The sequence below is a fragment of the Schistocerca serialis genome, chromosome 4 (genome assembly GCF_023864345.2).
Source record: "Schistocerca serialis cubense isolate TAMUIC-IGC-003099 chromosome 4, iqSchSeri2.2, whole genome shotgun sequence".
Classification (NCBI taxonomy): Eukaryota; Metazoa; Arthropoda; class Insecta; order Orthoptera; family Acrididae; genus Schistocerca; species Schistocerca serialis.
In genome coordinates, this window is record NC_064641.1 from 221999431 (window position 1) to 222227928 (window position 228498).

At 42.0% G+C, this 228498-nt stretch overlaps 2 protein-coding genes across 2 annotated transcripts; one reads left to right on the plus strand and one right to left on the minus strand.

Annotated features, from left to right (window-relative positions):
* Positions 1-19779: 19779 nt before the first annotated feature.
* On the plus strand, positions 19780-62290 carry LOC126473986 (BTB/POZ domain-containing protein KCTD9). Its single transcript, XM_050101373.1, has 8 exons — positions 19780-19934; positions 20009-20130; positions 20365-20586; positions 27279-27436; positions 27646-27869; positions 44712-44907; positions 45053-45186; positions 61105-62290. Exons 1-8 carry the CDS (start codon positions 19887-19889, stop codon positions 61219-61221), a joined length of 1221 nt encoding a protein of 406 aa, XP_049957330.1. The 5' UTR covers positions 19780-19886; the 3' UTR covers positions 61222-62290.
* Positions 62291-89883: 27593 nt separating this feature from the next.
* On the minus strand, positions 89884-220865 carry LOC126474355 (multidrug resistance protein homolog 49-like). Its single transcript, XM_050101822.1, has 7 exons — positions 220806-220865; positions 220624-220751; positions 204137-204296; positions 173826-174008; positions 154590-154790; positions 138987-139130; positions 89884-90087 (listed from the first exon to the last, which is right to left on the minus strand). Exons 1-7 carry the CDS (start codon positions 220863-220865, stop codon positions 89884-89886), a joined length of 1080 nt encoding a protein of 359 aa, XP_049957779.1.
* Between the last annotated feature and the right edge of the window lie 7633 nt (positions 220866-228498).

Consider the following 228498-nt stretch of genomic DNA (forward strand, 5'->3'; position numbering starts at 1 on the left):
TATGATCAGCTGTTTTTATTTTAAACCCAAATACCTACCGGTTTCAGTCTTGGACCAGGATGAAGGCTTAAAATGGTTGCATTAGTCATTACTTAAAATGTGTGGTGTATGCGATGAATGTGTAAGTAGGCTGTTTAACGTCCCTTAGTTTAACATTTGAGCTCAGTAGATTTAAGTTAGCTTAAGAGGGAGTAGGCTATATAAGAGAATGAGTTGTGATGAATTGGAAGAAATGGATTGACAAGGTATTAAAAAAAAGGGTGAAATAAGAGGAAACATCTATGAAATGAGGTTTTGGGTTGGACTGCAGACTCACTGAAAACAAACCCTGCCCTTTCCTTTTCTGTTATTCCGTTATGTGTGTGTGTACCCTTGTGTATTTGTGTTTTTCCTGTCTTTATGTGTTTAGCTAATAAGACTTATGTTGTAGAATTTTTCTAATACTCAGCTACATTCACTATGATGAGGAATACTGTTAGCTTCAAACATAATTTGCATTTATAATATGTTATTTAATATGTAAAGATGTTTAGACATTATTTATTCTGTTTTGTTTTAATGCTCACGTGTGAAGTTGATGTTATGTATTTACTTACGTCATAATTCCTGTAACACTGATGTGTATGTTTATTTCTATTCTTTTGTAAAGTCCCTATTACTACAAATGTTATCTGTATGTTATGTTCTTTAATGATGTATTTTGTACCTTTGTCATTGTATTCTCATGTTATAAAATTGTAATTGACACCAGATCATCAAATTAAGTAACTTGTAAGCATTCATTTCACTGCACACATTTATGTTGGTCATAGTATATGCACAGTACGTGAGAAGTTGGAACTGTTAGTGCTCGCACGTGTGTTGATAATTCAGCAAGGGACTGGTTAACAGCATTGCTGGTTCTAAGAACAATTCCAAAAGCTTTGTGAGTGCACAATTGGTGGTTCATGGACTTGCTATATTGTCTGCAAGACTATTTGATGGTGATTGTGCACCTGCACAGTTGCAACAGATGGCTGCTGGCCATCTCTACAAGGACTACAGTGGGTCTGTACCTTTGATGACCCACCAATACCATTATTTATACAACGACTGCAGAGGGTCTGCACCACTGGACGCCCACCAATACCATAATCTCTACCAGGACTAAAGTGGGTCTACTCTGTGATGACCTACCTACCAATATTCTTGAACTTCGACTGACTCAGCTGTGGGTTTGCTCTGTTGTGGCCCATTACCAGTCTGCATGTCAAGAGTCAGCACTGTCTTTCCGTTGGAAGAACAACACTACTTCTTCAAGACTGCATGGATATCCACTACTTCCGTGTGCATTTTCTTTTACTGCTCGGACTTTGAGAAAAAAAAAACACTGCAATTTTACTGTGATGAATGATCAGGACTGTCTTTATGGACTGTGAGAAAATTTTAGCTATTGACCAACATTGTATCAATAAGTGTGTGCATTTGTTTTCTTTGTTATTGTAATTATGTAAAATTTTTTCAAATCTGTATTGGCCACTGCCCAAAACAATTTGAAAAATTTTTTGTGGGGAGCATGGGGGCTATGTAAGTAGGCTGTATAAGTTTTTATATTGGAAACGCCATGTAGCGCTCTGTATGAAAATCACTGGCTGTGCTGTGTGCAGTCTGTGGCTGGTTTGTATTGTTGTTTGCTATTGTAGTGTTGGGCAGCTGGATGTTAACAGCGTGTAGCGTTGCGCAGTTGGAGGTGAGTCGCCCGTAGTGGTGGATGTGGGGAGAGAAATGGCAGAGTTTTCAGGGCGGATGATCTGGACGTGTGTCCATCAGAGACAGTAAATTTGTATGACTGGATGTCATGAACTGCTATATATATTATGACTTTTGAACACTATTAAGGTAAATACATTGTTTGTTCTCTATCAAAATCTTTCATTTGCTAACTATGCCTATCAGTAGTTAGTGCCTTCAGTAGTTTGAATCTTTTATTTAGCTGGCAGTAGTGGCGCTCGCTGTATTGCAGTAGTTCGAGTAACGAAGATTTTTGTGAGGTAAGTGATTTGTGAAAGGTATAGGTGTTAGTCAGGGCCATTATTTGTAGGGATTATTGAAAGACAGATTGCGTTGCGCTAAAAATATTGTGTGTCAGTTTAGTGTTGATCAGAATAGGTAAAGAGCAAAATGTTGAGTACATTCAGTTCTGCTCAGCTGTTTGAAAATCAAATAATGTAAGAGGTTGATCAGCACAGTCATTCATAAATTTTTCTAAGGGGATGTTTCAAATGTAAATGTATGACACAGCACTTTACAAGAAAGCATGTGAATAATAAATGTATAAAGAGCAGGCAGATTGAAATACACCATTGGTAATCTCCTTTGTAAGAAAGGTGAGCAGAGAGACATCAATAATTACCAATTCTTTACACTACTGGCACCATTTTCCAAAATCCATTAGAAGATGATGTACCCTATCTAAGGACCATAATATCCTCACTAAATCACAGTTGGGATGTCAGAAGAGTTGCACAAATGAGAATGGCATTTACACATTCACTTAATAAATTTTACAAGCACTACATAACAGAAGAGTGCCATTTGCTATTCTCTGTGACTCATCTAAGGCAGTTTCCTGTGTGGAACACAATATTCTCCTAGATAAACAGAGGTTTTACAGAACTGTTGGTATAGCCAGACAATGAATAATCTACATCTGCACCTACATCTACATCTATACTCTGCAAAGCATAGTGAAATGGATGGCAGAGGATAAGTCCTGTTGTTCCAGTTATGAGGGTTTCTTCCTGTTCCAGTCTTGTATGGAGCAGGGGTGAATGATTGTCTGAATGCTGCTGTACATGCTGTCATTATTCGAATCTTATCCCCATGACAACTATATGAGCAATACATAGGGGGTTGTAGTATATTCCTAGAGTCATCATTTAAAGCCAGTTCCTGAAACTTTGGTAGTATTCTTTCTCAGGCTAGTTTACATCTATCTTCAAGAGCCTGGAAGTTGAGTTTTTTCTGTACCTCTGTGACACTCTCCCATGGATCAAACGAACCTGTAACATTTTGTGCTGCCCTCCTCGGTAGGTGTTCAATACTACTGTATCCGCTAATAATACTACAATAATGTCTCCCCTAGAAAAACTTCATAAAACCAACTATTGTTGATTAAACTTTATTGGTAAATGTTGAGAAAAAGCCCCCTGTATGAAATCTTAAAAATAAATTCATCATTAAAACTTATTCATGTGTCTATAACCTGATAATAACCAAACGAATGCTGAAAGTTGTATTTCTTAGTTTAACCAATGTAAGCAAGGGAGATTCCTCTGATGATAGAAATCACTTTTATAGTTCCACCTGGCTCAGTCTTAAGTCCACTTGAAAGGTCAGTGCTATCCACTTTCGTATTGGTTAACGAAATGTATCGTCTGTGTGTCAAGCCAGTGACACTGCACTGAGTGTGACATGCAAATTTTGTATGGGGGAGATGCCACCAAAAGCCTTCTAGAAGGAAGATAGCACTTGTAATCGATTTAATTTAAATAAATTTCCTTTTTTCCTCATTCCATGTGCAACTGCAGTTGGATGAGAGTGAGGGTAAGTAAAATTCAACACATCATGGTGGCAGAGGAAGGAAAAATTCAGTAGGGCAGGAACTACAGTTTCAAATTCTAATGGTTACGAACACTTTTCCCAGTCCGTAACTTTACGTTACCTTGAGCGCGACAAAGGTGCACCTTTTGTGAGGAAGAGGGCAAGTTTAACGAAAATCTCTCCCCATCACCTTAGTTGCTTTGAGAATGGGAGAGAGGCCTTTGGATGAGGAAGATGACAAAACGTGTAGCCACCAAGGAGAGAATCCTTGGCGTTTTCGAATTCTGACGAAAATTCCTTCCCACCACTCAGTAAAGAGAGCCAGTCCTGCACTGCTCTCGGTTGGTGTGTTTCGTATCCCCCAGTCACCTCTTCCCCTTCAAACTGCGGCCGAGGGCCATTCTGGAAAAGGCGAGGAAGACTAAGTGTTAGAGAGACAGAGGAACGCAGATCTGTAAGCTTTACAATAATTGGGAGCCTCAAAATCTAAGTTTTACCCTCTCCCTTTGTATGCAAAAGTGACACTGGCGAACATGTGGGGCTCCAAACGAGATTGCTTAGTATAAATTCAGACGAGAATAGAAAACTTTACGTCAGGTAGCAGTGGTTTTAATTGGTCACTTTTAAATTCAACGAATTTTGCTTCCGCAACTCCTAAGTATCGCGGAATGACCTGACCTACATGGGTAATTCTCAGGGCGGTGGAAAGTGGCCTTTACATGTTGTGTGCAGTGACCAAGAAGATGTAGGACTGCTGATGGTTGTGTGGAGTATGCCTTCGTGAGTGGATAAGTCTTCCGTGGCTCTCCAGACGTCGGCATTGATACCGTGATAGGTCGAGTTCTTTCGCTTTCGAGTTTTGTGTACCTGTTTCAGTCAAATCTTCAACACAGTGCGGGTATTCTTAAGAGAAGAGTAACTGGATGCTCGTTCCCACCACGCCGTATTGCTTCACACTCTGTCACCAGTATCTGAAGTATTATTATTCGGTAGTTACCAGAGAACCGCGATTCTCGAGTGTATCTGCAAGAAATGAGATGAAATGATCGTATTGCGTTACTGCCTGGGAGATAACATATGGGGTTGTTTGGCCACTTAGTGCAAGTCTTTTGATTTGAAGTCATTTCGGCGACTTGCTCGTAGATGATGATGAAATTTTGATGAGGACAACACCACACCCAGCCCCGAGTGGATAAAATCTCTGATCCAGCCGGGTATTGAACCCAGGATCCTCATAGGGTAGTCAGCCAGGCTGAACACTCAGGTACAGCGGTAGACAGTCAGCAAAATATGTGACAGGACCACCGTTGCCCCTTCCAATACGAATGCTCTCGCCATTTCTCTCCACTTCAGTGCAGTCCCATATATTTACAGAGTTAATATGTGAGGGGGTCCACAACTTCCTGTATAATGGTTCCCCGATAATTCGTGATCCTGTCATGGTGTTGTTCATGAGTTGTCAATTAAGTTAACTTGAAAATAAGAAACAGGTTGTGATGCTAAAACAATCCGACAGTCTCCTCCAAGGCATCTTCTGTCACCTGCAGGCGAATAGAAGTATCTGCCGTGCGTAGTTTCGATGTTTATTACCTAGACTGCGACTTAATCGCTAATCCTAATTTCTTAAGCAGCAGGGAAGTAAACTGAGCTGGAGGAGCATGCAGAAGTTAGTATTCCATTCAGGTTATCCCATGAGAAACTGTTTTAAGCACATTAGTTGCTTCACAAAAGTATTTCCCCTTTAGTTTTTCTGCTATGACGGAGACTGAAGATAGAACAGTAGGCTTTCTGACTCCTGCCAAGGATGTCAACTTCGATCGAGTCTTTAGCAAAACAGTAGGATTTTCTAGGATGTGTAATAATATGTAAATTACTTTGTGGGAGACACTTTCTGACTGTCAATCAACCCAGGGTTGGTAACAGTGGTATACCATTGTTTCATGGGATATTTGAAGATTTCTTACTTAATGATTGGGGTATGTGTCGTTTGATGCTTGGTTAATGGTTATTAATACGACTGCTGTTCAATAAGGTTCAAATGGTTCAAATGGCTCTGAGCACTATGGGACTTAACACCTGAGGTCATCAGTCCCGTAGAACTTAGAACTATTTAAACCTAACTAACCTAAGGACATCACACACATCCATGCCCGAGGCAGGATCCGAACCTGCGATCTTAGGGGTCACGTGGTTCCAGACTGAAGCGTCTAGAACCGCTCGACCACAACGGTCGGCTGTTCAATGAGGAATGTTCATATTTTTATTGTCATAATTCTCGCGCTAGAATTTAACCTTATGATATTCTGTTATCTTCATGTGCAACAGACACGCCGTAGTAGTTTCATTGTTGGGACTCCTGATTCCCTCCTGTGAGAGGCAGGCAAGGTCACACATGTTCAGTGTTGCATGCTGATGTAATGGAGGTAACACGCAAGGAACATTATACATCTTTGAAATTATGCTTTCATCCTAACAAATCTTCAGCTGAGGCCTATGCAATGTTACAGGAGGCCTATCAAGAGTATGTTCTTCCCTACAGCACAGCCCGAAGGTGGTTTAAAATGTTTAAAGAAGGGACGCAATCAATTTCAAAGGAAGGTGGAACCAGTGCTCCAGTTACTGCTCTTACGGAACGAAACATCAACACTGCTGCTGTCATTGTGAGAGAGGAATGACGAATTATCTTAGATCACTTTCTGAAATACTGAGCATTTCATTGGGTGCCACCCACACGTTGGTGACAAAAAATTTAGATATGACACGTGTTTGTGTGCAATTGGTTCCAAGACTGTTGATTACCGAACAAAAGGACATTCACATGCAGGTCTGCAAGCAGTTAAAGCTGATGTTAGAGGAAGATCCGAAGTTTTTTCTAAATGTAATCACTGCTGTAGAAACCTGGCTACATCATTTTGATCCTGAGAGCAAACCGCAAAGCTCAGTGTGGAAATCTCCTTCATCAACCACTCCCAAAAAAGCAAAAGTGGTTGCTTCTGCAGGGAAAGTTATGGTCATCTCATTCTCTGATATTCATGGAATAGTTTATCAGCATGTTGTACCTGCACACACATCAGTAACTGGACAATACTACAGGGTGTCCTGAAAACATTGCAAGTCCATATTTCCGTGAAGCAGGCTGGATGCTGCAGCACGATAACGTGCGGCCGCCTATTGCCAATGTTGTTGCTGAATATCGTGCAAAAATCAACGTGAAGTGCATCCCTCACCCTCCCTACAGTCAGGATTTAGACCCATGTGACTTTTTTTCTATTCCCTAACATTAAGAAAAGCCTTCGTGGGAAGCATTATCAATCATCATAAGCATTGATGAAGGCTACAGAGGCGATTTTGAAGGACCTCTCAAAAAATGATTTCCAACGTGTATTTGAAGACTGGCAGAAACGCTGCAACAAGTGCATCATATTCATAGGAGACTACTTTGAGAAGGACCGTGAAAATTATGAGGATGAGTAACGGTATGTTGTCAACAAAAAATTATGATTACTCTTCATTGAACGGCCCTCGCATTATGAATTTTCCCTTTCCATCTGTGGTTCGCTGAACCTGAATAATTGCAAGTCGTGACAAAGACTGTAGCAACTGTGTAATTATTACTACAGCAAAACCTAGGCTGTAGAACATGAACGAGTCGCAATCAGCCATAGTCCACGGAAGTGTTGCAGCCTGCGAGGGTGATGGCGCCAAAACAGTTGCCTCTGGGTCATGCTGAGACAGAGAAGTGTGAGAACGTTAAGGGAAAGTTTGGTCTGCATTCCAAGGAGATAGCAGAAACGCCAGATTTTTCACAACCGAGACCGCCGGAGAAGTAAGAAGCTGAGGTGTGTTTATCTACAAGAGAGTGAAGTGAGAATAGATAGTGCCGGAAGATGCTATCCCAACAGGTGCTTGGGGCGGTTATAGTTGCGTAAATACGATGAGCAGTGTAAGACATCCGATTAGTAGAGTAAGGTTCTTAGTGCAGGACAATGTGGAACTACATGAAAAACTTAATGAGACTAATAAGAAGTTCGATGAGGAGAATAAAGCACTTGTTTGAGGTCAACAGGCGCTAGTTAGAAAGCTCTATGAGACTAAAGACTGTTGCAGAGTCTGTACACAAAGTAGTGACCAAAGGAGGTTCTTTGGAATTAATAAAATAATTTCTAGAGAAAGCTAGTATTGATCCATTATTTCATTAACTGTTGCAGGTGTTTGTGTATCCATTTAGAGATCTAAACATTTACCTGAAAATACAATCACTGTATTGGATAAAGAACAAAAAGAAAATTACAGTAAGGAATCCATAGACTGGTTAAACAGTTTAAACAATCATAATATCATGCACACTCTTAATGGCGAAGAAGTAAAAATAGATGGGGAAAAAGTAGATGAATTTGATAAAGAAACTGGTGCTGTTCATCAATACCACTGTTGTTTTTGGCATGGGTGTAAAAGATGTTCTAAAACTGAGACGATCAACAATAGAAATAAAGAAACAATGGATGACCTTTAAAAAAAGACTTTAACTGGAAGTGCAGACATACGAAATGCGGGATATAATTCAGTGGAGATGTGGGAATGTGATTGGCTTAACTCAGCAGAGTATAAAAAGCTTAAGAAATTAAAACAGTTACTTGAAATTGTTGAACCACTGAATTCAAAAGATATGCTTTATATGATGGTCGAACAAATGCAATAAAAGTAAGACCTAAAGCAGATGTAGTTTGCACAAAAATAAGATATAATGACGTATGCAGTCGTTATCCAGTTTTACAATATTACTATTATTATGCTGAGCAACACCACAGAAAAATATATAGACCAAGGTATTATTCTAAAAATTTGTATGGTTTAATAAAATGTAAAGTAGTGGAAGAAGAAAAGAATAAGTACATATAATCACAATGACGAATAAAGACGTTTTATTGGAACTTAGTAGCTGATGAAGTAAAGGTGGCTGTAGAAATGGGATATAAAATTTTAGATGTCTATGAAGTAAGGGATTTTAGAAATAAAAACAGCATGTTGTTTAAAAATTATGTGAAAGATTTTATTAAAATAAAATTAGAAATCAGTCCACATGATTTTGTAACTGATGAGGAATGTACCAAACAGTTAAAGAGAAATTAGATATTGACTTAGATCCTGACAGAATAATGGAAAATCCAGGGAAACAAGCTGTTTCTAAGATATGTCTTAATTCATTATGGGGGAAATTTGGGCACAGGCAAAATATGAGTCAAACAGAATATGTAACAGATTTACAGCGATTTTATGACATATTACTGGATGCTCGATTGGATGGTATAGATATCAGTTTTATTAATGACAATATGTTTCAGATGAAGTTCAGTTTCAAGGATTATTTTGTGGAAAATAATACAGTTACAAATATTTTTAAAGCAGCTTTCACTGTATCGAAAGCTAGGCTTACGCTGTATGATAGACGAAATAAACTATGAAAAAGTTATACTTTTTGATACCGATTCTGTAGTATATGTTGATGATGGCAAAGTCAATTAAGAAAAAGGTTGTATGTGGGTGAATGGACATATGAGTTAGGAGATAGTAAATGGATAACAAGTTAGGCTTCGACTGGACCTAAAAGTTATACTGAGAAAAATGATAAAAGCACATTGATGAAGGTAAACATCTTCACTTTAAACTACAAAAGCATTCAAAATCTGAATGGCGAATCTATGATAAGGTTAATTGAGAGTGAAGTGAAAGAAAAGGTACAGTTAATCAGATAATATTAGATGTTGATACTAAAAATCTAGTCAACAAGCAGTTGAAGTAAGAATTCTGATATCAGTATGATAAAAGAGTAGTTCTATAAAATTGTGTTACAGGCCTTATGAATATTAAAAATTATGTATTATATAATAAATTTAATAAGATTAAAACAATTTTTCTATCTTTTCTGATGTAGGAATAAGATTCATACCACATTTGTTGTACCAGTGATATAGATTTATTAGTTGATTTTTATTGCATTCCCTATCTTCTAAATCTCTAATTATAGAAAGAGAAATTATTAAAAATAATGAATAGGCTTTAATATAATTATGTATTAATTTTGGTATATTATTTAATGGTAAATTATAATTCGTTACGTTTTTTACGGTCATAAGAAAAGAGAATCTGAGTTTTGTATTACTTCCCATATTTCTACACTACTGACCATTAAAATTTCTACACCACATGCTATGGACGCGAAATTTAACCGACAGGAAGAAGATGCTATGATATGCAAATGATTATCAGAGCAATCACACAAGGTTGGCGCCGGTGGCGACACCTACAACGTGCTGACATGATGAAAGTTTCCATCCGATTACTCATACACAAACAGCAGTTGACCGGCGCTGCCTGGTGAAACGTTGTTGTGATGGCTCGTGTAAGGAGGATAAATGCGTACCATCATGTTTCCGACATTGATAAAAGTCAGATTGTAGCCCATTGCGATTGCGGTTTATCGTATCGCGACATTGCTGCTCGCGTTAGTCGAGATCCAATGACTGTTAGCAGAATATAGAATCGGTGGGTTCAGGAGGATAATACGGAACGCTGCGCTGGATCCCAATGGCCTCGTATCACTAGAAGTCGAGATGACTGGTATCTTATCCGAATGGCTGTAATGGATCGTGCAGCCATGTCTCGATCCCTGAGTCAACAGATGGGTACGTTTGCTAGACAACAACCATCTGCACGAACAGTTCGACGACGTTTGCAGCAGCATGGAGTATCAACTCGGAGACCGTGGGTGCGATTACCCTTGACGCTGCGTCACAAACAGGAGCGCCTGCGATGGTGTACTCAATGACGAACCTGGGTGCACGAATGGCAAAACGTAATTTTTTCGGATGAGTCCAGGTTCTGTTTACAGCATCATGATGGTCACATCTGTGTTTAGCGACATCGCAGTGAACGCACATTGGAAGCGTGTATTCGTCATCGCCATACTGGTGTATGACCCGGCGTGTGGTACGGAGTGGCACTGATTACACGTCTCGGTCATCTCTTGTTCGAACTGACGGCACTTTGAACAGTGGATATTACATTTCAGATGTGTTACGACTTGTGGCTCTACCCTTCATTCGATTCATGCAAAACCCTACATTTAAGTTGGATAATGCACGACCGCATGTTGCAGGTCCTGTATGGGCCTTTCTGGATACAGAAAATGTTCGACTGCTGCCCTGGCCAGCACATTCTCCAGATCTCTCACCAACTGAAAACGTCTGGTGAATGGTGGCTGAGGAACTGGCTCGTCACAAGATGCCAGTCACTGGTCTTGATGAACTGTGGTATCGTGTTGAAGGTGCATGGGCAGCTGTACCTGTACACGCCATCCAAGCTGTGTTTGACCCAATGCCCAGGCATATCAAGGCCGTTATTATGGCCAGAGGTGGTTGTTCTGGGTACTGATTTCTCAGGATCTATGCACCCAAATTGCATGAAAATGTAATCACATGTCAGTTCTAGTATAATATATTCGTCCAATGAATACCCATTTATCATCTGCATTTCTTCTTGGCGTAGCAATTTTAATGACCAGTAGTGTATATCAGTTTCATCATAACTATTAAATCTCATTTTGTATTCTTCTTCTTTATAAATGTGCTTTAATACATTAATAATGTCATTATGGTCCTAACGTCTGAAACATTCTATAATTAAAGATGGTTTAAAATATCCTTTGAATATATTACGTACAAATTGTTTCTCTCTTGGTTTATTATTTCTATCAACAAAAAAGTCAAGTTTAAATTCTTCCTACATATTAGTCATATTTATATAGATTAAAAATTTAATGGGGTTTTCAAAATAGCTATTTAAAATCGCTGTCTTCAAATAAATGTAAATTTTTATATTCATTTTTATTGGTTTGATTTTTATGTTTCATTGTTGTGAGTGAAATGGGATTGATCAGTAAATAATCTTTTAGTCACTCAAAGTGCTTACATATTACTCATAATCTAACACCCTCCTTAACCTAATCTGCCATTTGCATACTCTGCCCTGACCTATGCCAAGCCCCCTTGACTCAGCATACCAGTGCATCTGGCCTGACCATCCTCAGTCCCACACTGTCGGTTGAGGGAATACAGTTGAAGTCAACGAATCTCCCCACTGACTTTGGTGCCTTGAGAGATCTTGTTAAGAAAGTATTTGAAAGACGAAAAGAAACCTTCGACCTGGATGAGATCTACGCACAGTGAACACTAGCCAATGAGCGCATAGCGCTCGATTAGAAGAAGATGTGCCCTGACTGTAATGTCCACACTTACTTTCCCCAAGATGGACGTAAGTGTAAGGCAACTAAACACACATAATAGTAAACTCGTAATGCAAGAGCTGTGTAAGGTGGTGGAGGAGACAAGACTGAATTTGCTCTGTCTGCAGGAGCCGTAATCCCTTGCTGGACAGATCGCTTTCGCAGCCGCCATATGTCAGGTTATAAGCTTTGGTGATGAGCTAAAAGCTGCGCTACATGCCACCAACAAAGCGCAAACAACTACAATTATTTCACAGTTGTCAAATAGCCACTGCAACATCATAGAGCTTCAGTGTACACTAGGAACGCTCTGCATAGCTACCATCTTACTAGCGTGACCATAGCACTGCGTGTGCGGAAATTCACTGTGGCGGTGGGCATCAATGTGAAGTTCCCACTTTGGTTCAGTGGCACTCGAGATGCCAATGGAGGCAGGGTGGAACAAGCAACCATGGCCCTGCAACTTGTGGTGCTCAACAGACCAGGTAATACCCCCACCTACAATGGTCGAGATGGTGAAGGCTCCAACATTGACATCACTTTGGCATCACCTGGTATAGTGGACAATGTTAAGAACTGCCTAATGCATAATGGAGCTATCACAAGTAATGACAAGCTAATAATGTTTACATTCTCTGATATATATATATATATATATATACAGGGTGGTCTATTGATAGTGACCAGGCCAAATATCTCACGAAATAAGCATCAAACGAAAAAACTACAAAAAACGAAACTCATCTAGCATGAAGGGGGAAACCAGATGGCACTATGGTTGACTGCTAGATGGCACTGCCATAGGTCAAACGGATATCAACTGCGTTTTTTAAAAATAGGAACCCCCCATTTTTATTACATATTCGTGTAGTACCTAAAGAAATGTCAATGTTTTAGTTCGACCACTTTTTTCGCTTTGTGATAGATGGCGCTGTAATAGTCGCAAACGTATAAGTACATAGTATCACGCAACATTCCGCCAGTGCGCACGGTATTTGCTTCGTGATACATTACCCGTGTTAAAATGGACCGTTTACCAATTGCGGAAAAGATCGATATCGTGTTGATGTATGGCTATTGTCATCAAAATGCCCAACGGGCGTGTCCTATATATGCTGCTCGGTATCCTGGACAACATCAGCCAAGTGTTTGGACCGTTCGCCGGATAGTTACGTTATTTAAAGAAACAGGAAGTGTTCAGCCATGTATGAAACGTAAATCACGACCTGCAACAAATGATGATGTCCAAGTAGGTGTTTTAGCTGCTGTTGCGGCTAATCCGCACATCATTAGAAGACAAATTGTGCGAGAATCGGGAATCTCAAAAATGTCGGTGTTGAGAATGCTACATCAACATCGATTGCACCCGTACCATATTTCTATCCACCAGGAAATGCATGGCGACGACTTTGAACGTCGTGTACAGTTCTGCCACTGGGCACAAGAGAAATTACGGGACAATGACAGATTTTTTCCACGCGTTCTATTTAGCAACGAAGCGTCATTCACCAACAGCGGTAACGTAAACCGGCATAATATGCACTACTTGGCACCGGAATATCCACGATGGCTCCGACAAGTGGAACATCAGCGACCCTGGCGCATTAATGTATGGTGCAGCATTATCAGAGGAAGAATAATTGGACCCCATTTAATCGATGGCTATCTAAATGGTGCACTATATGCTGATTTCCTACATAATGTTCTACCGATGTTACTACAAGATGTTTCACTTGTGGACAAAGCGCGCCACTTAAAGGATCACTTTGGCGCGGTCCGCTGACCAATTCAGCCCCTTCTGGGTGTTTGCCATTCTCGCTCATTAACCCAAGGTCGACACCTACTTCCTGCTGCACTGCTACGTTCACCCCAGAATCACTCTCCAACATGGTGACTACACTTTTCGACTGCGACCTAGTTACTACGGACATTACGCAAAAAAAAAAAAATTATACAATGATCTTCCAGCCTTGGATGATATAGCAATTAATTACATAAAAAATAAAAGATCCTCACCAATCCAGAAAGAAATTACAAACAAAAAATATTACTTCTTAGCGCTATCACAATATACGAAAAAATATTAACAAATCCCATAAAAAAAATCTTAACAGCAAACCCTAACAGCACAATCCTGGCAGGATCGGAATTATGAGAGGCACCCACATGCCTGGCTCATGCTGTGGCATCAAGCAATCAGGCCTGCAAGATGAGTGGTCTGCCAAGCGAGTGGATTCATTCTTATTTGTCGAGTAACATGAACTCTAGTACTCACAATTAAGTTACAAATTATTCTCCTGTATGAATATTACGCAACGGAAACGCATATCCGACTATTAGTAATTTACAGAACTCTGACTGTTCACTATGCACTGGCAATACCAACATTTTCTTTCTTATTTAACGGCTTTGATCAACACGTGGCCATCGCACTGAATATGAATGGCGCACACATTATAAATTCTGGATATCATGACAACATACAATTCGAAGGAAAAGGCCGCCAATCTTTTTCTTTTCACTATCTTATTTATTCCGATAAATTCTATGACCTAAACACACAAATTCTATAACCTACAACAATAACACATGAGAAATTCTGCCCAGTGGGCATGGTTTTACATTGGTGATTCTCTATCTTATGGTCTCGTAATTATTTAACGCTACAGTGCACTTTCCGGATAGGATGGTGGATCTTTTGCTATATCTCACACTTCGACTCTCACAACCATCAACACGAAACTTTCCTCAAGACCGAGCGGTACAAAAGGAACATACATAACCCACTACCTCTGAAAATACCTTGCTACTCTCCCATGCAAACCACACATACTTAAATTTCATGAAATGCATCACACCGGCAACATACAATACAAAACAAGGAATAGTCACAACGTTATAATCCAATCACCTTCAGCTTTCCCACTTCAATTAAAATACATCCCAGTTTCACACGACACTGCCCCCACTTCGTAACTTTTCTTTCCTAATACGAACTCTGGACGATATATGCACGTCTTCCTGTGCAATGCAAGCCAAGTAGCGTTGCTGGATAGACGGCTGACTCATCTTGCTTCTCTCTCAGAGTATTATAGTTTGAATCAAGCGTCACACGGAAGCATAACACGCAAAGTAATATTAAGAACATATTCATCACACACGCGAGTCCTCAACTGATATCATGGACGAGTACTTCTCTTTATCCTTTGTCTCATACACAGATTGAGACTTGCACAGTACTCACAACGTGGAAGTACTCGTCTCTAATTTCAAGTCCTGCACACGCCATTTCTTATTAAATATTTCCAACTTATAGTACACACGCTAGTAATTCAGCTTAACTTAAGCACTCGGAAGTATTTCAACTTATTGCTACACGTGGTTTCATTGTGACCGTTGGTCACTTCCAAAGATTACTACAGTCCCCTTAATATTACCTGCCTGACATTTAATTCTCCCCACAAAAGTTCCTGAAATAGAGAAATTATTATTCTAAACTACTCTTAAGTATTTCACATGCATACCATGTCTCCACTCTTTCGTCCTTATGGAGCACGCCTAAGACAGGTCTTACCAACACTAGATCCAGCGGCAGAGTGCCGAAACATGGCCGTTCTTCAGGTCCTCTTGCACCTCTGCTGAAGTGGGGGAGCACCTTGCTACCGAATTGGTCAGCCACATTTCAGGTGCTCAGAGCTCAGGTAAATTTCATCTCTTTGGTCCCACCAAAGGTGGCCAAAGGATCGTCTCAAACATGATCATATATTCACATTCACTATCTGTGGTTAGCAGACAACCATACATTCATTCATTTCACAGATCTCACCAAACTCGATGTATGGATTTATTTTGTGGGAGTGCACATGTGATCAATTAAATAAATAAATTGTCATTCTTTCCCACACTGGTATCCGGCTTCGCTGTATTAATTGAAATTGAGTTATTTTTAGAAAAAAATGTGTTGTTCTGACAAAATAATGAAGTCTGTTGTACCTATTTTCAATGTCGGGCAGTACTGTACCCTTTCACACGCTGTAACAATATGCCTTCTCAGAAATGATAAGTTCACAAAGGTACATGTATCACACTGGAACAACCGAAATAAAATGTTCAAACGTACCTATGTTCCATGTTTTAATTCAAAAAACCTACCTGTTACCAACTGTTTGTCTAAAATTGTGAGCCATGTTTGTGACTATTACAGCGCCATCTATCACAAAGCAAAAAAAGTGGTCCAATTAAAACATTCATATTTCTTTATATACTACACGAATATGTAATAAAAAATGGGGGTTCCTATTTAAAAAACGCAGTTGATATCCGTTTGACCTATGGCAGCGCCATCTAGTGGGTCAACCATAGTGCCATCTGGTTTCCTCCTTCAAGTTAGACAAGTTTCGTTCTTTATAGTTTTTTCGTTTGACGCTTATTTCGTGAGATATTTGGCCAAGTCACGATCAATGGACCACCCTGTATATATATTGAAGGGAAAGGTATTGAGGGAGATATGACTATTGCAAAAAAATTTGCACTGGCCTCATAATGAAACTTAACCTTAAAGAAACCAATTTTTCATGGGATGTGATGGGAGCTCGTAACACTGCGTTTGTTTTAGTAATTCTGGGTGTAGTTTGATATAACAAATAAAAAAAACTGATGCTTCGGCTTTCTAAAATATAAAATGAAAATTCCTCTTCCTTGAACTCCTTGTATAGTGTCTGAAATACCCTATTTTTCGGATCCACGGTCTTTTTTGTGTAGTCTTGCACTGCTGTCTTTTTTCTGTAATATTCAAGCTATTCCTTCACGCTGCAGACCATTTGAGTCCAATAAATATGATTTTCATACAAACGTGGACTCAGATATCCATGTACATAAAAGCTACCACGCTGTGTATGTGCACTTTGAGTGTACAAACAGTTGAAAATCATCTTGCGAATGCCGCAATTCCCGCGAAAAAAAAATCTAATTACAGCCATGCTAGTTGAGATAACGTGACTTGAATTTACTTGACGCCCCATGACGTGAGGGACAGTGTGAATAGCCCTTGACGTGATGGTGTCATGACGTTACTGTGCTGTTACAGATAGTGTGAACTGGTCTTAATAATAACTGTAGATAGGAATCCCTAGTTCACGGTCGTGTCCATGTCTGCAGGTTCATTTACCAATTGTGAGGCGATGCAACAACACAGCGATTACTTTTTGCTCATATCGCTTTCAGATTTGTTGCTCGTAGCTCAACGTTTTTCATTTTAATTCTGAGCGGATCCACAGTCCAACGTAACAGTCGCTACACTCCATCTCGTTTTTGTTATTCACAGCGATAGCAGCATTCCAAGCAGCGACACTTCGGACTACGATATCGGATGAATGTGAATGCTAACGTTTATATCGATTTTAACTTAGTTTTTACAATAGGGAGTATATGTAGTGCCATAAAAATCTACAATAACTAAAAAATGAGATCACATTTATCATTCTTTAGTTTCCTAAGGATCCTCAAAGGTATAAGACAGTACATTACAGTATAAAATTAAAGCAATAACAGCCGTTCGCGACCGAGGGCTGTTACTGCTTTAATTTTACTTTGCAAATGGTCGCTGACCACGCAGCCACGTTTAAAAGTTTAACATTACAGGATAGTTTATTTATTATTCTCTTGTAGCGTACATGTATCTACTGAATACCGCTGTTATTCTTTGATAACAGAAAATTGCTAGTAAATAGCAGAAGACCTGAGCTTTTGCAGAAAGGCATTGTGTATCTACCCAACAAAGCGGGGTTTTGTTCACTACACTTTCATGCGAATCAGTGAATGTGGATCATAGGAAACCTATATGGAATGTAGTACCCACATTACTCACTGTACGAAATTAGCGACTACACTTCTCGCTTAACGCAAAATCGCACAGGCATGATAATAAATCGTCCAAAGCAATAAAACTCTTTCCCAGCACAGAGGAAACCAATGCCACAATTGTTGCTAAATCTGAGCTGCAAACGGCAAGAATATTCAAGACATTTGTTTTCGAAGAAAAAGTAATTACGTTAACAAAAATACTATGTATTAGAAAGTTGAGTGAAGTGCAAGATTGTCATGAGACTCCATAAAATTTTCTTTAAGTATCAAGGAAAGTGCCTATGATAATAACATCAGAGGGCAGAAATATATGCTCTCATTCATGAAATATGTGTTTTTATCGAAAAATGTGTTTAAATTCTCTTGCTTTCAGAGGGGTAAGCTGCAAATATCAATATATTCAAAAGTATTTCTTCACGAATAAGTTGTAGCTTATGTCATTGAATCGGTGCGATTTGGCTGTGTTTACATGTATTTCAAAATAATTCATGTCTCTTGGTAATTTACTGACGCATGGAACACAAAAGTATTACAACCATTTCGGTAACTATTTAGAGAGTAGTTAAGACAAACACTGTCCTTCCGACACATGTGACTATCCGCTTTCTCGCCGCTTGGAGCGCTTGTTTCGCTCCAGCTGTCTAAAGCCCGGTCCACACGCAAACATCTGTCTGCGCAGACATTGGCGCAGATGTCTGTACATGCAAAAGATCGCTGCAAATGTGATGTGTTCACACGACACAAACCCCAATCTACTACTCGCTCGCCATCTGTCGGTGTAGAAATGAAATATCAGTGGTAAGCGACTACGCTCCTCGTAAACGTCAAAAATTTAAATCAGTTATTTTGAAATATAGAAATGGAGGAAGTTCTGTTGTGGTCTGTGTTCGCAACTTGTGTTGCAAAAAACATTCAGAGCAACCGCAGGAAACAGAGAAAGCGGTCAAAATAGTGTAGACGTGGCTGCTAAAGCGAAAGCTGTTTTCTCACGTAAATTTACTTTGAGAGTTGCAAGGCGAACCTGATTTGTTTTACATTTCCTCGTGTTCCATTTCCTCGCACATTGACACTCCAATTTCATCTTCAATTGTACTCCTGCTTGGTCTTGGCGTTTCTTGATCACTAAGAAAGCCAAGCAGATCAAAATAACATAAAGTTGGCTGGTATACTTGATCTACTCCTACACCAGATCTTCTAGATTTCTGAACTTTGGATAACTCTTTTCGGTAAACAGTTCGCTGACAGACTTAATTTACTTGACTTGCCTCCATGAACTCATCCTTCAAGACAGCGTAAATAACTTCACATGTGTTGGGTATTATTTCACTCAACGCTTGTTTCGATATTGTAGTTGAAAATTCCAAATCCTTGTGGCTCGTTCCTGTTGCTAGGAATCTTAATGTTACCGCCAGCCGTTCATGAGGAGAAATTGCCCTTCTCATACAAGATTTTTTTTTCATAATATGAGGGGTTAGAAGTTTTAGGAGATAATTATAAGTTTCGACATCCATCCGTAAATAATTTCGCCAGTTCGCAACGAAATTATTTATTTATTAACGTTTCTCTGTTTGCCGAGTCGTCAACTGCCCGCAATTTTTCAATTAGAGCATTGTATGCTGTTGTCTTTTTGCCTCGGTCACTATATTTTTTACTGTTAATCTTCCACAAACATGGGTGGTTTCTATATATTTCAATGAATTCACTTACAAACTCTCGAAAACACTAACGAGTATCCGCCATTTTAATGCCCTGTGCGCACATATACAAATACTAGACTGAGCAAACAGCTGTTTCGCGCCAGATTTGCAGCGATCTCCTGTCCACACGCTCCAACGTGTCTGCGCAGATGTGGTTTGAACCCACAAATTTGAGAGGTTTCGCTCAAACCTCCAACTCCAACTTCCAGGTTTGCACACACTTCAGATTGGTGCAAATCTTCTGTCCACATGCTACGATATGTCTGCGCAGACATTTGCGCAGATAGATCGTTGCGTGTGGACGGGCCTTAACGATAACAAATTTAGCATCACAGACTATCGTGACTTGGTTCTGGTCATGGATCTGGCGGATCTCTCTGTACTCGCGAGATGTATGATCTTTGCAAGCTTCTATGCCGAGAAATTTGACAGGTACAGTTAGAAAAAATTGTCGATAGAAAAGCATGAAGAGAGTAATATTGTTCAAAAACGGAACAGATGTAGACGGAAAGGTCAGCATATTGTTGTATTTGCGTATATTTTTGTCTTACGTAAAGTGTTTTAAAATATTTTTTTCTATTTTAAGGTCTTTTTAGTGACACATTCGCTGGACGAACTGCTGACAGCAGCGAGTCAAAAATTTGGATTTACAGCTAAACGATTGTTCACATCTCAGGGTGGCGAAATTGATGATCTTAAGCTTATTAGGTAAGTGCCTGAATAACGTGCAGAGAATTTTCTTGTGTCTTGTTCCCACAGAAAAATAAACAAATGTCACTAACTTAACAGCCATTGTAGATGTATGCTGTTTAAATATCTGTGCAAGGAGCGTGGGCGACTTTTGTTGTGGACTAGTTTGTGCGATTAAGCCAACTAGCTTAAACTTGGAAAACCTCTACATGCTGATTAATCTTTTTTCTGGATAATGTTATTCTGTTACAGAGATGATGATATATTATACGTTTCTGAAGAGGAAGGTTTTATTCCTGTGAAACCAGCCACTACTTCAGCAACAAGTCAGGTCGTTCCTGTTAGTTCTGGAACTGAAACGCCGTCATGCAGCAAGTCAAACACAGAGTGGGTGACATTAAATGTAGGTGGAAAATACTTCACCACGTCAAGGAGCACATTGGTAACAAAGGAACCCATGAGCATGCTAGCAAGGTAAGAATCTCTTAAGATGTGTACAATAATAGTCATTACGCGACATATTGAAATTGGTTATGTATTGAAACATGCCCCCAATATCAGGGTAACAAATTTGTTATCTTATAGTAAACACGTACAGGTGACAATTTTTTTTGTAATTTCTTCAAAAGAATAATTTCATGCAGTTAAAAATAAACCAGAGTAAGCATGTGAGTAAAGTTTTCCCTGAACAGGGGTAGTGTAAGTACTCTAAACACACAGAATTACTGAGGAAATATGTGAGTTAATACTTACCATGACATTACAGAAGTGTCCAATTCCACATGTCTGCTTCGAACCGTGACAAACGACTACTTCCAGTGCATACAAAATGGCAACAATGTCACTACCCACACATGAGAACAGACATGAACAAAAATAAATAAAAATGACACAATAACTTCTCACTCCAAAAATAAAATGAAACTAACAGGACAACTGCAGAAAGTTGGGGGTTTAGGGTGGGGCAAGCTGAATATACAACAATAAAAAAAACACCATATCATCGCAAAACATATAATATAAAAAAGAAATTAAGTTAAAACATTCTGCTACATCAACAAACCCACCACAGGAATCAGAAATTTCCTGTGACCTATATAGCTCAGCCGCAGCTATCGATACCAAAAGACTAGTACCTACAGCTCAGAAAAGTAGAACTCAAAATCCAAATATCCCACATTTATTACATCAGTTAAAACACAACTGACATACCATAAATGTACAACACACAAAATATCGCAGTTACTATAGGATAAATCCAAAACAAAAGTTGCTTACCAACAAAAGCCTCCATCAATACCACCACCTAGGTTGTTCACCAAACCCAACCTCGTGCTGTCACCACAAACATGATGCACAACATATTCAAAATACATCTGCAGATACTGTATGTCAGACATCATATCGTCATTCATCTCAGAATTCTTGTGAATTTCACTGTCATATACGTACCTAACAAAAAAGCAATTAAAAAATTAGACTTCTTTGTGCTCAACAAAAACAAAACTAATTGGACCTGACAAAAACACCAGGCACATAACCAACAAAAAAACAGCCTTAATAACTCATTGAAAACCCTTCCACAACCCATGTTACTACACGAACTACCAAATTTGAAACCACATTAGCACAATGACAACCAAAACTCAAATGAAGCCAATACCACATGTTAAACTCAGCATGTCCACATCCACCATCAGAGGGCATGAACAAATACTACATCTGCAAACACGACCAACTCAAAATTCTGCACTGTACTGATGTCACACACCAAAACACCATTACATTGCAGGTCAAAGCAGACTGGTGGAATCACACTTCCATTGACCACCTACTCTAAAGAAGACACTTTAAGTTGCACACAGAAGGGCATTGTGGCTCAGGCTACTGGAGGTGGCGGTCATGTGCTTGCTTGCTTGTGTGTATGACTGTTGTTTGTCTTTTGAAGGCTGTGAGCGAAAGTTTTGTGTGAGTGTCTTTTAATTGTGCCTGTCTACAACTTAGCATGTCTTCTTTACAGTAATTGCCAATCTGTCTTTCCCTAAATTGTTGATACTTGTACACAGAGTTTCCAGTGTTTTATATGAGTACTCAGATGCTTTTATTCGGAAATATTTTGTTGTTTTATTAGATGTAATTAAAGAATTGTTCTGTTGGTGCACTATAACCAGGATATTTTAGGAGAAATGGGTAGTGTTTTTGGGGCATGTGCTCATTATTCTTTTCAGTAAAAACTTGAAATCTTGTGCTGTTGTGGAACATTCCTATCTGCTCTTGTGGTTTCCCAGGACTGCATAATGAAGTGAAGTATTGGAGAAACTGTGTTTCGTTATGAAATATTGATTTTCAAGTCAAAGATATGTGAGTAGGAACTGGACAGATGCAGGAAAAGTTTTATAGTGTAGTAGTGGCTATTAAGAAGGTAGACAGAAAAAGAACCATTTTATCCCCTATTAATTTTGATGATAAATTAATGAAATGACTGAAGCATAAATAACGGAAAACTGTAAGAGTAACTGGGATAATGTGATAATGCATTTGTACAGTTATTGAAGTAGGTGATATGAAAGTCTTATGAAATAAGAAACAGTTGTTGTCACTAACAAATAAAAACATTAATAATATTAGATATAAGTTACTTAGTATGAGTGACAACTAAACCCTGACAATGAATTTCAAATTATGAAAGCACATCATCTGTCTTACAGGGATTTATTAATCAGGACTACGTTCATGACATGGTGAGATCATCAGGTAACAAACTGTTGACCTAAAGATACCAAATTGTAATTATATCTTAAAACAGAAACTACAGTACCAGAATCTAAAGTGCCAACTTATTAAAATGTTAAGGGATGTGCACCTTTCAGCATATAATATCCATAAATTCTCCATAATATAAATTAAACTTCTGCTCCGCCATGTCGATTCCCCAGGTTCTGTGTATGTGCTGCTGTGCATTATTCTTAAGATGGATCATGCTGATTCAGTCTCGTTTGTACTAGTTGTATTGACCACTCTACCTGAGAAGATATACTACATATTGCATCCCGGCAAGAAAAGTGACACAAGTTAAAAAAGTGGCATCTTTAGATTGTCACTGGAAAAGATGAGTGAAGTGCCCCAACACACATGAAAAATATAGTGGAATTTACTGCCAACAATAATTACTTGAAATATAAGGGCAGCTTATACTATTTCAATGTAAATTTTATAGAATTAATTCTTTAAGTAAAGTTTTTTCAAGTATCGTATTTTTCAGTTGTCACTGTTTGTCGGGGTTCAATATGTTCGGTGAGCTCATTTAGGTTTGGGTTTCTCTGCCATGTTGTATGATGCTGTTTCTTACTCAGCAATTTTTGTTTTTAGAGTTATCTTTCTCTCAAGTTCCATTAGTTATCTTGTTTGTGACGGTTGCATGCTTTATGACAGTTTTATACATCTACGTATTGTTCAGAAGTGGCTTGTTTAAAAAAAGAAGGAATGTACGAGACTTCTGTTATTTACCCTTACGGAAGTTTTTTTACACGTCACGTATTGAAAGGTCTATTTACCTCACTTGCTAATCAACATTATAATAATTCAGTAATTCCTGTTTTACAGTCTAATTACAATTTTTGTGTCTTCATTAGGTCAGTAGTTTGTTACTTGAAGATGTGACTACAGTGTCATGAAACTAGTCGTGATAGTTAATCATTTTGATACAGATGTTGTGGTTTTCATCACTTCAAAACAATGATGTATGACAAACCAACAGGTCCTCCATAGCAATAGTGGATTGTGGACTGAGAATGTTCTTGTTATTAATGTCTTCACGCATATTAAGAAATTGAAAACATCTGACCACGTTGAGAAAACAGGGTGTAGTACAAAATAAAGTGTCATGGCACATTCATTGGCTTCATCAACTAGCAATGAAACTGTCACTTTCCAACTTAACATAGATCTTGATTTAAACTTCACTGCAGTTTGTTGCTGCAACATCATATAAAAAAAGTACATATACAGAACAAAACATTTTTTTCCCTCAGCCCTACTAGAGCTATGTAAATCTAGTAAACAATACAGTGTAAGCTACCACACACAATAAATGACACATTTTTGATAAAACATGTGACTGACATATACAGCTGAAACATGAGATGCTGTCTCCTTAACGTATGTCACACTTCCAGGAATTTATTGATGACTCATTATGTATTAGACCAGACTGCCCTTATTATTTATTTCATCTAGGGATCATGAATAGCTAAAAATATAGATGTACACAAAATACTTAGGTATGCTCTGTAAGGATAGGACAGGTGGTCACTCATTATAAAGAAACTGGACAAACTAGCAAAATACTTGATAAATGGAGATATGCTGTACAAAACATAGTAGAACATACATGTTCAAGGATGTCAGGAAAAATGTTGAAGGGAAAAAAAGTACATTCTTAATTATGGGTAAAAATGTTTTTATGCTTTGCAATTATGCAAAACTGTGTGAAATTTGCATCATTAATAAACATTTGTTAAGTATAAAGACATAGTTTTAAACACCAAATGAACAACAGTTACAATAGAGTTAGTGGTGCTATTGAAAAGTAGATCTGTAGAGGTACAATATCTGTCAAAGTAGATCTTGTAGGTCTGGTCCCATGCAGTTTGCCTTAAGAGACCAATCATAATGTTTCAAGATGCTCCAATATCTGTTTCATTTTTTAATGTGAATTTTGACTTATTTTCTTGATTGCCATGTATTTCAGTTTCGTGTGCCAACCCCATTTCGCCATACAGAATTAAAAGTACCCCCATTTATTCAGTTTCTTTCATATACAGCTCATGTGGTGCCTTGCTTTGGTTAGTGACAGCTTCTCAATCATTGCCATCGAAGGACATTTTTTATTCACATGATCAATTATAGCACTTGTACAGTTTGTCATGATCTCGACTCTCAGGGTCTGATAGCTTCATATTGTCTTTGAAATGCAAAGTTGTCATCAGACTTTAAAAGTATCTCTGAGACTTTCTGTTTTACTAGCTCAACATGAATATCATAATTCCAGTAACATTGAAATTAAATGTTTTGTTTGGGTTTTTGTGTGTGCTGCAAAGATTAATTTCATCTAAAATTTTTACCATTAATTTGTCAGTAATAAAATACTTAGAAGACTGATATGGTGTAGTCAGCTGTTGTATTGATTGTGGCAGTGCACTATTTTCTTTGGATCTAAAAATGTCACTTTATATATAAATCAAGCACTTTGTATTTTTCCAAATGATTTGATTTCTCTGTCTCTTTAGATGTTTCCAGAAGCTTGTTGTGCTGGATATATCAGCATCAAGTTCATTATCATCACTATCACTACAGTATCAGTCTCACTACCATTATTTGCAGATTCCATATCATTTAAAGTTACAGTGGGATCTTCATCCAATTCTTCAAAATATAACCCATCTTCTGTGTCAGACAGACATTGTAGAGCCGTGAATTCTTTGTAAGTCTTCATTTAATGTCATCCATTTTCAGAATACAAGATTGGCTCCAAGCAATAATTGAACTAGCATGGGAAACTATATGAAACCAGAATGAAGGAAACACCAATTTGCTATTGTCTGAATGTGGGTAGGAGTATTACTATGGACCATTCCACATATGCAAACAAAATTGATTCATGTTGTGCTTCAGTACTTATTGTTAGTGGAGAATATGAGCTGACCTGAACAGCACACTCTCCAAAGGTTATAGAAACACTACAATTTTTTTTACATGTGCATGTTCTTGCTTGCAACTACCAGCAATCACTATAAAGGGGGGGGGGAGAGAGACAGTGTTTGCCAGACTGTTAATGCTGCTCAGAGAACACAGTCACATCATGAGCTCAGTAGTACTTTCTGATGGGAGTGTCTTCCACTTAACCATATTTGGCGGTGTTAAGGTGCACTGGTATACAAGAGGCACTCCACTTCTTAAGACTTGTTTATAGAAAAACAATTTCTCACTTAATGCCTCTACTACAAAACAGTTATAACATATATATATATTCATACATCGACAGATGACCATAGATGTTAAGTCCCATAGTGCTCAGAGCCATTCATACATCAAATATGTAGACGATGCAGGAGAGAGAGCTAAACTTTTAATTTTCATCCTCAGAGTAGAAGGAAGAAACATTTGAAGCCACTGTGTCAGAATCTGAATTCCCATACAATAAACTCGCCTTGGTACTGACCAGTGCATTCCTGATTTCGTACTTAAATGATTTAATCACCTGTTTCAATTTTTATAGAGCCCCATGAAGCTTTGACTAACTTGCAAACTTGAGAAATGCTAGGTATCTTCTATTTTCTGACAATGTTGTTTCAAAATATGTAGATTGCATCTGTATTTTTCAACTCTTCCTTCATAAATCCCATAAGTGGTCTGTTGATATATAAAGGCAATTGGTTCAAGTAAACTAGTTAGCCCACCTGAAATTACAGCAAACTGAGTCTTTAGTCAATTCAGTCTATTTTTAACGTCTAGTGTTGTGCAAGAACGAAACTGATCCCATACTAAGAGAACAGGCTTTTTGAGGCCTCCAGATTGCGCAGTCCCTCCCAGGGGCACAACTTTATCGTAGGCACCTTCAGTGCCAGGCGGGAGGGTTTGCATGCCTCAATGAAGTTGAGAGCTATACCGGCGGTACTGTAGCTACTGGCATGGTCACCCAGAACATTAATAAGGTTTGCCTGTTCTGTTGCATTAGTTTCGTATGTTGATTTTGTATTATTTTCCAGTGCAATAAAGTTGTGATCAAAAGCATGTTGTGGATACGAATATTACGTATATTTTTTACTCTGTCATCTTTAATATTGCAAATCAGTTGAGATGTTGTTGTCTTCAGTCCAGAGACCGGTTTGATGCAGCTCTCCATGCCATTCTATCCTGTGCAAGCTTCATCTCCCAGTACTGCAACCTACATCCTTCTGAATCTGCTTAGTGTATCCATCTCTTGGTCTCCCTCTACGATTTTTACCCTCCACGCTAAATTTGTGATCCCTTGATGCCTCGGAACATGTCCTACCAACCGGTCCCTTCTTCTTGTCAAGTTGTGCCACAAACTCCTCTTCTCCCCAATTCTATTGTATTGAGATATTAAGAGCCTTTTTGATGTTTTGTTATATGATTTATTACAGAATGTTTGCAGAGGGGGACAATGGATTTTTAATGACTCCTAGCAATGTTGACAAAAATGGTGCTTATCTTATTGATAGAAGTCCAACATACTTTGAACCACTTCTCAACTACCTGCGAAATGGACAACTAATTTTTGATAATAATGTGAATCCAGAAGGTATTTATCCAGTCCTGTAGTTATTCTTTGATCTTTTTATTTCTTTTTCTTCTTCTTCTTCTGCTAGTTCACACGGTATTTTATGACGGTGTATGTAATTCGTCATCTGACAAGTTGATTTGCTTCAATCTAATGTAGTAAATATTTTATATCACAATGAAGTAATTTGTTTGTATGCCTCATTTATGTGTGTTTCTGCTTATGTTCAGGAATATTGGAGGAGGCACGCTTCTTTGGCATTGAATCATTGATTCCTCAGTTGGAATCATTAATACAAGCTGGTCAACGTTCTAGAGATAATGCTCCTCTTACCCGGCGTGATGTTGTTAATGCCATCATTGTCACACCATTCACCGCTGAACTGCGTTTCCAGGGGGTTAATTTAGCTGGTGCAGACTTATCCCGCTTAGATTTACGCTACATCAATTTCAAGGTATGGAGAGTTTATTGGTGTAGATACCAGATACAATAATTTCAGTTTTATACATCTACGTATTGTTCAGAAGTGGCTTGTTTAAAAAATACAGTGTGTTATTGGTCAGTATGCGAAACATTTTAGTGGTGTAAATGACAATTGACCAATTGTTAGTCTCACCTCTCTTCATGGTCATGGTTTTTTGTGGAGGCTATGATTTGGTGTTGATAGATCAATCATTCTTTAAAGTGAAACAGTGGGAAATCCAGGACGGAATAATGACAATGTTATGAAAGGGATAGTTGCCACTCATCATATAGTGGAGATGCCAAGTCACAAATAGGCACAACAAAAAGACTGTCAAACAAGTAAGCTTTTGACCAAAAAGGCCAATGTGGCCTTAGTAGCAAGAGACTGTGGTCATGAATGTATGAGTAGCATTTGATTTGTGTGTGTGTGTGTGTGCGCGCGCGCGCGTGCGTGCGCACGCGAGCGTGAGCGAGCGTGAGCGAGCGAGTGTCAGTCTTTTTGTTGTACCTGTCTGACTCAACATCCTCACTATATGGTGAGTAGAAACTACCCTTTCCATAATATGTCATTCTTTAAAATGACTCTCTTTGCAGACAAATGGGCAAGTCTCTCAGACCTCCCTTCATCCTGCACACGTTGTATTCCACTACAGTGAGGGAGCCATTTAATGATAAGTTGTCTTACTATCATTATTTGTGGAGCCTGCACTAGTTTGGAAGCTGGTGAATGACTGTTTCATTTTTTGACAGAAATAAACATTCATGGTTGCATTGCCAGTCAGGTAGAAACAAAGTTGCTATCTACCGGGTGATCAAAAAGTCAGTATAAATTTGAAAACTTAATAAACCATGGAATAATGTAAATAGAGAGGCAAAAAATTGACAGACATGCTTGGAAGACAAAAAAAAAAAAAATATATTGCTAGACGCGTGGAAGATGTCTTGCGCATGTAGTTTGATGATGATCGTGTGCTCAGCTGCCACTTTAGTCATGCTTGGCGTCCCAGATCCCCAGACCTCAGTCCGTGCGATTATTGGCTTTGGGGTTACCTGAAGTCACAAGTGTATCGTGATCGACCGACATCTCTAGGGATGCTGAAAGACAACATCAGATGCCAGTGCCTCACCATAACTCCGGACATGCGTTACAGTGCTGTTCACAACATCATTCCTCAACTACAGCTATTGTTGAGGAATCATGGTGGACATATTGAGCATTTCCTGTAAAGAACATCATCTTCGCTTTGTCTTACTTTGTTATGCTAATTATTGCTATTCTGATCAGATGAAGCGCCATCTGTCGGACATTTTTTGAACTTTTGTATTTTTTTGGTTCTAATAAAACCCCATGTCATTCCATGTGTGTGTGTCAATTTGTACCTCTCCATCTACATTATTCTGTGATTGATTCAGTTTTCAAATTTATACTGACTTTTTGATTACCCGGTATTTGCTTAGGCCGGTATTACACTATCAAATTTCTTTGTCAAAGATTTGATCAAAGATGTGATCAAATATTCCGTCAAATATATTTGACAAAGATCTTTGACGTAGCGCTAGAAGGGGTATTACACTGTCATCAAATTTTTCGTCAAAGTTCAAGATGACTGACAACAACTTGTTATTAACCACAGCAGTTGCACGTACCGCAATTGCATTGTGTGCACATGCAGAAAAGAAGTGGGGGGAAAAAAGTAACCATAAATACGAGGTTGACAGTCTTTAAATTCCTGGGATTACAACTTGATAATAAATTCAGTTGGAGGAGCACACCACAGAACTGCAGAAACGCCTTAACAAATCTGTATTTGCAATTCGAGTGTTAGCAGACATAGGCGACATAAAAATGAAAAAGCTTGCATACTTCGCCTACTTTCATTCCATAATGTCATATGGGATAATATTTTGGGGTAAATCTTCAAGTCAAACAAAAGTTTTCAGAGTCCAAAAGCGTGTAATACGTATTATTTGTGGAGTAAATTCACGGACGTCCTGTAGAAACTTCTTCAAAGAACTGGGTATACTAACTACTGCCTCTCAGTATATTTACTCCTTAATGAAATTTGTCCTAAATAATATATCTCTTTTTCCAACAAACAACTCAGTTCATACATACAATACCAGGAACAAAAATGATCTGCACAAGCACTTACTTTAGTTCAAAAAGGGGTCCACTGCTCAGGTACACTCATCTTCAATAATTTGCCAGCAAACATAAAAAATTTAGTTACAAATAAAGATCAGTTTAAAAGGAGCCTGAAAGACTTAATAGTGGCCAACTCCTACTCCACTGACAAATTTTTAATGGAAACAAATGATGTATTTATTCATACTATTAGTATTGTTATTTCAGCTTAAAAAAATTGACATGTTCCACATCCACAAGGATCTCCTCAGCACGGGTTTATGGAACGAAAAACTAATCTAATCTGGGTGAAGCCGTGGGTTTTACGACGACACGATAAAAGCATTCAACAAAACTTGTTGCGTGAGCGTACAGTGGAAGACGTCAAGTCGTACATCAATTACTTAAGAATGGATGAGCATACATTTCTGTATGTGCTCAGTTAAGTGTATCCTCATATCACAAAGCACAATATTCACTTAAGAACTGCTACATCTTCAGAAGACAGGCTCACTGTAACACTCCGATTCCTTGCTACAGGAGAGGGTTATGTCATGTCATGTCATGTCATGTCAGGTCAGGTCAGGTCAGGTCTCCAGTCTTCTTAATCTGTTTTTGTATTCAGGGTGCCTCACGTTGCAAAGTGCCTCATCAGCTTCAGACATCTCTATTAATTTTGTAGTTGTCGGCACACACCAATTGTATTTACCGGCAATGTTCATAAAAACACTACAGACGACAGAACGCTGCAGCGATGCTAGCGCTCCATGTGGTAACATGTCACATTGCAGTGAACAGAAGACAAGCGATTTCTTTGATCAAATCTACAGTGAGGGCCTAGATTTGATCAAATATTGGATGACATTTGACAAAGTCCCTACTACACAATCAAATATCTTTGACAAAGATATTGGACAAAGAAATTTGATAGTGTAATACCGGCTTTAAGAACATTTTTCCTTTGTTAAACTTCCCATAGGGTTTTGCTTTAGTGAGTAAGGAATTGTACTTCTGTATAGTGACACACAAAGTTTGAATGCAGTTTTCTCCAGATCTCTACATTATTTAGAAACTAAAGTCACTGTAATAGCTGCTGCCATTGATTTGGAATGAGGGGGATTTGTGAGCGTACTTAACTATATGTATCTACATGTGCATATTTGAGATGATGCATTGATGCTCTTTGCCTGTGCATGGACACAGTGATTTTTGTACAGCCTTTTTTGCAGTTGAGTATAAAGATGATGTGGAACTTAGTTTCTATGCATTTTTACGTTTTGTGTATTTCAGGGCAACATACCCTTCAGCTTCCAGTTGCCTTTGATCCCTAAATGCAAGACAGTTTATGCTTGACATCTATAATGTCATGAGACAGGTCACATAATTCATGGGAGGAGGATGACGTACATTGCTTTGTATGCTGCTGTGACCCACTTCCCAGAGATAGAATGTCCTATGCAAACAAGAGTAATATGTTCATAATTTTGCCACTCAAAAGAAGTGATTTGATTCAGTCTAAGAGGTTGCACTTTGACATATAAATCTAAGATTAATGAATTCAGATAGATTTTATGAACAGAAGGTTGGTTTTTTTTTTTAATTACATATTGGACACTTTACACATGAATCCTTAAAATGTCAGACATTCTAAATGCCCAGTCTCAAATTTAAATGTTTTAGGAGTGCTCTTGTAGAAAGAGAATATACTTTGGGATTAAAGGCGACCACCGAAAAGCGGAAGCATTGAGTTGTCGATAGGTACACACAAAAGAAAGAAAAAGCTTGCTAGCTTTCAGTGATGAGCTAGAGTAAAACACACACACACACACACACACACACACACACACACACAATATAGTGTGAGGTGGGTGGGTAGATATAGCTAGATAGATAGATACAGAGAGAGAGAGAGAGAGAGAGAGAGAGAGAGAGAGAGAGCGCAGGGGTTGGGTCACTCGGAGGGAGGCCGCTGTTTTGCCTGCTACAAACGTGGGAGGGAGGGGTGGCAGGTATATGGGCTACCATGATTTTAGCAGCCAGTGGGAAGTGGCACAAGCCAAAGAGGACATGAATTGTGAGGACAGAGGGAGAAGAAACTGTTGGGTGAGGGATGAGGGCAGTGGGTTACCTGAGAATGAGGCCAGGGTGATTATGGGAGCAAGGGATGTACAAAAGTGTGAAAATTTAGATGAATAGTTTGATATTTTCTAGTTTCTCTTCCTCTGGAATTATTCAGCCATGTGATATCACTCAGTTACCTCTATACGCAACATTTACCTTTGCTATTGGGAGTACAGTGCCAATTGCAATGTTGGCAGCTCTCCGTAAGCAGTCAATTGTTATTATCGAGGCAGAGATTGCACGGCTGCAGCCATTTTGGAGACAGTTTGATTCAGCTGGAACATACCTAAGGTGCATTTTATGTTTAATGCAACATTAAACAGTTATTTTTTTTGAGTATCTCTACTTACATTGTAGTCAGAACATAAATACTTTCATTATTATCAATAATTATTTTAGGTGTCAGATATATGTTGATTGTGGGTCAGAAAAGTGATCCGTTGCCAACAAAACTTGCTTCTATAAAACTGTTATTCGAAGGAGGACAATATTTACAGTGAGAAATGGAAAACAGGTTTCAAATTTCCAAAAATGTGTAAGCCGCATTTGCCAGACAGCAAAAGATGCCCCTACTGTCAGTCCTGCACGTTGAGAGAACTGTGGACGCAAGATCAAAACATCCCCCAGAACCCAACACAAACTTGTCCAGATGACGAAAAACAGCTACCAGTCAGTAGTTGAAAAAGGCTCTGGAGAACTTTGAGGTTGTTGATTGTACCTTTACAGTCCACAGAAAGCTTATTAGTGCAGCTCATCATCCACACAAGAAAGCAAAACTTACCCCTGCAATAAGAGCAAAGAGACTTAAAAGGGCTTGTGAAGTTAGAAATCAGTTTGGGGAGGACTGGAGCAAGGTAAATAAACTTTAAATAAACCAAATGAGAATCTGTATGTGAAAATTTATTTTGAAAAATGAAGATTTGTTATCAACAAAATATAGAAAAGAGACATGGAGAAATTTTCTTCTTTATTTTCTTTTCGAGTCAGCATATAACATCGGAAATCATGCTTGCTTTCAGATTTGCTTTTCTCATGAGTCTGTGTTGTCCAAATGTGAAGAAAAAAGTGTGTCCAAAGAACAGTTGAAGAGTTCTACGAGTTCAGTATAGCGCAAACCATAAAACGTGCTCTGTTTGTTATGGTGCTTTGTGTCATGTCAGCCAAGGGTACTGGCTGCCATTACATTGTGGAAGGCACTGTGAATCAAACTTGATATAGGAAAGTCCTGGAAAAAAAGGCTTTTACCTCAGACGAAGGAATGGTTTTCCAACAGTGACTGTGTTCACGCACAGTGGTGCACTTGCCATAAAGCTAAGTCAGGAGCACAGTGCTTAGCTGCAAACAATGTAAAAACTTTGCCATGGCCTGGAAATAGTCCAGACAAGAATCCTGTAGAGAATTTGTGGGCAATTGTTAGGCAGAAGTTGAGGAAGATCAGCATTACAACAAGGTTGCAACTCGTGGAGAAACTAATCCAAATATGTCATAATGCTGAAGATGTCAAAAATTCATGCTTAGGTTTCATAGAAACAATGCCAAGACATGTTGAATTTCTGATGAATAATAAAGGCATGCACACAAAGTACTATTGTATTCTCATTTGATGAATAAATGCTTATAAACTGTAAATGTGTTCAAAAAACCCTTGAGTCTAATAATTTTCACATCTCTGTATTGTAAGAGTAACTCCCACCTGGATAGTTTAGAAAAGCTGGTGGTGAGGGAAGGATCTAGAAGGCTTGGGTTGTAAAGCAGACTTTGAAATTGAGCATGTTGTGCTCAGCTGCATATTGTGCCACCAGGTGGTCAACATTGTTATCAACAACAGTTTGATGGTGGCAATTCAATCTGCTGGAAAGCTGGTTGCTTGTCATACCAACAAAAAAGGCTGTGCAATGCTTGCAGCAGGTGGCCTGGTCTCTGATAGGGCAGGATAAGTCTGTGACAGGACTGGAGAAGGAGCTGCTGGGTGGGTGGATTGGGCAGCCACAGAGGTATGATCCGTATACCACTCCCAACCCCTTGCCCCCCCCCCCTCAGGGGGCTCAGCATTTAGTTGCTGGGTACGGGCTTGTCGACCCCAGGGTCCCTGAGCTGGGGACTGGGAAGTGCCACCAGTCCTCAATACCATAAGCTCTGAGCGTGCTTCAACGACCACCGTAAGGCGTGACAGTGGAACATTGTACGGTACAGAGCACAGGGATCTTGGCTTAACTGCCTGGGTTACAAGGATGGTATAAACCTCTATAACTCTATAAAAACACCGCAATCTCAAGGTGCGCTGCGCGCTGAGGAGACGCATGGCTGTTGAGGTAGAACAGTTGCTAGCGGGCGACCTCTGGGGAACCTGCTGCCTCCCGGTTGTATTAGGCTTACCCAGGCAAGCGGGGCTCCGTCCGGATGGACATTCCTTCCCCTAGCTGCTTGTGGGACCACCATGAAACAAAATACAAATAGTGCACAAGCACGAGTCTCTAAGAAAGGAAAGTTCAATGCTTTACAGTATGACCCCCAATCGTTCCCTTACCTGTCCACACCAGGGGAGCAATGGCGGTCTAAATTACCTGGTGAGACGTATCCTCCTGAATTTCTGGTTTGCAGCCGAACAGATGGGGACTCATTTCTGACCACAAACCCTCAGTTTTTTGTGGAAAATTTAGAGGACAAGTTCGGAGAAGTTGAGGGCCTGTGTAAAATGAGGTCTGGAGCAGTCCTCATACAGACAGCATCCCCAGCACAGTCACGGGCATTGCTTGCTTGTGACAAGCTCGGTGATGTTGCAGTCTCCATTACGCCTCATAAGAGCCTCAATATGGTTCAGGGACTTATTTTTCATCATGACCTGTTGTTGCAATCTGATGACGAGGTTTGTGCAAATCTGGAACTCCGCAGTGTCCACTTTGTACGACATGTCTTCAGGGGACCTAAAGATAGCAGGGTCGCCACCGGCTCCTTCATCTTGGCCTTCGAGGGAGACACCCTGCCCGAGAAGGTGAAGGTGGTGATATATCGATGTGATGTTAAGCCTTACGTCCCTCCTCCCATACGCTGCTTCAAGTGCTGGAGGTTTGGGCATATGTCATCGAGATGTGATGCCAACCCTACCTGTCGGGATTGCAGATGTGCTTTCCGCCCCAACATCCCATGTTTGTCGCCCCCTGTTTGTGTCAACTGCGGACAGATACATTCACCTTGCTCGTCAGACTGTGCGGTTTATCAAAAAGAACGGAAGATTATGGAGTATAAGACCTTGGACAGGCTCACTTACACAGAGGCTAAACGCAAGTATGTCAGACTTCACCCTGTGCGCATTTCATCGACGTTTGCTGCAGCAGCTTCGATGTTGCCATCCCTGGCAATGAGTCCCCAAGCTCAGCCGCTTCTTGTGGGCCCTCCAGCCCAGCCGTCTATTCCTGCCCCCCAGGTAGTTGGTGGAACACCCTCTTCCTTTGCTCCCCTGTTATCAACATCGGGAGTAACAACCCCTCCTTCTTTGGGGACTTCAGTCCCCTCCTCTGCGCCGGAGAAGTGCCCACCTCCTCCAGCTCCCCTCGTGCAGAAGGGATTGCTTGGTGCCCTCCCTTCCACGGTTACTGCCCCTCCATGTGTCAGCCAGTGGCTGAAAAAGCCACCACCTGAGGGCCGTAGGGCTTCCAGGTCTTCCTCGGTCCATGAGACTGGGTTGGAAAAGCCCATCCAGCCTGATAAACCGATGGGCAAATGAGACCCTACCAAAAAGAAGAAAAAGCAAAAGGAGAAGGACATAGAGACAGAAAAGGAGTTCACCACTGCACCTGAAGATGTGGAGCATCTAGCGTCCCCTCAGGAGCTAGATGTTGCTCGACCCGCAGCTCCTATGGAAGTCGATCAGGCTACTTCGCTATCGGTGGCGGCGAGCGCTTCTGAGGCATAACCTATCCCCCCCCCAAGTTCTTTCATGTCTTCACAGCCAGATGCCATTATCCTTCAATGGAATTGCCATGGTTTTTTCCACCACCTTACTGAGTTGGAACAGCTTTTGTGCTGAATCTTCCTGGCAGATTAAAACTGTGTGCCCGACCGAGACTCGAACTTGGGACCTTTGCCTTTCGCGGGCAAGTGCTCTACCATCTGAGCTACCGAAGCACGACTCATGCCCGGTAATCACAGCTTTACTTCTGCCAGTACCTCATCTCCTACCTTCCAAACTTTACAGAAGCTCTCCTGCGAACCGTGCAGAACTAGCACTCCTGAAAGAAAGGATATTGCGGAGACATGGCTTAGCCACAGCCTGGGGGATGTTTCAGGAGTGCTAGTTCTGCAAGGTTCGCAGGAGAGCTTCTGTAAAGTTTGGAAGGTAGGAGACGAGGTACTGGCAGAAGTAAAGCTGTGACTACCGGGCGTGAGTCGTGCTTTGGTAGCTCAGATGGTAGAGCACTTGCCCGCGAAAGGCAAAGGTCCCGAGTTCGAGTCTCGGTCGGGCACACAGTTTTAATCTGCCAGGATGTTTCATATCAGCGCACACTCCGCTGCAGAGTGAAAATCTCATTCTGGGAGCTTTTGTGCTGCTTCCCTGCCACTTGTCTGGCACTATAGGAAACCTGGTTTCCTGTTCGGCAGACCCCCTCCCTCTGTGACTACCAGGGTTACTATAAGAACCGCGTAGAATACGACAGGGTGTCTGGCAGTGTCTGTGTTTATGTTCTTGTTACTGTTCCTAGTGCCCCGGTGCCACTTCACACGGCTCTCGAGGCTGCAGCTGTTAGAATCCGGGCAGGAATGGAGCTTACCATCTGCTCCCTCTACCTTCCCCCAGATGAGGTTGTCCCTCTTGCTGACCTAGCTGCCTTGTTTACCCAGCTCCCCTGCCATTTCTCCTTTTGTGAACTTTAATGCCCACCACCCTTTATGGGGTGGGGCCCAGATCTCTGGCCAGGGTAGGAACGTTGAGGCTCTCTTGGCACAGCAGGATATTTGCCTCCTTAACACTGGTGCTCCCACATATTTTAGCTTGGCTCATGGCACATACTCGGCTATTGACCTCTCTCTTAGTAGTCCAGGTCTTCTTCCATACCTCAGTTGGAGGGTCCACGACGACCTCTGTGGTAGCGACCACTTTCCTATCCTGGTTTTTCTTCTTCAATCCCAACCCCCTGACCAGCTGCCACGATGGTCTCTTCGTGGAGCTGACTGGGCAGCCTACACCTCAGCTTCTATGGCCATTGCTTCGCTTCCTGGTGACATTGATTTGGCATTGGACAAGATCACTATGGCTATTGTTTCTGTTGCTGAGGCAACTGTCCCCTGCTCTTCAAGTACCCTAAGGAGTAAGTCAGTCCCTTGGTGGACACCAGAGATTACAGAAGCTACCTGGGACCGCCGGCGAGCCCTGCAACGACACCGGCGTCATCATTCCCTAAAGAATCTCGTTGCCTTTAAACGGCTGCGGGCCCAGGCTCGATGGTTAATCCGGCGGAGCAAACAGGACTGCTGGGAATGATATGTTGCCACCATAGGTTCTCGCACCTCCCCATCTCTTGTGTGGTCGCGGGTTCTGCACATCTTTGGCTTTCGCCCTCATGCATCTGTCCCTTGCCTTTCTCTTCAGGGTACACTTTGTACTGACCCAATCGCCATCGCCGAACATCTGGCAGAGTACTTTGCTCGTATTTCAGCGACAGCAGGCTACAGCACAGAATTCCGTGCCATTAAAGAGCAGACTGAGCGTACGCAGTTGTCGTTTCGCACGCACCGTTGGGAACAGTACAACGCCCCATTTAGTGATTGGGATTTCCAAAGTGCCCATACAGCTTGCCCTGATACCTTTCCAGGTCCAGACCGAATTCACAACCAGTTTCTTCACCATCTCTCGGCACACTGTCAGGGTGCATTACTCGTCCTGTTCAACCGCATCTGGACGGAAGGCGTTTCCCCAACTTGTTGGCAGGATAGCGTTACCATTCCGGTGCTACGTGGTGCAGATCTGCTGGTGGTTGATAGCTATCACCCTATCAGCCTTACCAACGTTATGTGCAAACTCCTGGAACAGGTGGTAAGTCGGCGGCTCATGTGGATCCTCGAAGCTCGGGGCCTCCTAGCCCAGCAACAGGGGCGCTTCCGTCAGGGCCGCTCAGTGATCGACAATTTAGTCTCGCTAGAGTCGGCTGTTCGTACAGCTTTCACTCAGTGAGAACGTCTAGTTGCTGTTTTCTTTGATCTTCAGAAGGTGTACGATACCACCTGGCGCCATCATATCCTTGCTACGTTGCATGAATGGGGCTTATGGGATCCACTTCCGATTTTTCTACGGAATTTCCTCTCGAATCACTCCTTTCGGTTTCGAGTTGGCACATATTTTAGCTCTGCTCATATTCAGGAGAATGGTGTCGCGCAGGGCTCGGTTCTCAGTGTTCCCCTCTTTTTGGTGGCCATTAATGGTCTTGCGGCTGCGGCTTGGTCTGTTCCTCTCTATATGCCAATGACTTTTGTCTTTCTTACAGTTCCCCAAGCATCAGTGTTACTGAACGGCAGCTGCAGGGAGCTATCCGTAAGGCACATTTTTGGGCATCCAACCATGGTTTTCAGTTCTCAGCCTCCAAGACCCGAGTGATGCATTTCTGTTGGCGTCGCACGGTCCACCTCCATCCAGAGCTCTACCTTGCCAATGAACTCCTTCGTACTGCGGAGACGCATTGCTTCCTTGGCATGCTGTTTGATGCTCAGCTCACTTGGACACCTCATCTTCGCGAGCTTAAACAACGGTGCTGGCGGCACCTCAACATCCTTCGCTGCCTCAGCCACACCGTTTGGGGGGCTGCACGAACAACCCTCCTACAGCTCTATAAGGCCTTAGTCCAGTCCCGTCTCGACTATGGGAGCGTGGTGTACGACTCAGCAGCACCTTCAACGTTGCAGATCCTCGACCTGATTCTCCACTGTGGTGTCAGACTGGCGACAGGTGCCTTCTGCACTAGTCCAGTGACTAGCCTTCTAGCAAAAGCTGGAATCCCTCCCCTAAGATTCCAAAGACAACAGCTGCTTGTGTCCTATATCGCCCGCGTCCATGCCTCGCCCGACCACCCAAACCGCAAGCTCCTTTTTCCATCTTCTGCACTTACCTTCCCACGACGGCGGCCTAGGTCAGGTCTCCCGATCGCGGTCCACATTCGTTCCCTTCTCTCGTCACTCGAGTCCTTTCCCATTCCTCCATCCTTCCGGCCTTCTCTTTCTACCCCTCCTTGGTCCCTCCCCCGCTTGCGGCTTTGCTTGGATTTGTCCTGCAACTCCAAGTCCTCCGTTCCACCTGCCAGTCTTCATCAAGTCAACAATTCCTGGCTCTTCTTGCCTCGTTTTGTGATGCAGATGTAGTCTACACCGATGGTTCTGTGGTCGATGGACGCACTGGGTTTGCTTTCATGCACGGCGACTACGTTGAGCAGCATTCCCTGCCTTGTGGGAGCAGTGTTTTCACTGCGGAGCTGGTTGCTCTTTATCGTGCACTCGCTCACCTTTCCTCCTGCCCTGGGGAGTCATTTGTCATACGTAGTGACTCCCTGAGTGGATTGCAAGCACTCGACCAGTGTTTTTCTCAGGACTCTTTGGTGCACAGCATTCAAGATGCTGTGTTTGCTCTCGCCGAGTGTGGTTGTTCAGCAGTGTTTGTGTGGACCCCAGGCCACATGGGCATTCCAGGAAACGAACGTGTCGATCGGTTGGCCAAGTAGGCCACCACTTCGCTACCCCTGGAGCTTGATCTCGTGGAAAGAGACCTCCGGTCAGCCCTACATTGCAAGGTCCGCGATGTTTGGAGCTCTGAATGGTCTGTCTTGAACATGCCAAATAAGCTCCGCATGGTCAAGTCGTCCACGACCGTATGGAACTTATCCTTGAGGGGCACGCGTAGGGACTCAGTTGTTCTCTGCCGTCTCCAAATTGGACATACGCGGTTGACCCACAGCTATCTCCTTTGTAGTGAGAACCCGCCCCAGTGTCTCTGTGATGCAGGGCTGACAGTGGTCCATCTTCTGATGAACTGCCCTCTTTTAGGCCCCTTGCGGCAGTCCTTTAATTTACCAGCTGCACTTCCTTTAATTCTAGGTGACGATGCCTCTATAGCTGACTCAGTTTTACGTTTTATCCGTGCAGCTGGGTTTTATCACTTCCTCTAGTGTGGCTGCTCTCGCATGATTTCTCAGGCTACAACCACTCCAGTGACTTTTAATTGTGACATGGCTACCAAAATAGTGTCTTTTATGGTAACAAGTTGTGTTGGTACCTCTATCAGTGCTTTCCAGCTGGAGGTTCTGCATTTGTAGTTGAGAGGTTGACCGTTTACCTGATCCATCAACTACTGTAGTCTGTTTTACTCAAGTCAACTATTTGCTCTGCTCCTTTTAAGTGTCCTCTATTTTGTGTTACTGTGGTGTTCATTTTAGCTCTGTACCCCTTGGTGTTCCCTCCCTCTGGGTGCAGAGGCTACGCTTTTACTGTATAGGCCTTTTACAAGTATGCCTGTTTGGAACTGGGGACTGATGACCTTAATGTTTAGCCTCCATCAACCCCAAAACCAACCAATCAATCCCTTGCCACAGGGATATGATCCCTGTGGCAGACCAAGGTGCAAGACTCCCCAATCCACCAACCCAGCACCTCCTAGTCCAGTCGTATCACAGGTTTATCCTACCCCAACAGAGGCCAGGCCACCTGCGTAAGCAGCTATGTCATATACCAACACTGCTGCAACCACTGCACAGCCTTTATTTTGGTTGGCGTAGGTTACCAATCAGCTGTCCACCAGGATGGCGTGACCACTGCCAAACTGTTGTCAAGAACAAAGTTGACCACTTGGTGACACAACATGCAGCTGAGCACAACATGTTCAATTTCAAAGGCTGCTTCACAACCCAGGACCACCACCAGCTCTTCTGAACTACGCAGATGGAAGTTGTTCTTACAACGTACCCTCGGCTCCCATAGTCGTTCTCGCCTCAGTCTCAGGTAACCCACTGTCCCGCATCCTCCACCCAACAATTTGCTCTTCCTTTGTTCTGTCACCCCCTTCCAATTTTCATCGCCTTCAGCGTGTGCCACGTCCCACTGGCTGCTACAATTGTATCAACCTGTATACCTGCTACTGCTCCCTCCTGCATTTGTAGAAGGCAAACCGACCACCTCCCCTCCCTCTGAGCCACCCACGCCCTGTTCGCTTTCCCTGCCTCCCCCTCCCCCTGTCCACCCCGTCTGACACTACTCCCACCACAATCAGTCCACTTCCTGCAAAATATCAATGGCATTGTTGGTCTTGCAGGCACCACGTTGGGGCAGGAGCATGACTGCGCACACATTTTACTCTAGCTTGTTAATGGATAACTCTGAAAGGCACCTCCTTGTGTGCCTATTGATGACCAAAACAGGTCTACATTTCAGTGAGTGGTCTCCTTGAATCCTAAAGTACTTAAAATCTCACACATGTCATGAGAATCAAGATAACAGTGTGTCTGTACATAACTTACTTGTTTCCAAAAAAAATAATTGAGAAAGCATTCTGATATGACAGAATTATACTGGTCATTTCATAACTCTTAATTAGACCACCTAGAAAATAAATAATTTGTTAAAAACATTCTATGTGCCTCACCAGGGAAGTGACGGGTTCTAATGCCAATAAGAGAACTTTCATTTTAAGTGCCATTAATACTGAGACACTAATTTTTATTTCTGCAAAACAGTTTCTCATATCTTCTAAATATTTACTAGTGAAAATAAAATTTAATTCAAGGAAAAAATATTCAGTATTTGCTTCTGTTTCTTATACAGTTGTCCCCTTTGGGTCTGGGGGTTAGAATAGGCCCGAGGTATTCTCGCTTGTCGTAAGAGACCATTAAAATGTGTCTCACACATTTCAGCATTTCAGCCTTAATGTGATGATCCCCTGTAGGGTTTGACCTCCATTTTTCAAAATTTTCCTGAAGAGCGAGGCAATTGGGGAAGGGTGCCTTACATGGTGCATAGTGTCCATCATGCGCTGAGACCTCTCGCATCCTTTGTCGACGTGGATCTGCACTTCTGCTTATTCTCCAGCTGTTGGGCAATGTCACCCTCCTGGGTGCCTTTTCCTCCTTCCTCTGTGCAGTATCGCTTTCACGCTGGCAATGATAATGGACTTCTTAGCTTGTTTGCACCTGATATCCAGCACGGTAGCCAGTCCATTGTGGTGGGGCCGCCATGTACCCTGTTGGTTGTACCCCATGACCACATACAGATCGCTCTGCTGACGCTTGCGCCATTAACTCTCCACGTATGCCGAGGAGAAGATGGCTGTCACCCTGGGGCATCGGGCCTCCAGGCAATGGTCATCCTGCCAGGTGGCCTTTGCTGCAGCAGGGTGGCACCTGTGCGGAGGGCCCCTGGTCGGAGTGGGTGGCATCAGGGCGGATGACATGCCATGAAACATAGTACGTCATCTCTTGCTGGTTGTCAAACACCAGCAGTCTCTAAGCAGTCAAGGTCTAACTTCAATGCTAAGAAATACGACCCCAAATCATTCTCCCCCTGGCCACACCATGGGAGGAACGCCAGGCTAAGGATGGCAGCGAAGCTTATTCACCTCGGTACCTCGTATGTACAAGAGTTGATGGGGAATCTTTCTTGTCAATGAAACCTCAGTTTTTTGTGGAGCATTCAGAGGACAAGTTTGAGGAGGTGGAGGGCATGTCCAAAATGTGGTCAGGGTCAGTCTTGATCAAAACAGCAGCCTCTGCCCAGACACAGGCACTACTTGCTGTGACAAGCTGGGGATGTTTTTTGTTTCCATCACACCCCATAAGAGCTTAAATATGATCCAGGGTATCATATTCACAGGGACCTTCTTTTGCAGTCTGACGGTGAGCTGTGCGCCAATTTAGAGCGGCGAGGTGTCCATTTCATCTGGCGCGTCCACCATGTTCTGAGAGATAATCAGGTTGCCACCGGTGCCTTCATCTTGGCCTTTGAGGGTTACACACTACCCGAGAAGGTCAAGGTGATGGTCTACTGCTGCGATGTAAAGCCATATCCCTTCCCTGATGTGGTGCTATAAGTGCTGGAAGTTCAGCCATATGTCGTCCCGCTGTACTTCCGGCATCACCTGTTGGGATTGTGGATGTCATTCCATTCTTCGGATCAGATGTTGAAATATTTACAGCAGGACTCCCTATACTGTTGAGGAAGAACTGTCTTTTCTAATATTTTCCAGACTCATGTTGTTTTATCAGTTAACTTCTCCAACTTCTTTATTGTTTGTGCTTCTCAAATTTTCTGTTTCAATTTCAAAGATGTTTCGTTGATACAAACAAAAGCATACATGCTTTCTGATTACCCCAAAACTAAACGTAGGAGACCTTAACATATAACTCTTGGAACTTGCTACTGGGCACAAAGAGCATGTGCACTCTGACAGTGAATGTTTTAAAAATGTTCTTTGTGATCTGACGTATGGAACAAGTCTGTAGACATGAAACAGAGCACCAGAACACAATAACACAGAAAATGTATTTTGTGTAAGAATGGCACTTCGAACTATTGACATTTTCAGTCATCATACGTAAGTGACTTTAGCGTGTTTGGTTGTCGAGACAGCAGAACTTTAAATTGTACAGCACTGTGTGAGTAATGCATATACAGGAAGCATAAATGACAGAGAAAGAAAACAAATGAGAGTAAGTTTTGGATTCTGCTGTGTAGATTATTACTGCACCCTATACTACAGGGATGTGATGTAAGTGCTGCATGCATGTTTTGTGACTACAGCGTTGTTGCCTTTTGGGCATGTTAGTGTAGGTCCATACAAGCTATTAAGTGAACATCATCCACTATCATTAGAAGTGGTACTTTTTCAGTTGTATGTGTGTGCAAATTTGAGCTGATGATGTGATCTTTGTAACAGAGTTTATCACCAGCTGAGACTTTGCATGATGAAACTAGATTAGTATGTGTTCAGATGGGCACTAAAATTATTGATTTTGCCTTGCTGCTGTTGGAATTAACTTTTTATGAAAGAAACTACAGGAAAGCATGAAATTCATATATACCAGTTCCCAGATTGAATAATTTTGTTAACGAGATAATTGAAAAAAAGAGCTAGGAAAAGGACATCTAATGCTTTCAATTGATCAATCGCAGCAGTGCACGAAACTGAGTGAGAATATGAACTTACATAATGAAAAGAGATGCTTACATAGTAATGAATAGAGATGTTTACATAGTAATTGTCATAATAAAATAATCCTGAACATTTTTGTGCTGTAATATTATATCTTCACAGAATTTTAAGAAATGAGTTAATTTATTTGGTTGTTGTTAGAATATATATTATCAGAATAGCATGTAGCTATAAGATCAATAGAAACTTAAAAGTTGTAAATGAGAGTTGGGGAAAGTCTATAATAGCACAATGCCAAATGTTGTTGGCATGTGACTTTCTAAATTTGCGAAGTGTGATCGATGGCTTCGTAGTTAAAATACTTTGTCTGGGAAAGGAAAAGTGTTTCCAAAGACTTTAATCATTCCTATAGCTTATTTAAAGAAATGTTTGTAATCAGTGTAATTTTAATGTTTTTACATCCATAGTATGCATGCCTCCATGGTTGTCGGATGCTGGGTGCAAATTTGAGCTGGTGTAGCATGGAGAGGGCAGACCTCAGCCATGCTCAGTTAGATGGTGCTCAGTTGCTTGGTGTCAAAATGCTGTGTGCCCATTTGGAGGGAGCAAGTCTTCGTGGATGTAATTTTGAGGACCCTGCTGGAAGCAGAGCCAACATGGAGGGCAAGTCATGTTCACATATTGCCTATGAATATAAATTCCAGTTTCCTTTAATCACAGCAACATAACATTGACAATTAGTGACACACCATCTTTCTGCTGAGGTAATTGATATATTTTGTTTTCTTCATTTTTTCAATCTTTCCAGGAGTCAATCTAAAAGGAGCCATCCTAGAGGGTAGTAATATGGCTGGTGTAAACCTGAGAGTGGCCACCTTAAAAAATGCCAATTTACAAAACTGTGACTTACGAGCTGCTGTGCTTGCTGGAGCTGATCTAGAGGTTGGTACACAATAGACATTATGATATGCACCGTCACTTTGGCACATGTATGCACACACAGTAATATACACATACAAATCGAAGCCCCCACCACAGTTCCTGTCTGTATGTTCAGGCCAATTTAAGGAACTACTGTAGGGATTTTGATGTGGTTTTCACTGGTAGCTAGACTGATTCATGAGAAAGCAGTGGCACCCAGCTGTAGCTACGCAGTGCTACCTGTGCTAAGCTGTAAAGAGTTGCTAATATAAAATAAAAATGGCAAGAAATACTGAGTTCAAGTGATTGCATTGGACCAAAGTTTTCAGGATGTTGTGTGAGAAAAATGAGAGTTTGCTGGGCTTTGCACAACTGATTTCTGAAATCCATTGTGGTTGGAATGTTGGAGGTCATTATTTCCAAAATGCCTAATTATATTTGAGTGCAGAATACGTTTTGAGATTACACATATATCAATGATATGCTATGGTAGTTTCGTGACTCACTTTTACTAACCTTTCGAAGATGTATGTGCCCTATACACTAGCCACCTTTTTTTATTTTTTTAAAATCTCTTGTGTATGATGGTTAAGGGAGGGGCTAACTCAGATGGAACTTCTCTAGAATATGACAGGGATTCAATAAGGTGGTCAATAGAAGATTTGTGTGTGTGTGTGTGTGTGTGTGTGTGTGTGTTGGCAGATTAATAAAATTCCTGGCCATAATAATGCATAATGTAAGTGAAAGGCAACCACTCTCACAACATACTGACATGTGGAGCACAGAAAACATTCACACTAGCTTTCAAATTCTTGCTCTTTCTCTAGTAAAAGTATGCACATTCACACACACAATCACATACACCCAAACTTCCATGCCGATGGCTATGGTGAGACTGACTGACTGATTGATTATTGAAAGTTGTTGGTTGGGCTGATGGAGGTGTGAAGGGGATATGGATGGCTGCATGAGGTAAGGAAGGAGTAGTTGGATAGAGTGAGGCATGTCTTTCAACTGATGACTCAGCAGCTGCACAGCAAGATGAAAGGAGTTCAGAGGGTAGACCATACAAGAGAAATAGAGAGAAGGGCTCGAGGGAAAGACCAGAAGGAGATAGAGGGAGATGGGGGGGTGGGAGAGAGAAGGGGGTTGTATACAGAGACAGACAGAGAAAGAAAGAAAGAAAGAAAGAAAGAGAGAGAGAGAGAGAGAGAGAGAGAGAGAGAGAGAGCGCTCACATGAGGGGGGGGGGGGGGGCTTGGAGAGGGGTGCGAGTTAGAATTTTGTGAGAAGGCAGCACACGATCTCGCAGGAAGGAGCACTGTGGACAGAAGAGAGAAGGGAATAGCTCAAATGAGGCAGTAGGAAACGGGTTAACAGAGGTTTAGGCAAGGGAGATTGTGGGACCACAGGATATGTTGAAAGAAAAGTCCCGCCTGTGTAGTTCAGAGAAACTATTGCTGGAAGGGAGTATCCAAATGGCTCACGTAGTGAAGCTGCTGTTAGAACTCATTAATGTTGTGGTGCTCAGCATAATAGTCAAATTGCAGTTTGTCAGTTTGTGCAGTTTGTCAGTTTGGCAATGGATGTTCATGTGAGTGAACAGTAGAATATGGTGGGGCATCAGATAGGATGGATGGTAGAACACTATATGGGTACCCACATGGCATCATCCTAGCCAAACTTAATTACGAGCCATTTGGAGAAATCCTACCTGTCCAGTCAACAGCTAAAACCTCTTGTTGGGTTCAGATTCATTGCTGACATTTTCAAGATCTGTATTCATGGCAAGGACAATCTTTGCTTTTTCCTCCATAATCTCAACACTTAATCCCAAATCCACTTCATCTGGCCCTTCTCAACTCAACAAGCTCAATCAACAGCACTTCCTAGATTCTGATCTCCACCTTTCAGGTGGTTTCGTGGATAGATTGTTGATATCAAACACACCAGGCACTGACAGCACTTCCACTTTGACAGTTGTCACCCATTCCATGCCAAAAAGTTTCACCTTTACAGCATTGCCACTTGTGGATGCCACATCTGCAGTGGAAAGCAGGTGGTGTTGAAATATACCAATAACCTTACCAAGGCATTTGACTGACATCCTATTTGACAGACATTATATATTCAGCTCATTCATAAACATATCACCCATGCTATCTCCTCCTCTGATACCAGTAAACCTTCTCCGATCAGAAAGTATTATTACCCTGGCCTTGAAAAGCTCAAACATATCCTCCATCAGAGCTTCAATTACCTCTTGTTGTGACCTGAGATGAGGGAAATTGTACCTAGAATCTGACCCCCATCACCTAAAGTAGTGTTTCACCTCCCACCCAGCTTACAGAGTATCCTTGTCCATCCCTTTTCCAATCATGCGTTCCATGAGTCATTCACTCTTTTGCAGTTGGCCCAGGTACTTGTCCCATATACACACCCACCACCTCCTACAACCATCCAGTGACAGGCATTTCCTACCGTACAAAAGGCAGGATCATTCGTGAAAGCAGCCATGTTATATACCATTTAACTAAAGTTACTGTGCAGCATCCTGTGTGGGCATGATAAACAACTGTCTCCTCACATGATTGGCCACTGCCAAACAGTGGCAGACCGCAAACGACCATCCAGTTGCTGAACCTGCTCTGCATAACAGCATTGATGACTGCAACAGCTTTTTCACTATGCAAGTCATTTGGATACTCCCCTCCAGCAATAGTTTCTCTGAACTACACAGGTGGACATTGACTTTCCAGTATAATCTGTGCTCTCACAACCCCCTGGCCTGAACTTCTGCTAACCTGTTTCCCACTGCCTTATCGTGCCGGTTCCCTTCCCTCTTTTGTACAATGTCCCTGTACAAATTGTATGCCTCCTTTTCCCACCACTCATCATCTACACCCCCCTCCCCCCACCTGCCCTCCCATTTCTTCACCACTCTCTCTTTTTCTCCCCCTCCCAGTCACCATCATCTCCCCTCCCTCTTCTTTACCCCCTCAATCCCCTCCCTCTCTCCCCTTGTCTGTATACCCTTTATATGATCTATTGTCTGAACTCCTTTTGTCTTGCTATGCATCTGTTGAAAAATCAGCCTCACCCTATTCAGCTACCCCCACCTTGCTTTGTGTCTCCTGCCCTCCCCCTCCCCATCACCATCAGCCCAAGCAACCACTTTCAATAATTGAAAATCAGCTGGAGTGTGGGAATGAGCTGTCAGGTGTCTGTGGTGTTGTGTATACGAGGTGCAACAATAAAGTAATGAGTGATTTTCTTTGCAAGATGTGGCAACCCTGCAGGCTTGCGTAGGCACAATATCTTTGACCTTGGTCTAGAAGCTGCTTGTAGTCCAACCGGCACATTGATGCAACTGCTCAGTCATGAGTTGTGCTGTAATAAGTTAACACATGTTTGTGTCTCTCGTCACGGAAATGGAACTGCATAATATTGCACAACAGTATGCCATTTCTTTTTGCATTAAATCGGGTGAAAACACGATGACAACTTATGGTTAGCTTCAGAAGGCTTTTGGAGAAGAGGTTATGTCAAGAGCTCAAGTTTTTCGTTGGCATAAAATGTTTAGTGAAGGCAGAACGAATGTTGAAGATGAAGACGGCAGTGGACGACAATTAACCTCATGGACGGATGTCAACTTGGACAGTGTGCGTGAACTCATATTATCTGATCAAAGATTATCTGTGAAAATGATTGCAGAAGAACTGAGCATCAATCAAGAAACTGAAGATCTTGGTATGAGAAAGATTTGCGCAAAAATGGTCCCCAAAAATCTCGCACAACAACAGCAAGAAACATGGAAAAATATGGCAGCTTATCTGCTAGAGCAAACAGAAATCATTCCATAGTTGTTGAGCCGTGTTATCACTGGTGATGAAAGTTGTTTTTTTTTTTCAGTACAATCCAGAGACAAAACGCCAAAGTTCACAATGGCACTCAAAGGGATCACCCAGACCAGAAAAAGCTCGGATGTCAAAGTCAAAAGTGAAATGCACGCTTGTGTGTTTCTTTGACTCCAAGGGAATTGTTCACAAAGAGTGGGTGCCTCCTGGACAAACAGTTAACCAATATTACTACAAAGAAATTTTAGAAAGACTTCGTAAAAGAGTTCTTTGGGTTCGTGTCAACATTGCTGATAATTGGATTCTGTATCACGATAGTGCACCATCCCATACTGCTGTCAGTACAGCAATTTTTAACCTCAAAACAAATTTCAGTACTACCACATGCACCTTATTCATCAGATATCGCTTCGTGAGACTTTTTTCTATTCCCAAGAGTCAAAACGGCAGTCAAATGACACCATTTTCAAACAACACAAGATGTCCAAAAAACTGTGACGAGGGTCTTGGAGGATATTACAGAAGATGAGTTCCAGAAATGTTTCCATCAGTGGCAGAAGTGCTGGAAAAAGTGTGTGCAGTCAGAAGGGAACTACTTTGAAGGAGAAAACACTAAACTTAACTAAAACGGTAAGCAACATTTTTTTTCTCATCGGTCTCATTACTTTGTCACACCTTGTGCTTATATAGAAAGAGAGCAAGAAGTCTAAAGCTAGAGTGAGTACAGTTTTCTTTTACGTGTTTCTGTGCTTCACATATGTCTGCCTTAGGCGAATGGTTGCCTTTTCCTTATTTCACATATCTTGGTAATTTTGTGTTTCTTACCTATTGTGACAAATATCTCCCACCATTTCCCATAGTCAATCATTTTGGTATACACTTAGATTACCGCGAAAATGTAATTGCCGTGTTTTGGGCTTTAAGCAGTTTTCCATAGCTAGTATTAATTAAGCACTGTTGCTTTCCAGGACTGCTTCCCTGCTCACAAAATACATTAAAAAGTGATTTACCCCACTTAACACATACAGTAGTTCAGGGACACTTCAAACTCTTTAAATTTTTTTGCATGTAAGTTGCTTTGACTTCCTTATGAAGATATATACACTGAAGTGTCAAATACAAAGATATGTAAACAGGCAGAATACAGCAATGCGATCGGCAATGCCAATTTAAGAATACGAGTTTCTGGCGCATTTGTTAGATCAGTTACTGGTGCTGTAATGGCAGGTTATCAAGATTTAAGTGAGTTTGAACATGGTTTTAAAGTCGGTGCACGAGCGTTATCAGGAACCTGGTAAAACATCAAATCGCCAAAATCACTGTGGCCGGAAAAAGATCCTGCAAGAACGGGACTGACGACGTGTGAAGAGAATAGTTCAACAAGACAGAAGTGCAACCCTTCCGCAAATTGCTGCTAATTTCAGTGCTGGGCCATCAACAAGTGTCAGCATGCAAACCATTTAATGGTACATCATCTATATGGGCTTTCGAAGCCTAAGGCCCACTTGTGTACCCGTGATTACTGCACGGCATGAAGCTTCACATCTCATCTGGGCCCTTCAACACTTACATTGGACTGTTGATGACTGGAAACATGTTGCCTGGTTGGATGAGTGTCGTTTCAGATTGTATCAATCGGATGGATGTGTATGGGTGTGGAGTCACAACCTTATGAAAAGTGGACCGTGCATGTCAGCAGGGGACCACTCTAGCTGGTGGGGGCTCCGTAATGGTGTAGTGGTGTGCAGTTGGAGTGATATGGGACCCCTGATACATCTAGAAATGACTCTGACGGGTGATACATGCATAAGTACCCTGTCTGGTCACCTGCATCCATTCATGTCCATTGTGCATTTAGATGGACTTCGGCAATTCCAGCTGGACAATGCGTCACTCCAAACATCCAGAATTGCTACAGAGTTGTTCCGAGAACACTATTCTGAGTTTAAACACTTCCTCTGGCCACCAAACTCCCCAGACATGAACATAATTGAGCATATCTGGGATGCCTTGCAGTGTGCTGTTCAGAAGGGATCACCACCCCCTCGTATGCTTAGGGATTTATGGACAGCCCTGCAGGATTTGTGGTGTTAATTCCCTCCAGCACTACTCCATACATTCGTCGAGTCCATGTCATATCGTGTTGCGGCACTAATGGTGCCCACAGGGGCCCTACACAATATTAGGCAGATATACCAATTTCCCAAAAGCATTTTAGATCTTTTGATTCTTTTGTTTATTATACTGTCCATCCAGTCAATGTATTCTACTAACTTACTTAACAAAAACCCAACTGTATTTGCTGTTAATACTGCTAATTTTCTTTTCAATGTGTTGTTGATAAATTATTTTAGCCTTGCTATTTGTATAGTGTAGTTACAGTGGAGCACTTTAATCTCTACATACACAGAGTATATCAAAAGGTACATTGTAAGGTGTGATGACTGGTAGATAAGTACCGTGTGCACATATTCTGCTAATATACATATATTTGAAAATGTTACGTTTGCGTGCTAGCGTATCTGAAATATGGAAGAGGATGTAGGCAGTCCTAACAAAACAATTTAGGCAAGGAATAAAGAAGGAAATTTAAATGGCTCCAATAAACTTAGAAAATGTGGCCACTTCAGTGACACCTTCGACAACAGATTGATCAGATGTGGGGTTCCAATAGCATGACCTGCTTGCTCACTGGACATTGACACCATTAGAGTTTAATTTATGAACATTGTCTCCTTTACTCCTTGCACAGTTTGTGTCGTCCAAACTACCTATTGCCTCCTCTGCTTTGAGGTGGTAGCATGCAAATGAAATGTTTTTAGTATGTAAGTCCATTAGCACAATCTGCCCACACGGTAACAATCTATATAGCAGCTACCATGCCTGGTAACATACCTTTTGATACACCCTGTCTTCTAGATTTGCTTATTTTGTCTGCATGTACCCTGTTCTCAAAACTTTCTCATTCTTTCTTACCTAGCTGTCATTTCTTTATCTGTAGTGGAGTATTGATTTTGTTAAAACCACTTTAACTTGTCTCTCATTTTTGCTCTTTGGAATCCCCTTTTGTCTTTGATTTGTTGCATTGTCATTTTCAGTCTTCATGGACTACTTTGAACCAATTGTCCTTGATTTTATTTTTACAAAGTAACGGAGTTGCTATTTGAGTAGTCTGGATTCTGATAATACATTGTGTGTGTTATGATTCATTTACTCAGTAGTTAACTGTGTTAGGCAACTGTTGTAGAGTACATCTGTTTCATAATTGTCATTGATAATTCTTCTCTCTAGTTTCTGCAGTTTACCTGTTACTGCTTTGATATTCACTTTAGTTTTACACTAGCATAAATTGCATCAAGAGATTTCTTTGTATATGTTGGTGAAATGATTTGTTGTGATTATTTCGATTTGATTGTTCTTAATTTTATTGATGCTATCTCATTTGAGGTCACTCAAGAGTTCCCCAAGGCATTTAAACTTGCGTACATACTGAAGGAAGGGTATTCAGTCACTTATCACTAACGTTGCTAAACCCAGATTAACATGGCAACTCAGAGATGATATGAGACAAGGCAAGGAAAAAGATGAACTTACTTATAACATTGATTTTTTTTATTATTTAGTCAGATGACAGAAGTTTCAAACTTCATTGTTGGCATCATTTACATCTTTGTGAAAGAAATTGGGTCTTAGTTGTGCTTTTATGTTTTCTAGTTGTTCAGTCTAGTGATTTGCATCTTCCACTTTACTTGTAAGTAATGCAAAATCATCTGCAAATGCAAGGTGCTTATATTTTATACTTCTACTAATCTTGATGTTTGGTTGACAAGTTTTTCCCTTCCTCCACGTCTTTTTCCAATACATAGTACAACCGTTTGTCCATCGCCCGGATGAAGTTCAGTTTGGAAAGGAAATGATTCAGACAATTGACCTGTAAATTTAATTCCTGGTATAATAATCTTCGGTGTGATTCCAATGAGATTTACAGGTTTTTCATACACACCAAACTCCTGAAGGGCTTTCAGTAATGATTCCCATTGGTACTGCCAAATGCTTTTGAAATAAACAAAACTTATTACTAGGTGCTTGTTTTGAACTCTGGTATTTCGTGATTGTGAAGACAGAAAATTTGATGCAAGTTGATGAAACCCACTCTTGTTATTCTGAAACAGTACTGATTCAGATAAATTTGTTCCTGAATTCTGTGAATAACATTGGATCAGATAGAATGTAGGGATAGCCTCTGATAATTATTTGGATCCGATCAGTGAGCAAGTGAACTGCTTTGATTACTTTATTGTAAATTGATGTTAGTGTTATTATATACACTAAACTCATTCCAGCCTTCAGTAGTCTGACATCGCAAAAAACTGACCTACATCCGAAATGGCATTCAATGAGCATTTATCATGTGCAAATATGTTTTTAGAGAATTACAGTATTAACCCTTTGCACTCCGTAAGGCAGACACAGGACGGCTCCGCGCGCTCTTATTCAAATTGCCGCCGCCTGGACGGCTGTGCACTGCAGAGATTTGCACGGATCTCTTTGTGGAAAAAAATTGGGGTATACATTAAAACAAAATTTGTGCTTTCATTCATATATTTATGTAAGCTTTTACAGTACAAAACATTCCATTGTGTGGTATTTTTTGAAACACTCTTCAGGGTAGAGAGCTGGGTATCGCTAGCATGTTTCGCAGTAATACACAGTTTCACGCTTGCCACCTTTCTTTTTCTCTGTCTGAGCACACTGCTCAATCCTTATGCTTGTTCTCAGGAAGCTTGTTGATAATGTGCAACTTTCCATTCAAGCGTACCTCGTCATCAGAAGTTGAACGACGTCCTTGTTTCTGTCCTTGAGTTCTTTCTTCGGCAACTAATACTCTTATAACACTTTTACGGAATGCTTTGTGAGACAGTATTGTCAAGTTGTTTTTCTCACTGTGGTTCTTGTGTAGTAAATAACTGTTTACAAGTCCTACCTCCAACAGCCAGAAGTATAGTTTTCACCACCACTTGAGACTTTTCATTAGAAAACCGTAACTGGAAATAAAACGGTCAGATCGATCAACTCCACCCATCTTTGAAGTATAATCAATAATCACATTTGGTTTCTTTATTTCTTCCCTTCCTTTCTGTTTCTCCTTTCTATAAGTGACACTGAGTTATTGGCTTTTGTAGAAAGCATGAGAACCGTTTGTTTATCTTGCCATGCCAGAACCATCATTTTGTTGTTGCGGAGGAATTTTATTTCATGCTTCCTTAGACGCAGAGCTCCTTTCTTGAACACAGCTGGAAGGTTTTTGCGATTGGCCTGAATCGTTCCTGTGAGATGCATGTTCTGCTTCAACAGCTCATCAGCTAATGCAACACTTGTATAAAAACGGTCAGTGTACAAATGATACCCTGATTGCCCTGTCGCATTTATTATATTAGCTAGCAGCTGAAGAACTATTCTCTCAGAAAAATTCAAGCGTGGACAAATCAATGACTCAGTTGTTACAGCGCCAAAATAGGGTATCAAACTGCAGAATAACCATTAGATGAATCCAAAATTACATAAACTCTGAGTCTCCATTTTGTTGGTGTTTGAGGATTGTACATTTTGAATAATATACAACCCTTGAACAATACTGTAGATTCATCAGCAGCTAAATACTGATATGGTCGATAAATTTCGAGAAACGTGCCAGACAAGTAATTCAGTACATTTGTCACTTTACTCAGACGTGACTCAGACATGACTGTTGACATGTGTAGCACTTGTCGGATTAGAAACATGAAGTGCCCAGAAAATTTGCATAAATCGTCGGTGACTAAAACAGTCTGGAAAGAAGTTGGATGATTGTAACCCTTCTCTTGAAGAAGAAGAAGAAGAAGGAAAAAAAAAAAGGTCCTGCAAGTTCTTACACTTTTGTAATGCCATATTCAGTAGCACACCATGGAAGCGTTTCATTTCTTCCATGGTAACATTTCTCCACTCCCACCATGCAGAATGTTGTGGAAGTGGTGTCACTTTACGTATTTTTGATGTAGCATACCTATTCGTTTCATCTGCTGTTTGTTGAAATAGGTTATCTGTAAAAATTAATTGAAAGAATCCGACGGGCGATGATGGAACAGAACTACTTTCTTTTATAAAACCACACTTTGATTCGTCAAAAGGAAAATCTGTAAAGTCAGTGTCCGTGTTGTTCCACATTCGCCACGAATCCTCTGCTGAATCACTAGAAACATGCACATTGTCACTGTTTTCTTCGTCATTGTCACTCGAATTGTTTTGAAATGAATCACTATCATAATCAAAATCATTTTCACTCTCGTTTTCACTTAGAGATTGTTCTAAAAGATCTAAAATCTCTTCCTCAGACAGGACTGTATGTGAAGAACTAGCCATTTCGAGCACATGGACTTGAATGTAATAATTACAATCTTTGACTTAACACAGCTGCCACTGTTCGACACTGAGTTAACACTGGTTCTCCTAGATGGCAACACACTGCAGCAATAACGCCTAGTAGACTCAAATTACGTCTGAGACCTTCGAAAAGTCGCGTCGAATGAGGCTCGACATCGGAGCGAAAAACAAATTTCGCAATGTGGAGTAGCACTCGACATTGGAGTGGAAAGGGTTAAACAATGCTATACATATTTGAAATTGTGGAATTCTTTACAGTTCAGTATCATGTCTTCTAAAAGGAAACGTGTTATGTCACAGTTCAGTTTTAGGTAAATTGAACAGAGGTTCTTCACAGAAAGTCATTACTGCCAAGTACAGTGTTCGACAAGTAACTATTTATGACACATAAAAGAAAGACGATGTCAGATAGAATGCAACCCAAATGGATAATGATGGAAAGGTTATGGGAAGGAGTGAGGATGAAGAACTAGACATAGTTGTTTTGAGATGGTTGTATGGTTGATACAACAAAGCAGTAAAGTAATTGCAATCAGTGGCCCAGCCATAAAGGAAAAAAAAAGCAGCTGCATTTAGCAGTAGTAATGTGTTTCAACGAGCAAGGCTTGGCTGTCAAAATGGAAAAGACAATATGATGTTCAGCAACTGACAGTTACTGGGGAATGTAACTCAATTACTGAAAAAGATGCATGTGATTTTGTGAACAAGGTCCAGAAGATAATACAGACACAAGATTGAACTGCTGATGTTTTGTACAATGCAGATGAAACCAGACAAGGTGCTGCCTTCAGAAACATTAGCTGCCAAAATGAGAAGGGAGCTTGTGGGTACAAGCAACAGAGACAGTATGTAACATTATTGGTGTGTTTTAACACAAATGGGAGTCATGTATCTTTCAATTTAATAAAGTATATCCCCTGTGTTTAAAACATATTCAGACACTTAATAATCTGGCACCCATATGTACAAGGAATGGCTGGATTAGTGAGACTAGTGTATAGTGGTGTCTTCGTTTCTTGGCTTAGGGTCAGACTGTAGATACTGTTTGCAGTTGAGTAATATTTTGAAGCATTTAACAATTTTCACTTCTCATCACAGGCATAGATGGAGTTTGAGACTTATAATATGTAAATTTTTGTGATAGTCTCTTGTTTTATGCTGATTCAGTGCTTAGTCTAAAACTATGAGAATTTGACAGTGGAAAATCTAGGATGGAATGTAACAAAGTTATGAAAAGGAAAATTGCTGCTCAGCATATAGCGGAGATGCTGGGTTGCAGATAGGCACAGCAAAAAGACTGTCACAAATAAAGCTTTTGGCCAATAAGACCTTTGTCAACGTCAAAAATAGGCGACACACACACACACACACACACACACACACACACACACACACACACACACACACACGACTGTCGTCTCAGGCAACTAAGGCCACACTGTGATCCACAGCACTAGTGCACGTTGGGAGTGGCGACTGGGTGTGGTTAAGGAGGAGGATGGGGCAGGGAGGGGGTGGGATAGTAGGGTAGGGGGGGGGGGGGCAGACAGTGAAGTGCTGCAGGTTAGATGGAGGGCAAGAGAGAGGTGGGGAGGGGGTGGTGGGATGTGAATTAGTTGAAAGAACTAAAAAGACTTGGTGCAATGGTGGAATGAGGGCTGTGTAGGGCTAGAATGAGAACAGGGAAGGGGCTGTATGGGTGAGGACAAATACTAACGAAGTTTGAAGCCAGGAGGGTTACGGAAATGTAGCATATATTGCAGGCCAAGTTCCCATCTGCACAATTCAGAAAAGGTGGTGTTGGTGGGAAGGATCCATATGGTACAAGCTGTGAAACAGTTATTGAAATGAACGATGTCTTGTTGGGCAGGGTGCTCAGCAACAGGGTGCTCTACTTGTTTTTTTGGACACAGTTTGTCGGTGGCCATTTATGCGGTTATACAGCTTGCTGGTTGTCATGCCCACAGGAATGCAGCACAGTGGTTTCACCTTAACTTTTAGATCATGACTGGTTTTACAGGTAGCCCTGCCTTTGATGGGATAGGTGATGTTTGTAACTGGACTAGAGTAGGTGATGGTGGGAGGATGTATAGGACAGGTCTTGCATGTAGGTCTATTACATGTGTATCGGCCATGAGGTAAGGGTTTTGGAGAAGGGGTTGCGTAAGGATGGACAAGTATTTTGTGTAGGTTTGGTGGATGGTGTGTAGGTTTGGCGGATGGCAGAATTCCACTGTGGGAGGGATGGGAAGGGTAGTGGGCTGGAAAGGTAGTCGAAACCATGCGGAGAACGTAATTCAGTTGGTCCAGTTGGATGGTACTGAGTTACGAGGGGATGCTCCTGTGGCTGTACGGTGAGACTTTGGGAGGTGGTGGGAAACTGAAAAAATAAGACACAGGAGATTTGTTTTTGTACAGGGTTGGGAGGATAATTATGGTCTGTGAAGGCTTCAGTGAGACCCTAGGTATATTTCAAGAGGGACCACTCAACACCTCAGATGTGATGATGATGGGTGGCTATGCTGTATGGAAAGGACTTCTTGGTATGGAATGGGTGGCAGCTGTCGAAGTGGAGGTATTGCTGGTGGTTAGTAGGTTTGATATGGACAGAGGTACTGATGTAGCCATCTTTGACGTGGTGGTCAGCATCTAGGAAGGTGGCTTGTTGGGTTGAGTAGGAACAGGTGAAGCAAATGGGGGAGAAGTTGTTGATGTTCTGGAGGATTGTAGATAGGGTGTCCTCACCGTTGACGCAGATTGCAAAGGTGTCATCAGTGAATCTGAACCAGGTGAGGGTTTTAGGGTTCTGGGTGTTTCGGCAAGATTCTTATAGATGTCCCATGAATTGGTTGGCATAGGATGGTGTCATACAGGTGCCCATATGAGAATTTGATGTTGTTGATTCCATCTAATTCTTATTTGTTTGGCTGCTGTGTGTTAGTTATTCCCTGGATTTTTCCATTTTCCTCTGTTCGTCATTTAACCCTGCTTTGTGCATTGTTGCAATTGCCTTGACACACAATCTTGGTGCCACGAGGCATGTTTCTTCTCTGTTTAATAGGAGCAGTTTCTTGAGCTGTCAATTTCAGTTTATTAGTTACCACCCTCAGTTTATACCTTAGCCACTTCAGATTAAGGAAAAACCTTAAATAAAATCTTAATAACAGCTTTTCAAGAACTTTAGAACACTCATCTGGTTCCAGTTGAATTAGGAGGACATTGTCATTGCAAAATACTTCCTGGAAAAAGAGTAATGAAGATTATCTCTTAATTCAGAGTGGTATTCCTCGTCCATAATAACATAGTAGATTCAGTAGTGGACTTCACCTCAGACTGTTAGTGTGACGGCTTCATAAAACAAAAAAAGAACAAAACATATGCATTGATAAAAACTGAAAGGGTAGAGAAGAAATGGAAAACCTTGGGAAGCTGTTCAGCAAAATGATATCAAACATCTGCGTGACATATTAAAATCTGACTAAGAGATTTCAATGCAGAAGTAGGATGAGAGAGTTGATATCGCACAGGGGTAGGACCGTGTTGATGTGTGGTGTGGCCGTACAACATTACACTACATTTTTAGCTGTACCAGATTATGCTACATTTTGATGACTTAATACACAAACAAATGTATAAAATATCAGTTACCATGCTATTTGCCTGACGATGAAGTTTTGTACTTTGAAATCAGTCACAAAAGTTATATATGTAATTTCTCAAGTCAACATACCTTCTTCTCAACACACGCTAATAATATGGGGATGTGTGCTGTATCTTTAAAAAGGTTTTTAACAGGCTTTTGACATTGCATACCGACTTTGCGCCAAAACTTACTATTTGTGGAAAAATTTTTCATAAGATACTTTTAACTGTCACAGGCAAGGGGGCATCATAAATGCTCAACTTCATACCTGTATGTTACTACCTTATTAATCACGAATAAGAGGCTCCCTTTTCATATTATCTTATTACATATACCATTTTTATATTTAAAGTACTTATTAACGGGATAATTTGTATACAGCATTGTCGTAGATAACCTTGACCACTTGCAGTAGCCCATTATCTCTGCCCATTGTACAAGTTAACCTTCCTAAATGAATATGTTTTCCAGAATGACACTCATTGATCACTGTTGCCTTGAATTATGATTTACCTATTGCGACTAAGGCCTAATGTGCATATAACAGATACGAAGTGTAATTAAAAACTCAAAATAATTAGAGGCTATTGTGGTCGTTGTGATACACCATGTAAAAACTGAACACTACATTCTAACCAATACATTTCACATCTATTTACTTATTTGTATTTCTCATTAAACTTCTCTTCAGCAACATGTAAATGTAAATGTTATCGTTGAAAATTAGAAATTACAAGCAATTGAAGACAGTCAAATATTGTCATAAGCAGTAAATTATATTTCTTTAATTCTTTCATTTTGTTTTTTTATATGCTCATTAATTGTCAACTTTTATCAACAACAGGTTGGTGTAAATACTACGGTCATTTTCAAAGATGTCCTTATTCACACAACTACCCTTATCTAAACTACCACACTTATTCCAAATACTGTCATTTAAAACTATAAAAGTGTGAAAGTTTTGCATAGGCTCCTGGTAATCAGTAAATACAGTTTATTGGAAGTAGAATAAGTAGCTTTTATTTATTCTAATGAGACTAGAAATTTTCTCTTAAAACAATAGGACTGTGGCAGGCTAATAAATTGAGAGTAGGGTGGTCAGGGTCCCTACTGACATATGAGAGTTCCTGAAAATCATTAATCAGGCTTAGGTGAAAGAATATTGATAGTTGTGGGCTAGGGTAATTTGGGTGCTGCGATTAGGGCGGTGGTGGTGCACAGTTGTTTCTGAACCTACACCTCCCTACTATGTGAAGTAATTTGTTTTTAGAATCTCAACTACCTCCACTACTTCTTATTTGGACATAGTAAATTACAAATCTTTAAGGTTCAAAGATAGATTAGTGGAGTTGGAAGAAGAGTTACATCAGTAGTTTATCATGTGTGTGGTGAAAAAATGAAGAGAAAATAGAATTAAAAATCAGGATATTTGTCTTATTACAGAGAATCAAAGCAAGGAGGAAATTCTCATTCAATAGTATGTCACTATTTGGGGGGGAAATAGAGTAGTAAGTTAAAGGGCATGGTCATTTGTATGAAGTAGGGAAAAAAAAAACTAGTGTTGCATTGTAGAAAATGTAGAACAGTTTGTTTTTGTTTACCAGAGAGTCTGAACAAACGTGGTGAGTAACTGCAAATGCTGAATATTATTGTAATGTTAAGAACCATAGTTCATGTAGTCATCTGTGATAAGCCCACTCATCCTAACATCAGACAGTTACAATTAAAACTTCACTTCAGGTGGCTGCCAACAGTTAAAATTTAATGATTTTTATTGTGAACAGATGATCATTTAGTCCTCCCACCATCTACTTAAAAGTAAAACATGACAGTCCAATGTATCTTAACCCTTTGAAAGGACTGCAATAAATGGTTCTTGGAAGTTCATATTTTCTGACACTCATTGCACATTGTAGAGAGTTCCCGATGAATGTGTACACTGAGTACACATTCTTTATGCAGTTTGAGTACTCAAGGGTATGAAAATGTTGTAAACATTGTTTTTCTTTGTCCATACAGAACTGTGACCTCTCTGGAAGTGATCTCCATGAAGCTAATTTGCGGGGAGCAAATTTGAAGGATGCAGCCTTTGAGCTTATGTTAACACCATTACATATGTCACAAACTATACGCTAGAGCATCACTGTGCTGCTATTGTAGTGGAAAAATATTAACGTGTAACAGTGGAAACAAGTGTGCAGTCAGTTGTATAATATGATTACTTTTTCAGAGGCATGAGCATCTTTGTTAAGTTTTTTTTGGTATAATTGTATATTTGTTGAAAGATGTTAATAGATGGTGTGTATTTACTTTTGAAATTGCAACCTTTGTACAGCAGAAACATTTTAATGTTATCACTGGAGATATTTATTTGTAAATATTTTAATATTTAGTGGCCTCAGAGTGAAAGAAAATTGTACAGTGTAACTGTAATGCAGAGTATGCATTATGAAGGAAGTGTCACCAAATTTTGTTACCATTTTTACAACTAGCTGCAAATGCATTATTAAATAGTACAAGCTGATATATAATATTATTTTTAGAGTCTGAATATACAAGGAATTTGATTTCTTGTTATATACTGAAACATGTGTTCATATATCATGCTAATAAGAGCATGATCTCATTATGTAAGAAGCATATACAAATATGCAGTTACTTACAGTTAATTCTTCCCTATCTAATGTGATAGTTTTGCGGGTCTGATTATACTGGTGGCTGTGAATAAGTGACACAATTATGGTATCTTAATAATCCCCAGTCACTTATTTTTAATGCTGTCATACTGAATACTCCAGTTGTTTCTGTCTTCTGAATATGCTGTTTTGTATATGCTTTCTTATATATGTTCAGTGCAATATAGTGTATATCTTACAGAATCTGATTTTTGTATTTTGATTAAATTATTAGTGTTTAAAAGCCAAAGCCATCTAAATAACTATTGTAATAACAGCTTAAAAGTAGGAAAAATATTGAAAGATACTTCGTAGCATATCAGAATCTTATTAGGTATGCATGTGAAATGAGTGTGAATATGCATCCCTCAATAGTTGACATCCAGATTCTGTTAACGAAAATAGGACTTTGAAGACTAATCTGAAATCCCTGATGTAAGATTAATGGCGCCTGCTTTTCAAAAATGTCAATAGAAAATTCTGTGCATATGTTTTGTTGCAAATATAACAATACTGAGATTGTTCTTTCAGTAGGCTGTTTTTAATAACACAAACCTTGTTAAACAATTTTCGTAAGTGGCAGCGGTATAATTTGGTGCATATTTAAAAACAAGAGTTCCTCTTGTTTATATTTTACTCAGTAATTTGTTTGGAAGTGAATTTGGTCAAAATATCAGGCTAACTGCTGAGGATCTACGTGACTGAGCCCCTCATTTGTACGTGACATATCTGTTCCTATGCCACAGTTAATATATACATGATTCAGTACATCAGGACTGCAATTTAGGTGAAGTAGTTATGTTTAGTTATGTTTGATAGAGCAAATAAATGTCATTTGCCATGTGGACAAATCTTTATTGGTAGTACTTTTCCTGACATTCTTCACCATAAGTATTTGAACAGGAATTCTTTCACTGCTTTCAGTTTTTTATAGTATAATAATAGGCCCCCTTTTGACTGTGGGTCATGTGCTCCCTTTTCTTCATCGGTCAGTTGTTAGTCGGTACACTCTCTTCCATAACTCAAGTTTGTATCACAAAAAGGAAAACTCTCTTGAGGAAACTAAAGTTATGAAACAAATGGTTCACCAGTAACTTAACTTTAAAGGGCAAAATATAGAGTACTGATGATGGCCAAACACAAAGCTAGGGGGAAAAAATTTCTACCTTTTGAAACAATTGTCTCCTTCCTCAGGAAGGAAAGAGTGATGAATTGGCAAAGGCTGGAGTAGAAGGGAGGTCACTTGGACCCCAGGATGAGGGGGGGACCCATCTGTTACGATATTAGGGGATACAAGATAAAGACAGAGAAGTAAGATAGCAAGAGGTAAAAGTGCTGTGGATACTCAAATGTTGTACAGTTGAAACTGAGAGAGGGTTTCCAATGTCCAGATTGAAAGTATCTTTTGGCAGGAAGAGAGAAGACTAGCTCTAATCAAGACTTAAATACACTGCTAAAAGTGCTGCAAAAGTCTTCTGAATTATAAAAAAGGAAAAAATTGTGTACTACGCCTATAAAAAAATTGAAGAGCAAAGCATATGCTGTTTGGAGCATTATTAGACATGATATAAATGCAGTCTGTCAGAAAAAAACCTTATATTCATCTCCCTGGTGACTGATGAGACATGTGGCCTTAAATTCAAATAATTGGGTATTAAATTAAATGAATAATTCCTAACAGTTGCAGAAAATACAACAATAGAAAATGAACCATCACAAGTAGATCCATTTTAGGTATACACTACATTACAACGTTGTTTAACTAAACTGCTGGTGGGGAGGGGGGGGGGGGGGGGGGGAGTAATTTTGGATGACAGTTTTTTTGGTTAAGCCGTGAACATCTGAAATCTGCTGCTACAATTTTTTGTATTATACATGTTTTGGAAAATTTTTAAGGTCAAATAAATTCAAAAACCTCTTTCTAGGTTAAGCTTTCTGCACACTACACTAGAATAGCTTTGTGTCCCCTCCCAATCTCCGCAATTTTCTTGTCAGACCCTATGCTGCTTCTGCACCCATCTCCATAAGCTATGGCTGCTACCCCTGTGACCTTCCCCTCTGCAAGATTTGCCCTCCTACCACCACCTATAATAGCCCTGTAACTGGCAGAACATATACTTTCTTCCCCGAGACATCAGTTTCTCATAACTCTGCAGGTGGGAACTAGCACTACAACATGTCCTTGGTTCTTGACACTCACCTGGCCTTAATTTACGTTAATTTCTTCCGTCTCAACTTTTATTTACTGTAACTACTCTTTGCTTCACTCTGTTTTAGTTTTATACATCTTTCATTGTCTTTCCTGTCTTTTTCACTGCCCCCTCCCACCTCTCACCTCTGTTATGTACAATGCACTTCAAGCTTCTCACTGTTATTAACTCATTTTTGATATCTTAGTAGTAATCTTTGTTTTGAATATTACCCTATCTTCCACTTTAAGCTCTTAGGTTTTCAAATCTCGCCCGATGCAGTCCCCAACAATCAGTCTTTCCTTCTTATTATGCACGGTAAGTCTCCCCACCCATGGTTCTGGGTGACTTTCCCAAAATCTACCTCTTTTTTCCTAGACCTCTCCAGTCCTTTTCCTTCACCCTTCCCCTTCAGCCCTTGAAGGAGCCACGAAAGCTTGTCAATCGCAACAGTCTTTCATGTGTGTGTTACGCCACCGCTTGGTGAGTACATTTTGTATCTATCCAATTAAATAATTTTATCAATAATTGATTGTTTCCATTGTTACATATATATTCACATATACACAATATAAGCACTCACATATATATATGTAAATATTGTATATTTACAACGAAATATTATATTCTCAGGTATGTGGCCACTGCTATTCCTGCTGGACGTTGCGGTGCCAAATTATTCTGTCTCTCCTTTTGTTTGATTTTAATTTTGTGTATTACATTATGTTGCATCTTACAGGGGTAAATAATAAGAATTTCAGATGAATATCATTGAATTCCAACAACATAACAATACAAGTTTGATTTTAAATCATACTCTGTAACATTGCCTAAGAGAGATGAATAATAACATGAAGTTAATCCAGTGGTGAGATTTTCTATCAGTGTGAATTATACAAAATGTATTATTTGTGTTCTGTGGTGTGACTACATAAAGAAATGGTAAATTAGTTTGTAACTGTCCACTATTCTTTGCTATATTATATCAATTGCTTTTGGTTATTATAACTTTTGCTAACAGTTACAAACACGTTATATCTTATATCGCTACACTTGAAAAATATGCAGTGGATTTATTTGGCATGATAAAATATTTTTGCCAAGCTGCTCTAGAATGACACACACAAAAGGTAACTGTTTGAATATTTTATAGTCAGATCAGACCTAACCCACCAGGAATCTTATGAAAATTAATTATTTGCTTTGAAATTTTATATGAAATTCGGAGTGCAGTCTTTGCTCATCTTTGCCAATGTCTAGCTAAAAATTCACAATGAAATAAAATATTGTCTCCCGCATCTGCTAATTTTACTGAAAGAGAAATGGATTAATGTTATTTCCTGTTAATACTTTACTTTCTTCTGCAGTGTAGGCAGGCTGCTGAAATATTTAATTTCTATGCTCATAGCGGTGGCAGCTTCCACTAACCATTGTCAATCTCTGCGTCAAAAAAAGCTAAATTTGCTGAAAAAGTAGATACTATAGTTGGGCAAGCTGTCTACAAAATTAATAGTGCACTTCGTCATATATGATTATATTCTAAATGTAAGTTTCTTATGATACACACCTTTTTACAGAATCTTGCCACTATCGGTGGCTAAACGTTTCAGCGGGCAAAACACAGCTACTATAGGTAAAGATGTAGCGCTACATGCGCCTGCACTCATCAGCAAGTAAAGAACAGAAAAATTATTACCCTTAATTCCAACAAACTGTCCATTCGCATGAATGGACACAGGCAGACAGTGTTTGTTGGTAATGAGGATCACCCTGTGGCTAAACATGCCTTGGTGCAGGCCAGCACATCTTGGCACAGTGTTACACTGTCCGGGTTATCTGGATACTTCCCACTAACACCAACCTATCCGAACTCTGGAGATGGGAACTTGCTCTTCAATATATCCTCTCTTCCCGTTATCCACCAGGCCTCAATCTCCGCTAATTTCAAGTTGCAGCCACTCATACCTCACCTGTCATTCAACAACATCTTTGCCTCTGCACTTCCGCCTCGACTGACATCTCTGCCCAAACTCTTTGCCTTTTAATATGTCTACTTGTGTCTGTGTGTGTGTGTGTGTGTGTGTGCGTGTGTGCGCGTGTGCGCGTGTGCGCGTGTGCGCGTGTGCGCGTGTGCGCGTGTGCCCGTGTGCGCGTGTGCGCGTGTGCGCGTGTGCGCGTGTATACCCGTCCTTTTTTCCCCCTAAGGTAAGTCTTTCTGCTCCCGGGATTGGAATGACTCCTTACCCTCTCCTTTAAAACCCACATCCTTTCGTCTTTCCCTCTCCTTCCCTCTTTCCTGACGAAGCAACCGTTGATTGCAAAAGCTAGAATTTTATGTGTATATTTGTGTTTGTTTGTCTATCGACGTGCCAGCGCTTTCGTTTGGTAAGTCACATCATCTTTGTCTTTAGATATATTTTTCCCACGTGGAATGTTTCCCTCTATTATATTCATATCATTAATTTGAACCCAACAATTACGTTTGTTATTGTCACTGTTGCATTTCGAAATCTTTTCTGTCGTCTTATTTTCTCTTTCTGTTTTTGCCAGTAGTTTCACTTTGTATTCACCTTCTCCTTTTTACCGTAATCTACTATACAATTTTATCCCGCCTATATATACTCAGTAATACATCACCCACTTCCGAACCATAACCAAAAAAAATTTTTTTTTTCCGCTTTCAACACTACCGCTGCTATAAAATCCACCGTTTCTGGTTCACAAACAGTTCCTTTCACCTATTTAACAACCATTTCGGCTAGTTCTTATAACTTTCACTTTATTTCCATTTCCGTTTTTCCCACATCACTGATAATTTTTAGCCGCTTCCCACAGGTTTTAACGTCACTATTTTTGCGCCAGACAATTGTTAACCTCATTTTCATAATCTGCCGCCACAAAACCACTCCTTTTAATACATTTACATGCAGTTTTTTCGAAATTTTCCCGAATTTCTCCATCCTTTAATGTGTTTTGGCGGCAACACAACCACCTAACCTTTGTGCACATCGTTGTCTACCAACCCAAGTTCACCAAAGGATCAACATAACCCAGCTTTAACCAACACTTTTTCGCCTTTTTTCACAACAGATCTCCAGTTACTTTCTAGTTCACCTTTATCTCTCCCCATATATTTTTATTTTCATTTTCATTTTCCTCATGTTACACTTTCCACCTTCTAATACCATGTCACCCTCACAACACCCCCACAACGACCCCATTAAGTTTTATTTACACTCCCTCTGCAAACATGCCTTCACCCTAGCCAGATTACGCTCGCATATTTTATTTTCTCAGGCTTGTCTGACATTTGGCATTACCCCCAAAAGCCTCACACTTAAAGTTCCCATCTCTGGCTGCAATCCTTCTTTCCATCAGTCCCTATACCAGTTCCAAACTGAACAATCCATTGCCCTCACCCACCTAATCCTTCTCCTACACATCAACTCAGCCAATGAACACACCTTGCAACTCCTATCCTTAATAAAAGTCCTCAATCTTTCCTCTCCCACATCCACACCGGCTGTTCAGAGCATCCTCCTACAGGCCAACCGCAAATTAGAACAGCATGCCACCCTTCACCTCAAAAAACTATCCAATCTCCTGGTTTCCCACCTCCGGAAAGGCAACTCACTCACCCTTCATAACCTTTCCAGCAAACCTCAACCTCCTCTCATTGCACACAAAACCAGTCTTTCCCATCTACTCAATCTCCCACTTCCAGCTCCACTCCCTCCAAAACCTCAAAATTCCAATCAACACAATCTGGAACCACAACACCCTAATTCAGTAGTTAACCTTTCCTCCAAACCTCTCTCCCAATCCGAAACCTCTGTCCTATCCAAAGGCCTCACCTTCAGCCCCACTCCCAGATTCAACCAAACAGCCCTCGTCAAAGATTTACTGTCCTACACTCGTACTCTCCGCTGGAAATATCACTTTGCCACAAAGAAAAATGATCCTAATCCTACTCCTAATGATCCAACTCCCCAAGACACTATCCAAATTGAACCCTGCCTGGAACAGTTCTGTCCTCCGTCACAGCGGGACCCACCTCCTCTTCCTCAAAATCACCCTCTCCAAACCTTCCAGGAATTTCTCACTTCCAGCCTTGCCTCTCAATCCTTCTTAAAAAACCTTAATCCTACTCCCAACATCACGACTGCTGAAGCTCAGGCTATCCATGATCTGAAGGCTGACCGATCCATCGTCATTCTTCCGGCGGACAAGGGTTCCACAACCGTGGTACTTGATCGTCGGGAGTATGTGGCTGAGGGACTGCGTCAACTTTCAGACAACACCACATACAAAGTTTGCGAAGGTAATCCCATTCCTGATGTCCAGGCAGAGCTTCAAGGAATCCTCAGAACCTTAGGCCCCCTACAAAACCTTTCACCTGACTCCATCAACCTCCTGACCCCACCGACACCCCGCACCCCTACCTTCTACCTTCTTCCTAAAATTCACAAACCCAATCATCCTGGCCGCCCCATTGTAGCTGGTTACCAAGCCCCCACAGAACGTATCTCTGCCTACGTAGATCAACACCTTCAACCCATTACATGCAGTCTCCCATCCTTCATCAAAGACACCAACCACTTTCTCGAACGCCTGGAATCCTTACCCAATCTGTTACCCCCGGAAACCATCCTTGTAACCATTGATGCCCCTTCCTTATACACAAATATCCTGCACGTCCAGGGCCTCGCTGCGATGGAGCGCTTCCTTTCACGCCGATCACCTGCCACCCTACCTAAAACCTCTTTCCTCATTACCTTAGCCAGCTTCATCCTGACCCACAACTTCTTCACTTTTGAAGGCCAGACATACCAACAATTAAAGGGAACAGCCATGGGTACCAGGATGGCCCCCTCGTACGCCAACCTATTCATGGGGCGCTTAGAGGAAGCCTTCTTGGTTACCCAGGCCTGCCAACCTAAAGTTTGGTACAGATTTATTGATGACATCTTCATGATCTGGACTCACAGTGAAGAAGAACTCCAGAATTTCCTCTCCAACCTCAACTCCTTTGGTTCCATCAGATTCACCTGGTCCTACACCAAATCCCATGCCACTTTCCTTGACGTTGACCTCCACCTGTCCAATGGCCAGCTTTACACGTCCGTCCACATCAAACCCACCAACAAGCAACAGTACCTCCATTATGACAGCTGCCACCCATTCCACATCAAACGGTCCTTTCCCTACAGCCTAGGTCTTCGTGACAAACGAATCTGCTCCAGTCCGGAATCCCTGAACCATTACACCAACAACCTGACAACAGCTTTCGCATCCCGCAACTACCCTCCCGACCTGGTACAGAAGCAAATAACCAGAGCCACTTCCTCATCCTCTCAAACCCAGAAACTCCCACAGAAGAACCACAAAAGTTACCCCACTTGTGACAGGATACTTTCCGGGACTGGATCAGACTCTGAATGTGGCTCTCCAGCAGGGATACAACTTCCTCAAATCCTGCCCTGAAATGAGATCTATTCTTCATGAAATCCTTCCCACTCCACCAAGAGTGTCTTTCCGCCGTCCATCTAACCTTCGTAACCTCTTAGTTCATCCCTATGAAATCCCCAAACCTTCTTCCCTACCCTCTGGCTCCTACCCTTGTAACCGCCCCCAGTGTAAAACCTGTCCCATGCACCCTCCCACCACCAGCTACTCCAGTCCTGTAACCCGGAAGGTGTACACGATCAAAGGCAGAGCCACGTGTGAAAGCACCCAGGTGATTTACCAACTAACCTGCCTACACTGTGAAGCTTTCTATGTGGGAATGACCAGCAACAAACTGTCCATTCGCATGAATGGACACAGGCAGACAGTGTTTGTTGGCAATGAGGATCACCCTGTGGCTAAACATGCCTTGGTGCACGGCCAGCACATCTTGGCACAGTGTTACCCCGTCCGGGTTATCTGGATACTTCCCACTAACACCAACCTATCCAAACTCCGGAGATGGGAACTTGCTCTTCAATATATCCTCTCTTCCCGTTACCCACCAGGCCACAACCTCCGCTAATTTCAAGTTGCTGCCGCTCATACCTCACCTGTCTTTCAACAACATCTTTGCCTCTTTACTTCCACCTCAACTGACATCTCTGCCCAAACTCTTTGCCTTTACAAATGTCTGCTTGTGTCTGTGTATATGCGGATGGATATGCGTGTGTGTGCGAGTGTGTACCTGTCCTTTTTTCCCCCTAAGGTAAGTCTTTCCGCTCCTGGGACTGGAATGACTCCTTACCCTCTCCTTTAAAACCCACATCCTTTCGTCTTTCCCTCTCCTTCCCTCTTTCCTGATGAAGCAACCGTTTGTTGCGAAAGCTTGAATTTCATGTGTATGTTTGTGTTTGTTTGTGTGTCTATCGACCTGCCAGCACTTTCGTTCGATAAGTCACATCATCTGTGTTTTTAGATATATTTTTCCCACGTGGAAGGTTTCCCTATATATATATACACACACACACACACACAAAATTCAAGCTTTCGCAACAAACTGTTGCCTCATCAGGAAAGAAGGAAGGAGAGGGAAAGACGAAAGGATGTGGGTTTTAAGGGAGAGGGTAAGGAGTCATTCCAATCCCGGGAGCGAAAAGATTTACCTTAGGGGGGGAAAAAGGACAGGTACACACTCGCGCGCGCACACACACACACACACATATCCATCCGCACATATGCAGACACAGACATTTGTAAAGGCAAAGAGCCGAATCTCCACATACAACAAAAACATACAGCTACAAAAATAAACTTACCCTATTCATTTTCTGGCATGCCATTATCGTTGCTTATATACATTAGTCTGATTGTCGTTTTGTTTTAGTACATTTTGTTAAATTATAATTTCATTACATTGTTAAATTCCAATTATATGAGTACACTTTTTACTCATTTGGTTTTACATTCTTTACACAACATTCATAAAACTATAGATTCTGTATTCCTTTATGGTATAAATTGTCTTGCATTTCATTTCAATTTACAGACTTCTTGTCAGAGCATATTTAACAGTTTCAAAGAATTAACGAAGTAAACAATAGTCACTACAATAGATTCTACGCACTTCTCATGCAACTACGCGTGGCCGCCCCTCTCTAGCATTCCCCAGGAAGGATCTACACACTACATGGTTGAAGAAAGTTCACGGAAAGGATTTATGTGCTGAGTTACATCTTATTGTTGGTCTTAACTGTGTTCTCAAGAACAAAATGGTTTGTTGTTTAGAAACACATCGCAAACCTAACGATACCAATCATATTGTTATGTTCATTGTATTAAGGATAACCATTTAATATACTGAGTTATACAGAGTTGTATCATCAGTACTATATGTCATGTACAAAGAGCGTAAAGTAGTGTTTACGTAATTAACAAACGTGCAAAAAAAAAGTTCAATGTTAATCAGGCATTTGACGCCTTCATGGGTAGTCAACGCTCACAGTAGTTAGGTTTCGACCCTTTTATTATTTGGTAGTGCTCCACCTTAGTTCAGCATCATGATATGTGACTTACTGAAACTGTTTTCTTCCACACACATTTTCACTCGATCACATTCATACATATCGTGAACTGACAACTGTATTTACTTGGGGTGCGGACATTTTTATGTTTGTATGGTACCTAACACTCGACAAGCATTTATCTTTCTTCACTTTAGGATGTGTCGATGCATCGTTCCTTAGAAGAAAAAACTTAATACTAACTTAAAACTAAGTCTTCATAGATAATGTATAGTGGCTTGATGGTCACAAATACCTTTTTCATATATTCAACCATGAGAAAATGTATAGTGGCTTGATGGTCACTAATACCTCTTTCATATATTCAACAGTGTATTCATTTACATGCGCAGTCGTGCTATCACAAACTCATTTAATGACATGTGTGCATCTTTACATACCTTATAAATCTGAAAGATAAAGCATATTATAGGTGTGATGTGACCTCTTATTCAGTTTACCACTTATAGTGTACTCGTTTGTTTAGCTGCAGCAAAAGTTTCCTGGTACCTCAGTTATAATTAGTACATGTACTTTCAATACTCAAATTTGTAAATATGTAGATATAATGTGTATAGTAGTGTAACTTTAGTAAATATCTCATAGTTTGGGATCCCTTTCCATGTATATAGTACGTTAGCTTATCTTTGAGTTTATTGTGTAGATACTCGTAGTTGTAGTACAGACTCTCCATTAATTTTCTATATCCCTGTTTATGCAATGGGCTTTAAAAATGCTGGTGCAGGCCTTAGCTCATAGGGTTTGTTTGTTTCGGGTTCTCCAACACTTTCAGCTGTCTATCTGGTGCGCTTGCGGTTTGTTGACTAGATTTCTCCCCGATGTGCATGCGCTACGTCGCTCTGCACCAATGTCGCGGCAAGTTGTGTAGTGCATTGCGCACTACCGTGTTTTTCACAAGTTTGTTAATTTGTTTATAACTGGGCTACACGCAAGCTGAAGCATTGTATTTAAAGTACCGTCGTTTCTAGACACACAAAAGTAAAACTCTTCCTTATTACATCCGTTCACATTATCATTTACACATTTGACATATAAGAAAAAAAACACAAACAAAAATTTTCCTTATCAACTAACAACATAATTTCTGGAATGTGATTTTACAGGATCCTAAATCTGATATTATTATACATTTATACAACTTAGAGGGTATACAGCCGTTCTGCAATATACAGGGTGGTCCATTGATCATGACCGAGCCAAATAACTCACGAAAAAACTACAAAGAACAAAACTTGTCTAGCTTGAAGGGGGAAACCAGATGGCACTATGGTTGGCCCGCTAGATGGCGCTGCCATAGGTCAAACGGATATCAACTGCGTTTTTGTTTTTAAATAGGAACCCCCATTTTTTATTACATATTCGTGTAGTACGTAAAGAAATATGAATGTTTTAGTTGGACCACTGTTTTTGCTTTGTGATACATGGCGCTGTAATAGTCACAAACATATGGCTCACAATTTTAGATGAACAGTTGGTAACAGGTAGGTTTTTTAAATTAAAATACGGAACGTAGGTACGTTTGAACATTTTATTTCGGTTGTTCCAGTGTGATACATGTACCTTTGTGAACTTATCATTTCTGAGAACACATGCTGTTACAGCGTGATTACCTGTAAATACCACATTAATGCCCTCTGGGTGCAGAGGTTACGCTCTTGCTGTATAGGCCTTTTACAAGTATGTCTGTTTGGAACAGGGGACTGATGACCTCGATATTTGGCCCCCATCAAACCCCAAAACCAACCAACCACATTAGTGCAATAAATGCTCAAAATGATGTCCATCAACCTCGATGCTTTTGGCAATATGTGTAACGACATTCCTCTCAACAGCGAGTAGTTTGCCTTCCGTAATGTTCGCACATGCATTGACAAGACACTCACGCATGTTGTCAGGCGATGTCGGTGGATCACGATAGCAAATATCCTTCAACTTTCCCCACAGAAAGAAATCCGGGGACGTCAGATCCGGTGAACGTGCAGGCCATGCTAGGGTGCTTCGACGACCAATCCACCTGTCATGAAATATGCTATTCAATACCGCTTCAACCGCACACGAGCTATGTGCCAGACATCCATCATGTTGGAAGTACATCACCATTCTGTCTTGCAGTGAAACATCTTGTAGTAACATTGGTAGAACATTACATAGGAAATCGGCATACATTGCACCATTTAGATTGCCATCGATAAAATGGGGGGCCATTTATCCTTCCTCTCATAATGCCGCACCACACGTGAACCCACCAAGATAGCTGAAGTTCCACTTATCGCAGCCATCGTGGATTTCCTGTTGCCCAATAGTGCATATTATATCGGTTTATGTTACCGCTGTTGGTAAATGACGCTTCGTCGCTAAATAGAATGCGTGCAAAAAATCTGTCATCGTCCCGCAATTTCTCTTATGCCCAGTGGCAGAACTGTACATGACATTCAAAGTCGTTGCCATGCAATTCCTGGTGCATAGAAATATGGTACGGGTGCAATTGATGTTGATGTAGCATTCTCAACACTGATGTTTTTGAGATTCCTGATTCTTGCACAATTTGTCTGCTACTGATGTTTGGATTAGCTGCAACAGCAGCTACACCACCTACTTGGGCATAATCATTTGTTGCAGGTCATGGTTGACGTTTCACATGTGGCTGAACACTTCCTGTTTCGTTAAATAACATAACTATCTGGCGAACGGTTCAGACACTTGGATGATGTCGTCCAGGATACCGAGCAGCATACATAGCACATGCCCGTTGGGCATTTTGATCACAATAGCCATACATCAACATGATATCGATCTTTTTCGCAATTGGTTAACGGTCCATTTTAACACAGGTAATGTATCACGAAGCAAATACCGTCCGCACTGGCAGAATGTTACGTGATACCACGTACTTATATGTTTGCGACTATTACAGCGTCATCTGTCGTAAAACGAATAAAGTTGTCCAACTAAAACATTCATATTTCTTTAGGTACTAGACGAATATGTAATAAAAATGGGGGGTCCTATTTAAAAAAACGCAGTTGATACCCATTCGACCTATGGCAGCACCATGTAGCGGGTCAACCATAGCACCATCTGGTTTCCCACTTCAAGCTAGACGAGTTTCGTTCTTTGTAGTTTTTTCATTTGATGCTTATTTCGTGAGAGATTCGGCCCAGTGACTATCAATGGACCATCCTGCATAAACATTCTCATGTGTGGGTAAAGGCCCTTGTCTTTACCTGTGTTCGTGTATGCCAGTCTGTATGCTCCCGGGTAGAAGATTTTAGTAATTATGTATGGTCCGGTGTATAGTAGTTGCCACTTACGGTTCAGTTTTTCAATTTTTGTGGATTTGGGATGTGTTCTAAGTAACACCTTTTGTCCTATATCAAATTGTGTTGTGCGTTGCAGCTTTGTCATAAATTCCTTCCTTACATTTAGTGCAGGTTTCAAGGTTGGTTACTGCTTGTCATATTTTATCACCTAGTGATGATTCCGGTATTGGTCATGGGCAAAGGTTTTTGCCAATCGTCTACTTTTTTCAATTGAACATCAGCTCATTTGGTGTAAATTCAGTTGATGTATGGGGAAGGTTGTTAACAACTTGTAAGACATATTCAGTCCACTTGGTATGTTTTCGAGGTATATAGGTCCTCACAAACCTGTTGAATCCTTCAAACACCCTTTCTTTGGGGGATGCTTTGGGAGTAAATTTGGATACTAAAATGTGTGTGATTTGGTTGGAATCTACAAACTCTTTCCATTTACATCCAACAAAATATGAGGCATTATCTGTTAACGTGACTTCTGGTTTTCCTACTTTTGCAAAATAATCCTCTTTATTGCACCTTATAATTGAACTCGCTGTAACTTTCTGTACCACTTACAGTTTTACGTATTTTGTGAAATTATCATATAAGCATACTATATATTTAGTCCTCCTTTACTTCTGGGATAGGGTCCAGCCACATCTAACGATACCTTTTCTAGAGGTTTCTTAGCCACAATGGGATGTAGTTCTATATGTTTGGAGATATTAGAATGTTTTTTCTTTCTGGCAAACAATACACTTCTTACCACTCTTCATCTAAGGTTGGAGAAATAACAATATTTACCTATTCGAAAAGATTTCGGGATTGCAGCTGGTTGTCGTAAACTTCATTTCACGATATTCCGGGGGCAGCTGCCAGCCATCTTCAAGTGAGCCGAACGAGGACTGATGAAGACTGCGTGGATCCTCTTCTCTCGAATATCTTCCTCTTCTATAGGAAGTAGTTGTGGTGAAGGTGGTTGTCCCATTAGGACATTTCCTTCGCTGTAACTGCGTGTGCGCGCACGCCCGTCTTATGTAGTGCACTGATGGTACTGCTGTGTATGCATTGAAGTCTGCTGCTGCTGCTGCTGTGGGTGTTGTTGTTCTGTTTTGTTGAGAGCTATTAGTTACTATTGTCGCTACTCTGGAGAGTGGTGATTTAGGGCGCTTGCATCTATCAGTTTCTTGGTCATACTGACCTAGAGTATTTATTAGCTCATTTTGTGAGGTTCTGGCTTTGGCATAGAACTGCTCTGCCAATTGTAGGGTTTCTATATCTGCAACAGCGTGGGGGTTTGTTGTGGGGAAAACGTGGAGGGACACGGAGGGCTCTGTTTTGGATTTTTTGGAGGCGATCTATTGTCGACCTGGCAGCATAACCTCATACAGGGCACGTGTATTCCAGTATCGGCCTAATAAGGCTTCTATAGACCGCTGCTCCAGTGCTGGGGTCAAGTGAACTGTAGGCGTTCAGGATGGAATAAAGGACCTTCATCCTGCCAAGGGCTTTCCTCCAGAACTCCTCGATGTGGCACTTCCAAGTTAATCTCTCGTCCAGTGTCACACCGAGGTATCTTGCAGTGTTTCTCCAGGGGAGATTTTCCCCTAGCAGTTGCATGGGTCGTCTTGGGGGGTTGGCGTTTCCCATCTTATATAGTGCACTGATGATACTGCCGTGTATGCATTGAAGTCGCGGAGACAAAGACCACACTGCACAGTGGCAGCTCCCTCGCTGGTGGAACTGCAAGACTCGGCTGCCTTCGGTATTGTTGCTGGCCGCAGCTATCGGTCTTCTGGCATCTTCGTCTCGAGCAAATTTCAGAGATGATGGGATTCCATGCGTTATTCAGTTGGTAACCACTGAGTCTTGTAGTTGCACCAGCGAGAGCACTGCCACTGGGCGGTGTGGTCCTTCTGTCTCTGCGACTTCAACGCATACGCGCCAGTACCGTGAGTGAGTAAGATGGAGTGGAGAATGTCTTCGGCAGTCCTCGTTCGGCTCCCATGAAGGTGGCTGGCAGTTGTCCAGCTGAAATATCATGGAATGAAGTTTACGACGACCGGCTGCAATCCCAAAATCTCTTTGAACAGTTGATTCGCCAGGAAAATTTTAAATTTTATAATATTTACCTTTTTTATTTGTGCATTTTGCTGTTCATAGTGACACCAAGTATTGTGTGTATAAGATAAAATCACTCTCATATTCCTCTGGCCCCCGAGCCATTGTTCTAGTTTGGGAGGGTTCCTATGGAACAAAACACCTTTGTGAATATTCAAAAACCTTTTTAATTTTTCATCACCATTATGTGTAAGTTTTTCCCTTACCTTACTCCAGTGTGTGTCTTCCTGATGTAATTGCTCCATGTGTTTACACATGTGGAGAGAGTATGGTCGGAGTGTTTTGTCGTCCATCAACATAGTTCTTATTTCACCTTCCTGCTCAAAAAGATTGTTGAATTCCTCTAAGCTTTGTGGTAGTTGAGAAAGAGCATCAGCTATTATGTTTTGATTTCCTTTTATGTATACTATTTCAAAATCGAATTCTTGAAGATACGTACACCAACTGGCTATTTGTCAGTGTAGCAATTTACAAATTAACAAAAACGATAGGGACTGATAGTCACAGTATACTTTTGTGTGTTTATCCCAAAGGAAATATTCAAACTTTTTAAAGTACCTAATTACAGCCAAACCCTCCCACTCCGTGACTGAATATGAATGTTCACCTTTGTATAAGCTGTGATTGGCGAAGCTAATTACTTTAGGGATGAGATTTCCTTTTTCTACAATTAGAAAAAGGCACCACCCAGACCGTGAGAAGCGACGTTGGTGCATAAACAAAAATCATTCTTCATGTCTGGTTGAGATAAAATGTTAGCATTTAATAAGGCTTGCTTGATTTTTCCGAAGTCGGTTTGTCATTGCGTGCCCATAACCAAGGACTGTTTTTACGGAGAAGATTGAGCAAAGCACCACTGTTAATTGATTATGGATGAATTTCCTGAAAAATGACACTAGGCCTAAGTATGTCTTTAATTGTCTCTTGTTCTGAGGAACAGGGCAGTTCCTAATGGCATAAAGTTTTTTAGGATCTGGCAGTATGCCTTCTGAAGAGATTGTGTCTCCTAAGGATTTTACCTCTTCCTGTCCAAAATAAGATTTCTTGAGGTTTTCTTTTACTCCATATTTGGAAAAACAGCTCAATACTTGTTCAATTAATCTTAAGTGTTGAACCCAAGTGGGTGTAGCAAATAAAAGGTCATCCAAGTATACTGTTACCTTACTCAAAAGCTGAGGCCCAAGCACTTTGTCAAGTGCGAAATAAACAAACCTGCCCTTATGTTCAATCCAAACGGTAATATACTTGAAATTCAAAGCTTCTGCCCAGACATACGAAGGCGTTATACTTCAGACTTTCTTCATGTAGTTTTATTCACCCTTATGAAGACCGGAGGTCGATTATAGCAATAAACTTAGCATCATGGAATTTCATAAGCTGTTCCTCTAAATTGGTTGGACATGTTATTAATGTTACATATGTCGAGGACCAAGCACAACTTACCATCTGGCTTACTCTTGACCAAAATAGGACTACCATAACGAGAAAATGATGGCTGTATTATGCTCCATTCAAGCATCCTGTTAATCTCTTTTCTTACTGTTTCCCTTTTTGTCCATGGTATAGGGTAAAAGATAGAACATAAAGTTTCGTGAGCATAAACTTCAATTTTGTACATAAAATCCTTAATGATTCCTGGTCTTTTTTCAAATACATGTATATAAGCAAGTGTCAGTTCCCTAAGTTCCACTTATTGTTCTTCAGACAAGCACTTTGATTCACTTGCCTTTGTGCTTATTGTGTCCATGTGTACTTCTTCTGCTGACAACTGTTCATTATTGTGTGTGTTGACAAGCGTAAGTATGGGATTTGCCAGCTGAAATTCAAAGTCATGAGTAACTTCAGTTTTACATCCAATAGTACTGCCCCTTATTGGACTATTATAAATAATTGGTTATTTACTGTGAAATGATGTTGGCCTTTTCCTATATCAGTTTGTACTTGTTTTTCCTAAATGTATCCATACCAATTAAACAATCAACTATTAATTTCTCTACTATCAAAAAATTGCATCATACAGAAAATTGTCCTAATTTTACGGAAATTAAGGCTTGTATCGTGACTCCTTTCGATTTCTGACTATTGGCAGTTTGTGCCTTGCAATTTTGCACTGGCAGTGTGGGTATATGTCCATATTTCTTCAGTTCTTCAAAGAATCCCTGTTACTTCAAATTAGTTGTATCGCCTGTGTCAAGCACAATGGGTACATCAAGGTCAAATATTTTAGCTTTAATGTTGTTGTTGTTGTTGTGGTCTTCAGTCCTGAGACTGGTTTGATGCAGCTCTCCATGCTACTCTATCTTGTGCAAGCTTGTTCATCTCCCAGTACCTACTGCAACCTACATCCTTCTGAATCTGCTTAGTGTATTCATCTCTTGGTCTCCCTCTACGATTTTTACCCTCCACGCTGCCCTCCAATACTAAATTGGTGATCCCTTGATGCCTCAGAACATGTCCTACCAACCGATCCCTTCTTCTGGTCAAGTTGTGCCACAAACTTCTCTTCTCCCCAATCCTATTCAATACTTCCTCATTAGTTATGTGATCTACCCATCTAATCTTCAGCATTCTTCTGTAGCACCACATTTCGAAAGCTTCTATTCTCTTCTTGTCCAAACTATTTATCGTCCATGTTTCACTTCCATACATGGCTACACTCCATACGAATACTTTCAGAAATGACTTCCTGACACTTAAATCAATACTGGATGTTAACAAATTTCTCTTCTTCAGAAACGCTTTCCTTGCCATTGCCAGCCTACATTTTATATCCTCTCTACTTAGCTTTAATAGTAACTTGTATTTTGTTCTCTGTCAAGCTTTTCTGTGTACCCTCATTACCTTGATACAGATCATCTCCCACATCATTACCATGATCATATCTGATAGAGCTAGTGATGATCAAGCTCGTGCCCCCACTCCCCTCCAAGGTCACAGAACGGGGACCTACTGTGACCTGTTCAAGTTTTCCGGCGTTGCGGCGACATCAGTCTCTGGGTTAGGCGTAACTTCCACTATATGGACTGTTGGTGTTCGATTACACCAATTAGTATCCTGTGAGGCTCTCGACTGAAATTCTCTTTGCCACTGTGCATTAAGCGCAAATGTGTGTTACTTTGCTGGCTGAATTCCACCATCTGTGGGTTATTCGGTTGTCTGTTGTTTTGCGTTTGCCAAGTGATCGGCTAATTATTGCCAGTAGCTTGTGTCTGTGCATATTGTACAGGTTGGCCATACGCTATTGGCCCGTTGTAGTTGTTTTTGCTAAATCTTTGCCCATTTCTTTTATAGCCACCTTTGAATTTACGGCTTTCTCCATTGCCGTTGTGATTACCTTTACCATTACCATAGATATGTGTGGGGTAAGGTTGCCATCTGTGTTATACTACAAACACATTGTTTACTTGTTGGTCTGTAAATCTCTATGGCGCAATTGGCATAGTAACAGGCTTGGGTTGTACTGGTCTCTCTTCGCATAGGGGAGACTCTGATGAAACAGGGTATCATACTTTTCTCGTCTGATATGTGCTGCCATCTCCCGGTAAACATAGTACAATTTTTCCCACTCTATGACCTTCATTCTTAGAGTAACTGCAGTCTGTTGAAAGCAACCGTGAGTTCTCTCAGTGTAAAAATATATTTTTACAGTGCTGTGTTGTAATATTCAACTGCGAATTGTGTGTTTATATTTGCAAGACACTATTTTGAAGACTGTAAAGTAAGTATGATGTAAGTTAAACGTTGTCCGCACTACAGATCGTTGAGTGTTTCAAAATGTTTGTACTGTCCAAAGGCTGTTGAAATCAACTTGTTCTTAACACTTTGCTGTCCACATGTCTCGTACAAATTTATTCGCTTGACGCCGACAGCGCTAATTTGGATTACTTGGCTTGTCGCCGGCTGCTTGTCACCTTTCCGTTGATGACAAGTCTCAAACACATTGACTTTTGCGCGCTTTAATTTTTCAGGAAATCCTCTATTTTGCCGTATCATTTCACAAACTCGAATTTTCTTTTCAAGTAACTTCTCTGCAAGTTCTACACTGTTATAATAATTACCCATGTAGCTGTGATGCCACTTTGTATAAGAAGGTATCAATAGTTTCACCACTGTTTTTGCTAAAGATTGCCCAGTGCCAGAATATATCTTGAATGAGGAACTGTATTGCATACTCGAATCGCACAGCATCCGAATGAGTATGCCATATTTCGTAATTTTCAACGGATTGTAAACTTTAAAATTTAACTGTCCATGCCACGTTATCATTCCTTCATCAACTGAGATATTTTGACTTAGGTTAAACTTTTTTTTTTTTAAACTTTTTGGAAAAATAATCAATTATGAATTGCACTTTGGAAAGCCGGTCAGTATTATCCAGTTTATTGTTTTTGTCATAAAATGTAAAAATTATAATACTTGTCTGAATCGGTTGTGGGACATCGTTTTTTTTTTTCTTCAATTCCCGTTAGGATAGCAAGCCCAAACCATTTTCTAAGTTCAGGTCCCATAACGTCGACAAATTTGGCATTTTTTAAAATCCAGTTTCCTTCTATTGCAATTTTGACTGTAATACTTGTTGGTTTTGTTGCTAATATATTTAAATAAATCATTCCCAATATATAATTCTATGATATCCACGACGCTCTGTGTATCTTTGGGAAATATGTGTGGACCCGGATATCCTTCAAATTTATTATTAGTCCTCAGTAAATCGTAGTCTGTCTTCTTCGTCTGATTCATCCGAATCAGTTGGCAACCGTAGCGTTAATCAAATTCTTCTTGGACGCATTTCACTATCTTCCGACGATTCTGCTTCACTGTCATTTTGTCGATATCCAGTGTCTTCTTCCCAATCGGCCAAGTCGTCCGGAACGTTAGACAAGACGACCGCGCATTCATCGTAAATAATAGTATCGTCTCTTTCGTCTACCATGATGAAAGTGCACAAGTAGTTATAAAAACAAAAAAGTTGTTGACATGTGTAACTTATTGTTACCTAAACAAAACACCAACAGAATGAAAAAGATACTAAAGTGCTGTCACCAGCCACTGCGTGATGCTGTGCTCATGACACCACTGTGGTGTCGCCGGTCAGCAGAGTGTTAACTTCACAGCAGATAGAGTGGATGAGACAGGAATAACAACAGTCCCTAATAAGCAATCAAACGTGCTTGTTGAGGGGAAAACGTCAAGTTGGAGGTTTGGTTTCTGTGGAGAGAGGCACCTTAGTGACTGCTGTAGCCTGTATGAGCACTTCTGGAATTTATATGCCCACAATGTTTGTGTCCCCTAGACAAAGAGCCAAGCCTGAGCTGCTGGATAATGCTCCACCAGGATCTACTGCGGAGTATCACCCTAGCGGATGGATGCAGAAAGAAATTTTCCTTAAGTGGTTTCAACAATTTGTTGAATTTTCTAATCCAACTGCAGAGAAACCAGTTATTTCATCCTTGGATGGTCATTCAACACACACAAAGAGTATTGAACCTATTGATATGGCTAGAGAAAACCGTGTTCATCTCTTATGCTCCCCACCACACTGCACCCACCGAATGCAGCTCCTGGATGTTGCATTCATGGCCCCACTGAGTAATTATTACTCTCAAGAGGTTCAAAAATGGCTTCAGTGTCATCCTGGATGAGTGATAACCATCAATCAAGTTGCAGAGCTGTATGGGACAGCATTCATGAAAGCTGGAATCTTCCCATTGGATGCAGATATTTTCCCTGATTGGATGTATCAGCCTGCTGAAATAACAGTCACTGACCCACTGTTGCAGAAAGGTGATATCCCACCTTTGGAACCTACTTCAGAGTTATTAAATATATAAACATCTTTTCCAACCACACCAGGGTCTTCCCAGTTGGATAGTCTTCCCAGTTCAACTTCAGCTTTCTACGTCTCTCCGAAAGACATAATAGCAGTGCCGAAAGTTGAAAGAAAGGAACAAAAATGTGATATAAGAAGAGGAAAGACAACTGTTCTTACAAGTTCACCTTATAAGGAAGAATTAGTCTTCCATGAAAAAGGGGAAGACTCCCAAAAGGAAACTTCAAATGGGGCTACATTCTAACATTTCGAGGTCTACTGAAGTCAGAAATGTTGGACAGAAGAAAGCAGAGAAAGTTGGAAAAGTTCAGGAGCATAACACATCATCAGAAGAGGAAGGAGAAGATGATAATACAGCTTGCATTTGTTGTAATGAACTTTTCTCCAATTCTAAGTCTGAAGAAGGCTGGGTGGAGTGTTATAAGTGTAGTGAATGGGCTCATGAACAGTACGCTGGCATTGATGATGATGATTATGATGATGATGATTATGATGATGATGATTATGATGATGATGATGATGATGATGATGAACCATATAAATGTGATTTTTGTACATGAAGTGATTGTCAGGGTTTGTAAATGGAGTTTTTTTTTTTAATTTTCATTATAACATAGTACCCTGTTTTGTCCAGCTAGTCTGATAAAATGGGGTAGTTGACACAAGTGTAAAAAATTATTTTCTGTGATGAGGCTTCTTTTTAAATGTATGTTTTTCATGCCCAATTGTAAGTAGACATATTGGTCAATTAGTCATTAAAAATTCAACAGATTGGTACACACGGTTCATTACATATGCCACTTTGTTTATTAAGTACCCTGTTTTAACCGACTCTCCCCTATCAAATCTATTGGTCCAGTACAGATAGAAAGTGTTCGGTGTTGTGTTCTGGGATGGTAATGCATTTTTCCCTGATGTGGGCAGGAAAATGTCTACTTGTGATACCGGGTTTGTCCAGTATCTGGTTTTATTGAAATATTTTTCAAAGTATCCCCTTAAGCTTCCATACTTGCTATTGAATGGAGCTGGGTTGAATACTTCACGTCTGAGCCTCTCTTGTACAGCCTCAGACCAATATTTATCCAGAAAGGTTCTCTCTAACTGTTCATAGTAATGATCCTTCATCTGCAAGTAATGCTGACAAACATGCCACACTGTCAGTGGCGGGCGTGTTTAAGTTCGTTTGTGGCATAGCGCATGGCAACTGCGCTTGCTCGACAGGTGCAGCTGCCAGCAAGTGTTGTTGCATTATTCAACCTTCGCTATTTTCCTTCGATGGGCTAGCCATGTATTGAGATTAATCAGTGAAAGGATCTAACTTCTGTAAAAGCATGGGTTTGTTTTCTGCCAAATGTTTTATAATTTCAGTAGTTTTAGCAGCAATACTACCTCGTAACCTTTCTTCTGCTTCCTTTAAAACTGAATCTATTTTAGCTATAAATTGACTTTCTTTCTCTTTTAGAGCTGCTTCTACTCTATCTACATAAATCTTGCACTCTGATATTACCTTTTCAGAAAGGGTGCTGCCCTTATCCAACATCCTGGCTTCAGCTTTTTGAGTTATTTCCTTTACATCTGCACATAATTTATATCTCTGTTTTTTTGGCAAATTCTGACTCTAAACTTAACTGGTCTACTCTTAGACTCAACTTGGGTATTTCTGTAGGCAGGTTTTTTGCATGCGTCTTGCAGCTTGCTGACTGTTCATCACATATTTTACCGACGCATCCACTTGGGATTGCGTCTCCTGAATTTGAGAATATGCTTCACTAAGGTTTTGTAACTCACTTGCAAGTTGTTACTGTTTATGATCTATGGATGTTATATTTCTGTTAACGTATTTATCTTGTGGGACAGGTCGGTAATTATTTTTTTTATTTCAGTTGTTTACCGAGCTCTGTCAACTTCACGGATAGTTTGCCTGATAATTCAGTACATATAGTTTTGCCCACCTCACCTCACTGAACTGTTGACCGATACCATTTGTGAAATCGTAAAGTTTCTGATTTTGCTGTGTAAGTTGTTGTCCTGTATTTTGCTGATGTTTTGTGAACTGCTGTGTAAATTGTTGTGTTATTGGTTGCACGAATTGTGTCAAATTGTATGTCTCACCAATACAGGGCTATTACAAATGATTGAAGCGATTTCATAAATTCACTGTAGCTCCATTCATTGACATATGGTCACGACACACTACAGATACGTAGAAAAACTCATAAAGTTTTGTTCGGCTGAAGCCGCATTTCAGGTTTCTGCCGCAGAGCGCTCGAGAGCGCAGTGAGACAAAATGGCGACAGGAGCCGAGAAAGCATATGAAATGCACTCACATCAGTCAGTCATAACAGTGCAACGACACTTCAGGATGAAGTTCAACAAAGATCCACCAACTGCTAACTCCATTCGGCGATGGTATGCACAGTTTGAAGCTTCTGGATGCCTCTGTAAGGGGAAATCAACAGGTCGGCGTGCAGTGAGCGAAGAAACAGTTGAACGCGTGCGGGCAAGTTTCACGCGTAGCCCGCGGAAGTCAACGAATAAAGCAAGCAGGGAGCTAAACGTACCACAGCCGATGGTTTAGAAAATCTTACGGAAAAGGCTAAAGCAGAAGCCTTACCGTTTACAATTGCTACAAGCCCTGACACCCGGTGACAAAGCCAAACGCTTTGAATTTTCGGCGCGGTTGCAACAGCTCATGGAAGAGGATGCGTTAAGGGGAAACTTGTTTTCAGTGATGAAGCAACATTTTTTCTTATGGTGCAGTGAACAGACACAATGTGCAAATCTGGGTGGTAGAGAATCCTCATGCATTCGTGCAGCAAATTCCCAATTCACCAAAAGTTAACGTGTTTTGTGCAATCTCACAGTTTAAAGTTTACGGCCCCTTTTTCTTCTGCGAAAAACACGTTACAGGACACGTGTATCTGGACATGCTGGAAAATTGGCTCATGCCACAACTGGAGACCGACAGCACCGATTTCATCTTTCAACAGGATGGTGCTCCACCGCACTTCCATCATGATGTTCGGCATTTCTTGAACAGGAGATTGGAAAACCGATGGATCGGTCGTGGTGGAGATCATGATCAGCAATTCATGCCATGGGCTCCACGCTCTCCCGACTTAACCCCATGCGATTTCTTTTTGTGGGGTTATGTGAAAGATTCAGGGTTTAAACCTTCTCTACCAAGAAACGTGCCAGAACGGCGAGCTCGCATCAACGATGCTTTCGAACTCATTGATGGGGACATGCTGCGCCGAGTGTGGGAGGAACTTGATTATCGGCTTGATGTCTGCCAAATCACTAAAGGGGCACATATCGAACATTTGTGAATGCCTAAAAAAAACCTCTTGAGTTTTTGTATGTGTGTGCAAAGCATTGTTAAAATATCTCAAATAATAAAGTCATTGTAGAGCTGTGAAATCGCTTCAATCATTTGTAATAACCCTGTATTTACATCGCTTTTATGAACTGTTTCCTGTTCTTGCGTTCGCGATGTTGTGAGCAAATAATCAAAGGAATTTTCGCTGCCGTGCACTTCAGTTTCACTATTTGAAAAAATGTTTCCTGCTGAGAACCGAGAAATTGTCTCATCGATCATCATAAAAGTGTCATCATTATTAGTTATATTACCAGTGTCATCATTATTTAATAGTGGGACTCCAACCTCATTGTTTCGGTAGCCATCTGCCAGTTCACGAGTCGGCATGTTACATTCAACTGTTGCCAAGCTCGGATTTCTGACATCGTGGCATATTGCATTTTTTAATGAGTTTTCAACAATGGCCATTTCCTTTGACTCCGTTGTGAACAGTGTGTAACAAAATTATTAAAAAAAGTTTTCGAACATGAAATTTTGTTTGTATCGGTACTTTTCAATTAAAGCAGTTTTTACAATGAAATGAATACCCTTAGCTGCAGACAGGCATTGGTGTAAGTCACTGGGGACAGTTGAAAATGTGTGCCCTGACCGGGACTCGAACCTGGAATCTCGTGCTTACATGGCAGATGCTCTATCCATCTGAACCACCGAGGGGACAGAGGATAGTGCAGGGACTTGTCTCTGGCATGCCTCCCGTGAGACCCACATTCACAGTTTTTTTATAAGTACAGAACTCTGTTTGTGTAGCAGTTGGTCACTTTGTTATAAAGAGTGCTTCACACACTGTGTGTAAACTAGCGCACGCCATGCTGAGGCGCTCAGTCTTGGCTTGGCAGTCGTTGAGAATGGAGCTCCTGTTGGATGTTAACGCCAAGTGCAAATTGCACACAGTTATTTAGTTTTTGAACGCAAAGGGAACTGCGCCATGTGAAATCCATCGCCAATTGATTGAAGTGTATGATGAGTCGTGCATGGATGTCAAAAATGTTCATAAGTGGTGTAGAGACTTTGCAGCTGGTCAGATCGAGATTCACAATGAACAAAGGAGCGGGAGACCATCAATTTCTGAGGAGACAGTGTTGAAGGTTGAGCAAAGCATGCATGAAGATCGGCGGATCACCCTGGATGATCTCTGCACGTTGGTTCCAGAGGTTTACCAAAGCACCGCTCATAGAATTTTAACAGGAACATTGAACTAGCGGAAGGTGTGCGCAAGATGCGTGCCACGCATGCTGGCTGAGGAGCACATGTGGCAACAAGTTATACTTCCCACGCATTTCTTCACCGCCTTGCAGCTGAACAGTGCAACTTTCAGGACTCAATTGTCATGGGTGATGAAATCTGGGAATATGACTTCACACCTGAGACCAAGCAACAATCACACCATTGGCGGCATCCTTCTTCGCCAAAGCTGCGGAAATTCAAACAAACACAGTCTGCCGGTAAAGTCCTGACAACCGTTTTTTGGGATCAGAAAGGGGTATTGTTGGTCGGCTTTATGCCCACTGGGACCACAATTAATGCTGACAGGTACTGTGAGAGACTGAAAAAACTCAAACGGGCAGTTCAGAACCGAAGAGGAATGTTGAGCAAGGGCATACACACTCTCCATGACAACGCTCGCCCACACAACGCTCGGCAAACTGTTGCTCTCCTGCAACAGTTTCAGTGGAACATAATCACCCACCCACCCACGCACCCACCCTATAGTCCTGACTTGGTGCTCAGTGACTATCACCTGTTCCCTAATTTGGCCGGAAAGCGATTCAGCTCTGGTGACGAGGTGAAAGAAGAGGTTCATAACTTTCTGAACAGCATGGCGGTGAGCTGGTATGATATGGGCATACAAAAACTGCCACCGCGTCTACAAAAATGCATCGACAGAAATGGTGATTATGTTGAAAAATAGCTAAATGTTCAAGCTGTAAACTGATGTAAACCATTGTAGAAATAAACAGGTCTATGTACCTATAAAAAAAAAGGGGACCTTACTTTTGGGATTACCCTCATACATCGTGACTGCTGCATGCTGATCAGTGGATTAAACAGTGACCACCTACTGACGGACGAGACTCCTATCTCTGAAACAGTACCGGACCTCACGCTGAAGTGCCAGGCATTGTTCAAGGAGCTTAAAACTGCGACTACTGCATACACTGACCTTTGCCACACCAGTGCTGGCTCTCATGGGAAGCTAATGAACACACCCCCACAATTGCTGCACATCACACAACAACAGTTGTCGTCACACCAGCAACAATGAGAGCTGCCCGCCCGAGACTCTGCCAGACCTTCAGAACCACAGGTCAGTCCAGTGCTTCTTCCGTCTGGTGATGAGGGTCTAGTGATTGGGCCATGTGAAAACAGTGATTTTGCTCTCATGAGCGGGTCAACTGTAAACACTGATATCGCCTCCATGAGTAGATTGTGTGCCTCAAATGCTACTCCAAATCAGCCCCATAGAAATAATATCATACACGATGGTACTGTACACAGAATTAGTACTACCCCCAGCCCACCAGTCCAATGCTGGCCCTACCGCCTGGCCCCTCACCCCTCACAAACTAAAGGCGGCCAAGGCTGCTATCGACGAACTGTTACACGAGGGCACCATCAGGTCATCAGACAGTGCGTGGCCTCACTGATCACTATAAGAATAAAAAAAGATAAAACGTGGCGTGTGTGCAGGGACTATAGACATTTGAACACATGCACCATCATTGATAGTTACCCCGTGCCCAATATTCAGGACTTCTCCCAGGAACTGGCTGATGCAACCATCTTTAGCATGATTGACTGCAAAAGAGCTTATTCACAGATCCCAATGGCTACAGAGGACAACCAAAGGATGGCAATAACTGCACTGTTTGGCCCGCATGAAAGCTAAAAGCCTTGAAAATGGCCAAGAACTCTGGAAAATTGAAAGCTATGTGTAACATAAGATATGTTACTGTTTCTTCCCCATGTGGACAGGTTTGTGTCCTGACCACCTGTGCAGAACATTCCAGCCAGATAAAGGTGCACATGCACAGGTGGACTCTCTTGCTCCTGACAAGAAATCTAACACAGTTTGTGACTCCACAGGTAGAACAGACAAACTACAGGAAGTAGAGTAATGCAAAACAGATAAGAAAAGATATTCAACTAAGAAATATATAACAGAAAGACCTATTTCCCAAATGCAGGCACAAATGACAGAAATAAACATCATTTCTCTCATTTAGGCACTCGCATAGCTTTAGTTTGCACATCTCTGTTCACGTTCATAATGCTAAGTGAAATACTGATTGCAATGAGTGCACCATTCAGTTTCATCTTGTGTAAATTTTGATGTCATTAAATTTTTGTGAGTTTGTAGCTATTACCATTCTTAAATCAATTGCAAAACACATGTACTTCTCAAATTTTCATAATACTGCTTTTGAATTGGTTTGTTGGAACTGTGATTTTTTCGAAGGTATATGAAAGTGATAGATTAAGGCCTGATGTAAGAGAATTATTACTCTATTAAAATATTTGACATATTTTAATGTTGCTGTTATCATAATGAAGACATCTGTGGCAAATTGAAAGTTAAATTAAACTGCGAACCTGTCCCCAGCTTTCCAGAACCACAGCCTGGTTCCACATCTGCTGTGGACTAGTAGCGCTTAAATTGTATGCAATTTTAATTAGTTGGCCAGTGTCTCATATCATCTTCAATTCCTTTCAAACACTGTGTGTAACTTCATATCTTTATTAGTACCATTTTATTGTAGGAATAGTTACAAAGGAAGTGGTCAGTCGACAGTAGAGCTGTAGCAGAGTCGCCGGTACAGTGAACGGCTGGCGGCTAAGAAGGCAACAGGACCCTGCTCGGCAATGGCGCCAGCGCGCATCACACACACCCACTGTGCAGCACGCACTGCAGCGCACTGTGGCTGCTGGCATGCCAGTATGCAGGTGCGGCCCAAGCAGGCACGTCGCAGTGCTGCCTCCACTAGCTGCTGAGCAAGACAAGAAATGCTGCAACAGTACTTTAAAGGTGGATTGAAAACAGTAGATGCAAATGCAATATAGTGTTTTTCAGTTGTTCAAAAATTGACTGTTTTGAGTTTCCATTGTGACTTAAGGCCAGTTCACAGTGCACATGGGCATAACAGAACAGAATGGAATGGCAGGTGATATTACCACCAAATGGTTTTATTTTTTTTGTTCCCCCCCCCCCCCCCCCTCCCCCCAGAGAGATTTTTTTAACCCCCTTGGTGTAGCGACACCAGTCATAGATGGAACTTACAATGTCACTTCATTTAGCCCATCATGAAACTGTGAATGTGGGATTATGAGGTACCATCTGTGATACAAAAAGTCGCGATACAGCATGAGAATTAAGGCACTAGCAATGATAAACTTTATTAATATTGCCAAAGCAAACTTCATAATGCATGTTCTTAACAAAGTTAGTATGGTAAACTGCTGAAAAATAAAACATCTCAGAATATTGGCATTATGCTCTTATTTATGCACAGGGTATACTTTTTTGTCCAGATATTCTAAGAAGTGAATCATTCTATGATATCCAGTATTTGGTCTCTTTTGTGGAAGAACATTCATGGAAAAATATCCAAGACTTCATAGTGTCACAAAAACAAAGCAAACAATAAAATATAGGTTAAGAGGGAACGAAAACATGATTTTCAACACTGTAATATGAGTGTGCACTATGAGAATAAGTTACCAGTGTCACCACCACCACCACCACCACCACCAACAGTGGTGCCAAATCCCATCCCATCCCATCCTCTCCCATACCATTTGAAATGCATTGTGGAGAGTTTTGACGTTTCATTCCATTACTTTCCGTCAAGGATGAATCAGCATTTATCATTAAAACTATGTCTATACACCAAACCCCCAGTTATCCAGATTAATGTGAACCCAAACCTGCATATATAACAGAAAACACAGATAACCAAAACTACACATTTTTACCAGAAACTGCTATATGGTAGCTATTGACAACAAAAACAGCACCTCTGAGTTTTCACTTGCAGACACTTTGCTGTACATTCTCTTTGCCAACTTCAAATTGTGTGGGGTTTCTCATGTTTGTTTACTGCGTGTCCTTGCAGCCAGTGAATAGATTTTTCTACAGCACATCTTGTGTTGGTGATTTCTATTCCTACATGATACACAGAAGGGACATAAACTACCACAATGGTGCTCCCAGACTTGCTTTTGTTTCTTTGCACGTTCTTCTGGTGACTGTTCAATGTGTGGTGTGAGAACATTATGAGCTATGGGACATTCACTATAAAATGCACCAAATCCCATGTTCTCTCATCACATTCCATCTTTGTATTGTGAATCTCAGCTGCACCACCCACAACATACCACTTTCAAAATGGAACAGGAATGATTCCTTCCTCATGCAACACAAGTGAGCTCTCTAACCTATATGAGTTCACAATAGAGAACAAAGTACATTGTCTTCGATGATTATGCAAGGTCATGTTGATCTTCACACTCCTCAAGTTCCACAATCTGATGAATACATGTGTTTCAGACTTGATATTACCACATAATGTGGTGATAATGTGCTACAATCATTGCCATCAGCACTCAGTGGCCACCAAACTGTGAACTACTACACTCAACATGATCCTCAAGATACTGTACATTCTGCAATTTTGTATACTATAGAACTTCCGCTATCACCTTTCACAGCCACCAATGGTGTCCATCTATGGTTTTGCTCAACTAAATCCCCCCCCCCCCCCCCTCCCCCACTCTGATGGAGGCCTCAGGCAACACATCACATCATAGTCTTACTCCGCATCAAAGCACACTGCTGCTGCAATCAATAATCACGGTCATTCCTGCAACATTGGTCAACCACCCACTCCTACTTACTGCATCATATACTGTGTGTGACCACCACGTCAACCTCACAAGATTTTGCCGCTCTCAGCACCATGCCACCTTCAACTCTGAGTCTACCAACTCAATTTTCCCTACACAGCATGTCCTGACTGACAGGCTTCCTAAAATGCCCCCCCCCCCCCCCCCCCTCCTTGCTGCAAGGGTCTCTCGGGTCTGGTTCACCTTTGCTGACAACCCCTTTGACCTCCATGGCATAGCAGGTGATTACTCACATTTTATTTGTCTCATCAACCACATGCATGACCAGATGGGCATCATCAGTGATCTAGTTCTCCGTCTGCCTACTTACTGCAGCTACTCTGTTGCCAAAGATATGATAATTGAGCATTTGTTGCACCATCCATCCTAACTTAATCATCACACTACACATGATGAAATCTTGGGATTGCAGACACTATCCCAACTCTGGTGCTACCTGTGGGTAGTGGTTGATGTATAATTCATACCTGATATCACATTACGGACTTTGTGGCTCGTTAAGCTTCCATACAAACTGCAACAACTACTACTTTCACATGCTTCAGATTCCTTGGAGACTAAGCTCTGCTTTGCAGATCAGGCATACAGCATTCTCCAGCGTAGATATCTTCTTACTAACGCTGCCAGTTGTGCAGAGGACAGGGTTGGTAATATCCGATGATGACCCCCCCCCCCCCCCCACTCTGCACACTATCTGCACCAAGACCACAACCATTTCTCATCACCACCAAAGGCTCATCTGAACACACAGCTAGCTCCACTTGGAAGCCAACAGAAAATGCACAACTGGCACAGAGTACTCCACATACCATGTACCCCCTCTGCTGGTTTCATATTATATTCAGTGATGCAGCACTGGACTGCTGAACTTCCTGTGCACCACCAAACTCTGCTTGCAGACTGGTTTAGGCATCCTGGTCTGCCCTGTGACCACGTTGCACCTTACAAAAGAATGATTTTGATATAGGTGCAAAGCCTAGCACACACCTATCGCATTAGCCCCCACTTAAACATTTCCAACCAACTTTGTCCTTCTAAAACTCAAGTGTCAATGTCCTCAATGCAGCAGATCTTCAGGTGCATCTCACTTCTGATCTAAATTTTATCTGGACTTTCCATGTCACAAACGTCAATGAACCAATGTTTGACATAGACTGTATTAAACATTTCAGTTTATTATCAATATCCGATCTTCCTCCTTGCTCCACCTGGGTTTGTTCAGCTCTTCTCCTTTATTAATCGTAATGTATCCCCTCCTTGGCTTTCTCTCAAAGAGCTGCACTTTAACAGCTCAACTTACTGCATATTGGTCTAGCTTATGCTCAAGTGCTCTGCTTCCAACACTCTCTGACCTCACAATGCTATACTCTGTCAACTGATTGATGCAGCATCTGCACAACTAGTATGCTCATCAGATGCTATGTCAGTTCACCAACATGCACTCGTTGCACTCCAATGACATTCTGGCAGCTACATGCTCCCTCCCTCTGGTGTTCCCTCCTCTAAGGCCAGTGACACTTTGCTCCTCAACGCTTCCTTCCAGACATCAGTGACACTTCTTTCACAGGCTCGAATGATGAACTAGTAGCTGTGATTACTAATGGTACTTGTCACAAAATCAGTACTATGTGGGGACCACCTGTATGACACAAGGCTTGCTGCATCAATCCCAGAAAACTGCACCACACTAAAACAGCTGTCAGCAAGATACTTGAAGCAGGAATTAGACACTATCACACAGCAATTGGTCTTGTTCCATGCACCTCATCTAGAAGAAAGACAGTTCATTTAATCTGTGTGGGGAATATAGTGTTCTGAACCCTCACACTATTATAGACAATTATCAAATCTGACATATTCAGGACTTCATCCCAATATTCAATGGAGTGTGAGTGTTCAGTGTACTTGACTGCCACAAAACTTACCCCAAATTCCCATGTTCTAGATTAACAACCCAAAGTCTGCTCTAAAAACTCCTTTTGGACTTTTTGAGTACCGTTTCATGCCATACAATCTTAAAACTGTAGCCCAGACATGGCAGCAGTTTATTAATTCTTCATTGTTCAACTTCCAATTCACGGATGCCCATTGAGATGACATCCTAATCTTTTTCTCCACTATTGAGGAACACTGACTAACATTGCTGCCTCTAGATCATGGGGTCCTGGGTTCAATTCCTGGCCAGATTGGGGATTTCTCTTCCCCCGAGGACTGGGTGTTTGTGCTGTCATCACCATTCGTGAAAGTGGTATATTGGACTGTGTAGAAAATTGGGACTTTGTATGGGCACTGATGACCGCACAGTTGAGCACCCCACAAACCAATTATCATCATCATCACCAAGGAATACGAACAGCATCAACTCAAGTCCAGGCCACAGTCCATAACAACAGTGTCGAAATCAACCACGAGAAGTCACAACTAACTCTTGATGGAGTAACTTTCCTATGTTATATTGTGTCAGCAGAGGGCATGACCAACATTCAACCACATCCAGTTTATTCATAACCTTCCACTACCCCTGGACTACCATGAATTGTGAAGACTCATGGGCATTATAAACTTCTACCATCATCACCTCCCTTATGCTGCCTCTACCCAGTCACTGTTTACTGACGCTCTGATCACGCATTTAACACTCTCAAATCTGCCTGCACCCACACTGTCACACTGGAGCACCTGGTGCCTGATACCTGCATCTTGGTGACTGTTGATGTGAGTGGTATCACAGATGGTGTAGTGTTGCAACACCACATTGGCAATACAACAGTGCCTCTCAGATTTTTCTTGAAAAAACTTTCATCTGCCCAACACAAGTTGTCAGTGTTCAAACGTGAACTCCTCACAGTCTATGAGGCGATCAGACACTTCCACAAGTTCATGATTTTACTATCTTTACTGACCACTGGCAGCTTGCAGGTGCAGTCTGCTATCCTGGCAAAGATGTTCCTCCCTGATGCCTGTGGCACATGGATCTAATCAGCCAGTATTCACATGCTAAATGTGCAGTTCTGACGATGGCAAACTGATGACACTGAGGTTGCAGACATGCTAAAGGACACAAAAAGTGCACCGACTCTTGAGACATCTACTACGAGGCTCATTCAGCCCCACCATGTGCAACACCTCAGAGAGAACTCTCCAAACAGTTCTGCTTCCCTCTCCGATGAACTTCCCTCTCCAGGCATCAAGGCCACTCTGAAACTGCTTACCAGACAGTTAGTCTGGCTGGTAATTAAGAACAACGGAGCAATTGGATGTGTGCCTGTATCCCTTGCCAGAGGAGTAAAGTTGGACAGTATGCACAGCCACAAAGGATACCTTTGTCTCTTACATATTGACAGCATTGACACATTCCCTCCCTCTGAGGGCTTTTGATATATACTCTGTCATCAACTGAGTCATAAGGTGAGCCAGAGCCTTCCCTTTACCTGATATGACTGATTCAGCCACCCATGCCTTTGTCAACTCCTGGATTTCTCGCTTCTGTTGTGTCTCATCCATAACCAATAGTGAGGCCCACCAATCAAATCCTCTCTGTTCACCAAACTATGTGAACTGTGTGGTGTCGATGAGGCCCACACCACTGCCTGCCAACTGTAGAGCAATGGCCTCATAGAGTACTGGCACCGCACCCTGGTTGGACGCACTATCAGGGATCTTCCTGGAAATATACACCAATGCACAAAGAGGAGCTATAAGCATTGCTTGTCGACATCTTCTATGGTGAACTACTCATCCTTCCTGCCAAATTCACTGAATACTCTCACCTCTGAAACGATGACAAACTCCCCGCTCTAGCTGATAGAATACATGAACATTTACACACATCTGTACTCCTCGGAGAAAACCATATTCAGTACCATGAGTCTTCATTGACAAAGAACTCTTCCTCTATGATTGTTATGCTTTGTGATGTCTCTGCTCATGCATCCCTCCAGCCCACATACCTGGGCCCTCACAAGGTTCTCAACGATGGGTAGAAGACATTAGACATGCTACTAAATGGTAAACAAAAAACAGTTTCGATGAATAGGGTAAAGCAAGCCTGGCCATTAGCTGATGACATATGTCTGGCTGTTTCTATAGATTCGCTGGCCTTGGTTCCATCATCTTTCCACAAGCATAACATGACACAACAACTCACATATAGCTATTGGACCCCTTTGAGTTCCTTCCAAACACCAAGTGGTACACATAGCAGTCAAAATCTCAAGTGACAGCATCCTCTCAATTGCCATCCCTCTTTACCTGCAGCACTGTGTTTCTCACTGCAGTCGACCATCCTATGTGGGATGTCGTCTTTGTCCACCAATGTGGCTTTAAGATTTTGTCATGGAAGCATCTCCTATTCAGTTCCTCCTCTGCGGTCCACACTGCCTGGAGAGGGGGGAGGGGCTCTGTGACAACTACCAACCACAAAAAAACAACTACTCTGAGTTTTGGCTTGTAGACTCTTTGCTCTACATTCTTTGCCAACTTCACATTGCACAGGCTTTCTCAGGTTTCTATACCTTCATCATACAACAAAGGGACAGGAGCTACCACAGCTATTTACTCTATTGGCAAAATATGTTATGTGCTGCATTTGAAAACTCATTGCTTTACTTATGTGTTGACCACTGAAAACTGATGATTTGTTTGCAAAATTACACTAAAAATACAATATATTTCATATTACTTGCTTTCAGTTCACTTTTGGAAAAAATAACCATTTATGTTACTGTTTTTGTATTTCATTCACTTTTTCCTTGCAATTGTTTTCATTCTCATTATCCAGAGAGGCAAAGTATTAGTATAGCCAAATAATTTTCATCATGAATTAATGCATTTCAGTCAAAAATTATTGATCTTTTGCCCCTAGGGAAGGGGCTAGACCAACATTTCTCAACCTTTCAGCATTTGTGACCCAATTTTCAATCATAATTTTCATCATGCCTCCTCCCTCCCTTCTTCACACAATAACAACACGAGTGAAGTGATGAACTCAAAATGAATGATGAAATATGAGTGATGAAATGAAAAGGCAATTTAGTAATAAATCACTCTTTGAATTCTGGGCAGATTTGGATGATGAGTTTTCTGCACTGAAAACACAAAACCAGATTTTCTACACTGGCTACTTTGAAGAAGAAAAAAAATATAGGTCTCAGCTAAACATATAAAAAGAATTCAGTGTGTCTATTTTTGGTATTAAACCCCCTTTCAAAAAACTGTGCTTTGCATGCCATGGTCAAGTGAGTCATTAATAATTACTGATCTTGTTTTGAAAATGGTACTGGAAAGTTAATTATTAAATGCATTGTGCAGTACTGATTTGGTCCTATTAATATGTGCATTATATGGATGTAAATTTAAATTTAAATTTTTTATTGTGTGAGACTGTTTTTTGTTTTGTTTCTCTTTCAGTATATTAATTAATCTTTGAATCATATTTTTCTTTTCTTTTCAATAATTAATTTAGTGTCATCATCCACCCCTAGGGGGACATGCCTCACATACTACAAGTGCTGGACCAGGCACATACAGAGTCATGAAATCAGCCACAACCATTTTACAAAATATTGTCAGCCGCCTCAACTGGAAGACGTGCTTTGTTGCTGCTCCACAATTTTCACAATTTTGATTGTGATAAAATGCTGCAGTGTTAATCTTTGGCACATCAGTGTAGAGGTTGTCACAAATTCAGCTAAGAAAAAAATCCATGGAATTTTGCACTTTCATTTACATATACAATTAGGTGACAAAAGTCATGGGATAGTGATATGGCGCCGATGAGGTCGACACCAGTATCGATCTAAGTATCGTCTTTGAACTAAGCTAAACATTATCATTGTGCAGTTGTGCCATTCAGTTCTGTGTAAGCCTTGTTTGTGTAAAGAGGTGAATAAATGAACTACTGTAAAATGGGAGTGGTGTTTGGTGAAACCGACCCGAACTTCCTCCTCACTGGTGACCCTGAGTTGTAATGTCTTCTGTTTTCGCCGTTTTACTGTGTCTGCGGCCTCCGCGATGGTTATGTTTGAGTGTATTACTTCGACACAGCATTCGAACAATGATTTCGGCCCAATGCCTAACGCCGGATTTTGTGATCGACATGCATCGTGTTGCGGGCGATGTACACCTGCCAGGACTGCAACACGATGCCTCTCACTCATCGATTATGCCGATTTCACCGGACTTTTTTGAGCCTGCAACAATAAGTGAGGTTAGGAGTGCACATGACTCTGGCTATCTTTCGCCTTTGTTCCCACCACATGTGCCCTCCCTCATAGACGGTGCAGTTACCTCTTACGGATCTCCGTGCAGTGCGGCACCAATGCCGATTTCTGCAAATGCTTTGTTGGACAACCTACCACGGCCAGGACAACGATTTGCCACGCCACAATCCGTGCAGTACCACGCGGATTCCTGCCACGTAGCCGGAACTGCTTTGTTCACAGGTCAACCTCCTCAGCATCTAACCACACCCGCACCTGCCTCAGTTAAGCATCAGCACGTGCCTTCCTGCTTTGATACCTTGGCCTGCAACAGGAACAATAACTTGTTATCTGTGCCTGACCTCCATCTCCATCCCACTGCTACAACTCAGTGTTTTGTCCCACGACATTCACCTTATCTGTACACCGTTTTGAATGGAGTGACTATGAACAGTGAACATTCACACATTCCGTCCGACGTTCGACATCATTCTCCACACTGTGCTTCTGGACAACCGGCATCAGGCGAGCTTCCGCTACCATTCTTGGCACATCCCGGTGCCTCATCCACGTCGGTCTTCCGCGACACATCAATCCGAACACAACCGCAACATTTTGAGCTTCCGCAACCGCAATCGACACATTACGGTGTCTCACCCGCGTCGGCCTTCCGTGTCGTGACGGATCGCGCTCAACCACAACGCATCACCTTCACACTGCCACCCGACCAGCTGTTGTCGCCACATCCCTGGGAGGCACACTCTCCTGGAATACTACAGCAGCAACAGCTTGTTTCAGGCAGTGCCACGATGAATTCAACTCAACCTGTTTTCCGAACATTCTACAATGCTTACTGATGTTGCCACCATTTAATCCCGACAGAGCAACAACCTGGTTCAAAATTGTGGACAAAGTGTTCAACCATTACAAATTTGACAAGTCAGCCAGGTTTCTGTGCCTCATCACCCACCTGCACGACCAGGAGGACTTGATTGCTGACCTGGTCGACGCCCCGGACTCATCTACCCGGTACACTCTAGCCAAAGAGACAGCTCTACGTCGGCTTGCACGCTCAGCAGAGGCAGCAATACGGCAAGTGCTCCATGTCATGCAGCTAGGCAACGACAGACCTTCCCAACTCTGGAGACGGCTACGCGCCTTGGTCAGCGCCGATTTACTCTCTGACACAGCTCTCCTCGCCATCTGGTCAGATAAACCATCTCCTCACATCTGCTTTGCTCTGGCTCAGAGGCCTCCCGAACCTGTCGAGCAAACAGTGACAATTGCTGACAAGCTACATGATGCATCACTGCTCTATTTCACCAGCCACTGCCTACCTGACAAGTCTCAGGTTCAGGCTCATTGTCCTGTGGCCAGACGCGGCCGGGGCAGCACTGTGCCAACCGTTCCGCTCGCTCCGGAAAGCAGTAAACAAGCTACTGGGACGTCATCGGCTCCGCCCATGGTCACACCCCCTCCTGCAACTGAGCCTGCTGCAACACCAAACCTCGGCCACCGCCACTGGCATCAAACGTTCCGCAGGAAATGCAACCGCACCACCTGTACTGTTACTTCCACACACGGTTTGGTGAGGTGCCACAGAACTGCAGACCACCCTGCTACTTCCCAAACACCTCCTGCGCACAACATGACAGGCACCCCCAGTGCTACATTCTGTCTGGGAACGACCGGATAATTGTGGATGACTTTACATTAAAGACATTTTGTCGGGATTCTTTTTCCTAGTGGACACAGGCGCCGATGTTTCACTGCTGCCCACGTCCTAAGTGTCATCAAACATTTGCCCTCACCATACTTCACTGCAAGCCGTGAATTCAACCAAACTACAATTCTCGGGTTAAACTTCACACGTCGTCTCACTCTCCGCAAACTGCAAACTCATGTGGACTTTTTTAGTGTGCGAAATTGACGAACCTATACTAGGCATTGACTTCTTGCGACACCACAAACTTTCACCGGACCTAGTGCGAAACACCATGTTTCATCACCCGTCCACGACTCACTTCCCCTGTGCTCTGTCGAGCAAAGGCCCCCGTGATAAATCGATCCGGGCTCATCTCATCCGTACATGCTCGTCTCTGTCGACGATGTTACAAGAAACCACGCATAAGTGCCTTGCCGAGCTCAAAAACATCGCTCACCTATGCAACAAAAACTTCGAGCTCTCCCTTTGGCTCCACGAAACTCAGCTCCAGCTCTCCGACGCAGCAAAGGAATTACAGATACTGCAGCAAGTACAAAGCAAGGTCAGTAAGTGCGCCGAATCTGCTTGCAGTCCCAGCAATCGAGCCTCCATGTGCTTACCTCCCGCTACCCCTCGCAACTGTGCTATCAAGTCTACCATAATGTGTACTGACAGTTCCACAGGACCCACCCCTCTAACACGGCAGCATTTGACACTCTGTCGGACACGAGGGCGCATGCGCGACGAGTGTCACGTGTTCCCGAACTGACAGCTCCTACCCCTCCCCTCGTGGACAGCACCTCAAACTATGCAACTTTGGCTCCTGCACGCCACCATGCAACCACCACTGACAACACACACAGTGCACTCGTGCCTAGCACTTCACCTGCGACCGTGCTGCCACAGGCTGTGTCCTTGGACAATGGACTCACTAACACTTCACGAGCTCTACCGAGCTCACCCGACCATGGTGCCACTGCTTTGGGCCGGTGGCCATCTTGTCACGTTGACTCCAGGGACACTTTGCCATCTCGGCTTCCGTCGGATCTGCCAAGTGGCTCCGAACACCACGACCACGCCTCGCCTGCCCCGCCCGCCACACATTGTAAACAAACCACCTCCTGTGCCGCCGGCAACATTTCTGTCATCACCAATGGCACGGTTCACAAGCTTCACCTCATGCCAGGGCCCCCAATCTCCAGTAAACCACGTTGACTTTGTCCTGAGTGCCTTTCCGACCTTAAAAAACAGATTTCTGAACTACTAAGCTCCGGCGTCATTGAACCCTCTGCCAGTAGCTGGTCTACGCCCATACATATGACACCCAAGAAAGACGGGTCATGGCGCATGTGCGGAGACTACCGCCGACTAATTGCACGAACAATTATGGATACCTACACCATACCCAACATTGCTGACTTTACCAGTTCCCTCGCACGTGCGACCACGTTCTCTGTCATCGATTGCAAATGGGCCTACCACCAGATCCCCATGGCACCTGAAGACATTGAGAAGACAGCAATCACCATCCCGATCGGGTTATTTCAGTTTCGATTCATGCCCTTCAGTCTGAAAAACGCAACCCAGACCTGGCAATGCTTCATCAATGAAGTGCTATTCGAACTAAAATTCTGCTTTGCAGGTCTTGATGACATTCTTGTGTTCAGCTCCTCTTTCGAGGACAACATTTGACATGTGCAAACTGTTATGAACACTCTCACTGCAGCAGGCATCGAGAACAACCAGGACAATTTGCAGCTTCATCAACCCGCTGTCACTTTTCTTGGTTTTCGGGTCTCTGCCGGCGGCATTTCACCACCCCCTGAGAAAGTACAAACAATACTAAACCTACCCAGACCTTCGTCATTCAAAGAGCTCCGGCACTTTCTGGGGCAGTTAATTATTATTGCTGACATCTACCTCGGGCTGCAGAGATTCAGGCTCCACTGACAGACATCTTGGCAGGCACCAAGACTTCTGGATCTCGGCCCCTGCTATGACTGCCTCTTTCACTGCCCTCAAAAATCTTCTTGCTGAGGCCTGCACCATCGTGCATCCTCATCCCAATGCGCAGATTTTCATCAACACAGATGGGAGCGATACTGCCATCGGCACTGTCCTTAGCCAGACAGTCGACGGCCAAACTTTGCCTCTGCAATTCTTCTCGCGCAAGCTCACCAATGCACAATGGAAATATTCCGCGTTTGACAGGGAGTTGCTCATGGTCTACTAAGTGATCAAGCATTTTAAGACTGACGTTGAGGGACACCCTTTCTATGTTTTAACAGACCACAAACCCCTGGCTGCGGCCATTACAAACCCGCCAGCTGACCCGCCTCCTCGCCACTTCAGATACATGGACTTCAGATCTCAGTTCACCACCAATGTCAGACACACAAAGGGTGCTGAAAATATAGTTGCTGATTTCCTTTCACAAGTCGACGCCGTTCATTCGCTGTTAGACCTCTCTGAGCTGCCTAACCTTCAACCCGCTAACGAGGACACGCAAAACCTGATTTCAGACTCTACCTCTTCACTACACTTCGTCCGCATCACCTTCCCTGGCATTTCTGGTGAGATCTGGTGCGACGACAGTACAGGCACGTTACGCCCCCTCATGCCAACTCCTGCGTCGCATGCCAATGCTGCAAAGTACACAAGCACACTTCACCCCCCTTGGTGCCTTTTCGATCCCTCCTGGGTGTTTCCAACAAATTCATATTGACATTGTTGGCCCTCTCACCCCCCTCTAACGGCTTTCATTATGTTCTCTCGTCTATCGACCGAACAACTCGCTGGGTCGAGGCTGTCCCCCTCCCCAATATCACGGCAGAAACTGTTGCTCGAGCTTTCGTCAAGTCATGGGTATCGCATTTTGGATGGACAGCTACCATCACGACTGACCAGGGCAGACGATTTGAGTCAGCCCTGTTCAATGAGATTTGTAACATTTGCGGCATCTGTCGCATACATACCACAGCATATCACCTGCAAAGTAATGGGCTAGTTGAGCGCTGGCGCCGCGCTTTCAAGGCGGCTCTTCGATGCCACGACTCTCTATGGGCGGAGGCCCTTCCCCTTGTGCTACTCAGCATTCATGCTATCTGTAAGGAAGACCTCAAAGGCACAATAGCCGAGTTCATATACGGCCAGAACATTGTTCTCCCTGGCGAACTTGTGAGCCCTTCTGCTTCTCTCCCTCAGTCTGACTTACCTTCCTTCGTGGACCGCGTCAGACGCCACTTCATCAACCTGCACATCCCTCTGCCCGCCAGCCATTCCCGCCCTAAGGTTCACGTCGTGAAATCTCTGGACAATTGCGGGTACGTCATGCTCCGAGATGACACTGTCCGTGCTCCCCTCCAACCTCCATATACCGGCCTGTACCAAGTTCTCTGGCGCTCAGCCAACACCTATGACATCCAGATTAAAGATTCAGCTGTTACAGTCTCTCTCAACAGACTTAAGCCTGCTCATGTCGAGCCCACTTCTCCCCCCCTTCAGGCCATGACCACGCCACTCACTGTCGTGGCTCACGACGCTCCGACCACTCCCTCCACGTCGGACTTACACACTCGGTTTAGTGACTTCCAGCTCCGATCGTCAAGCTTTCTCCGACATCACCCTCTACTCCGGTCTCACACACTCCATCAAGTGATCACATGCTCCCCACGTCGAGCTTACCTACGATCACTCCCTCACTGCCGGGCCCTTTGCCGGTGCTTTCGACCTCTCCCCTTTCGCCTGCCTCACTCTGTTGAGGTTTCTAATGCCCCCGCCCCCCATCTTGAACGTGCCCTCACTCGAGGTGTTTGTGCCTGTTCCCCCAGACATAATCCATGACATCTCTACAATACTACGCGATGATACACTGTTCGTCAGGTGTTTCCCTTCATCTGGTGCTCATGACACAACCTCCGCCATTCCCTGCCACCTGGTGAAATGTGTTCTCCTCTTGCCCGACATCGACCTGGACATGCTTCGTGTGTTTGCCACGCCCACCGGAGACATCGCCGTCGTCACTCCGTTCCTCCTGCAAACCACCGGCCTACATGTCGGTCCCCGCTCGTCCAGCACGCCCAATACTACGCCCGGCGCGCTTCAACGACTTCCAGGTTCGTTGGCCGGACCATCTGTCACAACACCTACCCACTCACCTCCCCAACGATGCTGTCGAGCTGACTGTGGTCCGGCTCCCACGGACCATCCCTGATGACGCCATAGTCACCCCCCCCCCCTCCCCCCCCCGGCCTTTCAAGAGTATTCCGTAATGCAGGCAGAGGAGGGGGGGGGGGGGGGCTATGTGGCGCCAATGAGGTCGACACTAGTATCCATCTAAGTATCGTCTTTCAACTAAGCTAAACATTATCTTTGTGCAGTTCCACCATTCAGTTCTTTGTAAGCCTTGTTTGTGTAAAGAGGTGAATAAATGAACTACTGTAAAATGGGAGTGTTGTTTGGTGAAACCGACCCGAACTTCCTCCTCAGTGATATGTACATATACAGATGGTGGTAGTATCATGTGCACAAGGTATAAAAGGGTCAGGCTTTGGTGGAGCTGTCATTTGTACTCAGATGATTCATGTGAAAAGATTTCCAATGTGGTTATGGCCACATGATGGAAATTAACAGACTTTGAATGTGGAATGCTAGTTGGAGCTAGACACATGGGACATTCCATTTTGGAAATCATTAAGGAATATAATATTCTCAGATCCATAGTGTCAAGAGTGTGCTGCGAATACAAAATTTCAGGCATTACCTCTCACCATGGACAACACCGTGGCCAACAGCCTTCATTTAAGGACCGAGAGCAGCGTCATTTGCGTAGAGTCATCTGTGCAAACATACAAGCAGCAGTGCATGAACGAACCAAAGTAATCAATGCGAGGTGTACGATAAATGTATCCAATAGGACAGTGCAGCAAAACTTGACATTAGTGGGCTATGGCAGCAAACGACAAATGCGAGTGCCTTTGCTAACAGTGGCTCTCCTAGGCTTGTGACCATATTGGTTGGAGGTTAGATGACTGGAAAACTATGGCCTGGTCATATGAGTGCCAATTTCAGTTGCCAGGAGTTGAGAGTAGGGTTTGAGTGTGGCACAGACCCCATGAAGCCATGGATCCAGGTTGTCAACAAGGCACTGTGGAAGCTGATGGTAGCTCCATAATAGTGTGGGCTGTGTTTACATGGAGTGGACTGGGTCCTCTGGTCCAACAGAATCTCTTGGAGACCACTTGCAGCCGTTCATAGATTTCATGTTCCCAAACAATTATGGAATTTTTATGGACAGCAATGGGCCATGTCACCTGGCCAAAATTGTTTGTGTTGTGATTTGCTGATCTTCCAAAGTGCCGCCGTGCAGTTACGCGCATCCTCTACATGCGGCACTGTCTTCCAGCCATGCAGCAGCAGCGCCACCTAAGCGGCCAGCCAGCCAGCGGCCGCTAGACTTGGACTCAGTTATGATTTGACTGTTAAAGTGTACACATGTCTTACTCTGTTTACTTGATCTGTGACTTTCATGTATTGCAGCTTCCTTGAAATATATTTGTTTAACTTGAAGTTATTACACTTGGCGACGAGGATGGGATTTTTATTTTGCATCATTGACCCACATGTTTCCATGGCTACTTTAGAGCAACTATTGCAAGGTCTCATAGAACAGCAAACGCTTCTCACAAATGCAATTTGTGATTTCATCGCGGCATCAAATGCGGGGCGTCTCTCGTCATCGTCTCTACCTACTTTTCCTCCTTATGACGAGACGGTGGAAGACTGGTCTGATTACGAAAAACATCTTCGACAGAACTTCTTGGCATTTTGTGTCGCGGATGAACAAACATATAAGTGTCTGTTTCTTTCATGGATTACACCTCAAATGTATCGGTTCTTGTCGCAATTGGCTCCTTTGAAAGATCCTGTGTCTTTGTCCTTTACTGAAATGCGCTCACTTCTGTCCGTCTATTTTCAAAAGCAAACGCATGTGGTAGCCTCTCATGTTGCCTTTTATCGTTGTCAAAAACAACTGAATCAATTCTGTTGCGCTTGGGCTGCTGAACTTCACGGCCTCAGTAGAAAGTGTCAATTTGTTACTGAAATTCACAAAGAATCCTACGCCGATTCCATGGTACGGGGTGCTATTATCCGATCGGCACCTGCAAAGGAGTTAAGCAACGTGCCCATCAGTTGGCAAATCCGACTCTAGATGAAGTCCTATCCATCGCTCAGTCTTTTGAAATTTCTCGCGCTGCTGGAGCGCAAATAGAGGCATGGGGCGACGTCGGGGAAATACAACCTCTGTGCAATGTTGATGAAGCGTGTGGCGTGTCCCCACCGGTCGACGTGGCTGCAGTACGCTCCCAAACGCAGCCTCGGCCTAACTGTAAACAAACCTCTACAAAACTGCAGCAAAACCCATGGCAACTTACTTCATGTCCGCGTGTTTTACAAAACATTCACAAGAAGATTGTCCACAATGTTGGGCCGTGTGTCACAAATTCAAAAAAAAAGGGTCATGTGTCATCCGTTTGCAAATCCGACTGCATACATGATGTTCACGAACATGATGCAGATTCTGATTCTGTGTTGTCTGTCAATTGTACTTCTTCCCTTTCAGGGAAGTTATTCCTCACTGTCCAAATACTTGGTCGAGATGTTCGCATGCAGGTGGATACTGGTTCTGCTGCCACTATCATCAATTCTCAGATGTATCTTCAGTTGTGTTCTCCAGTCCTGTCACCTGTCACTAGGCAATTACGGACTTACAATAAACAGAAGATTTCTCTCTTGGGACAACTTGATGCTGAGGTATCTTACAACTCTGTCGTTCGCACTGTTCCCATATTTGTGGTCGACCATAGTAACGCAGAGAATCTTTTTGGTTTTGATGCCTTTCGCGTTTTTGGGTTCTCCATAGATGACTCTGTCAATATCATCTCTGATGCTATTCCTTATGCTCAATTGGATTCCTTGTCGACGACATTTTCGTCCCTTTTTTCTCCTGGGTTAGGCCGTGCAAACGACTTTTAAGCTCATGTCACACTCAAACTCACTGCTCAGCCTAAGTTTTTTCGGACTCGGCCCATTCCTGTGGCCCTTCGTGATCAGGTCAAATGGGAGCTAGACCGTCTCACTGCTTCAGGGGTCTTGCTTCCTGTCACTTCCAGTCAGTGGTCCTCTCCTGTCATTGTCGTTGCTAAGCCAAATGGTGATATTCGTCTCTGTGGTGATTTCAAAGCCACTGTAAATGCTCAATGCCTTATCGACACTTACCCTATGCCTCGACCTGAAGAATTGTTCACTAAACTTGCTGGAGGCCAGTATTTTTCTAAACTTGACCTGTCAGAAGCTTATCATCAACTTCCTCTCGACGCTGCTTCCCGGCAGTTTCTGGTCCTTAACACGCCTTTCAGCCTCTATCAATACCAACGATTGCCATTTGGGGTTGCCAGCGCCCCTTATCTCTTTCAGCGATTCTTGGAACAATTATTGCTCACTGTCCCTTGGTGTATAAATTACCAGGACGACATTGTTGTCACTGGCTCCACCACTGAAGAACATCTTCGGAATCTCTGCACACTTTTTCGTGTCTTACAGACTGCCAGTCTTAAGTGTAATCTTCAGAAATCAAAATTTTTTCAGGCATCTGTCACGTACTTGGGGTTTGAACTCTCTCAGGATGGTATTCGTCTGCTTCAGCAAACTGTCACTGCGATCGATGCCCTTCCTCGCCCTACATCTGTTAAGGAACTGCAGGCCTTCTTGGGGAAAATAGCATACTATCACAAGTTTTTACCATCTGCTGCTTCGGTGGCTCAGCCGTTGCATCGCCTGTTGCATAAAAACGTGCCTTTTCACTGGTCTGCATCATGCGATGCGGCTTTCCAGAAATTGAAGGCTATGCTGAAACAGACCCCGTGCTGGCTACTTATCGACCTGGCCAACATCTTGTTCTTGCCACGGACGCCTCTCAATACGGGGTCGGTGCAGTCCTTGCGCATCATTTTTCTGACAGTTCTGAACAACCCATTGCTTATGCCTCCAAAACGCTCACACATGCCCAACAAAAGTATTCTCAATTTGAAAAAGAAGCTTTGGCCATTGTTTATGCTCTTCATAAGTTTGGTGTTTTTCTCTATGGATCCAAATTTCATCTTGTTATGGATCACAAACCACTTGTTTCCTTGTTCCATCCATCAGCGTCACTTCCCGACAAGGCTGCACACCGCCTCCAGCGTTGGGCTCTTTACTTGTCTCGTTTCAATTATGAGATTCATTTCCGGCCGACAGCTCAACATGCGAATGCTGATACACTGTCTCGCCTTCCCATGGGTCCTGATCTGGCATTCGATAGGGATGAACTTTTGTGTTTCCACCTGGATGTTGCCGAGCAGCGGGTTGTGGATGGGTTCCCCATCACCGGGGACCGGCTGGCGGCAGCTACAGGTTCAGACCCTACCCTCTCCTGGGTTTTATGCTGTATTCAGAAGGGTTGGCCAGATCGTCCGTCTGCTAAGACTTTTGAACTGTTGTGGAACTACTACGCTTTGCGTTACCGCCTCACGGCTAGGGATGGTGTTATCCTCCTTTCCACCGACAATGCTTCGCCGCGTGTTGTGGTACCTGCATCTTTGCGTGCTTCAGTCTTGGGCCTCCTTCACCAAGGGCACTGGGGTGTGTCTTGCACAAAACCTCTGGCGCGCTGTCATGTGTACTGGCCCGGCATCGACTCTGAAATTGCACACATGGTCGCTGCCTGCAGCCCTTGTGCGTCACAGACCACCGCCCCGAAGTCATCTTTGTCACTGTGGCCTTTACCTGAGAAGCCATGGGAGTATATTGATGCTGACTTTGCGGGACCTTTTTTAGGTACTTATTGGCTTCTCGTTATTGATGCCTACTCTAACTTTCCTTTCACTGTCCGTTGCACGTCGCCTACCACTGCAGCAACCACCACTGCTCTAGCTCGAATTTTCTCTATGGAAGGCCTTCCCTCTACTCTTGTTACTGATAATGGTCCACAATTTGCCTCTTCCAATTTTGCGGATTTTTGTGCCCGTCATGGCGTCATGCATGTCGCGGTCCCTCCGTTCCATCCACAGTCAAACGGTGCACTTCTCCAATTTCTGGCTTCTTACCGTTTCACCACTATGGGCGACCACAGCCCGGCTGAGCTCTTACATGGCCGACAGCCACTCACACTACTTCATCTTCTGTGGCCTTCCACCTCACGGCCGCGGGTACCTTCACTTGGCTGGTTCACCGCCGACAACCTTGTGTGGTTACGGGGATATGGCAGGTGGCCAAAATGGAGTGCTGGCCGCATCTTACGACACCATGGCCGATGCCTGTATGAAATCCAGATGGACACGGGTGTTGCAGTGCGTCATTCGGACCAGCTTCAGCCTCATGTGCCAGCAACGCCTGTTCCAGATGCCGCTATACCACCTTCGGCTCTACCTGACGCTCGGGATACTGTAATCTCTCATTACTCACAACGCAGTCCTCTCACCATCATATCGGTGCCACCACAAGAACTGACGCCACCAGGAGACGTGCCCATGCTGGAACCAGATGACTGTCATCTGTCGGAGCAACTTTACTCGCCTCCTTCTCCTACAGATGCGGACACATCACCCATGTCTCCTGTTATAAAACTGGACTTGCCGCAATGGGCAGATTGGTGCACGGGGCCCCAGCAGATTCGACCCCTACGTCTCCTGTCATCTCGACTCTTTATCATCGGGGACACTTTTGTCCATGCGGGAAGCCTCCTCCTCGAGACTTTACGGCCAATCAAACAACACCTATGGACGTTAGCAGTCTACAGGCCACCTCCATCAAGACCTGTGCAAAAAATTCAAACGGGGGAAAAGTGTTGTGACTCGCCAATCTTTCAAAGTGCCGCCGCACAGTTACGCGCATCCTCTACATGTGGTGCTGTCTGCCAGCCATGCAGCAGCAGCGCCACCTAAGCGGCCAGCCAGCTAGCGGCCGCTAGAATTGGACTCAGTTATGATTTGACTGTTAAAGTGTACATACGTCTTACTCTGTTTACTTGATCTGTGACTTCCATGTATTGCATCTTCCTTGAAATATATTTGTTCAACTTGAAGTTATTACAGTTTTTGGTTTGTTTGACGGAAATTTTAAAAAGTTTGACTGAATGATTTGGGCATCCACATCACCCAACATAATTGAGAGCTCAATTCATGCACAAAATTCTGCACTGGCAACACTTTTGCAATTGGGGATGGCTATAGGCACAGCATGGCTTAGTATTTCTGCAGGGGACTTTCAACAACTTGTTGAATCCATACCACATTGAGTTACTGCACTACACAGGCAAAAGTAGATCTGATACAATATTAGGAGGAATCCCATGACTTTTGTTATTTCAGTATATAAGCCAACTTCTAAATTTTCCTTTCTATGAGACCACATGTGCCAGATTCATGTGCTGAGTTGAATTCTGGATTCTTATATCTTACTGTTCATGTTGTTTTTATACAGCCTGCATTAACTCTGTCAATACTTGCATGTATCCACATATATTGTGTATTTTTGAATATTTGCAATTGCAACAAAAAACTTATACTATATAGCCAATTGTAAACTGAATTCATGATTTTTTTTTAGAAACAACTGGCAACAGTATCCTTGTTCAAAAACAATCATTCCCTTACCTCAATATATAATTATATTAAAAAACACGTACATATTTGAAATTTTTTGAAAAGTTTCAGAAAATTAGTAACTTTTGTCCTAGGTTTTTTTTGTTGCTTTAATAGGTATCTCTTTTTGTGTACTAACTGCTTCAGTTCTTAGAGAGTTGTAATTCTTTTAGCTTTACAGAGCTTGAAATTAAAAGATAAAAGCAGGCCAATGTTAACAGTTGTTTTGTTTACTGTTTTGTAAAACACTGTACCAGCTACAATGCAGCCCCAGTGTGAAAGCTGTTTTCAAACATGGGAGGAGGGTTGAAAATTGTAGGACTCCCTAAACAGGTCAGGCACACACTACAAGTCAGCTGCTGCTGTCCACCTAGCTTGTTGTGTCTGGGTTGCACTCAAGTTATTTATTTTTTTTAAGATTAGGCCACTCTCCACTAGGTGTGGCTGACCCTGATGTATCAGTGACAGATCCCAGGAAATACCCCCCAACAGGTGACAGTATTAAAATCCTTGTGATTAACTGCCAAAGCGTTCACTACAAAGTGCCAGAGTTTGGAGCACTCCTAAAAACCAGTGAAGCTCACACAATATCAGGTACAGAAAGCTGGTAGAAACCTGAAGTTGACAGCTGTGAGATTTTTGGGGTAAATTTAAGTGTACATCAGAAGGATAGGCTAATGGGAAATGGAGGTGGTCTATTTGTTGCAGCAGACAAGAAACTCAGCTCTACCAAGATAAAAACTAAAGCTGCATGTGAGTCTGTTAGGGCAAGACTCAATATGAGGAGTGGGCATAAAATTATATCTGGATCCTTCTGTTGACCATCAGACTCATCTTCAGATGTAACTGAAAACTTGAGAAAAAACCTCAGTTCGTTAATACCTAAGCTCCCCAATCATACTGCAACAATTGGAGAAGGTTTTAATCGTCTGACTTTCAATTGGGCTAATTATAGATTTGTTTGATAGTGGTGAGCATGACAACACAACCTTATAACTACAGTAAAGAATAGTAAGGGGTAGCAAATCGGAAATATTTATTAAAACTCGTTAACTTTGCCACAGGTGAAATCAAGTCATGCCAGAGACAGAGTCAGAAGCAGGAAGCAAGACAGTAAGTCACAAGTGGGTCAGAACCATGACACATAATGATACTATTTGCCAAATGAGAATATGCATTCAGCAGAAAGAAGACTATGACAGAAAACCAAAGGAAGCAAGACAAGCGTATTCATTAGCTTGTAAGACATGGTGCAAAAAACTCCATCTCTTACACAAGAGCACATAGCAAAGAACTGACATAACAGTTAAGAGCCTGTTAAGTGAATATAGCAGAATGAGGACGACACGTGATCATTACGAACAAAGCCTCATGTCATAGCCTCATGCTAACTCTCTTTAAATACTCCTGCATTTCAGCTCTCATCAAGAGTTGGTCATTAAGACTGATGGCATTAACAGTAATAGCACTCGATTCTACAATTATGATACTGTAGTTAATCTATGTCCTAGCTGCTCCAGGGTAGTCTACAAACTAGGCAAAGACGTACTAGAGATAAGTCATGACCTGATGAACTTCCTGTATATCATCTACTAATGGAGAAACTGATTGTCTTCTGACAAAACCATAATGTGGCGCCGGCCGGTGTGGCCGTGCGGTTAAAGGCACTTCAGTCTGGAACCACGTGACCGCTACGGTCGCAGGTTCGAATCCTGCCTCGGGCATGGATGTGTGTGATGTCCTTAGGTTAGTTAGGTTTAACTAGTTCTAAGTTCTAGGGGACTGATGACCACAGATGTTAAGTCCCATAGTGCTCAGAGCCATTTGAACCATAATGTGGCGTGCTGCCAGTGCTAAACTTCAATGAAGAAGCCAGCAACAGGGCCTCTTTGGGCCCCAGTCCTGTACAGCACAGGTGCCTCAGGTTGCAGAAAGCTACCAGGCCAGTAGGGCGGAGATCAACCAACCACATGACTACTGACACCTGGTACACCATTAATGGGTCACAAGAGTCATTGTAAAATTCAGAGTGGGACCAAGGATACTCCAGCAGCCATCATGAAGCCATTTCACACTGTGCAGCAGCCATGCTTCCTTGCTGGGAACTCACCACACCACCAAGGTTGCTACACTTCGCCTGGGCCTTCGGATGCTGAAATGATTCTGCAGACGTCAGCTAGAATCCAACACGTAGCTGATCGAAGCATGGTACAGAACAGCAGCATCTTGTAAACATTGTAATAATTGATTGAACTCTAACAATATTTTATGAGCACTGAAGATGCTTCGTAAGTTCCAAACAGCTATCCTGACTTCATGAAGAGGTTCTTTGCTCACCTGCTCTGTACTGTGAAACACTACTCTGAAAACTATCTAGAAAAGATGATTTAGAACCCTTCTCATGTTGGGAAACATAGGTGTCTACGATAGGGGTGGGAGACAAAGACAAGAGGGGGTGTTTGCCTCCTCCTGAAATCTGGGATTATAGGCTTTATATTTATTAGAAAGTTCTCATGCATTTTTATCAATGATTCTGGGGTGTGAAAAACATCTTGATTAACTGCCAAGAGCTACTGATAAAAATTTCTTTGTTATGCAACCAATTTTGGCCCGCAGACCAACATCAGGTATCATAAAATATTTACAACAGTATAAAAAGCAATGTAAAATCAAAGGCAGCAAGTAATATGAAATCCACAAGTCATAACAGTTGCCAAATAATAACATAAATTACTTTGTCAATAGGAAACATTTCTTCATGGAAGGAGAGCATGAAACATACCAATATATGACCATTAGGATAAATATGAGATGAAATTTGACCTCAGACAAGTTGCCCTATTTATTGGCTTGTATAAATTTTGTAACAATTTATTACATTTATCTGGTTTTTTAGAACTTAATTTATTATACTGATTCATATTCTGACATTAATTTCATTTTGAACTTAGCAAGCATTCATATATCTCTGCACTGATTGGCTGTTACTAATCAATATTTGAACATAAAAACTTCAACTCATATTTTGTAATTCCAGAATACCTTTTAGAAGAAGTGAAACTAACTTTTTGTTATTATTTACAGAATAAACTCATGCAAATGTTAGGAACATTTTCCAGCTAATAACCTTCATGATATAAGTGACTTAATAAAATGCATTGCCATCAAATATATCTTATGAATTTCAATACTAAAACCTAAAAGCTTTGTAAAAATTTATGTTGCAATGTGAGAGGAACAAATTAATGTGCAACTGGATGTAGCCAGTTGGTATACACCAGCAAGGTTTTGATTGTAAAAGATAAATTTTCTATTTCCAATAATGGATGACGTAAGCAGTGATTGTTAGAAATACATACAAGCAGTGGAGAGTCAGCCAAGAGAGCCTCAGTCTCCTGATAGATTTTTGTCAGCCAATTCTGTTACAGTCTTATACAATAAATACGTACCGTAATTTTGAAAGAGTTCATTTTGTCAAATTGAATTTCTTTAAATTTCTCTTGGCAATACCAAATCATTAGCTGCACTGTCAAGAACTCAGCAAGTTGCAGCAAATTTTGGAGGAGTAGACACTGGCAAAATTCTTTTACAGCTACTGCAGCATCATATATCACTGAGAAACAGAGATGACAATTTGCTAACTGTTATGCCTTGTAATATTTTAAGCAGTGTGTGATAAGTTTTTACTACTGTCAATGTAATTTGTATTACTATTTGCAATAGTAATGGCACATAGATTTTTATACTCTTTGGACTACTGATTATACATCATCTTGTATGCTGTTGCAAATATTAAAATATTAACAACAATGTACAGTGTGATGTAAAATCAATGGTGTAGTCCAGGTATGTTTGAACTGTAACATTAATTATCTTTTAAGTTAACTGGTTTTGGTAAAATGAAAATACATTTCTATAAAGTCTGGAAGTTGATCTTTCTAGTGAGTGGTGTCATCAGTATCAAAGCTATTAGCCCAAAATGTTTTCCCCATTAGATGCTGTAGTAGAAGTTTCAATTAGTCATAATTTCTAATAAACATGTTTTTAAACAAAACTAATTACAATACAAAAAATAATTATGAGCAGGCATTTATTAAGAGCAGATCAGAGATTCCAGCTTGCTCTGTTTTAACTACTATCTTTCTGATATATATCCAGATTTTCCCCAGACACCTCACTGCTATAGGTTTCAGGTTTTAAGCAGTTTTCTGTATCTAGTGTTTATGTGAACTCCACAGCTTTTTAGAACTGCTTCAAGCCCTGGCACTTTATTAGAATGGTGTGGTATTTAATTACTAGGGTTATTACACTCTCGCCTGTAGGGGGCATTTCTTTGCATCTTATACTGACACTTCCAGGCCTCTATAACTATCATTATCTGGACTGGATGGAGAGTCACCTAATTTTAAAAAAAACTTTTGTGCTCCTGTGCTTCCCAAACACACATATATACTCAGTTACCTGCAGGACTGTCCCCAGAAAGAATACCTGATGAACTGAAATAGGCTGTATAATAAAGACATTTTTATTATCAGCTCTTGGCAGATTACATTAGATCTCATGGCAATAAAGAGACCTGACCTCTTTGAGGATGTCCACACTGAAACTGGTGTCAGTGACCATGAGTCAGTTGTAGCAACAATGATTATGAAAGTACGAAAGGAAAGTAAAACAAGCAGAAAGATTTATATGTCCAATAAACTAGATACTGATGTAGTATTGCTATGACCCACTGAGGAACTTGAAACTTTTATCTCAGGGCAGGAACATATAATGAAAGTAAGACTCAGATTTAAAAGAATAGTTGACTATCACTTGACAGACATGGTAGGAACCATCCATGATGTAGCCCTCACAGTGACTGTAAAAAAACTTCTAAATAAACAGGAACTACTGTATAATAGGTGTAGGGCTATGGATAGAGGAGTGAATGAAACATGTTTTGCTATCACGTGAACAATGCAAAAAACCTTCAGTGTCTACCACAGCAGAATGCTGCCAAAAGATCTTTCACATAATCCAAAGAAATTCTGGTCATATTGAGAGGCTCTTATTGGCACCAAAGTTAGTGTCCAGTCACTCACTAACCATTCTCAAAAGTTCATTTACAAAGGAAAATGTAGGAGAATTGTTCCAACATAATTCTCATATCACTGAAAAGATGACTGAAATACATAGTATTGTCAGTGACATTGAAAAAACGACTGAAGTCATTAAAACTGAACGAAGTTTCAGGCCCCGATGGGCTCTCTGTGAGATTCTATACTGAATTTATGGCTGAGTTAGCCTCTCTTCTAACTGTAATCTATTGTAGATCCCTTGAACAAAAAACCATGTCCAGTTCTTGGAAAAAGGCACAGGTCACACCCATCCACAAGAAGGATAGTAGAAGTGATCCACGAAACTATCATCCGATATCTTTGACATTGATTTATAGTACAATCTTAGAACATATTCTGAGCTCAAACATAATGAGGCATCTTGAACAGAATGACCTCCTCAATGCCAACCAGCAAGGATTTTGAAAACACTGTTCATGTGAAATGCAACTCACACTTTTCTCACATGACATACTGAAAGCTTTGGATCAAGGCAACCAGGTAGATGCAGTATTTCTTGGTTTCTGAAAAACATTTGACTCAGTACCACACCTACACTTATTGTCAAAACTATGACCATATGGGGTATCAAATGAAATTTGTAACTAGATTGAGGACTTTTTGGTAGGGAGAACACAGCATGTTATCTTGGATGGAGAGTTATCATCAGATGTAGAAGTAACTTCAGATGTACCCCAGGGAGGGGTGTCGGGCCCCTTGCCATTTATGTTGTATATTAATGACTTTACAAACAATATTAATAATAAAATCAAACTTTTTGCAGATGATGCACTTGCCTATAATGAAGTGCTGTCATAAAGAAGCTGCACAAATGTTATCTAGATCTTGGAAATATTTCAAAGTGATGCAATGTAGGTAGCTTGCTTTAAATGTTCAGAAATGTGAAATTTTGCACTTCACAAAGTGAAAACAGTTGGCCTGTGATTATAATATCACTAAGCCATAGTTAGAATCAGTCAACTCATAAAAATACCAGGGTGTAATGATTTATAAGGATATGAAATGGAATGACAACATAATGTCAGTTGTAAGTAAAGCAGATGGCAGATTGCAATACATCCCATCTCCTCTATATCAAGTACAGAGTACTTGTCCACTTGAGTGTGATTGGCATGTCGGTGGTGGGCTAAGCACCCTGTACAGGGGAGACAAGGATCAGGTAGAACTCAGAGTTTTATTTTGATCTTCCTAAGCAACTAGCTGAAACTGAAAGTGAGCTGGTGAGACTCACTTCACCTGTTGGGAAACCTGATGTATCTTATCTTTTTCAAGAGAAATCAAATACCAACAAATAGGATCTATTAATTGTCAGAAGTTAGAACTTGTGATTAATAATGGTACCCTTTAGGGAAATGGCAACAACGGATGGGAAGGAACACCAGGCGCATCCAGTGTGTATGCCTGGAGGCCTCATTCAACATGTTGAAGGGGCATTTCTGGCAGACACTGAGGGAACGTGGGGGCAAACAACTGCAGACTGTGGCACATGCTGGAGCTGGCTCCGAGTTCATACTTGTTTCATACCAGCAACTACCAGAGAAGGCTGAGAAGACTAGCCTCACACATGGATTTCAGTGAAGCTCATAATTTGCGGAACTATTCCCAGAATTGGCTGTGGCCTCCTGGTTCTGAATCAAGTTCAGGAATTGAACCAGAGACTTTGAAAGTTCTGTGACACCATAAGACTGGAAACTGTAAGATTCCTCTAAATGGGTCATGTGTGTACTACGTGCTACCCAGATAGCTGACTGTGTGTGTGTGTGTGTGTGTGTGTGTGTGTGTGTGTGTGTGTGTGTGTGTGTGTGTGTGTCAGGGGGGCACAAAATTTTTTGTGTTAAGCATCTATCCATGCAGTCGAGAGTAAAATAACACTTGTTATTAACTGCCACAGCTTTCTAACAAAGTGTCTGTGTCTGAAGCGCTTCTAAAATGTTGTGGAGTTCACATTACACTAGATACAGAAAACTGCTTAAAACCTGAAATTTATAACAGTGAGATTTCTGTGGTAAATCTGAGTGTGTATCAAAAGGGCAGCTAATGGTAGATGGAGGTGATTGAAACAGAAGAAGTTGGGATCTCCCATCTGCTCATAATAAACAACTGATAATATTTATTTTTTGTACTGTACATAGTTTTGTTTAAAAAGATGTTTATTAGAAGTTATGACTAATTGAAAATTCTACTACAGTGCCTAATGACAGAAACATTTTGAGCTAATAGACAACTTTGATAATGATGACACCACTCACTAGTAAGATTGACATCCAGGCTTTATAGAAATGTGTTTTGATGTTACTGAAACCTATTAACTTAAATGATGAGTAATGTTTAAGTTCAAATATAACTAGATTACATAATACATGTGTCACAATTGGAATCAGTCAACCCATACAAATACATCGATATAACACTTTGTAGGGATATGGAATGGAATGGTCACATAGATTCAGTCGTTGGTATTGCAAGTGACAGACTTCATTTTATTCTTAGACTACTGAAGAAATGCAATCAGTTGTGTGGTCCATCCTAGAACATTGCTGAAGTATGTGGGACCTGTATCATACAGGACCAGCAGGGAATACTGAACATATACAGAAAACGGCAACATGATGGTCACAAGTTTGTCTGACCCATGGGAGAGTTTCATTGAGATGTTTTAAAGAAGCGAACTGGCAATTTATATACATTTGTGTCGCATGTCTCATTCTATATGTATAAAAACAGTTACAATTCTTGATACATAGCACAGTAAAACATTCTTCTGAATATGTCATTGATTAACATAATGATTAAATTACAAATAAAATTGTGTGCTTAACACTATTTACATATTTTTTGAAGCACTTCTTGTTCTGCATTTAAGTTTGATATTCTTTTAATGTGTAAAAGGGATTTTGTAACAGGAACTCCTTTAGTTGAAATTTAAGCTACATTGTGGGTAGGGTCATAACTTTATTGGACAGTGCATTAGCAAACCTTAAACCTGCATATTGTGAACCCTTTACGTAAAGTTCTGTTCAGTGGCTGCCGGTATGAAATTTTTCTTTATTTCTGGTATTGGACTGATACAAATAAGAACAAATGTTGGGCTGCATTCTTTTAACAAGTAATATGGCTTTAATATGACTGCTTCACAGCCTGTGCCACATGGATCCTTCCCACCGACACCAGCTTTTGTGACATGTGCAGGTGGGAACTCTCCTACATTCCTGTAACCCTCCTGGCCCCAACCTTCATTTGTCATTGTCCTCACCCTCCAGCCCCTTTCTTGTTCCCATTCCAGCACTACACAGCTCCCCATTCCACCAACACACCCAGTCTTTTTACTTCTTTCCTTTTCTACTACCCGCCCCCCCCCCCCCCCCCCCCCCCACTGCTCCCTTTCCCTCCATTTAACCTTCCAACTGCACCTAGCTGCCCTATCCTCTCTCCACCTCGTCCCTGCATGCTCCTCAGCAGCACTTCACAATCCCCCATGCCACCTTGCTATTCCTCCCTCTCCCTACCCCAGCCCGCTCCTTACCCCCACTCTCATCATGCAATGCTGCTGCTGCTCATAATGTGGCTTCAGCTGCCAGAGACTGCAGTCGTGTGTGTGAGTTGCATTTGCGTGCGCGTGCGACTCAGCATTTCCAATATATGGTGAGTAGCAACTACCCTTTTCATAATATTGTTACGTTCCTTCCTGGATTTTCCATTGTTTCATTTAATATGGCTTTTAGAATCCACATGTTCACTACGGGTGGTACACCAGTTTTTGGAAACAAACTACGGCATGATTCCTTATATTTTGCTCCACAGATGATTCTTGCAGCCCTTTTTTTGGGGTAGCAATAGCTTATATAGATTTGCTTTGATTGCGGCTCCCCAAATTTCTATTCCATGAATCAGGTGAGAAGAAAATAACGCATGGCATGCAGTTTTTAGGACAACAGTGACTTTGTAGAACTTGCTAATAATGTTAGTTGCAAATGCATTCTTAGACACTTACATGCTAGAGTGTCAACATGTGTATTCTAGTTTAGATGGCTTTGAATTGTTAAACTGAAGAATTTTACACTAAACTCCATTTTTACTAATTCATTGCCTATGTATAGTTTAATTTCATCATTAAAACTACAGTCATTAAACTCCATGAGACATGTTTCACTACTGCTTACATTTAAGTGGCTTTCATTAAAATACTGAACAGTTTGATTTGTCGCATTATTATGGTGGGTCTCTAGTTTGTTAAATGATTCCTTTTTGTACATGATGGATGTATCATCCATATTCAGAACTATTTTTGAACTTTGAGTCCAATATCTTACATCACTTATGTAAATCAAAAACAGAAGTGGACCCTGTACTGAGCCCTGGGGCACTCCATATTTTATATTAGTGATTTTGGATTTGTGAACACCACTTTCAGTTCTAAGCAGTATGAACTCTTTTTCAATTATTCATGTAAAATTGTATTAGGCCATGAGCAGTACCTCTGATGCCAATGTTCCATGTTGTTGTTATGGTCTTCAGTCCTGAGACTGGTTTGATGCAGCTCTCCATGCTACTCTATCCTGTGCAAGCTTCTTCATCTCCCAGTACTTACTGCAACCTACATCCTTCTGAATCTGCTTAGTGTACTTTTCTAACCTACCTGCCTGGTTAAGGGGTCTGACATTCCATGCTCCAATCCGTAGAATGACAGTTTTCCTTCTCCTGAGAACGACGTCCTCTTGAGTAGTCCCCGCCTGGAGATCCAAATGGGGGACTATTTTACCTCCGCAATATTTTACCCAAGAGGACGCCATCATCATTTAACCATACAGTAAAGCTACATGCCCTCGGGAAATATTACGGCTGTAGTTTCCCCTTGCTTTCAGCCGTTCACAGTACCAGCACAGCAAGGCCGTTTTGGTTAGTGTTACAAGGCCAGATCAGTCAATCATCCAGACTGTTGCCCCTCTTCAGGGACCACATGTTTGCCTGGCCTCTCAACAGATACCCCTCCGTTGTGGTTGCACCTACGGTACGGCCATCTGTACCGCTGAGGCACGCAAGCCTCCCCACCAATGGCAAGGTCCATGGCATAGCTTATCTAATAGGACAGTGGCATTCACACAGCCAAAAGTTCTTGATGTCGTTTATTATCTCTTCAATTAACTGAGCAGCTGCTGTGCTAGTTGATTTACATTTTAAGACCCCATTTTGATTTTGAAACATCAGGTTGTGCACCTGGAGAAAGTTTATAATTCTGTTGTATATGACCTTTTCAAATATTTTGGAAAAGACAGGAAATAATGAGACTGGTCTGTAGTTTTGAGTTAGTCACCTTTTGTAAGGATTGTGTTACCTGAGCTATTTTTAGTCTGTTTGGAAAGGTGCCTGATTCTATTATATTATTTGCTGCTACAGATAGAGGTACAGAGACATTTTGTCTGCATACTTTTAATTCATTAATAGTGAGGCCATCATGCCCTGTGGAACTGGAAGAATTTAGAAAGCTATTGACACTCAGAGGGCCATAGACACGGGTTCCCAGGTAGATGCCGTGTTTCTCGACTTCTGCAAGGCGTTAGATACAGTTCCCCACAGTCGTTTAATGAACAAAGTAAGAGCATATGGACTATCAGACCAATTGTGTGATTGGATTGAAGAGTTCCTAGATAACAGAACGCAGCATGTCATTCTCAATGGAGAGAAGTCTTCCGAAGTACCAGTGATTTCATGTGTGCCGCAGGGGAGTGTCGTAGGCCCGTTGCTATTCACAATATACATAAATGACCTTGTGGATGACATCGGAAGTTCACTGAGGCTTTTTGTGGGTGATGCTGTGGTTTATTGAGAGGTTGTAACAATGGAAAATTGTACTGAAATGCAGGAGGATCTGCAGCGAATTGACGCATGGTGCAGGGAATGGCAATTGAATCTCAATGTAGACAAGTGTAGTGTGCTGCGAATACATAGAAAGAAAGATCCCTTATCATTTAGCTACAATATAGCAGGTCAGCAACTGGAAGCAGTTAATTACATAAATTATCTGGGCGTACGCATTAGGAGTGATTTAAAATGGAATGATCATACAAAGTTGATTGTTGGCAAAGCAGATGCCAGACTGAGATTCATTGGAAGAATCCTAAGGAAACACAATCTGAAAACAAAGGAAGTAGGTTACAGTATGCTTGTTCACCCACTGCTTGAATACTGCTCAGCAGTGTGGGATCCGTATCAGATAGGGTCGATAGAAGAGATTGAGAAGATCCAATGGAGAGCAGCGCGCTTCGTTACAGGATCATTTAGTAATCGCGAAAGCATTACGGAGATGATAGATAAACTCCAGTGGGAGACTCTGCAGGAGAGACGCTCAGTAGCTCGGTACGGACTTTTGTTGAAGTTTCGAGGACATACCTTCACCGAGGAGTCAAGCAGTATATTGCTCCCTCCTACGTATATCTCGCAAAGAGACCATGAGGATAAAATCAGAGAGATTAGAGCCCACACAGAGGCATACTGACAATCGTTCTTTCCACGAACAATACGAGACTGGAATAGAAGGGAGAACCGATAGAGGTACTCAAGGTACCCTCCGCCACACACCGTCAGGTGGCTTGCGGAGTATAGATGTAGATGTAGATGTAGAATTATTTCTTTGCAATTTGTGGGGCTAGATATATGCTATGCTCAGATGGAGTGCCTTTAAAATTATTCTGCGGGTTATTATGTTTGTCACTGACTGTTTCCCCTATAGAAAAAAATATTCATTGAATATATTAACAATTTCAAGTTGGTCTTTTACTACCATCCCATTGTGATCAATAAATCCATATAAAACTTGTGTCTGCCTGTTCTAAAATTGTTTATCACTCCCCAGACACCGGTAGTAACATTGTGTGAAGCCTGAAGCTTGTTTGCAACATAGATGCTCATGGCTTGTATTAATAAATTTTTATAGTACTCTTGATAAATTTTGAAGGCCTCCTTTAGCTTGAGATTTTGTCTATTATTCAACATTGCACTATGGAATAATTTTAATTTTTCCCTGGCTTCAGTGGCTTTTGAAAATACACACAATCAATCCTGAGAAAACCTACTTACAAAGTTTCAAGAACCAGCTTTAAATGATGACTAAGAATAAACTACGACCCGCTAAATATCTCACACTTAGGGGCATGATGACAAGATTGGAATAATTACTGTGTGCACTGGGCATTTAAATGGTCATTCTTTCATTGCTTCATAAGTGAATGGCATGGGAAGTATCACTAATAAATTATGTAAGGGGCAATCAAACAGTTTCTGTTTGAGGGCACTGCTGCAGTGCATACGCAATGTAGCGTGACTCTGATGTGGATACATAAGCACTAACATGTAGGCAAGGGATTAATGTCACATTTGTGTCTTTCTGGGACATATATGGTAAATGAGGAAATGTGAACTATGGCGATGTTATTACCAAATGTGTCCAAACAGGACCAACGTTCTCTTATACTTTCTTTGACTGCTGAAGGAAACACAGACAGACATCCAACGGAGAATGAAGAATGTTTATGGGACAGCATGTCTGTCAAAAACCACTGTCTGGAAAAACTGTTGAGAGGCACCCACATGCCTTGCTCATACTGTGGCATCAAGCAGTCAGGCCTGCAAGATGAGTGGTCTGCCAAGCGAGTGGATTCATTCTTATTTATCGAGTAACATGAACTCTCGTACTCACAATTAAGTTACAAATTATCCTCCTATATGAATAATACGCAACAGAAACGGACATCTGACTATCAGTAATTTATAGAACTCTGACTGTTCACTACGCACTGGCAATACCACATTTTCTTTTTTTTTATTTAACGGCTTTTATCAACACGTGGCCATCGCATTGAATATGAGTGGTGCACACATTATAAATTCTGGATATCATGACAATATACAATTCGAAGGAAAAGGCCACCAATCTTTTTCTTTTCACTATCTTATTTATTCCGATAAATTCTATAACCTAAACACACAAATTCTATAACCTACAACAATAACACATGAGAAATTCCGCCCAGTGGGCATGGCTTTACATTGGTGATTCTCTACCTTATGGTCTCGTAATTATTTAACGTTACACTGCACTTTCTGGATAGGATGGTGGATCTTTTGCTATATCTCACACTTCGACTCTCACAACCATCATCACGAAACTTTCCTCCAGATCGAGCGGTACAAAAGGAACACGTATAACCCACTACCTCTGAAACTACCTTGCTACTCTCCCATGCAAACCACACATACTCAAATTTCATGACATACACCACACTACAACATGAAATACAACACAGGGAATAGTCACAACATTATCACTTTCAGCTTTCCCACTTCAATTAATATTTATTCCAGTTTCATACGGCACTGCCCCACTTCGTAATTCGACTTTCCTACTATGAACTCTGGAGATACATGCACGTCTTCCTGTGCAATGCAAGCCAAGTGGCGTTGCTGGATAGATGGCTGACTCACCTTTCTTATCTCTCAGAGTATTATAGTATGAATCAAGGGTCACACGGAAACATAACATGCAAAGTAATATTAAGAACATATTCATCACACACGAGAGTCCTCGACTGATACCATGGACGAGTACTTCTCTTTATCCTTTGTCTCATACACAGATTGAGACTCACACAGTACTCACCACGTGGAAGTACTTGCCTCAAATTTCAAGTCCTGCACATGCTATTTCTTAAATATTTCAACTTATAGTACACATGCTAGTAATTCAGCTTAACTTAAGCACACGGAAGTATTTCAACTTATTGCTACACGTGGTTTCATTGTGACCGTTGGTCACTTCTGAAGATTACAATGATCCCATTAATATTACCTGCCTGACATTTAATTCTCCCCACAAAAGTTCCTGAAATGGAGAAATTATTATTTCAAACTACTCTTAAATATTCCACATGCATACCATGTCTCCACTCTTTTGTCTTTACGGAGCACACCTAAGACAGGTCTTAACAGCACAAGATCCAGCGGCAGAGTGCCGAAACATGGCCGTTCTTCAGGTCATCTCGCACTTCTGTCGAGGTGGGGGAAGACCGTGCTACCGTATTGGTCAGCCACATTTCAGGCGCTCAAAGCTCCGGTAAGTTTCATCTTTTTGGCTCCACCAAAGGTGGCCAAAGGATCATCTCAAAGATGATCATATATTCACAGTTAGCAGACGACCATACATTCATTCATTTCACAGATCTCACCAAATTGGTTGTAGGGATTTATTTTGTGGGAGTGCACATGTGATCAATCAAATAAATAAATTGTCATTCTTTCCCACACTGGTATCCGGCTTTGCTGTATTAATTTAAATTGAGTTATTTTTACAAAAAATATGTTGTTCTGACAAGAATAATGAAGTATGTTGTACCTATTTTCAATGTCGGGCGGTACTGTATCCTTTCACCACCGGCTACCCATGCAGAAAAAAATAGCACGGCACTATCCTTGCAATGCGAGGTAGTTCCGAGCATTTTTTTAAGAAAGCTGTATTAGATCAAACGTAGCAAGTCATCATAATAACCAGGAGGAGACCTTAGCCCCTGGTGACCTCAAATAGATGACCAAATACTGTTACTTTACCAAATTATTGACACAGTTATTGCATTATTGTACTCTCCACAATCCGGAGTAACGTACACATACAAATTTACAACAATCCACACGACAAATAAAACATTACCTCATACAAATAAAAAATAATGTTGAGATAAAAATTTGCTTAGTTACTGGGATCTTCGTTATTTTTATGAGTAATCCAAACTTCAATAATTCTAAAACAACTTAAAAAATACTAATTTTACTCATAAAATTTTAAATAGCTCACCGTCCAAACACAGAACAAGTAATCTGACATTCATAAATTGCGTTGTAATAATCTTTACACAGCAAAGTCTAAATACAAAACAAAATCATCAAAAGAAAAAAAAATTGTGTACACAAGTTACATGTATAATGTCAGGCTCCATACCATACTCTAAAATATACATCAAACATACAGAGAAATAAAACTGAGAAGAAAAACAATGATACATACCCGAAGTTACATACTGGTTACGTAATATAGTCAGTCTAAGACATCATGTCATACCTCATTAACTATCATGACTTAAGCAATTGCCACCACTACTCGACTGTGAGTTTAATCTTATCCTTGTCCACCAGTACAAATACCTGCTGCTGAGCTAGTCAGTCCATCAACTTTGATCAATACATGCAATAAATAGTTAACAATAAGTGCTTGAATCCACCAGTAGCTCTCGTATCTTACTCTACTGCTCATTTCTCTGTTGTTACACATTTAGACGACAAGAACTTGCATTTCGACTAGCCTTCGTTACACTTTAATGTGAAATATCACCACTGTGATAATGAAAATAAGTGGCTTCAGTCAACACACCAACAAGATCATTACTGTCCACGACATCAAAATGCATCAGTTAATTCCGATATTTGTTGTGCAATGCAAACTCGTGTCCCCTGTGACAACCTTACTTACCAATGCAACAACAGCCGCTACGTTAGTATTACGCCACTGGCTAATAATTAAAGCATCATTGTACCAAATATTCTAATAAACATGCTACGTGAACTGGGAACCCACATCAAACAAAAAAAAAAAAAAAACACTAACTATTCTAAATACAAATGTTAATGAAATACAATTACACTTGCTGTCCCTTCAGGAATGAAACATATAAAAAAAATTTACACAATTACAAGTACAAATACATTATTCCCTATGTTGCGAGTCACACGGAATCATTTCATTCTGTGATTTTCTTGGGGTCAAAAAAGTTGCTGACAGGTTCCCTAGAAACACTGTCTCAGCGTCAAAGCTCTCCCATGGTTACCCGGACGAAAGTCTTTAAGTCACTCAAATCGGCATTTTGAACACATTAAACACAAATGTCATAGTCACTCTCAGAGTACCATCCACATGAATCTGGTCGTCCAGAAATGGCCCTACAACTATTATTACCCACGGTTCTGTCCTTTCAGTTCATGGTGTAATTAAAAGTCATAAGTTCCAACAAACAGCACTTATTCCCGCACCAATTAAAGAAATGTCTCCTACTACAAACCCAAATGTCAATGTCCCACTCTAGTTTCTTGCGTTCATACAATAATTAGTCACCAAACGACAACTGTCCTCTTTAAGTATACCAAGCATCCCACATGCAATTCACAAAGCACACTTAACAAGTCACTGCCAAAAGTTTATAGATCCCACTGTTCAGTGGTCAAGACAAAACAAAACAATCGTCCTGTCTGCTAAAGACAAAATCTTTTCCACTACTCACAACGTGGAAACACCAGTCCCTCACTTTCCACCTTATGGAGACATATGAGCAGTCATCTTGTTTCACGGCTCCACAGTCCCGTACTAGTTAATAGTTGCTGGTAAAAAAATGCCCGCCGGACTCCGCCCCGCATCGTTCATTCTGCCGTGGTGCCGCCGCACGAGCCGTTGAGCAGAAGAAACCACCCGCTGTTGCCTCTGCGGGATACTTTCCCCAGTCGTAAGGGTGGCGGAACTTATGAATGGCCAGTGGTACGTGTGTGTTGCCCCAGGCCGTTGACCTGCTGTAGCGGGCGCGTTGAGTGTACCCTGACTGGCAGTGGAGTGGGGAGTGCCGCGGCTCTGTCACCTCTCCCATGGCGACGTCAGCTTGGCCTCCCGCATTTTTTTGTAGTTATGGGCGCGTTCTGCGTGGGCACCTCAGTGCTACGACACCCAATCAGTCAGACCCTTCCGTGCATCTCGTAACATTACAGACAAAAGGATATTCTTACAGTATTTAAATACTCATTGATTACATGTATGATCTATTAGATACATTGGTAATAAAAGAATCATTGTTCTAAAAAACATAAAATCATACACCCTAGTTTTCTACACATACAACATCAACATTTATCTCTTTTCTATATACAGCCCACACTTGTGCTATTGATTGTACCTGTCGTCCCTCATACAAAACATGAAAGTGTAAAAAAAAAAAAAAAAAAAAAGAAACAGTCTATACAGCTCATAATTACAATAACAAATAGCAGACTACTCTAACATCTTATCACAGTGAAAATATTAGAAACTGTTGATTCTAAAACTACGATATACAGTGAACCTTTGCGCTTGTGACAGACTGAAATTAATACCCCTTGAAAGTGTTCTAACAAAAAAATAAGAAATAATCTACACAGCTCACAATTACCTACCACATGTTATTAAATAGGAAACTACTTTAACATCCTAACACAATAAACATTTTAGAAACTGATGACTCTAAACATACAACATACAATGCTCCTTTGTGCTTGTGACAGACTGAAATTAGTATCTCTTTATATATTTTACCTTTTTATTATATATAACAACATTTCTAGGACATGTATGAATCATTCACATGATGTCAGATTCTGACCTGCCATCGAGGTTCATCCAAATCAAACAATAAAGCAATAATGTTTTAGTTATGGATCGGTAGCATCCCCTTTACAGGAGTGTGCGCATTGATCACACTACTCTACAACTCACACTCACCAGACATCACATTTTCCTTCTCATTCAATCCATTAATACACTAACAGAATAGGTCTAGAAGTCAGCTAACCTTAACACCACCACACTCAAGACAACATACCGTACCTTTGCTCCCTTATACTCAACCACATAACACATGAAGCTGTTTCGGAGATAGCATTCCAGTCTCTGAATTCGTCCTTTCACTCTGGCACCTCTCTCCATCGGCTTACCTCTGCATTCACTTTACCGATTATTCATCCTGCTAAATATCAACTTAGAATTGCGACATTTCATCTAAGAACAAAAAATACACAAATTATTCATCCTGCAAAATAACTGTACACATTCTTGGTACCGTTTTGATTAGTTATACTGGTACCAGGCTTCAACAACAACAACAAAAGTTATTTTTTTCATATTGCAAATGTTATGGTAAGAATTAGATTTACACTTATATTACATCTTACGTCAGTATTCCACAACGTTCACCATCTGGATCTCATACTCCCTTTATGTCCCTTCACGTTGTGCAGTTGTCCTCATCTCTTCATTCGTATTTCGGCTCTCCGTCCGTCGATTACTCCATCATATTCTGGTCTTCCTTCGCCATTCACATCAATCTCGATTGCAGCATACACAGGCCTCTCTGTAACATACATCTAAGACATCTCCACATTATTAGTCCTACTCACCTTTATTTACCACTGTTTCATCACGTCGGATCTCTCTTTATTAATCACACTGCTTCACGTCGCTTCTCTCCTTAAATATCACCTTTATCCACTACTATTTATCACGTCGCTTCTCTATCTACCATATTTATCCACTCATTAATCATCACATTGTTTCTGCTTGATCCTTATTCATATGACAAAAAATACGTACAATACCACTCTGTCGACTCCTGTTCATGACTCATTTGACCAGTCTATTCCATCATATTTCCTGACATCCCGCCTGAAAATTCTTATGTTTGATTTGACCCTGCACAACATTACACACCACAAATAAATACACTGACTACCTACCATAACTTGCCTACTTTCGATCTACCCTTACCTTTTCCATAATTTGATGTTAGAAATGTGATGAAGCCCACACGATTGTTTTCCCTTGATTGTCTCAGTCAGTACAGCATTTTCATGGACAATCCACCTCACTCTGAGTGGTCCACTCTAAACAGCAAAGAATTTGCTAGTTAAGAATCTGAGCTTACTTGAAAATTAAATGTGTGCAGAGAGTATAAAAGCTGGGAGAGATGGGACAGCCCAAGTGTAAGAAACTTTGGTGCTAGTGGCCTCTTTCACTAACACCAGATTCCGAACAACCATACGCAGCACCACGACAATGACATACTAAAGATCAGATGGCAGCTAATCTAAAAACTTCGATCACAATGTTGACTTTTTACATTACGTGTTAAGTACCTGCAATAGTCAAATCACACTAATTAAACTGGACTCATTGGCATTATTACATAATTTTTTTTTTTAAGCAACTGCTTTGTTTTGAGGAAACAGTCCTTTTACATTAGTGTTCCAAATAAAAATTTGCAAATTTTGCTCTGAGAGACCAGCCTAACAGATGCCGTTACTGGTATTTTTTTTGTGATCAGAAGTATGGTATTTGCATTCCTACATATCAGTAGAGTATGTCTGCTACATAGACAATTTTCAGTGCCAGCGGCATGTGTTTTAAGGCAAGATGCTGAGGGCTGGTATGTTGGATTAGTTTCTCCTATCCATCAATCTATTACGACAAGAAAGAAATGCCAGGACTCCATGCTCTCCTGTCATTCTGATAGTTTCTGCCGTTCCTATCCTTGACTCTGTCTGATCTATGAGTCGTGTCTCCGTTCACGATATTGCTCTCATTACCCAGTTCCTGTAACAAGTGCTGAAATGACGCGGAATCGTCTAAGCCTCTGCCTGCTATCACTATATCTCTGCGCAATCTCACTGGCAACTTCGTTATACAGATCCTAATGAGCTCCCCAGTTTCGTATGGCACATCCAAATACCTATTTCGTCTCAGCATTTCCTAATAGCACGCCACTGGATCTCTTATACCACCTTCGTTACAATTTGACATCATCAATATGCTTTGTGTAACCTGGTCCTGCTTAGTTTTCTACCAGAATTCATTTAAAAACTTGTCACAAAATATCATGTAACTACTACAGTCTTTAATAACTTCCTGCATTTTCGCTCTAGCCTCGTCCCTCAAATGGTTACACACAAACTTCATTTTGTCATTTTGAGGAGCGGTCCCCACGATGAAGGTAATGAATCTTGAAATTGAGACAGCCACAGGCATGGATGTTGGTAATTATCAGGATCCGGAAAACAAGTGCACATTCGTACCGACACAAAGTGCCTCCTACATTCTTCTTCCGCATTTATGTTTTCTGACCTTGGACTATACCCAGTTGGGTTTGCCACCTGTTTTATCTGACACAACCGTTCTTCTAACTCTCTGAGTTCGTCTTCCTCTATCTGCCTATTTTCGTTTTTTGAATTTATCTCGCTCTCCCTCTGCAGTCTACCTGGTGGTGTCTCACCTTTGCTTCTGCACGCTAATTGCAACTGTGCTAGTTCTTCCCTATGTTTCCTATTTGTTTCTAATTGTGCTTCTTTAAACTGTAATAGTGATTGTATCTCCTCCTGGTTGGCATAAACCTCGCGCTGTGTACTGTCAGAGCCTATTTTTCCTCTTATACTGACCTTTTCTACATCTGCGCTAATCGTATTCATTCTGACCACTACCTCCGCAACTTCATCCCTGTGTTTATTTAGCGCCACTTCCTGCTGGGTGACTTGAGCTTCCATGCTGTCTAATGCCCCTTTTTTATCTGCAAGTAAGTCCTCCACTATCTCTTTGATTCGCTCATCTGGCAACACATCCCTACGTTCTGTAATATCACTCTCTATTGCACTTATTCGTACCTCCAAATTATTGGCTTTTTCTTTCACAGCATCACATACTTGCTTCAACGCATCCAGATTCTTCTCCCCCTCATCTAACCGATTATTAACTGTGGACAGACGCTCATTGATAACTGTGTGTAGCTTCCTCATTGCCTCTTTATTTCCCCTATCCATTGCCTCCAATCTTTCCTTAGTCTCCCTATCTCTCTCCTTATTATCTTTATCCATCGCTTCCAATCTTTCCTTATTATACCTCTCTCTCTCTCCTTATTATCTCTATCCATCCTCTGTAAAAACTGCAGTAGCACATTGTCATTTGCTACTTTCGGTGCACTCACCTCGTTCGCCTGAGAAACCGTAGCTTCGCCAGGGGTAGCTTCACTTTCACTGCATACCTGACCTATTCCCGGCTCGCCCACATCGTCGGGAAAAGCCCCGGTTGTGGACAAAGCCTGCCGCTTAAAGAATCACCTAGCCGCAGTCCGCTGAACAATTCAGCCCCTTCCGAGTGTTTGCCATTCTCGCTCATTAACCCAAGGTCGACACCTACTTCCTGCTGCACTGCTACGTTCACCCCAGAATCACTATTCTCCATGGTGACACTTTTCGACTGCGAACTAGTTACTACGGACATTACGCAAAATAAATTATGCAACGATCTTCCAGCCTTGGACGACATAGCAATTAATTACATAAAAAAAATGAAAGATCCTCACCAATCCAGAAAGAAATTGCAAACAAAAAAAATTTTTACTTCTTAGTGCTATCACAATATATTCCATCAAATAAAAAAATCTTAACAGCAAACCCTAACAGCAAAAAATATCCTGGCAAAATATCCTGGCAGGGTCGAAATTAAGAGAGGCACCCACATGCCTTGCTCATACTGTGGCATCAAGCAGTCAGGCCTGCAAGATGAGTGGTCTGCCAAGCGAGTGGATTCATTCTTATTTATCGAGTAACATGAACTCTCATACTCACAATTAAGTTACAAATTATCCTCCTATATGAATAATACGCAACGGAAATGGACATCTGACTATCAGTAATTTACAGAACTCTGACTGTTCACTACGCACTGGCAATACCACATTTTCTTTTTTTTTCATTTAACGGCTTTTATCAACACGTGGCCATCGCACTGAATATGAGTGGCGCACACATTATAAATTCTGGATATCATGACAATATACAATTCGAAGGAAAAGGCCACCAATCTTTTTCTTTTCACTATCTTATTTATTCTGATAAATTCTATAACCTAAACACACAAAGTCTATAACCTACAACAATAACACATGAGAAATTCCGCCCAGTGGGCATGGCTTTACATTGGTGACTCTCTACCTTATGGTCTCGTAATTATTTAACGCTACAGTGCACTTTCTGGATAGGATGGTGGATCTTTTGCTATATCTCACACTTCGACTCTCACAACCATCATCACGAAACTTTCCTCCAGACTGAGCGGTACAAAAGGAACACGCATAACCCACTACCTCTGAAACTACCTTGCTACTCTCCCATGCAAACCACACATACTCAAATTACATGACATACACCATACTACAACATGAAATACAACACAGGGAATAGTCACAACATTATCACTTTCAGCTTTCCCACTTCAATTAATATTTATCCCAGTTTCACACGACACTGCCCCACTTCGTAATTCTACTTTCCTACTATGAACTCTGGAGATATATGCACGTCTTCCTGTGCAATGCAAGCCAAGTGGCATTGCTGGATAGACGGCTGACTTCCTGCTGCACTGCTACGTTCACCCCAGAATCACTATTCTCCATGGTGACACTTTTCGACTGCGAACTAGTTACTACGGACATTACGCAAAATAAATTATGCAACGATCTTCCAGCCTTGGACGACATAGCAATTAATTACATAAAAAAAATGAAAGATCCTCACCAATCCAGAAAGAAATTGCAAACAAAAAAAATTTTTACTTCTTAGTGCTATCACAATATATTCCATCAAATAAAAAAATCTTAACAGCAAACCCTAACAGCAAAAAATATCCTGGCAAAATATCCTGGCAGGGTCGAAATTAAGAGAGGCACCCACATGCCTTGCTCATACTGTGGCATCAAGCAGTCAGGCCTGCAAGATGAGTGGTCTGCCAAGCGAGTGGATTCATTCTTATTTATCGAGTAACATGAACTCTCATACTCACAATTAAGTTACAAATTATCCTCCTATATGAATAATACGCAACGGAAACGGACATCTGACTATCAGTAATTTACAGAACTCTGACTGTTCACTACGCACTGGCAATACCACATTTTCTTTTTTTTTCATTTAACGGCTTTTATCAACACGTGGCCATCGCACTGAATATGAGTGGCGCACACATTATAAATTCTGGATATCATGACAATATACAATTCGAAGGAAAAGGCCACCAATCTTTTTCTTTTCACTATCTTATTTATTCTGATAAATTCTATAACCTAAACACACAAAGTCTATAACCTACAACAATAACACATGAGAAATTCCGCCCAGTGGGCATGGCTTTACATTGGTGACTCTCTACCTTATGGTCTCGTAATTATTTAACGCTACAGTGCACTTTCTGGATAGGATGGTGGATCTTTTGCTATATCTCACACTTCGACTCTCACAACCATCATCACGAAACTTTCCTCCAGACTGAGCGGTACAAAAGGAACACGCATAACCCACTACCTCTGAAACTACCTTGCTACTCTCCCATGCAAACCACACATACTCAAATTACATGACATACACCATACTACAACATGAAATACAACACAGGGAATAGTCACAACATTATCACTTTCAGCTTTCCCACTTCAATTAATATTTATCCCAGTTTCACACGACACTGCCCCACTTCGTAATTCTACTTTCCTACTATGAACTCTGGAGATATATGCACGTCTTCCTGTGCAATGCAAGCCAAGTGGCATTGCTGGATAGACGGCTGACTCACCTTTCTTATCTCTCAGAGTATTAGAGTTTGAATCTAGCGTCACACGGAAACATAACACGCAAAGTAATATTAAGATCATATTCGTCACACACGCGAGTCCTCGACTGATACCTTGGACGAGTACTTCTCTTTATCCTTTGTCTCATACACAGATTGAGACTCACACAGTACTCACCACGTGGAAGTACTCGCCTCAAATTTCAAGACCTGCACATGCTATTTCTTAAATATTTCAACTTATAGTACACACGCTAGTAATTCAGCTTAACTTAAGCACACGGAAGTATTTCAACTTATTGCTACACGTGGTTTCATTGTGACCGTTGGTCACTTCCGAAGATTACTACGATCCCATTAATATTACCTGCCTCACATTTAATTCTCCCCACAAAAGTTCCTGAAATGGAGAAATTATTATTTCAAATTACTCTTAAATATTCCACATGCATACCATGTCTCCACTCTTTTGTCTTTACGGAGCACACCTAAGACAGGTCTTAACAGCACAAGATCCAGCAGCAGAGTGCCGAAACATGGCCGTTCTTCAGGTCATCTCGCACCTCTGTCGAGGTGGGGGAAGACCATGCTACCGTATTGGTCAGCCACATTTCAGGCACTCAAAGCTCCGGTAAGTTTCATCTCTTTGACTCCACCAAAGGTGGCCAAAGGATCGTCTCAAAGATGATCATATATTCACATTCACTATCTGCGGTTAGCAGACGACCATACATTCATTCATTTCACAGATCTCACCAAATTGGATGTAGGGATTTATTTTGTGGGAGTGCACATGTGATCAATCAAATAAATAAATTGTCATTCTTTCCCACACTGGTATCCGGCTTTGCTGTATTAATTTAAATTGAGTTATTTTTACAAAAAATATGTTGTTCTGACAAGAATAATGAAGTATGTTGTACCTATTTTCAATGTCGGGCGGTATTGTACCCTTTCACTGTGACAGCGGGTGCTGCTGCCTAATGATAACACAAGTCCCTATATTGTAATTGTTGTTATGCAGAAGTTATGCTAAATCACATGGTAGACACTCGAGTGCCCACCCTATCTCCAACCTTTCCCCATACAATTATCATGCCTTCGGTCCCTTAAAAAGTGTTTTGAAGGGTCTACGATTCCTGTTGGATGAGGATGTGCAGCAGGCAGTTGCAAGACTTCTTCATGGAGATGGACATGGCATTGTATCAAACAGGCATCATCAACCTTGAGCATCAGTGGTATGATTACCTCAATGCTAATGGCAATTTTGCGTGAATGGCATAGTGATTCTGGACTGTCTAGCCTTCAAAAGGAAACATTTTGATAGCCTCGTATGCAATGGTAAGTACCCTCTGCCATGTACGTCACAGCAGTTTACAGGGTATGCATGTAGATGCAGAGTCCCCACATCTACCAGAAGGTGAAATGGGAAACAGCAGAAAAATATTTCAGCAGTGTCCAACTTTGACATTACGCCCCGTTTCATCTCCCGATGGTAAAAAATGAGTCACATCCACCACAGTTACTCTAAACAATAATATTCGCGATAATCGTAATAGATACTTTTGGGGTGATTTATTTTTTCAAAAATCGTACAACTATGCACGTATAATCTGTAAAGTGGATAATCTGCATCCAGATAATTGACAGCTTGCTAAGTTTCTTTTTATGATGTATGATCGTGACGTGTCTAATGTAATTATAAAATATGATCCAAGGACAAATAAAACTTCTCCTGCATCACACTAAATGTGAGTGGTCAATGGAGCAACCAGCTCATTGCTATTATACTTACTTCAACTCTGTAATCCACAACATTATCCATCATGCTATGTTGCAGACATGCAATTTCCGTCTTTCAACTTGGTTATCACAGTACTTCTTGATGGCTTATATCGTTAATGCGTCGTTAACAGACATTTGATTATAAGCGTGATGTGTTTATGATAAATCTTCAATGCGCCGTTGTCTAGAAATGGCATACTGCAAATTACAATACAAAATATGAATATGCCTGAATGAATATAGTATCCACTGCATTGAGTACCTGTACTGTGTAATAGTCTCTGGCCCTAAACGAAAGTGGTATAATTCTGCCGTTAACCTGAGGCTCTTGGTGCCCCAACGACCTATATGAACATGTCTTTGTTGACAGCACGCTGTCTCTCAGCACCTTAGGCCCGCCTTAATTGGTCTGTGCATAAATCCTCCCATCACCTGTCAGCAACTACCTTCTTTGGAAAGGGCAAGTTATAATGTTGTAAACATGAGTGATGGAGTGTGCTTGCTGCAAAGTGTTGGGAAGGACCACAAGGACCATTTTACACAAGTGACTTTCTGGTCAAAATATACTGCTTGTGGTGGATGCTCGTCATGCTCTCGTTAGCAACTCTACCACTAATAAACTGCGACTGGTTCAGTGCAGCCAATGGTTACTTGATTGTGTCCACTCTAAATCTTGACTATCTCCCTGACTGCGCATGCGCAGAAACATGGGACTGTAGCATCGTCTGCTATCATCAGAAGTTAACTTATTTTCGCCAAGAGCACTCCTGCTATGGTCATGGATTTTGTACTTTAATACTTTAATGTCTTCTTAATCTCTTCTTTTTTTTTTCATGGCACGTTGAAAAGGTTTCATGAGGACATGGTAATTTTCCTAACAGTGGTCTCCCACAAAAGAGATGAAATACCTGAAAGCAAATAGGTACTTTCATTTTACAAACAAAAAGCCTACAAAATTCATAAAGAAGAATATCAATAAATGAACGCTTTTCAATGAAAACTGCTTCATACGTGAAAAAGGCGTATCTGTCTAATGAAGAACATAATTTCCGTTGATATTTGCCCCTTAGAAAGAAAACAAATTACTTAGAATACAGCGAAAAGTCACCATTTACTGCTTCTAAATATTTTTGTAGGTTTTTGTGAGTGTATAGTTTTGCGAGAAGATGAATGTAGATGTTTTGAAATGTTTGGACGAAACATTTCCTATTCTTTCTGCTCTCAAGAGTGTGATAAATTTACCATATGACCTTTGTGAAAATTATCGACTATGAATTTTACTTACATAATTATTAAAGTTATTTAGTTAGTTACTTGTTCCATAGATCAGATTCACGACAAACATTATGATGTGGAACGTATGAACAGAAAAAGGTAGGAAAGTTATACGCAACTAAAAATAATGTTTGTATGGCTACATACAAACTACAATTTGTACAGAAACCAGATGGCAGTTATAAGAGTCGAAGGACATGAAAGGGAAGCAGTGGTTGGGAAGGGAGTAAGACAGGGTTGTAGCCTCTCCCCGATGTTGTTCAATCTGTATATTGAGCAAGCAGTAAAGGAAACAAAAGAAAAATTCGGAGTAGGTATTAAAATTCATGGAGAAGAAATAAAAAATTTGAGGTTCGCCGATGACATTGTAATTCTGTCAGAGACAGCAAAGGACTTGGAAGAGCAGTTGAATGGAATGGACAGTGTCTTGAAAGGAGGATATATGATGAACATCAACAAAAGCAAAACAAGGATAATGGAATGTAGTCTAATTAAGTCGGGTGATGCTGAGGGAATTAGATTAGGAAATGACGCACTTAAAGTAGTAAAGGAGTTTTGCTATTTGGGGAGCAAAATAACTGATGATGGTCGAAGTAGAGAGGATATAAAATGTAGGCTGGCAATGGCAAGGAAATCGTTTCTGAAGAAGAGAAATTTGTTAACATCGAGTATAGAGTTAAGTGTCAGGAAGTCGTTTCTGAAAGTATTTGTATGGAGTGTAGCCATGTATGGAAGTGAAACATGGACGATAACCAGTTTGGACAAGAAGAGAATAGAAGCTTTCGAAATGTGGTGCTACAGAAGAATGCTGAAGATAAGGTGGGTAGATCACGTAACTAATGAGGAGGTATTGAATAGTATTGGGGAGAAGAGAAGTTTGTGGCACAACTTGACCAGAAGAAGGGATCGGTTGGTAGGACATGTTCTGAGGCATCAAGGGATCACCAATTTAGTATTGGAGGGCAGCGTGGAGGGTAAAAATCGTAGAGGGAGACCAAGAGATGAATACACTAAGCAGATTCAGAAGGATGTAGGTTGCAGTAGGTACTGGGAGATGAAAAAGCTTGCACAGGATAGAGTAGCATGGAGAGCTGCATCAAACCAGTCTCAGGACTGAAGACCACAACAACAACAACAACAACATGGCTACATGCTATCTACAGTAGTTACAGCGTGTTTTTCTTTAAAATGAGTAACTATCGCTACTCAAGCATTCCGCCACTGTGCAGGAGGAGATGTGAAGGAGAAACATCTTTAATTCACTCTACACAATATTATCAATGCTTGCCCCTACATTCTGTTACTATATTTCGATTTTTTAGTAAAGAAGCGCTGGTAACGTATAGTGTTGCTTTTACCAAGGCGCACAATTACACAGCAGACACACTCACAACATAATTATGCTGTTTTGGCGCTGTGGAGTAAACGAAAACGATCACTCATGACAGGCGAGACACCGTACAGGAATAAAACGCCTGGGGCACTGCAGTAGACTCACTTGTCGCGAGTAGTCAGTTGAGACAAGAAAGTCGTTGAGGTAGCCGCACGGGATTAGCCGAGCGGTCAAAGGGGCTGCAGTTGTGGACTGTGCGGCTGGTCCGGCGGAGGTTCCAGTCCTCCCTCGGGCATGGGTGTGTGTGTTTGTCCTTAGCATAACTCAGGTTAAGTAGTGTGTAAGCTTAGGGACTGATGACTTTAGCAGTTAAGCCCCGTAAGATTTCACACACATTTTTTTTTTTTTTTCTTTTTTCGGTGAGGTAAACACTGCATACCGCCTCTGCGTCATCGTCCTCGACCTTGCACAGGTTCTCAACGAGCAGGACTGTCGCGTCCCGCAGCACTGCTCTTGCCAGCGACAGCCGCAGCCGCTGCGATGGCGTCAGCATCACCCGCCCATCCAGCACTGTGGCGTAGCCCTGCACCACACCACACTCTGTAAGCATGAGAGTCTGCAGAAATTTATCTGGTGTGTGTGTGGGGGGGGGGGGGGGGGGGAGGGAGGGGTAAGACTCTGAAACTGTCATTTGTGATATAGATGAGTTGATCAGTTTCGAAACATATCATGCCTTGAGTCACATTATGCTACAATTGGCTAAACAAGAGGTTTCCTGGAATCATGGGAAATTACTTCTGGAAGCGTATGAGAATTCCCTAATGAATAAAAATTCTGTACTCCAGATTCAGAGGACAGGGGAGAAGTGCCTCCTCTTGCCCTCAATCGCCTCCCTTACCCCCCGGGAACACCTATGTTGTGTGTGTCAAGATCCTCGGAAGGTGGGCTTCCGCTGGGTTACGTCGTCTCGATAATGCAGTGTTTTTCGAGCTGAGCATGTCCACGTTTTGCCATTAGTCAGTTTAAGTAGCGGTTAGAGGGTAGATACCCAGCGTCAAGTTCAAACGTGTGGTGTGGTGGGCTGCAGAAACAATATTCAGTGAAGTGAGTCGTGTTGACTATTGTGATTATTAAAGTGATATAAGTGTCAATGACAGATAAGAAGTGAAAGTGAAGCAAAAAGAAAGATATTAATTAAAGAATTCAGTGGAATTAATGTAATGAGACATTATGAACAAATGTAATGGATTAAGATTCAGTAAATTTCGTGGGAAGTATTCCATCATGTCGGTAACCTGAATGAAACCTGACTTCTAAGCAAATCACAAGTGTAAACGAACTGAACTACTGTTAAGTAAAGCTTGTTGTTGTAACATTTACTGCAAGTTTTTCTTCTTCATCTCTAACTTTAACCCAAATTTTTTTTATTATCTATTAAATTTAAATGCAAAAATTATTTCAGCTACACTGCCTGACAAAAAAAAAAAAAAAAGAAGAAGAAGAAGAAGAGCACCCAGAAGTCATGGTGTGATACCAACGTAACTTCATACATTTACAGACCATTTGTGGATTTGTAAATGATGAGTAGAGTGGCCACCAGAGTGTATTAGTGTTGTTTGTGTTTACGGCTGGGACCAGGCCTGGTAGGGTATATAAGGGGTGTAAAACAGTATCAGATGTTGAATGGTCGCTGTGAAGTACACAGAGCTACCACAGCTAATGTGAGACAGTGTTATTGGTACCTGACAGTGTTTGAGAGGGCCCCAATGTGAGTCTCGACTTGGCCAGCTGACAGAATCATCCGTTATCCAGATTTTTAGGGCACTTGAACGTGACAGTGGCCTGATGTTGGACTACAGGAGAATGTGAGGACAGACAGATTCGTCACTGCGATTCCAGTCGAGCACATCTAACCACCACAAGGAAGGATCACCATATTCTACACCAAGCACTTTGTAAACCCTTCACACCTGTCCCTCCCACCCAAGAACAAGCAATGTACTCTCTGCATTTTGTGTCATCCCACACCACTGATCAATCACTAGCAGCAGCCATACTAGGGAATTGCTGTCCCACACTTAGGCTGCCATTAACACCACAACACAATTGGCTGCATGTGGAGTGGTGCTGTGACCAGAAAGCACAAATTTCTGATGAATGGCGTCGTTTTGTGATCAGCAACGAATAGTAGTTGTGCACTACCACATATGGCCATTGCCAGCGAAGCGAGTTTTTGGCGATCTAGGTAGGGGTTCCATTTCTCCATTGTTTTGGAGAAGCATAATGGCGTTCTGGTATCGTGCTGTGGGCAGCCATTGGGTATGACTTCGGGCCATGGCGGGTAGTGATTGGGGGAACTCTCTTGGCATAACCATATGTCATGGACATGTCTGCAACAGTGTTGCGCCATTTGCCTGGGACAGGGTCGTTGCAAGAAGCAGGAAATCATAAGAACATACCCAAAGCGTTCGGACACCGGACTTGGAGGAAAATGTGATTAACACTGTGGAAGGCGACCACCGTGTCAGTACCAGCCAGTTGGCACACCAGTACCAGGTAAGCCAGGCGACTGTGTGGAACGTTCTCCATGACAATTGTTACTACCCTTATCACTTCATCATGTGCAGGGCTTAGTGGCAACAGACTGTCCACATTGGGCGCAGTTTTGTCACTGGTTTCTTCACCAGGTGACAAAGATTCCAAGATTTGTGTTTTCCATCCTAATCAAAGATGAGACTACCTTTATAAGAAGTAGTATCTTTAACTTTAATAACAGTCATCCGTGGGATAGTATGCAAAACCTCCATGGTATGATGACAGCGAATCATCAGCATTGGTGCAGCCAAAATGTTTGGGTCAGTATAACTGGCGACTGTATTTTGGGACCAGTCTTCCTTCCACATCTTTTAAAAAGGCCGGTACAATCGTCGTTTCTTGTGAGTGACTTTGCCTCCCCTGCTGGAAGAAGTGCCATTGATGATTCGAAGGTTTATGTGGCTGCTATGTGATGATACTCCAGCCCACTTTGTCGTGGATCAAACGAGGAGGTCTGGTTGCGTGGCCTGCTCATTCACCGGACCTCAACCTGTGCGATTTCTGGTTATGGGGCTATCTAGAAAGTATCACGTATGCACAGCCCATTCCCGATGTGGAGACACTGGAGCAGCATACTGATGCTGCTTTTCACAGTGTTTGGATACAGCCTGGGCGATGTGAACATGTGAGACAAAAAATTGTTATGGTGCTTACACGCATGTATCGAGGCATATGGAAACCATTTTCAACACATACTGTATCTGTGGCTGCATGGTACAACGTGTATTAGACCGCAGTCTCTGTAACTGTATGATTGAATAAATGGTCTCCTGCCTGGAAACCATGCATTTCTGGTCATAAGTTTGTTAGACCTCTTTTGCTCTGTATCCTCTCATCAATCAGTCCCTAGAGTTTGTATGCAGTGGAAAAAATCACTCTGTGTGATAACTTTTTATAGTGCTCATCTCAGATTGGATGCCGTACAGGGACGTAAAGCTAGTTTAAATTTCATGAAGTGCTGCCAACATAAACTCGTGTGCAGCTCACATGGTACAGTAGTGTTTTTATTCTGTGCCACAGACTTATGTTCTTATATCGTTCAGTGCTGGCAGCAGCAAGGAAAGGCACATTTCTATCGGCTTACACCAACAAGACCCAACCAGAACTAAGGGTGGGGTGAGCTCTTTCAAATGTTATCGCATTGTGAATCATTTGGATAAAACAGCTTTGCACAAGCAGTGGACGGAGCTCGCCCAATAATAATGGAATTATATTATTAGTACCAATTACATTATTATATAAATATTGACTAACCTTTCTTTTCACCTCCACTGAAAATTTGATAATTGCTTCTAACTTGTCAAACTCTGCAAATTTCACGACATTTAATGATTTAAGATGACTCTTCAATACAGTGGTCGTGCACCCTTTTCGAGAATATACTTTGTCACAAATTTTGCATTTGGCACTCAAATCATTAATCTCAACAAAATAGTTCCAAATAAGACGGTTTTTGGTTTCATTATTACAGTCTTAACTAACGTTACACCACAAACCTGTTGACTAAAAACACTGTACAATGTAGTCATATTACACAGCAACATAAACAAGACTGACGAACGAGAAAATGCCATATTTTCGCGGCGATGGACAGAGATCACTGCATAATAATCAAATAAGCGCAACAATCACTGCGGGCATATGTCGACTTGCTACGGGCCCCACCCGACGAACTCCTGTGTGCGCAGTAGCCGGCACGTTGGGCTCATAAGTGCGCACATCGACGATCTCGCCATTCTTGAAAGTCCCGATAGACTTCCGATATAAAAATGCGGAACCAGATGCGAAAGCAGATGTGAAAAATTGTGCAGAACTTCCGCAGTTGCGGAAGCAGAGGTTTTTCACACCACTATTAAGAAGACACGCTGCAAAAACAGCATTCTGGCGGGCAGGGCGTCGGAGTAACCACAGCTACGTCACTGCAACCGAGGAGACCTGGGGCCCTATTCTGTATCGTTCATGACGATCGGTGTAGTAGGTGAGCCCCGGTAGTGACGTCGTTTTCAGTTCTTTATCGGAATATGCTATTCAGTAAGCTTCTGAGACCTGTTACCGATCGCTCCTCCTGTCGATTTTACGACAGTTGTACTGAGAGGTTTTGGATATCGGTGTGGCCCTGTCGATCGGTGAGCTGTGGTTTATGTAATTTGTTATTTTAAACATATTTAGCGGTTTTAGCTTTTGATTTAGTGATTGTGTTACTAAAGGATCACCAGAGGATGCATCCGTTTGGAACGTGAGTTCATAATAGACTATTTTCCTTTGTTAGAAATATGGTTAGGTTAGGTTGTTACTGTGAATGATTACATCCAAAAAGGAAACGTTTCTGGTTAATATTCTCTCAAAATGCATCTTATTTTTATGCAAATAAGAGTTTAAAGATCATTAAATAGCAAGACATCGGCTCTGCTTACGTATATTAAATGAGTGTGAACTGATGTTACTAGTGACTTTGTGTACTTTTTCCCACAAATGGTTTAGTTAGTAATTATCGAAACGTGTTTACAACTTTCAAGTAACAATGGAAAGCAATTATGTGAAGCCTGATATTAGAAACCTTCCAAACTATTACGCATTTCTGACTTACGCAGCATCTTTTCTCGATGAAGTCAGCCTACGTTCCTCAGCAATAGAAGAAGAATTCAACACGGGTTTGTGCACAGATGGATGCAAAAAATTTTTTTCCTCTTCATATATGCAACACGTTCGGAGACATTGTTATTTGTGTAAATTAAGATTTTTCTGCAATATTACTTACATGTAAGAGCGCACTTCCTCAGCAATGATTTCGTGATATCTGTGTGTTTAAAACACGAAATATGAAATTGTTGGAGATGAAATTGCTGTGAGTGAAACAAACGACAGTGATCTTTCTATTTTTTCTTGTCAGAAATAATTCACCATTTTTTCCGAATATGTAGCGATTTCCGAGTATGTGGTTAGATAGGAATCTAAGAGCACAACTTAAATTACTGGGAATGTAACTAGCAGCAGTCATCTTCATAATCTTGCTTATCACATCTGCGATGGAATCCCCAACAACAGTAGACAGAGATTAAAGATCTCCGCCGTAATATTTTTAGACTGTAGCACCATATACGAAACATTTTCATTCATGAGATGCGTGTTATAAACTTCGACGAACTTCAGGAGCTCTCGAAAACGCGTTTTTTCGGTTTTGTTTTTAAGACCGAAATCGATGACGTATCATATAGGAAAATGGGTTACTTAATCATTTGGATCTCTAGGAGCGAGTTATAACCACATTCTGTTTATCTTCTTATTCTTTGAAACTCTCAATAAATTTTTCGGGTGTTTTTATAGATGTATCAGTGCAATGTGGTACTACACACTATTCCTAACTCATTTTCCGAAATGTAAAATCCAAAACACAATGTCAGTGTGAATGAGAATAATATGACATAATGCGGAATTTACGACAATCTGCAGAATACAGTCAAAAACGCTATCGTTATTATGCATGCATGGAAACATGCGGTCAGGGAAACTGTAAAAATTTCCATGCGTTTCTGCTGAGAATCATGGAAATGGATATATCGCGCCTGATACTGTTAAGGAGGAGGCAAGATGCCACTTCATTACAGTCTGGGTTTGAACAGTATATGTGCCCTTCATTTACATGTAAGAGCGTGCTTTGACAGTAATGAGTTTTTTCGATGCCATGACTTCAGTCTAAGAACACTTTCAGACCATTTCTCTACTGTTCCATTCTCGAATTATAGCTCTCAGTCATCACCTAATGGTTCCAATTTTTAGCACAGGCTACAAATACTGGCCAAAACTGTTCAATAATAAGTGCCTCTACATACCCAGGGTTGCTGTTTTTGTTTCAAATAAAATACCCATAAACGACAATCACAATAGCAATCCTTAACGCTCTTTCAGTGTCACTGAACTGTGAACCTACTAACCTCATTTTCGTCCGACATTTCCGCTGGTATTTTAGCAACACTTCGTACTGCGAAAACGCAAGTTCGATACTGCGAAGAATAGCGCACCTGTGTCGTCTGCTAGCCGCTTTGTGTTCGTTGCGCTGTGCGCGCTGCAGTGCACATGCGCAGATGTGCGGCCGCTTGCTTTTGATTGGCTTGCGCGAAGCGAACCGACAACAGCGCTTCGGTTCTCTAGACCCTAACTGTATCGCTACCAAAATGCATACTGAATAAAGATGGGACATTAATTCGAGTACTAGACCGTTGGGTGCTCTTGAGTACCGAAACGATCGGCACAATGGCGGAAAGATACAGAATAGGCACCCTGGCGAGCGTTGCCAGCTACTGACGCCGACGCAATCACCTCCGCGGCCACTGACACACTGACACGCGCCCTCGATCGCGGACTGCGTGCGGAATGGCTGGGTGGGGGGGATGTAAAAAAAGCGCTCCCAGGAGGTCAGCCCGTCAGCGCACCTGCCGATTGCGACACGTCTGATCGCCGAGATATTGTGCTCTTTGACACTATGAATCGGCAGTAGATGTGTGGCCGGTTTCACCTGAGCTACATTAATGTTTGAAGTAAATTTTACGGGTAATATTTTATTATCTTTTCGGATTAGCATTCTTTTGTTATGCAGTCTTTCTTATGCGTTTTTATGGAAACTGCGAGGTAAAACAAAAATTGATTTACTTGTTTATTATAGTTTTTTATTTCATTATATGATGCTTTGAAAAGAAGTAACTCACCACAAGGAATTTGAAGACTGTTCAGTGAAAAATGTTAAAGTGTACTCAAAACCAGCGGAAAAATGCTCCCATCAGAGCAGAAACAATGCGAATATGTTCCTGTCTATTTAAAAGACTCTGGCTGATAAGTGGGGTACCAGCTGCCTCATTCTATCTTCCTCGGCACCTTTAAAAATTTTCCCAACAAATTTGCCATGCGAACATTTTCGTTTTTAACCATCCAGCTCACCTCAAAGTCCCACTAGCTCCCTTAACTGAAACTCGCTCACACCCATTAGTCTGTCATTGGAAGTCACTCATACCCATCCACTTCTAGTTGCCCTTCCCTCACTCACTCAGTCAAACTCATTGTCATTACCTCTTTGTGTCTCTCTGTCATTGTCTCCTGTGTCACAGTCACAGTCCTCTTCATTCTGTCCTACTACTACACTCTTCAATCACTGTCACTGTCTCCCTATTGCCTTCCTCTTTCTCTTTCATTTCTCCCCCCTAGCACTGTCTCTTTCACTCTTTTCCTAGCACTATTCTGTTACTGTCAATTATGTTCCACTGCCATCGTGTACCTCTCTTTCTCTCACACTGCCATTGTCTCCTCCACTCTTTCTATAACACAATCACTATCTGCTATCTTCCCGCGAGTATGTTCCCATGCCAAAATTTTGAGAAAATTTTTAAACGTGCTGAGGAAGGTAGAATGCAGCAACTGGTACCCTACTTTTCAATCAGAGTCTTTTAAATAAACAGGAACATATCTGCATTTTTCGTGCTCTGATAGGAGCATTTTTCAGCTGGTTCGCTTCCTTTCACTTCTACAGCAGGGCATGTAACTCTTATGAAAAGAAATGTATTGGTCAGTGAAATTTGGATACGGAGGTTGTGTTGAATCATATTATTTTTTTCGTTCTTTTCTTTTTATACACGTAAACTGTGTGTAAACTAAATGGGTCATAGAACCTGACAAAGATAAATTAACGAGTTGTTTTGTGGCAAGGCTAATGTTTTGATACAAAGTTAAATATCTGTAGGAAACAAAATTTGAAATAAGCTCTTCAATTTATTAATTCCTGTTTCTTCACCTGTTTGTTTCAGAAAGTGGTAATACGGACACATGCTTGGGTCCGTTGTACCAGCATCGTAAAAAATATGTATCTCAACCGTACATTGAAAGGGCTATGAAAAGTTATTGGAAAGGCAAAATTAATTCGCACATTTGGGACGTCCATCCCTGTCTGTTCATCATTTCGCCCTCCGCCGAGATTCTGCATCGGGAAGATCAGAGCAGACAAGAGGAATTTGCGCGAGCAGCGCACGAGCGATCCTGCATCGGCATTGTTATAGTCAAGACTACGCACAATGGAATTAATGAGAAGCAGTACATAATGCAAATTATGAATACTGACCTTGAATGTATTGGTACTGAAGGTATGTTAATACTGGTATCGATTAAAGTCACCCAGGATCATGTACGGATTCATAAATTACCTTCAAGTTTCTTTCAAATATTCTTTCCAATCAATTTTTTCCAATTATTCAAGCAATTATTAATCAATTTCCACCATACATACACAACATTTACTTATGCGAAACTGAAACAGCACAAAACTACCTTTACCTCAGACCGGGTTTTACGAGCAAAAAAAAAAAAAAAATCGCATTTGCTTCAGTATTACGACATGGGATCCTAGATGATAGAGGAGACACTTTGCAGTGTATTTCTCCGTGCTACGTCATTTTATACACTACGTTTTCGCCTCACACCGTATTTTACGTGTACAAGTAGGGTAACATTGAATCTTTGTATCTCGGAAATGGAAAAAGATATGAAGACAATTTTCAAAGATGTTCGAGATCGGGATCTTAGGAATACACCATAAAAATTACAACCATTTGTTGTACATAGCCTTACATGCTGTACATAGCTGGGTTTTGGTACCCAAAAAAAAGTTTTTGGAGTGTTTCTCGAAAACGGATAAAGATTTTTGAAAACGGGGAGTTAGCTCTTCTACATAAATACCTAGAGAACATATCGTTAAAATTTGAGGACTTTGCTGTGATTATCTATTTTTGAGATTTCGTTTCATGCTGGATTTTACGTGTACAAGTAGCGTGTCTTTGAACCTCTGTATCCTGGAAACGGATAAAGATATCAATAAAATTTGCAAAGTTGTTCGAGATCTGCATCTTAGGAATATATCGTAAAATTTTCAGCCATTTTCTGTGCGTAGGCGTTTTGGAATCCTCGTCTAGGTTTTAGTCCGCTGGTGACAGCGAAACTATAGTAAAAAACCATTTTTTGCAGTTTTCCGAGGGACCACCAATGAACTAAAGGTGTATCCATAAGTTCAATCAAGTCTATGGTAGACCACATGTAATGGAAAAAGAACCAACCGATTTTTTTTCGCCGTCCGCGGTGGCCGCGCGGTTCTGGCGCTGCAGTCCGGAACCGCGGGACTGCTACGGTCGCAGGTTCGAATCCTGCCTCGGGCATGGCTGTGTGTGATGTCTTTAGGTTAGTTAGGTTTAAGTAGTTCTAAGTTCTAGGGGACTTATGACCTAAGATGTTGAGTCCCATAGTGCTCAGAGCCATTTGAACCATTTTGATTTTTTTCCATTTGCACAAACAGGAGGAAGAGTGTAATATTCATACTTTTGTTCTTGCATGCTGTTTTATAACAGGTCGTGCAAACGTGCTAAAGTCCAAGATTATAAAGTTCTAAGCAATTTCAGGGTATGAACTCATGTTTAATGCGGGAAGCGGTGTGGTACCCACAACACCGTTTGTAAGGTGATGTGTCTTGCGAAAGTGTGCCTTTAATCCAAGTTTTGATACTTTATCGCGAATGGCGTCCAATTCGTCGTTGTTAACGTACACATATTTCCAGACTGGACCTTATGTGACCCCTAGCTCATTCAAAAAGCTCTTTAAAACTAATATTGTATATATGTTTCCTATTTATTTACCCCAAGGAATCTGCTCGTGGTTGTTAGCTTACCAATAGCTATGCTATCCAGATGAGTTATGACCACTGGGTTTCATTTGCAGCATTAGACGAGAGATAGCTTTTCACCCACAGTCGGCGCCATATGATCAACTTAGAAATTCGAATCGAAATGGATAAACAGAATTTATGAATATACACAGCCTAAAAAAAAAAAGTTGAAGCATACATAAGGGGAGGAGGAATGAAATGAAACTCTGCAGGTTGAGAGAGTATGCAATGTTGTTTCAGTGATTACAAAATAGAGTCACATTTACAAAGAGCTTGGCAGTATGAACTCAACTGCCCGCATGACATTGCAAACCCTCTGCCTGGGTGCATGTACTGATTCCGTTGTGAAGAGTGCCATGAAGCTGTTGTATCCTCTCCTGAGGCAAACTGGCCCAAAACTGTTGTACCTGGTCCTTGACATCCTGGATATTGGCGCTGGGATGGAACTGATGTCTGAGCTGTTCCCACATATGTTCAGGAACAAACATGAGGATCTTGCTGGCAACAGGATTATTTCAACATGACGCAGACAGTTAATACAGACACGTGCCAAGTGTGGACGAGCATTATTCTGTAGAAAAATAGCACAATGATAACGTCACTTGAGAGATAACACATGAGGACGCAGGATGTCCGTGACATGCTATTGTGCCATCACAGTTTTCTAACTCACTACCAGCCATGACCTGTAGTGCATCCGCTGTGGCTCCCCACACCTAGAGACCACGAGTAACATCGCTGTGCCTCTTAGAAACGTTGGAAGAAATGGACATCTCCCCAGGTTGGCACCGTACTCGCCAACGACGGTCATCCGTGGTACCGCAGAATGCCTACTCATCATTAAACACAGTGCGACGCCACTCAACAGCTGTCCGTGCTATCTAGTCACTGCACCACTCCAAATGCAGACGTTTGTGTTGCGATGTCAACACCAGCCTACGCATAGGACGGTAATTCCCTAAACTGACAGTTCCTAGTTCCTGACCAATTGTGTAGGATGACACGGAATGTATTGAGGAGTACGTTACTTTTTCTCGGATGGCAGGCGAACTTCTGTTGTCCAAAGTCAGGACACTGTCACATCCAAATACCCCAAAAATCTGGATAATAGACAATTCTACCAGTTGACTGAGTCGAGACGCACAATAGCACCCTTTTCAAACTCTGTCAGGTGTTGATAATGCTGTCTCACACGAGTATGTCGCATCTCTGTCTCCTTCACAGTGTTCATTCAAGATCTGAACATCTGACACTGTTTATGCCCCTTATTTATACTACCAGGCCTGGTAACAACACTTAACACAAACAGTATCAATGCACTCTGGCGGCCGTTCTACTTATCAGAAATAATTGCAACTCTAATTATTTACATACCCGTAATTATGTGGACGTGTATGATGCCACAGTGACATCCAATCATGTCTTATGAGCACTTCACTTTTTGTCAGGCAGTGTATGCAATATTTTACAAACTCAATCTGTAAATAACATAACGGTATTCCAGAGGTGCATGTATCGAACTGTGGACAGAACACATACAGGAATTGTAAATTCGACACTAAAGCACGAAACGTTACCTCAAAAGGAGAAGGCAAACACCAGATCTATACGGTAATGGTGGACTATAGAGCCTCATCTCGAGTGTGGGGTCGAATAAGTTTCCTCTCAGATTATGATTAATGACTGACTACAAAACGACTGAATTGGTACAGAAGAGTTAGTGTCACTGAGATGCTGCATTGCGAGACAATATCACAGACGCTCTTTTGAGAAAGCTTCAGGTTGCACGACACCTTATCAATCGCTTCCCGTCCACTACTCTATGTGTGGTTGCGTTGGAAGATCGAGAAGCAACTCAGCAAATACAGCTGAGGTTAACTGTTGTTACAAATGAGCAGCCAACAGTGCAATCATGGCGATCACAACAACACCAGGGTAGGAGTGAAGCCAAGAAACTAGAACAGGGTTAACTTGAGGCATCAAGTTGTTACGTTCCTCACGAGCAACTACAATGCTCCCTCAGAACACGAGAGTCATCTCTTGCAACCAGGGAGCTTGCAGACAACGGTAGAGGCAGGTGCAACTACAACGGCCCCCGCAGCACCTGACGAACCGACAAAGGTGTGCCCACGAACTGAGGAGCGATGGAATGCGTTTGTGGAATCTGGCAGACAAATTATGGTATTATAACTGGTCATAATCTATTTCAATTAGCTGTAGTGTATGTAGTGTATACCAGTGACAGATAGGAATGAAACAGGTTACTTTCAAAACTGCCATATTCCATTCAGAACAGACACTGAACAGTTTGTGATAAGAATGTTCACAGTTTATTTTGCACCTAACGACCTGCTCTTCCTAAAGGTTACCATGAAATGGCTTGCTTCTCAACATTTTTGACTTCTGAAAGATTCAGTCCCAAATAGGTGTACTTCCAGCTGACAGAATTCTGTCTTTTGTGACTGCACTTACCATTTTTCCAACGTGTGTTATAAATAAGTGGGACACACTCTAATCCACAGCTGAGCACAACATCACTAGAAAATATTATATAGAAATAGAAACTTAAGATGTGTACTAAAAATCAACTTTCAGGGAACTGAGCTTACAGAATGCGTAAAAAATCTTAACAATCTTGCACAAATACCACAGTGGAAATACATACAACACAAGGTTATAAACAGTACCACTATAAAGAAAAACACTGGAAACTGTATTTGTAATATGAATACCGGTGATATTTCACCATTACTGCATCATGAGGAAAAGAAAATAGGAGATATCTGCAGAAAAGAATCACTGATCAGAATTTGGAAAGACTGATTTCAATGCGTTCATGAAATGGCTATACATCTGGAAAGAATTCCCCATGTAGCAAAAACGTACACCTATGGTGTATACAGTTAGAAGAAACAGATCTCAAAAGAACATTGAGTGGCCACATGTAGGGAGTCACAAAAAGTATGCCAATGGCAACATGCCATGCACGTCTGAACTATAGTTTTCCCAGTAAACTGTACAGCACATTCTTATTAGTGCACCAATTGTAGATGCTGTCAGTTGCAGCTTTTACATACTTTGGCACTAAATGACAAGTTGTACACTACCAGTTTACTGGTGTCTACAAGTGTGCATGGTGAATAAGACTTAACAATTACTTGGTTTCTGTGGCAAACACACTCTTTAGGTCAATGAAAAAGGAAATCTTCATAATCTAATAATACGAGGTGTAGCACATAGAGAAATCACAACTGTTTCATCTGTCTTTCTGGTGAGTACTGAGACAATATCTAGGCCTGCTTGAATTGTACCACAGCCGCAACTTGACTAGGACTTCAGCAACTATCTGTTCCAATCACATCTGATACTGCATCATGGTCACTATGTAATTTACATTATCTCAATCTGCTGTATCACTGAACTGGATGTACAAATTCTCAAGATCTTGCATTCATCAATTGAATGTAAACGTTGCCTAACCTTTAGCTTTGTAAATTTTCTTGTCTGGGGTTGCTGAATCATTCTGTGCACTCTTCATCAATTTGCCGTAACTAAAAGAAATTTATAGGACAGTAGTATTGGTAGATACTGTTGGGTACGGTAGTACATGTAGTCTTTATTAATTGTAGAAGTACTCGTGGTGATGGGCAAGAAGTAGAGCGTTATCGGTAAAAGGGCATTTTGTGTCATTAGTTGCTGATCTGTAGGAATAAAGGACTGTTGATAGTTAAACTTTCAATGAAAATGAACGCAGAATGTGTTTAAATTACAGATAACAAGATATAAAGTAATAGATTAGTGCATAAGTTTGTAGCGTTTTTGTCTTCATGCTGGTATTCCGGTTGATTTGGGCTTATTTACTACCTGTAACTTTTTTATTTTTAGTTCACTGATGCTATTTGAGTTTACACATTGTCATTTTACCGTTTGGAGGTAGTGAGTGGAGCTGTAAACGCTAGAAAATGGAGTGCGAGTGGAGAAAAAAATGGTTCAAATGGCTCTGAGCACTATGGGACTTAACATCGGAGGTCATCAGTCCCCTAGAACTTAGAACTACTTAAACCTAACTAACCTAAGGACATCACACAACACCCAGTCATCACGAGGCAGAGAAAATCCCTGACCCCGCCGGGAATGCGAGTGGAGAAATTGGAATATTACCGACATGTTCTTCATTTTGAGTTCAATAGAAGAGTGACAGCAACGGGGCAGCCAGAAACATATGCGCCGTATATGACGATAATGCCATTAGACAGAGCACGGCAAGAAAATGGTTCTCTCTTTTAATGATGATCGTTTTGACATTAGTGGCTCCCACGTTCAGGAAGACCTTTGGGATTTGATGAAGATCGTTTACATGCATTAATCCACAGCGATCCACGTCAGTGTACTCGAAAACTGGCAAATATGATGAACTGTGATCGAACCACCATCGTGCGGCATTTGCATTCCATGGGGAAGGTTCAAAAATCGAGTGTATTGATACCACACTCTCTTAGCCAAAATCACAAAAATCAGTGGTGACCATCTGTGCTTTTCTGCCGGCCGGTGTGGCCGTGCGGTTCTAGGCGCTTCAGTCTGGAACCGTGTGACCGCTACGGTCGCAGGTTCGAATCCTGCCTCGGGCATGGATGTGTGTGATGTCCTTAGATTAGTTAGTTTTAAGTAGTTCTAAGTTCTAGGGTATTGACGACCCCAGATGTTAAGTTCCATAGTGCTCAGAGCCATTTGAACCATATGTGCTTTTCTATTTGCTCATCATCAATTGGCTAGTGAATGACACTGATCATTCCTATCCTGCATCGTTGCTGGTGACGAGAAATAATGTTTTTATGCGACCATGAGGAAAAGAAAGAAATGGTTGAGCCTATACAAATCAGCAACTCCCTGTACGAAGACTTGTGCACATCCACAAAAGGTAATGTTACGCATCTGGTGGAACAGCAACAGTGTTAAGTACTACGAATTGCTTCCCTGAGGTGTAAATATCACTGTTGACATTTATTTTCAACAACTGAGACGTCTTGCAGACGCAGTTCAAGAGCGACGACGAGGAAGACTGTGTGAGGTGATACTACTCCCCGATAACGCCTGTTCGCATTCTGCTAGACTGACATAAAACACTGTACAGAAATTTGGCTGGGAAGTTATTCTGCACCCACCTTATTCACTTGATCTCGCGCCTCAGATTTTCACCTTTTCCGCTCTCTATCGAACAGCTTTCAAGGAACTTTATTTTCGAATGAAAATGCACTCCAAACATGGCTCGAAGATCGTATAACGTAGGCTTTCACGGCCGGCGTTGTCTTCAGTTGAAACTTCCGGGCTGAGAGGCCGTGGTCGATGTATAAAATTTCCACCTGACGTTTCGTCTCCATCTGCGGGAGACATCTTCTGAGGTCGTCAGTAGCCAGACGACCTCAGAAGATGTCTCCCGCAGATGGAGACGAAACGTCAGGTGGAAATTTTATACATCGACCAAGGCCTCTCAGCCCGGAAGTTTCAACTGAAGATAGCTCGAAGAGTTCTTCGATCGAAAACCGTGCGTTTTCTACAGCCACAGAATCGAAAATTTGCCCCAGCGTTGGCAGATTATAGTAAATAGTGAAGTAGAATATATTTATTGATGACTAAAGTCTCTATTGCGTGTATCTTTTGTGCTCATTAAACTTAGGAAAAATACTGTGAACTTATCACCAACCAATAACATACAAATAAATAAATTTTTTAATGCGCCAGTGGCAACCAGCTTGCCTCTGGCAGTGCGGTGATGAAGTCGTGCGCGCCGGCCTCCTTAGCGGCAGAAATGATGTCATCAGTGCGGGCGTCCCAGCAACCGTAAGCGATGTTGCTGGCCACAGTGCGACGGAAGAAGGTAGCGTTGCCGTCTGCCAGCGCCATCTGGCTGCGCACCACGGCCCGGCTAGTCTGTGTGACGTCACGTCCGTCCAGCAGCTGCCACAAGCACGGTAAGCATTACCTTAAGCCACACGAGAGAGGCCGCGATCGCCAGTTTCCCTAACATCTACATCTACAACATCTACATGATTACTCTGCAATTCACATTTAAGTGCTTGGCAGAGGGTTCATCGAACCACAATCATACTCTCTCCCTACCATTCCACTCCCAAACAGCGCGCGGGAAAAACGAACACCTAAACCTTTCTGTTCGAGCTCTGATTTCTCTTATTTTATTTTGATGATCATTCCTACCTATGTAGGTTGGGCTCAACAAAATATTTTCGCATTCGGAAGAGAAAGTTGGTGACCGAAATTTCGTAAATAGATCTCGCCGCGACGAAAAACGTCTTTGCTTTAATGACTTCCATCCCAACTCGCGTATCATATCTGCCACACTCTCTCTCCTATTACGTGATAATACAAAACGAGCTGCCCTTTTTTGCACCCTTTCGATGTCCTCCGTCATTCCCGCCTGGTAAGGATCCCACCGCGCAGCAATATTCTAACAGAGGACGAACGAGTGCAGTGTAAGCTGTCTCTTTAGTGGACTTGTTGCATCTTCTAAGTGTCCTGCCAATGAAGCGCAACCTTTGGCTCGCCTTCCCCACAATATTATCTATGTGGTCTTTCCAACTGAACTTGTTCGTAATTTTAACACCCAGGTACTTAGTTGAATTGACAGCCTCGACAATTGTACTATTTATCGAGTAATCGAATTCCAACGGATTTCTTTTGGAACTCATGTGGATCACCTCACACTTTTCGTTATTTAGCGTCAACTGCCACCTGCGACACCATACAGCAATCTTTTCTAAATCGCTTTGCAACTGATACTGGTCTTCGGATGACCTTTCTAGACGGTAAATTACAGCATCATCTGCGAACAACCTAAGAGAACTGCTCAGATTGCCACCCTTAGGGGACGATGGAAGGATTTGGAGCACCTAAGGGAAGTTTATTATTAATCGTAAGAGTATATTGTTAAAATAATGGAATTTCATTGTAAACATTCATACACAAATCCATAATTAAATGCTCATGTAACGTGATTTTTCGATGACTGATTTTTATATGACACTACATCTGTCGGAATTCTTGCATTGCTCAATCTTTCTCGAACACGGCAGGAAAAACTTCACTTCAAATGGGGTTATACAACACATTATAAGTTTCTGCTTTATGTGGTTCTTTTTACAATTTAATCTTATTTTAGCGTTATAAATGATTCAAATTAGGCTTCATCCAAAAATATAACATATCAGCAGGAACTATATTATGTGGACTGTCCCATCCACTGCACTCTAAGTTGCTCTAGTGCGAGCAGGACAGACGTCTCTACGAACATTCTTTTTTTTTTAAAGTCATCAAACATGAACAACTTCTCCTTTCGAATCAGCATCCATATCATCTAGTTCACTGTCATCACACAAGTTGGCCAAGTCTTTTTCCGATGCAGATGAAAAAATTCCAAGTTTTATCTCATTTGTATGTTTTGCCTTTGCAGGGCCTGCTTCCTTCTTCGCAATTTTTTGCCGTTTTTCGACCCTTGCCTTTTCTTTGTCTTCCATTTCTGTTCTTTAGTTTTGTACGCTTTTATAGGGGGCGTTCAAAAAGAAACGAGCCAGAGGCATAATTACAGAAACCAGTACATGTATGTTAGAAGTACTGTTGAGACACTTGTCCCACTGTGACACAAGGCGGTGAATGGCTGTCTTATAAAATTCCTGGGGCTACTATGTTAACCAGTTCCGCATGTACATTTGGACGTCGTCGTCAGAGGTGAATCGTTTGTCACTCAGAGCCTTTTTAAGGGCCGGCCGGAGTGGCCGTGCAGTTCTAGGCGCTACAGTCTGGAGCCGAGCGACCGCTAAGGTCGTAGGTTCGAATCCTGCCTCGGGCGTGGATGTGTGTGCTGTCCTTAGGTTAGTTAGGTTTAATTAGTTCTAAGTTCTAGGCGACTGATGACTTCAGAAGTTAAGTCGCATAGTGCTCAGAGCCATTTGAACCACCTTTTTAAGGGGACCAAAAGTGGCGTAATCATAGGGAAAGACGTCTGGACTGTATAGAGGGTGGCCGAGAACCTCCCATTTGTATTTCTGCAGGAGGGCCGCGACTGTGCTGTGTTGGCCGTACGAGGCTTTGAATTGTCGTGGAGCAGAATGACCCCACGGGTGAGATTGCCTGGTCGTTTTGATTTGATCACTTGGCAAAGGTGGTCAAGGTTTGCGAGTAACGCTGGGCATTCACTGTTGTCCCATGCTGCAGGAAGTGAATCAGAAGGGGGCCTTCTTGATCCCCTTACAAAGGCTCTGAGGGGCAAACGATTCACCTCGGACGACGACGTCCAGCTGTACATGCGGAACTGGTTAACATCACAGCCCCAGGAATTTTATGAGACAATCATTCACCGCCTTGTGTCACAGTGGAACAAGTCTCTCAATAGCCATGGTCAATGCTTCTAACACACAGGTACTGGTTTCTGTAATTATGCCTCCAGCTCGTTTCTTTTTGAACGCCCCTTATGTGTATAGCTTAGCGCTCAGAGTTGTGTACTGTTGCTTTTTTCTGTTTCTACGTTTTCAACCTTATAATTACAATAAGAAATAAACATGCAATGTTAATGTGATGCACCCAGCCATTTTGCAATATGAAATGATAATTAAATGTACACCCTAGCTGCAAACAGGCGTTGATATACTTCATTGGGGACACGTTGAAAATGTGTGCACCGACCGGGACTCGAACCCGCGATCTCCTGCTTACATGGCAAACGCTCTATCCATCTGAGCCACCGAGGGCACAGAGGATAGTGCGCCTGCAGGGACTTATCCCTTGCACGCTCCCCGTGAGACCCACACTCCCAACATGTCCACACCACTACATTCGTAGTGCGCCTACTAGATGTTTGCCCATCATACTCATTACTCGTGGCAGATTAATCTACCAAGTCCCGTACGAGTTCGGGCATAGCGTGTGCGTCGCACTAGAAGGTCAGTGGCCAGGAAGCCATATTTTAACTATATATGACGGTAGTATCTGTTCCCGAAAGAACAGTTACCGTTGATGACCACGCAGCTTTGCTAGAAATGAAATGATAGTGTGGACATGTTGGGAATATGGGTCTCATGGGGAGCGTGCAAGGGATAAGTCCGTGTAGGTGCAATATCCTCTGTGCCCTCGGTAGATCAGATGGATATTTAAAACCTTATTTGCTGTTGCCTCAAGTTTATCTTGCCGGCACGGTAGCTCAGCGTGTTCGGTCAGAGGGTTACGTACCCTCTGTAATAAAAAAACTGAATTAATCGATCGTCAACGAACTTAATCGGATGTCTTACGACGTCCGCCCCGAGCATTTACAACGAACAAAAGCGAAAAAAAATGAGATTATTAAAAAAAAGAAGATGGATAGAGCGTTTCCCATGTAAGCAGGAGATCACGGGTTCGAGTGCCGGTCGGGGCACACGGTTTCAACATGTCCCCAATGAAGTATGTCAACGCCTCTTTGCAGCTAGGGTGTCCATTTAATTATCATTTCATTTCTAGCAAAGCTGCATGGTCATCAACGGTAACTGTTCTTTAGGGAACAGATACTACTGTCATACGTAATTTTTCAATACATTATCAGAGCCTGTATGGGTTGAAGAAATAAGTTACAAATATAAGTATCAGACATTGTCCATTAAATACTCTATTTATGGATGTAGAAACGTTTGAAGACTATTTGTGTTATACATGAATTTTATAATAAAATAAACAGTCGTTCTTACATCTTAAAATTCAAAGTTGAAAAACTGCAACCGATGGTGACACAACATGTATCACTTCACTGTACTAACTCAGCAGCAACTGATGGCATATCCATCCTGCTGATGGACTTACATCAACCACCAGAGTATAACAGTCTTTAGGAAGTTTCTGGTTTAGAAAATAAGGTGCAGTGATGAGTCATATTCCACAACTTGGCATTCATTATGATCCAAAATTACTTTGAGAAAGTCACACTAAATACATATGCCCAAAGTTAGTCCAAGCCACCTATTTGCTGAGTAAACTAAGGACCTGTGTGACTGACAGCCCACTGCTGAACTCTTATCATGCTGCAGCACTGTTATTGGGCAATTACTCTGAAGTGAAAAAAAAATTTGTTTGCCACAAGAAATCCATTCGGTGCATTGCTAAAGTAAAAAGCCACATATAGTGTAGAGAATACTTTAAAGAGCTGAAAATGCAGATGATCGCATCCTTGTATATTCTCAGCTGCATGGTGCATATCAAGGAAATCCAAGACAGCCATGAATTATGAGTATGACACACACCAAAGGTAGATGATTGACATCCCAGTTACTAGGCTCAAAAAAAAAAAAAAAAAACAAAAAAAACAAAAAAACAAAGTGGTAACACATATATAGGAACACAATTATTTAATACGTTACCAACTACACCATGCAGTGTATTACAGCATGTCTTCAGAAACATCGAAATAAGGTGGCAAGAACAAAAAAAACCCTTCTGTACGATACAACAATTTAAAATGTGCAATAAAAATGATTTAATCTACTAAAATTATTGTACGACGTGGCCACTATATTATCTGAGCGTTTCTTAAAATGTTTATTGTGTCTGACTGTTGCACTTTATTTTCATGACGTATTTATACTTCATGATTAACACGTCCGAGCATATCTCATTTGTATTTGTTAAAATGTTTCCCTCGGCATTTGTATTGTGTCACACATACTGTTTGTCATTTTTCCATTCTGCATGACGCATTTATATTTAATGATCGTTACAAATGCCTAGTATAAATCGTATATATTCCTTTTCATGTTCAGAATGTATCACTTGTTATGCAGCTATACAATATCTGTAAAATGACGATACCACTTGCATGAAAAACGCTTAAAGATGGATCAATAAATCAATATCAAATTCCCCTACTCATCTCTGCACGCAACTGGAAGGAAAAATAACTAAGTACTATGACTCCTCGTCCACAAGCTAAGTAAACGACAAGAGATCTCCAATCTGTTCTTCCACAGCTACAAATTACACCTGCAAGGAACGCTAAGCTTACTCAGCAAAATTGCAGTCATTGCCTTGAAAGAGCACACTGGTTGATTTGGAGCGCTGTCGATGGTTTATATCTGGTAACAGGCGATCACGTCCACCTTCAATACTGATGTAAGTCATGGTAGTAAAGTGGTGGGCACATGCCAGTCGGTTATGTGGAAATCATCAAAGTAAGGTGGGTCAATGTGTAAATGTGAAAGTGTGGCAGAAATTGTCTTGAGATTTCTGACTCCTTCTGTTGATTTGAAACCACCCAAGTTGTAGGACGAAAAAGCATCAGGGCGTCTTGTTAGTGCAGGTTGTCTGCATCAGGGGCAGGCATACATTCAGGATCAAACCAATTGATCTTCTCCATATCAGCTCTTAACCTATTGTTCCCTTTTGATTGACAGGTCCTTCACCTATTGTAATACGCCACTTTATATCAGGCTGATACCAAATTAATTAATTAATCACCCCCATCTCTCCTCATGATGTCATGGGTTTTCCCCTTCCTCCCTCCCCCATTGGTTTCAACGCCACTTTTTGAATTTCATGCACATTTGAATGGGTTTCTGGGCCACATTTCATTGTCTCTCACCCCTCTGAGAAATCCTGAGCCACTTTTGCTATCAAATTAATTAACTAATTAATTAAATAGATCAAAACTATTGGCAGGAAATAGCCTGCTGTGCCACTTTCATTATTCATGAGCTGCTTAAGATTGTTCAAATAGCTGTCCTCCCACTCTATCAAATTGACTGACTAATTAATTAAATCGGTTCCCCCCCCCCTCCCCCCGTCCCCCATGAACCATGGACCTTGCCGTTGGTGGGGAGGCTCGCGTGCCTCAGCGATACAGATACCCGTACCGTAGGTGCAACCACAATAGAGGGGTATCCGTTGAGAGGCCAGACAAACGTGTGGCTCCTGAAGAGGGGCAGCAGCCTTTTCAGTAGTTTCAGCGGCAACGGTCTGGATGATTGACTGATCTGGTCTTGTAACACTAACCAAAACGGCCTTGCTGTGCTGATACTGCGAACGGTTCAAAGCAAGGGGAAACTACAGCTCTAATTTTTCCCGAGGGCATGCAGCTTTACTGTATGGTTAATGATATTGGCGTCCTCTTGGGTAAAATATTCTGGAGGTAAAATAGTCCCCCATTCGGATTTCCGGGCTGGGACTACTCAAGAGGATGTCGTTATCAGGAGAAAGAAAACTGGCGTTCTACGGATCGGAGTGTGGAATGTCAGATCCCTTAATCGGGCAGGTAGGTTAGAAAATTTAAAAAGGGAAATGGATAGGTTAAAGTTAGATATAGTGGGAATTAGTGAAGTTTGGTGGCAGGAGGAACAAGACTTTTGCTCAGGTGAATACAGGGTTATAAATACAAAATCAAATAGGGGTAATGCAGGAGTAGGTTTAATCATGAATTAAAAAATAGGAATGCGGGTAAGCTACTACAAACAGCATAGTGGACGGATTATTGTGGCCAAGATAGACATGAATCCCACGCCTACTACAATAGTACAAGTTTATATGCCAACTAGCTCTGCAGATGACGAAGAAATTGAAGAAATGTATGATGAAATAAAAGAAATTATTCAGATAGTGAAGGGAGCCGAAAATTTAATAGTCATGGGTGACTGGAATTCAGTAGTAGGAAAAGGGAGAGAAGGAAACGTAGTAGGTGAATATGGATTGGGGGTAAGAAATGAAAGAGATAGCTGCCTGGTAGAATTTTGCACAGAGCACAACTTAATCGTGGCTAACACTTGGTTCAAGAATCATAAAAGAAGGTTTTATACATGGAAGAAGCCTGGAGATACTGACAGGTTTCAGATAGATTATATAATGGTAAGATAAAGATTTAGGGACCAGGTTTTAAATTGTAAGACATTTCCAGGGGCAGATGTGGACCCTGACCACAATCTATTGGTTATGAACTGTAGGTTAAAACTGAAGAAACTGCAAAAAGGTGCGAATTTAAGGAGATGGGACCTGGATAAGCTGACTAAACCAGAGGTTGTACAGAGTTTCAGGGAGAGCATAAGGGAACAATTGACAGGAATGGGGGAAAGAAATACAGTAGAAGAAGAACGGGTAGTTCTGAGGGATGAAGTAGTGAAGGCAGCAGAGGACAAGTAGGTGAAAAGACGAGGCCTAGTAGAAATCCTTGGGTAACAGAAGAAATATTGAATTTAATTGATGAAAGGAGAAAATATAAAAATGCAATAAATGAAGCAGGCGAAAAGGAATACAAACGTCTCAAAAATGAGGTCGACAGGAAGTGCAAAATGGCTAAGCAGGGATGGCTAGAGGACAAATGTAAGGATGTAGAGGCTTATCTCACTAGGGGTAAGATAGATACTGCCTACAGGAAAATGAAAGAGACCTTTGGAGAAAAGAGAACCACTTGTATGAATATCAAGAGCTCAGATGGAAACCCAGTTCTAAGCAAAGAAGGGAAAGCAGAAAGGCGGAAGGAGTATATAGAGGCTCTCTACAAGGGCGATGTACTTGAGGACAATATTAGGGAAATGGAAGAGGATGTAGATGAAGATGAAATGGGAGATATGATATTGCGTGAAGAGTTTGACAGAGCACTGAAAGACCTGAGTCGAAACAAGGCCCTGGGAGTAGATAACATTCCATTAGAACTACTGACAACCTCGGGAGAGCCAGTCCTGACAAAACTCTACCATCTGGTGAGCAAGATGTATGAGACAGGAGAAATACCCTCAGACTTCAAGAAGAATATAATAATTCCAATCCCAAAGAAAGCAGGTGTTGACAGATGTGAAAATTACCGAACTATCAGTTTAATAAGTCACGGCTGCAAAATACTAACGCGAATTCTTTACAGACGAATGGAAAAACTAGTAGAAGCCGACCTCGGGGAAGATCAGTTTGTATTCCGTAGAAATATTGGAACACGTGAGGCAATACTGACCCAACGACTTATCTTGGAAGCTAGATTAAGGAAAGGCAAACCTACGTTTCTAGCATTTGTAGACTAAGAGAAAGCTTTTGACAATGTTGACTGGAATACTCTCTTTCAGATTCTGAAGGTGGCAGGGGCAAAATACAGGGAGCGAAAGGCTATTTACAATTTGTACAGAAACCAAATGGCAGTTATAAGAGTTGAGGGGCATGAAAGGGAAGCAGTGGTTGGGAAGGGAGTGAGACAGGGTTGTAGCCTCTACCCGATGTTATTCAATCTGTATATTGAGCAAGCAGTGAAGGAAACAAAAGAAAAATTCGGAGTAGGTATTAAAATCCATGGAGAAGAAATAAAGACCTTGAGGTCCGCCGATGACATTGTAATTCTGTCAGAGACAACAAAGGACTTGGAAGAGCAGTTGAACGGAATGGATGGCGTCTTGAAAGGAGGATATAGGATGAACATCAACAAAAGCAAAACGAGATTAATGGAATGTAGTCGAATTAAGTTGGGAGATGCTGAGGGTATTAGATTAGGAAATGAGACAATTAAAGTAGTAAAGGAATTTTGCTATTTGGGGAGCAAAATAACTAATGGTGGTCGAAGTAGAGGGGATATAAAATGTAGACTGGCAATGGCAAGGAAAGCGTTTCTGAAGAAGAGAAATTTGTTAACATCGAGTATAGATTTAAGTGTCAGGAAGTCGTTTCTGAAAGTATTTGTATCGAGTGTAGTTATGTATGGAAGTGGAACATGGACGCTAAATAGTTTATACAACAAGAGAATAGAAGCTTTCGAAATGTGATGCTAAAGAAGAATGCTGAAGATTAGATGGGTAGATCACATAACTAACGAGGAGGTATTGAATAGGATTGGGGAGAAGAGGAATTTGTGTCACAACTTGACTAGAAGAAGGGATCGGTTGGTAGGATATGTCCTGAGGCATCAAGGGATCACAAATTTAGCATTGGAGGGCAGCATGGAGGGTAAAAATCGTAGAGGGAGACCAAGAGATGAATACACCAAGCAGATTCAGAAGGATGTAGGTTGCAGTAGGTACTGGAAGATGAAGAAGCTTGCACAGGATAGAGTAGCATGGAGAGCTGCATCAAACCAGTCTCAGGACTGAAGACAACAACAACAACAACAACAACAACAACAACATTCTTCAGTTTTTCATGGTGGATACTGGAAATGTTATTTGATTGGCGGGAAATTGACTGGAGTGTAGAATACTGATCAAACAATTTATGGGATACAAGGCATTGTTTGGAATTTCAGCGCTTTTTTTTATTCTGGAACAAGTACTTATAGTGTTAAAAATCTTTTGATCGCAAAGCACACAACGTTTTCCGGGCCACACCACGTCACGTGCCTCATGTATTCCCACGACTGCAGGTCCCGTGACCGCTGATAGCTGCCACACAACCAGCTGACTCATGTGGCGCACAGGCCGAAGTTGCACTAATGCCCGAAAAGCTTCAAGTGGTGGCAAACCTTTGGTATTTAGTACATGAGAAATACCTGTCGAAATACATGCTCTCTCTCTCTCTCTCTCTCTCTCTCTCTTTCAAGTGGATGCTTCCTGTTTGTGTGAACCAATATATGCAAAAACACACATACCAAGATGTATCCTCCCCCCCCCCCCCCCCCGTCCCTTCCATCCCCTGCCCCTGCTCCCCTAGCCACTCATACAGGCCTGGCGTTGGTGGTCAGTAATTCCCTTTGTTCTCACACTTCCAATGCTATGTAAACCTGTAGCGGATGGAACAGACTTTCGAGAAGAAGTAGGTAGCCTCTGTTGTGTCCCACACCAACCTCACCTTTGTCCTGAATGAAGTAGTGGATACATGATAAACCTTCCTCCCCCCAGCTGTAGATGTCTTGAAAATATTCCCTCACTCTATCAGGTTCATTGACTAATTAATTAAATCTATATCCTTTATGTGCAGCCAGTTTTTCCTTGCACCCTATTGGCGGATACTAGGACTGGTATATTTGGTGAGATTCGATCCTACAACTGGCCAATTTCCAAACCCTACTGTTCCCCCTTCTGAATTTTTTCCCCTTGTCTCGTATTGGTGCATGCTGGCAGAGTTAAGTCGTTTGGTAATAAGTCCATTACGCTGGGCACAGCTGAAACTTCCAAATTTCAGCTCATTTGCATGCTATGTCCTTAAACAATTTGGAGAATGGGCTGGAAAAATGAGTACTCGCATTACCACTACTGGAAGTAATAAACTGATTAGTCGGGAATTTGATGTTGCGATTGAGTTTTTAAAGCATTATAGAATTCCTAAATTGGTTCTCTCTATTACATTCAGAATGAGGAGGAAGAGTCTACTGCGTGATGGGATAGAGACAATAACAACAAGCGCCACTGCAAGACAGAGTCCACTGCTATGTAGTGAGATAACAACACACTTAAACCCTGATACAATCCACAGCAGTTGTCACGACTGGGTGTTGGAGTTAGCTGAAACACTCAAACATACTGTGCAATCATGCCCCCATGTCCACACGATGCACTCCAGGCCAGATGTCACTAACCGCTAGTCGCCGCCCTGGCACGCTCATCTCAGCCTCTCAGAGAGAACCACCTGGGGTCGTGAAGGGTGTATAAGATGACCGGAATGGTTGGGATTCGGATTTTATAAGTACGTCTAGCACCAACACTCGCCTGATTGAATCTTGTCAATTTTCCAAGGAGAATAATCACAACACATATGATCATGAAGGTTGCCTTAGGGATACTGAGTATTAGTTTGCTGTTCAGCTAGAGAGGGTACTGCTACCAGGACATGCCCTCGCAGCTGTGGGCAAGAATCAACTAGCTGGCTGGCCAGAGCTTTTCTTCGCACCCGGCACTCGCGAGAGCCTTAAGCCGGAAATGTCCATTTGTTCTGGTCATGGGCCACCTTTTCCATGTGCCCCGCACTCCAAATGGTGTCATTCTAGGAAACCAGCCATATATTTATCTCTGTAATTACAATTAAATATTACGATTCGAGCCCTAATCTGATGACATTCGGCAATGAGGGAAGTATTGGGAATAGATCCTCCTGAAGGCTGTGGCTCTGGAAATATTAATATCTATATCCCTCTTGTGACAGGACATAATTTTCCACGTAAATCCCTTATCCCTCTTACGGCTATCAGTCTGTTAAAATTGCAGTCTCCCATGTTGAATCCATACTTCCCTTACAAATGGACATAGTTATTTTCTTTGCACATGTCAGAACAATGACCACAGTAACTGTACACCCCATCACAAACTTTATTAGCCTGCCAATCACAGTGATTCTGTCATACATAACCTACTACGTATAATACGTCGCCAATAACTGAATGCTGGTAGCATGAAACAATACAGAGCAAAAATCTGCAACGGCTAGACATGTATCATTTGTTTTTCTTGCGAGTGGTACCAGTCTTCTTAGGAAGAGAGATGTGACTGTCTTATAAGTGACCCGATATTAAAAACGTGATCGCAACGATCATGTCACTTTCAACCAACATGAAAATCGGTCCAGGTTCTACAGCCACCCACAAGTAATGGTAATGATATCCATGTTAAAAACTGTTCATGGTTTATAAATTGAGGTATGGTATTGCTTCCGAATGAGATGGTCTTCCTCACAAATACCACAATACAGAATATAGATGATGATCTTGAGTAAAGGGGAAATGGGGCTCCAAGGACACTTTTGATAACTAATTGATATGTAAATTAATTAAGTTGATGAATTAATTACCCACACCCCTCATCCCCCAACCCCACCATCAGATCATGTCATGGGTTTTCCCCTGCCGCCATGTGAATCACCAACCCCTCCTCCATCACCACCTGCCCTCTCCCTCCCCTACCAGCCCTATTGGCAGGAATTTCGAATTTTGGCGGAATTTCGAATTTTGGTGGGAAATTGAAGAAATGGTGGCAAGTTCTGACATCGTTGCAAAGCATGCAAAATACTTGAGAGCACCAGAAATAAATGAAACGGGCTAAATGAACCAGCGGTCCACACGTATTGTGCGTTGAAAAAGTGCTGGTAGCAGTGTAGGCCTAAGAGCTGTAGGAGCAATGGGTTTCATAGACGGAGCAGAGCTAATTAATGATTCGAAATCTGAATCACAGATTTATCATGATGACATGAATGGGTTAGAAAGAGAAATGGTTAGAGCAGAAATTGATTCCTATCGTCCCAGCTGGTAGAATTGTTGTTCTGATAACGTGCCGTTTTATACAGACACATAAGGCCGCCACTACTGCAATTTGCAGAAGGGACAGAACCGAATGGCTCTTCCAGAATAGAGTGATATACTGTTCTAAAGCTCCTACCATGCAACTGTGCATTGAACACTATAGAGCTAATCTGGACCTCAATGAAACGAAAAATTGTAGAAAAAAACGGTTCTTAATTGAAATACCCTAAAAACAAATAATCAAAAAGTCTGTATCTGAGGTTACCTATCATGATTGGTTAAAAGCTTGCGAACATGTAAAAGGAATTGAAAAGGGCTATTGTCGCAGAGAAAAAGGAACAGAGAATATCAGTATTGGTCGACTGGAGAATGAAAAAGAATATGCAGCACATGACGACGGCACCTATAAGCAAACTCACTCGGCGGTTGAAATTGGAAAAAATAACAGAGAAACAGATACAGCAGATGGAGAATTTGGGGTCAACCGCTTGTATTATGGACCATACACTTCGTAACTGCAATAACTATGGTTAGTGCAATTTTCATTGCATAACTGCAGTTGTCTCGTCCTTCCTCCCTCCGCAACATCGACTGACTCACGACTCCAATTACAATAATACTGTGTAGATTAATAACGGTCTTGAGCCTTCGAGTTAGTATATGGGCGATAATCTTATAGTCGTTGTTAGCAACATTATGAGTCTGAGGTTTCCGATGAATACTGCGTGATTCTTTGTGTGCCAGAACAACATTTAATTTCACAGAGTCCTTTGGGATTTCTACATAAGGGATCAATTCACTGTATATGTATAATAATTTAGTCCTCATTTTTTCTTAGTGAATCTGATAAAACTCTGAGCGTATTGCATCAGTGCCCGGCGATTTGTTTTTAGGACTGTGTGCTACTGAAGTTTCTAGTTCTTATTCGTGACTTTGGGAAGTTAGATTTTTTGAGTCGGTATTGCCGAATTGCTTGGTAAGAAGTCTTCCTGAGCATTGTTAGCAAACATCCACTAGACCAACCGGATTTTCTGTCCTGAGGTACCGACAAAATGGCTGACTGATTGCAAAAGTTTTGCAGTGGGGGAGATCCAAAACGCAACAGGAAACTATCAGTATTAAATGCAATCAACACGTCAAGTATTTGAAACTCCCAGAAAGTGAAGATGCATGCTTTGAGGAAATTCAGGCAAATGCCGACAGACGGCATGACAAGCTGAATAGGATAGGCAGTTGAAAGAAAATGGCCGCATCCCTAGCTGTGTGCACCGTAGGAGAACAATGAGCAGTAATACGATTTTCGTGCTCGGAGGGCGTAAAACGTCGACAGATCCACAGAAGCACGTTGAAAAGGCACGGAGATAGCTGCACTAATGAAACAAGAGTGTAAGAGTGGGTAGAAGCCTTTAAAAGTAGACGTATGCCATTCACAGATGAGCAGTGCTCTGGTTGTCCCAACACGACCGTTACAGACGAGAATGTGGGAGGCACTGACACCATGATTCGTGAGAACCGGTGTATTTCTGTAGAAGCTTTAGCCAGGGAACTGAGTATCAGTGTCGGACCACTCGTATCGTTATAAGTGAGGTTCTCAAGTACCGTTTTTTTGTGTGCATGATGGGTGCCTAGGTTGCTCATTGGTGAAAACCAGATGGTGCCTTTTCAGGCTGTCACATCATTTCTGGCGCTATATAACACTGAAGGACACTCCTTTCTGTCATGTATCGTCACAGGAAATGAAACTTGGGTCCATCACTATGAACCAGAAAGCAAAAGACAGTCTTCAGAATGCTACATTCATCTTCTCCAGCCAAGAAGAAATTCAAGTGTCAGCTCTCTGATGGAAACGTCCTTTTCACCCTATTCTGGAATAGGAATGTGTCGATTTTGGAGCACTATCAGCAGAGAGGTGCAAGAGTGAATAGCGCCTGGTACAGCACCATGTTGGAGAATGACGTAAAGTCAGCAATACGGAGCCATCGCAGAGGGCTTCTATCTAGAGGCGTTCTTCTCCTTCACGACAACGCTCGCCCGCACACCGCCGCTGCAACTCCTGCCGTAATCCGGAGATTGAGATTGCAAATCGTACTGCATCCCCCTGCCAGCTCTGATCTCGCACCTTCGGATTACCGTGTATTTGGAGCTCTGAAGGGGGCTCTCAGAGGACACTGATTTGAAAGTGATGATGAGATTAAAGAAGTGGTGCACTCATGGTTGCGGCTACAACCGAAAACCTTTATTCGGATGGAATAGAAAATTTAGTGCAATGGTATGAGAAGTGTATCAAAATGGTTGGTAGTTATGTTGAAAAACGGCGTCTTGTTTGTATGTGTAAGTGAAATATATGCTTCGCAAAAATAGTTTCCTGTTACTTTTTGAATCACCCTCGTAGTAGCGCTTGGAAATATTTTGATCTTCAAAGGCGATTTTTTTTCTTTTTTTGAGAATTGCATAGTACTGCTTTAAGAAATTGATACTGGGGATTGAACCTCAAATCCTACAAGTATGAAGAAAGTCGGAGAGCGCTAGTCAGTAAGGTCCCCTGTTAAGATGAAACAAGAAGCCTGTCATTGGTAGGAAACCTGAAAGCCAAATTCAAACAGACAACTCTTTTATATTACGCAAGCTCTTACAGTATCATATTTATCACTGAAGATGAGTGTAATGATTTATTTTAGGTTAAGATAATAACTACTAAATTTTCGTACTATTTTGAACCAAGCAAAGATTTAAAATACGAACGTGAAGAAGCAAGGTGGAGGATGACAGATGAGAACATTTCTCGGTGGGCATAGCAGAGTGGTGGAAGAGACACGGGAGTGGGTTCTCTGAGTACGGGTGAGATGCGGAATGGCGGCGGCAACCAGTGGGAGTTTATTGGCACACTCCGGCAAATGAGACTGGTGTTATCATCGCTGATGGTGCATCCAGTGGCCCGGTATTATGAGCTAATTCTGCTGTAGTGTCACCTATGTTGCAAGGATTAGATGGATCCTACTTTCAGTAGAAGATATGGCTGTCATCTGCTGCGGCTCATAAAGGAAAGGACCACCACCTTCTTGTAAAATGAACCACGTGCCACCAAAAACTTCCTGGAAGGACGTTCTTGTTCACTGATTTTAACGCTACTGCAATGCTTTAGAATATCATTTGAGTAAGCTATTATTTTTGCAAGGAATATATTAGTGACATTAATATTGAACCATTGAGCTGTTATCTCCAAAGTCATTATAAATTACTGGCTCCGCCACAACTGCAAACTTTCTTCCGGAGAATTTAGTGGGGAAACGATATCAGAGAAGGTGAGGAGCTGCCTGACGTCATCTCGCTGAAAGTGCTATGAAGGTATCATAAGTAAGTGCATCTTCCAGCTACACGGAAGGGTAACCGGCACAATTTTAAACAGTAGAATTAACTAGCCAATTACCTTTTGCTTTATTTATTCTGTCACTGTTACAGTTTGTTGTTAGAACATATTATTTGCTTTACTGAAATTAGTAAGGAACTTTTAATGTTTTCCATATACCTGTTCGGCTCCAGTTCTTCCATTAAGTTGCGAGTCGCCTTTCAGCATTATTGGCCAAAGCATTGTGTTCAGAGTTCGTAAATAGGTAAAGTATTGATGATGGCAGCACAGCTTGTTCCCAGGTGCGAAGAGTTTCTTGTACGGGGTATCTATGCAGAATACGCGTTTATATCGTCAGTGGATCTCATTTGACCGTGCAGATGGCGTGTTATTGGATTGGGCGCAACACGATAAGAAATTGGCCAGGTGTAGACAGGATTCGCACTCTATGGGTTCTGCACAAACTTAATTATGTATATAGACAATTCATTCCTGGGAACCGAGAATCTCGACCATTTTTGTCCGTTATCGACATTGATACTGACAAAATATCTGTTCCAGGAATTCCAAGACTTTCGGGAATGTTTCAAGTTTGAAGTCGGATAACAAATGACAAAAGAAATACATTTTTTGTGTGAAATAACTGCAAATTAACATTTTTCGGATTTTTTCTTTGCTTGTATTGCGAAACATTGCTGTTTACGAAATTTCGTGATTCTAGGTCAGTGGTAAGGGCCCTATAGATTTCGCCGTTGAGTTTGCGAGTATCAAAACAAGAGAATAAATGGCCGCATGTTTTATAGTATTTATTACACCTCCAAGAGACAATAGTATCCGATATAAATTACAACTTGGTTTGTCTACTCGTTCCTGAGAAATGGGCCTTAATGGACGGGTGGACAGACGGACAGACAGGCAGTCGGATAACAAATGACAAAAATTTTTTTCGTTTCGGTTTTCTTCGTAACTTGTACTATGAAATCTTGCTTCTTGCCAAAATTCACGATTGTATGTCAAGGGGAAGTACCCTAAATGTTTGCATGGGTAAGTGACTTTAATGGCCACATCTTTTGACTGCGTTAGCTTAGTTAAGTTTTTAACACGATAAGAGACCGTGGACCTTAATACATGACGCCAATTTGAAATCTTTACGTCAATCTGTTCCTGATAAAAATGGTTTTTAATCGTCGGACGGCCAGACAGACAGACAACGGACAACGAAGTGATCCTATAAGGGAGGGATGGCCGCCTTGATTATACCCATGATCTAGTGTTTACTGACGAAACGCTGTCCGATCGACCACTTACATACTTCTTGAAATTTTAAATGAAACAGAATAGTTCGGTATACAGTTAGGTAGTATTTTTTATCTTATAAGGAGGCGAAACATAAAATTGAAAATTATTCTTACTAAATACTTTTTCATATTAGTGTGAGCACTGTGGCTGAGCATCTTCCGCTAGATTAGCAAAGTCAGGTTTGTAGTTGGAAATTGCCAAACTTAAAGAATCCAATGTATGAGCGTCTATCAAGCGGGAAAGGGGTTTACTTTTTGTTTGTTCTAAGTAGGAGAATGCTGATTCACATAAATATGTTTAACCAAAACACGAATGCAATTTTTCAACGTATTTCTTAAAATTTGGATATTTCTCACTGGAAAGCAGTGCTAATATATCTAGACCAAAGGATGACCTTGCTTTTAGAAACAGGTCGCAGTGCAGAGTAATAATTTTGTTTTGAAGTATCATATGGTCCATTTGAAATGTACCTGCAAATTTTTGTAGCCATTTCATAGATGTCACTATGATCAATGGTCTTATCAAACGGATAAGGATGAATTCCACCAACTTCTCAGTTTTTTTCAAATAATTAAAGCGAATTTCGGAGTCTGATACTGCCTTAATTTCTGCCGTGTACTTGTCAGGAATGAAACTGTAGGTGGGATGTTTTTCCATGTGATCCTTGATGTTTACAAATCGTTGATTTTTTTCCTCTCGATGCCAACTGTCATAGACTCTGTCTGACTTTGGAATGCTGCACTAGAACTCATCATTTCTGCTGCTACAATACACGACTGAAATATAGCCCAATATTTGAACAAAATTCAGTGCTCGCGCTAGCAACTGCAGGCTATTAACTTGATTGTTACACTAACTCCCCTCAGGATAAAACAGTGCATTCCTTCGTACACGCAAGCTACACATACTCTACACAACAAGCTCTCTCAACAATACGTACAATGGACAGAGGTCACGCAATACGCACATACGCGCAGCTAAACCTTTGTTATTAACTGTGGAAACCGAAAATTTCTTGGGGGGACGACATTAGATTAGATTAGATTGGATTAGATTAATACTAGTTCCATGGATCATGAATACGATATTTCGTAATGATGTGGAACGAGTCGAGTTTTCTAATACATGACATAATTAGGTTAATTTAACAACATACTTAAGTTAATATAACAACTTTATTTTTTTGTGTTTTTTGTTTTTCTTTATTTTTTATTTTTATTTATTTTTATTTTTTAAATATTTTTTTTCTTAATTTATATCTAAAAATTCCTCTATGGAGTAGAAGGAGTTGTCATTCAGAAATTCTTTTAATTTCTTCTTAAATACTTGTTGGTTATCTGTCAGACTTTTGATACTATTTGGTAAGTGACCAAAGACTTTAGTGCCAGTATAATTCACCCCTTTCTGTGCCAAAGTTAGATTTAATCTTGAATAGTGAAGATCATCCTTTCTCCTAGTATTGTAGTTATGCACACTGCTATTACTTTTGAATTGGGTTTGGTTGTTAATAACAAATTTCATAAGAGAGTATATATACTGAGAAGCTACTGTGAATATCCCTAGATCCTTAAATAAATGTCTGCAGGATGATCTTGGGTGGACTCCAGCTATTATTCTGATTACACGTTTTTGTGCAATAAATACTTTATTCCTCAGTGATGAATTCCCCCAAAATATGATGCCATATGAAAGCAATGAGTGAAAATAGGCGTAGTAAGCTAATTTACTAAGATGTTTATCACCAAAATTTGCAATGACCCTTATTGCATAAGTAGCTGAACTCAAACGTTTCAGCAGATCATCAATGTGTTTCTTCCAATTTAATCTCTCATCAATGGACACACCTAAAAATTTGGAATATTCTACCTTAGCTATATGCTTCTGATTAAGGTCTATATTTATTAATGGCGTCATACCATTCCCTGTACGGAACTGTATGTACTGTGTCTTATCAAAATTCAGTGAGAGTCCGTTTACAAGGAACCACTTAGTAATTTTCTGAAAGACAGTATTGACAATTTCATCAGTTAATTCTTGTTTGTCAGGTGTGATTACTATACTTGTATCATCAGCAAAGAGAACTAACTTTGCCTCTTCATGAAGCGGGGTCGGTATTGGATCCCCTTATCTTAGCTATTGGTAAGTGTACTTGTGTTAGTGTTGAGTTAGGGCGAGATGAGTGACTGACCAGCGTGCCGCAGGTGGGCCGGTAGAAGCCGAGCAGCAGCGGCACGGGCAGCGAGCGGCCGCAGCCCGGGGGCCCCACCAGCGCCACGCGCTGCCCTTCACGTAGCTGCAGCGAGAACTCGTGCAGCTGTGGCGGGCCCGGCCGGAATCCCACCTTGTAGAACCGGATGTTGCCTCGCATACTCTGCCGCACAACAAACATTACACACATCTCATCGAAAGCGTCAAGCAGTGTCTTGTCGAAATTCGTAACGTGTTAAAATACAGTGGGACTCCTTAAGAAAATTTATCCACTGCTAGTTCACACATTCTTAAACATTTCACTTATATTAACGAGGATCAGAAAGTAAAGTACAACAATTTCTACTCCTCCGCTATTGCAGTTGCAATGCTGAAATTTCACGACGATATACACACATCAAAAAACCTTTTGCATCACCCCGGTTCTCAGAATTCCTGAAGATAGACGGTACTGTGGACACTGTATCACATACACAGTCCCTTTGACTGTTCAGAGATGTCACTAAACCCGCCCAAAGATGTCAACAACCAAGCATGAGCAGCGCCTATTGGACAGAGGGGGTCCGACAGCCGATCAGTTCCAGTCATTCCACCAGGAAGGAGGTACACGGCTCGTGTTGTCTGTAGTTCAACCATGCCTAGATGGCCAATACCGCGGTTCGATCGCGTCCGCATTGTTGCAGGAATGGCTCTCAACAAGGGAAGTGTCCAGGTGTCTCGGAGTGAACTAAAGCGATGTTGTTCGGACATGGAGGAGATACAGAGAGACAGGAACTGTCGATGACATGCCTCGCTCAAGCCGCCCAAGGGCTACTACTGCATTGGATGACCGCTACCTACAGATTATGACTCGGAGGAACCCTGACAGCAATGCCATCATATTGAATAACGCTTTTCGTGCAGCCACAGTACGTCGTGTTACGACTCTAGCTGTGCGAAATAGGCTGCATGATGTGCAACTTTACTCTCAACGTCGATGGCAACCACGACACCATGCAGCGCGGTATAGGTGGGCCCAACAACATGCCGACTGGACCGCTCAGGATTGGCATCACGTTCTCTTCATCGATGAGTGCCGCATATGCCTACAACCAGACAATCGTCAGAGACGTGTCTGGAGGCAACCCGGTCAGGCTGAACGCCTTAGACACACTGTCCAGCGAGTGCAGTAAGGTGGAGGTTCAAATGGTTAAAATGGCTCTAAGCACTATGGGTCATCAGTCCCCTAGACTTAGAACTACTTAAACCTAACTAACCTAAGGACATCACACACATCCATGTCCGAGGCAGGATTCGAACCTGCGACCGCAGCAGGATCACGGTTCCGGACTGAAGCGCCTAGAACCGCTCGGCGACAGCCGCTGGCAGTGGAGGTTCCCTCGTGTTTTGGGGTGGCATTATGTGGCGCCGACCGAAGCCGCTGGTGGTCATGGAAGGCGCCGTAACGGCTGTACGATACGTGAATACTAGCCTCCGACCGATATTGCAACCATATCGGCAGCATATTGGCAAGGCATTTGTCTTCACTGACGACAATTCGCACCCCCATCGTGCACATTTCGTGAATGACTTCCTTCAGGATGACATCGCTCGACTAGAGTGGCCAGCATGTTCTCCAGACATGAACCGTATCGAACATGCCCGGGATAGATTGAAAAGGGCTGTTTATGGACGACATGACACACCAATCACTCTAAGGGATCTACGCCGAATCGCCGTTAAGGAGTGGGACAATTTGGACCAACAGTGCCTTGATGAACTTGTGGATAGTATGACACGACGAATACAGGCATGCATCAGTGCAAGAGGACGTGCTACTGGGTATTAGAGGTAACGGTGTGTACCACCTCTGAAGGTCTCATTGTATGGTGCTACAACATGCAATGTGTGGTTTTCATGAGCAATAAAAAGGGCGGAAATGATGTTTATGTTGATCTCTGTTCCAATTTTCTGAACAGGTTCCGGAACTCTCGGAACCGAGGTGATGCAAAACTTTTTTTCGTGTGTGTAGTTTGAAGTTTGCGCTACAGAGGGTATTTTGTTTTCGTTTGCAATACTAGCGAGAGAAGCCTGAAGTGCGAAACAAACATGACGCGCATGTTACTGTTGTCAACTTGTGAAGAGCAGCGAAGTATAGTTCGTTATTTGTGGGGCAAAGGGCGCAAACCGAGTGAAATTCACAGGGACATGTTTGGCGTGTATGTAACGACTGTATGGAGCGTAGCAATATTTCCAGGCGGTGGACATCGGTCATGTAAGCCTTAGCGATTCGCGATGCTCCAGGTGGCCGGCAACAGCTGCATCCCGCAGAATGTTGGAGCCGTTGAGACAGCAAATTTGAATGCCCAGCGTGTAAAACTGCGAACCTTATCACAGAAGTCAACATTTACTATGGTACGATGTACGACATTGTTCATAACGACGCATTGAAATTAGTGACTACTGGGATGGTTCACTTAAGTCATTACACTGCTGGAGGGCATGGCTTACTGAAAGGAATCGTCACTGGTGACGAGTCTTCGGCATACCACTAAACGCACAAAACTAAGCAGGGCTCTGTGGAGTGGAAATATGCTGGTTCCCCTGTAAAAAAAACAGAGCCCGGTCCTTGCACCGTCAGACTTTCATCTATTTGGTACCATGAAGATATTCCTGGCCGGCCAACGCTTTGCAACAAATGCGGAAGTGAAATCAGCAGTTCACAGACGACTATCCTTCAATGAAACGGACTACTATGAACAGGGCGTATTGAAACTGATACCACAATTGGACAGATGTGTTGAGAAGGTTGGTGACTATGTAAAAGTAGATAAAAAATGTTAGATCATTTATGATTTTTTTTCTTGTTAGGTATTAAACCTTCAGGTAATAAAATTATTGTGAGTCACATTCTAATCAGAGATATACGTTATATGTTTGAAATGAGCAGCAACTCCTTCTAAGCGACGCTAATGGCCCAAACTGCACACCAAATTCCAGCTGCCTGTAGTGACAACACATGACGCTATGATTTTTTCATGTAGTTAGTCCACTGTAGATGTTTTGCGTTGATACACGTCATCCTTGATGATCCCCCATGGGTGGAAGTCCATAGATGTTAAATCAGGAGTGCCAGGTGAGTACTCAATAGGACCTCTTCAACCTAGGCTCAGGTAGTATGTCGTCCACATACAACTTGACAATTCTATGGTAGTAAAGCAGGGATCTGTCTTGTTGCATGTAAAACATTTCATATATATACAAGGCCTTAATAGTAGGCAAAATCCGTGTCTGAATAACTCAAGATACACTATGCAGAAAATTACTAAAAATGATGATGATGTTTGTTTTTTGGGCGCTCAAATGCGCAGTCATCAGCGCCCGTACAAAGTCCCAATTTTTTTCACAGTCCAATTTTTTCACAGTCCGCAGCTTGTGGTCTTGCGGTAGCGTTCTCGCTTCCTGTGCACGGGGTCCCGGGTTCGATTGCCGGCGGGGTCAGGGATTTTCTCTGCCTCGAAATGACTGGGTGTTGTGTCTCTTTCATCATCATTTCATCATCATTGACTCGAAAGTCGCCAAAGTGGCGTCAGATAAAAAGGACTTGCAATTTCGGCGGCCCAACACACCGCATGGGGTCTCCCGGCCAACAATGCCGTACGATCATTTCATTTCACAGTGCAATCTATCCACTGTCACTAATGATGAGAATGATGATGAAATTATGAGGATCACACAAACACCCAGTCCACCGGCAGAGAAAATCCCCAACCCGGCCAGGAATCGAACCTGAGACCCCATGATCCACAGGTAGCAAATTACGAAAAAGAACTTTTTACAAATACGGGATCCACGGAAGAAAGTTAAGTTTACTATCATGCTATGTGTAGGGCGTCCTCAAAATCGAAAACGTATTTCGAAAGAACAACATACAGAGCCCAGTCACATTAATTTGACCAACATCTATGTTCGACGTCACCGTGCAACAGCCAGTCGCAGATGGCAGGAGGCAGCACGAACAGTATATAAAATGTGTTGGGGGATTTGGAAAACAGTGCACTCATTGTTGTGACGCGGAAACGGAGCGTTTTATCTGACTCCAGAAGGGCATGATCATTGGATTTTGGGCCAAGGATGGAAACATTTCCGAAACGGCTAAGTTTGTAAACTGTTTGCATGTCACCATGGTTAAAGTGTACCATGAATGGCAAAATGGTTCTTCCAAAACTTGGGCCGAGGGAACTGTGGTGCCGCTTCCCACGCCCGGGTTCCCGGGTTCGATTCCTGGCGGGGTCAGGGATTTTCTCTGCCTCGTGATGACTGGGTGTTGTGTGATATCCTTAGGTTTGTTAGGTTTAAGTAGTTCTAAGTTCTAGGGGACTGATGACCATAGCTGTTAAGTCCCATAGTGCTCAGAGCCATTTGAACCATTTTTGAACTGTGGTGCACCACGGGTCATAAACAGCAGGGATGAACAACAGCTGTGGAGATGTGAACGGGCGAACAGACGTGTGACTGTTGAGTAACAGACCACCCAGATGAATCAGGGGGCTACCAACAGTGTCTCCTCAACCGACCGTTCAGCGAATACTGCTGCGTGTAGACCTCCGTAGGAGGCGCCTGGTTCATGTGGCCATGCTGCGTGCTGTTCATCAGCGACAAAGGCCGGAATTTGCACGCCAATATCGTAACTGGACGACCACAGAGTGGCGACAGGTGGCCTTTTCAGATGGATCAAGTTTTATGCTCATCAAACAGAAGGCCGTTGGCGTGTACGGCCCTCCAACAATCGGCGGATGGTTCTAGGCCGGAGGAGGGAGCCTTATGATCTAGAGAATGTTTTTGTGGCACCCCCTGGGTTGGAAGGCAAGATGTGAAAGTTTCTTATATATTTTTTTAGCTCGTGATGAAAGTACCAAGTTTCCAGAATGAGATTTTCACTCTGCAGCGGAGTGTGCGCTGATATGAAACTTCCTGGCAGATTAAAACTGTGTGCCCGACCGAGACTCGAACTCGGGACCTTTGCCTTTCGCGGGCAAGTGCTCTACCAACTGAGATACCGAAGCACGACTCACGGCCGGTACTCACAGCTTCACTTCTGCCAGTACCTCGTCTCCTACCTTCCAAACTTTACAGAAGCTCTCCTGCGAACCTTGCAGAACTAGCACTCCTGAAAGAAAGGATATTGCGGAGACATGGCTTAGCCACAGCCTGGGGGATGTTTCCAGAATCCTGGTTCCTGGTTCGCAGGAGAGCTTCTGTAAAGTTTGGAAGGTAGGAGACGAGATACTGGCAGAAGTGAAGCTGTGAGTACCGGCCGTGAGTCGTGCTTCGGTAGCTCAGTTGGTAGAGCACTTGCCCGCGAAAGGCAAGGGTCCCGAGTTCGAGTCTCGGTCGGGCACACAGTTTTAATCTGCCAGGAAGTTTCAAGTGCCAAGTTGATATTCAAGAAATGTGTGGTATCAAGAACATTGCAGGGCAACAGAACTATGTGAAAATTTTATATTTGTACGGAAATAAGTGGAGTTCATGTTACACGATGCGAAATCCAGACTAGCTGGTACATCAAACAATTCGTCTGAGAGAAAGCAATCCATTTTCCACGAAATTTACATATGCCATCTGACAGCGAAACAAAATAACAGATTAAAATGTTGGCTCTGAATATTGCTAATCTTTATATTTAGTCTTGCAAACATTCATCGTTCCAGAACTGTTACTGTAATTACACAGCAAATGAACATAAAAATTAACGCATCTGACTCTCCGATAAAACTGCTTGAAAATTCGTAACATAGCACTTTACTGAAATTGTCTACTGGTATTAAGACTCTTAAATGATATGATTTTCACCTACACGCTCCGAAAATTGCTATGCCTTACAGTGTACATGAACTTTGATGGTAATTAAATTTGTTGGCCTACCCACGGAACGCCCATTTGTTCTGCAACTTGTTGCTATTAGGAATAATGATGTAACTGTCAAAAATTAAATTTCATTTGCCATCCTTTGAATGTGCAATGCAAGATAGTATCTCACAATTTTCATAAAATGGTTCTCAGTACAGAACTCAAGATGTGCAATGAAAGTACAAATGAAAATGGGGAACTAATCTTAACAACTGATAAATGAGAACAAAGGATCTAAATTTAATTATTAATTAACTATTCATTAAGCCTTGGCAACAATACCCGTGTGGGGACGTAGAACCACTGGCTCTACCCCCCAATAATAGTGCTGCCCTACCACAACAATAAGAACTGTATCTTTGCCAGATCAGTCCTCTGTAGCATGTGCTCTATGCTACACGCTTTGCTTATACGCTGCGAGAATAAAAGTATTCGTAGTAATTACTACTCCCACTAGCCACACTCCGTTATTTTCTTTTCAACCGCGCCGAGAAATAGTTATATTTGCGCCGGCACGCTGCCGTTCACCATGGGTTACAAACTTCACGCCGCGAAGTGGCATCACAACAGGAGATTTATTTGTGCATCTATGTGGTGTTCTCGCCGATTCCCAAACGATATAAACAGTGCAACTGTGGTTCTCGAACGGTCGATAATGTTCCCATTGTTACAACAACAGCCAAACGAGGGCATGGTTACTTCTCACCAAACAGACGAACACTAAATCGCAAATCACGTACGATGTTATCCGTGAAGGTGGTGCTACATCAATAGTGACCATACACGTCCCCACCTCCCACCTAACCAGTTACATACCTATCGGTGACATTGTTAATGAACTACACCGCACTCATTTACATTCTAATTACTAAGCGCGTATCGACATTCAATGTGCAACATACCAAATTACGAATACCCTTCAGAGTATCGCAATTGTTGACAACAGTCGCCACCATATACGACCGCCTTCCATTGCAGAGAACCGATACTTGCGGGTTTTTGCGAACAAATCCGTCCTACAAGTGACCTTCCTTTACCAGATCATGTTTTTCCACGACCTACGCCAGAACTTTACGTTCCGCGCGATACCGTACATCACACAGGTGAAGTCACACTTGTTACGGCCGCGCCGCGACCTGCGTCACATTATTGCGACGACGTCACACCGACAACAGGCGCGCCGCGCTCCGGGCCACGCCTGCCACGTGACGTCACTCAACAAGTAGGCACTCTGTCCCTACCTCCAACAGGGCAAGGTTTTCACACCTCACGACCTCAGCGTATTAATACGGTGAGCCTGACCGCAACAACGAACCACGCACTGCGGAAACACAAGGAGTACCTACAACGGCTGCCACGTTGGGTGACCAACCTTGATGCACCATCTGTCACGATTGACACCAACCAAGACCCATCCATCGCGCCACGTTCCTCAGTACCCCACTACAACACCGTCCTCCATGACACCGACGCACCAGCCATGACACCCACGATGCGTCCTGTGACAATCGATCATGATACCCACATTACCGACACACCTTGACAACTGGATGCTTGCCCTCACACAATATCACATCTTGATCAACACTCACATTGGCTGCGGCACCAACGCCAACACTGCTCGCATCAACGACCAGCCCGTGTCAGCCTGTACACTGGCCGCAACCACGGAGACCACCACACCCAGTGCTCACTGCGCAGCGCCCAGTTAACCGACAGTCGCCGAGCCACTCTGACCTCAGCCAAGCCCTTCCACGCCGCGCACGCGGCAGCCTCGCAAGACACTGCTGCAGCGAGTCACCAACAATCAGATACTACACTCCTGGAAATGGAAAAAAGAACACATTGACACCGGTGTGTCAGACCCACCATACTTGCTCCGGACACTGCGAGAGGGCTGTACAAGCAATGATCACACGCACGGCACAGCGGACACACCAGGAACCGCGGTGTTGGCCGTCGAATGGCGCTAGCTGCGCAGCATTTGTGCACCGCCGCCGTCAGTGTCAGCCAGTTTGCCGTGACATACGGAGCTCCATCGCAGTCTTTAACACTGGTAGCATGCCGCGACAGCGTGGACGTGAACCGTATGTGCAGTTGACGGACTTTGAGCGAGGGCGTATAGTGGGCATGCGGGAGGCCGGGTGGACGTACCGCCGAATTGCTCAACACGTGGGGCGTGAGGTCTCCACAGTACATCGATGTTGTCGCCAGTGATCGGCGGAAGGTGCACGTGCCCGTCGACCTGGGACCGGACCGCAGCGACGCACGGATGCACGCCAAGACCGTAGGATCCTACGCAGTGCCGTAGGGGACCGCACCGCCACTTCCCAGTAAATTAGGGACACTGTTGCTCCTGGGGTATCGGCGAGGACCATTCGCAACCGTCTCCATGAAGCTGGGCTACGGTCCCGCACACCGTTAGGCCGTCTTCCGCTCACGCCTCAACATCGTGCAGCCCGCCTCCAGTGGTGTCGCGACAGGCGTGAATGGAGGGACGAATGGAGACGTGTCGTCTTCAGCGATGAGAGTCGCTTCTGCCTTGGTGCCAATGATGGTCGTATACGTGTTTGGCGCCGTGCAGGTGAGCGCCACAATCAGGACTGCATACGACCGAGGCCGTAGGGGACCGCACCGCCACTTCCCAGTAAATTAGGGACACTGTTGCTCCTGGGGTATCGGCGAGGACCATTCGCAACCGTCTCCATGAAGCTGGGCTACGGTCCCGCACACCGTTAGGCCGTCTTCCGCTCACGCCCCAACATCGTGCAGCCCGCCTCCAGTGGTGTCGCGACAGGCGTGAATGGAGGGACGAATGGAGACGTGTCGTCTTCAGCGATGAGAGTCGCTTCTGCCTTGGTGCCAATGATGGTCGTATGCGTGTTTGACGCCGTGCAGGTGAGCGCCACAATCAGGACTGCATACGACCGAGGCACACAGGGCCAACACCCGGCATCATGGTGTGGGGAGCGATCTCCTACACTGGCCGTACACCACTGGTGATCGTCGAGGGGACACTGAATAGTGCACGGTACATGCAAACCGTCATCGAACCCATCGTTCTACCGTTCCTAGACCGGCAAGGGAACTTGCTGTTCCAACAGGACAATGCACGTCCGCATGTATCCCGTGCCACCCAACGTGCTCTAGAAGGTGTAAGTCAACTACCCTGGCCAGCAAGATCTCCGGATCTGTCCCCCATTGAGCATGTTTGGGACTGGATGAAGCGTCGTCTCACGCGGTCTGCACGTCCAGCACGAACGCTGGTCCAACTGAGGCGCCAGGTGGAAATGGCATGGCAAGCCGTTCCACAGGACTACATCCAGCATCTCTACGATCGTCTCCATGGGAGAATAGCAGCCTGCATTGCTGCGAAAGGTGGATATACACTGTACTAGTGCCGACATTGTGCATGCTCTGTTGCCTGTGTCTATGTGCCTGTGGTTCTGTCAGTGTGATCATGTGATGTATCTGACCCCAGGAATGTGTCTATAAAATTTTCCCCTTCCTGGGACAATGAATTCACGGTGTTCTTATTTCAATTTCCAGGAGTGTATGATGGACCCAGATGCCGTGTTTGTAGAGGAATGTAAACAACCACCAACTGCATTCATGCCCGGCCGTCGATCCACACCTAACAGTCACAACATCTCACCCAGCCAGGGTGCTGCACCTACCTGGATGCACCATCCCTGTTGGTTCCACGCACGCTTCAGTGCCGATGCATCCTGCTGTTGTCTCTCAGCTATGCTACCTGTTACAGCAGTTATAGCAGGCGCATCAGATCTCTCTTTGCTTCAAGGCGACAACACTCATATCCCATGTCTATATTCTAACAGCGTGTGGCTCTTCATTTACGACAACCATATTAGAGCATACTTCCTTGTCAACACAGGTGCCAAAGTTAGCACGCTGCCACCTAAGCTGGCACCTAGTAAACGTACACCATCCGCTATACAACAACGCGCTGTAAACGATTCAGTGATTCCCATGATAGGCACATCCTCTATTACAGTTGAAGTGGACAACCACACCCCTCGCCGGCCGGAGTGGCCAAGCGGTTAAAGGCGCTACAGTCTGGAACCGCACGACTGCTACGGTCGCAGGTTCGAATCCTGCCTCGGGCATGGATGTGTGTGATGTCCTTAGGTTAGATAGGTTTAAGTAGTTCTAAGTTCTAGGGGACTGATGACCTTAGAAGTTAAGTCCCATAGTGCTCAGAGCCATTTGAACCATTTTGAACCACACCCCTCGCCCATGGACGTTTTTTGTGGCCGACACCGTAGAGCCAGTGTTGGGTGCAGATTTTTTGAGGGATTACAACTTTCTGCTGGACCTGGGCAGGGCCCTACTACTACATCGCGATGGTTGCATGCTGATCAGTGGATTAAACAATCACCTACCGACTGACGAGACTCCACTACCTGCTATTCCTACCTCTGAAACAGCACTGGACCTCACGCGAAAGTGCCAGGCATTGTTCAAGGAGCTTAAAACGGCGACTATTGCGTACACCGATCTCTGTCACACCAGTGCCGGCACATGAGCAGCTAATGAGGACACCCCCACAACTGCTGCACATCACTCAGCAACAGCTGTCTCCAACCAGCAACAACGAGAGCTGCCCGCCCAAGACCAGGCCTTCAGAACCACATGTCAGTCCAGTGCCTCTTACTTCTGATGAAGTACCAGTACTTCAGCAGCCAGTTGCAATAATGACTGTGTGGATGACGTGGCCTATTCCGCACCTTATTTTAGATCTATGTGACGATGCTGTGCTGATTATATTTATATGGTATGACGATGCCATTATGGCCTTATCACTTTAGGACGTGGTGTAGAAAAGATCTGAGGATGGTCATTACGGACTGAAACCGGTCATCATCAAAAGAACTGATATTGTGATCAAAGACTGGAATACAAAACATTTCATTCTCTTTTATCATGGCATAAATTGTTACTTGACAGACTTTTTAGGTTATATAATGATTCTTTGTCATCTCTTTTTATCTTTTCACAGTCTGAAGGCCATGGCTGGCTAGTTTCTACAATGTGAAAAGCTCATGAAATTATGTTGTAAAACATGAAGAACAATCAGCTGCTTATCTACATGGACAGTATGTAATTTTTTCCGAATATCTAGATACTCCTGACTAGTTACGATACTTTTGAAGAAGAAGAGACCGATCAAACCACACTATGACAGATCAGCTGTACATTAAGCCCTCGTAGATTCACTGTCTTGCTCTCATGAACATCAGAATTTTCAGGGGCCCAGTAGAATTACAGCCATTCATAAAATAGTTAAGTTTGAATTTCACATCATAAAAACACACTAACATGCTTGCATATTCCTCATCCTTGTAAGCCATATACTCAAACTAGTATGAGGGAAATGGGCATTTGGAACGTGGTGACTGGCGTTTGAACTTGGCCTTAACCTTGCGTGCATTAAGCCATCGTGCTCTCTCCTTCCCTCTCCTCCATTGACAGCCCACTATTTTACTGCCCACTGAAGCAAAACAGCCAATCATTGTATACCCCCTCTGGCATCATTTTTCAACATATTTTTAAGCTATGCCCTTTTGCCAATCATAGAGTTCTTAAGCCAACACACATATTTAGGTCTTCCAATCACAGCCCAGTATTTTAAACGAAACAGTCAATTGGTATGTAGCCACAGAGCTGACATCTTGTTGTATTTCTGCCTTAATCAAAACTATCTGACAACGTGAAATGCATAAACAAAACAGACAATCAATATACAGCCCCAAAGCTGCTATCTTGGCCATGTTCAAAAGTACCTGAACAACCTCAACTGCATAAATGAAACACCCAATCAGGATCTATCCTGAAGTAACATCTGCATGTGATTGTCAACAGTGAACTATGGCATGTGGAGGTGGAAGTGCATCAGCATGCTTTGTCAGTAGAATCAGAGCCTTGTCAAGTCTGGATTTGTGTGAAAGAGAAACCTGACTCACAAACACACACACACACACACACACACACACACACATTTAGATCTTCCAAAAATAATCCGTATATATCCCATCTTGTCCTCTGTACCTCCACATTGGCAATGAGCAATGTTCGATATTTCTACCCCACTAGCTGCAAGGCACTATTAATCCTCAAATTAAATATTTTAACATTTACAAAATTTCTAAATTATATATCAAAATATGTAAAGATATTGACAAGACTGATATAACTTACAGTTTCACAAATCTAAAATGTCTGTCAAAAGATGCCCAACACTATTGATCTAACTTACTGGTTAATTGAAATCCATTGAAATTTTCTCGTTTATAGTCTGTAATGTCCTTTGGGCTTTCCTGAACATTTTGGTGTATAATACATAAAAATCAGACAATTGTGAGACCTTCAAATATTGTTTTGAATGTTGATGTGTGACTCAAATTTCGTGGCTATGCATATACTGTCACAGTTGAGCAGTCATATCTTGGGAACTTCACAGTCTAGAAGGCTGTGAATTGCTTTGTTTTGTGACTACTGCTACGTCTCAGAAGTTGGCATTACGAATAAACAAATCAGTCCTTTGTTTATGATACTAGTTTTCGTTGAAAGTAGTGTGATTATCGCCTATTTTTAGTAAGCTATCTTCTATTCCTTTTTATACGAAAATAAAATGTCTAAGCGTAGACCATTAGAGATAGCTGTGACAATTTAGAGAAGATCAAAAGAGCTGTGTGGAGCACTTTCTTTCATCGAATATCAACTGATAAAAAGCCATGTCATGCTTTGTGTCCACCTCCACCAAACACTTGGTGTAAATATAGGCAAGCTGAATTTTCTGGCACCCTGCATGAATTTACACGTAAACATTCTCTTCCCTTGGCGTTAATGGAGGCAATCAAACCTATTTACAAGGCTTTGACAAATCATGAGCTACTAAAGTAGTGTTTACATGGGAAGACTTGGAATGTCAATAATGTTCTGTGGTGCTGTGTGCCTAAAAATGTATTTGTTGGCCTTATGACTCTTAAGTTAGCAGTGTCCGATGCTGTAATAACCTTTAATGGTGGGACTATGAAAGACTTAAGATTCTGGAGAAATTAGGGTTAATATTTGGACAGAACACAGCTAAAGGACTGCAGGAACTGGATGAGCTTCGTGTACGTGAAGCAGAGTTAGCTTCTCAGCAAATGACAAAAGAAGCAAGAAAGAAATGGAGGAGGCAAGCACTGGGCTGTTGTAACACCGAAGAAGACACAGACTATGGGGCAGGGCAATTCTAGTGCATAAAAGACGTAAGTCTGTATAAGAATTTGTAACAAAAAAGTTTTAAACCTCAATATCTTTGAACCACATTTTTTGCGATAAATGACCCATTTTCTAGAAAAGTATTGGTGGTAGAGACATGAATTTTTCATAGCATGCCAAGTGTGAGATTCAACACATATGAAACTAGAATAATTAAAATATCCTTAGTTGTTTTGCTTTTATGTTCATTTATTTACAAAATTCTGTCAAAAAATTGAGTGTTAATAAAATATAACATGCCCGACAATACAATTTTAGCAATAATTCTAGTCCAGTGAATCTAGAAAGGTGCATTCAATAATTATAGAAAATTTTAAGTTAGTGTCTTAAAAAGTTTCTATGATAATTGGTCACAAAATTCGATAATTTAACATTGACGACATAGGACACACAATATCACATTAAGCTAGCACTTGGGAAGAAGGGCATTTCGAGTATTGTACCACGTCAGATGCAATGTGCACAGTGGAGCCCAAATTAAATATTTCCATATCTAAACTGTTTGTCTTATGGTTTTATAACTATAAAAAACACTTGTTGACTACAATAATTTGTCAGCTACTGGAGAGTTCAATTATAAAATATGATATTGCAGTGCGTGTGTTATTTTGATTGCACACTTGTCCAGAGGAACTTTGCAGCATAATCAGAATAATACAGCACTGCAATATCGTATCTATCTGCCAATACCAGGCAAGAAACTTTCAAATACAATTTCTGACCAGTACAGGAATATATATAATGGATGTATGAGAACAGGTCATAGGCTCTACAGTCTGGAAACGCGCGACCGCTACGGTCGCAGGTTCGAATCCTGCCTCGGGCACGGATGTGTGTGATGTCCTTAGGTTAGTTAGGCTTAAGTAGTTCTAAGTTCTGGGGGACTGATGACCTCAAAGTTAAGTCCCATAGTGCTCAGAGCCATTTGAACCATTTTTTGAACAGGTCATAGATGCATGGTTGACGACATATGGAAGTTTGGGTCTGGCTGTGAGTCATGCACGAATAGCCAAATGGTAAGGCGACCACTCACGAAAAGTGGAAAATCCGGGTTCGAGACCCAGTCCATCACAAATTTTCATTGTGTCATTCCATTCTAAAGCTGATGGTTGTCCTGATTCACAATTGCAAATTCATTTAAGAAGTTCAATTATTGTGTAAGTTACAGGTTAAAATACAACTGATGTCCATAACATGACTTTACTCTCAAATTAAGTGACACAATTATATTTCCACAACTAAACTGTCAGTATTATTGTTCTATAACAGTACAAAACACATATGGCTAAAATAATACGCTAAACAGACAATTTGGTAACAGTTGACACTCCCTATTAGGCTTAAATGAGGCTATATTTCAATAACAAACTTTCATCATCTGGTCCAGCACCATTTTGGGGGGGAAGAAGATAATGAGTCAATAAAAAATGTAATTAACAATATTACTGACTTTTTTAAAATTACGTTTGATGTCAGATCTATGTGTCGTTTTCTTCCACTGGCATGTTTATCTACCAATGTCACAATTTCCTACACTTGATCACAACAAACCATAGTAAAAGTCTTTGATGCATTGTATCATTTGGACTATATATTTTCAAAATGTTGTATTTGGTCACTTTCGAATTTACAAAACTTTAAAAGAGACCAAATACAACATGCAAACGCTGCTCAGTCAAAGTCAGTGATGGAGTAAGTTCTACACAGACCTCGGATTGTAAAGAAAATAACATATTTTTTTTATCAAAATACACAAAAATTTCTTTTATATGAGTACAAAATACATGACGCTACAGTTGTAACATAATTCTTCTATAATACTAAAGAAAACACATGGCTTGCATACTGGCACTACTTACAGGTTAAGCTGGACTTCGCAATGAACAAAGTTTGATCATTGTACCACATGTTCAACAAATCAAAAATGTTCTGTATTGTGTACAAAAACAGATAATGTTTGTTGTACAGCATGACAAAACACACATATCACTACTGATCTAACTTACAGGTTTAGCTGCACTTGACCATAGGCAATCTTCACTCTTTGTATCACACTTCAAAGGAGTCAAGAACTGTATAAACACTTTATTAAAATACATATGATTTGATATGTAACGCGTCAAAACACACTTGCCAAGGACTGATATACTGTCACACAGAGGAAACTACATGACACTTCTGTGGAATAATATACTGAATAGCAATTTTAACATCCGAATTTAAGATACATTCATCTACATCTACATCCATACTCCGCAAGCCACCTGACGGTGTGTGGCGGAGGGTACCCTGAGTACCTCTATCTTCTCCCTTCTATTCCAGTCTCGTATTGGTCGTGGAAAGAAGGATTGTCGGTATGCCTCTGTGTGGGCTCTAATCTCTCTGATTTTATCCTCATGGTCTCTTCGCGAGATATACGTAGGAGGGAGCAATATACTGCTTGACTCTTCGGTGAAGGTATGTTCTCGAAACTTTAACAAAAGCCCGTACCGAGCTACTGAGCGTCTCTCCTGCAGAGTCTTCCACTGGAGTTTATCTATCATCTCCGTAACGCTTTCGCGATTACTAAATGATCCTGTAACGAAGCGCGCTGCTCTCCGTTGGATCTTCTCTATCTCTTCTATCAACCCTATCTAGTACGGATCCACACTGCAGAGCAGTATTCAAGCAGTGGGCGAACAAGCGTACTGTTACCTACTTCCTTTGTTTTCGGATTGCATTTCCTTAGGATTCTACCAATGAATCTCAGTCTGGCATCTGCTTTACCGACGATCAACTTTATATGATCATTCCCTTTTAAATCACTCCTAATGCGTACTCCCAGATAATTTATGGAATTAACTTGCTATATTGTAGCTAAATGATAAGGGATCCATATTTCTGTGTATCCGCAGCACATTATACTTGTCTACATTGAGATTCAATTGCCATTCCCTGCACCATGCGTCAATTCGCTGCAGATCCTCCTGCATTTCAGTACAATTTTCCATTGTTACAACCTCTCGATACACCACAGCATCATCTGCAAAAAGCCTCAGTGAACTTCCGATGTCATCCACCAGGTCATTTATGTATATTGTGAATAGCAACGGTCATATGACACTCCCCTGCGGCACACCTGAAATCACTCTTACTTCGGAAGACTTCTCTCCATTGAGAATGACATGCTGCGTTCTGTTATCTAGGAACTCCTCAATCCAATCACACAATTGGTCTGATAGTCCATATGCTCTTACTTTGTTCATTAACGACTGTGAGGAACTGTATCGAACGCCTTGCGGAAGTCAAGAAACACGGCATCTACCTGTGAACCCGTGTCTATGGCCCTCTGAGTCTCGTGGACGAATAGCGCGAGCTGGGTTTCACATGACCGTCTTTTTCGAAACCCATGCTGATTCCTACAGAGTAGATTTCTAGTCTCCAGAAAAGTCATTATACTCGAACATAATACGTGTTCCAAAATTCTACAACTGATCGACGTTAGAGATATAGGTCTATAGTTCTGCACATCTGTTCGACGTCCATTCTTGAAAACGGGGATGACCTGTGCCCTTTTCCAATCCTTTGGAACGCTACGCTCTTCTAGAGACTTACGGTACACCGCTGCAAGAAGGGGGGCAAGTTCCTTCGCGTACTCTGTGTAAAATTGAACTGGTATCCCAGCAGGTCCAGCGGCCTTTCCTCTTTTGAGCGATTTTAATTGTTTCTCTATCCCTCTGTCGTCTATTTCGATATCTACCATTTTGTCATCTGTGCGACAATCTAGAGAAGGAACTACAATGCAGTCTTCCTCTGTGAAACAAGTTTGGAAAAAGACATTTAGTATTTCGGCCTTTAGTCTGTCATCCTCTGTTTCAGTACCATTTTGGTCACAGATTGTCTGGACATTTTGTTTTGATCCACCTACCGCTTTGACATAAGACCAAAATTTCTTAGGATTTTCTGCCAAGTCAGTACATAGAACTTTACTTTCGAATTCATTGAACGCCTCTCGCATAGCCCTCCTCACACTACATTTCGCTTCGCGTAATTTTTGTTTGTCTGCAAGGCTTTGGCTATGTTTGCTGTGAAGTTCCCTTTGCTTCCGCAGCAGTTTTCTAACTCGGTTGTTGTACCACGGTGGCTCTTTTCCACCTCTTACGATCTTGCTTGGCACATACTCATCTAACGCATATTGTACGATGGTTTTGAACTTTGTCCACTGATCCTCAACACTATCTGTACTTGAGACAAAACTTTTGTGTTGAGCCGTCAGGTACTTTTAAATCTGCTTTTTGTCACTTTTGCTAAACAGAAAAATCTTCCTACCCTTTTTAATATTTCTATTTACGGCTGAAATCATCGATGCCGTAACCGCTTTATGATCGCTGATTCCCCGTTCTGCGTTAACTGTTTAAAATAGTTCGGGTCTGTTTGTCACCAGAAGGTCTAATATGTTATCGCCACGAGTCGGTTCTCTGTTTAACTGTTCAAGGTAGATTTCAGATAAAGCACTTAAAAAAATTTCCCTGCCACCCGTTATGAACGTTTGAGTCTCCCAGTCTATATCCGGCAAATTAAAATCTCCACCCAGAATTATAACATGGTGGGGAAATCTACTCGAAATATTTTCCAAATTATCCTTCAGGTGCTCAGCCACAACAGCTGCTAAGCCAGGGGGCCTATAGAGACATCCAATTACCATGTCTGAGCCTGCTTTAACCGTGACCTTCACCCAAATCATTTCACATTTCGGATCTCTGTCAATTTCCTTCGATACTATTGCACTTCTTATCGCTATAAACACGCCTCCCCCTTCACAGTCTAGCCTGTCTCTGCGGTATACATTCCAATCTGAATTTAGGATTTCATTACTGTTTGTTTACGTCTGGTTTCAGCCAACTTTCAGTCCCTAGTACTATATGGGCGTTGTGACTGTTTATTAATGAGAGCAGTTCTGGGACCTTTCTATAGACGCTCCTGCAGTTTACTATTAGCACATTAATATTGTTATTCCCTGTTGCATTTTGCTGGCTGGCTCTGAGCACCATGGGACTTAACTACTGTGGTTATCAGTCCCCTAGAACTTAGAACTACTTAAACCTAACTAACCTAAGGACATCACACACATCCATGCCCGAGGCAGGATTCGAACCTGCGACCGTAGCAGTCGCGCGGTTCCGGACTGCGCGCCTAGAACCGCTAGACCACCGCGGCCGACTTGCATTTTGCCTACTCCTACCTTGCCGCGTCTCAGGAGGCGTCTTGTCGGGCCTAGGGAGGGAATTCTCTAACCTAAAAAACCACCATGTGCACTCCACACGTACTCCGCTACCCTTGTAGCCGCTTCCGGCGTGTAGTGCATGCCTGACCTATTCAGGGGGACCCTACATTTCTCCACCCGATAACGGAGGTCGAGAAATTTGCACCCCAGATCTCCGCAGAATCGTCTGAGCCTCTGGTTTAAGCCTTCCACTCGGCTCCAAACCAGAGGACCGCGATCGGTTGTGGGAACGATACTACAAATAGTTAGCTCTGATTTCACCCCGCGAGCGAGGCTTTCCGCCTTCACCAATTCCGCCAACCGCCTGTACGAACTGAGGATGACCTCTGAACCCAGACGGCAGGAGTCATTGGTGCCGACATGAGCAACAATTTGCAGTCGGGTGCACCCAGTGCTCTCTATCGCCGCCGGCAGAGCCTCCTCCACATCTCGGATGAGACCCCCTGGCAAGCAGACTGAGTGAACACTGGCCTTCTTCCCCGACCTTCCCGCTATTTCCCTAAGGGGCTCCATCACCCGCCTAACGTTGGAGCTCCCAATAACTAATAAACCCCTCCCACCGTGTGCCTGCTCGGACCTTGCTGAAGGAGCAGCCACATGTCCACTCACAGGCAGAGCGGGCGATGCCACACGGCCAGCCTCCACATTGACCCTCCGCCTCGTGCGCCGCGAACGCCGCTGAACCCGCCACGGGGAGAGGGTGGCCGAACCGCGCCCGGTACCCGCGGGGACAGTGGGTGAAGCATGTAACACCTGGGGTGTATCATGCGACGCACCAGGCTCCCCACTGCCGCTACACTCCGAGGCAGCAGCCTGAAGACGGCTGACCGCGGCCATCAACACGCTCAGCTGTTCGCGAATAGTGGCCAGCTCCTCCTGAGTGGCCGGAGTGGCCATGCGGTTCTAGGCGCTACAGTCTGGAACCGAGCGATCGCTACGGTCGCAGGTTCGAATCCTGCCTCGGGCATGGATGTGTGTGATGCCCTTAGGTTAGTTAGGTTTAGTTAGTTCTAAGTTCTAGGTGACTGATGACCTCAGAAGTTAAGTCGCATAGTGCTCAGAGCCATTTTTGCCCCTGGAAATGTCTTACAATTTAAAACCTGGTTCCTAAATCTCTGTCTTATCATTATATAATCTATCTGATACCTTTTAGTATCTCCAGGGTTCTTCCATGTATACAACCTTCTTTCATGATTCTTAAACCAAGTGTTAGCTATGATTAAGTTGTGCTTTGTGCAAAATTCTAGCAGGCGGCTTCCTCTTTCATTTCTTACCCCCAATCCATATTCACCTACTACGTTTCCTTCTCTCCCTTTTCCTACTACTGAATTCCAGTCACCCATGACTATTAAATTTTTGTCTCCCTTCACTATCTGAATAATTTCTTTTATTTCATCATACATTTCTTCAATTTCTTCGTCATCTGCAGAGCTAGTTGGCATATAAACTTGTACTACTGTAGTAGGTGTGGGCTTCGTATCTATCTTGGCCACAATAATGCGTTCACTATGCTGTTTGTAGTAGCTTACCCGCATTCCTATTTTCCTACTCATTATTAAACCTACTCTTGCATGACCCCTATTAGATTTTGTGTTTATAACCCTGTAGTCACCTGACCAGAAGTCTTGTTCCTCCTGCCACCGAACTTCACTAATTCCCACTATATCTAACTTTAACCTATCCATTTCCCTTTTTAAATTTTCTAACCTACCTGCCCGATTAAGTGATCTGACATTCCACGCTCCGATCCATAGAACGCCAGTTTTCTTTCTCCTGCTAACGACATCCTCTTGAGTAGTCCCCGCCCGGAGATCCGAATGTGGGACTATTTTACCTCCGGAATATTTTACCCAAGGGGACGCCATCATCATTTAATCATACAGTAAAGCTGCATGCCCTCGGGAAAAATTACGGCCGTCGTTTCCCCTTGCTTTCAGCCATTCGCAGTACTAGCACAGCAAGGCCGTTTTGGTTATTGTTACAAGGCCAGATCAGTCAATCATCCAGACTGTTGCCCCTGCAACTACTGAAAAGGCTGCTGCCCCTCTTCAGGACCCACACGTTTGTCTGGCCTCTCAAGACATACCCTCCGTTGTGGTTGCACCTACGGTACGTCTATCTGTATCGCTGAGGCACGCAAGCCTCCCCACCAACGGCAAGGTCCATGGTTCAATGGGGTAATACACATTCATATAGGTAAGGAACGAGGGCTCCAATGCTTTCAGCTACTCACCTTCAACTACTTTTCAAATCAACCAGAGATTATAGGAACTGTTTGATTTTGTACAGTTTCTATGGCTTTAACATCTTAGAAAAATTCCTTCTTACATAATCAATATGTCTTTTTCCGTTACACCTTCTAACTGCAACACAAGTTGTGACTTGGCTGAGAGCTTACTGGCTAAGCTAAAATACACTGCTTGGTATAGTCCCCTTGGAGTCACACATATGCAGTTTCTTCTTGCATCTCTCCCCCTCCGTCATCACTGCATGCATGTAATATCAGGACACTATGCTAAGATTGTTTGTATGCTTAGCCTGCAAACTCTTACAAGAGTTGAGAACTGTTCTGAGTTTAGGAGGCATAACAAAAAGTGATGTCATGATTATTTGAGAGAAGACTGTAGTAAGATGAGTGTGTACACCTAGTCAACAAGGTCTCAGGCAATGTATGAGACAGTTTATCACAATTTTGTCTAATGCTTAGCTGTAGCTGAACGTAAAATGGGAAAATTGGGCAATTTGTTACAGTTTAGTTTGATGTTTATCAGTAACTGCATATGAAATGCTGCAATATGTTATAGTTTTATTTGATGCTTATTTTTAAATGAATGTGTAATGGGGTACAATTTGATGAAATTTTATTTAATGCTTATCTGTAACCAAACAATGTGTTTAGGCTAATGTTAGTCACCAAGATAGTTGTAATTGCAGACAACATGTCAGCTGCCCCTCATTATCCCCCAATTGTATCTCCACCATGCATTTACTTTAATGGTAGTCTCCATGACTGGAGTAATGGCACACGATAGTCGCTAAGGCTTTGTACAAGGCAGTTTTTTATGGTTTATTATGGTGTAACATCCATCCCCATGTACTTGAATGTCTATTAAATTCAAAGTTAAACTTCTGTACAATATGTTATTTCACTGAAATGTGATGTAGCTTCCAATGAGCGACACCATAATTTAGGATTACTGGCTGAAAATGACGTTTATACTGCAAGATAAAGTTTTTACCAAAGCATAGAGTCATATATGTTTGTCTAATTTAAAAAATAGTCAAAAGTGGGTAGCTGAAAACATAGAATCTGTACAATACCAGGAGTTCCTATAATGTTTGTGTGACTTGAAAAAGTAATTGAAGGTGGTAGATGAAAGCCTTACAACCCTCACCTTTTACCTGTCGTCCTAATCGCCGTCTGCTTCACGTCTGCTGTGCAGCGAGCTACCTTAATTTAAGTATTAACTGTACTTTTCTTACTTGTCACTTCTTCTTCCGTGTGTTTTTGCTTTTAGGAAGCTTTAATTGTCAAGTGCTATTAATAGTGTTCCGTAGATTTCGTGTTTGTTTTGAATACAGTCAGAGAGAGTCCCTTTAGTCAACCATAGTGCCAGTAGTGCTAGTGTTTATTTTCAATACAGTCCAGAGACAGGTAGTGCTATTTTCATTGTTTTCTACAGGAAGTGGCAAGCAACCACAGTTTAGTCAATAAACAGCCGCCTTTAGTGAATTAGCAGTCTAGTTAAAAGTTGATTAACTCTCATCAGTAAATTGATTCCTTAGGATGGATAGGATGTGTGACTGCTGTGTAGCGATGGCTCGGTTCCAGACTGTAGCGCCTAGAACCGCATGGCCACTCCGGTCGGCTTTCTAGGGGCAGATGTGGACACTGACCACAATCTATTGGTTATGACCTGTAGATTAAAACTGAAAAAACTGCAAAAAGGTGCGAATTTAAGGAGATGAGAGCTGGATAAACTGAAAGAACCAGAGGTTGTACAGAGTTTCAGGGAGAGCATAAGGGAACAATTGACAGGAATGGGGGAAAGAAATACAGTAGAAGAAGAATGGGTAGCTTTGAGGGATGAAGTAGTGAAGGCAGCAGAGGATCAAGTAGGTAAAAAGACGAGGGCTAGTAGAAATCCTTGGGTAACAGAAGAAATATTGAATTTAATTGATGAAAGGAGAAAATATAAAAATGCAATAAATGAAGCAGGCAAAAAGGAATACAAACGTCTCAAAAATGAGATCGACAGGAAGTGCAAAATGGCTAAGCAGGGATGGCTAGAGGACAAATGTAAGGATGTAGAGGCTTATCTCACTAGGGGTAAGATAGATACTGCCTACAGGAAAATTAAAGAGACCTTTGGATATAAGAGAACCACTTGCATGAACATCAAGAGCTCAGATGGAAACCCAGTTCTAAGCGAAGAAGGGAAAGCAGAAAGGTGGAAGGAGTATATAGAGGGTCTATACAAGGGCGATGTACTTGAGGACAATATTATGGAAATGGAAGAGGATGTAGATGAAGATGAAATGGGAGATACGATACTGCGTGAAGAGTTTGACAGAGCACTGAAAGACCTGAGTCGAAACAAGGCCTCCGGAATAGACAACATTCCATAGGAACTACTGACGACCTTGGGAAAGCCAGTCCTGACAAAACTCTACCATCTGGTGAGCAAGATGTATGAAACAGGCGAAATACCCTCAGACTTCAAGAAGAATATAATAATTCCAATCCCAAAGAAATCAGGTGTTGACAGATGTGAAAATTACCGATCAACCAGTTTAATAAACCACAGCTGCAAAATACTAACGCGAATTCTTTACAGACGAATGGAAAAATTAGTAGAAGCCGACCTCGGGGAAGATCAGTTTGGATTCCGTAGAAATACTGGAACACGTGAGGCAATACTGACCTTACGACTTATCTTAGAAGAAAGATTAAGGAAAGGCAAACCTACGTTTCTAGCATTTGTAGACTTAGAGAAAGCTTTTGACAATGTTGACTGGAATACTCTCTTACAAATTCTAAAGGTGGCAGGGGTAAAATACAGAGAGCGAAAGGCTATTTACAATTTGTACAGAAACCAAATGGCAGTTATAAGAGTCGAGGGACATGAAAGGGAAGCAGTGGTTGGGAAGGGAGTAAGACAGGGTTGTAGCCTCTTCCCGATGTTATTCAATCTGTATATTGAACAAGCAGTAAAGGAAACAAAAAAAAAATCGGAGTAGGTATTAAAATCCATGGAGAAGAAATAAAAACTTTGAGGTTCGCCGATGACATTGTAATTCTGTCAGAGACAGCAAAGGACTTGGAAGAGCAGTTGAATGGAATGGACAGTGTCTTGAAAGGAGGATATAAGATGAACATCAACAAAAGCAAATCGAGGATAATGGAATGTAGTCGAATTAAGTCGGGTGATGCTGAGGGAATTAGATTAGGAAATAAGACACTTAAAATAGTAAAGGAGTTTTGCTATTTGGGGATGCAAAATAACTGATGATGGTCGAAGTAGAGAGGATATAAAATGTAGACTGGCAATGGCAAGGAAAGCGTTTCTGAAGAAGAGAAATTTGTTAACATCGAGTATAGATTTAAGGGTCAGGAAGTCATTTCTGAAAGTTTGTATGGAGCGTAGCCATGTATGGAAGTGAAACATGGACGATAAATAGCTTGGACAAGAAGAGAATAGAAGCTTTTGAAATGTGGTGCTGCAGAAGAATGCTGAAGATTAGATGGGTAGACCACATAACTAATGAGGAAGTATTGAATAGGATTGGGGAGAAGAGAAGTTTGTGGCACAACTTGACTAGATGAAGGGATCGGTTGGTAGGAAATGTTCTGAGGCATCAAGGGGTCACCAATTTAGTATTGGAGGGCAGCGTAGAGGGTAAAAATCGTAGAGGGAGACCAAGAGATGAATACACTAAGCAGATTCAGAAGGATGTAGGTTGCAGTAGGTACTGGGAGATGAAGAAGCTTGCACAGGGTAGAGTAGCACGGAGAGCTGCATCAAACCAGTCTCATGACTGAAGACCACAACAACAACATTAAGGTCAGACATTGAAACTACTGTTTAAAGGTGTATTAAATTCAGATGTTAAAACTGCTGTTCAGCACACTATTTTGTCAAATGTCTTGTAGTTTCGACTGTGTTAGAGCTTAAGTCAGTCCTTGCTAAGCGTACCTCAATATTTAAGTTAGAACAGTAGTGTCATGTGTGTTTTGGAATCTTATAAAACAAACCTTACATATTTTGATAAATCATACAAACAATTTTTGATTTCTTTAATGTGTGGAAGAATGCTCAAACTTTGTTCATTGCCAAGTGCAGCTCAACGTGTAAGTTAGATCAGTAGTGCCAATGTGAGAGCCATGTGTATTTTTTACTGTTATAAAACAGTTAAGTTACAACAGTAATGCCACAAATGTTCAGTAGTGTTACAGAAGAAATCTTTACGTAATTGGGTAAATAATACAGACAATTTTATTATAGTGCAAAACTAAATTTTTGTTGAGTTAGAAATCTGTGTGGAGCCTTGTTCATCACTGTATTGACTGAGCAGTGTTTGCATATCATATATGGTCACCTTCGAAGTCACAATTGCGTATTATGAAAATATGCAGTCTAAGTGATACAATGGATTACAGATCTCAAGCAAACACACCATTTTCAGTACAGTTTGTTGTGTTAAAGTGTAGGAAAGTGTAAAAGCGGTAGATAAACATGTAAGTGGAACAAAACAACAGATCGTCTGAAATCAAAAGTAATTTAAAAAAAGCCATATTAGTCAGTCAATAAAGTTAATTATTAAAGTTAATTATATTTATTACTGATTAATTATGTTCTTTGTCCCCCCCCCCCCCAAATGATGCTTGGGTAAATGATTAAAGTTCGTTTTTGTAACATAGCCTCATTTAGGCATAAGAGGGAGTGTCAACTGTCACCACATTGTCTGCTTAGCATGTTATTTTAGCCACGTGTGTTTTGTACTGTTACAGAACAATAATACAGACAATTTAGGTGGGGAAATAGCATTGTGTCAGTTAATTTGAGAGTCTACAGTCATGCTTTAGACGTCAAGTGTATCTTAACCTGTAAGCTACACAATAAATAAACTCTTCCAGTCGCTGACACGTTATTTTAGCTAAAATATGTTTTGTGAAGTTATAGAACAAGATTAATTTAGATATGGAAACATTTAATTTGGGAGCTCCATTGTGCCTTGCATCAAATATGGTGCAATGCTCGCAGTTTGCTTGTTGCCAAGTGCAGCTTAATGAGTAAATTAGTCAGTAGTGTGAAGTGTACTTCGATAGACATTTTAGACGTGGAAGTACTGTCAGTCGTATGGAATGTAGCGTTGTTGATATTTCATTGTGAGAAATATAATTCAAGCGCCTGACATTCATCTTTCTTCCCGGTTTCTCTACGATAAACTATGTTATCGAACAGTAAATCGAAAAAATACTACTTCCGTAAAACACTTGCTCTGCCTGATACGAGCACAATATAGCTTACCGGAGACGTATAGTGTCCACTGTTCACATCCCATCACGGTTCAGAAATTATACGATGCCTGCATCAGTCCCATATAAAATGATCGTTAGTAGCGGGGGATACCTCCTACATGGAAGTACTGTAAATTACACCAGTATTGCCAATATCTTTACGTAAAGTTGACAGACATTTTAGGTATGGAAATATTATTGGTGGCACTTGACACAAGCATTGTGTCGATGATGAAGCTTACGTATTTTTGATACATAATGCAGATATTTTGCGAATATGGAGATAAAAAGAGTTAACAGTCATGTTTTAGGCATCAACTACATCTTAACATGTAAATTACACAAGTAGAGTCAATATCTTTAGATATTTTGATGCGTAATACAGACATTTTTTAGACCTGGAAATGCCAAATTTGAGGGTCCATTGTGTCTTCCACTAAGTGAGTTGCAAATAAAGAACTTTACTTGTTGCTGAATGGGGGGTTCAGTGAACAAATAGGTACATGCTGACGGATGTTTCGTTTTACTGGTCAGTGAAATATTGGGCTGTGACTGGCTGCTTCATTTTAATGATTGGTGAGATACTGGTCCATACCTGAGAGATATAAAATATGTGTATGTGTGAATTTATGTGAGTATATGTAGTTCCCGACTGGCGTATTTGGGGTACAGAGACCAAGACGATGGAGGTGACACGGTTTAATAAGGGGTTAAGAAATGTGTTTGGATGGCCAGGAAAGAAGAAGGCGGCTCTGGGACACAAACTGTCACATTGATAAGCTGTTTCGTTTGTAATGAGCAGTCAAATGCTTCTCTGTGGTTGGGAGAGTTAAATGAGTGTGTGTGATCTAGCTTAAAAGCTCTCTAATTCACTAAGAAGTGTGATATAATAAGAAGTGAGAAAATGACACCAAGTAGTGTACATAATATCTGGCTGTTTCGCTTTAATGGTTGGTAAAATAATTGGCAGTGATTGGAGGACAGGGGAGGAGAAAGAAACAGAAGGTAGCCAGCGATGTGTTTGATTACATAAAATGCTCAAGGTAATTGATGACCTCGTGCATTAAAGGTCAAGGTCAAAGTCAAAGGTCAATGACTGCATTCAAAGTCAAATTGTATCCCAAATGTCCACTGCCCTCCTACTGAAACCACTTGAAGTACTCAGGTATTCTCATACTTTGAATGCAGCGATCTAGGAATGTACAGGTTTAACTTTGCACCTTCAAGAAAACGTCTTACACTAGACTAGCTCACCTCTCTTTCGCATGCTCCCTGGGTCATTGGTCTTTGCGGTGGTTGGATGAAATGTTGCAACACAACAGCACTGGACTTTTGGCATGTAGCTGTTTGTGGGTAGACGGATCATGCCTCCTGCACATCATTAACAGTTCCCTCGGCTTTAGACTCACCATGAATGCTGGGCAGATGCTCGATGCGTTGGTGGCCAAACTCCAAACTCTATCTGTCGCAGCTGTTGTACTTCGTGGATGGTCTCATACTTCCAGTATCACTTCTATACAGTCGTACAATCTACAAGAGTTACGTCACCCTAACAAGTGTTGTTACTAAAATGTCTGCCACTGTAATGCATTTCCATATTAGATAAATTTGAAAGTTAGACTACACTTCCGTATGAGATGAGTAACTGTAAACCATTTAGATTCGAAAATTTGGGATTACAAACGTAAGTACATGTTTTTGCATCCCCTTGTGCATTGATCTATATGAGAATTGCCAAAGACTCAAGGATTAATTAATTAACCACCAGCAATGCAGACCAAATGTTTTAGAATATTAGATGAGATGCAACAAGTTACGTTAAGGTAGAAACTTAGCTGGACATACCGTATATAATTGGAAATACTGTATTTACGGTTAATGTCATCTAAAATAAACCATTCATAGAAATACAATATATTGAGTGAGGCAGCGCTACGTTAAAACATTGGTCTCGTATAGTGCAGGGTGGAAGTTCAAATCCCTGTCCAGCCATCCATGATTTCCCTAAATTGCATAACTCAACTGCAAGGATGATTCCTCTGAAAACGACACGATTGTGGTCTTTCCCTATTCTTCATCATTCCGAGCGTGTGCTCTTTCTCTACTGAACTGCTCGCCGATGGATATTAAGCCCCTAATCTTCCTTCCTGTATTTTATTTATTAAATCGGCATCTGGTATTCGTAACAAAGGCCCTGAAACAAGAGTTGTAGCTGCTCTCAGGATTTCACAAGTGACAACCAGACTGCCCCTTTCAACCTAACCTAAACCTTGAACTTCGTTACCGGTCAGTGCACCACAACTACACGTAATAAGACTTTGCATTCAAATTCATTAACTTCACCATCAACCAGCCAAACTGCCGTTTTCATCCTAGTATAAAACTCGAACTACACTACACATCTGTCTGCCACCACGATTAATTTCGTAAAAACAATATACACTACTGGCCATTGAAATTGCTACACCAAGAAGAAACGCAGATGATAAACGGGTATTCATTGGACAAATATATCATACTAGAACTGACATGTGACTAAATTTTCACGCAATTTAGGTGCATAGATCCATAGAAATCAGTACCCATAACAACCATCTCTGACTGTAATAACGGCCTTGATACGCCTGGAGTCAAACAGAGCTTGGATGGCGTGTACAGGTACAGCTGCCCATGCACCTTCAACACGATACCACAGTTCATCAAGAGTAGTGACTGGCGTATTGTGACGAGCCAGTTGCTCGGCCACCATTGACCAGACGTTTTCAGTTGGTGAGAGATCTGGAGAATGTGCTGGCCAGGGCAGCAGTCGAGCATTTTCTGTATCCAGAAAGGCCCGTACAGGACCTGCAACATGCGGTCGTGCATTAGCCTGCTGAAATGTAGGGTTTCGCAGGGATCGAATGAAGGGTAGAGCCACGGGTCGTAACACATCTGAAATGTAACGTCCACTGTTCAAAGTGCCGTCGATGCAAACAAGAGGTGACCGAGACATGTAACCAATGGCACCCCATACCATCACGCCAGGTGATACGCCAGTATGGCGATGACGAATACATGCTTCCAATGTACGTTCACCGCGATGTCGCCAAACATGGATGCGACCATCATGATGCTGTAAACAGAACCTGGATTCATCCGAAAAAATGACGTTTTGCCATTCGTTCACCCAGGTTCGTCGTTGAGTAGACCATCGCAGGCGCTCCTGTCTGTGATGCAGCGTCAAGGGTAACTGCAGCCATGGTCTCCGAGCTGATAGTCCATGCTGCTGCAGACGTCGTCGAACTGTTCGTGCAGATGGTTGTTGTGTTGCAAACGTCCCTATCTGTTGACTCAGTGATCGAGACGTGGCTGCACGATCCGTTACAGCCATGCGGATAAGATACCTTTCATCTCGACTGCTAGTGATACGAGGCCGTTGGGATCCAGCACGGCGTTCCGCACACTGGACTCGCATTCGGGAGGACGACGGTTCAATCCCGCCTTCCGGCCATCCTGATTTAGGTTTTGCGTGATTTCCCTAAATCGCTCCAGGCAAATGCCGGGATGGCTCCTTTGACAGGGCATGGCCGACTTCCTTTCCCAACCTTCCCTAATCCGATGAGACCGATGACATCGCTGTTTGGTCTCTCCCCCCTAACAACCAAACCAACGGCGTTCCGTATTACCCTCCTGAACCCACCGATTACATATTCTGCTAACAGTCATTGGATCTCGACCAACGCGAGCAGCAATGTGGCGATACGATAAACCGCAATCGCGATAGGCTACAATCCGACCTTTATCAAAGTCGGAAACGTGATGGTACGCATTTCTCCTCCTTACACGAGGCATCACAACAACGTTTCACCAGGCAACGCCGGTCAAATGCTGTTTGTGTATGAGAAATCGGATGGAAACTTTCCTCATGTCAGCACGTTATAGGTGTCACCAGCGGCGCCAAACTTGTGTGAATGATCTGAAAAGCTAATCATTTGCATATCACAGCATCTTCTTCCTGTCGGTTAAATTTCGCGTCTGTAGCACGTCATCTTCGTGTTATAGCAATATTAATGGCCAGTAGTGTACAAACAAAATAAATATTTTAAGTTCCCTATTCTATCTATGTCAGCGCAGTTATGATGTCACTCAGTACAACGTCGTCAAGTCACAGATCAAAGAAGACGTCTGCTGTTTGTGGGATGAACCTGCCATATTATAATATCCCTCAGCCACAGTAGCTACAACTACGTCTATATTTCGCGAATTCTCTTGAACCGGGTATCTGAGGGTACTTTTTGTTGTACACTGTGTTAGGGTTTCTTCCCGTTTCAGCGAGCCCGCAAGTACTGACCCATTTGGTGTGGAACTCGGCGTTGACGTTGTAGGCGAGAGAGCGCTTGGAGATCAGGTTCAGCACTCGAGCGGCGGCCAGCTCCCCACGCAGCACGTTCGGCGCCAGGGCGGCCAACTGCGATGCCAGCACCGTGCCCAAAATCAGCGACTGTAGCACCCTGTGGGCGAGAAGAACCGTAGCTCTTCACATACACTGCTGTCTATAAAAGCGGCATCACTAGGAAGGGCAGAAAATTTCGAAATTTTACTTATCATTAGTAGACAATATAGCAGGAAGAATACATGAATTAAATCTGTAGATTATTTTAGGGTGTTCAAGGGTATGATATTTAGTACACAGAGCTGCCACATCTGGCACCATTAATGGATCTACCCAGCCCGATATCGAGTCAAAATGAGATTTGACAATAAACATAGGCACCTCAGTACATGGTGCTTGATCTCTGTGCCAGAATTCATCAATTGTAGGAGCTGGCAAGTGGTGGCATAGCAGTTTCTCGACGGCCTATGCCCAGATGTATTCGATGGGTGAGAGATCTGAACCAGTCGAATACCCACTGTTTTGATGTAGGTCAGGAAAGCACAAGCAACACATAGTCTTGTGTTACCTTGTTGAAAAAAGGCAGGGAACAAACACCGACCTTAGCATGTCAGAAATGTTACGAATGTTGTCAGTAATAACAACTGTTTGAACCAGAGGCGATCGTGTTGTGACTCCTCATACCATCATTACAGATGCTAAGCCTGTACGACAGTGACGAATGATCTGGCAACATTCATTCTCCTCAGAGTCTCTACACACCTATATGTCCATTATGATGCTGTATGCAGATCTTGTATTCATCTGAAAAGATGTCCGTGTTGTTAGGTGTACCATTGTCAGCAAGCCCTCTCTGTTATTGTGTTTAGACTGTCTGTCTGGATTCTTATCTTACTGCAAACAAGCCCATTCCCTGGCTCAAGGAATGTGTTGTGGTCGTACGATCATGCACGGTGAAACATGTCATCTTAGACAATAATCCATGGGGCTGTTGACATTATGCATTGTCATCTGTGTTACAATAATAAAAAATAATAATAATACGTATATTAATAATACATATATGACTGCAAAGAAAAAAATTTAAAGTATATTACAATTGCATTATTAGAAATGCTGTGCTTGTACAATGTTTGGCTAATCGGACTTCCTCTCTTACATTTCAATAGCAGATGCAGGCAACACTTCTAGGGAAAAAAAAATCCTTCTTACTTGGTTCCACTTCACTTCAATAAAAAATATTGAATACTGATAACAAATCTTCTGTTACTTCGCAACATATATGATACAAAGTACTCGTAGCCCGTCGTACTCCGATCCGCACTTCTTAACAGAACCTTCTACATACTGAGTGAGAAACAAAATCATGTACAAGGAAAAATGAAAGATTTTTTTTTTCATTTGTCTCTGCCTTACCGCACAGTCATATACGTTGGCGGAGACGTTAATCATGAATGTGCGGTAAGGCACAGACAAATGAAAAAAAAAATCTTTCATTTTTCCTTGTACATGATTTTGTTTCTCACTCAGTATGTAGAAGGTTCTGTTAAGAAGTGAGGATCGGAGTATGACGGACTACGAGTACTTTGTATCATATATGTTGCAAAGTAACAGAGGATTTGATATCAGTATTCAATATTTTTTATTGAAGTGAAGTGGAACCAAGCAAGAAGGATTTTTTTTTCCCTTGAAGTCTGCTGCCTGCATCTGCTATTGAAATGTAAGAGAGGAAGTCCGATTAGCCAAACATCGTACAAGCACAGCATTTCTAATAATGCAATTGTAATATACTTTAAATTTTTTTCTTTGCAGTTATATACGTATTGACATGGTATGTAAACGTACAATGTTGTTTTTTTTTTTTTTTTGCATATACCTATTTACATTTCCCGATAGGGGTCGATGCCCTTTATTTGTGGGCGTCTCTTTTAGTTAATGGAATGGATATGTCGACTTATCCTGTGTATGTTAGAGTTTTACAAGAAGTTAAAAGGTTATATACATAACATCATTGTCCATTACATAATACTGGTTCGATTCCCGGCTGGGTCGGAGATTTTCTCCGCTCATGGACTGGGTGTTGTGTTGTCCTAATCATCATCACTTCATCCCCATCGACGCGCAAGTCGACGAAGTGGCGTCAAATCGAAATACTTGCACCCGGCGAGCGGTCTACCCGACGGAAGGCCCTAGTCACACGACATTATTATTATTACATAATAGAATTTAGCGCGCTGACAATAATGTTCCATTTACTTCGGCCACGCTGCCGGGTTCCGCGCTTGCGCACTGGTAGGTTTGACGGCTAAGAACTAGTCGCTACTGGTCAAACATGTTAGCTGCTACCATCATATGTGCATGCACTCGTTTTCTTGGTGTTGATTTCACACTGAGTGTCACACTTTCACCTGAGTACCACATATTAAAGAATTGCCGTGGCGTTTGTCTTCATTCTGGGTGCAGTGGGTGTGTGCTTACTGTTCAAAATCCGACGCCGTGGCCGATCTCCATTTTTACGGCCCAGGCGTCGTTATTACCCGTCGATCTGGCGTTTTCAGTGGAGAGACCCTGGCCAACAGCATCCGTCGACGAAGCAAGTAAAATGGCTCGAACAACTATAGTTCACTCATTAATGTATCAAAAATTGTGAGTCACGACACTCAGAAATTATTTCGTTGCATACGCATGTTAATGTCACCACACTTGACCATCCACTTGTTGAAAGACACATATAGCCGTCCAAAACATTGTACAAATTGCTTATCTTTGAAGTTCATCTCTTCACATGAAGTTTGGTTTCCAATGCAAATGTATACAAGTATTGAGTTACAACAATATATATAACATGATAGCTTATACCTGTGGCTGACATTCCATCCATCGCTTATACAAAGAACATAAGTGTCTTAAGTTTTAAAACGTCATAAAATTTTCATTAACTAGGTTCTGTTACTACAGTTTGTTTGTTAGTTTTAACTTATCCTCGTCCACATTACATATACAAATTAATTACATAACACATTACCATACAATACCAGCATATGATACATTTATACTTCATTTTATAAATAGGCTTTTATTACTTATGGGAGCTCATTTCTTCCTTAGGTAGAGGAGGGAGAAAAACATTGGAAATAGGACTAAAACATAACGCATTGCTGGCCTAACTATGCTTGGCGCCGCCGCATAATCATCTACTGGTTCAATGTTTTATGAGGAAATGTTACTCGTACAGTAATGTACTAGTTGCCAAGGCACTTTTATTTCAAGGAAATAATGTGTACTGACTAACTGTTCACGTAGTATCATGTTGTTTCTCCAAGCATTTGTGCTGTGTACTTCAATTCACGTGTAGCTTAGTGTGAAATATGAAGAAGTTTTGAGCATCATAGACTTATCTTTCTCGAATACCTGGAAATGTCATTATTCAAGCTTTCATGTGACACGATAAAAATTTATTGGTTTTTGTAAAATCACATGCTTAAACGTGTATGTGCACTCTGCAGCGAATAGGTACTGATAAATGTCACGGAGATATGCTGCGACGATGCATATTTCATTTGCCTTATGACCTTTGTATAATTATCCTTATACCTAATTTGTTTACTCGAGGTGCGAGCCGTTTCTTCATTTGGAACCTGCTACTCTCGACGTAATTCTACCTTTTTCTGCGCCGTGACGATACACTGGTCGCTGAAAGAAAAAAAACTTAAAACTAACTTAAAACTAATTGCATTACGTAGCTCGTTGCCACAGATACATTTAGTCATTACATCCGTCCGTATATATTTCCATACTTTATTTAAATTCATAGACATTCGTTTATACTGTTAATAATTATGATTATTTACCCTGCAAAGAAAATTATTTGACATTTCCTACGGTATATTGTCGTTTCTCCTTAGCTTACTCGTCTCGTATATTTTTCATAATGCTTCATTTTGCTTGTAAATATGTTGTATATAGCTTAGTATTTAATCAAATCTCTGCGTACATATATCAACAGGTTCCTTAGTTCTTAGATATAGATGCGATTGCTTAGTATTTCCATTTACTTTGTATTTAAGTTAAGTACTTGTACATATGGCATTCCTATTTGGTTGCGCCATCTGCCACACTGTCGCACATGCGTACAGGTCAATGCCTCCTCTCCTTGTCTGACGTCAGCGGGTATTGTTGAGCGCAGCGTTGAGCCATAAGCTAATGTTGTTTATACTTTCGCTTCGTATGAAGCGGTGTATTACTTCTCATTGCTGTTATTTTATGGCTACGTGTACAAATCAAAAGAATTACTTATGCCTATGCACATTACTTTATCCTAAAATACACTCTAGAAGAAAAATTACACTTAGGGTCACACTACTGGCCATTAAAATTGCTACACCACGAAGACGACGTGCTACAGACGAGAAATTTAACCGGCAGGAAGAAGATGCTGTGATATGCAAATGATTTAGCTGTTCAGAGCATTCACATAAGGTTGGCGCCGGTGGAAAGTTTCCAACCCATTTCTCATACACAAACAGCAGTTGACCGGCGTTGCCTGGTGAAACGTTGTTGTGATGCCTCGTGTAACCAGGAGAAATGAGTACCATCACGTTTCCGACTTTGATAAAGGTCGGATTGTAGCCTATCGCGATTGCGGTTTATCGTATCGCGACATTGCTGCTCGCGTTGGTCGAGATCCAGTGACTGTTAGCAGAATATGTAATCGGTGGGTTCAGGAGGGTAATACGGAACGCCGTGCTGGATCCCAATGGCCTCGTATCACTTGCAGTGGAGATGACAGGCATCTTATCTGCATGGCTGTAACGGATCGTGCAGCCACGTCACGATCCCTGAGTCAACAGATGGGGTCGTTTGCAAGACAACAACCATCTGCACAAACAGTTCGACGACGTTTACAGCAGCATGGACTATCAGCTCGGAGACCATGGCTGCGGTTACCCTTGACGCTGCATCACAGACAGGAGCGCCTGTGATGGTGTACTCAACGACGAATCTGGGTGCACATATGGCAAAACGTCATTTTTTCGGATGAATCCAGGTTCTGTTTACAGCATCATGATGGTCGCATCCGAATTTTGAAGTCATCGCGGTGAACGCACATTGGAAGCGTGTAGTCGTCATCGCCATACTGGCGTATCAACCGGCGTGATGGTACGGGGTGCCATTGGTTACACGACTCGGTCACTTCTTGTTCGCATTGACGACACTTTGGACAGTGGACGTTACATTTCAGACGTGTTACGACCCGTGGCTCTACCCTTCATTCGATCCCTGCGAAACCCTACATTTCAGCAGGATAATGCACGATCGCATGTTGCAGGTCCTGTACGGGCCTTTCTGGATACAGAAAATGCTCGACTGCTGCCCTGGCCAGCACATTCTCCAGATCTCTCACCAACTGAAAACGTCTGGTCAATGGTGGCCGAGCAACTGGCTCGTCACAATACGCCAGTCACTACTCTTGATGAACTGTGGTATCGTGTTGAAGGTGCATGGGCAGCTGTACCTGTACACGCCATCCAAGCTCTGTTTGACTCAAAGCCCAGGCGTATCAAGACCGTTATTACGGTCAGAGGTGGTTGTTCTGGGTACTAATTTTTCAGGATCTATGCACCCAAATTGCGTGAAAATGTAATCACATATCAGTTCTAGTATAATATATTTGTCCAATGAATACCTATTTATCAAATGCATTTCTTCTTGGTGTAGCAATTTTAATGGCCGGTAGTGGATGTATACTATGTACAATTATCTTGTGATAGAAAGAAAAAATGCTACCTAGCCTCATCATTCTATAAAAGCTTTTATATCTTTGTGAGGGCGGAGACCCTTGTCTCTCCCTGTTTTCTCATGGGCTCATCTTTACGTCCCAGTGTATGGTATTTTGGAAATTATATATGGTCCTGCATAGAGTAAGTGCCACTTCTTATTCAGTTTGCCAAATTTTGTCGATTTAAGGTGCGTCAGTAAGAAGAATCGTTGCTTTCAAAAAATTGTGTAACTTGTTTCAGTTTCTTTCTACACTCCTGGAAATTGAAATAAGAACACCGTGAATGCATTGTCTCAGGAAGGGGAAACTTTATTGACACATTCCTGGAGTCAGATACATCACATGATCACACTGACAGAACCACAGGCACATAGACACAGGCAACAGAGCATGCACAATGTCGGCACTAGTACAGTGTATATCCACCTTTCGCAGCAATGCAGGCTGCTATTCTCCCATGGAGACGATCGTAGAGATGCTGGATGTAGTCCTGTGGAACGACTTGCCATGCCATTTCCACCTGGCGCCTCAGTTGGACCAGCGTTCGTGCTGGATGTGCAGACCGCGTGAGACGACGCTTCATCCAGTCCCAAACATGCTCAATGGGGGACAGATCCGGAGATCTTGCTGGCCAGGGTAGTTGACTTACACCTTCTAGAGCACGTTGGGTGGCATGGGATACATGCGGACGTGCATTGTCCTGTTGGAACAGCAAATTCCCTTGCCGGTCTATGAATGGTAGAACGATGGGCTCGATGACGGTTTGGATGTACCGTGCACTATTCAGTGTCCCCTCGACGATCACCAGTGGTGTACGGCCAGTGTAGGAGATCGCTCCCCACACCATGATGCCGGGTGTTGGCCCTGTGTGCCTCGGTCGTATGCAGTCCTGATTGTGGCGCTCACCTGCACGGCGCCAAACACGCATACGACCATCATTGGCACCAAGGCAGAAGCGACTCTCATCGCTGAAGACGACACGTCTCCATTCGTCCCTCCATTCACGCCTGTCGCGACACCACTGGAGGCGGGCTGCACGATGTTGGGGCGTGAGCGGAAGACGGCCTAACGGTGTGCGGGACCGTAGCCCAGCTTCATGGAGACGGTTGCGAATGGTCCTCGCCGATACCCCAGGAGCAACAGTGTCCCTAATTTGCTGGGAAGTGGCGGTGCGGTCCCCTACGGCACTGCGTAGGATCCTACGGTCTTGGCGTGCATCCGTGCGTCGCTGCGGTCCGGTCCCAGGTCGACGGGCACGTGCACCTTCCGCCGACCACTGGCGACAACATCGATGTACTGTGGAGACCTCACGCCCCACGTGTTGAGCAATTCGGCGGTACGTCCACCCGGCCTCCCGCATGCCCACTATACGTCCTCGCTCAAAGTCCGTCAACTGCACATACGGTTCACGTCCACGCTGTCGCGGCATGCTACCAGTGTTAAAGACTGCGATGGAGCTCCGTATGCCACGGCAAACTGGCTGACACTGACGGCGGCGGTGCACAAATGCTGCGCAGCTAGCGCCATTCGACGGCCAGCACCGCGGTTCCTAGTGTGTCCGCTGTGCCGTGCGTGTGATCATTGCTTGTACAGCCCTCTCGCAGTGTCCGGAGCAAGTATGGTGGGTCTGACACACCGGTGTCAATGCGTTCTTTTTTCCATTTCCAGGAGTGTATATTCGGCCCTGTTTTATAGTGTAGCCATGGCTTATTTGATTTTGTCTTGTAGTGTCATTTTAGTAGTGAGTACCTTTGGTATGGGCGACTCCCACTCATTCATTAGTTTTGTCCGGAACATCAATTCGTTAGGTGTGAAACTTGTTGAAGAATGTGGAAGGTTATTGGCAACTTGCATAAAAGTAGTTACGTACTCTACCCTTCGGGTGTGTTTGTGAGGGGTATATGTCCTAATAAACCGGTTAAATTCTTTAAAGACTCGTTCTACTAGACTTGCTTCTAGGTAAAAACGCTTACTAATATGTGCTTTATGTCCTGTGAGGTCATATACTGTTTCCACTTTGGCCCAACGTAATATGAAGCACTATCAGTTAGTGGTATCTTTGGTTTACCTACTCTTCTCAAATAGTCTCCCTCAGTTCTTTTTCTGATATTTGTGGCTGTTGCTTTTTTAATGGCATATATTTTGATATGTTTCAAGAAAATATCGTATAGTGCTACTACGTACCTTACTCCTCTTCTACTTCTTGGATAAGGACCAGCCATGTTCAGGGATACTATATCTAGAGGGTTTTTTTGTGAGTATCTGGTGTAGCTCAGCATATTTTGACAAATTTGACTGTTTTGGTTTTTGACATATTGCACGTTTTCTTAATATCTGTAGGACTCGCCTTCTCAAATTTGGGAAATAACAAAGTGTTGCAACTTTTTCAGTACATTTGCCTACTCCATAATGTCCCCATACTTCACGTTTGTGCCTTATAAATTCGTCGATATAATCTTCAGGAATACACACATACGATTGATCATATTTTTCATGTTTCCAATGAAACAAAACGCCCTTGTATTTCTGATACCATTTACTTACCTTCCCACATTAATGTTGCTTAAGGTTTTGCATGACTTTACCCCATCTGCGATCTTACTGTTGTATAATTTTCATTAGCTTACAAAACTTTTGGTAATCAGATTGTTGTGTTGTACTTTGCATTAATAACGGTTTCTGGATCTTGCTCTGTTAATTCACCAAAATCCTCTAAACCTTGTGCTAACCTAGACAAGGCTTCTGCAATAACATTCTGACTTCATTTGATATAAATGATCTCGAAATTAAATTCTTGCAAATATGGACACGATCTAGCTAATGTACGGTGCAATAGCTAACATATTAAAAGAAATGACAGTGACTGATGGTCACAGTAAAATTTGGTATTCTTGCTCCACAAAAAATATTCAAACTTTTTAAATGTCCATATTACAGCTAAACTTTCCAGTTTTGACATATAGTAAGACCTTTCTGCTTGTGATAATATGCGACTAGCAAAACTGATGACCTTGGGTACTTCTTTACCTTCTTCTTCTCGCATCTGGAACAAGCATGCCCCCAGCTCCATGGGATCCTGCAGCGCACCTGAGCAGAATGTTGGAGCAGTACAACGAGGTGCTATTATCCACCGCGCTCACTGATTTGTGTAGTGAAGACACCCAGCTAGTCCGCGACTCAGAAGATCTGTGCTGGGGCCTCTACACCACACGGTGCATGTCTGTACTGGTAGTGTTGATATGGTGGAAACTCGCTGTTGACTCTTCTGGTCCAGCAAGTTAAAGGTCGTCTATTCTACCTCCAACAGGTCCTGGCAGGTTGGTCGCCGGCGCTGCTTCTTGGTCTCTGGTGGTTCCACTTTAGATGTAGCCGTACTTTGATTTCCTCGCTGCGAAAATCGACAGGCTGATTATCCTGGTCCACAGCTCCAGATAGTCCAAAGCCTGAACTGTTACTGGGAGTAAATAGCATTGGTAGGTGTCTCAACGACCTTTTACCCTGTTCCCACTGGTGGGAAGAATCCGTAAATTGTATTAATCAATCTGTTGTTGAGAGAAGAGTTTGTTGCAATGTCACACTCTACATGGATTGTACCGACACGGAGTATATCCACTGATTGGTCGGGTCTGTAGAATTTAATGGGATCTTTCTTTAAAACCTGTCCTTTTATGAAACCCAGTGGGAAATTAGGCATCCTATTGATACTTTCTGGTTAAAGCTGATAATTAAACTTGTTGTCTTTATTTCATATTTAAGTGTATTGATAATTGCTTGTAGTGAATCCCTTTTTCAGACTGTTTTAAAACTTCGTTTAAATCGTCAGTGTCATATGCACCGATGTTCTGATTCCACAATTTCTTCTCCACCATTAATTTGCAGATGAAATTTATTGTTAGCGTCTCGGAATACTGTTGTAAGTCTACACTCTCTCTCTTCTGTAATCCTATTTGTAAAGGTCGCAGAGTTCTGAACAATACTCAGCAATCGGTCGAACAAATTTTTTGTAAACCACTTTTTTCGCGGATGTATTACATTTCTTTTAATTTCTTCCAAAGACTGTTAGCCTTGCTTCCGATTTCCCTGCAAGTACTTTTATGTGCTCTTTTCACATCACCTCGCTCCTAGGTATATTACAGTTGGTACTGTTTCCAGTGACATATTAGAAATGGCATAGTCGAACACTAATGGATCTCTTCGCCCACTTATGCACAATACGTTACATTTACTTAGGTTCTTGGCAGTCATGAAGTCTCCGCAAGTTTTCCTGTATTTTACTACGTTCTGCAGACAGTAGCATAGTTTGGAAGAAGTCTCATGGGGCTTTCGAAGTTATACACTAGATCATTTATGTTTACTGCCTTGTTTTTATACGCTGCCGGAAAAAAACAGGTTTCCAATTTATTCAAGATTTATTGTTGCAGCAGTACAAATGGAATAGATGAAATGATTACATTTACAGATGAATAGCACAAGCGGTTCTGAGGTACCAGGTTTCGACCCATGCTGGAACACCCATATCAGTACGTGGCGTAGCATCCACGGGCGGCAATGCCGGTGCTGACTCTGGCATCCTGTTGGTCGTACAGATAGTGAATACTGTCCTGGCATACGTTATGCCACGCCTGTTCGATGTATTATCGTATTTCTGTAAGGAGTTGTTGGTTGACCAGTCGCACGAGTCATTTCTCCTCCCACATGTGCTCCATTGGTGACAAGTCCGGAGATCATGCTGGCCAGGGAAGTCGGTGCACGTCTCGCAGAGCACGTTGAGTTTCACGGGCAGTGTGGAATAACACATCACTTCCCTGTTGCAAAAACACCAAAAGAACGGATCTAACAAGATTCTGTATGTACCGAGTGATGTTTAGCGTCCCGTTCAGAAACACGAAAGGTGAACGAGAGTTGTAGCTTATTGCACCCTAGACCATCAGGCATTGGACGAATGCACTCTACGGGACAGTGCTCACCATGCCGACGTCGTATGCGAAAACGCCCCCCAATACGCCCATTATTTGGGTTCAGGCAGAATCTGCTTTCATCGTTGAAGACTGCGGTGCGCCATTCCATTTTCCGAGTGATTTTCTGAAGGCACGAGTCGAGTCACGTACGTCGATGTTGTGGCGTTAGTCGAAGACGGGCTAGAGGTGTGTTTGCCCGATGTTCCAGTGCTAATAACCGGCTCGCAAAGGTTCGTGTTGACATGTCCAGACCCAAAGGCCGTCCTATCTGTGCTGTGGTAGCTGCACGATCTGCCACTGCTGTTCTAACAATGCGATTTTTTTGTTTTTTGTTTAGGGCGCTCTACTACGAAGGTCATTAGCGCCCAGTCACAAACGTTAGTGCACTAACAGCGTAGAAAAACGCATGGGGGCAAATCAGAAAGTATTTACAAAGATGCAGATAAACAAAATAAAAGAGTTAGATCTTTTTGGACAAGTCCGTCAGTGTAATAAAAATAAAGACACGAGCAGCTGCTCGAGCGTCATCAGCTAAAAGTTACTGTGAGGTAGACGGCAGACACAGGACAACACGAGAGTGAATAAACCGGAAACAGGACAATAAAACATGGCGTACCGTCAATGGATGACCACAGGGGCACTGTGGGGCGGGGTCACCGGATAACAGGTAGTGACGGCTAAATCGGCAATGCCCAATCCGCAACGTGGCCAAAATGACCTCCTCTCGCCGGGAAGCGCGTGAGGAGGTTGTCCAAGCCGTCGGGATCGGTTTCATGGCCCTAAGCTTATTTTCATGGAGAGAGGACCAAGCCTCATGCCACCATGATGAAACGCGCTGACAAGGAACCCCACTAACATCAGTTGATGGGACAGAAAAGGAAGCTGTCCGAGGCAGGAGGACAGCAGCCTTAGCCGCAGCACAGCAGCTTCGTTCCCAGGCACACCAACGTGGCCAGGAATCCAAAAAAAAAAAAGGACATGAGCGCCAGTATCAGCTAGCGACTGAAGGGACCGTTGAATTCGTTGCACGAGACGGTGGTCCGAATATGGGTCACGGAGACTCTGAATGGCGCTCAAAGAATCAGAGCAGATGGCATAGGGAGAATGACGATGGAGACAGATATACTTAACAGCCTGATAGAGAGCAAAGAGCTCAGCTGTAAAGCTTGAACACTGGTCAAGGAGCCGGTATTGAAAGGTATCATCCCCAACGGCAAAGGCAAAAATGGTTCAAATGGCTCTGAGCACTATGGGACTTAACATCTATGGTCATCAGTCCCCTAGAACTTAGAACTACTTAAACCTAACTAACCTAAGGACATCACACAACACCCAGCCATCATGAGGCAGAGAAAATCCCTGACCCCGCCGGAAATCGAACCCAGGCGTGGCAAAGGCACATCCGACGCCAGCAGTGGTCTTGGAGCCAGCCATCTGTGTAAATAAAGACGTTATTAGCGAGCCTCGAATGAAGTTCGACAAACCCCGAGCGGTATATCGAATCCGCGGTCCTCTCCTTTGGGAGCGAGCTGAGTTCAAGGTGAACGCGAACCTGAGCCTGGAGCCAAAGTGGCGTCAGGCTCTCACCCACTCGAAAAGTCGTAGGGAGGGTAAAATCAAGTTGCTGAAGCAGGCGACGAAAGCAATGGTCCTAGCGGCCGTCTGTGAAGCGTGGGCGTCCAGATCACCGTCTAAGGGTGTGAGAATGTTCACGTTGCTTCTGGTACCGGCATCATTGCACAACTGACGCAGCACGTCCAACTTGTGCGCCAAGTCTCTGAAAGGACCAACCCACCACTCGGAAGGCCTCCTTTCAAACTCGCCCGTTTGGCTGCAGGAAGCAGGACTGCGTGTCTGTGGCACGGTTGCCTGCTTGCTGCACACGTCTGCACCACACTCAGCCTTCTGGCTGTGAGCATTCCCTATTAAAGGGTAGACACAGATGGCGCTCTGGTAGCTATGCCACTACCCTATCTACGTTGAAACCATTAGCATTACATCTGATACACGGTGTACATGAAGTCCGGGAACACTTTCAATTATGTATTGCACAAGCACCAAACATTGTACAGATATCTTACATATGTCATTTTGAAGAGAAACGCTGAAAGTTTATTTTCATGTATACTGCCACAGCGTAGTTTGATAATTTGCCGATAGTCAGCGCTAGTCGCAAACATGGCGAGTTCAGGTACGGAGCGAGCTTTCTGTGTTGGGAGTTCAACAAAAACAAGTGCGCTAGAGCTGTTCAACGAATGTTTAGAACCAAGTACGGCAAGAAGCCACCAACAACGACACATTAAAGATCTGGTGTATGTACCACCGCTCCGGGAGAGAACACGGGAAGCATTGCAAAAATAGACATAATATATGATGGGATACCGCAATAACTGGTTATACAATGTTACTTATAATCCGTCTTGATTGCAAAAATGTTTATTACATGACCGGTTTCGATTCCTCTAGAACCATATTCAGATCTGCAATTTCGGTTACAGGAGTAACCCGTCCACACACAGCAACCTTCACATGCAGCATCACATTGACGTCACATGGACGGGTTACTCCTCTAGCCGAAATTGCAGATCTGAAGATGGTTCTAGAGGAACAGAAACCGGTCATATGAATAAACATTTTTGCAATCAAGACGGATTGTAAGTAACACTGTAACATGGGAAGCGACTTTGATGATGCCATGCTGGGACGGGTATGGCAAGAATTCGATTACCTTATTGACGTCTGCCGGGTCACTCATGGTTCGCATATCGAACGTTTGTAAAAAAAATTTTCAGAGTTGCTCTTCAAAATGCAATATGTATAACATCTATACAATCTTTAGTTCTTGTGCAATAAATAATTGAAAGTGTTCCCGGACTTTACGTACAACCTGTATAGCCCAGATGGCACATGCAGTCGTCATCGGATCAAGATAAACGTCGTCTGTCCAGTTGTACTAATTTTTTTCCGGTAGTGTATTTACTAACCTTATAACACGCCTTTGGGGTACTTCAGGAAATACCTTTAAATTTTTCGATTTCGTCCCGTTAAGAATAACATATTGTGTTCTGTGTCTTAGAGAGTTCTGAACCCAGGATACTTAGTGGCTTCATCCTTTGTCCATGAAACTGCAGTGTCTGAATGAATGGAATGCCGAGTCAAGGAACAAGGCCTCAACTCGAGCGGCTTTCTCCAAGGTGCTCTGGATTTCACAGACAAACTGAAACGGGGAGTGTTTCTAAAGGTCGTTCGTTAAGCCGTCTGCACACGGACCGTGCATCCGAACGTTGAGCGTAGAGCGTGCCGAGTTTCTGACGTCATAGAGCAATATCTAGCCTGTTAGATATTCTGAGCGTGTGTCTGAGCGTTGACCAATGAGATGGCACAACGCCACCTACGTGACATGCACGCTGTCTCCCTTCAGTAAAGAGTTGTGAGGCGCCATATTGGCATTCATTTCAAGCCTATACGTATATATGCTGTTTCTGAGCACCAGCAAATAGAGAATCACTGCAAAACCCGTTGTTAACTGTGTGATTCGTTCCAATAAAATAATACAAAACATCATATTCGTGACAGAAGAATTATTGTAACTTGCGTATTATGAGAGTAGACTATTTGAAGGCAGCGACACACTGAAGATCCACCCAAAACGCATTGTCCTTGGTACAATTTGTTATAATTAAATTTAAATTAGTAACATATCTACGATTAAGGTTTTCAGCAACGGGCAACACAATTTTATTATATGTAGAAGGTACGATGTTGGTTTAGAGAAGTGATTAGCGTCACTGTCCCGAATGAAGTTGTTTGTTGGGGGCAGTGGTTCGCGTCTTGACACTTCAAAATTTTTTTCCAAACTTTCGCGTTTTTATTAGGTTCTGATACTTTATTATTAGTTTAATATAAGTATATACTATAATATTTGATGTTATGTTAACATTTTTTGAGGGGTGACTTGTTCGATTGGCTTAATCTAGAGGACAGCTTGCGCTACTTGTATAAAGATATTTTGCATCCTTTTCCTTTTACGCTTCGTAATTCACATGTTGCAAAGATTCTGTTACTGGATAGGAACAGTGATCAAGTAAGACTGACCTCAGAGTTTTACTAAAATGTGGAAATGATGAAATAATGTTTATCTTATGTGGAGAAGTATTCCAAATTTGTATCGCACTGTTTGTAATGGCACTTTTATAAGCGTTCAGCAGCACGTTGAACTTAGCACGCTAAAGCCGTCGGCACACGGACCGTGCTGTCGAACGTCAACGTTGAGAGTGCTAAGTTCAACGTGCTGCTGAACGCTCAGAAACGATACGACTTGTGCATACGGTACGTGGGCCCCAACGTGGTACGCGCGATCGCAACGCACTCCGGCAGCAGTTGCGGGAAGTTTCTAGTTCGTAAATCACACTGTTTACTCAACGGGTGCGGGTAAAATTCCCACGTTAGCTCTATTAAAACGCACATTTCCTCCATTGCCCACAAAAAGGAAAGTACCATGTGCAATCTGTAAGGACACAGGCTTATAAAAGTGCCATTACAAACAGTGCGATACAAATTTGGAATACTTCTCCACATAAGATAAACATTATTTCATCATTTCCACATTTTAGTAAAACTCTGAGGTCAGTCTTACTTGATCACTGTTCCTATCCAGTAACAGAATCTTTGCAACATGTGAATTACGAAGCGTAAAAGAAAAAGGAGCAAAATATCTTTATACAAGTAGCGCAAGCTGTCCTGCAGATGAAGCCAATCGAACAAAGTCGCCCCTCAAAAAAAGGTGAACTATTATTTACATAACATCAAATATTATATTATATACTTATATTAAACTAATAATAGAGGGACAGAACCTAATAAAAACGCCCATGTTAGGAAAAAAATTTACGTGCTGGCGAGTCGCGAACCACCGCCCAAATATAAAATTACCACAGTTCAGTAACGCTACTCACCAAGCTAACCAAACGTTTTAAAGCTAACGGTCAGTCCTAGGATCTTACCAATCTTAGCACTTGTTGAAAGCTGTAATCGTAACTATGTTACTAACTTAAATCTAATTATAACAAATTGTACCAAGAACAATGCGTTTTGGATGCATCCTCAGTCTATTGCTGCCTTCAAATACGCAAGTTACAATAATTGTTTTGGGCGACTGATGACCTCGGAAGTTAAATCGCATAGTGCTCAGAGCCATTTGAGCCAATAATTCTTTTGCCACGGATATGATGTTTCTCATTATTTTATTGTGACGGATCACACAGTTAACAAGGGGTTTTCCAGTGATTCTCAACTTTGCTGGTGCTCAGAAACGGCATATATACGTGTAGGCTTGAAATGAATGCCAATTAGGCGCCTCACAACTTTGTGTTGAAGGCAGATGGCGTACATGTGACGTAGTTGGCGTTGTGCCATCTCATTGGTCAACGCTCAGACGCACGCTCAGAATATCTGACATGCTAGATGTTGCTCTGCACGTTCGGAAAGACTCCCGAACGTGCTATTCCACGTAATTACGTCAGAAACTCAGCACTCTCAACGCTCAACGTTCGACAGCACGGTCCGTGTGCCGACGGCTTTACGGAATCCCCGTTGGTCTTCTGTAGAGGAGATTTTTCGCTCTCCAGATGTGTGAGAAAAGAACATGTTCCGCGTACGACGGAAGGCTTATTAGGATACTAGTGGTAGGGTGGATTGCAGTGACTGACCGGAAGACGTCTTCGTAGGAGACGAGCCCGTTGGTGAAGAGGTGGGCGCCCAGGGCGGCGCAGGCGGCGTAGCTGAAGGTGGGCGTGGCGAGCGCCAGCCCGAAGACTAGCGGCCGCGACCCCAGCGCCTCGGCCACGGCGGCGTGCGCGCGCCGCAGCTCTGCAGACAGCTGCGCCCCCACCAGCGGCTGCGCGCAGTCGCTCACCACCACGCGCACCGCCCCCAGCGCCTCGCGCAGCATCTGCCAGCCGTTCTCATTAGCTTTCACCCATCACCTCGAACAAGTAAGAAGTGTGTTTTTAATTTTGTGTTCGTATAGTTTCAGGCTGTCCCGGCTTATGAGTATTTTCTGCATCTCCAAAGAAAGCAGGTGTTAACAGATGTGAAAATTACCGAACTATCAGTTTAATAAGTCACAGCTGCAAAATACTAACGCGAATTCTTTACAGACGAATGGAAAAACTGGTAGAAGCCGACCTCGGGGAAGATCAGTTTGGATTCCGTAGAAATGTTGGAACACGTGAGGCAATATTGACCTTACGACTTACCTTAGAAGCTAGATTAAGGAAAGGCAAACCTACGTTTCTAGCATTTGTAGACTTAGAGAAAGCTTTTGACTGACTGGAATACTCTCTTTCAAATTCTGAAGGTGGCAGGGGTAAAATACAGGGAACGAAAGGCTATTTACAATTTGTACAGAAACCAGATGGCAGTTATAAAAGTCGAGGGACATGAAAGGGAAGCAGTGGTTGGGAAGGGAGTGAGACAGGGTTGTAGCCTCTCCCCGATGTTATTCAATCTGTATATTGAGCAAGCAGTAAAGGAACCGAAAGAAAAATTCGGAGTAGGTATTAAAATCCATGGAGAAGAAATAAAAACTTTGAGGTTCGCCGATGACATTGTAATTCTGTCAGAAACAGCAAAGGACTTGGAAGAGCAGTTGAACGGAATGGACAGTGTCTTGAAAGGAGGGTATAGGATGAACATCAACAAAAGCAACACAAGGATAATGGGATGTAGTCGAATTAAGTCGGGTGATGCTGAGGGAATTAGATTAGGAAATGAGACACTTAAAGTAGTAAAGGAGTTTTGCTATTTGGGATGCAAAATAACTGATGATGGTCGAAGTAGAGAGGATATAAAATATAGACTGGCAATGGCAAGGAAATCGTTTCTGAAGAAGAGAAATTTGTTAACATCGAGTATTGATTTAAGTGTCAGGAAATCGTCTCTGAAAGTGTTTGTATGGAGTGTAGCCATGTATGGAAGTGAAACGTGGACGATAAGTAGTTTGGAGAAGAAGAGAATAGAAGCTTTCGAAATGTGGTGCTACAGAAGAATGCTGAAGATTAGATGGGTAGATCGCATAAGTAATGAGGAGGTATTGAATAGAATTGGGGAGAAGAGGAGTTTGTGGCACAACTTGACTAGAAGAAGGGATCGGTTGGTAGGACATGTTCTGAGGCATCAAGGGATCACAAATTTAGTACTGGAGGGCAGCGTGGAGGGTAAAAATCGTAGAGGGAGACCAAGAGATGAGTACACTAAGCAGATTCAGAAGGATGTAGGCTGCAGTAGGTACTGGGAGATGAAGAAGCTTGCACAGGATAGAGTAGCATGGAGAGCTGCATCGAACCAGTCTCAGGACACAAGACCACAACAACACCACATCTGTATGGCGAGTGCAACAACAAAATTAACAATAGTCGGGTAACGGTCAGTCAGTTCTGTATTGTATATCTGTTATTCTGCTGATCTGCCTTGGTAGTTTATTGTACGTGTACATCTACATCTGTATCTACATGCTCACTCTGCAATTCACAATTACGTGCCTGGCAGAGAGTTCATGGAACCACCTTTAAGCTACTTCTTTACCGTTCCACTCTCGAACAGCGCGAGGGCAACACGAACACTTAAATCTCTGCGCGCGAGCTCTGATTTCTGTTATTTTATTGTGAAGATCATTCCTCCCTATGTAGGTGGGAGTCAACAAAATATTTTCGCAATCAAAGGAGAAAGTTGTTGATTGAAATTTCACAAGAAGATCCTGCCGCAAAGAAAATCGCCTTTGTTTTAATGGTTCCCACCCTAATTTGCGTATCATATCCGTGGCGCCGGCCGAAGTGGCCGTGCGGTTCTAGGCGCTGCAGTCTGGAACCGCGAGACCGCTACGGTCCCAGGTTCGAATCCTGCCTCGAGCATGGATGTGTGTGATGTCCTTAGGTTAGTTAGGTTTAACTAGTTCTAAGTTCTAGGGGACTAATGACCTCAGAAGTCGAGTCCCATAGTGCTCAGAGCCATTTGAACCATATCCGTGGTACACTCTCCCCTATTTCGCAATAACACTAAACAAACTGCCCTTCTTTGAACACTTTCCGTGTCCTTCGTCAGTCCTATTTGATGCGAATCCCAAACCGCACAGCAGTACTCCAAAAGATGGCGGACAAGCGTAGTGTTTAGTAGACCTGTTACATTTTCTAAGTGTTCTGCCAATAAATCGCACTCTTTGGTTTTCTTTCCCTACAACATAATCGATGTGATCGTTCCAATTGAAGTTGCTGGTAATTGTAATCCCTACGTGTATAACTGACTTTACAAACTTTAAATTTATATGCTTCACTGTGTAACAGAAATTTAGCTGATTCTTTCTAGTGCTCACGTCGATGACTTCACAACTTTCATGATTTAGAGTCAATTGACACTTTTCCACCATAAATATACCTTGTCTAAATCATTTTGCAATTCGTTTTGAACACCTGATGACTTTACAAGACGGTAAATGACATCATCTGAAAATCGATTTCTATTACGCGGTAAGTCACACAAATCTGAAGACTGTAAATTCAGCTAAATACTTAGGGATTACAACTACAGATAACCTAAAATGGAACGATCACATAGATAATGTTGTGGGTAGAGCAAACCAAAGACTGTGATCCATTGGCAGAACACTTAAAAGGTGCAACAGGTCTACTAACGATACTTCTTACACCACGCTTGTCCGCCCTAATCTGGAGTATTGCTGTGCGGCGTGGGATCCGCATCAGATGGGACTGACGGATGACATCGAAAAAGTACAAAGAAGAGCATCTCACTTTGTATTATCGTGAAATAGGGGAGATAGTGTCACAGACATGATACGTGAATTGGAGTGGGATCTTCTCATGAAATTTCAATCAACAGTTTTCCCCTCTGATTGCGAAAACATTTTGTTGGCACACACCTACATGGAGAGAAATGATCATCACGATAAAATAAGAGAAATCTGGGCTCGCACAGAAAATATAAGTGCTCGTTTTTCCCGCGCGCCGTTCGAGAGTGGAACTGTAGAGAGACAGCTTAAAGGTGGTTCACTGAACCCTCTGTCAGGCACTTTATTGTGAATAGCAGAGGGATCACGTAGATGTAGGCGTAGCTGTAGAAAACAATCTAAGAGGACTGCTCACATTGTCTCCTAAATCGTTTATGTAGATCCGGAACAACAGAGGGTCTATGACACTTCCTTGGGGAACGCCAAATATTACGTCTGTCTTACTCAATGGCTTTCCGTTAATTATTACGAACTGTGACCTTTCTGACAGGAAGTCACGAGTCCAGTCACACAACTGAGACGATACTCCATAGGCACGCAGTCTGATTAGAAGTAGCTTGTGAGGAACGGTGTCAAAAACCTTCACGAAATCTGAAAATAGGGATCAATTTGACGCCCACTGTCGATAGCACTCATTACTTCATGGCCCGCCTCTTTAACAGAGTGGTAACATGTTTGCGTACAATGCAGTGGGCCCGGGTTCGATGCCCAGCCAAGTTCGAGATTTTCTCCACTCGTGCTCTGGGTGTTGTGTAGTCCTCATCATAATTTCATCACCACCGACGCGCAATTTGCCCAATGTGGCGTCACTTGAAATAAGACTTGCAACTCAGCAGCCGAACTTACTCGCACGGGGCGTTCCGGCCATCGATGCCATAGGATCATTTTATTTCATTACTTCATGAGAATACAGAGCTAGCTGTGTTTCACAAGAACGATTTTTCCTGAATCCGTGCTAACTATTAGTCAACAAACCATTTTCTTAGCGATAATTCATTACGTTCGAACACAGAATATGTTCTAAAACCCTACTGCAAATCGCCGTTAGTGTTGTGGGCCTGAAATTCAGCAGATTAGTTCTGTTTTCTTTCTCAGGTATTGGTGCGACTTTTGGAACTTTCCAGTCTTTGCGTACCGATGTTTCTACGAGCGAGGGGAAGGTATATGATTACAAAATATGGAGCAATTGTATCAGCGTACTCTGAATCCGATTGACTGGTATCTGAATCTGACTGGCATACAATATGCCTTTCTTAAGCGTTTTAAGCTGCTTCGCCACACCGAGGATATCTACTTCTAAGTTACTCTTGTTGGCAGTTGTTCTTCGTTCGAGCTCTGGAGTATTTGCTTCGCCTTCATTTGTGAAAGAATTCCGGAAAATCGTGTTTAGTATGGCGCGTCTTCAGAGGCGCTCTCGTCGATAACATCACCATTGTTAATGCGCAGTGAAAGTATTTATTCCGTTTTCCCACTAGTGTACTTTACGCACGACAAGAATCTCTTTGGGATTTTTGTCAGATTTGGAGACAGAATGTTGTTGTAGAAACTTTCGAAGTTCATGCTTACTTTCGGGCTTCTGAAAACTTCGCCAATCGTGGAGATTTTACCTTCTTTTAAATTTGGCTTGCTTTTTTAGTTTAGTGTTCTGACCTGTTTTGTGCACCACGGGGGTCAGTACCATCTCTTATTAATTTATTTTGTATATATGTCTCAGTTGCCGTCGATACTACATGTTTCTCCGAATGTAAACGACATCTGGTCTGTCCCAATGGACAATGTGTCTAATAGTGTATTTTAAATACGACAGTATGCCATCTTAGGTACTGTATAACACTTAAAAACACTTGATAATGGCACTTTGAAGCCGAAATCATGAGCGTGTAAATGTAACACTGCAAATAAAAAACAGTCTAATGGCGGTAGTGACTTTAAAGAAATAAATTGGAATGATCACATGCACAAAGCTGCAGAAATGGCAGCAGTTGCAAGAGGCATAAGGACTATCTAAAATTTTATTGTAGCACAAAGGTTTGAAAAAGGTGAGATATGAGAGTGCCAGAAGTACGATTCACTAGTGGCTGTAATCATTAAGAGATTTTTCCATCAGATACAACGCCCATATGTGGTTGAATGGAAAGGCTTGATTCCAAATCATAGACATCATTTCTCCTGGAAAGCGTTGCACTAGAGATCTGAAAAACTAGTGAACATTTCTTACGACCTCAATCAGCACACCATCTACCATTTGTGATCCTTCTCAATCAACCATCGCCTATAACCCAGTGGATATACTCGTATCACTGAACCTCTGATGTGGCCTCGAGACACAATGCATTACAAATATTGGAGAAATATCTAACGACGTCATGAGGTAGTTGCAGATATCGATTTCATACCACATTCCTTACCTGAATCACTTTCTAAATTCCGTAGTTTTGTTATGAGGTTGCACTGTCGGCGACGTGTAACTGCACTGATGGTCTGATAATATACACTCCGCTGATCACTGTCTGTATTCAGTGTCGCGGTATTTGTCTAGGAAAACCACTTCATTCGGAGGTAATGAAATACCTCGATTTATAAAGCCAGTATAGCTTTTAACATGGATACTTATGAGCACCTGTAGAACCAAGGCCGATTGTGACAATAACACTCAGTAGTTGTTGCGATCATGTTTTGTTTCATCTGGCGGTTTGTAAGACGATTACATTTCTCTTCCTAATACACAGAGGTACCACTCGCAAGAAAAACGTATGAGACATGTCCACCTATCACTCATTTTCGGTCAGTATTATTTCGTATTGCCAGCAATCAGTTATTGGCGAAGTATTGTACTTAGCAGCAGGGGATGCGTGATAGGTTCGCCTAGACCATCAGGCTTATAAAGAATGTGTTTGTGTTCCGACATGTGCAAAGGAAATGGCGATGTCCAGTCTTAAGCAAGGGATAGACATGACGTGGAATATTGTGATAGAAAAGGGAAAAGTATCTCAAATCATAAGAATGGTACAGATATTTCCATTTCCAGGGCCACAGCCGTCAGCAAGACGTATTTCCGATACTTCACTCGTTGTGGAATGTTGTCCAATTGAGACCACAATCGTAATATTTAATTGTAAGTATAGTGATCATATATGTAGTGGCTGGTTTCTAGGAGTATTCTTTCTAGGAATACGTGGCTTGCAGCAGTGGTGGCCTGTGGCGGAAATTATTCACATTTCCCACTAACAGCAGGAGCCGTCCAAATGGAAAGGCTTGTTGGGATGCAGGAATGTAGCTGACTTAACCGTGTCGTCCTCTACACGGCCGAATACCGAATTAATACTTAGTATGTGTTGGACAGTCTTCGTGATCGCATGGCAATTTCAGAAGATTCAATATGGATGTGTGTTTGAGCTGAACCATTATTCCCTCCCATGTAAATTGCCCAGTTGACTGCTTCTGCACATTTCCTGCCTTTATTTGGTTGAGATAACATCGATTGTGGTGTGAGTTATGTGCATCTAGCACGTGAAGAACGGGTTGAAGATACGTTTGCTGATTCTCTAGACTTGAGAAACGCCTTAGTTGACTTTGTAAATTGTAAGGATGATTTGGAATCTGTTGTATCACCGACGTCGGTATTCATGAGCGGAAATATCAGTTTCCTCTATTTTTTCGAGGTTTCATGTAAAGGTCTTTGGAGAAGATGTAAGTTTCTAATTACTCAGTGGTTTACAGCACGCTCCACCTCGCTAAAGTTTCGAGTTTCTAGAGAAATAATTTCCGGTCTGTAGCTTTGGAATTATACCGTGCAAGCAATACTGCTATGCAAGCGATACTGCTATGCAAGCGATACTGCTATGTAAGCGATATTTCTATGTGCTTGATGTTGAGAAGTATCGCGAAAATGGTATGATATTCTGGTAAACCATGTAAAATTACATATGTTCCTGTAATCCCAGAGTCTGGAGCTGGGTGTAGAAAGCAAGCAAGTAAGGAGGCCAGGGCCAGAAACAGCAATGCCTTTGTACCGAGGGTAACCGACCAAAACTTTGTAATAAATGTTCAGAGAATGACTTTGGTCCAGTGAGGGCACTGTGGTCACGCGTTGGAGGCAGATGACTTGTGACTGTCAGCTGCAGTGGATGACTGCCCAGCCTTATGGGAAATATTTAGTGCTGTGAGAAGTATACCTATGGTGCATGTGCTTATGCTGTCTGTATTTGCTGTCTTTGGGGTATATATACGAGTGTCTGGCAGCTGATGGCTATATGTATGATGCAAAAGGGACGATTTTGTATGGCGCAGGATACGAACTGTATGTTTACTACATCGACATGGTACATGGTGATATATTTCCAGGTTGGAGATCAGTTTCACGCTGTAATATTCAATCTTCCATCCTCGGTGGCAAAGCAGTGTAATTGAGCAAGTGTATTTCCGTATTTGACAATCTGTAGACCACTTTTGCAGGATTTAACTGTCAGTGCAATATAGTGGTCTGTCCAAAATAGTTTTGCTGCTGAAAGTCCCATCCACAGAAAAAAATGGCGGACAGTGCTCCCTCACTGGCAGCAGCAGCAGTTTGGCAGGTAAATTCAGCAAGAGCCAATCAGAATGCTCCATTCATTCACAAGACATGCAAGATATCCTTTGTGCTGGGATGTAGGAGAGTGTTTACCATTTCTGAGATGTATGTTGAAAGCAGGACATTATGAGTTCCAGGAACGGTAGCATGCAATGTCTCGTTAGCTTCACTAGGAAGAATGCATTCGGTGTTATTCTGAGCTCCTCGGGCATG

Excerpts from the sequence above, each read along its gene's own strand:
- LOC126473986 (XM_050101373.1), top strand. The coding sequence starts at position 19,887 with ATGAAGAGAGTAATATTGTTCAAAAACGGAACAGATGTAGACGGAAAG. Across the intron at positions 20,587-27,278 it reads CCCATGAGCATGCTAGCAAG|AATGTTTGCAGAGGGGGACA; the intron begins GTAAGAATCTCT and ends GATTTATTACAG. Across the intron at positions 44,908-45,052 it reads AAGCAGAGCCAACATGGAGG|GAGTCAATCTAAAAGGAGCC; the intron begins GCAAGTCATGTT and ends CAATCTTTCCAG.
- LOC126474355 (XM_050101822.1), bottom strand. The coding sequence starts at position 220,865 with ATGCTGCGCGAGGCGCTGGGGGCGGTGCGCGTGGTGGTGAGCGACTGC. Across the intron at positions 174,009-204,136 it reads CCGAGTTCCACACCAAATGG|AGTATGCGAGGCAACATCCG; the intron begins GTCAGTACTTGC and ends GTTGTGCGGCAG. Across the intron at positions 139,131-154,589 it reads TCATCACCGCACTGCCAGAG|GGCTACGCCACAGTGCTGGA; the intron begins GCAAGCTGGTTG and ends GGTGTGGTGCAG.